Source organism: Ursus arctos, unplaced genomic scaffold (genome assembly GCF_023065955.2).
Source record: "Ursus arctos isolate Adak ecotype North America unplaced genomic scaffold, UrsArc2.0 scaffold_13, whole genome shotgun sequence".
NCBI classification, from domain to species: domain Eukaryota; kingdom Metazoa; phylum Chordata; class Mammalia; order Carnivora; family Ursidae; genus Ursus; species Ursus arctos.
In genome coordinates this window covers 34,964,877-35,253,234 of record NW_026622797.1, presented here as the reverse complement: position 1 = coordinate 35,253,234, position 288,358 = coordinate 34,964,877, and the positions used below count along the sequence as shown (strand labels likewise).

The 288,358-nt window shown below is 38.2% G+C and overlaps 3 protein-coding genes, 2 long non-coding RNA genes and 1 pseudogene across 34 annotated transcripts; 4 read left to right on the top strand and 2 right to left on the bottom strand.

Moving 5' to 3' along the window:
- The first annotated feature begins 14,066 nt into the window (after positions 1-14,066).
- RSPO3 (R-spondin 3) lies at positions 14,067-98,532 on the top strand. Its single transcript, XM_026504762.4, has 5 exons — positions 14,067-14,676; positions 46,249-46,440; positions 47,982-48,128; positions 53,275-53,472; positions 96,429-98,532. Exons 1-5 carry the CDS (start codon positions 14,580-14,582, stop codon positions 96,620-96,622), a joined length of 828 nt encoding a protein of 275 aa, XP_026360547.1. The 5' UTR covers positions 14,067-14,579; the 3' UTR covers positions 96,623-98,532.
- Positions 98,533-125,565: 27,033 nt separating this feature from the next.
- Positions 125,566-152,131, bottom strand: LOC130543541 (uncharacterized). The gene is made up of 5 exons (XR_008958960.1): positions 151,912-152,131; positions 136,107-136,237; positions 134,499-134,604; positions 129,842-129,896; positions 125,566-128,198 (listed from the first exon to the last, which is right to left on the bottom strand). It is a non-coding gene; the product is annotated as an uncharacterized LOC130543541 (long non-coding RNA).
- RNF146 (ring finger protein 146) lies at positions 152,017-175,330 on the top strand. 5 transcript variants are annotated; one of them, XM_057311061.1, is made up of 4 exons: positions 152,034-152,124; positions 160,654-160,818; positions 163,275-163,382; positions 173,010-175,330. In XM_057311061.1, coding segments are annotated over exons 3-4 (1,083 nt in total). In that variant the 5' UTR covers positions 152,034-152,124; positions 160,654-160,818; positions 163,275-163,380; the 3' UTR covers positions 174,091-175,330. The 5 variants fall into 5 exon arrangements, with proteins under 5 accessions (XP_026360548.2, XP_026360552.2, XP_057167044.1 ...); XM_026504763.4 differs by lacking the exon at positions 160,654-160,818 and having other exon boundaries at positions 152,017-152,124; XM_026504767.4 differs by lacking the exon at positions 160,654-160,818 and having other exon boundaries at positions 152,019-152,124; positions 163,280-163,382.
- ECHDC1 (ethylmalonyl-CoA decarboxylase 1) lies at positions 158,094-241,453 on the bottom strand. Of its 5 annotated transcripts, none has more exons than XM_026504769.4 (6): positions 241,360-241,453; positions 221,946-222,167; positions 220,497-220,639; positions 200,709-200,761; positions 198,761-198,841; positions 175,825-176,836 (listed from the first exon to the last, which is right to left on the bottom strand). In XM_026504769.4, exons 2-6 carry the CDS (start codon positions 222,163-222,165, stop codon positions 176,428-176,430), a joined length of 906 nt encoding a protein of 301 aa, XP_026360554.1. In that variant the 5' UTR covers positions 222,166-222,167; positions 241,360-241,453; the 3' UTR covers positions 175,825-176,427. The 5 variants fall into 5 exon arrangements, with proteins under 5 accessions (XP_048082140.1, XP_026360554.1, XP_026360553.1 ...); XM_026504768.4 differs by lacking the exon at positions 241,360-241,453 and adding an exon at positions 240,591-240,691; XM_044386309.3 differs by lacking the exon at positions 241,360-241,453 and adding an exon at positions 240,566-240,653.
- LOC125283649 (60S ribosomal protein L21-like) lies at positions 234,719-235,211 on the top strand (annotated as a pseudogene).
- LOC113259427 (uncharacterized) lies at positions 237,763-288,010 on the top strand. Of its 22 annotated transcripts, none has more exons than XR_008958959.1 (11): positions 241,461-241,549; positions 248,666-248,702; positions 250,377-250,485; positions 251,223-251,340; positions 254,164-254,297; positions 255,972-256,086; positions 258,439-258,596; positions 259,302-259,512; positions 267,786-267,965; positions 285,173-285,254; positions 285,361-288,010. It is a non-coding gene; the product is annotated as an uncharacterized LOC113259427 (long non-coding RNA). The 22 variants fall into 22 exon arrangements; XR_008958954.1 differs by having other exon boundaries at positions 255,972-256,190; XR_007191603.2 differs by lacking the exon at positions 259,302-259,512 and having other exon boundaries at positions 255,972-256,190; positions 285,361-285,403.
- Positions 288,011-288,358: the final 348 nt, after the last annotated feature.

Sequence of the window (288,358 nt, the reverse complement as noted above, 5' to 3'; positions counted from 1 at the left end):
AATGACAACCAACAATTTTATGAAGAAGAAACCTATCAAACCAACGTGGTGTTTTACGTCAAGATGGCAGACATACTGAATACAAGTGTTATCCACACCAGTATTAGAAATGGGTTTTTTCCCTTTTCGTCACATTTATCAATAAAGAGACTACACATTCTTGAAATCAGTGTTTCTCAATCTGGGGTTTAAATAAGGGTAAAAGGAATCCAAAGGATAACTTTTCACAGCACTGACGAGTCCCTACCCCTTCCTTCGCCATGAATGCTAAGACTCAGAGTCAAGTTAAGCATTCTGACTTGCTCTCCCTCTTTCCCGTAGAAACTGTGGTTATCTTTCCCAGACAAAGAGACTTGGAGGTGTTGAGAATCATTCACTGATCTAGGTGGAGCAATGGCTCTTGATAAAGATAAAAGGATGCCTCATTTGAGTTCCACCTCCGCCTCTGCTCCCACCCTATCAGATATTTTGGAATCTCATCCCACCTTCCCTCTTTTCCATGCTGACCTCCCTGCTTTGTGAGTCCATTCCCTCTTGTCACCTGGTAAAAGGATAGACGGGCTCTGAGACAAAAACGATTTCCCTTAAGGCAACCAGATAAAAGGAATGGAACATCATAAGATTACCAGTGTTTCCCAGGCTTCCTTGTTAATAAATGTCACCTGGGTTGCTTATTCAATACACTGAAAATTCTGATTTCTAATTCCGTAGGTCCTAGACCTAGACTCTGGACTCTGTTTTGTTAATAAGGGCTCTAGGTGATTCTTATCTTTAGGCCTATTTGGGAAAGAGTAGGGAATGTGTTTTACCCTGTTGGCCCACTAAAACCACTGGGAAGTATTTAAATGGTACAGATGCCCCAATCACCAAAGATTTCCATTTAATTGTGTTGAAACAGAGCCCATTCATCAGTACTTTTAAAAGCCCTCGCAAATGATTGTATCATGAAGCAGCTTCTCATGCTTTAATGTGCATACAAATCACCTGGGAAATGGTTAAAATGATTCAGATTGTTATTTAACAAGTCTAGGGTGGGCCTAAGATTCTGCATTTCTAACGAGGTGAAGTCTGTGGATCACAGGTGAGTAGCCGGGACTGTTATCTTTGGGACCTGAGCCAGAGCTGGAGCTGGAGCTAGTCTCACTTACTCACCTACCTTCCCTTTCCCTCTCCCTCTGCCCCACACACTATTTCTCTATTTTAGATTCCAGTAGTGAGTGAAGTGAAAAGCATGGAAGAGAAGATTGAGAGTAACCTGCCTACCTGCCTAGATGGGGGAACTATTAGGTGAATGAATATGACAATAGGCCCTAGTGCCTGATGTAGGGCCTGGAATGTGAGCTCAGAAACTGCTGCTGAATCACGATTTGAACATTGTGAGGGGGCATATGCACAGAGTGGGCCAGTCAACTGGTCTCAAAAAAGAGGGGGAAATTTGAGCCCACGTCTTTCCTTTGAACAGTAATAACACCTGAACTACCCTTTCCCTAAGTCTCCCTCAGATTTGCTTCAAAGTCTGGCTTTCACTCAAGTCTTCAAAGACTGGTACCTTGACTGAACTGCTCATTTATCTGTAGGCTAAAGAGTAATCTTTTTCTGGGGATAAGAAAGGTATATAACATAAAATCTTCATTGTTCATATATCTCTTTGTATCTTCCTCTTGACTAAATTATGAGCTCCTGGAGACCTATGCCCTTCGTTTCTTTGGTGTTACTCTCACAACATTTAATAAATTTACGCTTATTGTCCACACAGTAGACACTCAGCACTTCCACTAATTGGCAGTGCGGAAGCAGAGTCCAAGTGATATTTATACAATAAAGTAATGTGAAAATAAATGAATAAATTTCAGCAGTACAAGTTAGCTTAATACATGGAATAAACACATTGCCTTATTTATTCAAGCAGGTTGTAATTTTCTTCCTTAAGTATGACTGAAAAAATAAAAACAGGGCCAGTTGTATAGCAAATTCATGTTGGAGTTCTCTATTATAAATATAAATATAAATATAAATATAAATATAAATATAAATATAAATATAGGCTTCAGTTCCAAAAGTAAATGCAAAAATATTAGAACTTCCTTCTATTACATTCAGAATTCACCTGATCCTAGACTTTACAAAATGCAAGTATATCAATATCAATGAAGAATTATTAAAAGAACAAAAATTAAAGAGTTTAACCAAAGGATATGAATAAATTCATAATTATTTTAAACTCTGTAAAGAGTTCTTCATTTGAAAATGGTAATGATGATCCAGGTCAATGCCCAAAGACGGTACTAAAGGAATACTGAATAAATGTGAGTAAGTGAATGAATGAACTAGTGAATGAATGAGCTGTTCTGAAACTCCGTTGATATGAAACAAAAGGATACGAATTTTTGAAATAGCATAGCATGAGTGATGAAACAGCATTCAGAATCTTGGTGTGGGCAAAAGTATCCTACTAATGAAAAGGAGCGGGCTTTAGCCTCAGCTCTGCAAGTATGGCCTTGGGCAAGCCGTTTAAGCTTTTGGGTCTCAGTTTCCTCATATACAAAACAAAATAATATATACTAGATGATCTCTAAGAGTTCTTACAGTTTTAGAATTCTATTAATTTTACAAGCCAAATTAAACTGAAACTTCCATTATCATCGAAGTTTTACCAGTCTCTAAGCAATGATTCTAGTTTCCTTGTGAAATTTCAATTCAGAGGGTGCCTGGGTGGCTCAGTTGGTCTAGCATCAGACTCTTGATTTCAGCTAATCTCAGGGTCATGGGATGAGCCCCACCTCAGCCTCCAGGCTCAGCGGGAATCAGCTTTAGATTCTTCCTCTCTCCCTCTGCACCTCCCCCCACACTCAAGCACAGGCGGGAGCTCTAACTCTGTCTCTCAAAAATAAATAAATCTTAAAAAAAAAAAAGAAAGAAATTTCAATTCAGTACAGAAGCTTTATGCTGGCATAGCTTGTATTAGTGGGAAATAAAATTTGTTCTGCATCTTTAAAAGCCTGCAAAGAACATTGGAAACTCCCTCCCCTAAGGTCTTTAAAAATTGTAGACACTTTCCTCTCTCAAAGATGCTTTAAATGTTCTCCTACCTCAAGTTTAAGTGGCAAACAGGTTTCCCTATTGTACTCCAGCTCCCATTGATTGATGGTCACAGCACAGAGCCCTATATGTAAAGGATCCTGAAGCCCCTTAGCACTTGGTGACTGAGAGTATCATGATCACATCAATGCTGTGCACCTCGGAGGGAGGCAGTTGTGGTACCAGAATGAAACACTTGCCAAGTATAAATGATTAAATTAACCGCCCAACACTTAATACATGTATTTCAACTTGATATTAAAGGTAATCATTCTGTAACAACGTACATAAAATAAAAGAAGCCACTCTTGTACTTAACTTTTTAAATACCAATTAATTCATTAACAGAAGATATATTTTATTCCAGGGGATTCGGATGTTCCTTCTTTCAGTCAATCTCGCCCATTATCTGTACTGACCTGTTGAATCTTACCCTGTAAAGTATACATTACTTTCCTCTTTGTCATCTTAATGCAAACTGTCTACTTTAATTCCCTATTAATTCCCTTCTGCATGCTCATTTTGGTTTACTTATGCTAGGTCCAATGCTGATGGGAAGAATCAGAATCTGACTTAAGGGTAACCTCAGAAAGCCCAATAACTACAAAGTGTGTTTCTCACTCATGTACTATGTCCAGCATAGTCAGGAGGGGCTAGGGAGTGAGAAGGCTGTTCCCCATAGTCCCACAGTGACCTAATCTGATGAAGCCTTAATTTTTTGTCAATGCTTCCATGATTGTCACAGCATTAGAAAGATAATGGGGCAAACCTGACCCTGACCCTTTATCTTCAAGTGACTTAGTATCATTTCTGCTCTCATTTTTTTCCATGTACACATTCTCTGCCTAACTTTGCTGAACTGCCTGGTGGCTACCACACAAAGCCATGTCAGGACCAGTATTAGAGAGAAAGCTCTTTTGGTCACTTTTCACCCATACTTGAGTGCTGTATGAGATGTCTTTGGCCCCCAAGTAAATCTGTTCTTGAACTATTATATTAGGTCCCACCAGCACAGGGAGGAATTTTGTTCCTCCTCTGACCTTTGATTATAAGTTCCTTGTGGACATTTTGCACAAGGTCCTAGGTATCCACAACAGTTCTACCACTACTATATGAAAAGAAACAGGAATGAATGACTGTCAATAAGAGACTAGACTGTGATTTCTTTGTCCTACTCTCCCTCCCTCTCTCCTTCAGTTCCAGAAAAGTTCTCCACTCCCACTTCTTTCAGATAAGGAAATCTTTTGAGTACTGATTTCTTAATAACTATGATCTTCACTGAAACTCTATATTTAGACCACCGAACAAAGTTATTACAATATAATTGGCTATATTCCCTATGCTGTACTTTTCTTTTCCATAACTTACTTATTTCATAACCTCCCTCCCCCCACATCCCCTTTAGAAACCACCGGTTTGTTCTCTGTATTTAAGAGTTGGTCTTTTTGTCTGTTCATTTGTTTTGTTTTTTTAGATTTCCCATATAAATGAAATCATATGGTATTTATCTTTCTTTGTATGACTTATTTCACTTAACATAACACCCTTTAGGTCCATCCATGTTTTCACAAATTTTCTTATGGCTGAGTATCTATTTTATATATAAATATCTCACATCTTCTTTACCCATTCATCTATCAATGGACATATTTGTGTTGCTCCTATATCTTGGTTATTGTAAATAATACCACAGTAAACATAAGGGTACATATAAATTTTCAAATTAGTATTTTCATTTCCTTTGGGTAAATATCCAGTAGTGGAATTATTCGATCATATGGTATTTCCATTTTTAACTTTTGGAGGAACCTCCTACTTTTCATAGTACACTAATTTACATTCTTACCAACAGTACACAAGGGTTCCCCCTTCTCCACATCTTTACAAACACTTGTTACTGATACTAGTCATTCTGACTATTGTGAGGTGATAACTCATTATGGTTCTGATTTGCATCTGTACTCGTCTACTTTTAATCTTCAGTGTATTTTCTGGATAATTTTCCTGTGTCATAGGACATCCCTACTCAAGTGAATCTGCATCAGAGAATTGCAAATTTTTTTAGAGGAATCCATTTTATATTTTAACCCAATCTCCTCCCACATTAAGGAGACTGCAGTGAAGTGTCTAATCCAAATTTTTATCAATGCCTTATTGGGCCATTCATAGAAAAATAAGTTCATCCTTGAAACACTCCACCTCCCTTCTACTGCTGCTTTTTCTTGCAGTTTCTGTTTCTGCCCTCACTTTTCACCTCCCATATTCACTAAGCATCCTTATTAGATACAAATCTCCCAAATACTCACATTTCATAATGCCCTGCACAGGTCAGACCTTCTCCACTTGCCAAATGTCAGAGATCTGTTACAAAGAAAACAATCTAATTAAAATAATTTGCTAGTTCTGAACTTTCTTGAGAATATTTGCACTTGAAATAAATTTCTAATTGTGATGATTTCAAGTAGTGTACATAAGGATGTGCATAATTTCATCAATGAGAACATGGATAAAAAATACATACACACATTTCACATACACAGAGGAAAGCCAGCTAAACGTATAAGTATCATTATTTGGGGGAAATATCCTCAAGTTATTACTTACCTATCAGAAGTTAGGCTGGCCTAATTTCTAACTCTTATACTATGTATCTTTAACAAAAACATGAAAGACCATATTTTGTGTAATTTATAATGTTACTAAAAAAGCATTGATTCTTATGATTGCAAATAATGAAAATTCACCATAAAGTCATGCAAAATCAATGTAACATTCCTAAGTAAGTTAGAGAAACAATTAACAGTGAAGGAGGAAATCCATTAGTTTACTTACCTCTTTTCCTAAACCCTGAAAGTTCATTTATTTTATAGGGCAAAGTGAGTGTATCTCTTTCATTAAATCTTAGAATTATAGAATGTAATGATAGTGGCTTCATGTTCATATGCACTAAAATGATAAGTCTTTCAGTCAATTTTAGTAGAAAAAAGAAAGGCCTCCCAGCAAGAAAACATTTACACAGTGGCTCTTTCACAAATCTTAAGTAATGCCATCTTAGCTCTTGAGACAAGAAAGAAAAGAAGGAAAATAACAGGCTGAAGTTACCTCTACAAAAGGGAAGCCCTAATGACTTCCCCCACAATCAGAATGCCCCAGCTATCTTTTTCTGTGAGTTCCAAACCATAATAGCTCTCTACTAATGGATTCAAGGCCAAAACTTTATCATAAAAGTAGTCTGGAACTTTGTACTGATTTGATAGTCTGAGGTCTCCAGACTAGAATTTAAACTTAATCCAGAGAAAGAACTAATCTAGAATCAGATCAGTCTTTACAGATAGACTATATGGTAAATCACATTTTGCTTTCTTATTCCAATTCAGTGTCAGTTTTCTGACCTGCCAAGGGGTTTGAAAGCTTGACTTTACACAAAGATCAGTAACCCATTCACCAGCTCTGTGATGGGTTAAAAACAGCCAATAATTCTCATATTAAAAGATGGAGTCTATTGGATAAACCGTGGAATATGGGCTAGCCCTGTAACTTGCTTTAACAACAAAATGCAGTGGAAATGACACTGGAGGACTTGCAAAGGGTCTTGCAGCTTCCCCTTTTTGTGCATCTAGAACCCAAAGAGCTCCATGCTCAATGCATGAAAAACCACGGGAGGAAAGAGGCATACCTTTCCTAACGTCTCAGATGAGCCCAAGTTCAGTGACCTGTCAGCTGAATTCAGCATATGAATGAAGCAGCTGATCATAGGCAGGGATACCAGCAGGAGAACCCTTCAACTAACAAAATTGTGAGAAACCATGAATAGTCAATAATTTCAGGCACTAAGTTTTAGGGGTGGTTACAACAATATGTAACAGAATACCATCTCCCTGGGAGGAAAGTCCTTTGTTTTCCTTCATTTTCTTGCAGAATACTTCACACTGAGGCAATTGGAAATGATGGCAAGCCGGTTAGCATTCAAATCTCAGAAGCACCAGCCAATGAGAACCCGTTCTATTCCTCATAATGGTTATAACTCCCTACATCTATGGCGTACCCCACAGTCCAATATAAAATCAAAATATGTTTCTAGAAAGAGAGAACTATATGGAAGAAAGAAGAAAGAGAGAAGCGCAGAGCTAGGCCAGCCCTTTATCAGTACTATGTGAGCTAAGGGTAGGTTTCAGAGCAGGGATCTTCTAATGCAGAGAGGGCTAGACAGCCAAATGGATGAGGCTCAGCAGGGGACTGCTGGGTGAGTTTAGGGGCATAAAAAAACTGGGGAGAACAAGTTGCAAAGAAATTGTAGAATGTGTGGGGAATAGTGAGCATGGGGCTGGAGCAGAAGAATGAGAGCAACCAGACACCTAGGAAGGCTGACCCTCATTTCTTTGTTAGTTACTCTAACTACATTCGAACACTTACAGGAAATAGGAGAAATGAAGTGTCATTTTTCTCACATGAGAAGAATCTACCCACAGTGTATCTACAATAAACTAGTCAAATCATTAACCTACATAGACCCCCGCGCAGGTATCAGCCATTTACAACACTCCCACATGGTCAATACTGAGCCACACTGAATTGCTGGGGGAGGAGGAGGCCTGATACCACTCCCGGAGTATGGCTGCCTCCCTAGCAAGCAAGCAGCCAACTGTGACCACTGACCTCCAGAAAACAAGACAGAAGAAGAGCTTGTACCTCCACCTCTGAATCAGTACCAGCCTAAAGCAGAGGAAGGAATCCTTTCTTATCCACATTAAGACTCACCATCAACTCCTTTAAATGCTGTACTTTTTTAGACACAGTTATCGCTACCCCCACCCCGAGCTTTGTTTCTCTGTCCTCTTCCTACAACATACCACATAGCTTTTATCACATAGCATTTATTTCCTGTAAGTATCAATGGTTTCTGTGCCTGCCTCCCTCACTGAGGGTGTTCTACTTGAGGGCAAGGCCCTAGTCTTCACAGTTTTGTGTCTCTAGAAGCTAGCGTGGTGTTTGCAATACGGTCAGTGAATGCTGAAGTAAGAGTAATCAACTGACCGAAAATGGCTACTCATGTAGTTGTTACCACATCAGTAGTAACAAACGTAAACCGTCAATGATAGGTAGTTAAAGGGATGGAGAAAAGCATTTTACTTTTTAATATAGATGCTTTAAAGAGATGTTTCCTAAGGCCTGTTGTTGAGCATGCCTGTAATGTGTCTACATGCCATTTTATTTCTGTCATAAACTATAACACTGTTTTTGACCAGAACACCAACAAAACTATAAAGTCACCTCTTCAGTTTTCTTGTCTTAAGGACCATAAATAAATCTCTGCTTCTTTGTCCAGCCTGGAGACACCCATGGCAGTCAGCATCAACAAACATTTGTGGGATGAATATAGGACTGATTTACCTTAGCTGCTACCCTTTACTACCCTTTCCAATAAGGTACCCTTACTTACCTATGGATTGTTCAAGACTGTTGTATGCCATCTTCCTTACTTAATAAGCATTACTGGCCTGTAACCCTCCAGCCTCCCCTGGTCATCCTCCCCTTCAATCAACTCAGTTTTTTGGTTTTTTTGTTTTTTTTTTTTAGATTATTTTAATTTATTTGACAGAGAGAGACACAGCGAGAGAGGGAACACAAGCAGGGGGAGTGAGAGAGGGAGAAGTAGGCTTCCCGCTGAGCAGAGAGCCCAATAAGATGCCAGGCTCATCCCAGGACCCTGAGATCATGACTTGAGCTGAAGGCAGACGCTTAACAACTGAGCCACCCAGGCGCCCCACACCGAACTCAGTTTTAATTAGGGTGCATTCTCTGGAAAGGCCAGATAACATGAAAAGAAAAAAACAAACAAACCAACCATTGGCTTTAAATCAGACAACCTGGTTTCAAGCCCCAGCTCTGATACTTATGTGTCACTTAAAGACCCAGCAAGAATTTTTGGAAGGTACTTTTACAAAAGGACTATTTATAATAGTGCAGAGTTAAGGGATATAACCGGAGATGTTGAGGAACCCAGGGACTAGGAATAGTGGGAAGCCATTTCTACTCCTAGGCCTAAAGAGGCAGGGTGAGTAGATGGTGTTATTGAAACCTGGTTGAGAGCTAGAGCCAGGGAACAGGGCTGCTTGACAAAGCTGTAGTCACCCCGAGGGATACACCAATTTCTAGAACGATGCCAAAGCAGGGAGGGAGCAGAATCACTCTTCCTTGCATGTTCCCACAGCAGTGGGGACATTGACTGAACCCAACCAAAAAGCAGAGGAAGAAAGCTTTGATGACTAGTCCATAGAAGTCAACATCCTGGGGTGAGGGAGGACAGAGAAAATAGATGTTGGGGTGATATAAAATAACAAGAGTAGTTTCTATATAAGTTTAGGTAAGTGACTACCCTGCTGGCTCCAGTTGTATCCTCTATGAAACAAGTGTTTTGAGGCTGTTTTGAGATAACACATGCAAAAACAACTATTTAAAAAATGCTCATTAAAATTATCCCTCACCCAGCCTCGCACACTCTGTCTTATAGTACTTTTATGTTTTTGGTAGTAACCCCTCAACCTAAAGCTGTGACCACAGCCACTTAACCCTCACTGTTGACTTTCCGAAGAGTTTCCTGGGACAAAAGAGGCATGGATATAAACCCTCATCCAAAGATATGGATAGAAAAAGAAAGGAATAATAAAAAATAAAAGGAAAGTCCTCATTCAATGAAATCCCTTTTCCTTCCTTACCTAGGATTCCTGAAAACAGGAACGGAGACTAAGTGGTAGCTGCAGGAGGTTCAAAAATCTTTTTCCCTACCCACTCCAGGTGTCTGCCCACAATCTGAGGTTTAAAATCTGTTCTTCCTTGTCCCAAGTCTAGACACATCTAGAGAGATTAAACTGTTCTGGACATATTGTGCTAGGCCAGAGTCATCTAGGATTCTAATGGATTAGGCATTTCCAGAAAATCAACAAGTTTGTGAGGAGATTTCTAAATCTGGGCCTATTCAATTAAACACAATTCTGTAAGTGAAAGCTGTGTTGTCACATAACTAGAAATAGCATTGACATTTGCAATTACAAGTCTGCCTTTCCTTTTTGGATATGCTGCCATTATTTTCAGAGCTAAAAGACACTTTGGAGATCATTTAGTTGAATTTTCTCATTTTTCAGGTGAAGAAATCTGAAACACAATGACAAATACAGAACAAGAACTTCACCTCGATCCCTAGATTGCTAGTCAATCTTCTTACTGCAACACACAGTCTCTTTATATTAACTCTAGAATAAAAAATCTGAGGTATTAAGTTCTTTATATTGAATACTACCAGATATTCACTTTTAAATGAGCCCAACAATTAGCTTATTTGTGAAAAAAAAAAGTTTTTAAAAATAGGCACACCAGACAGTGCTCACCACAATTTTATAAGTGTCCCATAACTTCATCTGGGAGGAAGAACATTCTTTCTTGTTGACAGAAAGTAATCCATCATGGGTCTTGACTTTCTCATTTTCTTAATGCTATACAACCATTTAATCATTTTTTTAAATTGCTATAATAATTCTGTCTCCTTTATTTCTCACTCTAAAAATAGTAGCTGTCCTTCATCCGCTAATTTCAATGGCTTTTAAATACTGCTCTCTGCTCTATATTTCAAGGATGACTTCTAGCTGCGTCACTTACACAGACCCCGCCAGCAATACCCTGTTTGACTTACTCAGATGCCTCCAGATCTGAGTAACTAGAGAGTTGAGCATTTTCAGGATCTGCATGTTAGCTCTGTGGTATAATGACTGATGTCAGCCTGAACTTTGCCAAGTATCTCTCATCACTACTAGTTATATCCCATTCCAAACGATTCGGCTTGCTCTCTCTTTCTGGAGCACACCCCCTTTCACATATTTGAGTATGGATTCAACAATATGACAATCATTTTCTTTCCTTAAAGTGCCACTACTGCAATGGACAAAAATAACTTGTTACTGTTGTCACTGCCTGGTGGGGGAGGTGGTAAAGGGGAGATGAGAAGTTGTAGTAACTAGTCTGGATGTGTTTAAGCCCCCATCTTTATCCAAAACTATTCTATTCTCTTGGCCCGACTTTCTTAAATTCCTGGTTATTCAAACTCCCTGGGATTTTAATGTTTTCTGGAGAAAAACAACAAGCAAATGTTGACTTCTATGCTGAGCCTATGGTTTTTAACTTGCTTTAGGCTTGGGCCCTGGAATCCACTGGCAGTCACAGGCTTCTATGAGTGTTGTTTTATTGATTAAAAAATTTAAAAAGATACTATGTTGCACAAAATAGGCCATGGCATGCTTTCCATAAGCTGTTAGAACAGTTGAGGGAATGGACAACTCAGCCAGGCAAGTAAACACACATTTAATAGTATGGTAACATGGATCAGGAAAAAGTTATTCTAAAGCATAGCGTCAAGAGAGAAAGAATACACTCTCCATTTATTTAATGTTTTCCTTATGTTTCCTCAGAACAGGGCTTATTCCTTGACAAGCTTTTCCTGCATACTGCATCTAGCACTTCTTTCCTGGGATGGCTCAAGAGCTTCAGCTTCTCACGCTGCTTGTTTATTTATTTACACTGTCACTCCTATTCTCATCCCAAATAACATATGTCTGCACAAAACAGAGTGAAAAGTAAATGTCTTTCTTCATGTTTACTTCCCTGAAGTTGTTCACTAAATTGCTTTTTTTACATCCCTTTTGCAATCTCATCCCATCCGGCTCAAGTATCCTGGATTAGAAAGGCAGTCTCTGGAGTCCTTTTCAAAGGGAGCCTCCCACAGCCTTTAAATCCCCCACGTTTTATGGTGCAGATATTCAGGATCTGAGGTATTAAGTAAGAAGGAAAGCAAAGCTAACTGGGACGGGCACAGAAAAATAGAGTAGCTTCTTTTTTGGATAATCATTATTGGAATTGTCCTGTTATCTGTAACTTTTCTGTTTCAAAGTGATAAACTCAGTCATTTGCAACTGGACGTTATGCAACAGATAAAGACTGGGAGTGTGTTTCTGTGTGTGTGTGTGTGTGTGTGTGTGTGTGTGTGCGCGCGCGCGCGCGCATGCGCGCGCGCCTGCAATGTACAGAAAATACCATTCTACCACAGAGAAAGAATTGCAAATGGGAATTCTTAAAAATAAGCCAAAAATCATAACCTTGCTGGGGTTGTTGTCTTTCCCATAATATAAAATCTAAAGAAAACTAATCCTACCTTCAAAATTCCCATACAGGTATATAAAGTAATTAATAATATTTAATTAAGGAATTATCATGGAAAGGCCAGCCTCTCAGATTCTAACTTTCAGCACTTGAAGAAGAATGTATATTTCATGTTCCTTTCTTTTTGCTTCCAGGCCATTTGATCTCCTCAGTCCTCTCTTCTGGGCTGTGTAACAACTATACCATTGAAGACTTCAGAGAAATACAACAATTTGAAGCATTGCAAGCTTGCAAAATGGGATGGGTAGGAGCGGTGACCTTTCTATCCCCCTCATTTATAAATACATAAATACAAGGCAATCCAGTTTAGGGATTATAAATGGAGGAAAAGGAGAGAAATACAAATCTTGCTTGCTTTCCAGCAAGGCTTTGGCTATCTTCTAAATCTAAATTATTTGAGCATAAGAATTAGCAAGGTGTTTATGAATCAGGGTTTTTCAAAGTGACCTCTCAGGAGCTGTGTAAAGCTGTAATGCTATAAAGTACAGTCCTTCGGATATTGTTAAATACAGCTACCTATTAGTTTATATTAAAATCACTTTGGGGGCTTGTGACTTTCAAATAATACTTCTTCAGTAACTTCTGGAAGCTCATCGACTTGTGCTACTGGAGAAAAGAGGTGGGAGCTTACCATTGACTAATAATAAGCCAGGGTGTACACCGCTCAGAAATGCCGGCGCTAGGTTCTCCCATCCCTGGGTGGACCAGCAGACTTTATTTCCAGCTGCCATGGGGCCCTTACCTGCGCTGGGAACAGGGGAAGTAGTGGACCCTCCCCTCCTCCCCCAAGACTGGGAAAAATCTTTCCGACTATCATTCCCTGTTCCCTAGACAAGAAACCGAATTGCACAACAGATCTTTTCAAGATTGGGAGACAGAGGGTGAGAGAGAGCGCGCGCCGTGCGAGGGCGATCAGACTAAGAAGAAAACTGCCTGAGGGGTGGAGGAATCTTCCAGAGCCGCAGCAAACGCTCAGTTTGGAAGAAAGCCGCAGCACAACTGAATTTCCAAAGGGACGGTCCGGGACGCACACACCGCTGGGTCCTTCCCACTCGGGGCAGGTAACCCGCGGGCGGAGTGACCGTCAGCGCCCACTGAGCTCCTCCGGACCAGCCGCCCGGCACCCAACGGCAGCTACCTTTATTGAAAGGAAGAAAGAAAGGGAGCAAAGCAACGGAGGGGCGCTCAAGAAAACTGGAAAGGAATCCGAAGACAGAAATCCTCCAGCGATCTGCCTAGGTGGCGAGGGGCGAGCCGCCCCGAGGCCAGTCGTTGCGCGCCGGCGCTGGGGGTGAAGGCGCTAGGTAGCAAGGGCGCTCCGCCGGGAGAGCCTGGTGCTCCCAGCCTGAGGCGGTGGAGACCAGCCTGGCTCAGAAGGGGCGGGGGTTTCGCGCCCGCGGGACCTTCGGCCTCAGCACTCCCGGCCCGAGCGCGCCCACCTCTCCCCGCCAGAGCTGCCTTCTGAGGGGCTCTTCTCGCCACGCAGTGCCTCCCCCACTCCCCCCGGCCCGCGTTCTCCGCCTTCTTTGCAGTGTCCAGAGATGCTCCGTCGCAGACCCGGGACCCCTTAGGCGCCTCTTCCCGTCCCTCTGCCAAATCGCAACGCCTGTACTTTTCCAGCTCCCTCTTTCCTTCTTGAAATTGAAAGTTATTGAGGTCGCTCAGGGTTGTTGCTCCAGCAGTTTCCTTCCCCGCCCCCGAGCTCCCCCCGCCCCCCGCAGCCATCCCCCCCTTCCCCCTCCCTCGTCCCGTCCTTCCCTCCCTCCCTCCCTTCACCACTGGAGCGGCTCCTACTCGCGAACAGCAGAAGCAGCTCGGGGTCTCTCCGCCGCCCCTTGGCCATGGCCGCGGTGCCGACGGCGCCCGCTCCCCTACGATACCCGGGCCCCCGCCGCTGTCGCCTCAGCCGCCGCAACCTCTGAGCCCCAGGGGCCGCCGCCGCCGCTACCCGCCCGCCCGGATCCCGCCCGCCGCCGCCCCTCACCATGCTACCTGCGGCCGCCCCGGCGAGGCCGCTCGCTGCTCGTGGAACCGTCGCTCGCGGTGTTGACAGCCACCCTTGCGGAGCCGCCGCGGTTCAGGGCTCGGACAATTTGAAAGTACAATAGTTGGTTTCCCTGCACCCGACCCGCTTCGTTTGCCATCCCAGCAAGCCTATCGGATCTGAGCGGAGAAGTTGTCCGCTGCTTGGGTTCTCCCTCTCTATACGCCTAACACCTACCTATATTTCTAAAACATTTAATATAATTAACAAAAGAAAAAAGGAGAAGGAAGGGAAACATTACTGGGTTACTATGCACTTGCGACTGATTTCTTGGTTTTTTATCATTTTGAACTTTATGGAATACATCGGCAGCCAAAACGCCTCCCGGGGAAGGCGCCAGCGAAGAAGTAAGTGCAGGGTTTTTTTTTACACGTTTGCTCCCTCCCGCCGCGTTCACCTGTCGGGTCTCTTTGCTTGTCCTGAGTCGGCTCCCGGCGTCAGCGGTCCTCCCGCCCTGCACCCCACGCCTCCGAGAGGAGGTAGTAGTTCAGGCTCCGGTATTGACTGCGTCTTTCACGCCTCCCTCGGTGCGCCCCTCTCTTCCTCCGCATCCTCGCGGGTGCCAAAGCGGGCGGACCGGGCGTTAACGTGGCTCCCGCCCCCTCGTTACCTCAGGTTCGAGGAAAAGTTAGGTTTTTCGTTAGACTAGCTCTAGGTTGTTTGTGCTTTCCTTCCGTGACTGGGACGGGGGCCTGGAGCCCCTGGCATCCTAGACACCCGGCCCGCGAGGTGTCCCTGACCACTAACTTAAGCGCCGGAGGGAGGCGCGGGCGCGGCGCCGTTTCACCTCCCGTCGCTGCCTCGCGCAGGGAGACCTCGTTCCGGTTGCGAATTGCTCGCGGGCCAGCCAGGGAGCCAGCGAGCGGGCGCCTGCGCGGCCGCTGCCCGCAACCACGCACGAATGGAGCCGAAAGGCACTCGGGGCGTTCAGGGTTCGCGAGTCTACGCGCTTGGAGAGCCCCTCGCGATGCCACTCCGGGGAAGGTCTAAGGACTGCTGAACCCGCCGCTGGGAGCCCGAGATGCAGCGTTTCCAGTACCGAACTTGCCTGTCACGCTTGAGCGCTTGTACCGTCTCAGGCTCTTTCAAGGGTCCCCTGGGGCAGACACAGACTGAGCGTGGGGTTCCCCCTAAGGACTCAGGCTCGCCGCCTTACTGCCCCTTATCCTGGCTCGTGTTACTTAGAAGGTTGGCTTGTGAAGTCGGCTTAAAACAGTGCCCTAGCTGGGATTAAACGGCGGGTACCCCAGGGCATCCTCAACCCGGGTTGGTCTGTCTGAAAGGTGGCGTCTTTCAGAGATGAGACGGACGCGAGAATGGCACCTCTCAGACCTGCTCCCGGGTAGCCTGGCGCGCGGGCCTTCTGGCGTCTGTGCCCGCGTGGGGAGCAGGGCTGGGGGCGACCCTGGCTCCGGCGCTGGGGGCGCTGGTGGGGTCAGGGAGGGAGAACCCTTCCTTGAGCTCGCGGGGTGCAGAGATCGAGCCTACTGCCTTGGCCCCTCAGGTCGCCGCCGCCGCCTGGGAGCCAGTGACGCTTGGCGGCGACGGTTCCCGCGCGCTGACTCCCTCTCGCAGCGCCGGCGGACGAAGCCCCTCCGGGCGGGCGCGGGAGCAGCGGCGGTGATACAGCCCAGGCTTGTGTGAGATGGAGATTTAGTAATCGCTTCTCCGCTGCTGTTTGTCTCTGCCCTGTCCCTGGACGTGAGGGTCCCCTGAAAGCTCCCTTTGTGCCGCTAGCCTCAGGCTGACAAGGTCTGATTCACCTGAAAATTACCTTTAAAAAACGTTGCTGGGCCCAAGCGCCAGGGGCTCCGGCTGGGTCTCACCACCTCTGGGACAGCGTAGCAAGGGGCAGGAGGGCCCAAGCTAAACATGTCAGGGCATCCGATTTATTATTCTTGGCCTCTGAATGGTTTGTGTTCTTCGTAACTCCTCCACCCACCCTTTCACTGAAGCTGCGCGGCCGCCTTCTAGAAGGAGCGGCCTGGGGCTTGAGCCTTGCCCTTGCGCCCTGGTGGTCCCTGCCTCCTCTCCCCGCCGGTCCGCGGACACTTCATCTCAGGTCGGTGGGGAGAGGATGCCGGGCCCAAGGGCAGTCTCCTGCTTTACACTGTTCTGACCCACTGCTTCCTTCACCCCACTGAGGACCCCAGGGCCAGGAGCTACACAATTGCTGGGACGGGACAGGGTCCTGAGCATCAGCGTAGAGGTGCCTCCGATTGCAGTTCGGGGGCCCCTGCGTTTGAAGGAAGGCACGGGAAAGAAACCTGGCCATCCATTCATTCCCACCTCCCCCAGGTGATCCCCAAGGACAACGGTGCAGGAAGCTGCCCGGTGATGCTGCCCCAAGGCTGCGGGGACCAGCGGGTTGGCGCACCTTTCAGTGCATACTCCAGAGAAATCGCAGTCAAAAGGCGAACTGCTTTTCGACCTGCTTGAATCGTCTCAAGGCCAAGTCGGAGGCGTCCTCTGGGGAGGGAGGGAGTGGGTGGCATTGGGTGGAAATTCAATTATTCTGTGGGAGTGGGGCTGGGAGAGAGCTCCCGTAGCAAGGGATGCTCCTTGCTGCTTCGCCCTTGAGTCGGCCTTTGCCGCTAGGTTTGCTGGTACAATCCTGGGAGAGGGGCGACCCCTTGCGTCCTCCGAGGAGACAGACCAGGCTGTTGGCAGGTGCAGTAAGGTTTTTGGAGAATGGGGAAGGAGTGGAGGGTAAGAAGAGATCTTTGTTAAATGTCCTGAAACTCAAAGCCAAATTGCATGTGCACATACTTGTTTTTTGGAAATTTCTGAAAGAAACGTATAAGAACTTTTTCCTCCAATGCGGTCTAGGAAGAAAATTAATGAAAGATAAGGTAGTAGTCAAAGGTATTTTAGAAAAAAGCCGTCTTTACTTTACCTAAAAGAGACAACTAACGTGAACATTTAAGAGTATCTCTTTTGGCCTGTAGTTAAATAGCTTCACTTTCCTAAATTTTTAAAATACAAGAGGTGGAAAATTAAGGTGTAAGAACTGTCTTTTCAAAGTTTTTTTTAAGTGGTCTCTTGAATGTTTCAGTAGAAAACTTTCTCGCCAAAAAAAAAAAGAATGAAAGAAAGAAAGACATTTGTTTGTAGTGTTCAGTATTGTCAAGTTTAAGGAATCATGGCTACTCCTCAGATGGAGCAGATAAAGCCACATTACTATTGTCCTGTTTTCCTGAAACAACTGCTATACCACTTGTCTGTACTTTGTGAAAACTAGTGCTCTTATAAAAAAGAGCATTTTAAACATAAATTCTGTACCTTAAAAAATACCTGTGGAGTTATGGGTGAGTAAATGCACAATAACTTTTTTACCTATTTGGATTCACATACAGCTCATAGGGATGACTAACTTGAATTTACTTAAGGTAAAAATGAAATGCAACCCTTATTCAAAATTCTCCAACCAGCAATTTTCAGGGGCAAGGTTTGGACTTTAAGTACAGTGTTGAATCAAGAACCCCAAATCCAGTTTCTAACTCATTTCCAGCTCAGTCTTTGCAACTTAGTACAGTCAGGTTCTGAATTCAAGGTTATCTGCTAATAAAAGTAAAAGTCATATTTGCCATAATGATAATAACCACAATACCTTGCTATTGCACTGTATTTCCCTTGAATTATACACTCAGACCCCTAAATAGTAACTTGAAGTGCAGGTATTAATATTCCCATTTTGCAGAGAAAGAATCCGAATAACAGAGGCTAAGTAACTTATAGGAAGCCATACAGCTAGTAGGTAGAACTTGTCTCCTGCTATTTACACTGCCTGCTGATCCATGTCAGAGAGAAGATGTCAGGTATGTTAAGTAACAAGTATGATGGTCTCCAGACCATCATTTATCCACTTTGCTTGGAGAATAAGCTGTTCTGGTTGACTGGAAATTTTTGAACTGATATTTATATTATATTAGTGACCAGTGTCAAAGAATTAAATATCTGGTAGTAACAGTAGTAATGAATAGTAATAGTGAAGCTTGCTAAATATAATAACATTATTTGATTATTCAGAAGACATTGTTGGATCATATTATTCCAGAAGATTATTGTTAGAAACATCAGATGCCTTTGTAGTATCCTTTTTATTTGATGCCATCTATTAATTGGGTTTTAATTGTCTGGATTCTAGATACAAGCAAGTTTTGAAAAGCCATTGTGTGCATAATAATTACAAAGCTCCCATTGCACAATCTGTGAAACTTTTAAAAATCTTTCATAAGTAAAGAAGTAAGTATGAAGTAAAGGAGTAAGAATACAAGGGAAATAATTTTAATGGTAATAAAATAAAATCATCTTATTGGAATATATTGGTCATTATTCATGACATTGTTTCAGATGTTGAACCATTCTTTGAGATTCTGATACACTCTTGGTAATTACACTGCCAGTTCTGGTAAATAACAAGTTAACTATAGGATAGAAAAATCTTTCATTGTACTATGCGTTTTGTGATATTAATTTTGAATGGAAGTATGGTTTGGAGATTGGCTTTAATGCATTTTCTCACCTGTCTGCTTTAGTTACTAGTCTACTTTGTTTTGAAAGAAACATTGTGTAATAGATAGGAGACATGAGTAAAATTTGCTGAAGAAAGCATATTCTGCAACATATCATGTGGTATCTGTATGAATTAAAGTCACAAATTTAAACTCCTAGGCAGTAATGGCAATATCTAAATATAAGCAAAAGACATTTATTTTTGTAAATTCTAATATATTCGCTAATACACTATTAGAGTTATTTCTTAAAATATCCTTTTGTTATACTATTTTAATTCTTTGTTTATTACTTCAATAGAAGGATTTTACTTAGAACATTAAGGATGATAATTTTTAAATATTGTCTTTTTAGTCCTAAATTATTCCATGTAAAGTAATTTAGAATATAAGAATGAGTGTGAAATTGACTTAATGTCATTTCATTGTTCCTCTAAGCATGAAAAAGGAAGAGTATTTCAACTTACAAGTAGATAACTTTTGCTAAATCATTTCTCCAGTAAATATTTATCGAGAATTTAATATTCTACAAATTAGGTCCCCAGAAAGCAATGGATAGAAATTGCAACATAAGTTCCATTTGATTTTCAAGTTATTTTGAGGAAACCTTACATACCATGATACTACAAATCAAATTTATTAGTCATCTGATCATTTTAAAATATTTAAATCTGAACAGAGATCTCCAGATTACTGTTAAATATCTAAAAATATTTTCCAATTACATGGTTAATCTTTTTTTTTAATGCAGTTGTTCTTTTAAATTATATGTAATGTTGGTGGTATATCATGTGGAATTGTCAGAACGCTAAGTAGAGTTAAGACCAAATGGTCCCGCTGCAATTATAAAAATAGTATTAAAAAATAAAACTATTCTACATATAGTGATTTCTTAAATCATCTTTCCCTGCTTTATCCAAATGTTTTATTTTGGATGTTGTCCTAACCTTTCTTCCCACTTCCCCGCTATCCACTCATCCCACCCCCCAAAAAATCCTTTTCCAAGTAGTGAATTCTTGAAATGCCATCAGAGTGGGTATTATATTTCATGAAATGTAAGAATCAACTTTGGTTACCATTAGGAAAACATCATTCAGTTCTGAGAGCATGGTAAGGATCATGCAAGACAGTGTGTTGAAATTACGTGTTTTACTTGGGTAGAACTATTTCTTCTCTGAATAGCGCATGGTACACAGGCATGCTCTTGAGAATGATCATTTGAGAAGTGTTGCATCATAAATTATACAGATTTTTTTACTTTGCTTTTGATTTTGAGGAAAAATGCGGGTTACTTTTTTAATTGTGAATGTTTTCTTCAGGTTTAAAATGATTGGATTATCTTAAATTTACCATCTGTTGGACAACCTAGTAAGTTTGAAATGCTTTGCAGTTATACCTTAACAAAATATGTAAAGTGTAAAATATACATCTGTAAAAATTTACTGGCCATTTTTTTTCTATTTAATCTTGTCCATCAGATCTTTCCATTCAGGAATATTACTAGCATTCTGCTTAAAGTACTTATCCAGCAATAGTGAAAGGAATGGAATATTCCATTCTCAAGGATTGTGGGGGTGCTGAGAATGCTTACTGCCATTGAGTGCTATGAAATCCCAATTTCTGCTCCAAAGAGTTTTCAACAACATGAAACTTTTAAGCAAAATACCTACATTTTTTTTCACATTTGAAAAGTTTGAATAATTTCAAAAATTCATTCTAAAAAATATGGTCGCTGGTGCCTCTTATCTGATAAGAGCATTTCTGCCTTATTTGTAACCTTGGCAAAGGACCTAGTTGCCATCCTCTGTCACTAAAATTCTTCTGGAAGTTTTATAGAGAAAACGTAATGGTACTAAAGAATATGATTGCCCAAATTAATATATATTTAAAAGCTTTTAACTGTCATTATGCCTTATGCAAGAATCTAATCCAGTCTTCAAAATACTACCTTATTTTAGTGTTCCATCTGACCTTTAAGAATTTGATGACTAGCAAGCATCAAAAGTTCATGGTAGAGACTGAGACCTAAGATGCCATTGAGAGAAAATCCTCAGTGTCTGTTGGGAAAAAGTAGACTGAGAAGTAGAAGACCTGGGTTCTAGATCCAGCACGGCTACTAATATTTGAGTAATCCAGGCAAGTCCCTTTACCACACGAGGCTGCAATTCCTCATCTGCGAAATAAGGTGGTTGGTCAAAAATTTATATCTAAGTGACTTCTGTAGTCTCTTCAAATTATCATCTTTCGGTCTGAGAATGTAAGCCATGGCTATGACTTAAATAGTCATAGTTAAACAGTTCTTCTAAACTTAAGCTATCTTTTTCAATCAAGTTTAGTGGATGAAGATTGAGAACGCAAGCAAATATAAATATTCCTTTATTATAAGGAAATGCGTATAAAGGTTAATTAATAAGCACCTTATCAAAGTAGAGATGGAATTAGTTATGATATTTCTTGTTCTTCACACTATGTAGTACCCCAAAACCATAGCCATAGCATCAGTCAGCATACTCAGTCTTCAGCAGGTCCATCTTGTCCTTGGGCTTGGAGTCACAGGGAGCCTGTTTGGAATCCAGCTAGAGAGATGCTGCAGGACCACCTCCCTCCCACTCATGACAGGCTGTTAGAAGTAGCCTGTGCTAGGGTGGAGGCGGCAATTGTGACAGCTGGGATTTAAGATAATAAAGCCCTGCGTTATGATAGTAGTGACTGATTGAGCAAGGGAGTGTAGAGAGCAGATACTTATATGGATCAAATGTATAGGTCTTGGCAATTAATTGGATATGAAGGGAAAAGAGATGGAGAGACATATTTGGCACCAGACTTTGTAGTGTAAGTACTCAGATCTAGGTGAATGGAAAAGCAAGGGAGATAAACAAAAAGATGGGAAAGTAAGAGAAGCAGACTTGGTAGGAAACTTATTTTTCTTTTGAGCTATCTTTACTTTGAGGGCCAGTAGAGCATCTAGTAACTCAGAATCAAAGTCTCAGAGTGTCGGGGCTGAAGATAAGTATTTTGGAGTCATACAAAGGGGATAGTCGAATGCATGAGATAAAATCTAGTGGTGCATATTGTTATTAAAAGTGTTTGCATAGCTGACATTGAGACTCCTACTGGTAGTATCAAAATAAGATTAATTACATGAAGGTACTTTGTCTATTTTAAAGAATCTGATATATCATTCTCAAGTGAAGCCTCTCATTTTTATAGTACTCTTTGTTTTTATATAAGAAAAAGGTCACTGAGCTTCAATTTTAAGTTGTCAAATCATGCAACTCAAGATCGTGCTTGGAAATCTCCTCACCTGTGGAACTACATTACTTTGCCACAGATCATAGGAGACTTGAAAAACTTCATGATAATGAAAGATACATTCCCTTAAGGTATAAAAATGCTTTTTAAAAAAATCATTCCATTTGGATCTAGCATCTACTCATAACAGTGGGATTCTCCTTTCAAGCAGATTTCTCTACAAAGTATGCTGTCTTACAACGAGAGGTTCTGAGGATGGGTTGGAACTTGAAGGAATCCAGCCCATCTGTACAGTGTGTGGATTACCTCTGCAACATCCCCACTGAGTAATTATCCAGCCCTAGTAACAGCCAGGCCCCATGCCTCTTTCTCCTCCAACTCAGTTTTGGCCTTCTACATCAGAAGCAGGTAATGATTTCTAGTGTGTTTATTCTCCTAGTTCTCTTCTGATCACTTGGCACTGGCATGGGATTAGATTCAGTTACCTTAAAACATCTTTCTAGAATGAATACACCATAATGCAATGCACTATATTCACTCCCAAAAACTGTCCTCAGAAAACTAGCTGGTAAGCATATTTATAATTATACCCCAATACAAAGCACATTCCTTAGAGTAAGTGGTAAAGCAGCCCCCATTTTATAACCACATAATACAAACCACCACCACACAATATAAAATAACAGAATTTGTGAGATGCTTATTTTAGAACAGTTTTTTTAACATACGCTTGATAAGTTGGTAAGAAAAGGAGAAGCTAGTTTCCCGTTGGTATGTTCCTTTCTTACACAAAGGGACTTCACAGGTACGAGACAGTAATCTTGACAAAGACTGTCATATAAGGAAAGGCAGTATCAGTCACATTTTACTGATAAGAAAGGGACACAAATGTTATGACAAAGTGTGTAAGTGCCTCTGGGCAAACTATCGTGTCATAGCTCTCAGAGCCACTGTTATGTATGTGTTATTTTACTGCACATTTATATTTATTTCTTAAAGTGAGTGTTGAGACACTGATTATTATTTAAATAGCTGCCATGTTTTGATCATCTGGGAGTGCTAGATCCTGTACTTGATGTTTTTGCAGATCTTATGTCATCTATTCCTCACACTTACCCTGTAAGGAAGGTGCCAGTAGCCCCACGTTAGTTACCTGAGATCACTCAACAAAGATGTGGTAGACCTAGGATTTCAGTCCAAGTATGGCTCCAAAGCCTGTGTCCTTCCCTGATTTCTTCCCATCTCCTCAACTACTGGGATTAGTACTTGGGGCAGTCGTAGGTGCATTTTCTCAAAACCCACCTCACTTTTTATTTCCCTTATTCTGTTTGCTCATTCTTTCTTCCTCCTCATTTAACAAACCACAAAGGTTTCCCAAACTTTTGCTATAGAGGTTGCTTCTTCTACTTCTCTTTCTACCTCTTTGCTCTCTTTCCTTAAACTTGCCCTATTGATGGTTTTTTAAACATAAGAAGTTGCTGATTTTTTTTCCTTAGAAGCAATAGAATAGCACATTTTATATGAAATACTCGAAGATTATTCTTCTCATCTACCCTGTGCATATCCAGGAGAAGATTAACTTAGGCATGAGGATGTGGCAAAGTCTATAATTTTGCAGTTAAAAATCAAAATCCTTCTATGTAATTTACAACCACAATAGATATTTCACTGGCTAGTTTTTGTTTTCCAGAAAAGTTATCTTTATGGTGCTTCATAAAATCTGCTATTTATATTACTTTTACCCTGAGTATTAACAGTAACCTCTACTCCGAATTCTTTCTTTATGGGCCTGGGTACAGTGATTTTTCAACCCTGATTTCAAATTAGAATCACCTGGGGATCTTAAAACACACACACACACACACACACACACACACACCCCAAAATGCCAGACTCCACCCTCAATCAAATGAAACTCTCTGGGGATGGGGCCTGGACATAGGTAGTCCTGATGATTTTGCACACAAGACTGAGAACTAGTATTGGACCCTTAATTCAAGAATAACTGTTACAGCTGAGCAACTGTTAAAAACAATGCCAGTTTCATGCGGGTTGGACAGACAAAATGGACTTGTGTGGGGTGTGATAAGAGATAAGATATACGTCATCTGAACAGATAGTAGTTTAAAATATAAAGTAGTCCGATAGCCTCATATTGTGTATCAATAGAGTATTGTTAAACTTGTGGCACTGACTAGTGCAGACAAGATTATCTGATAAGGGAATTATCTCAGCCAGAGAGTCTAAGGAAGGGAGCAAAGTGCACACAGTAAGACATGATACTGAGTTTAACAGACACTGACTTCATAGGACAAGAACATTACGGCTAGGCGAGGTGCAACCAGAGGTTAGCGTGCTTGCTGCGAACCCTTCCGTGGCTGAGTGAGGCAGTAAATGGATAGATGATGGGGTATCAGCCATACCAAAATTTTTTTCAAAGCTACTTAATGATAAACAACTGTTTTCATGTCTTACCAGATGACTGGTAATGTGCCCTAGAGTACTCTTTGTTTTTAGGAAACTGCCTGACAAGAAATAAACATTCTTTTCTTTTATAGTTTCTACAATTCCTGACTAACTTCAGATTGACTACTGTTGATCAGTAAAACTGCTATAAATAACAGAGTTTTAACTCCATCTTAATGGGTTAAGTTTTGTGGTAGGTTGTTTATTCATGAACTTACTGCTTTTACTTCTCTCCTAATGTGCTCTTCTTTGGGTGGTTATCTTCATTACATTTCATTTATTATTCTTTTTTAGTCCATGAAGGATTTCCAAACCCTGTCATAAACCAGGGAAATCTCCATGTAAAAGCAAAGTGGAAGTGTGGGCTTCCTGTCAGACTTAATTCTGCTTGTTAAGGGGGCTCCTTGGGAGAATTTGGGTTCTAGTGAGTCACTAGGCCAAATCCCAATAACCACAATTGCCAAAAGTAATTAGACTGAGGAAAGCCAGGCTCCCTGGGAGGAGGGTCATCACAGCACGCTTGAGCCATTGCTCCATGGTCAGACCTAGTTACTTGTCCCTAAGGATTGGGAGCAATCATGAGTTACAGAGAGCAGGAAATCCACCAGAAAACAATGCTTTTCCACCAATTTTTTTCTTCAATAGATTATTCATCCTACGCAGGCAAGAGATGGAAATATGCCACTGGTATAGATGCACCGTTCTGTCACCATCATCTTATAAACCACTTTGCCTGCCTGCAGGGGTCCAATGCACACATACAGAACTCCTCCTGTCTCCACTTGCAAGTACTCCTCCTCCCTTCCTTAGTAGATGATAAGAACCTAAGGAGTTTAGTCTAAGGCTTTGTGAAAGAGGTGTCTGGTTAGGATGGGAAGGGAAGCGATCCTTGTAAACATCCTAAGGTCAATTTAGATATTATATTACTGAAGTAACATAAGAAATAAGAAAGTTGTAGTACCTTTCCAGGACAGGGGTTCTAAAACCTCCAGAGCTAGGAAAGGGCCAAGAGTGCACTTAGGATTTCTTGTACTAAAAAGAATACCATTTAGAAACATGACGTTATAAGTAGCTAAGGAGAAGTTATCAATAAGTGGTGCTCTAATTTTAAACTTTCAGTATGTTAGAAATTAGAAGATTGTTAAACCTTTTTATAGGAAAATATTCACGCAGCACAAATATATCTGTGCTTAATAACCTAAGTGAAAGTCGGCCTTTGAAATTATTGGCATTGCTTCAAATATCCAGAAAAGATATTCTGTCTGCCTCATGTGATGGATCCCACTGTTCACTGTCCTTAAATGCGATAAGTTTCACATTTCTTTATAATTCAGAATGACTTCAGTATATTTCAATATTCCTATGACTTTGCATTACTAGCTCTTTTTGTTTAAACGTGTGGATGGGTGATATTGCTTATTCTAAATCCACAGAGAGGCAGGCAGTCAGATTCTTTTTCTGGCCAGGCTTCTATGGCAACCGGCAATCTCCAGGTAACATTTGGCGAATAAACCTTGACCTCCTGCACTCTGCACACTGAAGAGTTACAATGACCTGCAGTCAATATGGTATTACCAATTTAGTGGCACTATATATTTGATCTTCTTTGGTCTTGAATTTGACCATGAGGCAATCTTAAGAATAGAAGAATTTAATTTTTGAAAACTTAGCAGCAAGACTGTAACCTGTAGGGGCACCTGTGTGGCTCAGTTTGTTAAGCATCTGCCTTCGGCTCAGGTCATGATCCCAGGGTCCTGGGATGGAGCCCCCCCATGTCTCGTTGGGTTCACTGCTCAGTGGGGAGACTGCTTCTCCCTCTGCCCCTCTCCCCTGCTCATGCTCACTCTTTCTCTCTCTCTCAAATAAATAAAATCTTAAAAAAAAAACCCACTGTAACCTGTGTCTACTTGTGTCACTACTGTTTGATGACATGTCGTTTCTGCCATGAAATACAGAAGATATAGACAAATGCTGCTTGGTCACAAACTATATGAGCGCATATTGAGCTGCTGAAGATTTGTTTCTTGCAGAATCCCGTCTTGCTTTTCCAATTTATGACCAATGTGTTGATCTAAGTCCAAAAGGACCTTCATTACTGTTTGGTAATGAGAGAAAAAGCCTATAGGTGGCATCCTCAGCCCCTCTGCCCTCCATTCACCCGGTCACCTCGTACCATTTCCTTAAGATAACTCTTAAGGTAACTCTTAGCCTCTTCTACAAAGAAAGGGAAGTCTCCCTTTCCTATAGCACATTTCCGAAACATCCACCCGCTTTCCAGCTCTGTAGCTTGATGTAGATCTGGGTTGTAAACATAGATCAGTGGGATTTCCCTTGGAAGCCAGTTACACTTGCAGGATTATGTCGATGCATACTTGACCCTAGTACCAATAATCATTGCCATTCCATCCAGCACTGTGCTTCCAGGACCCAGCCCTGATTCGTGTGTATTTTCAGACCTGTGAGCATTATGTGTCCGTACCTCAAAGTTTAATTTCTAATAGAGTAAAGGAGAGTTCCAGAAAAAGGAGTTCTCAACCATTTCAGGCTACCACTGCCATTTTCAGCACCCATGTGCACATCTCACTGACATTCAGAAATTCATTAAAAACTGCCTCTGAATTTAATATATTGCCCATACTATAAATGGAGAGTTTGTAATCCCAGAAGGCTTTATGTAATAGTTTTTAACCAAACTACTTAATTAACAGGCTGAGGGGCAAAAGTGCTACTGTTCTTCAGGTAAGAACACATTTCAAATGATACTTGCCAAGATTTTCCAGTGCTGGATATTTTCTCTACCCTTCCTAGCCTCAAATCACTTTCTCAAATACTCTCCAAATTCCAAACCAATACTAAGATGAGTTGAACAGTCTTAATTTTAGAATCTTCCAAAGAAAAAATAAACACACAGACAGCTGAGTTAATTTATAAAACACTGCTGCATTTATCTTGGCAGATTTCAGTTCTCTCCTGTCTAAGTCTTGCATGCTGACTCTCACTCAGCAATTCATGGAAGCAGCAAGTCATTTCTATAGATTAAGCACCTTGGGAGCCATTGAACAGAATAAGTTTGGTGTTTCTTCACACTTCTTGTACGAGTTTCTTTTCTCATACACAATTTACTTACTGGGTCTCTGAAACCTAAGTAATCCCTTTACTTTATACCCGAAGCAAATGGAGAGTCATTTTTACAAGAGCAATAAACGAAAGTGGCTGTGGAGATACTTTACTTGAATTGGTCTACACACTGAAGTACCTTTTTGTTAATACAAACCCTTCATATTGTAGCAAGCGGCTCCCTGAAATTCTAGGACTGCTTAAAATTATAGGACCAGGGACCAGGAGTCTCCCCTCCCCCATGCCAGTTCCCTATTCCTGGGACTGTGCCAGCAATTTTGCAGGATTCATTCTGGCAACTGTTCTGGTGTAAATATTTAGAGAAATCCTTTCCATTAGAGATTAAACAAAGTGTAAGTAACTGTTCCTAAATGATAGATCTTATTAATGTTTGCAACAGCAGGCCTTATGCTGTCTGATGCACAGATTCCAATACACTGGAAAAGACTAAGGGTGAAAGAATCAAGACAGGACTTACATGTAACTGTACCTAATGTGAATTGCAAAATATTATTTTAAATTATCACTATAGAGACATGGTTTAATTTGCACAGAATGTAGGGGAAATAGTTTATTTAAATTGAAAATAATAAAAATTTGCTACTGGTGTTCTAATTGTTTAAAAAAGATGGGGGAAGCAGTGATTACAGATCTCTTCATCAACATGTTCAAAAGCAGTTCTTACTTATTTCTCCATGTTCCCTTCCAAAATAAAGTAATATATCTGAGGTCCTATCTTATATAAGCTCTTGTTTCTATATTATTATTTAAAGACCATTAAAAGGGATAATGGCTAGGCTCTGGTGTTTATATCAAATATCACTTGTTAAAATAGGGTGGTACCCTAGCCTCAAGGGGCCAAAGTTCCCCCATGTTCCTCGTCTGCGCCTTCCTGTTTGCATGGCATTTTCACGTATTTATATGAACTAGGGGATAACACAGCTAAGTAATTTAAAGCATCAGAGGCTTCATTGACTGAATTTAAAATTAATTTTACACTATTAATGATTACTATGATACTTAACCAAAAAAGGTGTATATCCTTTTGACTAGTTATTGTATCTCCCTGCCTTTGATGATTTAGGGCCTACGCTAAAATCTAAAAACCTTGAATTGTAATTCACTTCCTTTATTGGTGTCACTGTCTCAGATTTCTCATTAGTATATGCAGTTTGCTTTCTTTATAGGAGTGGGATTTTTTTTTTTTTTTTACATAGGATTTTTTTTCCCCTGTGGAAAAGCACTATAGAAAAAAGATGCTGTGTAAATAATGTTATTAAAATATCTACAATGGGATTTTACTTTTCCTTGTTTTGCCTCAAATGTGTAATGACATCATTCTCTGCTGAGTCTTCACTTGAATCCCACTTGAATCCCAAATTTATTCACAATTTAGCAAAGAAACTAATAAAAAGAAATTTAAGGTAGAAGAAATGGAAACTTCATAAACTTAATTGCAGAAGAATATCATCTTTCTGATTGCCCTTTTTGGATCTAGATCTTCTGGAGTTTGGACTATAGTTCAAGAAATCCCACATTAGGGGGCAGATGGATTGATTTCTAAGAACATTCTGCTATATAATTTAGAGAAACCATTTATTTAGTCTATGATTCCATTGCACCCACTATAAAATGGGTCTCATAATCTTTTACTTATCTGAAAGCAAAAGACAGCTCAGAGTCCCCCCAACAGGAAAATCAAGGAGCTCTTCCTTTTCCTTCTTGTAGCATGCTAGTTAGATAGTTGTCAGTCACAACTTCAAGAATGTGGAGTTACGGCTTCAGTTCAAAAGCATGAGTTTCTCTTTATACTTTCATCGAGTTTTTTAGACCATAGTTTTTAAAGCTAACAAGTGAAAAAGAAATTCTAGTGGGAGAAAAATATGAGGAAAAGTTGAAATTAAACTTAGTCCTAATTTAAACAGCATAAATTCATTCAGTCAGCAGTGTTTTATTGAACATTTATTATGTGCTAAGATTACAAAAGTGAGCAAAGCACACATTAAACCTGCTTTTGTGGCATGTTACCGTGGTTAAAGAAAGAACATAGGAAGCTAGAATTAAACATTATTCAGCTGAAGATAAATCAGAGCTGTTAGATACTCTTTCTAAGCTGTATGACATTTCTTTTTAAGGCTTGTTTAAACAGAATTGGAAATTAATGAGATAGTTTACAACAAATGAGCCAATGCACACCCAGACTTTTCTCTGGAAAACAAGGATACCAGACAGCATGTGAGGATGAGGCAGGAAGGTGGAAGGAAGATCAACAGAAAACACTGGAATTTATTGGGCTCCCAGTATTATCTTGTCTGAAAATTTATGACCAATGAATAAGAGTCGTCATTTAGCATGACGTCTGTGACAATCATAGGAAGTATGCTATGCGTACTATAAACGTAGTTGGCATTGTTAGGTAAAGCTTGTAATGGAATGACATAGTTGGGCTGAGCAAATTTCCCTTTTCGGCACATTGACTAATTTCTATAGTTGAACTTTCATGCTAGTTCACTAACTGTAAGAATTACTTTTACCAAACAAATATTAAAATATTTTGTGTTTAAAAATAGTGCATTTTTGTCCATCTTACAGAGGCATTTTTCAAACCTTTTATGGTAACCCCTTGACCACTACATCCAGTCTACTTAAAGCACCACTTTGGCAAACAGGTATCAACATGTTATTTGGATTTCTTATGTAAGTCTGTTGATGACCTTTCTAACACCAACTGATAGCTTTAAAGATATCAGTTGCCAGAATTCAGAGCCTTGACATAGCATGATCCAATTCTTTTCTGTATGTTATTACTAACTCGTGAACGCTTTTGAGTAAAGAAAGGTAAATATCAGGTGCTTTTATCTGTATTATCTCTTGTAAGCCTCACAACAACCTCACAATATATTTTAACTATTTTATAAATGAAGAAACTGAGGCTCAAAACCATTAATCAACTGACCAAAATGACAGCCAGCAACAGCAGACGTCAGACTATACCCACATCTTTTGACTTAAAGCACAGCTTTCACGTTACACTCTGATTTTTCTCAAGAAGACAATGCCAGAGGAGGTTTAAATGAGGGGGAGTTCTCTCTACAGCTGAGATGGTGCTACGAATGGCTCCTTAGACAAGAAATGAGGTTGAGAGAGAGTAAACTGAGCTACCTGACAGAAGTGGTTACTCTGGAAGAGCAGTGAGAAGCCCTTACGCTGTTTTTAAAGCAGGGGCCCGATAAAATCTTAACTATTGTTCCTAAAAGATCACTCTGATTGCTAAATGGTAGCAGTAGTCATGGTTGGAAATGGAAAGATGTGAGCTCTCTTAGCTAAGGATGTAGAATCCATAGGGAAGAGACGTTGTAGATGAGGGTGAGTGGGCTCCTAGAATCCAGGCTTTGGCAACTGGATTGATGCATTTATGTCAATAGAAAATATCAGGGAAAGAGTATGTGTGGATTAGGTGTACAACATGTTTTAGTAGGTAGGAAGATTCTGGGGCGTAGTGTATGCAGCATAATCCCCTCAAATTACTTAAGAGGGGAGAAGAGTCCAGGGAAGTAGGTCAGCTGACTGCAGTCATTTTGTAGTGGACCCTAGAGCAGAAACAACTCCTGTGGCCATTCTGTACCACCAGAGGCCACACAGCAGATAGGCTCAAGAGATAGCCTTCCAGAGAAGTGTTCTGTGTGTCTCCTGGCAATCTCATTCTTACTTGTTTAATCAATGGTCATTTCAAAGGGCATTATCTGCTCGCTGGAACACCACTTATTTCAGAATCTCCTTATTTCCTTACTCCATGAGATCCAAATCTAAGTTGGGTCTAAAGTTACCATAACCTGTTACCCTAGTCTCACATGACTCATGATAGGGCACAATTTTAAAACAACAAACCAATTACACATACTCTCATCAAATACACTTGTCAGTTTTCTCATCAAATGTATTCTTATTCTATTCTTGGGAAGGTTAGATTCAAATCTGGCCCTAGTTGGTAAAGGATCCTTGATGCCCACTGTTAACTATAACATATCAATATAATTTTTTTTTTTTAAGATTTTATTTATTTGACAGAGATAGACAGCCAGAGAGAGAGGGAACACAAGCAGGGAGAGTGGGAGAGGAAGAAGCAGGCTCCCAGTGGAGGAGCCCAATGTGGGGCTCGATCCCATAACGCCGGGATCACGCCCTGAGCCGAAGGCAGACGCTTAACGACTGCGCCACCCAGGCGCCCCTATCAATATAATTTTGTATGGCTTATGAACATTGTCTTATTTAAGTTTTTCAATATCCCCCTGAAATGGGCAGAGCAGGTTTTACCGTTCTCGTTTTATAGATCAAGCTTGAAGATGTTAAGTGATTTGTGTATTATCACAAAGCTAGTAAATTTGAGCAGAACTCAATCTCAAATTTCTGGAAGGGGCATATTCGTTTTGTTTTACTACAAGTCCGTGGCCTTTCCTGCATGACCAAGATCCCCATTTACCTCCTGTGAAGTTCCTCCTATTAGTATAATTTCTTTGGTGTTTGACAATAAAAGCATGTAAATTAGAGGAAATCTCTGTCATGGATTCGATTATTCTTCCTGGCCGACAAGGTGAATTGGTGGATCATTAAGGTCCTTTCCCTTTAAATACCGATATGCGAGTCCATGGAGAGGGAAAAGAGATGCTGCGGGAAAAGCCCGCTAAATAAGCCATTTTAAAGACTGAACAAAAATGCTTTCAAATCTAAAAATAAAATCTAAGCCCATGGCTCCCCCAAATAGTCCTTATAAACTAAAATAAGCTAAAAATAGAGACTTGCAGTGATAGACAGTTGTCCCTCCCTATCTGCAGGGGACACATTCCAAGACCCCCCAAGTGGATGCCTGAAACCAGGCGTAGTACCAAACCCTATACGTACTGTTTTTTTTCTACATGTACATACCTATGATAAAGGTTAATTTATAAATTAGGCACAGTAAGAAGTTAACAATAACTAATAATAAAATAGAACAGTTATAACAACACACTGTAATAAAAGTAATGTGAATGTGCTCTCTCTCTCAAAATATCTTATTGTACTGTACGCCCCTCCCTTCTTCTTGTGATGATGTGAGATGACAAAATACCTACAGGATGAGATGAAGGGAGGCGAATAACATAAACATTAGGCTACTGTTGACCTTCTAACACTGTGTCAGAAGGAGGATCATTCGCTCCCAAAATATGGTTTCCACAGATAACTGAAACTGGAAAGCAAAACCGCAGAAGGAGTGGGGGAGGACTACCGTAATATTCTGTTAATGATTTTAAAAAGACCTTTCCCATTTTGCTATTTCACGGTCTATCATTAGTATTTTTGTGAGATATAGATTAATGAATTAGGATTCTATGCTGAAATCAGCTCCCTAATGAAAATTGATCAGTGCACCTTCTGGTGATAGTGTCCAAACCAGCATGCCTGTTGGGGGTATGATGCAAAATGAGCCATGTTGTGTCTCTTTCTGTTAACAAGGTTTTGGCTCTGTAGTCTCAGTGTAGAGTCATTATTTATGATGGACCACAGGAAAATCTGTTTTATCCAGTGAGGAAGGCAGAAAACCAGAGGAATAACCGGCAGGTGTCTTTGCTCCTACTCTGGGCAGTTTTCATGACTAACTTTCCAGGTCCTGTCTCCACAGTGACTATCACCAGAACTGAACATCAGGGACTGATCTCAAACTCTGGAAAATGTAATCGGATATTGATGCCGTAAGAAACTAAGCTTAGCTCCAGCATTTTGGCTCTCTTTGGCTTTAGAAAGCTCTCGGATTCCACACCTAAATTCATACATGCTCAAGTGTGATGGTTGAAATGTTGGGTTAGAAGAATCCCCCCAACTTTGTTTTCCGAACTCCTATAACGCATGAACAATTCCTAAAATTCCATCACCTTTCAAAACCATAATGTTTCCTTGTTATCTTCACAGTGAACTCCTTAGCCTGCTATTTATGCTCCTTATGTTTGGTCTTAACTTTTGCTCCCCTTTATTTCTCTCCATAAATTTTATATTTTAGTAAAATCAAAAAACTTATAAAGAGTGCCACTAAGGCTAGGTGATTCTTCTTGTGAAGGCACCAAAATTCCATAAGTCTTAGTTTTTGATTTTGGAGGGCTTTATTTTTTATAAAATGAAGGAATTTATTTGTTCTTTATGATTTATTATGAACCCATCAATATGCCTAGTCCTGGGCTATCTCTTTTGGGTACAAAGGGAGAATAAGACAAGTTCAAGCCCCCAGAACCTCAATATAATCATTTTTACCTGCTTTTCTCCTTCCCTCAGTCACCCGTCCAGCTAGTTGAATATTTCTAAATCCCTATATCTCAGTTAATTACATCATTTTGTTCCTGGTCTCCCCAGCTAGAAATACCAAAATCAACATTTATTATGCCTTCATTTACCCATTTTTTTTTTTATTTACCCACTTAAAATTGATTGTCAGATCCTGTCAACCTTGCCCATTCTTCTTTGGAAACAACTTTAAAACCCATGCCCTCTTTTCGCATTACTCCCGTTAATGCTATTCTAATTCAGCTAACAGCAGTGCCAGGTATCAAATATAACATATCCTATTAACTCAACTTTTAGTTTCTCCTCCCCAGAAATTCTTCTCTTTGTCATCAAAGTATTTGCTGAAGACCAAATTAAATCCTGTCACTGATTTGTCTATAAACAGTTCCTTCAAGTTATATAAAAGATTAAATTCAGACCCCCACCCACTTTCCCATATTTTTGAAAATCCAGCTCAGATGTCAGGATTCCCAAGTAGGTGGTGCCAGGTGGTTAGTTGTCTCCTTTTTGCCAAGGCCTTGTACATAATATTTACCACACTGGCTTTACTTGGTTTATGGTCTCTTACCATACTTCAAACTCTTATGTTTTATCCATCTTTCCATCCAAAGCACCAAGCACTGTTTGACAAACTGTCTTAAGGAAAAAGGAGAAAATGTATTTGGTGTGCTCTATGGTACTAGAACTTCCTGAAAGACAGGCAGGTTTATGTTCAAAATGGGGAGATGTTTTAGGATGTTCATATGTAGAGATGCTATAAAATAATTACACTGGCTTCCCCTAAAACATAAGATTTGTTTTACTAGACATGATTAAATGGAGTGTTCTGGGAGGCTGTTTGAACTAAATCCCTCTAAACTCCCAAAGATTTACAATTCTATCAGCTAGAAGCTAATTAACTCTGTGGACCACAGTGTTCTCACCTGAAATTAAAGAGAGAAGGAAGAGCTCTAAAATCCTTTTAAATTCCACAGTTATATTCACCATTCTCCCAAATCTTCTTTATGTATTCATGCATAACGGTCTTGCTCCTAACACTGTCTTCCTCCCTTTCTATATGTCTAAGGTCTTTTCCTTCCCCATAACTTCCTGACTGCTCTCTGGCATCTTCACAAACCTCAGGCATCAGCAATTGCCCCTGCCTTGTCATTTCTGCTGTGCTAAATTTCTAGTCTATATATTTGTGGGCCTTAAAATATAAAAACACTGTTTTACTAACTGTATTGTCGGCTTCTTGAGTCAGAGACCATGTTTTGTTTCTCAGTCCCTACAAGAGTTATCACTGAATAAATACTTATTTGTGAAAATGGCAATGATGTGATATTAAAAGTAGGGTATCCGTATCACCTGTGTTGCATGCACCTGGAATGCTTCTTACAGATGCAGCTAGCTACCTGGGCCCACCTTTTCATTCCTGAATCAGAATCTTTTGGAATGAAACCTACGCATTCGCATTGTTAAAAAGTACTCCAGCTCAATTTTATACACAGTACAGTTTTAGAACCTTACTGGCAAAGACTTTCAGGTTCTCTATACCATTCTGGTATCATTTCTATGGCATGCCTTACCTCTTTCGGTCTGTTTGAGCAGGTCATTGTCTTCAGTGGGTTGCTAGAGGCCCAGAGGACTTCTTGTCCAGAATGTTGTGTGAGACCACCATATCTGATACTCACTAAAAGCTGTATCTGTGGTCCTTAAAAAGTAGCCTCTTTCTATGACTGTGAGTGAGTCCCTGGCTCTCCAAATTTCCCAAAATTTCCTGTGTTAGAAGAAGCATCAGCATCTGCCCTCTCTCCAGCCTCCTTGCTTGGAGGGTTTTGAGAGTCATTATTGACTAAAGCTTCACAGCTGCCTTGAGTAAGAGTGGAAATAGCATAAGGTTATAGTTAGTCCTTCTTGGGTAAAATGAAATGCTTTACACATACTGACTTGTTACAAGTGCCTGTAAGAGTGCTAGGTGCTTACATGTGATCTCATTTAACCCCCCCCCCCCCCGCAGTATCTATCAAGTAGATATTCCCATGTTACAGATGAGAAAGCTTAGGTTCCAAAAGATTGAGCAACTTGTGTCTAAACAACCAGACTGTGAGCTCCTTGATACAGATGATTGTTTTTATTCCTCTTTAGATGCTCACTCACAAGCAGTGTGTGGATGTTGGATAGTTTGTCTAAATGAGTAGCTGAATGAAGAGATAAATTTTGGTTATTCAGCTAGTAAATGTCAGAACTCTGTATGAGTCCAAAGCCAGTTCACCACCCCCCAGTCTCTGTGCTCCTCCGGGAAGTGTGCAGGACCCATTTCTGAATGAGGAGGTGATGCAGTAAACCACGCACGTGAAGTGCGAAAATGCGTCAAACTCACAAAGGTGCGTGTCAGCACCTTCTCCTCTGTCAGCAATTTTGTGAATCTAGGAGAAAAATCCACTTATTTTTTCTGCTCAGGATTTTCGATGTGACACATAAAGCTGGATTTATTTAATGGTATACCCACTATTTGCACATCTTCTTGTGCCTGTTAAAATACCGCAAGTCTTTCGCCTGCTGTTTGCTTATGCTAAGACTTCAGCCATCAGATATGCTACTTTAGCATGCTATGTGGCAAGAAGATCCAAGTTTATTCATAATATAACAAAGCAGAGTTTGTTTTTAGCACAAACTGAAGTTTGTTTCGTTCAAGAATGCAAACTGAGTAGTTATGGAATCACACCCATGCAGATTCATTACCATTAAACTATCACATTTTCTGTTTATGTTGATTTCTAATTAATTCTCTCCTTTAAAAAAAAAAAAAAAAAGGAATGGCTCTCTCAGCCAGACCAGAGCACATAATGATTCCCACTGTTGGATGAACACTGTTGGATCTGTCTCATGAAAAATGCTGTTATTACCACCCACTAACTCATCAACAGGTCCTGGCTCTCTACAGAATCTGGGTCTCCATTACTCCTATCCACTCCCTCTTGTCCTCTATTCACCTCCACTTGGGAACATGGCCACTTGGAAAAGGGGAAGCTTTCCCTCCCTTAGCAACAGCTGGAGATGCTGATTCAGTACCTTACATTTCACACCCGTAGCAGGGTGCTTTAACCTTATGATAAATTTTCGACTTGTGGTTAGGAAAAAAACACTATTTTTGGTTGTACAAAATGCTTTCTGTGCAGTGTCAACAGCAGAATCAACTATAGCTATTTGGTAGGACACAGGAAAACTAATATGGTTTTCACTACTTTTGAAGAATCAACTTTGGAATTAGCCCACAAGTTATTAATTTATTTAATGGAAAAAAGAATGTAACATAGAGATTCTAAAAGGAAGATTAGAAGTGAAAACTATAATGTTGTTGCTCTAAATTACCTAGACTTGGTCAATGTGCATCACTAATGGCAAGAATTCAGAAAAATATAGAAAAGATTATATGCGAGATTGCAAAATGTTTTATTTTTTATTCTCTTTATTTGTTCTTATGACCTCTTATGTATTTCATAATTTTCCTGTTTCTCTTTACCACCACCACTATCCCCCCCCACACACACTCAAGGAAAAGGGAACAAAAATGTAAAACTCTGAAGCAAACTAGAACTACTGCTTGAGAAAGATAGGAGAAATAAAGGAGAAATGAAATCTTTCCAAGAGCAAAGAACATGTAGATTGATGTACACTCTCTTCAAAGATTAGAATCTGAATATAAATCTCTATGTTGTCGGGCTAATTAGAACACTCTCCTCTAATATAAAACATTGATAAAACAACATGTTTTCAAGGAATACAAGATGCTGGTTCCATTTCGTGATCCATAAAATTAACAAAAATTAAAGTGAATGATTATGTCAGGCAAAATGTGTTCTTTCCTTTCATTCTGATGTTCTCTTAGCAATGCAGAATCTAAATACACTTGGTATATAATCCCAGCTATTTACTTTGGTCCAGGAGGTTCTGTAGGATCTGGCTCTACCCTCCTTCTCTAAACTCATCTCTTAACCACTCACAGTGCTGCCGCCTCATGGGTTCCCCTTGCGCTCTTCCTTATGCCTGGTTCCTTTCCATAGCCTTAAAATCTTCGCACTTGCTGATGCTCTACCTGGAACACTCTCCCTCCCTTAGCTTTTCATAGTTGACTCTTTCTCATTCTCCAGGTCTCAGCTAAAGGGTGACATTCTAAAAGGTGCTTTCCCTGACCACTGTGTTTAAAGTAGCTCCCCACAGTTATTCCCTGCCTTATTCACTTGTTTATTTCACTCACAACATCCATCACAATCTTTAAGCATTTTATTGTTCACTTGCTTATTAACTGATTAACATCATAAGATCAGGAACTAGATGTCCTGTTCACTTCTACATTTACTACATCACGTGTAGTGTTAGGAACATAGGGAGTTATCAGAAATTTTTGTTGAAAACCTTAATCATGGTTTTTACAATGTGTATATGAGGCAGCCCGCTTTCATCTGTCTTTCATTTCTGGTCCTAATTCTGTAGCCTGTGGAGAGACAGAGCACAGCCATTGGCCACCAAGTTGGCATCTAACTACCAAATATTCATCATAGCTTAGATTTCAGGAATTCTATATCTGCCATCATTTGCTAGCCATTTTCATAATATTTTGAGCTGGCTTGATTTTAGTGGAAAGTCTAGCTAATTGCTATTTAATGTTAGGTCTGTTTTATTGCTGTGGTTTTATTTTAAAGTATTTATAGAATATAAATATTAGACTCCCTTCAGGAAATTATTATTCAGTAAGAGAAAGAGAAAGATTTTCCAAGTTCTCAAAGAAATAGTTTCCATTAAAAACAGTATGTTTCCCCACATAATAATGGTGGAGCCCTAACTGGGCTGTATTCAGCAGCTGGTGAATACATTCCTCTCTGAGACTTTAGGAATTTGGTGAACCCATTGGTGTGGGCACAAACTTTCAGAGTATTCAAGGTTGATTCACTGGGACAAAAGATGGGGCAGACTCTATTATCCTAACTGCTTCAGGTCAATTAATGTCTGTGCTACTGACTTCGGTAAAAGACCAAATAGAGTGTGTGTATCATGTGTCTAATTACGTATGTGGGCATTAAGTGTCTAATTATATATATACACCTATACAATATATACACATATGTACACACCATCAGATGCTATGCTGCAAAAATAGCAAAATCTCTGTATGTTTGTATGTATAAACATGTGGCTCTCTCAACAAATTACTAGTCAGAAATAATAGTGGAGGACTATGATAGGCCTCTGTTCATCCAGATATCATCATTTGAGAATGTAAAGGGGTCTCGTATACCAATAAGTAATTATATTCATTCAACCAGCTTTTGATATTGCGCAGTCTATACCTGACAAATGGTTGTGAAGATCTAGCCATTGTCTGTTCTGCCTTGGCTGCTTTAATTTATGAATAAATAAGAAACATTGACTCATAATATTTCTGGGGTCGATTCAACAGAATTTGAAAGAGACTGCCAAGTAATTCAAATTCTTAACATTAGATTTTTCTTAGAGTGAATAATGCCAAACATTCCAGAGGATCCATGAAATATCGTTTTCCATGACCATAACACTATATTAAACTTAGAAATTCTTCCATAACAATCAAGACCCAAGGTGTGATAGAAATGTGCTGTCCTTACTTAGGCAAGAAATAAGTCTACATTTCCTTTAAGTGAACAGATAACTGTAGTAAATGGTACCTAGAAAAACTTTTATTATTTTATTTCAAGATTTATTTCATAATTAAGCATCCTTACAGTATATATGATTTAAAATTTTATTCCTTTACCAGATATTTATAGGCACAGCTGACTTAAAATCAGTTGTACTTCCTGTTAAGTATTTACCTCTTTGGGATCTTTATTATTTTTAAAAACACAAATAAATAGCCTACCTTTCAAATTTACTGCCTTCATCTGTGCAATAATCAAAACTCTTTGTTGAGAACCCATTTAATAAGTAGCTGCCCTATGTAGAAGCTGGAAATTATCAAGAAAATTATGAAGACATTATCAAGACTGACTTTCAAGAAGCTTCCAATCAATGTGAACATCCTCATGAAAGGAGAGGACATGGAAGAAAGGACAGATGTCAAACTAGCTTTGATTACAGAATTCCACTGGCCTTTTATCCCTACCCTGCCCCTTAAGGTCACTACAGGGAGAAGAGCAGGCAGTGAATGTTGTGAAGATAAGAATGCTTTAGGAAGAATCTGGTCTTTAAAATATTACTATTAAAAATAACTTTTATCAAATTTGTTAATTTATCTTTTATTCTCCGAATTATAACTACATTACTGTCATGTATTTACTGCACTTACAGTAAACTTCAGTCAAACCTTTTATAAACCTAAAGTCTATCAAATTTTGTACTTCTGGAAATTCTCTAGCCACAAATAAATGACCATCAGAGGTAATTGGCAGCATGCAATATTGGGTTTCTTCCATGCAGCGATTTACAGTAGATGTGAGTATATTTGCAGCTGGGTTAAGAAGGGGATTAAACTAAGGCAAATTCTTGAAGCTTATATTTAAATTGTTACAGAAATGGAGCTTAGATGTCAATGCTACAATTGGTTTGGTATATCATAAACATTGAAGAGGACTAGCCAAAGATTGTGTATTTACCAAATGCTCTACCACTTAAAACTCTATGTTCTGGATATTTTATCAAAAAAAGTTGAGGGGCATATGGGCGGCTAAGTTGGTTAGGTGTCCAACTCTTGATTTTGGCTCTGGTCATGAGATCAAGCCCCGAGTGGAGTCCCAGGTCAAGCCTCCTACCCCCTTTAGCTCCGCACTCCGCAAGGAGTCTGCTTGAGAATCTCTCTCTCCTTCTCTCTCTGCCCCTCCCCTCCAATACTTGCTCTTTCTTTCTCTAAAATAAATAAATAAGTATATCTTTTTAAAAGGTTGGATTAACTCGTGACAATAGCCTTTATGAACTGTTGCATCAGTTATGCATTACAAAATTATCAAATAGAGATATAGTAGGAAGGCTCAACAGCTAGAGAAATTGAAGTCACTCAGGGAGTATTGACAGTTCTGACATTGAAAATTGGTTTAAATTATGCATTAATATATACTCCTTTCATACTTAACCTTTGTATACCAGTTAAGAAAAGATGCTTTCCTATTTCCTAATTTTAGGGAAAGATACACTGATTTTACCACGTATTAGACACGTTTGTAAAAAGAAGGTCCCAATTTAAAGTTCCCATGAATTTTGCCCATTTTTCCACTCATATTTACCTTTGTTACACATCTAAAGTTTTCTTATATATAAAGAGATTGTTACCGGATATCAAAGATCTAGGTTCTAACCTTTGATGTAAACTTACTCTTTGTCTTACGGTTTCAGCATTTCTTTGAGTCCTAGTTTGAGGTTTCAAAATAAATCATTGTGATGGCCTCTGTCCTTGCTAACAGTAGTTACCATAGTTAATTTAGCTTGCTGTGAGATGCATGCTTTGAAAGCAAAAGTGGTATAGAAATACAAAGTATTGTTAAAAAACAACTGAAAATATGTCTTTTTCTCTTACCAAATGTCCCTTATTTTGGACTGTGTTTCCTTCTTCTGGCATTCTTCAACTCCTCTTTCAAGATGTCTTCTCTAATTAAGTAGCTACAGCCAGAGACTCTCATTTGCATCTCTGGCAACCATTACAATATTAAGTTCCATCTATTAAGAATCACATCCTGGATATTTCATAAAATCTGCAAAATAAATGATCCCAAGCAATTGTTTAAATTTTTAGGCTTTTTTATTTTATGTACTTGCCCTAGCACTCCAACTGTAAGCTTTTACTCCCCAGGGATCCCTCACCTTTTCTATTCACTGACTGGAACTCAAAACACACCTTCTCAAATCCTTTCTTGTTCAGTCCACATTTTGTTACTCACCATATTTGATTGGTTCCACCTCCTAAATATTCTTGGAGTATTCATACCTTCCCCACCACATTACACTGCCTTTACTATATTTTAAGCTATCATCAGTCTTTTACCTTGATCACTGTATGAGTCTTCCAGTTTCTATGTCTTTCATACTGCCAGATAAATTACCTTTCTAATACAAATGTGATCACATCACTCACCAGATTGAAATCCCCCATATCTACAGAATAATTTCCTTGGCACAGCCCACAAAGTGTTCCATAATCTGGATCTACCCTGTGCTACCAGTCTCTTTATATTCATCATTTCTCCATTAACCACTGTTTAGGCATCAGTTGCACTGAACTCATGCCAGTCTCCTTCTTGATGTGGATAATTGGGGTGTTCCCTCCTCTAGCCCCACCATGGCCACTTACATACTGATAACTTCAACTCATTTCCTTTTTTTTAATTTAAATTCAATTAGCCAACATATAGTACATCATTAAGTTCAGATGTAGAGATCGGTAATTTATCAGTTGTATATAACACCCAGTGCTTATCACATCATGTGCCCTCCTTAATGCCCATCACCCAGTTAACCCCTCGCCTCTACTCCTTCCCTCCAGCAACCCTCAGTTTGTTTCCTATAGTTGAGTCTCTCATGGTTTCTCTCCCTCTCTGATGACTTCCCATTCAGTTTCCCTCCCTTCCATATGATCGTATGCACTGTCTCTTATATTCCATGTATGTGTGAAACCAAATGATAATTGTCTTTCTCTGATTGACTTATTTCACTCAGCGTAATACCCTCCAGTTCCATCCATGTCAGTGTAAATGGTAAGTATTCATCCTTCCTGATGGCTGAGTAATATTCCATTGTATATATATATATGTACCACATCTTTTTCCATTCATCTGTCGAAGGACATCTCGGCTCTTTCCACAGTTTGGCTATTGTGGACACTGCTGCTATAAACGCTGGGGTGCAGTTGCCCCTTCGGAGCAATACATTTGTATCTTTGGGATAAATACCCAGTAGTGCAATTGCTGGGTCATAGGGTAGCTCTATTTTTAACTTCTTGAGGAACCTCCATACTGTTTTCCAGAGTGGCTGTACCAGCTTGCATTCCCACCAATAGTGTAAGAGGGTTCCCCTTTCTTCACATCCTCGCCAACGTTTGTTGTTTCCTGACTCGTTCATTTTAGCCATTCTGACTGGTATGAGGTGGTATCTCATTGTGGTTTTGATTTGTAGTTCCCTGATGCCAAGTGATGTGGAGCATTTTTTCATGTGTCTATCAGCCATTTGTATGTCTTCTTTGGAGAAATGTCTGTTCATGTCTTCTGCCCATTTCTTGACTGTATTATTTGTTTTTTGGGTGTTGAGTTTGGTAAGTTCTTTATAGATCTTGGATACTAGCCCCTTATCTGATATGTCATTTGTAAATATCTTCTCCCATTCTGTAGGTTGCCTTTTAGTTTTGTTCAACTCATTTTCTAAGATTAGGTTTAAACCTTACTTATTCTATGGAACTTCACCACTAACACCTCCATTGCTCATATGAAATAATAGACCAAAAACATTGTTTGAAAAAAAGGTAATTTAGAAATACAAAATGAAGTCATTATTAGATGGAAAAGAAGAGGTGTGAAAAAGTAGAATTTAATTTTCTAACTTTCGGATCATTAGATTTTAAGGCTGAAAGGGTTGTTAAAATCAATCCAGACCAAAGTTTTCTGTGGTTTCCATATAAAAAGTAAAAACTCGCCTTAAGATGAAGTTTGGGAAATTTGTACCTAGTTGTGTAATACTGACTGTATAATTTGAGTGACCCTTATACAGCATTCAAGAAACAATCACTACTCAACTGTAAAAAAAAAAAAAAAAAAAAAAAAAAAAAACCTAGAATCATACAATCTGAGCTTCGTAGTCTCAACTTTTCCCACTTCCCACAGCATAACACTGACACCTTCCCAAAGAAATAAAGTTTGCCATAATTTGTGCCTACCCATATTCAAAACTTCCTGATTAAACACAAACAGAAATTTTCTTTGCCAATTAGGACAATTATGTCTTCTTTACTTTTTCAAAAATCTACTTTGCCAAAAACTTTTGTCTAAAAAGGCAAAATATGATAAGAAGCAAGAAAGAAGAATATAGCACAATGTTATGAGTTGATTGTGTTAGATTTCATCAGTGAAAGTTTTTAAGAAAGAATTGAGCAAGGTACTTTGGCACATCCCATAATTTTGGTGGGAACTGTTACCAATTGTGGGACCTTTTATGGGGCCTTCTCCTGGAAAAGTTTCCAAACATCCATAACCCATTTTTAAAATGAAATGTATTTTAAGGTATATCAGTTTTTGAGGCTTTACACATATAAATCATGTCTATTTTCATAACTGATTTAAAGTTGTATCACAATTGACAAAAGTTTCAAGGTGCTTGAAATTACAATTGTGTTTCCTTTGAGCAGCTGCATTTCAGAGATAGAGAGAGGTTGTCGACCAGTCAAACCCATCTTCGTTCAAACTCAGAGTCACTTACTGCTCTGGGCTTGAAGTGATTGTCTTTCAAAGTGAGGTCCTCTTCTCCACAGGCAGTTCTTATGAGGTTTCACAGGTTTTTACCTATATCTCTCACATCTTAAAATGGACCAAACTAGCTTCTGAGCACAGGAAGCTCTCTTCATCCCTTTTCTTTTTAGGGTCTTTCCCTACTTAAAATACGTACACATTTTCTGTAAGTCTCCAATGCTGACTTACTGGCATGAAAAATGACCCTGTTACTTGGAAAACAGTGTTCACTTACAAGTCCCCCAGGTCCTATAATGTCTAAACCTCCTATGCCACTTTATATGTCCACCCCACCCCACAGAGGAGCATGTACAGGAAAAGCAGACTTCCCTTCCCCCACACATTTCCTCAGTTTATTTACAAAACGTCTTGGAATGAGAATGAGCTGCTTGTGGTTCCTGTGGCTGATTCAGGGATGGTTTCCTCTAGGCGGAGGATGCTGGTCAACCAAATGACCTCTCTGTAGCTAACCCTTGCACCCCTGTGGTAAAGCTGATTGGGCTTATGGGTACCCCCTTCTAACTAAGCCTGGTGGGATTTGTTTTTGTGGTAAAGAACTTAGCAAGAACCAAACATCACTCTGAAGTCAGACCTGATAATGGCAAGGCCCATCAGAGCCCAACCCCCCCACCCCCCACCCAACAAAAAAGTCAGAATATGCTGGGATGCCTTTGCATTCCTGTGCATCAACCTTTGTTTCTCATAAAGGTCACATTTTTCCCTTCTGGATTCCTAGAAGGACAATAAAGCTACTTATATTATATTTGAATACAGAATACACAAGAAGAAATCATCCCAAACACCAGATACGTGAGAGATGTACTTCAGTCAGCAGTTTTCCCTCAGCTCATATGTATGTGTTGATGACCAGTTAATAGTCATAAGAAGGTTTAAAGTTGTGAAGATCTTAAGTAAACATGAATCTTCCATATGTTTGTTTATATTTGTTCAGACTTGCTAATGAACAGTCTCACCACACACAGGAATACGTGCAGCAGTAGTCCTTGGTGTCGTGTCCTCACCAAATAATTATTTCTCTTGAGTAGATGGAACATGAAGACAAAAGAACTATAAGAATTCTCTCCCCAAAGATAAAATGTTGAACATTACAAATATTATAAATTATAATTAGTAATATAAATAACCACGTATGGTCACGTGGAAATATTGGTAAGATAAATATCACATTTTCATCATTGTATCAATTTGAACTGATAAATATAAAACTCCTGTGAGAAAAAATATTTTAAGAAAGCATGTGGGGGGTTCCAAGGAACTACATAGTTTCAGAATCAATTTACATTGGAGCAAAGAGTAGAACTGTGTTCTCTAATAGACCACAGCTGAAAAAAGATATCCTAGAAGGAAGTGTCCTACTCAGGTTAAGCCTTCGTCTATATTGTCATCCTTGCTTGAAGAAATTAGATGCGTGCTTTTCATCCATCACGTAAGTGACAAGCAAACTAATGTGCATTGATTTCAGTGCAAAATTACCCAATCTCCAGTCTTCCAGGGTGCTAGTTCAATGAGAATATTTTCACTACATGTGTGTGTGTGGTATCTATAAATAGTTTGAGGCAGTATCTTCTTAGTTTCCAAATTCTCAAATTCTGCGAATTTTTAAATTAAAAACAATATATATGTATTAAAGGGAACTACTAGATCATAGCAAAGAGAGGGGGAAATCCCAACTCATTCACCCATTACCACCAATTGAAAACTAATGAAACAAAGTGTATCTCCTGCCTAGAGAATGTCATTGAACTTCTATATTTATAATTTAACATTTGTTTTTGTCTTTCTGCATTTGTCCCTTCAGTGCATCCTAACGTCAGTCAAGGCTGCCAAGGAGGCTGTGCAACATGTTCAGATTACAATGGATGTTTGTCATGTAAGCCCAGACTATTTTTTGTTCTGGAAAGAATTGGTATGAAGCAGATTGGAGTGTGTCTCTCTTCATGTCCAAGTGGATATTATGGAACTCGATATCCAGATATAAATAAGTGTACAAGTAAGTGCTACACGGCATTATGTTTTTATCTCATCCTTGGGGACTTTCCAGATTTGAACTGGCCCCTAGCATATTTGTGATATTCAGTGTTAAGGAAATAATGATATTTACTTGATAATTAGGCTAAACCATACTTGGATTTAGCCCTCAGAGCAGGAAAATTTTCACCTATTATGAAAAGCACTCAAGTTTTGTGTTGTTTTTCATTGTAAAAGCAAAAACTGAGAACCTGGTTATTACTCATGAAACCTACAGAAAAGTACTATCAGCATTAATGCCATCTGAGTTTCCATTACTATCACAACATCCCAGTATTTAATGACTTAAAGAATAAATTCAGCTATTTTTGTTTCAAGAAGGATTCCAGTATAGCAAACGAAACATTTATCTATTTGTTGGAAATAAACGTTGAAAACACTCTCATATCCCCTCTCCTCTGGACCCTGAAAGTCTGCTCTCCCCCCTGTAGACCCAATAACCTTTCAGAGTCTAAATTCAGAAATACCGTTCCCCTGGCATACACCACATGTAGCCCTGCCTTCCTCTCAAACTCATCTCCTGTGACTGCACCTCAGCCACTTTGAGCTGACCTCACTGGCCGCCTTGCAAGATCTTCCCACTTCAAGGCCTTTGCAGTTACTGTTCTATACTCACCGTTCTGCCAGTTTGGAAAGCTCTTTGCCTACGTCTTTGCTTGGTTGACCCTCTTCTTTCATTCAAGATTTTGCTCATATGTCACCTTCGCAGGGAGGCATTCCATGATCAGCTTACTCACAATAAAAAACCTTTTCCCCTTTTCAGTCATTTGCCATATCTTTCTCCTACCTTTTATTGTCATCGTTATTCTTTCCAGAGCACTTATAACTCTAGAACCAGACAGCCTGGTTTCCAAAACCACTCCCTTCTGTGGTCCTGGGCTAGTGACATCTTTCTGAGCCTCGGTTTCCTTATCTGTAAAATGGAAATTATAACCCACCTCATTATAAAATACTTGCAGCAGTATCTGACTTATAGTAATCTCCATATGAGTCAACTGTTGTTATTTTTTATTGTGTCACCCCTCCTAAAATGTAAGCTCTGTGAAGTCCTTATCTCTCTTATATGCACTGCTGTTAAGCATATCTAGAAAAGTGCTAAGCACATAGTGGACAATCAAATATTTGTTGAATGAATGAATGAATAGACTCCCAAAACAGCCCAAAAGCTGTATCTAGTATATTTCATTAAAGCTCTGATGAAATGCTTTTTACTGTCATTTAATATAAATAGATACTTGGTCTTATAAACATTTTTTGCAGTAGACATATTGCCAAAAACTTCTCATAGGGCTATCAGTACAATAATTTTGAAATCAATGGCTGATGTATATCAACTAAATGACTGGAAGAATCCATAATTCAGCTTGGCAAATTAATTTTGAATATCCTAAGTGTGTTTGACACAAAAGTCACATGTGCCTGTGGTGTAAACATACAGACCTGGACCAGCAACAGGTAACTGAAGATAATGAAAGCGTGTTTCTTTCCTTTTTTCTCTTTCAGAATGCAAAGCTGACTGTGATACCTGCTTCAACAAAAATTTCTGCACAAAGTGTAAAAGTGGATTTTACTTACACCTTGGAAAGTGCCTTGACAATTGCCCAGAAGGGTTGGAAGCCAACAACCATACCATGGAGTGCGTCAGTATTGGTGAGAAGGAACTCTAAGATTAATAGGGGAGGAGAAACACCTCAGATGATAATGTCAGTCTCCATGGAAGTACTGCTTAAAGTCCTATTTCACAGCTACCTGAGGGACTATTTGTAAGAGGCTTTCTTCAATCCTTCCTTACAAAGATACCATCTTAACAGAATTCACTCAGCCTTACCCAGCATGTATCACAGTATAATTTAACACCCCATGGGTGTTCCATTATTTCTTAGAGACTGTTGGTAACTGTTTCATCTATTCTGATCATTACAGATTTACTTTTTGTCATTATGATACAGTGAAGTTCTACTTCATGTATATATTTGGTCTTAAACTAAATTTCCACGTTAGGGCAAGAGTTTCACGAAACACCTAGGGCTAAAGTCAAGCAGGGACCAGTGTTGCTTTCCAAGGGGAGAAAGCATTCTCTGGATATAGCCCGTTGACACTCAGTAGATGAGCCAAAGATCTACAGAACTGGGACTGATAGAGTTCAAAATCTGACTTTTTTCTCTTGCACTGCTTTGCTGAAATGTCCTGCTTGCACAGGTATTCAGAAACAAGGAAACGATTTGGAACTCACTCAAACTGACAGAAAGACACAAGTCACAGGGTCTGATTAAATGCAGGCTGAATTTCTTGGAGGGAAGGTCCCTCAGACCAGTTTTCGTCTAAATAACAGATCACTGTCAGGCTCTATTTTCCCTCTTTTAAATGTTCCACAGCTACTACAGCTATGAGTTTGATGAACAGTTGGGGAGCAGATGCTAAACCAAATGAGAAAACAGCATACTAAATCTCAGAGTCCCCTGGGCAAGAGCTACAAGAACCTTTGATGCTGCACTGATATTGGCATGTGCACACTAATGTCCTCCTGATTCAGTACAAGATAGTCTCCAGGACTCCCCTGGGGTCCCCACAGATAGATCCATTAGAATCAAAAGTGCTAGAGTAATAACTCTAAAGTGGTGGTTTAACTGTTTCAGGTCCACAGGAAACACTTATTTCTAAACAAAGTTCGTAGGAGAATGGAACAAATAGATGGTATTTTAAAGATAATTTCAGAAGCATCTGGAAAACAGCAAGCATGAAACAGTTCATGGCTCATTTCGGTTTAGCCTTTTTTCCCCCCCTTTGGTCAATAAAGACACAGAGAAACAACTTAGAAATAGGGTAAAATGTACATGAGAAAGCACTTCAAGTTCATCTCTTTGTAAGTCCTGAGGGCTGATGATTAAAGGTAATAAGTTCCAAACTGTGGAAGAAATAGGAAACAGTTCTGTGGAGTACTCACGGACAGAAATTCAGGATGAGTTGCAGAAAGTTTGTGGTATTTCTCTACCCAGGAAAAGGGACACATGTTTAGATTTTCTTAGTTGTTGAAAGTGTAGCATTCAGTCCTTGAAAGGCTGTTTATCTTAAATGTATTAATGCTCTCCTATCATAGAGCGCATTTAGCACCCAGCACTGTTAGCTTAACTAGTAAAGCTGACTGGTAATTGATACTACTATTGAGACAAAAACTATTTATTTTTTTTTCTAAAGATTTTATTTATTTATTTGACAGAGATAGAGACAGCCAGTGAGAGAGGGAACACAAGCAGGGGAGTGGGAGAGGAAGAAGCAGGCTCACAGCGGAGGAGCCTGATGTGGGGCTCGATCCTATAATGCCGGGATCACGCCCTGAGCCGAAGGCAGACACTTAACCGCTATGCCACCCAGGTGCCCCGAGACAAAAACTATTTCTTAACACAATTAAATTTAAGTTATTTATATGTTTAAGAATAGGGGTTAGCAATCTATAAGCCATTTAGTGAATCTGGCTCATTGAACAGTTAGGTATAAATGACCTAGGACACAGTAATATTGCGAATCCACACCTTTTGTTCAGGGCTTTCTCTTGCTGCTTGCCGTAAGGAATGCCTCCCATCATGTGCTGTCTAGCCAACAAGCAGCAGGTGGGCCATGACTGAGCTTGCCCCAGTATTTCACGAGAAGCGATGACCTGCTTGCTTATCACAAAGAAACATTAAAGCCTATTCCTTTAACAGATACCAAACTAGGACTGAGAGCTTGAAATAATGATTCCAAGGACACAGTGTGAGTTATTGTCAGTGCTATTATTAGTACCTTGACCCTAGCTCTCTGGTGCTCACCGAAGATATTGAAGAATGTGTCCCTCCCTTTGCTGAAATCTACATTGTGTGACTTGTTTCTTGCCCAGATAATTATTAAGAGGAAAGGTCATAAACAGAGAAAATACCACCCTGATAGAGAGCTAGGGTGAAAGACGTATGTCTCAACATATCCACTCCTCATGGTTTGCTGTCAAATGAGGCTTAAATGTCCACTGAACCCAATTTTATGGGAGAATACAGTTCTTCTACTTCATGGTCTAGATATTTGTTTCCTTTCTGCACTGTCATCGTGTCATCCTTATTGCTCCTCTTGGAAAGTCAGCCTTGTTCAAGTATTCACAGAGGGAGATATCCAACTTTGAACAGTGAGTAGCAGGGAACATGCCCTTGCTGTGTTCTCAGTGCAACCATGCAATGTGTCAACAAGAACGAGAGCAAACGACTAATGGTGTTGTAAGGTCATTACTGGTGGAACACCAGTTCAGCTTTTCTCCCAATTCAAGAATCCCTCTTAGAGCATTCCAGACCGATAATCTACCACAGCATGACTGCTTCTGGGGAAAGGAAGCTAATGACTTTTTTGAGACCCTTGTTTCATTAGTGAATAGCTAAAGATTTCCAGTGGTAATATTGTTTTTAATACAGAAAATAGAAGAACTAGAGAAAGTGAGTAATTTCGTTTTCTTCTTCATTACCTCTTAACCAAATAATGACCCAGTTCTGTATCGTTCATTTAATGACCTGAATGTAACTTAAATCACCCTTTTTGTTATCTTTACATGTTTCCCAAAGTTCCCAATTTTCCAGAAATATTTTTAGAAGCTAATATTATGGATTCATTCTATAATATTTCTCTAGGAAAAATTCTCTTCCTCTCAAGGCTTTTTAACTATCCGTTTTTATTAGAGCTGTTTTAATAACTGAACTCATAAGTTTTAAATATTTTTCCCTCCTTCTTCCTCAATGGAATTATCGAAGACTGTCATTAGAATTTCATTTTTAGGGGCACCTGGGTGGCTCAGTCAGTTAAGCCTCTAACTCACGTCTTAGATCTCAGGGTTGTGAGTTCAAGCCCCATGCTGGGCTCCACGCTGGCTGTGGAGCCTACTTTAAAAAAAAAAAAGAAAAAAGAATTTCATTTTTAGAACCATTTATCATCTAAGGACTCCTAGCTGTAATTTTTAAAATCTTTTTTTCTAAAGTCTAAATATGCATTTGCTTAGACCACCTTTGCAATTATGAAAAAGCACCAATGTTCTGGTCATTTTCACATCACGTAATTCTTTTTTCTAATTTAGTCCTCTTGGTTCTGGCAATAAATGAATACTAGACAAAGTGACAGCTTGCAAACCTTGATTTTTATTTTTCCATTTGCTTTCTTGGAGGTGGTTTTATTTATTTATGCTAAAAATCCACTGCTTTTGCATCATTAATATCAGGTTGGGAGATATGTCCTTAACTGGCAAAAGATATGATATCATTAAGTGACTTTGTTGCTCTATTCTTTAAAAAAAAAAAAAAGATTGCATTTATTTATTTGAGAGAGAGGGATGAGGGGCAGAGGGAGAAGCAGACTCCCCACTGAGCAGGGAGCCCGATGTGGATCTTGATCCCAGGACTCTGGGATCATGGACCTGAGCTGAAGGCAGATGCTTAACTGACTGAGCCACCCAGGTGCCCCTGTTGCTCTGCTCTTTGACAAAAATCATTATGTTATAACTGAACAAGAAAACTAGTTTAAGAGTGGTTCAGTAAAGGTCATTTAAGTTCACAGAAACTTAAATTCACTTATTTATTCATTTGCATTTACCTCTGTGTTACATTCAGTTACCTGATGGTAACTATAAAAGTATGTGAAAAATGTATGGTAAAAGAATTTAAGTTTCTAAAGCATTTAGGTTATATTTTTTTTTTTGAGATTGCATGAAAGATAGAATTCTGCTCTAAAATAAGGATCCTTTAAATCACAAGGCAGCAAGAAAGTTTAATGGAAACGTGTTTTGTGGAAAGCATCTTATATCATCTAAAGAATGATTGCAGCAAGCTGTTTCAGTTATTGTAAATTGGGATGTCGCATGAACATAAATAGAATGATAGCATCTGGCAGATACTTACTTTTGTTAGAAGTGCAGAGATCTGTTACAAGACTTTGGAAAGCCATGATCGAAAAGAAGAGATTAATACATACAGAAAAAGAGGGGAAAAAATCTAAAGAAGCTTTAGAAAAATGACATCTGTTCATGTGAAAAATCACTCCTTCCAGTTAAGTCTAGAAGCAGTCTATCAGCTGAAATTGACCCAGAATTCACTTAAAACAGATGCTGCTATGCCTGAAGCATACCTGTTACTAAATGATAATACTTAAGTATTCAACGGCACATGAAGTGGGAAAGGCAGTGAATCCAGGCCAGTGTCCTGGACATACCTGTTTTGCTTAACCATTCTGTACCACAGAAGTTCTCAACGTGTGTTCTTTGTACCTGCAAATCAGCACCACATGTACTGTTAGAAGTGAAAATTCTCAGGCCCCATCCCAGACAACTGAATCAGAAACTCTCGGGGTAGGGTCCAGTGGTCTGTGCTTCAGCAAGCCCTCCAGATGATTCTGTTTGCACCAGAAGTTTGAGAAGCGGATCTGAAGCACATAATAATGAGTATACCAAGTTATGGTCAGGATCAATCAATAATTGTAGCAGTGCTCTAGAAATTATAAAGCATTGGTCAATTGTGAGTAATTATATGAGTGCCTGGGTTTATAAATCTACAGTGAAAAGTAAACCTAATGCAAGAATGAGTTACCTGACATTATGAGCACTAAAATCATGAAAGCATTATATTCCTGTCTTTCCCTTTCTCTTTGTTTTCTTTAAGTCATCTTGCCCAAGTTTGTTCTACAGGATTTCTCAGAATTTGAGCAAGTATTGGTGGAAAGCAAATCTTTTTGTTTATTGAACAACTGTGAAAATATCTGTGAGCCAGCTGAGCCTGTTTCTGCTGCTCTGTTTCAGTGCACTGTGAGGCCAGTGAATGGAGTCCTTGGAGTCCATGCATGAAGAAAGGAAAAACATGTGGTTTCAAAAGAGGGACTGAAACACGGGTCCGAGAAATAACACAGCATCCATCAGCAAAGGGTAACCTGTGTCCCCCCACCAGTGAGACAAGAAAGTGTACAGTGCAAAGAAAGAAGTGTCAGAAGGGAGAACGAGGTACAATCATACTAGCAAAATGTGCTTATTTGAATTTGATGCAAATTTCACTTATTTCTTAGGAAACTAATACTCTTGCTTGTGTCTAAAACCCCTGAATGTATACCAACCAAAGCTTATGTTGGCTGTAAATTACAGAATATAGATGTGCAATTTTTAAATTAGAGTCTGATATCAAAACTATAAACTACTATAGATGTATGTTAATTGGATCTTGATGAAAAAGGATGCATTATAGATTTTTAGGCCTATATTTGTCTTTTGGGTCATTATCTTTCTTATCATCCTTCCTAGTACCTAAGAAACTTTTGAGAAGCCTCATAAACACAAGGTCTCATACCATTTGGTACAAGAACATAGTGAAGAGACACCAGCCATAAACTTACTCTTTTTTTTCCACTGCCTACAAATCAAAGTAGTACAATTATGTTGTAAGCTTTTGTGGCTAAAGCTATTTTAAAGGTTGCATAGCATTTTTTAAATATTTAAATGGATATATGTTTCTACAGTATTTTTTGTAGATGTTTTTTATTTGAGAGAGAGAGAGAGTTAATGGGAGGGAGAAAGAGAGAGAGAATCTGAAGCAGACGACCTACTGAGCACAGAGCCCAATGCAGGGCTTGATCCCATGACCACGAGATCATGACCTGAGCTGAAATCAAGAGTCAAATGCTTAACTGATTGAGCCACCCTGGTGCCCCAATATATGTTTCTAATTCTGACTTTACATTTGAAATAAATCACCAAGGCTATATTTTATAAATATAATACAAGCATTAATGACATTTGATCCCCAGATTATTTTCATGTTACAGTAACTTTATAAACCAGATTATAGAACCTATTAGATCAATAGTAAGTAACTCTGTGTTAGAGGGGCGCCTGGGTGGCTCAGTCAGTTGTGTCTGCCTTCGGCTCAGGTCATGATCCCAGAGTCCCGGGATCGAGCCCCACACTGTTGGGGGGGAGGTCCCTACTCAGCAGGGAGCCTGCTTCTCCCTCTTCCTCTGCTGCTCCCCCTGCTTGTGCTCTCTCTGTCTCTCAAATAAATAAATAAAATCTTTTAAAAAAAATAATAACTCTGTGTTAGAGCTTGTTCTGAAGTCTTACAATTGCCAAGAAGAAATATACCATTTAATATAATGTTTTACGGTAATTAAGCTTCCATTTAGAAGATCTGCAGTTGTCCTTTAAAATATAATTTTCCATCTTTCTTACTAATGTCCTCCACTCCACTGCCTACAAAGAAGTTATGTAGCTTTATGTACCTCTTGGTAGTTCTGTTGAGCCAATAAATGATCCTCTCAATGAATTGCAGCTTGGAAGGAGTTTGGCTGCCTCTGTAAGATGAACTTCCTTTGCTTTATTTCATTCATTCATTCAACATGTTTTTTTTTTTTTTTTAAGATTTTATTCATTTATTCGACAGAGATAGAGACAGCCAGCGAGAGAGGGAACACAAGCAGGGGGAGTGGGAGAGGAAGAAGCAGGCTCATAGCGGAGGTGCCTGATGTGGGGCTCGATCCCATAACGCCAGGATCACGCCCTGAGCCGAAGGCAAATGCTTAACCGCTGTGCCACCCAGGCGCCCCCATTCAACATGGTTTTATTGAATTTTTACTTTGTGGCCACACACAGTGCTAAGTCTTGGGGATTCACAACTGAAAGGGTACTATCCCTATCCTGAAGGTATAGTCAGGGTCCAATGGAGGATTGAGATGTTTAAATAGATAATCACAATATCATATACAAACGGAGGATTATAGATACATGAACAAAATTCAGTGGGAACAGAGAGGAGAGTGTTGTGCAAACTTGAACATCGATCATTTAACATGGATCACTGGTACTTTGCAAAAAGTATCTTTCACTATACCAAAAGAATTGGCCAGTATCAGAATGTATCCAGTCTGCTACTGCTATGAGTAATCAAGTAGTTACTGTGATAAAAATTTTGAAGACATGGATGATTTTAAAGGGAACTTCAAGCTTTTGTAAATTTGTAAGAGGTTTTGATTAAAATTAGGTTTAAGGAATGAAAGTTGGCTAGTGAAAAAGGTCTTTCTGGCATTTGTTACCGATTAATTTAAAACATCTTACATTTTAAAAAGTTGGATTTGGAAATCAAATATTTCATCACTCGCCTTGTTGGTAAACTCCCATAGCCGTACATTTACTTATTTTTGCTATATTTTCTTGAAATTTAATGACTTACAGGTGGTCCTTCCTCATATTATTCTTTCACAAAGATTCTACATTATTAATCAGTATTCAGTATACTTGACTTTAAAAATATAAGTGAAGAAAACCTTACCCAATAGAAAAATTAAATTATGATACTAGTTTTTCATTTGAGAATGTGGTCTTCTAATATATTTTGCTAGGACTTGACTTAAATATTAACATTGAAAATGTCAGTTTTTAAAACCAGCTACAGATAAGATAAATAATGCCACAAGAAGTTTAAAATAATAACCTGTGACATAAGCTTGGCTTAAAAGTTTCTTCTGGTCTTTTTTCCTCCTCTCTGAGTAGGATTTAGTGACATTTTACATTTACTAAGAACTACATCCAACTAGAAAAATTTAGGTGGATCACATTTATACCAGATTTAGTTCCACTTTTATTTAATCTTTATTCAGCTTTGTATATGTCTCAAAAAATTTTTCTCCAGTGGCCCAGAAATTTAACATAGGAAGGAAACCACTTCTCCCTTCATTTCTTACTTCTCTAACTGTATATTTTTCTTAACTTTTCTTGATGATAACTTACCAATTATTCTGTTTGAACACGAAGAAACCAAATAAAAAAGTAATAATGAACTGTGGACAGGCCATTATTATCAAACATCATATCAAAATATTAATGCCACCTGGAGTCTTCTCATTTAGATTTGAGATATATATTATAAATACATATGAAGATATATGAAGATAGATACAGTAAAGTGATAAAGCCTTGATTTCTCCTACCACTAGAATAGGTGTTACCCAGGTTGCTCCTAAATGCTTGTAGACTCATAAAATAAAGTCTTTTAGGTTCATGGTTGCAGCATTTCTAGATGAACAAGCTAAAACATTAGGTTTTTAAAATAAAATTTAGCCTGAAAATCTTGATTTTAAATTTAAGTCTATCATCCCTGTCTAAGAGGCTCATAATAGACAGAGGTAGATAACTCATATTTGGAAAAGGTATGGAGCATGTGTTCAGGAATTTTTTCTGCTGTGTTGTAATTGCCAAAGACAAGGTCTCCAGGGAAGAATGATAAGATCCAGAAATGACTTTCCAAAATGTACACAAAGAAGAAGCTGAATCGAAGGAAGTAGTTTTTAGTAACAGAATGAATTCTTCAAGTTGTGAGATGTATTTTAATATATATGTTGAAAAAATTGGTTGCAAAATCTTATAAACACACACTTTTTTTTATTAACATCTTTCTCATGTTTAGAATATAGTAAATGAGTACGAGGATATAAATGTAATTTTTGTAGTCCCCTAAATTTTTATCTGATGTACTATTTGTTTGCATCTTCTAGAATTTTTTCCCTTACCTTTTAATCAGTCTTTTTACTGCTCCCTCAATTACCAGCTTTAATAAGAAATTAGTACCGTTGCAATATTTTCTAACTTGAGCCTATCTCAGTGGAACTATGTATCTGAAATGTCTGATATATAGCATATATTTTAAGAAAGTGTAAAGGCTAACATATAGAGTAGTCTCACATGTGCATTAAAACAGAATGTTGAAATGGAAGTAAACAAGGAGAAAAATGCATATTCAACAGTTGTCAACTTATATTTATTGACTCTTTTGTTATACTGGGCATGACCATCTTAGATAAAGGGATGTGAAAAGGGAGAAGAAAATTATATATATATATATATATATATATATATATATATATATATATATATGCCTTTATTTGATGCAAAAGGGTGATACTATGTGTGTAGAGGTATGAGGGGGTCAGAAGAAGGAGGACCACTAAACATGTTTCTCATTCATTTATACATTTCTTTAACTGAAGAGAATTTCCTATAGATACTGGGTTTTGAGGAAACTCACAAAGAATGAAAGAAATTTTGTTCTTTAGCTAATTGCATGAAGAGATACTAATTAAATACATGCAGTGCATGATCTTGGGATAGAAAGGAGAAAGAAGAGCAGAGTCATGGAAGAAATGGGGCAGGGTCTACTTTCTTGATTAAAGAAGAAATAGCATCTGTCCAAGCAGAAAGAGAAAAGAAACCATTAGAATATAAATACAGGCATACCTCAGAGATACTGTGGGTTTGGTTCCAAACCTCCATAATAAAGCAAATATTGCAATAAAATGAGTCAGGTTAATTTTTTGGTTTCCCAGGGTATATAAAAGTTATGTTTACACTATACTGTGGACTATTAACTGTGCAATAGCATTATGTCTGAAAAAATCATGTACATACCTTAATTTTAAAATACTTACTTCATTGCTAAAAAATGCTAACGAACATCATGAGCCAGTTGTTATCTTTTTGCTGGTGGGGGGTCTTACCTTGATGTTGATGGGCTGCTGACTGAGTAGGGTGGTGGTTGCTGAAGGCTGGCGTGGTTGTGGCAATTTCTTAAAATAAGACAAAAATGAAGTTTGCCACATTGATTGACTCTTCCTTTCACAAATGATTTCTCTGTAGCTTGCAGTGCTGTTTGATAGCACAGTAGAATTCCTTCAAAATTGGAGTCAGTCCTCTCAAACCCTGCTGCCGTTGTATCAACTAAGTTTCTATGATAATCTCAATCCTTTGCTGTCATGTCAACAATCTTCAAACATCTTCATCAGAAGTAGATTACATCTCAGAACACGACTTTCTTTGATCATCCATAAGAAGCAACTCATCCATTCAAGTTTGATGGTGAGATTGCAACAATTCGGTTACATGTTCAGTTTCACTTCTCATCTCTAGCTACGAAAGCGCTATGCCGTTGTCCTCCAAGATAAGGCTGTTTGGTCTGCATTGAAAATCTGTCGTTGAGGGGCGCCTGGGTGGCTCAGTCATTAAGCGTCTGCCTTCAGCTCAGGGCGTGATCCCGGAGTTATGGGATCAAGCCCCACATCAGGCTCCTCCGCTAGGAGCCTGCTTCTTCCTCTCCCACTCCCCCTGCTTGTGTTCCCTCTCTCGCTGGCTGTCTCTCTCTGTCAAATAAATAAATAAAAACTTTAAAAAAAGAAAAGGAAAAAGAAAATCTGTCGTTGAGTGTAGCTACCTTCCCTGATGATCCCGGCTAGATCTCCTGGAGAACTTGCTGCAGCCTCTACGTCAGCACTTGCTCCTTCACCCTGCACTCTTCTGTCCCAGAGATGACTTCTTTCTGTAAATCCACTACCCTCTGCTGGCTTCAAACTTCTGCAGCTTCTTCACCTCTCTCAGCCTTCACAGAACTGAATAAAGTTAGGGCCTTGCTCTAGGTGAGGCTTTGGCTTAAGGGAATGTTGTGGCTGGTTTGGTTTTTCTATCCATACCAATAAAACTTTCTCTGTATCGGCAATAAGGCTGTTTTGCTTTGTTATTATTCATTTGTTCAGTGAAGTAATACTTGTAATGTCCATCAAGAACTTTTCCTTTGCAGTCACAGCTTGGCTGACTGGCGCAAGAAGCCTAGCTTTCAGTGTAGCTCGGCTTTCAAAATGCTTTCCTCACTAAGCTTCATCATCTGGTTTTTGTGTGGTTTTTTTTTCCATCAAAATTAAAGTTGTACTCTTTATTTTTTTTCATCATATAATCAGTATATTTTTATATGTAGACTAAACATCTGGGTGGTTGAATTTTTTTTATAATAATTTTTATTATGTGATGTTAGTCACCATACAGTATATTGATTTAAAGTGAGAGACATGTGACTTCCTTTCACCTGAATGCTTAGAGGCCATTGTAGGGCTATTAATTGGCCTAATTTCAATACTGTTGTATCTCAGGGTATAAGGAGGCCCAAGAAGAGAGAGAGATGGGGGAACAACCAGTCAGTGGAGCAGTGAGAAAATACACATTTATCGATTAGGTTCACCGTGGGGTTTGTGGTGCCCCAAAATAATTACAATAGTAAAAGCAAAGATCACTGATCACAAATCACCATACCAAACACAGGAATAATGAAAACATTTGAAATATGACAGGGATATATATATGATACAGAGGCACAAAGTGAGCAAATATTGCTGGGAAAGTGGTGTCAGTAGACTTGCTCGATGCAGGGTTGCCACAAACCTTCAATTTGTAAAAAAACAAAGAACACAGTATCTGTAAAGCACAATAAGGCAAAGTGCAATAAAATGAGGTATGCTTATAAATAAAATGTCCAGAGATATTTCCAGGGAAGAGATAAGTGTGGGAATTATTGCATTATTGGAATACATTATAGGTCTCCTTATGTGCCTTCCCCAAATTAAAAGTTGTAAAAGTCGTCTTGGTTTCACATAAAGGAAAAGTGTTATATGTTAATTTATAATCGCTATTAATCATTTCTTCAAATACCAGTATTACAAACACGCATTATGTTTATCGTGAGCACTCTATTTAAAGCTACAGCAAAATCAGTTTTTAAAAATCAAGCAAATAAAAAATGATGAGTCTGCTTTGTTCCTAGGCTTGCTTCTCTTTTAGTTTACTTCTTAAAATCCTTCTAACAACTCTTCCAGTAAATAATAGTCCAGTTTCCTACAGGAAAGATTTATATTAAATATTCATTCAAATTCAAAACAAGACGTTTAACAAAGATTCCCAGAACAGTTCATCAAAATCCAAATAGATGGATTCCTTAGCTCAAATTTGTAGTATGCCAATTGGCTAGAGTATTTAGATGATGTCCTCTCCCCACCTTCACCTCATGGAGGAAGACCAGCTGGCCTACAGACACTCATCCTGTGTAAGCACTGGAGGATGGGAGCTTTCTGCTCTTCCCCTACACCCAGTTAATAGACTAGCCCTTTGAGATAGGTCAGCGAAAATCTGAGAAAATACAGAGCAGAAATAATAATGGCATTAGAGATGGTTGTTCTCAACCAGGTGGGATTTTGCTTCCCAGGGGACATTTCCAAAGATCACAGCCTGGGGGAGGGAAATACTACAGGCATCTAGGTAGAGGAGGGATGTGGTTAAATAGCTGCACGGGACAGCTGCATACAACAAAAGCTATCTGCTAATAGTGCAAGTGTGAGAAACCGTGACATAAGCTCAACAGTATCTCTCTTTTTTCCCTTCTTGGGGCCTTCCCAGCCTCTACTGAAATGGGTTGTCTGTTCAAATTCTGGGGCAGACCAGTTGCCACCAATGAACACCCTCAAAAGATCTGAATCCCTGGTAAGAAGGACAAGATGGTGGAATAGAGGGGGAAATCTTCCTCCCCAATATAAAGGAAATAACCTTACTAAAAAATTAGTAGTTTAATTTAAAATATTGCAGCACAAAAATATTCAGGTATATTTAAAACTTCCAAGAAAGGTAGTCCATTGCAGTAAATACTACCCTTCACCCTCACAGAGATGTTTATTAGTATAAATGTATATGCCTCCTCTTAAAAGCTAACCCAAATTTTTCATTTAATGTCCTCAATGGAGAAGCCTGGCAGTTGTTTAATCACTACTTACCTTTCTTTTCACCGAAACTAATTATGTATAGCCATCTCTTGTTTTAAACCCCCTCCTATTAGGTTGAACATATGAAATTGCCACTTTTCTAGGTCATAAATGGGGCCAAATATTAGCAGTTTCATATGGTTCAACCTAATACTTCAAAATTTTCTCTCTCTGAATTTTGTTAAGTACTAGATCCAGACCCAGAGTGTGGTTGTTACTGATTGAAAGATTGCAGTTTGCATATACCTCAACCTAATTTAAAGATTAGACTTTTAAAAATAGTACTATCCATCTCTCAAGACCCCCATAAATTCATAATTCATCTTCAGGTCCTTTTCAGTCATGGTCACTCATGGCGTCTTCCCTTAATTTATTTGATTATGTTGTCTTCTCCTTAGCTATGTTACTTAACTTTTATTTCTTTTTCTTTCCCACCAACTCCCATTGAATCTTTGAAGCATCAAATCAGTTTGCAAACTCAATGTCAGAACTTGTTATCCACCCAGATAAAAGAAAGCTACAGCTGCTGTGACAGACCCCAAACTTTTTCACTGTTTCTTCTGACATTGACATTAATATGGCAAGGTCTTTGTGAGGATTCTCTGCTGCCCAGGTTTGTGGTTTGAAGACCATGCCGAGATCCTTTATATGCACAGTTTTCTCCCTTCTGTGATAACAAAGCAGAAGGATCACAGCCAGCACCTAGATAGATGTTGAAAAAAATGAAATGACAGTTACTAGGTTTCATGCCTCTAACACATTTTCTAATCCCATTGCACGTTCTTAAACTTTTCTGTGTTAAAGGGAAATTTCTACAGAAAATGAGAAGCCTTTTATTTCATGCCTCGCAATCCTAAGCACTATACCATTTTTATCATTTAACCGGAAGTTATGAACTCTTTATAATGAATACCAAGTTTGTATCATTTCACTTTTGTACTATCTAAGATGTTTTAGACATTATCCATGGTGGTCAGATTCATGTGGACATATTTAGGGGGGGAAATACTTAAGTGTTAGTATTATCTGTGCAGTCCCTTCTTTGCTGTGGTGATAGAATCATTTTTAGGCTTCTCTGCTGTGTTGGTGTGTACCTCAGCATCCCTATTCTAAAGAAGCCTTCATAATAAATTATCCATGCAAATGCCTGTATTTTCTGAGATTTCTTTTTTGTGACGTTTATAAATAACAAATGCTTTTTAACCCTTTGGTATGTGTAACATAGCACATACTGGTCAGTGTTTTGAATAGGGTAGTAGCTGTACTATACAAAGCATTCTTCAGTCCCTAAGCAAGAAATTATCTTGCCATTGTTTAGATCCTGTGCACGAGGGTAGAGTTGTTTCAGTTAGTTTTTGCTCCATAACAAATTAATCCTGAAACATAGAAGAATAAAACAACTGTCTGTTTAACAACAAATGTGAGTGGGCAATGCGGGCTGAGATCCACCATGCAGTTGTGGTTGGGCTCCTTCATGGCTGGTTAGAGGACTGAGGAAATTGTGCTAGGTCTCTATCATCAGTAAGGTGGCTAGGGGATCTACAGTGTTCCAAGAGGGAGATTAGAAGGCATTCCATTTGAGGCTAGGCTCAGCACTGGCACAGTTTCACTTTCACCAAATTCTTCTAGCCTGTGCAAGTCAAGGCCAGCCCTGATTCAAGAGTTGAAGAAATACATTTCACCTTTTGGTGGGAGAAGCTGTAGAGTTACTTTGCAAGGTGGTGTGCATATACAGGGATGATCGGAGAGCCACAAGCATTTTTCCCATTTACCACAAGGTCTTTCTCTTGTTTGCAGTTAGGTGAGTGTGACTGTTCATTCAATATTTTTTTTTTACTATAAGGTACTATCTCTTCCCTTGTAAAAACACACTCAGTGGTTAATACAGGAGATGTTGTATTTCTGTTTCTGTATGTACAATATTTCTGTTGTACTTTCCAATTTGTAATGGGAAGAATAGAAGAATAAATAAAAGTCCAGGCCAAGGTACCTTCATACACTCAACAAATATTTACTAAAGCACCAGCTCTGTGCTAGGCTGAGGATATAGCAATGAACAAAAAAGGCAAAAGCCCCTCCCAACACCGATCTCTTATTCTAGATGTTGGCATCATGATATGTCATTTCACAAGGTAGTAACCGCCAATGATCAGCTCACTTGTAGCATGTAACTGTGTTGAGTTTTCGTCCTTGCGATTTGCTCCATCAGTAGCTGCAGTCTTAACTGGAGTTCACTAAATCAGTCACAAAGACATTCGTATATCCTGGCAAAAATGAAATATCTCTGCCTACTTTTGTTTTGGTCTCAAGGCGAATATATGTCTTTCTTCCGTGATCACCATATTGATGGGCTGATATGTGTTTGTAAGATGGTTAAGTAGGGTTAAAGATACAGCTTGTGGCTTATGGAACAGAGCTGAGTTAACGGGCCCTTTGGAGAAATAACCCCAAGACCTTGGCTTCATTTGCAGCCTGTTCTAGCCAACTGAGATCCCTGCCAATTAGGAGGGTTCCCTAGAGAGAGACTCGGAGAGCATCAGCATAAATTTAAATTCTGGACCCCCAAGTATAGTTTCCAAAAGAGCTTTCTTGTCCTTTGCTAATTACAAAGTAAACATTTCTCCAGCAAAAAGACACTTCCTCCTTTCATGCTTCTGTCCTCCTCCCCACCTCCCTAATACAGCCACTCCTTGAAACTGCTGGTGTTGCTGAAACCTCTTTGGCAGAGAAGACACACAACATTTGAAGGCACAAAAGAATTATTCTTTCCGTAGATCATTATCTTGTCCTCTTTTTATCTACTCCAGCAACTTCTTCATGGAAGCATTACAGAGTAACTTTGTAGATTGTTAAGGCCTTGCAGAAAGGACTCAGGCCTCCCAAGAGGTGTGATCAGGCAAATACAGCCAGATTACAATTAAATCCTGTGACATCACTGAAACAGAAACATTCTCAAACTTGTTTACATTAGAACCATATCATGTTTAGCATCATGAATGGAAATGCACCTCTTAAATGGTTTAATCTTTACACACTGCTGTCAAACCAGACCCCAAATAAGATGAGGTATAATTTTTAATGATAGACAAATCCAAACCTAAAGTTTTTAGCACGGTATCTGGCACCAGTGGGCTATTATTATTAACATGTACAAAATGGATATATAATGCAAAGTCATCAAAACATCTTAATCCACTGTTTCTGCTCCCTTCCATGTATATTTCTCTTTCCATTTCATCTTCAATTCATTTCCTTTTACTTTTTGTGTAAAGTACCCCATTTCTCATGTCCTACATTGAAAATAGTTTTCTATGCTTTTTCTTTCTCTCAGTTTCTTCAAAAACATTATTTGCTAATATAGGTGATTATTTCTCTAACAGAAAAACAGTATATTAATATATATATCCCCCATTGATAAATCCCTTTTCACTAAGCTCACTGTTACCCCATCTCTATTTGTCAGGACCTTTTAGTTAAAAATGACAGGTTTCAAATTACTTTAAGCAAAAAGAAAACTATTGGCTTTAGGCACAGTTTGCTTCAAAGTGCTCAAACAATATCATTTGGGTCTTTCTCATCATTTCAACTCATCCTGCTTCTGTCTCTCTCTGTTTATTGGCCTTGCTCTCCTCTGCTGCAGCACTTCTCTCTACTCAGGAGGAAGCTGGCTCTGGGCAGTCTTAATTCTATATCCACATTGCTCTCAATCCAAAAGGATAGCGTGCTGTCCCTTTTAGTGTTCATTCATGCATTCTCAGTAAGGGACTCAAATTGACCCTGCTTGGGTCACACATCCATCCCTTTGAACCAATCACCGGCCATGAAACTGGAGTCCTACAATTGGTCCTCCTGAGTTACATGACCACCCTTGAAGCCAAGGGACATGTGGGCCATTTTGAGTGATAGTTCTACCTAGAAATAAGGATGCTAGGCTGACAAAACAACAGATATAAATTACCTCCCTCCAAAAAATAAATTCAAAATTTTAAAAATTGAGTTTATACTCTTTTACAGGGTAATCCCTGCCCAATATTATTTATTGGGGGGGGGGGGATTTAAGTGAGAAAGAGTAAGTTCTTCACCCTCTCTTTAAGTTCCTCTCCCTTTGTTTTAGACTAGAGAAGCATGATCAGCATAATACTAATAATATTTTAATTTAACTATTCTTTTTCTGATTTCTCTGGTTTTCTGGAAACCATTTCTCCAGTTTTATGTAAGTAAAGTGGCTCTGAAATGAATAGAAAAAGAAGCCACAACTCCTGTTGAGTGGTTCCTGGGATTGATTTGTGCAAGCTTAAGTAAAGACGTGTCCATTTCCATTTCTAGCTGCTGAGTGTTCTGTGTGAAATGTACCAGTGTGGGTAATGACCTTTTGCTTGATTATACACCAGGTCACTGGAACTTTAAAATTAACTCAAACCTAATTACTGAACTCTTGTGTTTATATTGTGTATACACCACCAGGTCATAACTCTAGCCTCTGTGAGCCCAGACTGCCATAATTGAGAAATAAGCCTTGTAAATGGTTGTTTTGTTTATTTGTTGTTTCTGCTGGAAAAGCCTGCTTTTCTTATTTTTTAAAAGGATCAGATTTAGGAAAGAGTTTCTGAACAGAGCCCAGTTACATTTTATATCTCCATGCAAGACATGTACACTTCTAAATAAGATATTCTTTTATTTTTGCATTACATGAAATTTAATGTCTAGAGGCACACTGCTGCTTATTTTTCACTATATTTTGAATAATACCACATTTTAGGCAAGAAAATAGCAACATACTAAATGGGAAATATGAGTAATTGCAAATAATTCCAAAAATAAGACCTAAAATATATGCATACTTGGGATCAGTAGTTAATATCTAATCAATTGCAACCTTATTATCCTAATTGACAGAAATAATAACCTAGTTTTCCATAATGTAATTAGTAGAATGCTCATTGGATAGCTAATTATTTTATGGAATATGTATTTATGATAGTGAAATGTCACTCAGAATAATAAATACATACTGTGAACATCTGGTATGATGCATGTCATATCCAACCAACACCAAAATCCTAAAGGGATTTGTTTTCTTTCAAATTTTGTTTGTTTCAATAGCTAAAACACAGCTTACCAAAGGATTTCATGGGCAAACCTCCGGTGGATTCACACTTGTGCAATCTATCAAATTTTGTTTTGAATTGGGTAGGAAAAGGGAGTTTTTATATTTAATTTCTCTCCCTCAGCCCTTTTGGCTTCCTACCATGTTTGATGCCTTTAGTGCCTCTCCTCCTGCCTTCTCATCCTTTCCACCCTGCAGACTTCAATTTTCCAAGAATCGTTTCTTTTCATGTTCACAGAATTCAAAATACACTGTTGAATACTTGCAATGTCAGCTTGGTGAAGTAAGAAAGTACTGCAACAGTCAGGAAGGCAGAACCATCTCAGTTCAACTCTAGACTTGCTGTTTATTTGGGGTTTTGCTTAGTTTTCACAAAAGCATTGTTTTTTAATATCACTAATGGTATACATGCTACATTATGTATACACAGAATAATGGCATATACACCAATGTACTGTAGTGGTGTAATAGATAGTAAAATTTGTTCCTGTTTACCCTTACTGCCATAATAAAAATCTCTATAATGTTAATGAACTGATGCACTCACTTTCCATCAAACATAAAAGAGCTGGAATACATCATTGTATTTAAAATACAGATACTGAAACCACAGTACCCGTGTGCAAATCTCAGTTGTGTTTTTAACTAACTCTATAACTTTAAGCTAATTATTTAGACTTTGTAAACCCCATTTTCCTCATCTGGAAAATGGGGATGATAATAGTAACCTTATTGCAAAGTTATAGTGAGGAGTTAATGAGTGTGTAAGAAACTCTTAGACTTGTATCTGGCACATGGTAAGCACTCAATAATTGTGAGGTCTAACATAAAATGGAGTTCCAAACATTGGTTGGGTAAATCAAAGGATGTGCACATTTTAAATATTAATGTACTCTCCCAGATTATTTTTCCAAAAGGTTTTAACAGTTCATGTCTGCAGTACATCAGAAATGCCTATTTTTTTTTTATCTTTGCCAGAAATGGATGTTGTTAGTCCTTCAAACTCTTGCCAATCTGATGAGTTAACAGTGATATCCTCTTGTTTAATTATAGGCATTTTTCTGACTACTAGTAAGGATAATCACATGGTTATTGGTTATTTCGATTTCTGTAGGGCACCTATTTCTATGTTTTGCCCATTCTTCTATTGAGTAATTTCTGAATCAGTTATAGGAGCTGTTTGTATGGTAGAAGTATTAACCTTTTGTCATGTGTATAGCAAATATTTTTTTCTTTCTTTTTTTTTTTTTTTTTTGGAAGATTTTATTTATTTGACAGAGAGAGACACAGCGAGAGAGGGAACACAAGCAGGGGGAGTGGGAGAGGAAGAAGCAAGCTTCCCGCTGAGCAGGGAGCCCAATGCGGGGCTCGATCCCAGCACCCAGGGATCATGACCTGAGCCGAAGGCAGACGCTTAACAGCTGAGCCACCCAGGCGCCCCTGAAAGTAGGATCTCAAAGATGTATTGGTACCCCCATGTTTATAGCAGCATTATTCACAATAGCCAAAAGATAGAAGCAACCCAAGTGTCCATCAACAGATGACTGGATAAACAAAATGTGGTGTATACACTTACAGTAGACTATTATTCAGCCTTAAAAAGGAAGGAAATTCTCCATGGAATGAAAGGGTGGTTCAACATCTGCAAATTAATTAACATGATGTACAGCATTAACAAAATGGAGGATAAAAATCATATGATCATCTTAGTAGATGCAAAAATCATTTGACAAAATGCTTTATGATAAACCTCTTATGATAAACCATTTATGATAAAACCTCTCAACGAAGTGGGTATAGAGGGTATACCTCAACATAATTAAGGCCGTATATGACAAGCCCACAGCTAAAATTAAACTCAACAGTGAAAAGCTGAAAGCTTTTCCTCTAAGGTCAGGAATAAGACAAGGATGCCCACTCTCGCCACTTTTATTTGTCATAGTATTGGAAGTACTAGCCAGAACGGTTAGACAATAAAAAGAAATAAAAGCCATCTAAATTGGAAAGAAAGAAATAAAACTTCACTGTTTGTGGATGAGATGATTTTATATATAGAAAATTTTAATGAATACACCAAACAAAGCAGTTAGAACTAATAAATGAATTCAGTAAAGTAGCAGAGTACAAAATCAGTATACAAAATTCAGTTGCATCTCTATACACCAACAATGAGCTATCAGAAAAAGAAATTAAAAAATAATCCATTTACAATTGCATCAAAAAAGAATAAAATACCTAGACATAAATTTAACCAAGGAGGTAAAAGACCTGTACACTGAAAACTATAAGTTATTGATGAAAGAAATTGAAGAAAACAGAGAAATGGAAAGATATTTCATGCTCATGGATTGGAAGAATTAATATTGTTATAATGTCCATATTACCAAAAACAATCTATATATTCAATCCAATGCCTATCAAAATTCCAATGATGTTTTTCACAGAAATAAAACAAACTTATCCTAAAATTTGTATGGAACCACGAAAGATCCTGAGTAGCCAAAGCAATCTTGAGAAAGAACAAATATGTGGGCATCATGTTCCCTGGTTACAAACTATACCACAAAGCTATAGTAATCAAAAGAGTATGGTATTTGTATAAAAACAGACGCACAGACCAGTGGATCAGAGCAGAGAACCCAGAAATAAATCCACACACACACATGGTCAATTAATTTATAACAAAGGATGCAAGAATATAAAGTGGGGAAAGGACGGTCTTGTCAATTAAGTGGTGTTGGGAAAACTGGACAGCCAGATGCAAAAGAATGAAACGAGACAACTGTCCTATACCACACAAAAGAACTAACTCAAAATGTATTAAAGACTTGAATGTAACACCTGACACCCCTAGAAGAAAACATAGTTGTTAAGTTACTTGACATCAGTCATGGTAATAAATTTTTGTATCTGACTCCAAAAGCAAAGACGACAGCAACAAAAATAAACAAGTGGGATTACATCAAACTAAAAAGCTTCTGCACAGCAAAAGGAACCATCAATCTACAAGGCAATCTACTGAATGGGAGAAAATATTTTCAAATCATATACCTAATAAGGAATTAATATCTAAAATGTAGAAGGAACTCATACAACTCAATATATAAAGAACTCATGCAACCCTATTCAGGGGATCTGAATAGACATTCATTCAAAGAAGATATACAGATGGCCAAGAGGCACACAAAAAGATGCTCAACATCACTGATCGTCAGGGAAATGCAAATCAAAAACCACAATAGATGTTACAATGACACCTATTAAAATGGCTAGTATCAAAATAACAAGAAATAACAAGTATTGGCAAGGACAGGGAGGAAAGGGGACCCTCATGCACTGTTGGTGGGAATGTAAATTAGTGCAGCCGCTACGGAAAACAGTATGGAGTTGCCTAAAAAAATTAAAAATAGAACTACCATATGATCCAGCAATTCCACTTCTGGGTATTTATCTGAAGAAAATGAAAACACTAACATGAAAAGATGTATGCACCCCCATGTTTATTGCAGCATTATTTACAACACACATGGTGGAATACTACTCAGCCATAAGTAAAGAATGAAATCTTGTCATTTGCAACAACATGGCTGATGGATGGAACTTGAGGGAATTATGCTAAGTGAAATAAGTCAGAGAAAAACAAATACCATATGATTTCATTTACATGTAGAATCTAAAAAGCAACTAACCAAACCAAACAACAAAAATCATAGATAACAGAGAACAGAATGGTGGTTGCCAGAGGGGTGGGGTTTGGGGAGTAGGCAAAGCAGGTGAAAGGGATTAAGAGGTACAAAATTCCAGTTATAAAATAAATAAGTCATGATGCAATGTACAGCATGGTGACCTCAATAATATTTGAGAGCATACTTCAAAGTTGCCAAGAGAGTAAATCCAAAAAGTTAACTTAGTATGGTGACAGATGGTAGCTAGGCTTGTTGTGATGATCATTTCATTATGTATACAAATATCAAATTGCTATGTTGTACACCTGAAACCAATATAGTGCTATGTGTCAATTATACCTCAATTTAAAAAAATTTTAAAGGAAGGAAATTGGCACATTCTACAACATGGATGAACCTTGAGGACCCAATGCTAAGTGAAATAAGCCTGTCACAAAAAGACAAATACTGTATGACTCCACTTATATGAGGTGGAGTAGTCAAATTCATTGAGGCCAGAAGTAGAATGGTGGTTGCCAGGGAGTTGGGATAGCAGAGAATCAGGAATTGTTATTTAATGGGTACAGAATTTCAGTTTTGCAAGGCAAAAAGATTTCTGGAAATGGATGGTAGTGATGGTTGCACAACAATGTGAATGTACTTAATGCCACTGATCTATGCACTCAAACATGATTAAGATGGTAAATTTTCTGTTATGTGCATTTTAGTGCAATGTAAAATAATTAAAAATGCAGAAGTGCCCATATTGAAGTAGGGCTAACTAACCAATAGCCATGTGTTGGAGTTCTCTATAGGAAGTCATTAAACAAGGTGGTTTATGAAATCTCTTTTACGTTTTTCAGTTAGATTCAGGTAAAATCTGAACTTGACATTGCTATGGACACTTTACTAGAGTAAAGCACAGTATTTTTTCTTAGGAAAATTGCTTGAATCTTGGAAAGAAAAAATACTTCAGTGTGTCCCCCAGTGTGTGTCATGCAGAGGTTATGTCAGACATCTTAAAGTGTATTATGTTGTAGCTGTAAGATGTTGCAGGGTGGCAAGAAATAAGTAGCTATGAACACTAGCTCTTTCAGGAAGTACTAACATGATGGGCTTTGTAGTTGTCTGTTTCTTGATTCTTCCTCAAATTTGTATTCACTTTTACTAATTTATAGAAGTGTAGCTTCCATCTGAAGCAGCAAAACTATGGAAAAGAGACATTCCCAACACATACGCTTTTACACATAACCTTTAACTCGTAATAAATGTATGGCACTGGATCATTTTGAACATCTTTCCCTATTATTGGTCCCACCCAGTCCCCTGGCACAATGCTTTTTTCAGGATTTCTGTCATTTATCTCTCCTTTTTTTGATTGCTAAACGCATAATCTAAAATACTAGGTTGCAAATCAGCCTAAACTTGGCTAGGAGCTTAGGAACACTTTTTATATAAACTCTAAGGAGGTCAAATTTAGAAAAATCTCAGCTGCTGTACTTGGATCCCATGAGCCACTGACCATTTATAATTAATATTAATAAATGGCAGATGACAGATGTTTATTGCTTAACTAAAATTGTGTGTGCAATACTAAACTTTTAAAAAATAAGTTAGTTTAAGACCCAAAGGACTTGCATATATATATTTGGAATAATGAAAAGAATAAAACTACCACCATGTGATCCAGAATCCTCTAACTACAAACACCCAAAGTTCCATAGGAAACATAAAAATATTTTTAATTCAACATATTAAAGCATTGGGTTGCCATGAAACGCTATTCCTTCACATTTAAATGCCTGTTTCACAAGCATTTCTCTGGAAAGGAGGCTTATGGATCATTAATATGTTCTTAACTATCAATCTCACAACCTAAAACCAAATTGTTTAACATGAAGAGCTCTTAAATCAGAAGTTTTAAAAAAGTAATATCAAAATTCTGAGTTAGTTTAAATCCTTATATTCCATGGAGCCTCATTAAATAATATAACAACTGGAAGAGAATTTATTCACCTCTGTATGCTAGAGAGTTAGGACACAGGAGTTCAGTTATCTAGTTATATTATTCTGGGAACCTGATAAGATGATTAAAATAGAGATGAGACTTCTAGTTTGAAGAAGGAAAAAATGGCTTTCCAGGGGAGTTACAACTGACCAAAAATCATGTCACAAAAAGGCAAAAGACAGGAAAATAATTTGCTTAAATTGTAGTCCTTACTCAAATCCAATAACCAAATCCATTGACATGGATCCTTTCCAATTGGGTTGTATTTAATAAAATGATTTGTCTCAACCTTGGCAGTTCTGTGTAATTAGCTCATGTAGTCCTTTAAATATTCTGGGCATCTCTGCACTGTTGTTATCAACTCCATTTTTAAAATGAGGAAGTTGAGGCTTTGCGTGTGAGTAGTTGACTTAAAATCACACAGAGTTAGTGGCAGACACAGGACTCAAAGTCAGACCTGATGCCAAGTCTAGTGATATTTCAAGTTACTGAGGTAAAAACTGTTGAAAACTACCTCAAGAGTGTTAGCTAGTGGATAAATGAATCAAGATTAGGACATGGATCTTTTATCTATTAATCCAACCTTCATTCCATGCTGTCCCTTTCCAACATTCCTGCCACATGGTCAAGAGGATCATTTATTTCTATCTGTCTGACCTTTTCTAATTATACCCACCACACATGTTTTTGGCATTAGCCATTATTTCTTATTATTGTCCTTTTGTTGCTGATAAAATTGAGAATGTTCTATTTCTACCACCAAATTTGCTAAGTCTTTCTGTTTTACAAACATTCTGTTGTTCATAGAACAAGCTTGAACGTAATGAGGAAATTGGCCAGTGATTCTCCTTTTGCTTCAAATCACACTAAGGTCTTAAAGCCAAATGGTTTTTGCAAATTGTCAACATCACATTCAAACGCAGTAAATGGTTATGTGAGCAGCATCATGTTGTCTAAACAAAGACACTATCAGTCAATAGTGTCAGTAACATTCAGGCTCTAAGAGCTTTGTGCAATTTTCACAGGGTTATGTTTAAATATGGATCCTAATAAAGATCCTCATTTGGCTTTTTAAAAGCTTATGAACATCAGTACCCCATTCAAATACACTAAAATAGCATTGAAAACATAAAATGAAATTTACTAAAAAATGCATTTCAAAGGTTCAGATTTTTGACTCAACTTACAAAGTATGTATGGTCTCCCAAGTGTTGTGTGAATCAGTGGATATGCCAGACATGGAGCAAAGTTCCCACCCCAGGAGGCTTCCAAGCCTGAAGCAAGATCGAAGTGGATAGAGTTCCAAGATAGAACACGAAGTGCATGTTTGAATAAAGTAGATGCGGCATGACTTTTCGTTTGTTCTTTGAGAACTCACGACGATACGGAAAAATCACTTGCTGCTCTCACTTGCAGTAGACATCTGCTGAAGGCACTTGAGATTGAGGCTCAGGAAATGGTGCAAGATTTTTTTCTAGAATGTAATAACTTAATTTTGGGAACTGGTTGTTAATCGAATGAGAATTTTGTTCTTGCATTATAAATGTGCAGCATGTTCACCCATGCAGGGCAGCAGAGTGCAGTAAGCTATTTATAAAAAGATGGGAGCCCTTATTTCCTCCAGTAGTATTATTAATACCTGTTTACAGCCTTTAGTTTGGGCTGTCAAAGAACAGCCCATTTCTAATGGTGTGTTTGTGATAGCTTGCTTTTGCAAAGGCTTAAAAATTTAAAGAGGCATTTAAATATTGCTTAGACATGAAATTGAATCACAATATAAGCTTAATGGCAAGTTAGTCAGAAACACATGGATATGTTTCCTTTAAATTATATACAGATTTTTGGAATTAAGATGTGGTAAAACCTACTAGTGGTCTATTAAGCCATCTAAAGCACTGGAAACATAATTAGAGATTTTCAAATTCAAGGATGTCCTACTAGAAATAAGAACAAATTGGTGGTTGCCATTTTGGCATTGCTCGTGTATTTTTACAAACACTTCATTTAGCCTAGTGTTGGAATAGTGGATATGCTTCCATCAGGAAAAGACCAAGAGGTGTGAAGAGGGCAAAAGAAACTTGAAATGTTAAGAAATGATGGCAATAGTTATATATGAAACTGCTTCTATGCTGGATTTTGTTTGGTTGCTGTTCTCCTTATGGGAAGACGTCCTATGGCTTTTCGGGTTGACTACACTGCCACCATATTCTCTAGAACCATTAGGATGGAACTAGTCTTCATATTTCTCAAAGTTTAAACATGTGTGTGCTGCATAGTAATTTAAAATAATATGTATGGAGTCAGAGAACTGGAAACATAGTCACCAACACATTTCTTAAAGCCTGTTTTATGATCTATTTGTATTTATTCTCAGCCATACGATAGATTTGCATTTGAAGTACTCAGTAAAATTGTCTTAGGCCAGTTTGCAAGGAAGTCTGACAGAAATAGTGTTCAGATTTATGGGGACGTTTTCTGTCTTTGGGCAGCTTTATCTTACTCTTTAAACTAGCCGTGACATCATGTGAGTAAGGAACTCTTAGACTTCATTCGTTTATATTCCTGACGTTAACCACAAATGCATGAAAATTTATTCAAGCTTAAAACTTTATAGTGCTCATTTCAACATGAAAAGAAGTGATTTCCCCAGTTTATTGAAAGCAATCAATGATCACCTCACTCTTTTTATATTCTTTAATTTATCCTTTAATATATAGATTTTCCAAGTATAAGAGTTATTTATTAATCTGTGGTCATTTATTGATTTGTGGTTTTAGCCCTATATTTGTGTTTCTTACCTTCAACTATTTCCATTTGTTTTGTTTTGTTTATTTGTCTAACTTAGAAAATAGAGGTCCTTTATTGGAGGACTTTTATCAAAGTCCCAAAGCACATTATTTAGTTTTTTTCTGGGCAAGGGAGGATATGTATCTTGCTGAATATTGAAAACTCCAGAAATCCAAAGAAGTAAGAGCTTTGCTCATGGGAATTAAAGAATATATTTGAAAGACATTCAGCTGTGTTACTTTCTTAACTTGCATATGGTTAATCTGTTGCTGCCAACTGGATGTTGGTTAGATGACTGCTTCAGTTATCAAATAATACTTCCTTGACAACATTGATTATTTTTGTAAATGCATACAAAGTGCTGGAAGACTTTCTACTTTCTGATAATTTAAACAACCATTTGGTTCAATATTGAATTCTTAACAAACCCTTCTCCCTGACAGTATTGCACAGGCTAACTTTAGAACACATCACAGTCTATTCTAAATCATAGGCTCCAAAATCATGAACTTAAGCTGATTTCTGCATCTCCATATTAGTCTCAGTCTGAAAACTACTAAGAATAGATCTAGTATCAAATCTGGATATTCTTAAAGACTGTATTCTTTTAAGACTGGCTCACCAAATTGGCTAATAATGGTAAGTGAGGACACATTACATTGAATGAGGATATTGTTAACCGTATTCTTTCCAAAATTCATCTTAAATTGTTTCCTTCTAAATAGTGTGTATTTGTCATCAAAAATTATCACTATTATTTTAAAACACTTAAAAAGTGTCCATCTGAAGATGATATGCTCTTGGATTCTTCGTAATGTTAAACAGATGCAGACATAAAGACAAAAGCAAATTCCAGAGTATTTTTGCAGCCATGAAACCACCATTTAAAAAAAAAAGGTTTTTGACCCCAGTGTTACCTTAACATTGTCTTGAGCATTTCATATTTAATTATAGTAGATTACTCACCAATATAATAAATATAGATTTATGAGATACTTTAATGTTCTTAAAACAAATGAAAACCACCCAAGAGGAGCCTTACCAACCCTGAGGTTGTCCAGATTGCATTGGCTAAGATTAAGTGAAAGATCATTCATCTCTAGGAGTCATGCAATTAATCTCAGAGTGGGAGTTAAAGCGATGACTAAGCAGAAAAGGAAGCTGAGGTACAAGCCTGTAACAAAAGGGGTGGGAGCTCCAGTATCAAGAAACTTATTTCCTTTTTTGTGAAGAGACCTAAAATACTTACTCCTTCCCATCAGCTTCTTTGGGTCCTAAAATCCCAGTTCTTTAGGTTAGCTATTTTTCATGACCATTACTAATATGATCAAACAGGTGGAAAAACAAGCTTTATTTAAAAGAGCAAAATGTGTTTTACTGTCTAGGAAGAAAAAAAAAGGCACTTAATCTCAGGAGTCACCGGAAAGTATTTTAGGATAAATTTATGATAATCCAGGGTTTGGACAATGAGAAAGCTCAAGACACAATTTAAAGAAGACATATTCTACTCCACGGTTTAAATATTTATTTAATTTCAGATAAAAGTAAAAGTTCATCTTAAATTAGGTCAGGTGACACCTGTTGCAAAATATGAATTCCTTGTACCTAAATGACTATACTCTTGATAATCCCTATGATTCCCTGGGTCAGCAAATTTTTATCTTCAATAAACACCACTTGCTCCCCCACCTAATCCACAACTATCCTCAAACCTTACATTACAAGCCAAGACTTCTTTTGAACTCGGTCCTTCCTTAATGGTAGAACCTTTCTCCAACTGGGGAGAATCCTGACCCAAAATTGGCCTGCCTTTGGGGTTTTTATGTGATGTGCCATGGCCGATAGCTCATGAAAAGTTACTGCTAAGTCTATTGCTCACGTCAGTGTTCCCACTGGATATTTTGCTCATTTCTTGGGAATTTAAAAGAATAACAAATAACCAACAAATCATCAAAAACTATAACATGTTACCCAATTCTTGGGACTAAGCCAATGAGACTAGAATTTTCTTAAATATCACAAATGTGAATTCTCAGCCTTCCAGCTACCAAATTGCACTAAGTGCTCGCCAATGGTAATTCCATATCTCAGCTGTACAGAAGGGGCACATTCATCTGGTAGCTGTCAGCTCTGAGGTTCTGCTGCCTCCTTAAACCCAGCTGGCTATACTGCCGGCAGGAGCCACATATCTGTCTCAAGACCGCAGAGAGTAGTGCCCTGTCAAAAAGAGGATGTGGATACAGATGTGATCTAGAATTGATTTGAGGTTGACACCAAACGTTCCATGACAGTAATAAGTGCTTGTCCCAAGAACTTAACTCTGTATTCCATTAGAATTATTGATAAGGTGTGAATATAGTACATAACAAACTCTAGGAATGAATAATAAGAGCTGGGTGAAAAACTGAAATGATGGAACAAAAACTGAAAAGTTTGAAACTTGTAAATTGACAAGATTTGCATCTACTTTCTCTCTTTTTATAACTTGAGTGAAAGAGATGAATAACAAAGGGATAACAGACTCACAAGAAGCCAAACTTGTTACAGATGTGTTTGTTCTTTCCTCAAAAGCCAATTATTTAATGGCTGGCCAGGGAAAGGAGTCAGAGAGAGCCAAACAGTGGTCTTTTGTTTTTGTTATTGGGGTTCTGTTGTTGTTTGTTTGTTTCAACAATGGAATAAAATTATGAATTTGATTACACTACTATCAGTCTCAGAATCTGTGGGATACAGTCCTTCTTCAACTCACTTCTGAAATAGCAATGAAGTGTGACATAAACCTGATATTTGTTTAATATTAATAAATATTTACTTAGCTGTTCTTCCAGGACTGCTCATCTTATGAGAGAATCTTTATAGTCACTTTAAATCCAAATTTCAAAATGTTAACTAATTCTATTTCACTATATAGATTTTTAAACAATAGATTATACATTATTATAGTTGACAAATGGAGACATTTTGTAGAGTTTGAGCTAAACCACAACTATAAATGTTACAGACAACTCTTTGAGTTTCCCTGAGATATACAGACAAGCTTCTTAATTAGTTAACTCATAACAAAATGTATGTCTTAAGGCAGTTTTAATTTGAGCCCTATTTTTTACATAATCGTAAAAATAAAAGATAAGTAATATGATTAAACTGGGAGCAACTTAGTTTTAGGTATCTCTTCAAAGAGTTCCCTAAAATGATTGGAAGCCTGACAAATAAAAACATGTTATAAATATGTTCAGTTATAAGTCAGAATTAATAGTGTAGAATATCAGTTTCTTATGAATTTTCAAAGAAAAGTATGCTGGGCTAAAAGTCATCATCCACATGATATAACATTTCTTGCTTTCTATTACATATTATATATAATATAACATGTTCTATTACATTATATATAATTTTAGGCATTTCCAAAGGATGTTTATATTTTGTGAACTTTTATAAATGAAATCAAAAAAATATGTGGATAAACAAAATACATATTGTTCTAGATTTCAACTAGATTTTTTTCACATTATACTTCAAAAGTATGAAAATATTGCTGAGAAAGGAGCATCTGTGTCTTTTCACATATAACTTTTCTTGATTATTTTCTAGGAAGGCAGACTAAACATGCAGGTCTGACATAGTGCAGCATCCCATTTCGATTTCTGGTGAGCTCAGAAGCCTTCACCGGCTGAAAAACGTCCCTGAAAAGGGCAAAACTTTCTGACCTCAGGAGGTTCTGATAGGAAGAACTGAAGCAATGAACACCAAGAGTACAGAAAACATTGGAATAAATTCCCCAAAGTTCTGTAACCACATTGGTGTGGGCGCACGGAGGAAGGCATAATTTCATTCTTAAAGAATCTCCCTGTTTTCACATTCTTTCATTTCTGTTCAAGCTGATCTTGCAGATGATATAGTCCAGATGAATTTCTGCTTAATAGGAACTCTTGTTCACAAATTGACACTGAAAATGCATTCACCATATACATAAAAAATAAAATAGTAAGGACCCATCTTGTTTCACAATTTGGCTTATAATTTATCAGATAGTTCTTAGGAAAAGCATACTTTTGGTTCTCATAAGGGTTGGGCAAAGAGAGGAGGTATGAGCTTTAAAAAATGAGTATGTGTTTCTTTTTGACACTTGGCTGCCTTTGACCAATTTATTATTTTGTATCTGTTATTAGTAAATTCATTTTTTCCAAATTTCCTAGATTAGGGTTTCCAGAAAGGAATTTAAGGTACTTCTGCTCTCTAATGGTCTCTGTAGACAAGTTAGGTGCTGATCATAAGCAAGGTGAACCATTCAGGTAACCTAGAGCATTTGAACAGTAGGATAGCAGTCTTCCGAAATGTCTCTGGCATATATTTATGAACTAAATATAAGAAAACCATTACAAAGTTTGGGCCTGAATTAGTTTTCTCTTGCTGCCATAAGTGACCAAATATTTAGAGTCTTAAACAACACAAATTTATCACCTACAGTTCCATAGGTCAGAGCTATAGTTCTAACACAGGTTTAATCAGGCTAAATCAAGGTGACCACAGGACTGTGTTTCTTTCTGGAGCCTCTAGGTGAGAATCCATTTCCTTGCCTTTTCCAGTTCGTAAAGGTTGCCCACATTTCTTGGCTCAAGGCCCCTTCTTCCATCTTCAAAGTAAAAAATACCAGATTAGGTCCTTCTCACATAGCATCTCTCTGACCCTCCCTTTTGCTTCTCCTAACACTTTTAAGGACTCACAATTAGACTGCACCCACCTGGGTGATCCCAGATAATCACTCCATCTCAAAGTCTGCTGATTGGCAACCTTAATTCCATTTTGCCATATGAAGTAACATATTCACAGCTTCTAGGATTAGGACATGGACATCTTTGCAAAGCTATTATTCTGCCTATCACAAGGCTGTTCCAGTAAAGCAGGTCATACTTCTTGGAAACCTGAAGGGCCCCCAATTTACATAATACTCTCTTAATGGACCCTTGGTAAGTAGTCACCAAGCCAAGGACAAACATTAACTGGCATTGCTCATTTTTATGAAGTGAGCACTCAACAGTGATGATTTTCTTCATGAGAAATTGTTGACAGATTCAGCTAAGTCTGCCCGGTTCTTTCATTATTCTGTCTATGTGTCCCCTCTATCTTCTGCTGATTTAAAGAGGAAAGTTAATCCCTTGAATAAACAGACTAGAAAAATATGACTAAATCTGTCACCCCTTGCTCAGCATTCATGTGTTGTGTGTATTAATCAGAGGACAAATTGGAGCCTAGAATTTGGAAGCTGCATGCAATGGTACCATACGTCTTGCATCCTTGCTGCTCCCAGCTGGAATGATGCGATGACACCATGCTTCATTTAGGACAATTTTATTTAGTAGATCACATCATCACCAGAAAGAAAAGATTTCTTTCCTGAAAATAACATAGAGAAACTGAGAAAGCAATATAATTGTGACAGAGGAAAAGTAGGTCTAATAAAATACCTTGTACTTCTAGAAAATTAGTGTTTATGAATAGAATGGTCATTAAACTCTTCAGTTTAAGCCTTGTGGTGTCACCACTCATCTTGCTCTGTATGATTCTGGCTCTGAACATTCTGTCTAGTCATCCTTTCATTTGATTTTATATATTAAGTAATTACTATATGCCAGGACCTGTGCTAGATGCTAGAAGTAAAAATGATAAGGAAGATATACAAATATGTCTGAGACTCATTTGAGAGTTCATAATTTAATGGGAGAGTTGACTGTAAAAAACAATGGCAAAATAGGTAGACAAGTATGATGTTCTGGGAACAAAGGAGATCAATTGTTATTGGCTCTTACAGAACAATTAGAATTTTTCCAGCTAAAGCAGCTTTCAATTGAGGAGCAGCATCTAAGGCACAAAAGCAAGAAAGAGCGTGATGTGACTAACTAATCATGAGATATATAGTGTGGCGGAAGCAGAATCGAATTAGGGAAAGAAATAATGCTCCATAAAATTTGGGAATACAGGCGCTAGGGAGATTTTTAAAAAACGAGGCTAACGGGAAAAATAGACCAGCACCCTGTGGTCTAAGAAGATAGCCTGTTAGCAAGGTGGAAAATATCTGGAAGCAAAGAAAAGCAATGTCCCTAGTTTTGCAAAAATATATTCTGGAGATGATAAGAGGCTAGAACTAAATGAGAATGAAGAGAGAATGGCACATTTGAGAGAGATGTGAGAGGTAAAATTTTCACAGTTTTACTAAAGCAGATGGATTTCAGTGGGTTAAGGACTTCCACCAAAAGTCTTAGAAGAATTAAATTCCCCTGAGGTTTTACCCTAGTCAGATTAAGGCTATTTTATTTTCAAAGGTGACTTGATCCACTCAGCTATTGCAAATTTTCATAGAAATCATCGTCATCACCATGATTATCACTATTGTTTTAGGAATTACAATTTATAATTCTTTCCACTTTCTAAGTACTTATATACCATTTATTCCTCATGCCTACCTCAAATAGTGAGAATAATAGGAAAGATCTGCTCTAACTTATAAATTAGAGGCAAGTGAAGCACAGAAAGTACTTCATTTAAGGTCATGTAGCTGATAAGTAATATGGCCAAATCTATCTAAAATGCACATTTTCTGATACCTAGTTCAGATTTTTCACATTTAATTTAATGTCACATATTTTTAAGCACACATTAAAAAAATAGGGTCTTGAGAGTTTAAGTAACATCAGTCAAGAATAGACAACGGCTAAATGGTTTGATAGAGAATCAGACTCAGATCTAACTTCAAAGTCCAAGGTCACAGAAGCTATACTTTACTGCTTCCCTACTTACCTAATGCCGGAAAATTATTGGGGAAGACTTCATGGAGAAAGCCACCTTTGAAATCTATCTTGAAGGTTGTAAATAGACAAGGAGTAATTTTCAAAACACTTAACAAGTACAGTGCAATGGGTTAATATATTAATCCACGTATGAATCAAAAATGTCAAATATACATGCATAAAGAATGCAACTGCTTACCATGTGTTGTAAGCAATAGTGAAAATCATCTATGATCGAAGTGATCTCTGAAATACGTCATGATTTCTAGAAATCATTTAGAAATCAAATTTTCTGTTTGGACAGAATCACACACCCATACCCAGACATGTTCACACTCAAGGAAGGCTGTCCAGGAGACATTTTGTGCTGAACTCCTCAAAGCTCTGCTACAGCTAAAAAGTACCAACAGAGTTTGCAGGGCCCCCGAGATGCATTTGATTAAGGGTGACCCAGGTGTAATGGAGAAGATTCTGCCTCTTATCCACCACCCTTCTGACCCCCAGAAAATCTGCCAATCTTTCTTCCGCCTTTCTTAAGTATTTTTACTCCCTCAGTATTTTTTTTCAAGATTTTATTTATTTATTTGATAGAGAGACAGCCAGTGAGAAAGGGAACACAAGCAGGGGGAGTGGGAGAGGAAGAAGCAGTCTCCCAGCGGAGGAGCCTGATGTGGGGCTCAATCCCATGGACTGGGATCACGCCCTGAGCCAAAGGCAGACGCTTAATGACTGAGCCACCCAGGCGCCTCCTCCCTCAGTATTTTTAATCACCTCCTGACTACTACCCCTTTTCTTAAAAAGTCCCTGTAGATAAGGGAGGGATTTATATACAATCATTGATCACATATTCCCCTTTCTACCTTAATATGGTCTTCTGGCACACAGGAAATAACTCAGAAAATAAACACTAAAAACATGAGTTATCAAAAAGTATTTATCCCTTTAAAACTTCTTCTGTTTCAGTTGGCCTTTTTATTTCAAAGATCATCTTATTTTATTCTTAAATATTCAAACAAATATTGATTTTCAGGGAGATTAAGTAAGACAGAGTTCATTCCTTCAGGAATTGTCACGATTTCTTTAATTTTTAGCTCATCTGTTTAAGTCTCTCCTAGGACTTTCTCTCCCCATTAAGTGCATTGCACATACCATTTGCTGCCCTTGCTACATCCTCTTAAATTAGAAGTTTCATCATACTACCCAATGGCCTTTTATTTGGGTGGAATTCCACTGAAAGCAAAATTTAATAGATTACAACAAAAGCCACAGTCATTCAAAATCAAGGGGAAAATCAGGCTTCTAAGACTGTGCAGTGGCACTTCAAAAGCCCCAAGATTGGGTCAAGATGAGCCAGGATCATATTTCATTATTTTAAAAGAAGACTACATTCCAATTCCACCAAATAAAGCGTCATTTATGCCTGCTTTGGAAGATAATTTAAGGAAGAAAAGGTTATTTTGCCATCTTTCAACTTTTCACAATCATCCAAAGTCCCTTCCTCTCTTCCTTCACTTCCCTTTTCCCTCCCTCTCCCCGACTTCTTCTTCTTCTCCAGTCTCAGAAACTTTTTGTTAGGCCATTGTTCCCCAGTTTGGGGCTAGGAGATGGTCACATTCCCCACCTCAGGGAAACTTTAGAACCTTCATTCCCTGAAACTGTTCTAGAATTTAAATTCCTTCTCAAAATAGAAGAGAGTAGGGTACCTCTCTATTGCAATCTGGACTTCTACGGTCTCCTCTTAAAGCAGCCTTAGGGATATTCTAGTTACTCATCATTGGCTTGGTCCTAAAGATGACCTTCTAGAGCATGGTAAGTCAAAATTGTTTCCTTGAGACCATGATGTAGCTCTCTGGAGTAGGTTTTTGCCCCTTGAAGCCGATATCGGAACAGAAGTGTCTTACTGGCTGAGGACTCCGTAGTAGTAAATGGCACTCATTAACACAAGTTGTTTGAGGGGTGCCTTGGTGGTTCAGATGGTTAAGCATCCAACTCTTGATTTTGACTTGGTTCATGATCTCAGGGCAAGGCCTAAGACTAAGCCCCATGTCGGACTCTGCACTGGGCTTGGAGTTTGCTTGGGATTCGCTTCTTTCTCTCTCCCTCTCTTTGCCCCTTTCTTCTTCTTCACCACCACCCCCATCTCTCTCTCCCTAAGAAAAAAAAAAAAAGACAAGTTGTTTGATTGAAAGACTGAGCAGTCATGGCATGCTTGCATATGTGAGAATAACATCAGAAGCATCTTTCTATATACGTGTCCTTCCCCAGCCTTCCCTCAAATAAAATGCTGGGCATGAAATCAGGGGAAAAGAGTATTACCTATCTTTCATTTAAGTTTTTCAACAAATATTTATTGAGTAGCTACTGCATTAAAGCTCTTGCAAAAAAAAAAGGCGGGGGGGAGAGGCAAAGCTACCACACTCTTTGGAGCAACAGTAGCAATGCTTACCTCTGTATCTGGTATGTGGACCTCATACACCTCAAGGTTCTCTGTGTACAAAATTATGCAAATGAATCAGAAACCCACTGCTAGAGGCCCCAATATTATCTACCTACCACCAAAATAACCTGTTCTGTGAATTGTGTTTCCTTCTGAAGTATTTTTATAGGGAATCAAAATTAAGGTTGCATTTCTACAAAAATAAGTTCATCATTTTTGTAATTATTACGACATATTCTTCCTAATATTACAAAAAATAGTATAATTCAGTATCGCCTTGACATATTATAAAAATGGCTAGGAATATAATAAAAATTCAGTAGATAATAAATTATGATAGTTAGGGACTCAGTCAAAGCAAGGGAAGGAAATGAACTAGTTAGGAAATGGACTAGTGTGCTACTAACTCATTAGTTAGTAGCAAAGAGGTGGGAAATTGGGCTTCTAATGATCATGTCAGTGTTGGGAGAGAAAGTCCACATACAGAAAGTTGTGTATCCGAAGAATGAAAGTAATTCTTTAATTTCTTCTGCATTAGTCAGATGCCTATTAGAGGACCTATATTCTGTTTTCCTTACAACATTTTGAAAGTTCATCAAGAAAAAAGAGCTTACAAGTGTTAATTTGACATATGGGAAATAATGTTTGATGAGAAAAAGTTAAAAGTCATGTAGCCTGGCAGAGTCTGTTAAATTTAAAGGATCAAGCTTCTGAAGAACACTCATTATAGGATGAATCTCCTTATTAGACTGGTTGAAAATTGAATGGGAAAACAAGCTCTCTGCCTTTGACCCGATATTTTAAATCCACCAGAAAAATAGAACTTTTCTGTTTATGGTAGGAAGGAACCTTAAAGAAAAATGTGCATATATGGTTATATACACACAGGCATGCACACACATTTGCTACACATGTGCCTACCCTCCTGACTCTCTCTCCCACCCTAAAACACATCAGTGCAGTGACAAAAGGAGGACAGTGAAAGCCATAAAATGAGATACAGTCAAATCTTACTAATCTCACTTAATTATAGGCCCAAACATTCAATTACCAAAATATTTTAGAGAAATTAAACCAGTTGTATTCCACTCAAGTACATGTAACCAGTATTGATGACATAATTACAAGAAGCTATCTTGCTGGTTTTAGAAAATGCATGTGGAAAGTATTTCTAATTAAGAACAGATATTTGCAGAAAGAGACCAGGATAAAAAGTACCTAAAACAGTTTGCATTATCTGCCACAGGTGAAATATTGCCATTTCTGATCTTATTTCCATTTTGAATAAAATTTATTTATTACAAATTTTAATATAGTAGAGGCTAAATGAGATTTTTCTGTTTTCCATCCTAGTTTAAGAAATCAATAGTTTGAGATTAAGTCTAATTCAAAAAATGTTTTAAATACTGAAGGTGAAAATATTTGAGAATGTACTGAAGGCACATTTAAAAAGTGAATTTCACATAGGTAATCAATAAATAGCTGAAAATATTAAATTAAAGCTATAAATGCGTGTGACATCTCTACTAAAAATATCCTGGAGTAGCACACGCCAAATAGGAGACTTGGTAGTTGTTTTCCGTCTGTGATGTAATTCCAGATTAGAGTTTCATTTTTTCCCCCATAGAACAATAAAAAGCTTCAAAGAAAAGAAAGAGTGGGCTGTGGTAGGATGAGAATTAGACATTAGAATCAACTAGCACATAAAATGATGAAAGAGATTAAAATAATATCAACGTTTCTGGTATAATCGATCACTGCAAATGTGTCAGCAAGTCTGAGGCCATCCCCTTCTGTCAATACAACCGAGGAGACAACTTGAGTAAGGCAGGAAGTAGAGCCCAGTCAAACATGGCTATCAACACTTCTCTTTTTGTCTCAGAAGAACAAAATTCTGAGGCCAGTTCTTGGAACAAACAGAAATTTATCCAAATGAAAATCAAATGATAAATGCCAAGAGAATATTCTTTCTTTGGAATTGTTTCAGTTCTTCGACTTAACCAGCTGGAATAAATTTTCAAGTAGCATTGTGTTCAGCCTTTTGAAATGAAGGACTTTTCTGTTAATTGGAAAGCTATATTTCATCAAAGATGAAGACAGTGCTCTTGGCTTACTGATTCTCTTTAAAAAAGAAGAAAAAAAAGGCCTTTGGTGGATATTTACCCTAAACAAATCCCAGAACATGTATTTCAAGTGTAAATGACTGAACTGTGAGACTATATACCTAACTAAAGAAAAATGGTGAAAATTCAAATACCAATGTTATTCTAAGCTCTGCATGAAAACTCGCTATTATACTGAGCTCCCTCCTGAGAGGAATATGTAAGGACAGAAAAAAATTTGAAAAACAGTAACTTTCAGAATCAAATATTGATACAACTGAGGTTTTTGGTTTTCTAAGGTAAATGAATTGGTTAAGTCACAAATTTAAGCATTCTTTTTTATGTTACTTTAAAATGTGTTTTAAGGACAGAGATAGCATGATTATCAACTCAGAAAGATTTAGAGCAAGAAAATAAAATTTAACCAGGAAAAAATATTTAAGACTCAGATTTTCAAACCAACCTACACTTTAGGCAGTACTTTCAACTTAACTGCTGATTAGTGATATATTAAATACACATTTAAAATCTAAATTGACAGAGTTAGGCAAACTGATTTATCACAAAGAAGAAGAAAAGTTTTAAAAAGGAATTAATTATAATGTAATACTAAAGAAATAATGTTTCCAGACTTAAGGGAATCGCTCAATAAGTAATCTGAATGATAGTTATGTATTCTGCTTTAAAATAATTTTATAAGAAAACCTATTCATGATACTATTTATATACTTTGAGTCTGGCAATATGTGTATGATAGGAATTTTTAAAGAGACTATTTTATTGGCTTTTGAAAATATTTAAATTGCTGTCATAGATTTTTCTTTAATTTTTTTATTTATGTCCAGTTTAGTTAAGATATAGTGTATTATTAATTTCAGGGGTAGAATTTAGTGATTCATCAGTTGCATATCACACCCAGTGCTCATTACATTAAGTACTCCCCCTAATGCCCATCACCTTATTACCCTACCCCCTACCCACCTCCTCTCCAGGAACCCTCAGTTTGTTTCCTAGGGTTAGAAGTCTCTTATGGTAGGTCCTCTCTGTTTTCATCTTATTTTTCTTTCCCTTCCCCTATGTTCACCTGTTTTCTTAAATTCCACGTATGAGTGAAATCATATGGTTTTTATCTTTCTCAGACTGACTTATTTTGCTTAGCATAATACCCTCTAGTTCCATCCAGATCGTTGCAAATGGCAAGATTTCATTCTATTTGACAGCTGAGTAATATTCCATTGTGCATATGTACCACATCTTTTTTTATCCATTCATCCATCAATGGACATCTGAGCTCTTTCTGTATTTTCCATACTGTGGACTGCAATAGATTTTTTTAAGGATGGTGAGAAAGAAGCATTTGACATAAACATTCCATAGACACACACACACACACACACACACACACACACACACACACCTTGAGATACAAGCTGATGGTCTACAGCAGCAGCCAGCATGAGCCTGGTGTTACAAAAAGATAAACACATCAGTTCATTTTTTGAAATAGTCATTAATACTTTGAGGAGATTGGTCTAAACTGAAAATTTCACGGAGGACGTTCAGTAGTGTAAGTAGGCAGGCTTCAGTAATTTTTGAAATAGTGGAGCCAGCCACACCATTATCTAATTTCTGAAGAAAAGCAATGTACACATTAATCCTATCATAAATTCACAAACAGTATATAAAACAATCAGAATATCATATGCAGAGTCATTTTTTCCTTGAGGGAGCAGTTAATGCTCATTTCACAGACTAGCTATGAACTTCATGGCAAAAGGAATGTACTAAATTTGACTGGATTCAATAAGTGAAATTTACCAGCATACCCATTGACAAGTGAAAATCGGAATAAGTTTACATGCTTATGCAGTAGATACAATTGTATAAGATCCAAGATCTAGTTCAAAACACATTATGCAAATATGCTTAGACCAAAAAATTTTCGACATATAAATTAATGTGTGTGATTTAGTTTCCAAGAGTTTTGTAATCTCACCTAATGTGGTGGATAAAATTTCAAAGTCAAGAGATTTTGCACTCAAACAAACAAATAAAATACCGAAATTACTAATTTCAAATGAAATTTTCATCGAAAGGTAGTGATTCAAGAGAAATAAATTTACATAAAAAGAATACTAAACTTAAAATGGTTACCTAAATAACATAGTTATATAAATTGTAATGCCCTCCTATGTTTTTAAAATATTATAAAATAAAACATAGGGTACCCTTTACTTTTATAATGACTAGGTTGTAAATATTGCAAATAGTAAAAAATCTCTGGGCACTTTCTCCTCTGTGCTTCTAACTATTCTTTTCACACTGATAATTTACAGCAGGAAGACGTGCTATATGCCTAGTATGCAATATCCAGCATCTTTAACAGTTTCTTTTGGACTCTGACTAATGTCCCTCTTGAGTGCAAGGAGCCAGGCTAGGGTTCTGGGCAGCAGATGCAATGAGATGGAATAGTTACCTTGGGTGAAAGGGGCATGGAAATTTCTGTCAGCACAGAGCTAAAATTCAAAATTTCAGATCCTGAATCTTCAGTGAGTGATGAAATTATTTAAACAACAGAGGGAAAAAAATCTGTCAAGGCGAACTGAAAGTAATCAATTCATAAGGGAAGTATTTGACTTGACAAAAGAAAGTTTATTATGCAAAAGCACATTATGAAAATAGAAGTTCTAAAAATTTGTCATTGTTTATGTTTATGACATTTGCTATAAAATGAAATGATTTACAATAGGACTGCATTTGTGCCTTACTGGGATTTTTAAATCTAAATCAGTACAGTTTTTCTTTCTCTCTTTTGATGTTAAGTGTAACAAAATATAAAAATCTCTGATAATTTTATGAGGATTTTAGAACTGTAGCAGTGGTAGTTTAAAGGTAAAATAAGGTTTCTGAATTATATATAAATGACGTAACAGGTAAATAATTTCTAGAATTCACATATACTGCATCCTACCTCTTTACAACTGGGAAGGGGATGGAAATACTGAAAAACACACAGACTGTAGCAATAAGAAAGAAGAGAGGAAAGAATGAGGTGACCAGCTGGTGCTGACACAAAGTATCTCTTTCAAGATGCTGTTAGGATCTGATGAGCAACTTGCTGCTCAGAATTCAAATTCCAAGAGGTGAAGAAAGTATATTCTAAACCACAATTTTTATAAAAGTCTCTGTTGTGTTAGGTTAGTCCACACACTTGCCTTGCCCCCTTTTTTGACCCAGTAGCTTAAGCGTGAAGTAAAACAAGGACGCCTAGCCGCTGCGTGCTCTATGGAGGTGTGACCTGGAGGCAGAGGAGTCCAGTGTGGCTAAGAGCCTCATTTTCCTCAGTGTTCGGTGGAGGTTCCAGTAGAGCTCGTAGACATGGCTCTCTCACTTAGAAGCATGCCTGCTACAGGGGCGCCTGCCTGGCACAATGTGAGCGGAGGACTCTCCGATTCAGCTCAGGTCATGATTTCAGGGTTGCGAGATCAGGCCAGGAATCACTGGACTCTCTGTTCAGCAAGGAGTTGGCTTGAGATTCTTTCACTCTCCCTCTGCCCCTGCCCCTCTCCACACTTGCTCGCTGGAGCTCTCTCTCTTTCTCTCTCTCTCAAATAAATGAATCTTAAACAAAAAAAAAAAAGAAGAAGAAGAAGAAGAAGAAGTAATATGCCTGGTACATCTAAGTGTCCCTTAAACTTTAATTACCATTACTCTTACTATTTTTAGAAGCAGACCTCCCTAGTCATCTTCACCGTGATTACTGCAACAGGCTACTAATTAGGAGCTTATTGAGCAAAGAGAGTAAAATATAAGTAACCTAATCTAGGAAAGGTGAGCGAGTGAGGAAGGTCCCCCTCAAGGAGTGACATGTGGTGGAGAATTAAACACAAAGTCTGAGTAAGAGCTGGAGAATGCATTCTAGTGAATGTATCAAACACATGGGATTGGTAAACATAGGGGTTGTGGTGTGTGAAGTGCAGGGGTGACTAGGAAGAGAAGTATGAGGCCAATGAAGGGAGTGACAAAGCGAGCAGGGGCCAGGACAGAGGAGCAGAACCCTGAGTGCCATGGTAAGACACTTGGGTTTATCCGCTTTGACCTCCTAAAATTTACACTCAGTGTCTTACAGTCAGGACAGTCTTGTTTCTGAATTCCTAAAAGAATGTGACACAAATAGATTGCATCTCTTGTATGAGTCCTTTTCAACTGGTGGGAAAATGCTATTTCGATTGTAATATATTTTAATGATCAGAGCTTTCTTTGCAAAAATGGTTCATGGTAATTTCTCAAATTAACAGCATTTGGTAGAGTATGTAATTCTATTTTTCCAAATTATTTTTCTGTGAATAATTAATCAGAGGCATCTTGGAAGTTAAATAGAAATGCAATTAAGTTAATTCAGGTATTAAACTACAGAATAAATAATTTAGGTAGCTTTACACTTCAATTTGGAGAAATTAAGTGCCTATTTACAAATCCATTCCTTCATATTTTCACTATATTTGTTATAAATTCCTAGGTTAGAGTAATATCAAGGAAATAAGTATTTCTATTGTTTGAAGGATTTTATTTGTTTATTTATTTGACAGAGAGAGAGAGAGAGAGCAAGAATGAACACAAGCAGAGAGAGAGGGAGAAGCAGGCTTCCCGCTGAACGGGGAGCCCGACGCAGGGCTCGATCCCAGGACCCCGGGATCACAACCTGAGCAGAAGGCGGACACTTAACGGACTGAGCCACCCAGGCACCCCTATTTCTATTTTATTTTTTAAAAAAAACAAGCAAAAAACAAAAGGTTTGAATGTATTCCTGAAGTTAATTCTACGTGGTAATAATACAGCTGAAAAGGAATTTGGCCTTTCTGACTTTTAGCTGTGTTCTTTACCTCTGGGTCAGGCTGTTCTGTGTTTGGATAGCCCACAATCCAAAAGCATTTATATATTATATGTATCTACATACCAGATCATAATTGCTAAAGAAGTTAGACTGTAGCAATTTCCCCTCCTCTGCAAAGTTTCCCCAGTGATATATTAACTAAAAGGAATAAAATTTGGAATTCTCATCCTCTATACATAAAAATCAGGTCAATTTTAGACTTAAAAATCATTAGATTAACCCCATTTTCGCACGATTTGTGCTTTTTTGAAGGCATAAAGCCATGCGTTTCCAATTGAACTTCATTCCATAGCCAATGAAGAGAAAACAGCTAGCAATACATTTTACATTTTAATGAAATATTTATTTAATTGGTTTTAGTTATAGATTCGGTAATATTTAGTCCTCCATCTGGAATGTGGGATACATTTTTGCTTTTTGAAAAAGATTTTAACAGCTTGTCTTGGAAGCGGAGCTACTGAAAGCTCAATGGCTCCCCTTAGTGGTGTCATGTGAGAAATTCACCAAGAAGTCACTTTCATAAAGTGACTAAAACCTCTGCCTAGACACTTCTAAACATTCAGAAAACTGTGAACTGATATTCACAATTTGAGTAATTCCCAACAAATAAATTCTATCTGTGATTCTATGGAAGCAACCCTTTTTATAACCCTATTATATTTTAAAAGGTAATTTAGCATTTTCTATAGTTTTCATTTTTCATTTGGAACTTAAATAGGAAAATAACAGGACAGTTTCCTTCTCTCTTTGTTCATTTTTACATGTTATTCCTTTTAGTTCATATTTCTATTTGAACAGATTTTAAAAAGACAACCTGCAACTAATTTTCATTTTGTATCTAGGCGTCTGTTCCAAATGCACCTAATCAGAAAAGTTGTCTTAAAAATGAGTAGCTATACAGTACATAAAAAAACATATTTTATATACATAAAGAAATTAAATGAGAAACCATATGATGTGAAATAAACTTTGAGAGTATACATTTAAGGAAACTGGATCTTCTATTGGTCTATAGCTGTGGTTCTTATTCTCTATCAGAATAAACTCGGGGGGCGCCTGGGTAGTGCACTCGTTAAGCGTCTGTCTTCGGCTCAGGGCGTGATCCCGGCATTCCGGTATCGAGTCCCACATCGGGCTCCTCCGCTGGGAGCCTGCTTCTTCCTCTCTCACTCCCCCTGCTGTGTTCCCTCTCTCGCTGGCTGTCTCTCTGTCAAATAAATAAATAAAATCTTTAAAAAAAATAAAAAATAAAAAAAATAAACTCGGGGTGAACTTGTTAACTACTGGTTCCTGGGCCCCTCATAAACCTACTGAATTATAAGCTCCAGGGGTGGGGCCTAAGAATATGTGTTTTTCAAAGTCATATATGCTTGGAAGCCTGGCCTGCAGAAGGCCCTAGCAGGTGCTTAGATAAATGACTATGTATTTCCGTATTAATAGGAAATAATTTCAGTATCTCAAAAATATCACCTATTCAATTATGTGATACTGGTTTGCAATGAAATCTTAAATAATATGTGGCTAGACTGATCTGCACAGAGATTTGAGCTACTCTTTTAAAAGTTAAGGCTCAACCCTGGGTATTATATCAGACTGATGAATCACTGACCTCTACCTCTGAAACCAATAATACATCATATGTTAATTGAATTTAAATTTTTTTAAAAAGTTAAGGCTCAAAAATAAATACCTGTCACTGTGTACACTCCCTTTATGGATTCTAATTAGAAAAGTGCTCCTGAAATAGGAAATAAGGTCACATGCCAGCATATCCTATTGGCCTTTTCTAAACTAGTCACAGAAACATCCAAACTCTGCCCTGCTGTCAGATTCTGATACTTGCCATTTTCCGGTTTTCAGTATCACTGATCATCAGGACAAACTCCCAACATGGCAATTGAGTCCTGTACATCGTTCCAGCTTCTCTGAGTAATGTCCTATATTTAGACTGTGATCAAACCAAGGAAGTCTACTTTTTCAGTTCCCCAGATTCACCATGTCCTTGCATGCCTTCATTGACATACTGTTGACTGCCCGAATCCCCTTTTGCCCTCTTCTGCCTGGCAAACGCTCACTCATTCTTTAAGGCTCAAAACATCACCCCATCTGGGGAGTCTTTTTCAATCTCCATTGGCAGAGGTCATTGCTTTCCTTGCTGTGCTCCCCTTAGGAGCTTGCACACGCCCCTCTCTATTTTAGCATTAGTTTCTAACTATAATTATTGTGCCTGTCTCCATGTCTCATTTGTATCTCCAAGTTGTAGCACACTTTTTGGCATGGAGTAGAAGCTTAATTCATGTTTGTGTAATGAGTTAATAACATTAGCTTTCATTTCTTCCATGATTAATGCATGCCATGCACTATGCTAAGTGCTTTACAAGCATCTCGTGTAATCTTTACAACATTTAGCAAGTAGTAATAATTAGCCACATGTTAAATATCAGCTAATCCTGAGAGATACCAACAAATTGCCAAAAGTCACACAGCTAGCTGGTGGCAGACCTAGAATTTGAGCACTGTGTTTTTCTGACCCTAAAAACAGCAATCTTAAATAAACATTGCACCATAAAGGCCCAGGTCCTACTTGATTGCTAATAGCAATTTCTCTTGGATGGTCTCTATCCAACATCACCCTCATGCATGGAACATCGAGGGACGATGATCATTAGAACACTCTACAACTCTATCTGGTGCATGTGTACACATGCATAATCCGTGAATGATGAAATGCAAACATGTATGTAAGATTGCCGTAGTTTGCTTAGTTTGCAAACTTACCAAAAAAGGTATGAGACAACTATTGACCACATCAATAAAAAGTCATCAGAATAGAAAAAGAAGTCCCCTTTAATGAAAACCTTACAAAATTTCCTGAATTGCATGTGATTTTTAGTGGACTGCAGCCACTCTCCTGCATTTCTATTTTATTTTTTGGACGAGAGGAAAATATATTATTTATGCAAAAGGGTGGTTAGTGTTTCCAACCACTAACACGTGGTGTGTAAAAAATAATAATCCCATTTTTGTATTGTGCAATAGCCCTCTGTTGGGCAACAATCATGTACAATGTGCTAGTTTCCTGTTACTTTATTAGACCCTCCCCTTACACTCACCGCCCAGGCTAGTTACTCCTTGGATAATAAAACTGTAATGCTGAGTTTCATGCTACTTCCAAAAATGTTTCTGCCTGTCTTAAGAAATAATCATATCAGTTTGCTAATAAGCAGAAATGTACTGTTAAGTTGAGTATGTTGTCACATGTAGCTAAAAAACATATAAATCAATCTGGGGCCAAGAAAGAAACAATATATTTCTTATGTGTTCAGAATATTATGGTTAAGATCACAGCTGTAAGATGTTGGACCACCATCAAGAGAACAATGTCAAACACTGGACTTTTGGATAATTTCCATAAAAATAACATTTTGTTTGGGGTCAGTAGTTTTTATGGAACTTTGGAATAACTTTCACTGACAATTTTTTTAGAGTTGAACTTGAACACCTCCGAAATGCTCCTCAAAATGGAAATACTATGTAATCTAACCTTTGCGGCCAGGTCCTTCTGAAAACCAAGCACATATCATGAAAACCAGCATTTCTCTCTTTCACTTTGTACAGTTTCATGAAAATTAAATTATGCTTCATATTCAGGAAGGTAAATTTGCTCTTCAGTTTTCTCTGTTTAATTACCAAGTTCAAGTCAGCACTTGAAATCTGTAATTAAAGCCAGAATGAGAAAAAAACAAAACCTGGATTCCTTCCTCAGAAATTTAATCAATCCAGCAAATTCTTTCAAGTGAAAAGAATAATGGAATTGGTCAATCCGTGTACAACTAGTTCAGCTCTAGGCATGATAGTCAATTCTAACATTTTTTGTTCATCTCTGCATAGCCAAAACAATTCAGCTGATACTTGTCTTACAGTGGTCTGAATTCTCATTTTTGTTAACTGTCTTTTTAGAGTCCAGAATTTGGAGGTGCATTATGTTTAGCTCAACAAGGCAAGTTTTCATAAAGTAGTTGGAAGATTTTATAAATATAGTCTTAGACAAAGCTAGTTGTGGCATAAAATCATTAATCCAAGGAGACTTTGTTGGCCCAGGATACATATGCAGTATTAATAATATTGCTCCCTAGGATTCTGTAACCAGAGCTCAAGAAGAAGAAAGCCAAACCACTGAATTCAATATTTGCAGCCTATTTCAGGACATGAAAATATTTTGGTTCTTTCATACAAATAAAGTCTCCAAAATTCTTTGTCCAAAATGATTTTTTTCTAGACAGATACTAATTTCAAATTTTACATGGTTCAGTCTGTGGGGATACATGTTATCAGAATTTGTCCCACATCAAGGAGTAGATGGTTCCTAGTTTTCATTAGTTTTCATTTCCTATGATATTGATTTAATTCAGTAATTTCTCATTGGGATATATATATATATATATATATATATATATATATATATATATATGGTGATGGATGTTACTAAACCTTGCCCTCAGAAATTATTTTGCACTGTAGACTAAATATACATATATTAATGTTTACATGATAATAAAATACCAAGTTAATTCACTGTAGAGAAATAAATGAAAATAAGAAACAAAACAAAACTAAAACAAAAAAAGAAAGTAATGAAAACAGCCCATCCAATTTGGTGGAGGTGTCATGCACTTTGCTCAAATTACTCTCTTCCCCTAAAACTCTTAGCAATTTTCCAATGCCAACAGGACGCAACTCAGTTGTTCACCCCGGCTCCAGTCTACCTTGCAGTATGCCCTTCCACATCAAAACCTTTAAGGTCGTGTTGATTCCACTTTTTAAAATGCCACGGACTGTGAATCTGAACTAAATCTATGCTTCAAACCCAGTTCAAGATCAGGGACCTCCATGGAATCCAGTGTATATCCAATAAATATTTGCTCATTTGAGTGATAGAGACACAATGTTCCTGCCTGCATAGCTGATACCATAGGGTTATTGATAAGTTATAGTTAGCACCCTGCATGTAATTGCAAAGGAAATTAATTTCAACATATAAACATTTTTGTTGAAATAAAGTACAGTTATCCTGGTATTTGCATATTTGTTATGTAAATCAATTCTCTTTTAGTAGATGGCATGTAGTTATATCAGCACATTGCAAATGTGTAACTGCTACTTGGAAAATTTGAATACAAAGTAGTGCCTTAAATAGGAGTCAGATAACATATACATGTTAAAAATTTCTTATATGAAATCTATCCAAAACTTTATATTAAATATCCATACGTAACTATTATGTAAAATAATGATCAAACTTATAACTACAGAACCCTCTACTGTCCAAAATTATCATATATTAATTACTTCATTGTATTTTGTGCTCCATGTTCACATTTCTTGAAATATGGTACAGATTTAAGCAAAAGTAGCTGAGTGAATGATTTGAACACTAGATGCTTGGTATCTATGGGTATGATATGCAACCTAAGAGAAATTTAATTCATTTTTTAAAACTTAAAATAACCAAGTAGAATATGATTGAATATATTTTTAAAATATGTATTCTTTCATTTCAGGAAAAAAAGGAAGGGAGAGGAAAAGAAAAAAACCTAATAAAGAAGAAAGTAAGGATGCAATACCTGATAACAAAGGTCTGGAACCCAGCAGAGAAACTCCAGAACAACGAGAAAACAAAGACAAACAGCAGCAGAAGAAGCGAAAGGTCCAAGATAAACCACAGAAATCGGTATCGGTCAGCACTGTACATTAAAGGGTCCCATGAGATCGTTGGAAACTCATGATGCTGCTATCTCAACCAGATGCCCAGGACAGGTGCTCTAGCCATTAGGACCACAAATGGACAACGTGTCAGTTACTGCTCAGTCTCAACAACATTCCAAATAGTTGCTATATTCTTCATACAAGCATAGTTAACAACAAAGAGCCAAAAGTTCAAAGAAGGGATGTTTTCAAATGGTTATCTTACATGCTTCTGTGCATTTCTAAGAGACAAGAAATTTTGTACATACTTATCAATAGGCTATAAGACGTAACAACATAATGATGACATCTGGAGAAGCAACATCTTTTCCCTATAAAAATAATTTTTCAAGCTATTGCTTTAAGAAGCGAAAGATAGTTCTGCAAATTCAAAGATGCAGTATCCCTTCAAAGTAAATAAGAGATCAGGGAAGAGAAACATCTTTCAAAGAACAGTGTTGTTTTGTCCAGGAGATCTAGAGAGTGCTCAGATACTAGGGCCTGGCATTTGGAATCATAGGAATTATCACCACAGAAAAGACTGTTTTCAGATCGGTTCTATTGCCCTCACCCTGTCCTTCCGCAAGAAACATGAGCGTGTACACCAGAGTTAAGCATACTGTATGGGATTGGAGAAAGGCGAAATGTGGAAGAAACCGTAGCGTTGGAGATGACTTCTGTGCTTTACGAAGCTGTGAAGGGTTGTGACTACCTGGAACAGGTCTCCAATCGATGTCAGCACTGTGTGGTTCAGCCTCTGCTACCCCTTGGGTTATATAAGTCTGTAAACATGCACCTGTAACTTCCAAAAGCAAAATCATTCTTATTAGAAGAAAATTCTGATTTCATAGAAAAACAAAAACTAGAGCAAGGAGAATAGAACATGTTTGCAAAGTCATGTGTTTTCTGAGGGAAAAACAATTTTATTACCTGCTTAATGGTCCACCTGAAACTAAAAGGGATACTACTTTCTAACAAGGTGTATCTAGTAGGGGGGAAAGCCACCACAATAAATATATTTGTTGATAGTTTTTAAAGTTTTGTTCATTTTGTTTTATTGTTTGTTTTATTGGAAAATTGTTACAGACTCATAAATTAGGAAAGGGGATTCTGTATCCTATGTAATCTGAACATTTTACATTTCTTAATGTTTGCTTTTTGAATCCACCTTTTGTAAGTAGATAGAGATTTGCTTATAGGATATTAGGAGATATTTATTCAACTTTTCCCTTAATCAACAAAATTCTAATTCTAGATGCGTAGGCCTCCGGAAATGATTTCACTGCTCCCCCTTCATTGCTTAGAAATTAGCATCTTTCCTTATATGTCAGTTCCTCCTCCATCTTGAACATTTGGCCTTTTCTTCTCCATATTTTCTGAGTCTGTGGATCTCTTTCGGGGATTGAAGTCACCCTAGCTGAAGGCCTCACCAGTGTTTCACAGAGGACACAGCCAGCCCAGGGCAGGAAGAGGCATCTCTGAGCAAGCAGCACAGAATCTCGTGGGCCACCTTAACCTTCCTGTTGTAATGGAAGGACGCTTGGCTGCTCTGCCCACTACTCTTCCTAGCCCTCTAAAGATCAATGCTTTCTGAAGAATTGGCAATTGCATCTGGCTTCTGGCTGCCTATCTCTGGTCACTCTTCTTCCACCAACTGTACTGTTCACGTGGACTGCTTGGCTTAATTCGTTTTTCACTTCTCTTGTTGTCTTCCAAGATATAAAATTTTTGAATGATGCATTTCTGTTTCTTACTTTGGTGTTTTCTTTCCTAGTCTGCATGAGATAAATGTTTCAACTAACTAGATCTATTTCCAATGTATGAAAATAATTCTATTTTCAACTACAGTTTATATCACCATGGAGAAATAAACCTTTTCCTACAAAACTATATTAAATGGAAGTATATTCCCATGTTCTAGAACTTTTGGATGGCTTCAGACTTCATCTTTGTCCTCAGTCTTATCTAGTCAAGCATAAGCAGCCAAATTATTTGTCTCTCTCTATGTTAATCATTGTCTCTAATCTTTCAAAAAGCAATTACTGGGAAGGTCTAGGCCTGAAAATGCAGTGCTGGGAAAGGGTTGAATCAACCAGGACACAACAGTTGTGGCAATGACAACGCCTTCCCTTGTGTTTTGACTCAGGACTTTTACCCTGAGGTCCTCCAGAAAGCAGCAGATAATCTAACTCCTTGATGCAGCACTTAAATAAAAGTAGAATTATTGCAAAGGAAAAAATGAAAAGTAGCCTTAATAGTCATACTTCGGGTGAAATATAAATGAAGACAAAGATAACATCAATTTTAAACATACTTGTAATAGATCTTGAGGCACATGGAAACATTATGATCTTCAAACTGGCAGCCTACTCAACTTTAAGCAAAAACTCATGATCAACTTCTGGTAAATTTCCAACACTAGTCACAGAAGGCATTAACTCTCTGCTCCAATTATGTCTCTAGGATTTGGTGAACTGTTGATGGTAATGGATGGCTGGTAAATTCTTGATTCAAAGAGAATCAAAAGCTGCAGCAGCATAAATCTGTCTGTGTCTGATCCACACTCCTGGTCTCCAAATTCTGCTTTATAACTGAGGGGAGGTCTGTCTTCTGTAGTCAAAGTAAGGTTCTCGTCCCAGTGTTAACCATTGGCAAATCACCTGAGTGCTCTAGGTTCCTGGTTTTGGTTTTTGTTTTTGTTTTAGATTTTATCTATTTGAGAAAGTGAGCAAGAGAGAGAGAGAGCATGAGCGCACACAAGCTGGGAAAGAGGCAGAGGAAGAGGAAGAAGCAGACTCCCCGCTGAGCAGGGAGCCCAATGCAGGACTCAATCCCAGGACTTGCGATCATGACCTGAGCCAAAGGCAAACACTTAACAGACTGAGCCACCCGGGTGCCCCATGAGTTCCCATTTTCTTAAATGCAACATGAGAGAGGTGAGCTGAAGACAATTACTGGCAGGGGAGCACGTGACCTCTCTGTTAGTTCATAGTGATGCCCTTAAGGAGTCCTCATCAGTGGCAGTGTCCTTTGGGTTCCTCAACCCTGCTTTTTCCCAAATGTGAAAATGTATAAGCTCATAAAGGATACAGCTTGAACTCCATCATTATTGAACTAAAAGTTGTTCACGTTAGTGGTTATTAAAATATTGAAATGAATAACATTGAGAAGGAAAAAAGGAATATATAAATACAACTAATGCCAGGAAGATTTCAAAATATCTTCACAAAGGAAGATCTCAAAGAAAATGGGAAGTTCTCTATAGCTAAAGTCAGGCAGTCTGGGTTAACATCCCAGTTGTGTTACTTAACTGTCATAACCTGTGTGACCTTGAGCCGGTTGTGTGGTCTCTCAGAGCCTCCATTCCTCATCTGCAAAATGGAAATGGCAAGGCCTACCTTGGAAAGTTGTTAGAATTGAAAGTCTCATCACTCAATATAAGAGTAATTATTCCATATACAAATAAATATCACTAAAACGTAATGACTCATTTCACAAGTAACACATATACATCAATTTTATTTCTTGAGTAATGATAAGTAGTAATATGCATATAAATGTGCACATGTAATAATTTCAAGGTATATACATGAGAATCACCGAAATGAAATCAATAATAGTAACTAAAATGTAAATACCATTTTGTCTTAAATCCTCTTAAAATTGAGAAATTACTCATTCTTTAAAGTATGCATATGCATTTGATCAGCGAACATAAGTAAAAACACTCCATCTTCCCCATGGATATATTTTAATAGCAGAGGAACTGACTAGACTCTTTCTCAAAACAATGGCAACTATTCTCTGCAAATTAGGAGAGAAAAGTCCTCTTTCTAAGGCTGATTCATTACTTCAGAGTTCATCTGGAAGCCAAATCTATCCTCCACTGAAATAATAAAATTAAATAAAGCTGGTGGTCGGATCAGTTGAGACTTTTCCCATTGCAAGCATAACACTTCATCTCACCAAGTTAGATGTGCTATTTTTTATTATATTTCTAAATTTAAAAAAAAAGACAAAAGAAAATTGTCTCTCCTTCATGCTAGCCACTCACCCTTTGGCTAAGTTATATTATGTAATTGTCCCCAAAGCAGTCTGAGAGAATTACTGATCTCCTTGTTTTAAAAATGAAGAAATTAAGAAATTAGAGCACAGGGAAGTGGCCAATGTCACACAAGTAGCAACCAGTAAGGCTAGAAGCCCCTCTCAGCTCTGGCTGACTCCAAAGCCTGGGCTCCCTCGCCTACATTATATCCCTTTGAAATCATATTTATTATTATTTCCTTGAATGTCCATGACACACATTATAGAAGTATTTTCCTGTGATCTGAATTAGCACCTCGTGAAAAAGAAGCTAAGAAGTCCAATCAGAGAGGCCTTAACCCAGGATAAGATTCAACTCCGAATGTGTGTATAAACGTGTGTGTGCCTATATCCGTGTCTGCATAGCTGTGTGTGAGCTCCAGAGGGCCTGTGGACTGGCTGGTGGGGCAGTGACCAGGAGGAGGCTAGTATGTTCAGAGGGTAAAGGAGAAATGAGAATGATGTGCCATCATCAAAAGATCAAAGTTTAAACAGAAAGGGAACAGCTGGTATGGCTCCTTGGGAAAGTCCTGCATTGCTATAGCCCTTTATGACTGTGGGCTGGTACTCAGCTTAGTTCTTTCTCCTTGTAAGCAAGGTACTTACCACCGTGACCACCTTGTCCTTGAGTCCTTGGTCAGAATTAAAATGATACAGGAAGAAGCATCAACAACTCTTGCTTATTGTTGGAACTGCCAAGAAAACTTCCTTCAGATAATGCCTCATTTTCTCCCAGCCACTTCAGACATCCAATATCAATATTTTAATTGTCGCACACCTTTTCTTGCCCATCCTGTCTCTTAAGCATTTCAGAGATCCACACATCCACCATATAAACAAGTAAGGGGGGTGGGGACAAGGAAGGAAGGAAGGAAAGGAAGGGAAGAAGGGAAGTAAGAGAAAGGAGACAGCGAGGGAGGGAAGTAAGAGAGAGGGAGGGAGGGAAGAAAAAAAGCAAAAAATAGTAACCATTTTTATTCATAGTCATGAAAATATAGTTGTAAGAGAATCTCAACTAGTAAAAATATTTCATTCGCTGGAAAATTGGTACATGATAATTTCAGAAGACAGAATTACATGACCATAAAATAATCTGATATATCAACAGCTTGAAAAATAATCTTATGCTTCTGTATCTACAGCTGTATGCAATGAAAAATATTGTTGAAAACCATGTTGAGACAATCCAAGATACTGAATCATCTACTAAAGATTAGGTTTTACTTTAAAAATAGAGGACTGGCAGATACATATTAGAAAAAATTTTAAGCTAAGCTGAATAATAAGTTTAATTACCAAAGTTTTCTTGCAAACGGAGGTTTAATTGATATACTAGCTTTTATACTACTAAAATCAGTTACCATTTTAGTTTTCCCTATCAAATTTCCATCACAAATAGATTTTAAGCAAGAGATAGATTTTTTTCAACCAGTTTAATAACTCATTAAAAATTTTACAGGAGGATCCACGTCTATAATAAAATCAAAATAATACAATATATTTATAAGTGCTTTGATGCTGTAAACACAATAAATATATAAGCCACTACTGTTTTTAGCTACAGCAACAGATGGCCTTTCCTCATTCCTCACACTGTTGACCTCAATGGAAACTTTCTTCTTAGAGGAAATTATACAGATCTTTCCAAAGAAGGCGTTAATACAAGCACTAATGCATGAGGTGACCACATATAAGAACACAGCATGCAGCCTTTCCTTCTGGCATATTTTTCTTTAGCTGCTATCATTGGAGCTACGTCAAAAATAAGGCAGGAGACACCACTTCACTTTGTAAAGGTTGTGGTGCCCAGACGTAATAACATAAGCTACTACTAAATTTTGAATCTATACCAGGGACATGTTTGAGTCAGTTGCTGGTACTATGCATGTTCTCTGCCAAGATCATGCATCCTCTTGGTTGGTCCCAACCTCCCAAGAGACAGGAAGCTGCTCGTTCAACCATCTGGCCATGACAGTCTCAAGATCTGAAAAAAACAAAAGAAAAATTTCTGATCCTGAAAAGAATGGGGGCCCTTACTTTTATCCTTATAGCCACTCCATGATAACCATTCACTGCCCCTAGAATGCTCTTCCAAAAGGAAAAAAAAAAAAAAAAAAAAAGCTGTGCTCCTAGACTTCAGGCGTTGAGTTCTCCCTGGTGGCAATGTCAGTCGTCCTAGCCTTTGGCCTCTTTCCCTGCTTTGGTCCTGTACTTATTTATTTATGTTTTCTGGTTGACTAGTTTGAGAAGAAAAAATATTACCTAATGATTTAAAAATTAAGAATAAGTTGGAAGAGAAATAATTTAGTACGTTCCTCTACTCTTAATACCAAACTAAGGAAACAATATGATTTACACTTCTTAAAGCAGTAGCTTAATAAAAGCAAAACAAAAAGAAACTAGGAAAACAAACAAAAAAATAAAATAAATAAAAGCACTTGGTATTTAACATCCAAGGAAATTTCCTAATGTGGTAACTTTTTAGAAGCAGGTCCTGTTTATCACTACGTTTGCTCCTGCTGAGCTTTCTCCCATGGTTAAAAAAAAAAAAAAAAATGGTTATGACTCACTTTGGGAACACACCAAATACTACAGGAAAATAGATTTTAGTTCCATCCAAACAGCGGTGAGAATAATTTATGATTCCAAAAAGACACAGACAAGCAGAATCCACTTAGGAAAGGGAGTCATTTTCATGCAAATGAAATCTAGCTTTCTTGATTGCCATCCTAGTCTACTTTTAAATGTTGGAGTTTTTAGAATGGGAGGGGGAAAAATGCATTATTGAGGTAAACCAATAATTCCACTTGTTCCACAACCAAGATTTCCACTTGTTGATTGTGGAATATTTAAAGCGTAGCTTAATATACAACATGGGAAAGAGCCAAGAGAATAGAGCTTAATTTGTATACCCACATGATCTAATCAAATTCGGAACAGTATTATTTATAGAAAAGATCATTAGAAAGTGCTGTTCTAGGTCTCCAGATTTCCAAATTCATTATGAAATTATCCTTTCTGCAATCATGAAAAAAATTGTTTCATCATAGACATTCCTGCAATCCTAAGCAATTTGAAATTCCGGGCCAGTATGAGCTTAATTGCCTCTACACTTTCCGCTTTCCAAAACAACCAGTCGATCAGATCATAAATAAAGACCAAACTGACAAAGAATAATTAAAAATTAATAAGCTTAAAGAGAACTTACTCTAGAAGACCATCATTTGTTTCAGGTTTAATATTTGGGGAACTAAATCACTTTGGGAAATGAATATAAAACCAATCAGTAGAGGTATTTCCTCCCTGTTTTAGTCTGTTTGGGCTCCTACAGCAAAATACCAGAAGCTGGGTAGTTTACAGATAACACTGTTGGGGGCTGGAAATCCAAGATCAAGGTGCTGGCAGATCTGGTATCTAATGAGGGCCCACTTTCTGGTTCATAGATGGGACCTTCTTTCTGTGTCCTTGCATGGTGCAAGGAGCTGGGGATCTTTCTGGAGTTTCTTTTATAAGGGCACTGGTCTCATCCATGAGGGCTCCAACCTCATAACCTAAGCACCTCCCAAAGGCCTCACCTCCTAATATACTTCAATGGGCATTAGGATTTCAATATACAAATTTTGAGGGGACACATTTAGACTATAGCACCATCCATTGAGGTATCATCTAAATAAATAAATAAAATATAGATTCTACCATCCTTGCTGTTTGGCTAACTAGCAACAGTGCTTTGAGGGGCCAAAAGAGCTACCCAATCGGACTTACTATTTTCACATGTATAGGCCCCGTAAGTATTTTCCTAAAATTTTCTATCAGGTCTCTAGGTAGAGGTTAAAAGCCTTGTGTTATTTGGTAATAATTGCTTTACCCACCCTTGCATCCATAGTAAATATTAATGTCTTCCAGTCTGTACAAATTATAAGAAAACATAGTTTTGCATTTGTAGTTATGTAACTTTATTAGTTTTGTGGCCAAAAATAATCAGAAAATGTGAAAATGCAGAAGTCTAACTTTGCAGAGATAAAGTGATTTAATTATCACTTTGAAGGAAAACGTCTTTATCTATAAAGGCAATCATGACTGAAGCACTGAACTAGCCAGCAAAACGATACAAAATTCAATCACTAAGTTAAAAGTGAACTGAGAAGAATGCTTCAGAAAACAAATTCATTCCCAAATCACTTCTTAAAATGTAGAAAGAAAAATAATACTAAAGGAAAAAAATAATTAAAAGTGGAATCCCCTATATGCCTTATTTTTTTTTTAAGATTTTATGTATTTATTTGAGAGAGAGAGAGAACATGAGCAGGGGGCAGGGCGGGGGAGCAGAGGGAGAAAGAGAAGCACAGCCCCCCCCCCAGCAGGGAGCCCATGGCAGGGCTGGATCCCAGGACCCTGGGAGGAGAACCTAAGCCAAAAGCAGATGCTTAACTGACTGAGCCAGTGAGCCCCCCCCCCCACTTATATGTTTTGATTTGCAAAATGAGGCTTCAATCTTACTGCAAAGTGCTGCACGTATGGTTCTAGAGATGCCCCACCAGCCCCAATCCAAAACTGCCCTCTGTGCTTCCCCAGCCTTCACTGGCTACCACATTCCCAGGTTCTGTTTTGCAATGCCCCCAGCCTGGACTACCACAGACTCAGGGCTGGATTTCCCAACAGGAAGACTAAGCATGCTCTGAGGGACTCCACAAAGCAGAGGTAAGGAAAACAATTTTGGGGGAAAAAATCTGCTGTTTTATATTACAAAACAATTTTTGGAAAAAAAAAAAAAAAACGCTATTCAATATTACCAAAGTGGTATTGAACTAGTCACAATGGGAAAAATGAGAACTTCGTTGAACTTTCTCATACTGGCGTTACAGTTTAATATTGTTTTATTTTGCAACACATAAAGGAAAAGGACAGCAGAATCTTTCCGCCGGAGGCCTCCACAACCTTGATGGAGCTTTACTGCATAAACGCAAACACCTGGTGCCTCGCCCGGCCCTTGTCCAATAGCCGGTACTCAGCCTGGTTGAAGATGCACCAGTGATTCTATCAAAACTTAACTAACTTCTCTGTATCCTGGGCGCCTTGGGACAATCTCCAGTTTCACCTTTGACAGGAGCCAGATTTGTAAGCCAATGTCCGGGAGGCCCAGCCACCCATTCCACCTTCCTTTCATTTCCTGTGTAGGATAATAGCTCCAGGAACTCAACTCTTTCTCACAGGGTAAATCATGTAAAACCTTATAAGATTAAAGGAAAAAGAAAAGGAAAAAAGGGTCCTCATAATGAAAGGAAATAAAAGGAGTTAACAGAGAACACACTAGAGAAACCCAGCCACACATTCTTTCTAGTGCTATGGAGCTTAACCCATACCCAGAGTAAATTGTCTTCGCTTCAAGAAGCTGTCTATAAATAAACTGACCAATGTATCTTGAAAACATAAAGGTCTTGGACTGTCATAATAAACATTGCAAAATAAATACAAAATAACATCTGGACCAAAAGCTTTAGGTGGGGTGGAATGAGAAAGAGACAGAGTGTTAATTTTTCTTAGTTCTGATAATAAAGTATAGATTTCATTTTTCTTTAAGTTAGAGATGCTTTCCATCATTAACCAAATACAAACCAAGGATGTACTGATTTTAATTTGAAATCCCAAAGAATGTAACATTGTCTGTCCATAACATCTTTTCACAAGTTGGGCTAAATCTTAATGATATTTTAATTCTTTTGTTTTCTACTTGAAACTAAGATAGTAAGTGCTCAGTTACTAAACCAGTACATTTAAATATGAAAATGGTTCAATTTTAGCTCTAATTATTATTGTTACTCGTAAACAAGAAAACTGTATCTTTTTGCCTTGGGAACCCAAAACCTCCAATGTAATATAGTAGGAGAACGAAACACTTCTATTGTAAGAGAATATTATGGTAATTATTACATTTAATTGTTATTCACTGCAATGACAAGGAAAAAGACCATGTTTCATGTGCTTCTCATATAAATCCAACTTGGTGTGGTGATTGCATTCAATTGTTTATAGAGACTCTATAGCAACCAGTCAGGCTCTCTTCCTGTGCAAAATAATTACATGGAATGCTTGAGTTTCTACTAATAAATTTTAAGGATTGTTAGCTAGGTATTTGCCTACAAGTCACTTTACTTATTTTTCTGTAATGCTCTGATAAAAATTTTGTAGGTGACATAATAAGTGTTGTATGTCCAATGCCAAAGGAACAAAAGCATTGGAGGGGCGCCTGGATGGCTCAGTCAGTTAAGTGCCTGCCTTGGGCTCAGGTCATGATCCCAGGGTCCTGGGATCGAGCCCCCATGTTGGGCTCCCTGAGACTGCTTCTCCCTTCCCCTCTGCCTCTTCCCTCTGCTTGTGCTCTCTCCCTCTCTCTCAAATAAACATTAAAAAAAAAAAAAAAGCATTAGAAACTTATGTAATTTGTGAGTAAATTGTAATGCCTCCTAAAAAACCTTTATGCCTAATTTATAGTAAATAATAATAATAATAATCAGCTAAATTATTCCAAACTTACATACTCTGTTATTTCTTATTCCCAGCTTATAAATCATGATTTTTAACAAATGAAACAAACCTGTTAATAACTAGTGGAATAATAAATATTTCTCACTTAGTCAAGTACGTATGTAAGAATATTTAATCTCATTTAAGTAGTTTTAAAAAGTGTACTTATTTCTCTTTCCATAAGCAGTAGTGTTTGGCAGAGGAAAATGACAGACATGGTCTGAGATACAGTATCATCTGCTAACAGTCTGCTCCGGATGACACGTATTTATTGTATTTCTTACATATGGCCTACAGTATACCAGCAAAATGGGGAACTCTGTTTTCCTCTTAAAGATAAAAAATTATCTTCTGAAAGTAATAGCCATTTCATTACGTATTTTTTCTTTTTCTGATTAATCCAGATGCCAGTTGCTAAAGGATGTTCTAAATTCTAGTCTTTTATCAGATACAGTTTTGCAAAGGTTGAAGGTGGGTCAAATTTACCCAGGCTACAAGTTGTAACAAGTTGAATAAACGGAGTCACTGAGAACACTAGGAAATAGATCTGGGGTTGCCTTACCGAATGAAAGGTAGTGAAAAGAGCCAGGCTTCGGAGGTAGGAAGACTCACTTTTTTTTTTTTTTTAAGATTTCATTTATTTATTTTAGAGAGAGAACAAGCAGGAGGGCGGGGCAGAGGGAGAGGGAGAACCAGGCTCCCCGCTGAGCCCAACGTGGGGCTCCATCCCAGGGATCTGAGGTCATGACCTGAGCCAAAGTCAGCCGTTCAACCAACTGAGCCACCCAGGTTGCCGGAACACTTAGGTTTAAGTCCTCCCACCACCGACGGGCCGCGAGGAGGGTCAGCACTGGCTCTCTGCTGGGGCCCCAGCGGGTTGGTCAGGAGGGTCCCATAGCCAGCTGGCCGCTCCAGCCTCTTGGCGGAGGAACGGGCCCTGGGTGGCATTTGGGGCCACAGAAGGAGCTCATCTGCTAGCCCCTGAGCGCAAGACCGCAGAAGGACTGGGACCACAATGAGCTCCTGGAGGGCGAGTAGGGTCCCTGAGGCTTGGCGCCCGAAGCCCCTTCCTCACTGTCCCCCGTGGGCCACTCTGCTGGGGGACACCTCCCTGGTTCCTCACAGTGACCACACAAGAAAGGATGTCATTCTGTAAAATGGGGTAACAAGGTGGCCCCCCTCTCAGGTGGCCCCCCAGGTGGTCCCGATGATGATGCGATGACAGGAAGCGTGTGGCTTATGTGGTGTGCTATACACAGTGAGCTCTGTATTCTCTCCTCCTTGCAACCCACCAGGTTCTCCCCTTTTCAGAGGAGACAGTTGAGGCCCAAAATTGTGGCTGGAGAGGCTAGCCCAAGACTACACTCAGCTGCATGTGCAGAACCAGGATTTGACCCCTGACCTGATTCATGTGCCCTGGCCTGGCTTTCTGGGCTTGAGTGCCTGATGGGATCTAGTGGGGGTCCTTCCCATCTTCCTGGGAAGCACAGCCCAGTCCTAGCGCCCTCCAGAGGGAGGTGGGGACACTTGTTCCTTCCCGTCTCACCGTCCTCTCCCTCCCAAATGATATTCAGTGTTTCCCACTTCTGCTCCTGCCCCATGGTCCCAATATGTGTCCAGCAGCCAGGGGTTGGATGGGGGAGACTTTAAGAAGAAAAACTTTATTTCAGAAAATTCCAATCATATAGAAGTAAAGGCGCAAGTACCACCAGACCCCCCCCCCAAATAAAAATAAATCCTTCCACCATAGACTAACTGTGCGACCTTAGAAAAATAATTTAAGTTCTTTGAATCTTGGTATCCTCTTCTATAAACTAAATATATTATCACAGGCTATATAACCTAATTTCTCAAATATGAGTAGTTCTTTGGCAGTGAAACAAGACAGGAGAGGATTCGTGGCATCACAGGCCATGAGAAGAGTCTGGTGTGGGAAGAGCATACGCTGGTTGGGGAACTCTCAGTAGCTTTTGTGTTCTCTGGCAAGAGATTTGAGAGGTGTGTGGGCTGGGCACAGATGACACGTGGCCTCCTATGCTAAGCACAAGACTGGGGACTTAGTGACGAAGTCTGGCAAGGGTGTTAAGAAGGGCAATGAAACGATTCTTTTTGCCTTACACAGATGCCTTTGGTGTCAATGAAAGGATGGAATCTTTTAAGGAATAAAGAAAAAAGATTCAGATGAGCAGCACTATTAAGTATATGGGTATAAAATTATATTATTCAACTTCAAAATACATACAGCATGAATTAACTCAGAGAAAGAGGTGAAGGAGAGGAGGGGCTAGACTTCATCTGGAGGTAGTAGCCCCAAAACATGGGGACCAGTAGGAGGGAGCAGGTGAGGGAAGTGAATCCCGTGTTTGTTTCTCTTGGCGAGTCTGAGGGGGACAGGGTCCCTCCCCAGAGAATCCGCCACTGGCAAGAGGAGGATAGCTTGTTTGCTTTGCCCTTTTTGAAACGTGCGAGAGACATTCAGTGGAGATGAACTCAAGGGAGTCTGAAATATAGGTCTGTTCTCGATTAAAATGTATGAGTCGTGGAGATATCGATTGAAGAATAATCATCTAATCAATCTGAGGACACGGGTGAGAGGGCCTGAGGAGAATGCGGGTAAGAAGAAGACATAGAACACAACTGACGGCATTTAACCAGAGAGCAGAGGACAAGGAAGTGATGAAGGAAACAGACTGGAAGGTAAATAAAGAGCAGAGAAGGTGGTAACACACAAATGCTGGAGTTGGGAATTAAAACGTGTGATTACACCAAGTGCCACAGCAAAATCAATCGTTCTAAAAACGCCTGTGCCCAGGATTGACCGACCTGGTACAGCATTCAGACCTCAGCGCGCTGAGAACGGAGTGGGAGGCAGGGAGCTGCGCGCGTGAAACGTGCGGCCGGCAACAGAGGAGCCGAGCTGCTGGTGCAGGAGGGGCGCCCCGAGCGGTTCGGAGTCAAGGTGTGATTGACGTGGGTCTGGGTCGGCTTCAGGAAGAAAGAAATTAGACTAGAGCTCGTTAACCCACTACAGCAAGGGGGAAAAGGAATTTCCTAGCTTGTCAGGCGTAGAATCATGTAAATCTGTAATAAACTAAAAGTGCAACTAAAAATACCGTATTAAGCACAAAAGACAAATATCGATTTAAACAGAATTGCCATTCTAACCTGTTTCTCCCAACACATCTTCCAGTTCTCTCTCAAATGCCTGTATCACTTCATAATTCTCAACAAGATCATTTTTTTAACCTTTTTCTTTATTTCACTGTCTCCTTTTCTTTTAAAAGCATTCAATAATGCGAAATTACCATAACTGGCCTTTCTATCTGACACAGATCTCCTGCCCTCCGTAACACCTAGGTTAAGTTTCTCAACTTTTCGGCAATATTGCCTACTCAACTTTTTGCCCAGAACTTACGTATACTTTATGAATTTCCACTTTTGTATATGTTACTTTAGAAATAAATTATAAATAAAATAAAAATAGGTGTAATAGTCTTTTAAAAATGTAAACTACAAAGTACAACAATACAATACATCAAATACATATTTAATATAAAATATGAAAATATAAAGAATAATAATATTACTAATATCAATTTAAGGATGCCTTCCTTATCCCCTCCTCAGTTGAGTTATAAGCCAGTGTTTGAATCATGAATACAAATCATTGACAAGAAGGACAACTGTTTATGGCAATTTATGATGACCTAGTTGAAAAAATTTACTAAGAAAAATTAAGCTCTCTTAAACATTATTTCATATTAAGCATAATTTTTTCTTTGTTTATATTTGCTTTTTTTCTTTTTTCAAATACATGCAGTGGCAGCCCCCTGTATGCAATCCTATTTAATAAAACCGGTTGTATTTTGTTACAGTTTATAACTCCATCTTTCATCTACTGGCACACTTTCAGCTCTGCTATTAAAAATTAGATGTTTTATTAATGTGTTTAGTTGCTGACGGGAAGCATCTCGTGCTTAGCATATTCAGCGAAAATAGGGCTACACTGTCTCCGTTAACTTATTTAATGTCTACAAACAGAAACTTAACCTAATGCTTATAGAATAGATTCAACACTAAATATAGAATTTTAGTTTTCTGCCCAATAGAAGCTCAGATAACCAGTAAAAATCTCCTATCTTCACAGATCCTCCTAAATGAAAAAGAGAAATGCTTGCTTTCAAGACAGATCCTAAATCACAAAATCAGGTGTACAAGGATCAGAAAATCAAGCAATTTTCTCATATTTATTGTACATTTTTTAAAACAATGAATTACCTTTTACCACCATCTCAAAACTGTTCATTTTTTTTTAATTCCCTTATTTTCAAAACACTTTTTTTTTCCTAAATAACTGGGCCTACCCCGGAAGACAAAGGTAGATTCTGAAGACTACACTGAGGTTGTGCATTTATATCTGACGAAATTCTAAAGCTAGTATGAAGCTGCTGATGAAGGCGCAAGGCCGGACCTTCCCGTCAAAGGAGGCTGTACGAGCCACCTGGACTCTCAGGTCTCAAACTCAGGCTCTGCCTTAAAAACTGCTCTTGCCCTGTCATGTTTATTCATTTGCTTGGTTGGTTGGTTTAGGAGGGCTTTTGTGGGTTTTTTAGAGATTTTAAAGTAACAAATTAGGGAAATTTCATAGACTACATCTTAAATTTAACAAGAGATTTGACAGTGTTTCTCTGAATATTTTTATGAATAAGATTTACGAGAGCAGCTACAGTTAGACGGCCCCATATCTGGCTGAGCAGCTCTGTGTAGGAATAGTGATCAAATTATCTATGTCAACCTGCAGGTTCAATAATGGTGCACCAAAACCTTTGCCCTTTCTTCTTTGCTGTTACTTCATCTCAGATAGCTTTGATGAAGCTAAAGAAAGCACGCTTACCTAAATTTGAAAAAAATAACAGTGTTGGGGCGCCTGCGTGGCTCAGATGGTTAAGCGTCTGCCTTGGGCTCAGGTCATTATCTCCATGTCCTGGGATCCAGCCCCGTAGGGTTGCGCACTTGGCAGGGAGTCTGCTTGTCCTTCTACCCCTCCCCCCCAACCCCCTGCTTATGCTCTCTCTCTCTCTGTCTCTCTCAGTCTCAGATGAATAAATAAAATCTTTAAAAAAAAAAACAAACGATAAGAGTACTGAGAGAAATAACTGATACTTCGGATGAGAAAATTAAAAATGGAAAACAGCCAAACAGTCTAGAATGATAGACTGGGACCAAAATTATAGAATCAATAATAAAAGAAAGCATTGGTCCACATTAAAGTTCCAGGAACTACATAGGAACAAGGGAATTAATGGCTATTGGCATGGGGGGGGGGGAATCAACCCCTAAAGGTTGATCACAAGCTGAATAGGAGCTGAGCATCTGCTAAGGTGCCTAAAGGAGCTAGTGAAGCGAGGTGCTCTGGACAGCTTGCCGTCCCCCAGGGCTGCTATTTTCACCTAAGGCTCAGGTCCTGGGAACCAGCTAATCTGAGTGGGCATTTTCTCAGAGGCCCATAATAAAATCCCTTCAACAATGAGTTTGGAATCTTGAAAAGTGACAGTTTACTTGTGTCCTCACACCATTGCCTATTCAAGTTCAACCCTGAGCTTTATCGGGAAATGTGAGGCCAGGGAATCCCAGCACAGGAGGTGGGATTTTCACAAGAGGGGAGAGGATTCAGGTTTGCCTAATTAATCACCAGCTCCCCTCTCCTGTCCACCTCTGTCTTGAAAGAATCATCCAAACTTCAGCTAGAGCAAGGAAATGGAGGGCTCAATTGACAAAAAGTTTGGTAACGTGTTGGATTCTGGGTATGGGGTTGGAAGGGATGAAAAGGTGGAGGAAATTCAATTCAGACTTGAAGCAACACAGAATAAAGAGGGAAAGGAACAAATTTTGGTGGGTGACTGAAGATGGCGGGAGTGTGCATGGAGGAAGAAGAGCCAGAAGAATGAAATTTCCTGTTGTTGTTTTTAAAGTTTAACTTCTCGTTGAAACTCAGGACATGGAGTAGAAGCCTGCTTTACATTTATGTGTGCAACTGCCATTTGCTGACTCCCTCCTCCCCGGCCACGTGTTTATCAAAGCCTTGAGCAGACCAATCATCAGCTCAGCTTTTCACCCCTCTTTCTTCTGCATTTTGGACGACGGTCTCTTCTGTGCAGGTAATATCTCCAGCTCTCCAACCTCATTGTCCATATACCTCTCTGTGGACACCCTGGACCATACCACATTCAAAATTCTCCCAGTTTTGGATTTATAATTTCTGCATTGCCACTCTCTGTCCACAATGTCCTAAATTTTCTGCTCCCTCAACGTGGTGGTCCACAGGCGATATTCTTCAATCTCATTAAGGACGATCATCCTCGGTCCTTCAATTTATCTTAATTTCTCATCCTCCTTCTGATTTCATTCAATTATTCAGCTCAGCTTCATTTTTCTCATTTATAAATGACAGTAGTCATACTCATGTCACATAGTTGATGTGAGGATTAAGAAAACCAGTATGTAAAACACACAGCATTTCCCCTTGCTAAGAGCAGGCATTAAACGATCACTGTCAATGCTGGTCCACCTAAAGCTTAGGATTTATTATTCAAGAAACTCTCTTGCCATTACTGTCAGTGTCGTTGCCCTTTACTCTTCTTCTGCATCTAATTAGTAAAATGCTGGCCCTGGATCAACCAGTTACTCCTTTTCCAGTTTCATATCTGGCTGCCAAGCAGTACTGAAAACCAATGCCCCAACCACAAGGCCTGATGCCACTACCAACCGAAGGTCTGCCCCGACAGTGGGGCTATTAACACTACGCAGTAAAACTTTCGGTCCACTTTCTCTCTCATTCCCCACAATAATATTTTCAAACACTCAGCCTGATCTTCTCCATCACACTCAGCAAATGAACTCTACTTTAGTGAGAAAATAGAGACCATGATGCAAGAACATTCTCCACTTACTGTCTCTCTGTACAACACAAACAAATGTAAATATAGTTAGAGCTGGACTTACCCCTTCTCTTTCTGTTTAGCCAAATGGTTGTTCTGAATTTTGAATGTCAGTCCTTCCATCTGTTCTCTGAATCACATCTGTCCATTTCTTCGGGAACCTCACTTAAGAGTATTTCCTCTCTTCTGTATCTTTAATGTCTCTTTTTCTTTTGGCAGCTCCCATCTTGTCTGTTTATCTCCTAGTGATCGCCTTATTTTTCCTTTTCTTCTTAGAGCCATGTTGCTCCAAAGACCAATATGTACTTACCTCCACTTCCCCATTTCTTAAGACTGTTCAACCACTGTGTCTGTGCTTCTTTATCTCCATTAAATCCAATCCTACAAACATCTTTCTCGTTGCTAAAAACCGTAGACATGTTTCAGCTCTTACCTTACAGGACCTCTCTACTACTCGTGTTATTTATCACCTTTCTTCTTGAAATTCCTTCCTCATGTGATTGTTACAACATCAACTACTTTTGATTTTCCTCCTTTATCTCCCTTAGAGAATATCTCATTCATTTACAGGATTTTAACTACCATTTAATGTTAATATTCCAACATCTAAATCTCCAACCCTGGTCCACTCCAGATCCATGGAGCTGATGGACAGTTCAAGAAAAACAAACAAACCCTGATTTCGATGTCCTATAACATGTCAAACTAATAGGTCCCAAACTGAACTCACCATCTTCCTCCTACCTTGAAACTTGTTTATCGTCTTTTTTTCCTATCTTGGCAAACTTCCACATCCCATCCATTTTGTCAAGTCATAGATAGCATCCAACCTTCACATTTATCCAGTGATTAAATTGTCAATTTTTTCCACAGTATTCCTTAAATCCATAATTTTGTTATTACTATCCTATGATCACTGTTGCACACTCAGCCTTCCATGTGGTTTTCTACAAGGCGTTCCTCATTGTGTCTGCCAGACATCAGGTATCCTCCCAGTTGAAATATCCTCCCAAAGCTCTCCATTGCCTTTAAAAAATTAGTTAACAACTACCATTTATTAAAAACTTATGATGTAAGTAATTATGGGCTTCTTTGCTCAGAAGCCTCTGGAAGGTCTCATTCTGTGAGAGATTTCCCCTTTCATGCAGCCCTGTCCAAGCACTGCCCAATAAATCTGGCTGTGTGTTACTGCTTCTCATGGGCAGATATTTTTTCTTGATGAGCCCCAAGAATAAAATCTAACCTTTTTAGCAGAGGGTATTAGAGAATTCATCACGTGGTCTCTGTTTCTCCAGCCTTGTTTCTTGCAAACACTTATACCCAAGTAATACCCAAATATCAGTAGAAAAGTTTAAATCAACCAAGGTTAATGAAAGGTCTGATAACTGGGTATGCTGTATTCCTCAGAGGATGCTCAAGTCAAAGATGATTCACTTATTCCTTGTACAAATATTCAGCACATACTGACTACTCTGTACCTGGTATTCTTCTCGGTCCTTGAAGTACATCAGTGAATAAAATAAACACATGCAAAAAAAAAAAAAAAAAAGTCCTGTGCTGTGAAGCTCCATTATGGAGGGGGATGGGGTGGCAGTAGGCAAATTTAAATAGAATGGACTGAGAAGATTTTAGGGAAATGACACTTGAGTTTGGGGATTTTTCTCTGAGCTAAATGGGGAGCCATTGGACGTTTTGAGCAGAGAAGTACCCTGGTCTGACTAATATTTCAACAGAATCAACCTGGCTTCTAGGCTGGAAATGGATATTAGGAGAAAAGGAACAAAGGAAGCAGCTGAGAAAAGATGGCGTCTTAGAATAGAGAGGTAGCAGCAGAGCTGGTGTAGAAGGTCAGATCCTGGAATTATTTTGAAAACAGAGCCACTAGATTTGCTCCTAGGTTACAGGTTATAAGTGGGGTGTGAAGGAAACAAAGGAGTTAAGGATGACTCCAGTACTTTTTGATGAAAGCAACTGAAAGAATTGAATGGCTGTTGACTGTGGTGGGGAGCACTACCGGTAAGGTCTTAGCATTTGTTCTCTCTCCAAGAGAAACCTTTCCCCTCAATGAACTATAAGTGTTATTATATATCAAAGCTTTGAAAAAAAACGATCTTGATCCCTGGAGAAAATGTAATTTGAACCAAGCAATCCCATCAATAAATGTACAATAAAATAATGATAAGTTGGATGGATCAGTGTGTTCTAGATACTCTGACAGCCCACACGGTCTAACGCATAGTGCAAATCAAGCTGCATCTATAATAGATGAGTCAGAGACAGGAACTGTTGAGGACCTGCAAAAATGCAGTAGAAATGCAAGTGGATTTTAAGATTTACTGTAAAAAAATACCTATTTTTCTCTATTTTTCTCACCTCCCTCCTCTCTGTTATTACCTTCTAATTTGTTGTTCTTTTCTCCTTTCTAAAATTGTACTTTTTTCTTGGCATTGGTTTTATCCTGAAGTTAAAATGTGATTTCCGGAGCATATGTGGGTTAAAACTCATCCAAGTCCATTGTGTTTTTTATCTTAATCGGCCTCCTATTAGCAAAGCGAAAAGAGCCAAACCTACTGCAAAGCCTAATTGGTAACAGAGGGGTGCTGGTGACTCTTCCATTGAGAGTAGGTGGACTAGGTGCTTGACTCATGATTTGCCCAAGGAAAGTATACACACTGCTTTAAAAATAGAAAAGCCCTAGGATGAGGAGAATCAAATATTTATGTCAGCCTGAAAAAAACAATGCATAAATTTTAAAGCGAGGAGACTTGGGAACTCCGCATCTATCTTGAAAACTGACTTTAGGCAAGTCATTTAACCTGAGTCAGAGCTCCCCCAGTCGCAAGGCATAATTCTGTACTTTCTTTTTTTCTCCCTGCTTATCTTACTCTTTCTTCCTCTCATCTATACCTTCTTTCACTCCATCTTCCCACCTCACCTTCACTCTCTTTTTCTTCCTTCCTCCATTCCTTTCTTCCTTTTTTTAAAAATTTTATTTATTTATTATTGGGGAGGAGCAGAGGGGAAGGGAGAGGGACAAGCAGACTCATTGAGCAGGGAGGCCACTGCAGGGCTGGTCTGACCCCTGAGGCGCCCAGGTGCCCCTCCCTCCTTTCTTCCTTCCTCCCTTCCTTGTCTGCTTCCTTTGGCCTGTTAAGTCTCCGGCTGATTGGGGCCCCTGCCTGGCACAGCTGTTAAGCGTCTGCCTTCGGCTCAGGGCATGATCCTGGCGTTATGGGATCGAGCCCCACATCAGTCTCCTCCGCTAGGAGCTTGCTTCTTCCTCTCCCACTCCCCCTGCTTGTGTTCCCTCTCTCGCTGGCTGTCTCTATTTCTGTCAAATAAATAAATAAAATCTTTAAAAAAAAAAAAATCTCTGGCTGATTGGGAGAGATTTCAAACAAAACAAAACAAAACAAGACCAAAAAACACCTCCAATAAAATGGGAAAATGAGAATAGGAGTAGAAAGACAAAAGTACAAATAAATACAAATCTGTCAGCCTAAAAAGCACCAACAAAGCTGTGATAGTTGATCTCTAAGCAATTAAAAGTTAAAAAGATTTAGCTTAGGTTATTATACTTTGATTGGCATGAAGAGATTCAGTCAACCCTGTCCATGGGCTAGGAGCAAACACACCCCCTTGTGGCCGGGTTTGCACTTCTCAGTTCCCACCGGCTCTATGGCTTGCTCCCATAAGACAGGTATTTCTGTTCCCATCAAACTCTCCCTCTTCTATGTACTTCCTAGGTGGGTAAACACTGGCAGGGTGTTTAAACTCTCTGAAATGGGTTCCATTATCTTCAGACATTGAGATAAACATAAATCCGTATTGCTATAAGAATAAAATGATATATATGAAAGTGTTTGTATTTCCATTGCTGTATGACAATATTGCCACAACCTTAGAAGCAACACATTTATTATCTCAAATTCTCCGTGGCCAGGAGTCTGGGCACGGCTTAGCTGGATCCCCTGCTCAGGGTCTCATGAACTTGCATTCAAGGCGCTGGCCACGATGCCCTTGTCATTTGGAGCTCAGAGTTCTCTTCCAAGCTTGTTCGGATCGTTGGAAGACGTCTCTCCTTGCAGCTGCAGGACTGAGGTGCCCCTGTTTTTCTGCGCGCTGCTGGATGACTTCTTTGCCATGTGGCTCCCAGGGTCAGTCCACAACATAGATGTTTGCTTTCGTCTGGGCCAGCTGGAGTGAATATGCTGATTTTTTTTTTTTTTATCTCTTTCAAGAGTTCATTCCATTAGGTCAAGCTCACCGAGGATAATTTCCATTTTGAGATTTATCAGTCAACTGGTCAGTCACCTAATCGTAAGAGTGAAATTCCGTCTCAGTCCCTGTTTCACCCACTCATAGCGTGCAGGTTATACCACGTTGTGGGTCATTGGGGGTCTCTTAGAATTCTGTCTGTTTTAGGTAACATATCATGACACCCACTTCCTGCTGCAAATAGGACACTTCAAACAAGATTTTACCAAAAGTGCTGTCTGGTTTAATATTTTTGACACACCCAAATCTTGACTGTGTTGAATCATCAGTTCAGTCCACGTGCCATTGTAGGACAGTGTTACCTCAAGGATTTCTCAAATTCATAAACTTTTGCTTCCTTCACCCATCTCCATGGCTCACTTAAATCTTCCTTAACTATCTGCCGCATGGGCGTGGTGCTGGGCGCGGTGCTGGGCCCCGCAGACAAGAAAGTCGGCATGGTTTCAGCCTTCACAGAGCCTGTAGTTAGTACTGGAAGAACGAAACAAACAAACAAAAACCTCAAGTAAGGAAACAAATGGATGCAATCTTTGCTAAATATGATTAGAGCTGTCAGTCACTGAAGGGCTTCTAGCAGGGTAGCGATAGTATTCAGATGGCAATTTTAGAAGATGACCCTGACTATTATTAAGAAATTAATATTTGTTGAGAATGACTAGACCCATTTATGAAATTGAGTAGTTGGTACTCTTTACCATGCAGAAACATAAATATGTCGTCTTTAGGGAGAACTCAAGCATCTTTCATCAGCCTACCTTAAATTCTACTTGCAGTGAAGAAGAACTCTATCCTAATTTTGTTCAAGGCTTAGAGCACCGTGTTCGGCCATGGTCCTAGCGGGTGCAATTAAGATGTATCTGTGACAGTCTAATCCCTGAGGTCCCTTCTCTTTAGGGGACCTTCTTGACAGTAGATGTGATCTCATTGGAATTTTCTCCAAATGGAATGGCTCATCACTTTGAATTTAGTTTGGCTGCATATTTAAAAAAAAAAATAGTGACTTAAAACAAGATAGTTTATTTCTATGTCATGTAAAAAAAAAAAAAAAAAAGCCTGAAGATATGTGTTCCAGGGCTGGTAGGGGCTCCATAATGCCATAAACCTAGGTTCCATCAACCTCAGCTCATGCCTTCTACCTCATGGTCCAAGGGAACTAGTCAAGTTCCAGCTGGACTATATAACAACAAGCTGAAAGGAAGGAGACCTGGAAAAGAAAGGAGGCAAAGACCATATGCCAGCTGCCCCTTAAGAAAAGTTTTCAAAATCTGTAAAAACAAAAACAAACAAACAAAATCTTCTGCTGACTTCTCATTCACCTCGATTGCATGCCATACCGAGCTGCAAGAAAAATTAGAAAATGAAGACTGTTTTTTGCAGGCAGCTTATTTCCAGCTAAAATTCAGAGTTTCCATTATAAGGAAGAAAAGGAAAATGGAAACTGGAGTAGGCAACCAGCAGTGTCTGTCCTGTGATATAAGCCAGGAAATGAACTTGAGTGGAACAGGCAAAGTTCTCAACTTTGGGCCAGTTTTGCTCTAGGCCGCTCAGGCTAACCCAGGCTAGACAAAAGGGGTCCTTTATGTGTGCCTGCCTCATCGACTAGAGTTCCCAGTATAGAATTTGAAGTTGGAACCCCAATTAGAACTGGTATAGAAAAAAAAAAAAAAAAGAACAAATGAAAGTTTTGATGTAATGGTCAGGACTCTATCACATATATGCGACAGAAACCCACACTGACCTAGGTTAAGCAGAAAGGGAAGTGTGATTGGAAAGATATTCGTTTAATGCTCAGAACTTAGAAAAATACCAAACAAGCAAGATTTTGGAAGAACAGGTGTTGAACTAGCCTCAGGGATAAACCAGACACTGAAAGGATCTTCTATTTATAGTAATATTCTCAGGACATTCTCCCTACTTTGCACCTCTACTTCAGGGGGGTGGGGAAGTCAGCTTTATTTTCTTGGATTTCTCATTATGGTGAGTCTGTGGAACCCGTCCCAGCTATTCAATCATGCCTAACAGTTCCTGACCAGAAAAGAGATAGAGATTCAATTCCTGGAAAGGGACTCTGATTTGCCCAGTTTGGGGAATATTTCCATCCATGGACCTATCACCATCAGTCCCCAAGTGAGCCAGGTGGATGAAAACAGGAATGCGTAGACGCTGTGGATGCAGGAGGAGGAAAGCTACCGAGCAAATCAACTCAACAGTGGTCTGCTCGACTCGGAGCTGACATACTAAAGCTCTGAAGTCCTGAACATCGGTTCCAATAGCAGAATAAGAAGCAAAAAGAGAATAGAGGTTTCTGTGTATATTTTAGAATTTTAATATTTCTTCAGGAATAATTTGAGAGTAAGATCCATCTAAGGAATTTTTCATTTCTGTGTAGGAACAAAGGATGTTTTTGATTAAGAGAAGAGATTCAATTTGTTTGGTTTTATGGAAAGAAAACAGTTTGCAGACACATTATATTTCTGGCCTCATATAACTGAGCTGGGCTTTTATCTGATGGATGTTGCATAACCCTGGCTAGTTCTCCCACCCAGCTGCGTAAGAAGAGCCAACGGAGCTCCCCTGAGTTCCTCTCCCAGCCAACCCCAAAAACACAGAGGAAGGGAATCCAACCAGTTTGCCGTAGGCCAAACACTTTCTTGGTTTTCTCTGCTTTCCTCCACCGTTTGTTGCTAGACCGTGTGCTTTCCTTGACTCCGAGAGTGCTGACATTCCAAATTCAGATTTAAACTTTGAAGCACAAGCAAAGAAAGCAAGTAAGTCTCCCACAGGGGGTGATCCTAGGCTACTTAGGCCCAATTAGCCAGATCGAAAGAATCAGTGTATGGTCAAGTGTACCCACCCACTGGAGCTCTCCAAAGGAGTGTGGAGCCAACACCCACAGCAATAACGTGTTCTTTGGTTTTGTTTTCGGTGCATGGTTTTTGTTTTTGTTTTATTTGTGGGTATGGGCAGCTGTTAAGAATAAAATTAAGGTGCTTGTGATGCTGTGTCCTGGCTAGCCATACTTCTTTCCATAAAAATCTTTTGCAGTTCACACAAACATATATACACACATTCACACACTCATATACTTTATTACAACAAATACATATGTATGTGGGGTTCTGATATCCTAGTATAGTGGAGTTCTAAACTTGGTTTTTAATTCCTTTCTTACTTAGGAGTTTATGAGATCCCCTTAGTCAGTGTAAATGAGGAGATATAGTATCTGTACGGCTTCAATCTGGAATCCTCTTATATTCTCTTCTATGACTGTGATAGTTTTTAGCAGGCCACCTACGTTGGGATTTATGTCTTATTTAAAAGCCCTCATTACTATTTTCAGAGTAGTCTTTTTCTTTTATATCTACATGCTCAAATTTCACGATCAGTTGATTTCTACAGAGAATTGACTCCTCTAATTTGTTCTATAAAATACTTTCAGCCTGCTTTACTTCTTAACCTTGACATGATCTCTCTCTCCTCTCCTCTCTCTCTCTCTCCCTATCTCTTTCTCGGAGAGATGGTGGATGGATAGGAAGGGAGAGAAGGAGGGATGGAGGGAGGGAAAGAGGGGAAAAAGGAAAAGAAAAAAAAGAAAAAGGAAAGAAAAAGATCTCAGAGTGCATTGGTATCATATTCCACAAACATGGGCAAGAGGAGTTATCTCTAGCTGGGTTGATAACAACTTTCCTATTGATTAAAACCTGAATTTCATGCATGGCATGGCCTAGGTCAACACTGACTACAAGGGCTGAGAAAATATCTATTTGACAATGTCACCCACAACATCACAGAGGTTAAACGTAGTTAAAATTCAGTTTCCTCCTCCTTTGGCAGGAGCATAACCAGAAAGGCAAGAAAGAGATTCACAGGTGTCCCACGGGGGCCAAAAAGAGGATCAGAAGACGGAGACTCGGGCTGCCAAAACTTCCCTACCCCCCTGCTCAGCCTTTTCTGTGCCTTAGCAGTGAGTCAGGGAGGCTCTGAAAAGCCTGGGAGTGGGTTTAATGGCCCATGAGGCACCTCTGAAGTCAGGGCATCAGTAAGAGTGGGCCCCTCTCTTAACTCCTGGTAGCCTGGGTCGTGTCAGAGCGCTCAACACAGTCAGAAGTCAGCTCTTGCCATCCCATTTAGAAGTCTTCTTGACCTGGGGGCGCCTGGGTGGCACAGCGGTTAAGCGCCTGCCTTCAGCTCAGGGCATGATCCTGGCGTCCTGGGATCGAGCCCCACGTCAGGCTCCTCTGCTATGAGCCTGCTTCTCCCTCTCCCACTCCCCCTGCTTGTGTTCCCTCTCTCGCTGGCTGTCTCTATCTCTGTCAAATAAATAAATAAAATCTTTAAAAAAAAAAAAAAGAAGAAGTCTTCTTGACCTGAAAACGTTAATGAACCTGTGATATGTGTTAACCTTGGAATGACTCCTCTTCTCTTTCTTATATCATTTCTTGTGCCAGCTTGTACGTACAATTACAATATAAGGAAAATAAGTTTAAATTAAGGCACAGATAGATTGTAGTAACTATTCTTTAAAAAAAATGGAGTTGGTGTCTAATCTAGTTAGATATAAGCTGTGTTGTCATGACTCAAAGGGTATGGCAGCCAGATGTGGAGGAGGCCGCCTGCCACGTGTTAAAGCACCAATACCTACAGAAACTAAAATGTAGGAGTAAATCCAAACTGATTCAAATTTCATTCCTAAAATACTGGCACTCTCGTTTTTGCATTTTGGTATGTGTAGGGCTGGAGACACTCGTAGTGTTCCGTGTAGATCTCCTTGGATGCCCTTGGCCCTCCCTGAGTGGCTCTCTGCCGGTTTCTAGCCAGTGCCTGAGTCGCTTTCGTAAACCTGCCTGAAGGTAGCGGTGTTGGGGAAACCTAGAGCATGAAATCAGCCATAGTGCCTGGCTTGCTAAAATGTAACACGGAAGCCGCTGAGGGCGATGAAAGGTTTCAGAGAAGGGCCTAGGCCTTTGGAATGCCGAGGCCTGAGTGACCGCTCTGCCGTTGGAATGCCGCAGAGAGTTGCCTTCCCCAAGCTTTCGGAGCCCCAACAGTCACCCTGTGATCTAAGATGTCGGCATTGCCCCTAGGCTATGTTTAGCAGAACTCCTAGAATGCACAGATTAGCTTATCGTATCTTTCCCTAAACAGATCCTCCCAGTTCCAGTAAGACCCCTTGTCACACATCACATCCTTGAGAAACAGTGATAAGGATTTGTGATTATCTTGAAGGACCAATAAAAGCGGGAGCAAAGAAGAGCGAAGGGTCCTCGCCTCTGAGCATTGAACCCCTTGCCTTCTCCTCTCTTTCACAGCAAAGTCGGGAGTTGGGAGTCATCTTTCATCCATCAGTACAGGGACTGCCGGCCATTCCGCCACAGCGGAAGCTGTTTTGCCTACAGACTTCGAGCTGAGGAGCTGAAGGTGCCTGAGAGCCTCTCCACCTCCCATTTCCCCAGTCCTTGGCCATTTACTCACTGACACAAAAACACAAATGACTGCTCTTTTACCTCCAATCAGGACAAATGCTGAGGTGAATTTTACCTTTCAGAGGACTTGACAGTCTCTGGAAGGCAGGCTGAGGCCCCTCCCTGGCTTCTTTTGCTTCCCTGTCCTGCTAGCCCTATTCCCTTTCTCTAGTGTTTCCCATGAGCACTTTCTTTACAATTCATGTGTCTGGGGTTGGTATGCTTCTGAGAAACCCGGCCTAAGACAATATGCTGTCTTGAATAGAAGAGAAAATTGAAAAAAATTGGACATGGTCTACCAGAAATGGCACAGGGTTCCAAGTCCACCCACAGAACTGCCCCTCAGAGGAATATCATCTGTAAGATGTCACCACAAAAACACAATGTTGAAATCCTCCCCAGACTAAACCTGGATGAAGAATATTTTTATATATTCACTCTTTGTACTGAAGGAGAGAGAAAGAAAAAAAAATCGTAAATGAATGGTCATACAAGTTGTGGAATTTTTATTTATTATTGAAGTATAGTTGACCAGTGGTGGAATTTTTTGAGAGAGAGAGAAATGAATCAGAATCTAGTCATTTTTTAAATTATTAATGGGAATGTTGGATTCTACTGATTTATCCCAAAAAATTATAAAATTTCCATTTCAGTTACTTTCTAGAGAAAGGTGAAGAATAGGAGGAAAAGAGCAGGGGACAGGGAATGGAGACGAGACAGTGAAAACCAAATCTGCAATCATGTCTAAAGCTTAGAGACTGCTGATTTGGGGCTAAGTATCATCTGAATACACACATGTACACATAGATATACATGTGTCTGCAGGTGTGTATTTATCCACCCACCACTCTATGAGTTGGGGACTATTATTATTTTCATATTTCAGATGAGTTTAAACTATGTGGGTCCACTTATAAGCAATTTTTTTACAATAGAGTACCATAAATGTATTTTCCTTATGATATTCTTAACATTTTCTTTTCTTTAGCTTACTTTATTATATAGTGTATAGTATGTAATACATATAACATACAGAATATGTGTTAGTCAACTGTTCACGTTATTAGCAAGGCTTCCAGTCAACAGTAGGCTATTAGGAGTTAGCTTTTGGGGGAGTCAAAACTTACATGTGGATTATCAACTCCATGGGGGTGTCCCTAACTCCTGCGTTATTCAAGGGTCAACCGTACACACATCCACACATAAATATACATGTGTGCCGCGTAGGTATGCTTCTGCCTACAGTTCTATGAGTCGGGGACTATTATAATCTTCATATTTCAGATGGGAAGGCTACGACACTGAGATGATGAACTTGTCCCAAGGACATCACACAGTGTGTGGCAGAGCTGAGGTCTAGGTCCCAGCAATCTGACTCCAGTGTCTGTACTGTAATCCACTTCACTCTGCTACCTGTCCTGGGAGAGAGTGAGAGAAATAAGTAGAGAAAGAGACTGAGAAGGAAAAATGGAAAGTTAATTAAACATGTAAAAACTGACCCATACATAAAGATTAAGGCTTGGGCAGAAAGCTATCAACAGAGAAACACACACATCCCACGGAGGCAATGCGAAATTGATATAAAAAGACTCATACTGTAACACAATCAGAGAGAGCTACCCATACACAAAAATAAGGCATGCACACTTTATAAAGACAGACTGATAGACAAATCGAGGCAGGAGAGGGTTTACATATAAATAAGCAAGACTCAAGAAGAATGGGACGTGCCAACTAAAGGATTCTGGGAACCAAAATTCAGGCAGACAGGTCTTTATTGCCGGAATGGCTTCATTGGTGTGATTCGAAGGGAGCTATCTTCAGAGATAGAAGAGGGAAACTGATGTGAACTGTCCCATAAGGAAAGTTAAGTCCAAGATTCAGAATATCCACTTGTTCCCATTATCTATGGCTGCGTAAAAATGACTCCCAAACTTAATGGCTTAAAACAATAACCATTTATTATATGTCATTATTTTGTGAGTCAGGAATTTGAGCAGACTTACCTGGGCAAAGGTTTTGTTTGCAGAGCTGACTCACCGATTTTCAGCTGGTGGCTGGGCTGCCAAAAGACCTAAGGTAAGCTTCACTCTTATACGGGATACCTTGCCACACTCAACTAGAAGGATGGGCTCAACTAGATCTCTCTCTCTCTCCCTCCAAGTATTTTCAGGCCTTTTCATGTGGTCTCTCCAACAGAGTAGTCTGACTTCTTATTTTGTGTCTTGGGGCTTTAGGAGCTCAAAGCAGGAGCTGCTACCCTCATAAAAACAAGGTCTATAACTGCCAAAATCTCTTTCACATAGTCTCTCTCTATTAGTCAAAGTAGCCTCTTGCCAGTCCAGATTTAAGAAGAGGACAAATAGACCCTGTCTCCTGATAAAAGGAGTATCAAAGAATTTGTGGCTATCCTTGCTCTGCCATACCATTCAAACAGAAACAGGCCAATAATGCACAAATGTCTGAGAAGCCAGCAAGGATTCAAACCTTGGACACTTTCCAGAAGGAAGTGCCATGGGCAGCTAACTTTAAGAGCAGAAAATGTCTCTGAGGTAACTAGTGAATCTGAGGGTTGGATAATTACGGAAAAAGAAGGCAATAAGAGGACAGACTGTGTGGTCAGAGCCACGTACTTTGTTCGGAACTAACCAAACATGCTACAGGTACTTGGCCCCAAAGGTTGTCTGCATGTTCTTACATGTTACACTGTACACATTGTCTTAACTGCCTAAGTGACTTACTTGCTCGGACTCTACAGCCTTGTTTTTAAGATCCTAAGTTCTGATAATTTTCATTGTCCTTTATGTTTCTGAAGTATCTTCCATCTGTAAATATACTGGGGTATGTATGATTGATTAATAGTACACAGCCCCAGTCAGGATGACTCTCCTGTTCTATTTGCTGATCAAGACACACACACACAAAGGTAGGAGTGGAGACATGAATAGTAAAAGCACTGATAATTATGTAATTATATTAGCAGGATTTTCTTTTTGCCCCCAGGTCAAAATAGAATAGTTCAAGGTAAAATCGGTGGTGGTTCACACAAGCTCTGGAGTCAAGTAGAAATCTACCATACCATCTGCAAGATAGATGACTTGTTTAAGCCATAGTTAATGTGAACTTAGCACTACTTATTTTGTAGAATTGTTGGGATTGTTCAAGAAAATGCATATTGTACAGATAGCACAGAATAGTCACTCAATAAAGTAGCAATCACTATGAATATTATGTCAACTCTAATACCATAAATAGTTTATCAGTATAACTCATATTTATGTATTGTCATTCAATCAGAAACTACATGTTACATTATGGGTTTTACCAAAATTTATTTTCAGAATTCATTCTACTTTGAATTTGATTTGACCAGTGTCTGATTTCTGATATGTTTGCTCACCCATTCTTCACGAGCATAAAAATTTAGTAGATATTGTTAATGGAAAGTAGTAGATTAAAAGTGACATTTTTTATGGCCATAATGTCTGTTCTTGGCATTTTCTTTGGAGAACAATTATTTCTTGATTATTCTAAGTGTACTTAAAAGTAATACACTTGAAAAATGTACATAGTACCTCAAAAGAAAGTTTCCAATAGGCTAGTTTTGAATATAGAAGAGTATTTAAAATAGATCCTCATACCACCTTAGTCTGGCATTTTCTATTTATTACCAGAGTCTAGTTTCCAGGTCATCACATATTATTTGTTTCCTCTTCTCGGTAACCTCCAGTGAGAATTAATCTCTCCCTCATACACCTTTGTTTTTAAAGGGCGGATGCTGTATTTTTTTAAAATAATTTTAACATTTTTATGTGATGCTTTAAGAACTGTGTTTATGCCTGTCTCTCCCACTTGATTACGAGCTCCTGAAGTCAGAAGACCCTAAACCTATGTTCAAAATACAAACCAAAATGCAAATCAAAAGCCTGTGTATGTCAAAGACATTCAGTAAGAGGGATTAAGTCTGGTAATGCACACCATGAACCAATCATGTACTTCAACGACCAACCAAAAACACACCATAACATAACACAATAAATACGAGCTTTTTATAGCAACCTACATATTTTGTGAGACGGGCTATGTAAAACATACAGCCTTACCGGAGTATTTAGGACTAATTTTATTCCAAGAATACATCACCTTGTGTCTTAAGACAGAGCTGCAACTAGTGTCCTCTCGAGATTGTTGACGGGGGCTACTCCAAGGGCAGCCCGACGGACCGCAGCAGAGCCAGACCTTGGAACTTGTCAGAAATGCGAAGTATCTGGCTGCACCCGCATCTGCTGGATCCGAACCTCTGGATGCAGGAATCAGAAATCTGCGTTTTATCAAACTTCCTGTGGGACTTTAAGGCACACTAAAGTTTGATAGATATTATTCTAAACATTTATTAAAATTCCAAGCTAGAAGAGAATTAGGAAGTCTTACAGTCTAGCTCTTTACTTATTGGATGAGAAACTGAGGCCAAGATGGGATACGGTCCTTGCTTAAATAGCAGAACCAGGATCACAACCAGGATCTTTGATTCCAGACCAATGTTCTTTTCAGTGTTCTTTAACCCCCCCCAAAAAATGTCATTTTCTCTTAAAGTAAAACAAAACGGTTTTGAATGACTACTAGGTGGAGTTTGAATTAATGCTGGGTGGAATTTGGGATCCAAACTATAGTCACTTGTTACAAATTGTTAAATCAGCCAAAAGATGTTAAATAAAAAGGAGCATGGAAAAGTTGCATTCTTTTGGCTGCTGGGAAGGAACCATGCAGTATATGACCCTCCTATTCATCCTGTCACTGAGCAATAACCACACAGGCTCTCGCATGTATACACACAGTTATACACAGGAAATTTCACCCCAGATATGCAACAACATCACAATGAAGCCGTTCCTCCTCCAATGACGCATTTAGGAAGATCAGACATCTATGTCTTGTTCCTGACATAGACGGCAAACATTTGTTCTTTTACCATTAAGTATTATGTTAGCCGTGGGGTTTTATAGATTTCCTTTTTCAAGTTCAGGGAGTATTCTTGTTTTCTTTCTTTGCTGAGTATTTTATGAGGAGTAGATGTAGAATTTTGTCAAGTGTTTTTTTTTTCTGTGTTGGTTGAGATAAGTTTTCAATATGACTTTTCATTTTTAGCTTGTAATATGGGGAAGACATTGATATATTTTCTGTTAAAGCAGCCTTATATTCCCAGGACAAAGCCCATTTGGTTATGATGAATTATCCATTTAATATATTTTGGGGCTCAACTTGCTAAAATTTTGTTTGGAACTTATATAAAGATACTCATGAGGAATATTGATCAGTAATTTTTCTTATTTGTTTTGTTATGTTTCTTGGAATGCCTTTGTTTGGTTTTGGAATCAGTTTAATAGTAGCTTCATAGAACAAGTTGGAAAGCACTCCTTACTCATTAATTTTCGGAACAGTGTGCATGGAATCGATATTGTTTTCCCTTAGCTATTTGTTAGAGTTCACTAGGTAAGCAATCTGAGTCTGGAGCGGTCTTCGTGGGACGTTAGATAACTATACTTTCCGTCTCTGTAACAGATGGAGGAGTAGTTAGATTGTTTATTTGTTCAGGAGTGAACTTTGGTAATTGATGTCTTTCAAGGAATTTGACAATTTCCTCCTTCCTTCTTGACCTGGAAACTCTCTCAGAGCACTGTGGTAAGGATATCATAGTACTGACCTCATTTGTTTCCCATCTGTCAGAAATCACTCTCCTTGTAACTGTATGTGCAGTGTTTTAAAATTATTGTTTCATATTATTTATACATTTTTTGTTTGTTTGTTCCTTGTGTGAGGTAATCCCCCATCCCTGTTTCTTCACTGTGGCCAGAAGTGAAAGTCCTCCACCATTCTTTTGATTAGCCTTTGCATGGTATTTATTTTTCCATGCATGGTCTATCTTTTCCCATGCTTTTAACTTACCTGCTCTTTTCTATTTAAATTCCGTGTCTTGTAGACAGCATACAGTTGGGTCTTTCTTTAAAAAAAAAAAAAAAATCCAGTCTAACTATCTCTGCATTTTAATTGGGGTATTAGGGCATTTACATTAAACACAATTATCAATACTTATGGGTTTAAATCTATTATCTTGTTATTTGTCTTCTTAGTTTCCCATCTGCAATTCAATCCATTTTTCCTGCCTTCTTTTGGATTGTGTATTATTTTTTATTCTATTTTATTCCTATTACTAACTTATTACCTCCCCCTTTTTATTTAATTGTTCAGTGATTACTTTAGGCTTTACAGTATACAACAACATTATAGTCCACCTTCAAATAACTTTTTTAAATTCATGTATAGTCTAAGAACCATAAAACTGTCTACTTCCCTTTCCCCCTCATCCTTTGTGGTATTTTGTCATACATTTTATTCTATGAATGCTTTAAACTGCATAGCACATTGCTATTATTTTTGCTTTAAACAGTCAGTATATACTAAGAAGATTAAGAAATGAGTTAAGAATAAAATATTCATCTTCCATTTATTTATTATTTCAGGTGCTTTTCATCCTTTAACTTAAATCCAAATTTACTTCTGATATCATTTTCCATCTGCCCAAAGAGGTTTGTTTTGTTTTGTTTTGTTTAACATTTCCTGTTGTACTTATCTGGTGGCATGAATTCTTTCAACTTTTATTAGTCTGAAATAAAGTTGTGTTTTGCTTTTTTTTTTTTTTTTTAAGATTTTATTTATTTGGGAGGGACACAACTGGTGGCGGAGGGGCAAAGGAAGAGAGGAAGCAGACTCCCCACTGAGCAGGGAGCTAGATGCTGAGGTTCCATCCCAGGACCCCAAGGTCACGACCTGAGCTGAAGGCAGACACATAACCTGCTGAGCCACCCAGGTGCCCCTATTTTGCTTTTGTATTTTAAACATATTTTCACTAGCTAAAGAATTCTAGTTTGACCATATTGTCTTTCAGTGCTTTGAAGATGGTACTCTGTCCACTGTCCACTGTTTTCTGGTTTCCATTGTTTCTGCTGTTATTCTTCAATATGTTCCATTGTAATATGACTTCTCTGGCTCCTGTTAAGATTTTCTCGTTTTTTCTGATTTTCTATAATTTGATTATGATGTGACTTGACATGGTTTTCTGAGTAATTTTTATTGACCTTCTTAGATCAGTCGGCTTATAGTTTTCATCAAATTTGAAAAATGTTTACCCATTATGTCTTCAAATGTTTTTCTGACACCCTCGCCCACCCCATCCCTTTCCTCTGGGACTTCATTTACACATATATTAGAATGCTAGATACTGTCCTGCCGGACATTGATTCTTTGTTTTTTCATTCTATTTCCCCCCATACTTCATTATGGATAGTCTCTACTGCCATGTCTTCAAGTTCACTGATCTTTTCTTCTACTGATTTAGACTGTTCTTAATTCCATACAGTGCATTATTCATATCTGATACTGTATTTTTCCTCTCTAGAAGTGCCACGCCAGCCATTTTTTTAAAATATTTTATTTATTTATTTATTTATTTATTTATTTATTTATTTATTTATTTGACAGAGAGAGAGACAGCCAGCGAGAGAAGGAACACAAGCAGGGGAGTGGGAGAGGAAGAAACAGGCTCCCAGGGGAGCAGGGAGCCTGATGTGGGGCTCGATCCTAGGACTCTGGGATCACTCATCCTGAGCCCAAGGCAGACGCTTAATGACTGAGCCACCCAGGCACCACTACGCCAGCCATTTTTATAGCTTCTATATAAAAGAAGATTTTCTCCTCATCATTTCATGTTTTGCTCTACCTTCTTGAACATGTTGGTCCTATTTATAAGACCTATTTATATGTCGTTGTTAATTTCAACATCTCTGTTATTTCTGGATCAATTTCTATTGATTGATTTTTCTAACAGTTATGGGTCACAATTTTTTACTCATTTGAAGAAAATTTTTAATTTTGATTCTGATTGTGGATTTTATAGTATCAGTTGCTCTCTTTTGTTTTATTCCTTTAAATTGTGTTAAGTTTTGTTCTGGTGTGTTGTAACATGTAAACTATAGGTAAGTTACATAACAGAAGAGTTACATTACAATCAGTTAGATCATTCTGAGTTTTCTTTTAAACTTTATTATAGTGTGGCTGTAGTGTAAAAACTAAAATTTCAAATGCTGCCTTGTTACCTTTGAGCCTCATAGGTCCCCACAGGCCTATTTATGTGTTCCCCTGCTCTCAACAGATACGCCCTTTATGCATTGGGAAAGGCTGTCTATCTGGTTATCTCCATATCAGCTGAACCAGCGACACTGTACTTGGTCCTCAACTTAACAGTCTCATCTTATTGCCAGTCCACACAATTATTCAAACAAGCCAATCACAACATCCCATAAGAACCAAGGGACACCTCTTGTAACTACAGAGCCTGCCTCCCACAGCCTCACTGGGGTTACTTTGCTCCCAAGGCAACCCCATGTAGCCCTACATAGAATTTGGTGTCCACTCTTAAGCTGTGAGTATATGTGGCCCATAAACTGCTTCCAGTCTCTTCTGTCCATTGTTGGGTGCCATGTGTCTGACAATCTTATACTATTTAGGGTGAGGGACCCCTCCCTCACCAACAGGGTGAATAGGAGTTCATCAGAACAGTGTCAGAGCAGTCCTCAGTCTAGGGCTAATGTAGTCCCATGATAGTAACATTCTTTTGAGAATTCTCTTAGATGAGCTTTGTATTATATGATCTTCACACATTTTCAGGTGGGAACATGAACAGTTTCCAAACCTGTGTGATTTCTAGGAATTATTCTTCTATTCCTTCATGGAGGTGCTTTATGTAATCCTCAGGTAGTTTTCAAAACCTCTTATTTATTATATATAGATAACTTTTCAGCTAAAGACTCAAGAGATCCCTCTGAAAATCTCTGGAACTCTTTCTGTGCAATTCTTTCATCTCTAGTAATCTCTCCAGCAAGTTTTAGCCAACTCAGCCTCCCTAAACTTTGATTTTTTTACTCTCCAACTTAGCAAGACTCCTGGGTTCTTTTGGGTTCCTATAACTTTACTGAGGCATGAAAACTCTAAGCTACTAGTAAATCACAGGGCTCTTACCATTTACTTCTCTTCTCTCAGAGGTCACAGTTCTGTGCTGTTTGCTATCCAGTATCCGAAAACTTTCATTTCTAATGTGTCTCTTTTTAAAGTTGTTTAAAACAATGAATGTGCATAAAACCTGACCCCAATTAGTTCATCTTGACTGGAAGAGAAAGTTCTCATCTAAAATTTTAAAGTGTATTTTTAACAAATAATAATGTGCTCAAAAATGGAAAAATATTTATTTTTCAACTAGAAGTAGAAACTAATTTCCCCTTTAAAAATTCTGAGAATTTATAGATGTGAGAAGAACTTTGTTTTTATTTTTTTTAATTTTTATTTTTTTAAAAGATTTTATTTATTTACTTGACAGACAGAGAGACAGCCAGCGAGAGAGGGAACATAAGCAGAGGGAGTGGGAGAGGAAGAAGCAGGCTTCCAGCGGAGCAGGGAGCCCATGACGCGGGGCTCAATCCCAGAACCCTGGGATCTCGCCCTGAGCCGAAGGCAGACGCTTAACGACTGAGCCACCCAGGCGCCCCAGGACTTCGTTTTTAAAGATTTACTTTGAAACCCTGGAAACTGTTGATTTTCACCAAGATGTATGTTATTCTTTGGCAAGTTTCCTATTTTTTTTTCAATTCTGTCTCTCAGATCTCTAGCCATCATATATCTCTAGATTAAAATAAACTCCTATCTGATCTTTCTGGCTCCACTCTCGACCCTACGTCAGATCTCTTGCCCATCAACGCAGAATAGATTGTTCTTTACAGCTATCTTCACCATAATATTATCTTGCTCAAAATGGAAACATATATTTTTAATGCTTACATAATTAAATCAAAACTTTCAAAATTTGGACTATTTTATAAACTAAACCACAAAACAAATGTTATTTATTAATAGCATTATACTCTGCCTAAATTTTAAAAGCCCTAACATATTTCCAATAACAATGTGAGTCACAGACTCAATGGTATTAAACTGGGATATGTTTATCTTCCTGTTTTGGGTTGTTTTTTTTTTAAGTTTATTTGTCAGTATTTGAATGCTACTTTAGGGATAATTCTCTTCATTTTTTTGATCTAATATTTATTGAATGTTCACTATTTTCCAAGTGCTATATTACATATGTTAGGTACATAGATGACAGATATTATGGGGTTATGTATAATATAGTACTTATGCACCTTACATATAATAATCATATAATGATATAATACTTAATTTTAATACAATCCTGTAAAGCCAACTCCACACCCATTTTAATTTTACAACTGAGGAAATATTCAATTGAAGAGTTACAGTGACTGTATCACAGATAAAAGATGTATATATGATCTTTCTGTTTCCAGAATTGATCATCTTAACCACTATATATAAACGGGCAATGCAGAATATAAATGTTGCGATTATTTATTTGCTCATGGAATCCTGAAATAACAAATTATAATTCAAGCAAAAAATTATAGGAAATGAGTGATACATAGTAGTAAAGTATAAAAGCCACAATGACTATTTAATAGTTATGTAACTTAAGGGGCACCTGGGTGGTTCAGTCAGTTAAGCATCTGCCTTGGGTTCAGGTCCTGATCCTGGGCTCCTGCTTCTCCCTCTCCCTCTGCCACTCCCCGGGCTTGTGCTCTCTTTCTCTGTCAAATAAATAAAATCTTTAAAAAAAAAGTCACGTAACTTTATATACCATTGCATCTCTTATATATCACACCACTTTTTAAACCAATTTATTTAACTAACATTTGAATAAATACTATTTGAATAAATACCATTAAGAATATAGCACAAAATTAAAAAAAAAGTTTCAGAAGCATAAAAGGAGTAAATAAATGTACCATGTCATTCTGTTTATTATAGTCAATTAGATGAAAAACTATAAATATAGGGTATAATGGAATACTCTCATTAATAAGATTTTATATAATAGCTATGTGTTGACTAAATTCTCCAAAAGTTACATGGTCTTTTCAAGCATACTTTTACATAGGAAGATTTTTGAGTGCATAATTTTGCACAAGGAAAAGTCAGTAAATTTTTTAAAAGATACAGAAGAAAAAAATAACAATGCTACAAATGTAAACCAAGAAAATTATATTCAAGACACATACCTCTCCTAAAAAAAAAAAAATTCTTCACAGAGAAATCAAGTCTTAAGCGCTTTTATAAAATAAAGTACAAAATAATCACAAGAAAATGAGGGGTGAATCCAAGAGATTAGTACAAAATAGCAAATGAAAAATAAGAAAGATATAGAAGAAAAGAATCAATGAAGCTAAAAGTTGGAACTTTCATCTCCGTAAAAAGAAATTACTGTCAGAAGGGGAAAGAAGAAGAGCATAAACAGAGAGCTGAGATGGCTTCCCTCTGACTGTAATGAAAACTCTGGATGAAATATTTTCTAAATGGTGTAATACAACTCTTAGCTTGAAAGAAAAACAAGAAAACTCCAGGAGCCCTAAGCACAGAAGTAAAGCAATTAGCAGAGACAGAAGGTGAAGCTGATATCCCAGCCTACATAGTAGTCAGTCAGTCAGACCTGCAGGTGCCGGGGCTCCAAGGCAAGCAGGAAGCCAGAAGCGTGACAAAGTAGCTACATAATGGAAAATTTTAACACACTTCTCTCAAACTGGTAGTTAAATCATAGTAACTGATAGCATTAAAACACACTTTTTAAAGATATGAACAACAAAATTAATAACTTAGAGAACAGTTAGGGAATGCACATTCTTTTCAAGCTCAAAAGAGATGTTTTCAAAGGCTGATCAGGTTCTGCCACAAAGTATTTTCAATAAATGCCGAACAATTAATAACATAGTCCACATTCCATTATTACTCTGCTACCAGGATGAAATGAAAAACCAGTAACTTACAGCCTAAAAAGGTAAATAAATCAAAATTATTGTAACAAATATCTGGTAAGTCACAAGTCAAAGAAGAAATCATGATGGCAAGTGTTTCTTATTAAACATTAAGTCGTGAATTATAACTAAACCCCAATATGGTAAAGCTTGTGCAATGTAATTAAAACAGTTTCTAGAGGGAAATGTATAGTCTTAAAATGCATTTATTACAAAACAAGAAAAACTAAGAATTAATGAGCTATTCAACCAAGAACTTAGAAAAATAACAGAAAGGGCACCTGGGTGGCTCAGTGGGGTAAGCACCTGCCTTCAGCTCAGGTCATGACCTCAAGGCCCTGGGTATCCGAATCCTCCAATCCTCCAGGCTCGCTACTCAGCGGGGGTTTGCCTTTCCCTCTGCCCCTCCTCCCTGTTGAGAAACCAAAAAGACGTTTTTGAAAAAGACTAATAAAATAGAAAAATATGTAACAAGATTGATGGGAGAGACAGAAAGAGCGGGAAAGAGGCAGAGGAAGATGTGGAGAGAAAGTGTTGTGTTAAACCAGCTCTCTGGTGTGGGGGTATGTCCCAATTCGTGAGATTTCTGACTTCCATGGTGTAAATATTGCTGGTATCGCTGATTTTAATCTACCAACATGATGTCACCGTACACAGATTGAGAAGAGATGCAGAGATTTGGCTCTGGGCAGCCAGTATAAGCCAGCTCTTAGAGAGAGGTCACTGGAGAGAAGTCATAAACAAATAATATTAGGACCGAAAAGAGTACACAATGCAGTAAAAATGTAAAACATTATAAGAGAATATCTTGAATAATTCTGTGAACATAAGCGAAAACTTGAGAAAAGTAGACAATTTCTTAGAGAACCACAACTTACTAAATAGACCCAAAAGCAAGCTAGACTAGAACTAGTCTTCATACTTACTAAATTAGAATTTCTGGGTATGAGGTCACTGAGTCTGTATGGTGATACACACTGAAGTTTGAGAAAGATTGTTTCAAGGAAAAGATCAACCTAAGGTTATGCAAACTATTTTAGAGGCTAGGAAAAGAAGAAACTCCCCTATGAGGCCGATATAGCCTGCCATCCAGAATCAGACATAAATACTATAAGAAAAATTATAGGCTGATGTCACATGGGATATAAATCTTCGAGCTAACGTGTTAACTAACAATGGAATCCACCAACACTTCTGTGTGTTTGTCTCTGTTGGTGTGGGCCATGACTAAGTTGGGAATATCCCCGGAACCAAAAGATGTTTTTATATCTGGAAATCAGTTACTATATTTGCCACAGTAATAAATTAAAGGAGAAAAGCCATATGATGATCTCTATAGGTACAGAAAGTATTTTTGGTAAATTTAAATATTTTATTATTATTAACCCTTAGCCAACTAGAAATAGAAAACTTCTAACCTGATCAAAACGACCTTTAAAAACCATAATTATTTTGATAAAATTATAGATATATTCCTTTCAAATTAGGAACAAGACAAAGATACCTGCCATTAACACCTCTATTCAGCATTGTATTGGTGGAAGTGGCCCCACTCTGTGCGGTAAAAAATACAAGAAATAAAAGGATGTCAACCAGAAAGACAGAAATTTCATTTTTCTCAGTGATATTATTGTGAATACAAAAATTCAAGACACTTTGTTGACAAATTAATAAAGTTCAAGAAGCTTGTTCAATATGAGATCTCTGTACAAACAGCAACAGGACTCCCCAGTAATAACGTTCGATCTGATTTACAATAGCTTGAAAAATTTTAAGTCATTTAGAAACAAATCTAACAAAATAAGCAAAATATACAACCCTAATTATATAAACACTAAATAGATGGAGAGTATACAGTGTTTGCGAAAAGGATGATTCAGTATTTTAATGATGTTATTTCTTCCCAAATTAGGGTTGCCAGATTTAGCAAACACAAAATAGAGTATACTCAGTTAAACTTCAATTTCAAATAAATAATGAATAACTCTTTAATATAACTCTCTCTCTCAAATATTGTGTGGGGCATATTTACATTAAAAAAATTATTGCTTGGGGGCGCCTGGGTGGCGCAGTCGTTAAGCGTTTGCCTTCGGCTCAGGGCGTGATCCCAGTGCTCTGGGATCGAGCCCCACATCAGGCTCCTCCGCTAGGAGCCTGCTTCTTCCTCTCCTACTCCCCCTGCTTGTGTTCCCTCTCTCGCTGGCTGTCTCTCTCTCTGCCAAATAAATAAATAAAATCCTTTAAAAAAAATTATTGCACGGATACCTGTATCTATCGAACTAGATATATACACATATAGATATAGATATTTATTTATATTTATATAATTTGTTATTTATCTGAACTTCAAATTTAACTGGGCATCTTGTAATTTACTGGGCAACGCTATACTAAATTAATCTAGTGACCAGGTATTATCCAATATAATCCCAACAGGATTTTTCATGGAATTTAGAAATAATCCTAATATACATCTAGAAGAGTAAAGGAAGTAATATATAAATATGAAAATGGCTTTTCCAAGAATAATGGGTAGTGTAAAGAAAATCTACACTACTCCTGGGTCTCTCCTTTATGCTCACATGACTACCACACCAGCAACACTCTGACACCAGCTAGAGGTGTGGGGGAACTGTGACAGCAGCTGGGTGACCTACAATTTAACTTAATTCTGACACTATTTACCTGGGGACAGCATCAGAACCCTCAGCTTAGGGCTATCTCACAAGACGGCCCCCCAACCTCAGCGAACAGCAAGCCCAGGTCGTTGCCTGTACTTCTGGCCAATCAGCTATAGACCGAGAGATTCCCATTTGTCAGAAGGTGGAGGAGAGACAGTAAAGTATCTCCCAGACTGAAAAGGCACTTTGAGACCAGAAGGGAAGCAGGCCAGTCTGTACAGTTCACAGAGTTTTATTCAGGATAACTTACTGACAGGGAGCATTGGGCAGAGAATGATGCATGGCAGCCGCATAGTCATTCCCTACAAAACCCGGCCCTTAGTCCACAGATGTCACAGAGTGAGGGGACAGTCAGAAGGGCAGTGTAGTGAGACCAAAGGGTTTGCAGGCACCTCCGAGGGTTGCATGCACCTAATTGACAGCTACTCTTCCGTTAGATCTTGCAGCACCACCTATGAGTCAGGAATGAGAAAGACTACGTTCTCTCTAACAGATTCATGGGATGCCAAAGCAGGTCCCCCTCTCCCCCATCCTGGCCTTGGTGGGCATTTCTGAGGTATGTGTATTAATCTCCCAGGGGCCTGGAACACGTAGCCTCAAGAGATATCACTGAGCAAACATGAACAAGATGGAGGGCCAAAGATGGAGTCAGTATTGTCAGCACTCCTACACCATTACACCCTCCTGAGATTCAATTAATTTGCTAGAGCAGCTCACAGTTTACTTACTGTTTACCAGTTTATTATAAAAGGGTATGATAAAGAATGCAAATGAGCATCCATCCAGATGGAAGAGACGCATAGGGAAAGTTATGTGGGAGGGGGCACGGAGATTCCATGCCCTCTCCAGGAGCACCACTTTCCCACCACTTCCATGTGTTCAATGGCCTGGAAGCTCCCCCTACCTGGTACTTTGGGGATTCTTATGAAGGCTTCATCATGTAGGCATAGTCATAATTTACTCAACTCCAGCTCCCTCACCCCTTCCTGAAGGATAGCAGATGGGGCTGAAAGTTCCAAGCTTCTAATCATGTCTTGGTCTTTCTGGTGACCAGTCGCCACCCCAGAGGCCATGGAGAGTCATCTCATTAGAATAAAAGACACACCGCTATCACCCAGGAAATTCCAAGGGATTTAGGAACTCTGTGTCAGAAACAGGAGTTAAACATCAAATATCAGAACAAAAGATGTTCCTAGTGTTCTTGTCACCTAGGAAATTATAAGGATTTTAGGAGCTTTGTACAGGAACCGGGCCAGAGACCTATATATATATATATTTTTCTATTAATTCACAGGTAGGTTTTTGCCTTAGACCTGGATGATTAAAGAGACATTTTTAAGAAATCTAAAAAGCAAGATAATGTCTTCCTCAAAGATAAATTCAATCTTTTTACTCCAGAACTCAGAAACTTCGGCCCTGATTACACCTGCACTGGCCTATTCACTCCTGCCAGGCGGCAACAAGAGGGGAAAGGAACACCTCCACATCACAGACATTGCTGTCATCTGCTTTCTTCTCTCCCCATCGGGGATTCAAAGAGTACTTTTGATTTGTGGCAATAAAAAGCAAAAACGAAAGTATTAGAATTTGAAAATGAGTCATGACAGTCATTTGACCTCAATAACCATATTCCAGCTATGATCTGATCTTAGCCCCATCCTGTGCATAGATCCTGCATCTAAGAGAAAAGTAGACCAGATGGGAGGATGGTGTCAGTAAAATCAATGTGGAATTCTCCTTGTAGGTAGATGTAACCGAGTAATAGGAAATTTGGAGAAAAATCATTCTTACATAAAAATGCAATCACGAGTAGAGCTTGTATCAGTTGGGATTCTTTAAGAGCAAGAAACAAAAATCAACCCATCCTAACAAGCACAGAGGAATATATTGGAGGATTGAAGAATATGGGACATTTTTACACAACCTCAGAGTCCGTCTTGGAAAAGTGAGGAGCCAAAGTATCTATGGGGAAAATGGAAAGGAACAGACAGTTACAGCCAGATGGGCTTGATCAGCTCCAGTTGCTTTCTCCACCTTTCTCTACATTCCATGTGAGCTTTAAATTCCAAAGAGAGGAAAGCATCCGATTGGTATAGCTTGGGTCACATGTCCATTCCTTGGCCAAGGGAAATGGGGACATCTTGTTTGATAGTTCCTTGTTGTATCCAATAGTGAAGAAGTAGTTTTCCCAACAAAAGTTCAGGGCACCATTTCAAAAGAAGAGGAAATGGATTTTTGGCAGCCATAAACGGCAGATGTCCACTGCATGACCAAATAACACAGGTTTTGGGAAATGTACCAATGTACAACAATGACATTGTGATTATCAGTTGCACCTTGGTGCAAGACTGTGATATATATATATATATATATGAATATGAATATGTATAATTATTATATATATTATATATATAAAGATTTTCTCAAGATTAATCATTCCAGGAAGTGGTTAATCCTAGAGTAGAAAATGAGTAGGGCTGGAGGCAGTCTGCTGACACCAAGATGTTATTCTAGAACTACTCCTGCTTATGGTGGCTGCGGGGAATCTCTGCTGTGTGAGGTGCGACAGCAACAACAACTTAGAAAGGTAAGCTACTTTCTCAAGCTTCCAGCACCACGGCGGTCATGGAGAACCCTCCCATGGCAAGGAAGTTACCTCCTGAGTGAGTGGCAGATACTGGAGCATGGCAGAAGCAAAACAAAACCCAAAAATGCCACCCCATAACAAAACAAAACAAAACACTCCAGTTATTTGGACTGCACAAGAGTCTTCTTTGCCTAAGGTTAGGATGGGTTTTCCTCAGTGGTGATTAGTAAATGGTCTGTGGTCAGCAGAGAAATACTGGAATCAGCGGCAGCAGCATAACACAGAAGAAAACAGAAACATAGGTACCTATATGATGTATAAATGTGTACACATATGCATATGTGTATATATAATAAACATAATGTATCTTTCACTTAGGAAATAACTACTACTAATATTTCCAATCTTTGCCATTCCGCCCCCCCCCCCCCCCGCCTTGTGCTCTCTGGCTCTCTCCCTCTCTCTCTCTCAAATAAATAAATAATATTTCCAACGGTTCTTCATTCCCCATTTAATTTATTTTTGTTGTACAGAAGCTTGCCATTTTTGTGGCATCAAATATTGTTTTTTTTCCCCTGTAATTTCTTCTATTTCTTTCATGCTTGGAAAGGACTGTCCTGCAAAAGACACTATTATGTCCATAATTCACTTTAAAAGCTGTTGGCATGGACGGTGTGCTACCAGGCAGGTGCTACTTGGCTCAGGCTGCGCATTATGTGCTGTCATTTGCTGCAATCAGGACTTCCCATCTAAAGGGCGATCAGCTAGCTTTCAGTCAGAAAGGTCACACTCCAAAGACTACATCTGAGTGCTTCAGCTAGTTTCTCTCTGATCACCACCAGATATTTTGCTAATCAATATTAGCAAATTGAGAAAAGGGTTTCTGTTGATGAGACGGATTCTTATTGATGGAATTAATGGCATCGGATAAAAATCTCAGAGACACCTTCTGCTCTTGCTTAAACAGCATACAGAAATCGAGGAAACCCTAGATGCTGGTCGCTCAGGGATTGCGCCAAGACTTGATCCCTAATGAGGTTTTTCGCCTGCTACTACTACTACTGATAAATGGTTGCATGTGCGGAAGAATTTAGTCTGAGAATCGCTTTCTTTATAACCTGATAGAGGTTGTGGGGAAGTAGTTAATCCTCACCCACCTCTAACCCCTGCAGACTACTATTAATTAACAAAAATAACTGAAGAGTTGTACGAAATCAAATTGGCTTAGGCCAATTCATAAGAACCAGTTCAATATCCACCTGTGTTTTCTTCTAATTTATTTCATGATTTTATCTTTTATATCTAACTCTTGATCCATCTGGAGTTTTTAATTTCCAGTGCCTACAGGAGTGGAGCCATTCATATAAATGCATGAGACAAGCTGGCATAGAACAGGAGGTAGGAAGAATTGTGCCAAATTGTAGAACCCAGGGGGCCACTACTCCTCTGTTCGTGCCAATTCTGGCCATCTGGGGATGAGGGTCCAGTGTTGCTATAGTTTCTGATGTACTTTTTCTTCACAGTTTTTCATAAACATTTATATTTTGTTGAAAATTTTTCTGATTTTTAGAATACCATGCAACAAACAGTATATATTTGCAGCCCAGTTATGGTACAAGGGGGGCCAGGTTATACTATTTGCTTTATCATATAAGAGGTGAATGTAATATATTTTTTCCCTCCAGGCAGGCAATTTCTCCCGAAAACTGTTGAAAACAGCCTTCCTTTTTTAGATTCTTATGCTTCCTTTATCAAACTGTATACTTGTATATTAGCAGCTTTTATTTCCCACATATTTGGGTAAATTTGAGAATCACTTGTCCATCTCCAACAACATTCAGATTCTGACTTGGAATTTTAATTGCAAATAACGTCCTTATTACTTCAAATAATTTTTAAAGCAAAAAAACAATTTTTAAAACAACATTCATATTTAATACAATAAATATTTACTTTAATATTTTCGTAAAAGTAATATTTACATTTTTGGGTATTTGTTTTGTTTCTAAATATCTGACTTAAGTTTTTTCTAATTCTAAGAATTTTAAAATTTATTCTTTTAGGTGTTCTAAATATATAATTGAATAATCGGTCATCACTTTCTGGGCTAGCAAACATTTCATGTAACATGGAGAGTTTTTATTTGTTGAAAGTTTGCAAGGGCTCAACAGTAAAACGGTCATGCCTTGGAACTATTTATTTTTTAAAGATTTTATTTATTTATTTGAGAGAGAGAGAGACAGAGAACGGGCGAGAGAGAGCACAAGGGAAGGCAGGGTAACGGCAGAGAGAGAGAGAGAAGCAGGCTCCCCACTGAGCAGGGAGCCCAAGGTGGGGCTCAATCCCAGGACCCTGGGATCATGACCTGAGCTGAAGGCAGATGCTGAGTCAACTGAGCCACCCAGGCGCCCCTGAAAGTTTCTTTTTTTTAAGTAATTGCATACTTATTGGAGGTATGACTTATGATTCTAGTCTATTTTTATTTTCCTAAAACATTCAAGTCTTGGTGCAATCCCTGAGCGACCAGCATCTAGGGTTTCCTCGATTTTTGTATGCTGTTTAAGCAAGAGCAGAAGGTGTCTCTGAAATTTTTATACGATGCCATTAATTCCATCAGTAAGAATCCATCTCATCAACAGAAACCCTTTTCTCCCATTCATATATTGATTAGCAAAATATCTGGTGGTGATCAGAGAGAAACTATGTGCCTCTGTTCTATGAGCGTTGGGCAGTAAAGACATTCAAGGCCCCTCTTTTCAAGAAACTTAGATTCTCAGAAGCAAAGACAGATAATAAACCATGAAATAATTTTTTACAATATCAAGTAATGAAAAATACTCCAGTGAGATTAAGAGTGTGATATGAGGGGCACCCAAGTGGCTCAGTTGGTTAAGTGGGCACTATTGGTTTTGGCTCAGGTCAGGATCTCAGGGTAAGAAACCAAGCCCCCCCTTGGGCTGGGTGCTCTGTGCATGGGGAGTCTGCTTGGGGTTCTCTCTCTTCTTCTGCTTCTGCCTCTTCCTATGCTCTCTCTCTCTCTCTCAAATAAATAAATCTTTTTTTTTAAGATTTTATTTATTTGACAGAGAGAGGGAGAGAGCCAGAGAGCACAAAGCGGGGGGGGGGGGTGCAGAATGGCAGAGGGAGCCCAATAAAGGGCTGGCTCCCAGGACCCTGAGATCATGACCTGAGCCAAAGGCAGATGTTTAACCGGCTGAGACACCCAGGCGCCCCTAAATAAATCTTTTTTTTTATTTTTTTAAGTGTGATGTGATAGGAAGTGACAGGCTGAGGGATGTGGAGGAATTATGGGTAGTCAGGGGAAAACAAAAACAAAAACAAAACACCTCTCTGAGGAGGTGATACCTAAGCTGAGACATCACTGACAGGAAGGAACCACCACAGATCCAGAGAGATCTGTCTTAGTGCGCTGGGGCTGCTGTAAGAAAATACCACAGACTAGTAGCTTATTAACAACAGGGATTCAACACTCACAGCTCTGGAGGCTCTAAGGCGAGATCACGGTATCAGCAAGGTTGGGTGAGAGCTCTCTTCCAAGCTGCACACCTCTCTTTGCATACTCACAAGCAGAAAGCTGGGTAGCTCTGCGGGGTATCTTTTACAAGAGTACTAATCCCATTAGTGAGGGCTCAACCCTCAGGACTTTGTCTTCTCCGAAGTCCCATCTACAAATAAATTCACCTTTGGGAATTTAGGATTTCTTGCAGGGACACAAACATACAGACCATAGCAGGATTCCACATAGAAGACATAGTTAGTCCAAAGTGTACGAAAAATTTCTCTGTGTACAAAAAAGATTAGTATGTTCCAGGTTACTCATGTCACTGGAATTTTCAAATTTATTAGTATAGTGTTATTTAGTAATGCTATCTTCCTCCATATCTATGGCTGTTTTTCTTTCTCATTCTTAATAATATGTATTTGTAGTTTATATCTTTTTACATTTATTTTTAAACCAAACAAAACTTTTATAGTATCAATTTTACTTTGATTTTTATATTTAGGATTTTATTCCTCTATTCTTGTGTCCTTTTTAAAAAATGATTGTTTTTATTCTTTATTTTTAGTAATAGGAAATTATAAGACTATGAAATTTTCTCTGGTAAGTTTTGCCCATGTTCAAAATAATGCTGACACATTGTGTTCCTCTTTTTCTTGTTTTAAGATTGTCTCAAATTATAATATTGATTTTATTGTTGGCCCAAGATTTAGAGACTTTAAACTTTGAAATGATAGGTGATTTTTCCTATCATTTAAGCTTTATTAATATCCAGTTTAACTACATTGTTATCAGAAAACATGACCTGAGAAATTTATTGAAATATTCTTTGTAATCTAAGTACATATACATGAGTTTCTTTTCTTCCCTTTTCTGTTTCATAATTATCACACAGGTACTTGAATATAAGGTATATTCTTCTCTTGTGGATATAAAGTTTATCTTATATCTATTGATCAACCTTAAAATATTATGCAATTTTTCCTTGTCATTATCTTTTTTAAAAAGCTCTGTACTCTATCAAATGTTGAAAGATGTTATTGGTTGTACAAAACAGATGGGTGTTTTTTTTTTTCAGTTTGCCTGTTTCTGATGGCTTAGTAGGAATGAAACGGTGTGAGAGCCAGAAATACAAGTTTGCAGCTAGAGTATGGGACTCTTTATTGCCAGATCTAGGAACTGTATCATGTATCAGGATGTTTCTTGTTGCAAATACTACCCAAAAAGTGAACTCAAACTGACTCAACAATATAGGGGCCAGACGAGCTTACATAATTGAGAACTTCAGAAAAAAGGCAGCCTTGAAGTGTGCTTCCATGAGGCTTCCAGCATTCTCCCAGTCCAGTTGTTCTGTCCCTATTGGTTTCATCTTCAGGCTGTTTTTCCTCATGGTAACCATATGAAGGAGGCAGCCCAAGGTGCAACCTCTGCACTTGATGCCACCCAAAGGAGGAGAGGGTCTGCATCCCAAAGCTCTCTGCAAAAGTCCCAGAATTTCATGATAGCACTGTCTTAGGTCAAATGCCCACATCTTATAGTTATTAGCCTGGGGTTTGTATATACTCGCTGATTTAGTCCAGTTTCATGCTCCATTTATAAGAATGGTGAGTTGTTTCTCAGAATCTCATGGACCCCATATGGAGGGTCCATAGGACAATGAGGAAGAACAAAAGGGGAAACTCAATAATAGTTAGAGTAGCAGCTAATATCTTGTCTGTTGATGCCCAGCTTCACACTGGCACGTCTATATTCTGCTTGGTAGCTAAGGGAGCTGGAAAGTCATTTTCCAGAAGCTGCTGACTGTTGGTTTCCTGTGTAGTTCTACCAATGGAAGATACTCATATGCAAACAGGAGGTGGAAGGGGGAAGTTGATTCTTTTCTGGCTCTGGCAGTGGCAGGGGTGGGTAAGTCCTGGTGGTCAAGAGTTCCTGGATCCCTGCAGCCTCGGTGAGCTTATGAGCTCCTGGCTTGCTCTTGTAGCAGTTCAAACAGATGTGCTCCAGCGGCCTCGAGGAACACAGGAGTAGGTCTTGGGAACACCAGAAAACCCTCTGCTCCTTTGACCTCAGGAGAGCTTAGTGACTTTCTAGTTACTGATTTCATGGAATCCTCATCTTCCTTCTTTGGATCCTCTATTTTTCCAAAACTTGCAACCAATTCACGGCATCAAGTTTCCTTTGTTTGAAATACGTAAGGTGGTTTCTACATTCCAAACAGGACGCCGACTGATACAGTGCTATTCAAAATAGTTCAAGTTTTTAGGCTATGATTTTTTTCAGCTGATAATTGATATGCATATAATTCCATAAATAAACAAAAGCCCAAATACACATGTTTATAAGTCCATTTAACATTGATTCCTTAAATCCTAGCCATTTTGAGAAAAAAATGTGATGTTGCAAAACATATTTGCTGCCTGTATGAATGTAAACTACTTCCTTTTATGTAATATGGTGCACTCTTTAAGTTTCAGTTTTACTAAAATAATAATCAAGCTTTAAAACAACACATGATTCTGTCAAAAAATAAAACAGAGCACTTATCTTTCAATACTATACTTAATGAGTGGTCATGTCATCCAATAAATCAAGCATGGATTTTGGAGATAATAGCTAATATTGTCAATATAAGACATCTAAAAATCAATACATACACCACGTGTTCATACAACCGAAGTTAGGAAAGGCATGCTTGACTTGACAGTCAAACTGTAAAATTTTGACACAGTGACTGTTTGTACTGCATTATTTCTGAGGAATAAAGTTGTCAGAATTCGGTTGTAACTTCTGGGGCTGCTGTAGGAACATTGAGAACTAGTCAAAGGAGAGCATTGATTACCACATTAGGTAAAGGAAAAACACAAGTAAAACTGTCTACTATACTATTACTTAAAAGGGAATTCTACTGGGAAGGTATATTTTATTTGATAACTTTAAGTAGAATGACATCAAATGGTAGGACAAAGCTCTTGGAACAAAATCTTCAATTGAGATGGAGAAGTTTGATTCCAAAACTTCCCCTTGGCTTTATTTGTATTCATCGGCTAGCTATAATGACTGGTGCATTTCTGAATCTGGTTTCTCCTGTTTCCAGAGATATGAGAAAGTTGTGTCCACACAACTGATAACAACACTTAACAGGTGATTGCTGGCATGCAGGAAGAAATCTAGCTTAGAGTGGGTACATGAAGTGGCTCAGTGGGTGGCTCAGTCGTTAAGCGTCTGCCTTCGGCTCAGGGCCTGATCCCAGGGTCCTGGGATCGAGCCCCATATCGGGCTCCTCTGCTGCGAGCCTGCTTCTTCGTCTCCCACTCCCCCTGCTTGTGTTCCCTCTCTCGCTGGCTATCTCTGTCTCTGTCAAATAAATAAATAAAATCTTAAAAAAAAAAAAAAAAAAGAGTGGGTACATGAAATTGGCCGAGGCCAGTGTTCTCAAACTTTTGGGTCTTAGGATTCCTTCATACTCTTGAAAATTATAGAAGACTCAAAATTAACTGCTGTTTGTATGTGTTCATTAGAAAGTAAAATTGAGAACTATCTAAAATATTCATTCATTTCAAAATAATAACCCCACTGGGGTGCCTGGGTGGCTCAGTCGATTAAGCATCTGACTCTTGATTTCAGCTCAGGTCATCATCTTAGGGTCCTGAGATGGAGCCCTACGTTGGGCTCTGCACTCAGTGGAGAGTCTGCTTCTCTCCCTCTCCCTCTGCCCCTCCCCCACCCATGCTCCCTCTCTCTAAAATAAAATAATCTTAAAAAATAATAACCCCATTAAGTGTAAACATAGTACCTAAATATTTTCTGGAAAAAAAAAAAAAAAGCTCTGTATTTTCCAAGAAGAAACTTACTTAGTGAGAAGAGTGGCATTATCTTTTGTTTTGTAAACCTCTTTTAGCCTGGCTGAATTGATATAGCCAGATTCTAATATCTCCTTCTACATTCAGTCTGTTGCTCCACCACATATCATGTAACCTCTGGAAAACTTCACTGTACGAAGGGGCAGGGGGGTGGGGAAGTGAGTGAATCAGGCAGCTCGAGTCTTAGTATTATTATCAAAATAATTTTCACCCCTGGAACCCTCTGAGATCTCAAGGACCCCCAGGGCATACTAGAAAACACTTTGAAAACCATTGCCCTAGACTGGCTACATCAATAGTTTTCAACACATTTTTCACTGTAACACATAATTTTCTCATATGTGTTTTCATGGATGTCCTCATATTAACTAAACAAAATGAATATTTTTATTATTAAGCAAAACAAATAACATCAAACACTTTTGGGTGCTGGGAGGATAGTAGGAGGAAGTGGGGCTGCCCAGAGACATACCTGGTTTTCATGAAAAGTTATTTTTTGTGCTTGTGGGAAATAGACAATGGGTTAGGAATAATGAGCACTTCCTAGCAGCCTGTTGCAACTCCTTTATTTTTGATTCAATGAAACAAAATAGAATGCTGGTGTCAGTAACATTATTACAGAGATACCTTGAATCTGTTAGGCTCTGATTTATTTCTTTAAAACACTTGAAAGTTTGGGCATTTTAACTACTACTGGAAATCAATCACTTTTTATTTAAAAAAATTTATTTGAGAGAGAGAGGGCGCGCGCGCATGTGCACATGAGGGGCAGGGGCAGAAGAGGGAGAGAGAATCTGAAGCAGACTCCACACTGGGCACAGAGCCCCATGTGGGGCTGGATCTCACCACCCTGAAATCACAATCAAGAGTCAGATGCTCAACCGACTATACCCCCAGGCGCCCCAGAAACCAATCACTTGACAATGTTGAGAGGTGTTGTACTGTATGTATTATTCATAGATAGAAACTCACCAATGTCTTTCAGGTGGCTGGTAGAAATGGGGTACATACTATTATCTAGAGCCAATTCTCTTTATATGCAATTGCTGACAAAAAACAAGTTTTTATTCATTTATGTATTGTTTGGGATATAAATGTGTGTGCAGTATTCATTCATTCTTTCAACATATATTTATAGAGTTTTTCTAATGGGTCAGGTACTATTTTGGGCAGTTAGGATACAAAAGGGAACACAAATTCCTGCTCTAGAGAGATTTATGTTCTAGTGTGGAGAGAAACACAATAAAGATAAATAAACCAACTAAATCACACCTTACTTTGTGATAAGCATTAGAGAAAAAAAAAGTAAAGGAGGGGAATAAGAAATACTGGGAATAGGGGATGCCATGATTTAAAATAGGGTGGCAAGAAGAGGACTGACCGAAAGAATGCCTTTTGGGAACAGACAAAGGAAGGAAATCATTACAGGGAAGAGCGTTCTAAGCAAAGAAAACAGCAACTGCAAAGACTGAGGCTGAGAGCTTAGTAGTCTTCTTAGAACACAAAGCTGAGAGAACAGTTTGTGAGGTCAGAGAGGTAATAAGGGGAGAATCTTAGAGCCATGTTTAAGGACTTCGGTTTTTACTTTGTTTTGGGAGGTCATGAGAGACTCTGAATAGAGAGAGGAGTGTATGATCTGACTTTCTTCTAATAAGTTTACTTTGGCCTCTGTGTTGAGAATAGGCTCAAAGGAAAGCAAGAACAAAAGCAAGAAAATCAGTCCCTGGGCTATTGCAATAACCCAAATAAAAGATGATGTAGGTTGTAGTAGATGTGGTAAGAAACCATTTTCTGAATGTGTTTTGAAGGAAAAATCAACAGATTATTTGCAAAGTGGATAAGGGACATACAAGAAAGAGGAATTGAAGATGGGTTTGGATATGGAAAGATGGAGCTTTTCACTGATATGATTTAAGATTATAGGTGTGGCTGAGAGACAGTTTGAAGCCTGAAGGGGCATTGTAGTGAGATTGCTGATTAATTCATTTCTCGTGTGCCGATGGGTAGATAGACAGAATATCAATTATAATATTTATTTACAGAAACTGTTCTAAATATACACCTAGAACAATGGAAGACTCCTGAATAACTCTTTCTAAATTAAAAGAATTTATAGATCAGTAAACATGCTTGTGTTCTGATCCCCATTCCATCTTGAACAGGAAAGTCTTTAAGTAAGTCATTCAACCTCATTATATCTATTTCTTAATTGATAAAATAAGCACTGGATTAGGTTAACTCTTAACGGTCCCTGCCTCGATTCCAATCCCAGCTATGTGTGTTTCTGTAAAATGGGAATAACAATAGGACCTACCTCATAGTTTATTGTGAGCTAATATGTGTAAATCACTTAGAATGATGTAATTCACAGTTAGCTCATATTAGTATTATATCTTAAAGCTGGAATCTTCAAGTATATATCAAATTTTTGGTATTATTTATTCATGGGGTGTATAGGATAGAGAGGTAAAACTGGATGGCTAAGGAGAACATAAAGACAGAGGATTAAGCTTAAAGCTGGAGAACATACTCTTCAACGTTAATACACTTACAGAAGTTATAAAAAATATTGTTTTTATTACATTAAGCATCATTGGCACTCTCTAAGAACTAGTTATATACTGATACATATGAATAAGAACCTTGAAATATATTGATTTCAGAAGAAGAAAAGAAAATGTAAACATGTATATGTTTATACACACACACACACACACACACACACACGTGCGCGCGCGCGGAACAGACAGTAAAAATTTCCAACCTAAGTAAACAGTTAATGACATCTCAAAATGCAACAGCACTGCAGGTAAGATACATGGAATGTTGGAATATGTACTCTTTTAAAGACAAAACGCATGCTATTCCACCTTCCTCATTTTACTATAAATTGAGAAAATACAGTCAGTTCCGAGAAAGACTATGTACATGCTAAAATGAAATGGAGGATACTGCCAAGGTTTTGACGTTTAAAACCACACGAATGCAATAAGATAAACCATTCCTTTAGTTTTCGATTCTTCTGATTAATCTCTTCCTCCAGCTTCCTAGGCTCTAGTCTAAGAAAAATAGGTCCAAAGGAAATTAAGATCTATTTTTTCCGATTAAATTGCTCAACCCTTCAGACGACGAATAAACTAGAACTCTCAAAGGACCCCTTTGTTGTGGTTAGAAGAACAAGCAGTACTCTGCCTAGGGCTCTGTACCCCAAAATTCAGCTAGGCGCCCAAAGGTTTCCTTGGGTCTCGAAGAGGGGTTTCTGAGCAGCACCACCTGCTGGTTCTACACGCGTCTTACTTCCTTTGCCCCAAATCTCTCTCCCGTGGACCTGCATTCTTTCAGTCTTCTACACCTAATTATAAGTAAAGCACAATACAAAGCAGGCAGAACGATTCAGGCAGAAACTGCAGGTCTCCAAAGGCAGAAAAAAGTAGGTACCGAACCGCTCGCTTCAGGGTTGGGTCGTCGGGAAACACCTCGCGGAGGGATTGACGCGACCGCCCCAGTACAAGGCTCTACTTCCGCCCCGCGCGGCCCCGCCCCCCGCAACGCGACGGGCGGTCACGTGACCGCCGCGCGCGTTCCCGGCCGCTGCGGGCTCCGAGGCCGAAGAGGAAAGACTGCGAGCCGGCCGCGGCTGTGGCTAGAGAGGTGGGAGTCGGGGCGAGGTTCTCGCGGGGAAGGGTCAAAGTCAGCCAGTCCGACATCCTAACCCAGGGAAAGGCGTGATGGCTCGCGGTGTCACCTCCAGCCGCGACGCGCTCCGGGTCGGCCCTACGCTTCGGGCCTGAGAGGGGCGGCGGCGGGGTCAGGGGCCGGTACGTAGATGGACGCCCTTGGGCCGGCGCGGCCGCAGCTCCCTGCGCCCAGGCGGGATGGGGCAGTTCAGTCTTTCCCGCCGCCCCCACCTTGGCTGCTGTCGCAGGCAAGAAGACTGTGACGGGCCCTGCGTTGTCCGCGGCCGCCGCAGCCCCTGCACTGGGCGACGGCCCGGAGCTGGTCACGGTCGGGGTGCGAGAGGCGGAGCAGCGGCCATTACTGCGCAGCCTCTTCCGCCGGGGTCCTCGTCTCTGCCTTTGGTGGCAATCAGGTCCCTCTCCTCTCCCCTTGGCGGTGGTGTCAGGCCTCTACTCGGGGACCTTCCGGCCTCAAGACTTAGGGGCGGCTCTGGTTTGAAGGGTATCCTGCTCCCAGTCTCCCGTGTGGAGGCCTCTGCCCGGGCCTTGGGTCAGATCGCAGCCAGGGCGTACAGTCCCTGCGTTTTGTCTTTTTCCGGAGTGTCTTTGGCTGCTTCCTTCTTTTCCCTCTCTCCCTCCTCCTCCTGCTCAGTGTCTGGGTCTTGCCTAATAGGAAGAGCAGTCCCTCTACCTTGCCCTGGTTAAGCCCAGCGCTGCGTATTCTCGTTGTTTTGATGATCAGTAAATCATCGGAACAATTAAGAGATCTCTTGATACCCGTTGAGCCAAAACAACAACAACAACAACAAAAACAACCCCTCAGTGCATCTTAAAAGCGGAGGCTGTTGCTTTGTTCTGGTTGCCGAGTGCGAGTTCTCTCCCTACCCGCCCTCCATCCCGTCTTAAAGAGTACGGGTCTTCCTTCCATTGTTGTAGCTGTTTTGTTTTCCGTAGGGGTCTAGAGAAGGTTGCAAAATTGTTTTGAGTTTACACGCACATTTTGGCAACTAGAGCTTTCTCTTGTTAACCATTTCGAATATGATTTTATTTTTCTTCCCTAAGAGCCAGTTCAGTGACACTTTCCAAGTTTTGAAAGTACTTATATTTTGTTTAAGTAATATTTTCGTAATATTGGAACGTGTGGAATTGAGGGAATAAGAAGGCCAAGAAATGATAGAAAAAACGTTGTCTTTATAGCTTGACCTTTCAGGTGCTTGGGTGCACTCCCTCTCCTCCAGTGTGTGTACTTTTTAAATAGGATGTGAAAGTATAACATTGGCATTGAAAGCACTCTATAATTACAGAATTGGAGGACTTAAAACTTTTTGTCTTTTTAGCAAGCGAATCTATGTTTAGACTCTTAAAAAGACGTGGAATATAGGACACATGAAGAAAATGACCCACAGAAATAACAGGATTTATGATGTTGGCTCTGCTGTTTTCATGACCAGCAAATACTGTTCTGTCTTGAGTGTTTGAGTGCTCTAAAAACAAATGAAAATGGGTCAAGTAAATCTCTTTTTAAAGGGAAAACCAGAAAAGTGAAAGCTACACTAGAAATAGCTTTTTGGGTGTGTTTGTTTTAGCCTTGTGTATCTTAAATTGAAACATTTTGTTAAGCCCGCTCTTTGATGTAGAATTTATGTTTCAAATGGGCCAATGTAAATTGTGGGTAAAATAAAAATAATGGTAAACATTTGAAGGTTTTTGTTATTTACTAGTTGTTATAAACTTGGTAGAATTATAATCATCAGGGAAACTATTTTTCCAAATAGCTAGTCATTAGGAGGATGAGAAGGGAAATGGCGTTTTTCTTTTAGGAGACACGTGTCAACTGGTGAAGTATTTTGTTTCAGTTTCCACCAATTTGAATTGTTAGAATAATAGGACAGATTTTTCTTCTTGAAAGGATCCAGAAATGATTTTTTGACTTAGTATAGAAGAAAAGGTAGTATTCAGTCTTGTCTTTTCACAATATTAGTCTGTTTAGAGAATATTATTTTATGTATTAGCCATACTAGCATGAAATGCCTGACACACTTGTCAGCTGGATATTGAATGTTTCTTTCACCAGTGTCAGTAACAGAGGCTTCTGACCCTTTTTTCCATTCCCCTGCCTGGTTCTTGATTGTGACAAGGAACATGAATTTGTGAAACAACAGGTTGGATTAGAAATAATCTTTGTGGGTATGGAAATCATTTTATTAACATTCTTCTACAGCCACCTGCGCTTATTTATGGAATATTTAGTGTTTATGGCTTATTACCTTTTGGATTAATTAAAATAAAACCTGTTGTTAAATTCCTGTTAATTAGGGGTGCCTGGGTGGCACAGCAGTTAAGCGTCTGCCTTCGGCTCAGGGCGTGATCCCGGCGTTATAGGATCGAGCCCCACATCGGGCTCCTCCGCTATGAGCCTGCTTCTTCCTCTCCCACTCCCCCTGCTTGTGTTCCCTCTCTCGCTGGCTGTCTCTATCTCTGTCGAATAAATAAATAAAATCTTTAAAAATAAATAAATAAATAAAATAAATTCCTGTTAATTAAAGTATTTAGAATTAAGAAATACAGAGTAGGGTGAAATAACTAAGACATGGGAGTTATGACTTGACCAGGGTCACACATACAATTAGCAACAGAGCCTACATTTACAAAATGGCTGGAGGCTGTGAAACTTCTGTTTGATAAGATTAAAAGACTATTTGTGCACATTCACATTTCATGTTTTGTTTAAATAAAATGCAAAGGCCACAGCTGGGGGGATGTAAAGGTTTAATGCTTGAGTACGAAGATTGTGAAGGTCATAGATTGCCATACAGTAATGTTTTTTAAGGGAAGTACTGAACAATAAGGGTTTTAATTCTTTTAAGATGTGTAGTGTTAGGGCACCTGGGCAGCTCAGTTGATTAAGTGTCCGAATCCTGATCTGAACTCAGGTCTTGAACTTAGGGTCCTGAGTTTAACATTTTGGGCTCCATGCTGGGTGTGGAGCATACTTAAAAAAATTTTTAAAAGTAAAATAAAATAGTGTAAAGTATTGGCCTCCATGTAGTTGAAATGAGTTTTGACTGAAGACTTTTGTTTCCCAGTATGACCTGTGCTTCCTGTAAGCTGAGTTTTAGCAGGGGATGAGAGAGAAAGCTAAAAATGGAAACATTAGGGCATTTAGTTACCTCTCTCAATTTGAGACTCTTTCTTAAGAAATATTAAGATGTATCTATCTGCTAAATTACACCCCATCTCTCTATTCTTTCTTTCACTGGTCTTTGCTTTTTCCTTTTTCCTTTTTTTTTTTTTTTTTTTGAGTTTGTATACCACAAGTTGGAAGGTTTGAAGGTTGTTTTTTTTTTTTCTGTCATTGCTATCTTTTATATAGAACATTTCCTGTTTTGTGTATTTTGAATTAAAAAAAGTAAAAACTACTTTATTAAACAGCTGTCAGTAATTAGAAAAATATAAGAAGTCTTTATATCTTTATAATTTGATGTTTTAATAGTTATATACATAACTTTTTCTTTGATTAGTTCTTTTAAAAAGATAATCATTTATTTGAATCTATTATGTGGGAAAAAATGATGGTTTTTTGACTTTGTGACTGACTTGAAAAGTGGAATGTAATTAATCCTAGATATTTTTAGAGAAGATAACAGCATATGCAAATAATAGAAGTGTGAATTTGTTGAGTGGTCACAAATTATAAATAGTACAGTATTACTTCATTTTCAGTTTTACTTATTTACTAATTGGTTGAGTGGGTAAATGACTTAACTTCGCCAACAATCTCTAAACTCATGTATTTTGAAATTCAGTCTGTCATCTTTTTCCCTCAGAATTGTTAAGAGGAGAAATATGTAAGGTAGTTTCAAATCTTTTCTCTTTTTAAGTTACCTTCCTAATAGTTCTTTTCTGTCTAAATTTTCACCTAAAGAAAGAACCCTAACCCATTCACTGATTGGTACGTGCATATCAAAATACTGTGGTAAATTTTACTATAGTAATTAATAAATTATATTGAGTTTGGTATATAGTTTCTAAATCATTCATTGAAGCGAGAATTATGTATGTTTGAATTATTTATGTTTGCCAGATTAATTCTGGCTTATAGTTAGAATTATACTGTTTTATCTTACATCTTTGGATGAAATTAAAAGCCTCCCCCTTCCCCTCATTAAAAAAAAAAATCTTTGGTTTCAAATGTAGAAATTTTCTGAGGACTACTGCATATGACCATTCTGAACATTACGTGCTATGCCTTGTGTTGTGCCCACTTGGCATTCTAATTCTCAGACATTATAGTGGATGGATCCATTTGGCAGAATTGGTGTCACTGAAACCAGTCCATTTTGATTACAACACAACATGAAATTTGCTTTTTTATCTGTGCCAGCACAGGTGTGGATAAAGTAACGTGGAGTTCATTTTCTTTATTCAGTGATTCTGGTAGTAAATTGCCAGCTTTGTATTTTAAAAAATTGTTAATATTGCAAGACATTCTAAACGGGCATTGCCCAGTATGGTAGCCACCAGCCACACTTGATATGTGGCTAGTCTGAACTGAGTTGTGCTGTAAGTGTAAAATACACCCACATTTCAAAGAGTGTACATACACATGAGAATATAAAACATCACATTAATAATTTCTTTATATTAAATACATTTGGAAATGGTAATGTTTTAAGTATTTGGGGTTAAATAAAATATTTAAATTTTACCTGTTTCCTTTTATTGTTCTTAATGAGGCTAATGGAAAATTTGAAATTACAAATGTGGCTTGCATCATATTTGTTTGATGATGCTATTCTAGACCTTTTCTCTGAGATACAATACACTGAAGATTTTTTTAAAGAAACACATGGGTTTGAATCCCATCTCCCGGTATTGATAGCTTTGTGACTTGGGGTTAAATCCTTATGGGTTTGGGTTTCCTCCTTTATAAAATAGGTGTAGTCATATCTCACAGGGTTGTTTTGAGGTCATTGAGAGCTTCATGAACTTTTTAGTATGCATATGAACCATCTGGAGATCTGATTCTGTCGGTATGGAATGGGGTTCTAGATTTTTCATTTGTAAGGGACTCCCAGGTAAATGCTGTTATAGTTGGTTGGGGACACAGTTTGCATAGCTAGGATCTAGAATACTACATAGATTTTAGTTTATTTTCCATCCCCCAACCATTATTATCCATTTAAAGTCCACTTTGAAAATTATCCATGGAGTATAGGAAATGGAAAAGTCACTGTAGCTTGCACGATTTACTAAAACTGGTTTTATTCTTGGTTTTTCATCTGCATTCTAGAGAATTCATTGCCAGTGAACTAAACCTTAGGTAAATTATATGCTTGTCAAAAGATATAAAGATGGTTTGAATCTTATATTTGTAAATATATTAACTTCCCTTTGTTGTATTTTAAGCTCTTCAAAAGAAATGATTAGAACTTGGGTATCTTTGTATCTTTTGTGGCTGGGTGCCTTGTTCACAGAACACAAATGTGTTATGTGAATAAATTTATTTCAATATTTTATTTTTCTCAACAGTTACTTTACGAAGTTTTGCCTTCATCCAAGAAATAACACTTCAAGTCAACAAAAACTGACAATTTACTAGCCACTTAGAGATAAAAGACAGTCTTTATCTTTAGGATGTGGATGGTTTAATAGAACAAGTCAAAAGCAAACAATTTCAGTGTATGGGATAAGTTCAGTAATAGAAGAATGTACAAAATACAGTGGAGGGAACAGTTTTTGGGAGGTAGAGAAAGTGGTAGTATAGCAGCATTCATAAGCTGTAAAGTATGTTATACCAGGATGGGGCGCCTGGGTGGCTCAGTCGTCAAGCGTCTGCCTTGGCTCAGGGCGTGATACCGGAGTTTTGGGATCGAGCCCTGCGTCAGGCTCCTCCGCGGGAAGCCTGCTTCTTCCTCTTCCACTCTCCCTGCTGTGTTCCCTCTCTCTCTCTGGCTGGCTGTCAAATAAATAAATAAAATCTTAAAAAAAAAATATATATATATATATATATTTAAAATACCAGGAGGAGGAAGTACAGAACTACAAAGGGAGGTTTAGAGAAGTATGAATAATTTAGATTAGGTAATAATATAGATTATGAATCTCTGAGAATGGTGGTAAGAGGTAAGTAAGACTAGAGAGAGATTTAGGTTTCAGGTCATTAAAGCCTTTGAATGCTGTCCTAGGAGCTTTGCCTTTATTGTGTAGGCTGGAGAACCATTATAGGGCTTCGCATGTGGGAGGCCCATTTGCCTTTTTAGTATATCACTCAGAGGCTTAGTGAATAAATCTGAGGGGTGTTACTGAAGCAAGATAGACTGAACAGTAGTTGGGGTGAGAGGTGATGTACGTCTAGACTAGTACACTAGCAATGGCAAGAGAGTAGAAGATAGATTCCAAAGGTGTTAGAGGTAAAATTTGACAGAATTTGGTTGGAGAGGAGATGAGAAAGAAGATTTTTCTGGTTTTTCTATCTGCATTTCTTGATTAAAGCGTGGAGGCCAAGATGTCGCTTTGTAAGATTCATGCAGACATGGGGTTTTGTGGAGAATGCGTGGATGAGAGACAGATGTGAAAGAGCCACTTCCTTCTGCTGAGAAAGAAGTTACAGTGGTTGGGCTCCAGATTGGGCAGGAAAAGAAATGAGACTGGGAACTGGCTAAAGAAAAGGAGGCTGTCAAGAAACTAGAGGTCCTTGTGATATTGAAGAGCAGATGTGGGAATGAGTAAATTAGTTGGAAGGACCAGAGTTTATAATCTAAGAGTGAGATTAAGATTTTGGAGGGGCAGCACTGTAGGTGGCTTCTAGTTCCAAATGTATACATCATAATTTGTTGCTGGATGGACAGGGAGGTGAAGTTCACTGAATTTAGGATTTTAGGAATTGAAAATGGAGAAATTTCTTTTTCCGGAATTGGATTCGATGGATTACCTGCATTGCTTTGACTTAAGGTGAGATTACTAGGCTTAAAGACCATACATGTCTACTGGCCTAGAATCTCCAGGGTTAGGGCCTGAGAGTGCATATCTCTAATAAGTAACCTCAGTGGGGTAAGTTTAAGAACCTCTGAGTTAGGAAGTTGGGATGGGTCAAATTTAAATTGGTTCATAGTGATGTATCAGGAGTTAGGATGGAGAGGATGATGAACAGTGAAAATTAAGTCACTGCCTTAAAGGTTAAGCTAGAAGAGCTGTAGGGGATTTATATAGTCAGTGGTGAGCCTTTAGAGAAATACTGTTTTTGTTAAAGAGTAATGATGATAGAATAGTAGAATGTTTCCTCCTGTCCTGTGTGTGAAAATGGGCAGTTCTGTTTTGAGTGGCCTGTGAAAGAGAAATGGAGTCTCCTGTGGTGTCATGGAAGTTGTATAGGCACCTAAAGGGCAGAGTGAAAGGCTTTGGCGGTGGGGGGGGGGGGGGGGTCCAGACAGTGGAGTCCATATAATGTATCAGCCAAGTTTCCGAAGTCTGTATAACAAAAAGGTTCTTTAGACACTCTTTTTGAGTCAGTTACTTTTGAAAATCCTCTGGTTCTGAAACAGATGATTGTTCTGTTGAACATTTGGTAGGATAAGCTGGCTTGTATTAAATTTCACTGGGAAAAATTTCTATAAAAGGTAAATATTTATCTTTAAACACTAAAACTCCTGTACTGTGAGAGGCACGTGGAACTGAAAGACTTCAAGTGTTCCCTCTTGATGTTACTGTGAGGCTTACAATCTCTTTAGTCACCATGTTTGCTTGGGTTTGCTTGGGTCTGAGTTCTATGTAGTATGATGTGCCTCCTGCACTGGGCGTCGTGAAGGGGCAGGAGAGAATACTGAAAGAGAAGAAAGGATTAATGATGAATGATGTTTTGATTGGTGCTTCTGGATTCTCTGAATAAGAGGCATCTTGAGAGAAGTTTGGCTGAATGATGGTAAACTTGGATATACATACAAATAGCAGGAGGTTCTAGTTAATGTGGTGGCGTTGTCTTTTCACACTACTTCCTTGTAGAGAGGCAGTGGCTTTGGAAGACCTCACATATGGGCTAATTTGTCCATATAGAACCTGTTTTACTTCAGAAACATTTTTATTATGGTAAAATATAAATAACAAAATTCACCATCTTAACCATTTTAAATGTATAATTCAGTGTCATTAATTGCATTTACAATGTTTTGAAACCATCACCACTATATATTTCTACAACTTCTTTATCATTTTAAACAGAAATTCTGGTGGGGGGATGGGCTAGCCCGGTGAAGGGTAGTAAGGAGGGCATGTATTGCATGGAGCTCTGGGTGTTATACGCAAACAGTGAATCATGGAACACTACATCAAAAACTAATGATGTGCTCTATGGTGACTAACATATCATAAAAAAAAAAAAAAAAAGAAAGAAATGGAACTTATCCAGTAGCAGATGGCTAAATCACTTGACAATGGGAAGGTTATATCATCCTTTGGCATTACTTCACTGTACATAAACACTCTCTCTTTTTTTTTTTTAATGCAGCCAGTTTTTATTAAAATCTAAACCCTAGTGTTTTGAGGCAAAACCATTATTTATTTAGCTGGAGAAGTTGACTGGTTAATGAAAAGCCACTGAAGTCTCCATTGTTGCTTTTATTGCTGTTATTCTGCATGACAAGCTGTTGTTTAGAAGACACATTTTATAATGGTAAGATATTTGGATATATGCCTAAGAATCAAGAAATGTAAACCTTTTATTAGTATTCTAGTAATGCAAGTAACTCAAGGGCCTGATGTAAACTTACATTTGTACTGTCCACAAAAAGAGTTCAGCAAAATTTTATAAAAGAATAAGAGTATAATTACACGAGAAGTGATAATCTCTAAAATACTGAAGCACCAATAGCATTTATCACAATTGGTGATTGTAGATTATAGCTTATTAACAGCTTATAAACAATGATTTACCACGGTAATCTTATTACATAGCCTGGTATAAAAGCTCAGAAAATTTTGTTGGAACGGATCAATTCTTTTGAGTACCTTACAAACACTCGAAAGATCCATTCACAAGTAATAGGTGAATCACTTTACCCACTCTTTAAAAATAGCTCATTAAGCATAAACACTCTCTTAGCTCCAAAAAAACAAACAAATAAACAAATTCTGTATCCACTAAGCAATAACTCTGTTTGCTCCTCTCCCTAGCCCCTGATAATTTATCTGCTTTCTGTCTCTGAATATGCCTATTTTCAATATTTGATTTAAATGGAATCATAACATTTGTCCTTTTGTGTCTGGCTTATTTCACCTAGCATAATACTTTCAAGGCTCATCCATGTTATAGTATATATCAGAACTTCCTTTCTTTCTGTGGCTGAATAATATTCCATTGTATTTGTATACCACATTTTGTTTATTCTTCTGTTGATGGGTGCTTGGCTATTGTCCACCTTTTGACTTTTGTGAATAATTCTGCAGAGAACATTGGTTTACAAGTACCTGTTTCTGTCCCTGTTTTCAATTCTTCTGGGTATATATACCTGGGAGTGGAATTGCTGGATTATATGGTAATTCTGTTTAATTTTTTTGAGGAACCATCAGACTTCACGGTGGCTGGTCTATTTTTCAGTCCCATCAACAGTGTACAAGGGTTCCAGTTTTTCCATATTCTCACCAATGCTTATTATTTTCCTTTTTTTTTTAAATTATATCCATCCTGATAGATGTGAAGTGGCAATTCTTGTGGTTTTGATTTACATTTCCCTGATAACAATGTTTAGCATCTTTTCATGTATTTTTTGGTAATTTCTACATCTTCTTTTGAAGAAGTCTACTCAAGTCTTTTGTCCATTCAAAAAAATTTTTTGTCCTTTTGTTGTTGAGTTGTAGGCATTCTTTTATGTATTGTGGATATTAAACCCTTATCAGTATATGATTTGTAAAGATTCTCTCCCATTCTGTAGGTTGACTTTTAACTTGCTTGACAATTTCCTTCAATGCCCAGAAGTTTTAATTTTGATGAAGTCCACAATTTGTTTTTTCTTTTATTACCCATGCTTTTGGTGTCATTCATACCTAGGAATTCATTGCCAAACTCAGTGTCATAAAGATAAACCCCTCTGTTTCTTCTAGGGGTTGTATGCTTTTACCTCCTTTTAGGTTATTGGTCTGTCTTGAGTTTGCTTTTGTATGTGTGTGAAGCAGGGGTCCAACTTCATTCTTTTGCATGTGACAGTTCACTTGTCCTAGCATTGTTGAAGAGACTGTGCTTTCTCCCATTGAATGGACTTGGCACCCCTTTTTAAAAATCAGTTGTCTATACAAGTGCGGGTTTATTTCTGGACTGTCTCCTCTTTCGGTATATTTGCCTGTTCTTATGGCAGTACCACATTGACTTGATTACCGTAGCAATCTCGGTGTGTGAGTTCTTCAACTTTGTTCTTTTTCAAGATTGTTTTGGGTTATTTTAGGCCCTTCACAATTTCATATGAGTTTGAGGATTGGCTTTTCATAAGAATTATGTTGAATCTGTAGATTAGTTTGTGTAGTATTGTCATCTTCAGTCTTCCAATCCATGAACAGTTGTCTTTCCATTTAATTAGCTCTCCTTTAATTTCTGTCTGCAGTGTGTTATAGTTTTCATTGTAAAGTCTTTTCCCTCCTTGGTTAAGTTGATTCCTAGGCATTTTATTCTTTAGATGCTATTATAAATGGAATTTTTGAGCATTCTCTAAAATGCTTTCTTGATTTCCTTTTTGGATTGTTGACTACTAGATGTAGAAACACAGCTGACTTGTACTTTGAGGTTGTGACCTGCAACTTTGCTGAATTTATTACCCCTAGTGGTGGTTTTCTTGGGGATTCTTGGGATTTCTTATATAGAAATAGAGGTAGTTTTACTGTCTCTGCAAATAGAGATAGTTTTACTTCTTCCTTACCTTTTTGTATGCCTTTCATATCTTTTTCTGGTCTAATTGCTCCAGCTAGCACTTCCAGTACTGTGTTGAATAGCAGTGATGAAGCAGGTACTCTTGTTTGAAATTTTGTCATTTTTAAGATAAAATTTGCCACTGAATTTTGTTAAAGGATCATACATAATTGACTAATTTTGTCGATCATAATTAGTCTGTATAGAAGTTGATGAAATAATTTCTTTTGCAGCACAGAATGAACCAGCAGTGGAAGACAAAATACCACACGCTGTTTGATTGCTGGTGAAGATGATCTTTTATTTTTGTGACATACAACTGTGGGATCTGTAATAGAAATGTAAGTATGGCATCATGGTTTGTCCCAAAGGTGCAGTAAATTCAATGAACTGATAAAATGCAATAAGCCAAGTGTATGTTATATTTAGTTCTAATTATACAAAATGAGTGTTTTGTATTGAGTTTTAGATGTTTTATTGAGTTAGTAATTTTACTCACGTGAAATTACTGTTAATGTTAGATACCCAGAAATCTTAATCAGGAAAAATTTTTATTCTATTTTTTATTTTAAAGTCAATGAAACTGAAGACAGAAGAATTTTCTCATAGAAGGCTAAAAAACTGGAAAGATTTTTAGATCTTCTAGGTTCTACTTTCTCTTTACATAGTAATTTACTTAAAAACTAAAGTAGGCAGACAGTATCACCTTTTATAAATAAGAGGGACTTAATGGGACTTAAAAACACTAGTTATTAAAAGCCTGTTTCACTAAATTAAAGTGTTTTTTAAATTAACTGATTTTTTAAACAGATTTATTTAGAGGGAGTGAAGGGGAGGGAGGGGCAGAGAAAGAGGGAGTGAGAGAGAATTAAGCAGATCCTACACTGAATGCAGAGCCTGACATGGGGCTTGATCTCACGACCCTGAGATGAAACCAAGAGTCAGCCGCTTAATCAGCTGCACCACCCAGGTGCCCCTAGATTAATTGATTTTTTTAGATTTAGTATATTATTGCATTTTAATTAATACTGAATTCACTCTAGCCCCCAGTTTTACCAGTTGTGTTTTCCTATCATTTAGTTTTTGTGAAATATGCTTTAAAATATGACATTACCATGATCTTGCCCATTTTGGTTGTCATTCTTTTCTTGATGTATATTTTTACATGATGAACATCATATTTCTGTCTTCCAAGGTAATATGAACATTATCTAACCTGTAGATACTATTTCACATGTTTGTCAGTTTGACATGTAACTATTGCTATCTACTTTTCAATATGATGCTTTAATGATATGTTAAAAGTATGGCAATATATCATTAGTGTTGAGAATTTGGTAAAAGAAAAATGAAACCTGTGAGCATTTTTCTTTAAAATTGGGGCAAATATATCTTTTATTTAATCTTGTTCGTATGTTATCTGCCTGTATATATGTGTATATATATATATATATATATTTTTTTTTTTTTTTTTAATCCTGTAGATTAAATATTATAGGTGCTGGCCATCAAGGAACTAGACTATGGTCTAGGAAGTGAAACATAATTATTAATTAAACATTGGAAGAAATGCCATATTGAGGTAACAATAAGATGCTTTTGGAACTAAGAGAATTTAGTCCATATGAAGGTTCAGAGTGAGAAGAACTTTTAGCTTGATCTTGAATAAGTAGAATTTTAGCAAGCTGAGAAAATTAGGAAGTATTTTTCAAGCCAAGGGAATGAAGGAGGGGCACAGTTGTCTAAATATCAGGGCACCTTAGGGGAGTCAGGGAACGATCCCATGTGGCAAAGTGGCGTGGGGAGAAAGAGACTTCAGAGTTGGTAAAGGGAGTGAGTGTTTATTTAGTTACTGTATTGCTTGGTGCTTACTGGGTATTGTATTTGGATTATTGAATTGAATCATTGTGAAAAATGGTAGTAGCTCATTTACTGGAGAAACAGAATTAGAGAGATGAAGTCATTTGCCCTAGGTCAGTTTTCCAAATTTCTCTGAGAATAATCCTGTGGGGCACTTGTTAAAAACACAGATTTTTAGACTGTACCGCATATATGTGCAAATTTACAGGGTAGAGCATATCAGCTAATTCTTACTTTTGGAGAAGTTTGGGAAATACTCTTCTAGGTCAGTTTAGTGAGAATAAATAATAGAGCCAGGATTTTAGGTAAGTCTGTTTTACTCTATCGGCTATGTCAGTTTTACTTGGAAGCCAGTGCTTGGGAATTTGGATTAGATAATGTAGGCAGTAGAAAACTATTTAAGATTGAAGAGAAGACTAATTAGACATGATTGAACTGAGAAAAAGGGATGAGAAGGAGAAAGGACTGAAGTCAGGGAGGCCATTTGGTCGGTTAGTAGAAGAGTGTTTCCAAGAAGCCAGAGTTGGGATCACCGGCTTTGGGAATGAAGGGCACACATTCTAAAGAAGTTTCTGTCATGGAAAAGAGAAGTGCCCAAGGAATAAGGGAGCATCGAGGATGGCTCTAAGTTTTATGCAAGATCAAAAACAAAGGAAAGAGGATTCAGGTTTAGGAGAACAGATAATTTTGGTTTTAGTCCTGCTTGATTTTGGGTCCTTGGAGAATATTGAGGTAAATTCTTTGAATACAGATGGGAAATACAGTTGGCATGGTTCTGTATATTAGATTTTAGGAGTCATGGTGGTATATGTATTAGTTTGAAATACTCAGTAGATTGTCTATGCCTAGAATGTAGTATGAAAATAGGGCCACATGCAGAGCCTTTGTGAAGAAGACTGGTACTTAAAGGGCAGCTAGAGAAAAGAGAAAACAATGAAATAGAAAGAATTGGGAGAGAGTACCATCATGGAAATGCATAGTATAAAGTTTTAGAAAAAGAGTTGGTGGTCATATCATTCAGCGTAATGGGATCCAATATATTGAGACTGAAAGAGATCATTAGACTAAGGATAGTAGTTGATTTTGAAATTTAAGGATTGAGAATATTAACCAAAATCTTCCAGCAGTTGGGATGCTACAAACACCAGAAACTGAGGAGTTAGCTTTTCAAAACAACTAGCAGTACCCCATCCTGAGCCAAGAGGAATGATGATAGGGTAGAGTAAAAATAGAGATAAATTTCAGGGATTCACTCTTACCTAATTTTTTAATGACACAGGAGTCCAGGATACCTCTATACTAAAAAGTTGGAGAAGTTGTGTAATAGTCTTTGGGGGAACAGGGAAAGAAAGTTGTCTTGACTGAGTAAAAAGTTATTGATAAGAGGCTTGATAGTCTCTGGGAAATCAAAATAGCTAATTATGGGTGGTGCTCACAACTTTTGCACCATACGTTTCACTCTAAAAGTGGAAATTTTCATGAGTTTAATAGTTAACTCTTGTTAAGTGCTCTGCTTGATTGACCCTTCTTTTTTTCAAATGTCTCCCTTGTAGCTATTTTGGTGGTGGTATCTCTTTATTCCCCATCTCTCTCTGACCATTTCTTGACATGTTTTGTAAGCTATTTTGCCTCATTAGTAAATACCGAAATAATCTAAGGTTCTGTGGTTGGGCCTTTTGTCTGCTCCCTCTGCAGGTTTAATTTGGGCATTCATTCATTTTCGTGTCTCGTAAGAACCATATATTAGTGACTCATCAGACTTTTTTTCAGCTTAGATTTCTTCAGAGTACCAGTCTAGTAAATTCAACTGTCAACTACTTATCTTCATCCGGAGACCTTATAAATATCTCAAAGTCATTACGTCTGAAACAGAACTCTTCTCAGATTCTGAATTTTGATGGATGTGCCACCGTTGATCAGTAACCAAATGCTTTCTCTTGTTTCCTAAGTATTTCTTATATTCATTTATTAGAACTTTATCTGCACCCTCCTTCCCATTATCTTATACCTGGACTACTATAAATTGTAGTTACTTCTTACCCCATGCCACTAAGTCTTCCTCCAAAAAGCTGTCCAAATGATTTTAATAAACTGCTAAGCCTAGTATCACTTCCTTACATAAAACCTTTCAGTGAATTCCTGTTGCCTGCTTAGGAGTTCGTATGTAGACCAGCTTCATAGTGATCCTGAATCCTTTGAAATTATATGTAACATTTCATCAAATTCTTCTTAATCATGCTGTGATCTAAAAATGTTTAAGAACCAGGATGCCTGGGTGGCTCAGTCAGTTAAGCGTCTGCCTTCGGCTCAGGTCATGATCCCAGGGTCCTGGGATTGAGTCCTGCGTCGAGCTTCCTTGCTCAGCAGGGAGCCTGCTTGTCCCTCTCCCACTCCCCCTGCTTGTTGTGCTTGCACGCACACGCTCTGTCTCTGACAAATAAAATTTTTAAAAAAATAATATCTAAGAAGCATTGGTATTTAGAATAAATATTTAAACTTACTAAGATAACAGTGTACAAGGTCTTTGCAGCACTTCCTCTTGCATAGTACATTTCATCATAGCCATAATTATAATGGAGGCATTCATAGTAGCTAAGAGTGCAGACTAAAGTCAGACCATCTGGATTTGAAACCTAGATTTGGAGTTGGTTCAGTCACTTATGAATGGAGCCGGTGACTTTGGGCTTAACACTGAGGTTTCTGTATCTCAGTTCCCTCATCTGTAAAATAAGGAAAATAATGGACCCATTTTATAGGTTAATGTGAGGATTAGATGTAAAGTACTTCAAACAGTGCCTGGCACATATTACACAATAAATGTTGTTGTATTTATACTTTAATGTAATGAAAATATGCATCAATAAACACCTAATAGTATTGAGATTAAACACTGTGCAATATGAAAAGTAAAGAATTTTATCTTAAGGACTTCGGACATTGTTTAAATTTTTAAGCTGTATTTTTAACTTGTATTAAACTTTGAACTCTTTATATTCCAGCAGAGCTAATGATTTGAGAAATTTTTTTAATAGTCAGTTTTTAGAAGGAAGATGACATTCTTCTCTGATAGGTTGACACTTAACAAAAGGTGGTTTGTTAACTTACACTTTGTTCTCTTTTTGGTGTTTATAATTGTATTCTGAGCCCAGACTTTTAAACCTGATTTGCAATATATGGAATTTTTATTGCTGGCTGTAAAGTTCTTCAATACTCTGTAAGCCAAAGACTTTTTTCATTTATAGTAATTTTATCTTTCTTTTGATTAGATGTCTTCAAGAAGAATAAACAAAATCTGAGTACTTGGCGATTTCCACTAACTTTGCCCACCATACGCTTCTATATTTTGTCTTCTTGAAGGGAAGGCTTACTTGTTTTCCAGAAATATTTAACATACATACTTTACTTATGGGAAGAAGAATGGGACTTTTGCATAGAAGTTACATCACATTAAGAATTCAACTAGTAAAGTCTTCAAAGTAGAAATATTTGAAATGTGAAATATTTACTGTGTTCTTCAGCAGAGTTGAACTTCACTCCAAATTTCTACATAATAGATTATTCTTAATTTAGTAACCAGCAAATAAATTCTGTTTTCCAGAACAACCTCTGGAGTTTCCGAAGATATTTATTAGTTAGGGAATGAATACCTCTCTTTGATTAGCATTAACTGTTTTTCAAATCCTGCTCTACGAAAAGGAAAAAGACATTTTTTAAATTCATATTGGTATGATCCTCTGCACACATTTAGCCTCCAGCCTATTTGAAGATCATTGAAGCTATGCGAAGTAGAGACTTTGTAGGGTAGATGAAAATGGCAATAAAAGTGATCTTGAAGTATGTTTTATAGGCAGGCTAGTAGTTTAGGTTACTTTGTCTTTATCTTGTTATATATCTCAGTTGTATCTTGTCCACTATGTGCCTCATCTAGAATTATGTAAGAGGCATTTACTAAGTTGTACTCCTCATTTCTTAGTTGGTGATAAACTAACAGTACAACTTGTTGGGCAGACAGAATCAGAATTTATAATTTGCTATGGCAAATTAATAGTTGAAAGTGCTTTAGATGAAACAATGAAGCTTTAGCTGTTTGTGTCTGTTTCCTGATGTTTATCCAATTTGTATCCTTCATTTTAATGAAAGAACCAAAGTACCTGCCCCACGGATTGTTTTGCCTTTCCAGGTGTGGTGCTTTTCCAGTTCATGCTTTCCCCTGGGATGGTTGTAATTGATTTTTTTTTTTTTTTTTGGTTTAAAATTATGTTTAGGTTTATTCATTTGTGCAAGAGTAAGAGTCATAAGACATTGATCATGTTAATAAGCAGGGTGGAGATAATGTTTTTAGGTTGAAAACTTTTTTTGGTAGATAAGCTAAGCCAGCTAATGGAAAATTGACTTTTGGGGTCAATTTTACTTAAATGCAGCAGGGTTTGGGATTATGTTGTTGTTTCTAAGTATGGTATTCATCCAAATTACATGTTGGATATTTTGTTCACGTTTTATAAGGCTTTTCGTTTTCTTTTTTAAGTTTTAAAATTATGGGCCTGTCCTTTGCCCAGAGGGTACCTAGATAGCTTAGTTTAACATCTATACTTATTATATGTACTTATTATATTCAAGACGTTGCTGCTTTTTTTCCTCCAAGTAGTGATGAGCAGTAGCCCTTCTCCATTTTTGTCTTATGAATAGAATCAAAATGGATGATGGCTCTCTTTTTTTCTTCTTCTTAAGTGGGGCTTTAAATAAATATGGAGATATAAAAGATTTTCAGGAATTTCATTGACAACTAATTTCTTTAACCTAAATTGAAAGGGATGTAAGAATATACATATTACTTGTTCTCCCATTCTGTAGCTAATTTTAGTTCTTTCTGTTTCCAAAATGTTTAAAGTTACATTGAGGTTTAAATGTAGCAATAGGAACTAATGAATTAAGAGAGGCTTTCATTTACAGGTTTATGCTTTCATTTAATTTATTCACTTTACAATAATTTTGAGTTGAACATGAATAATCCCCATTTTACTGATGAGAAAGCTGGAGACCCAGAAGCACAGTGTAAGTGTGTGATTTTTAAAAAACCTCTTACAGGTACATTAGGTGCTGCTTATATTTGGCAGAATTGAAAGTAATATACATAGACTGTTACCACAGTGTAAAGTTACCTGGAACAGACAAAAGTATTCTGAATCTTTGCCAAATGTAAATTGAAATACGTGGTATTCTCTCTCTCATGGCTTTGGGAAGTACTAAGATTTTGTATTTAAGAAATACAGATGAGTTGTGGGGAGTCTAACAAAATGTATTGTGCACGGCCATTTCACTTCAGGGGAAGTAGGTGGACAGCATTAATTAACCAGTTGAGAAGCAAGCGCTTTCACTTACAACTTAGACTGTTAAGTTACAAGATACTGTTTATCACAAAATACTTTGAAGCTCCTATAAGCGCCTAACACATATGAAGAGTTCATACCTGCTAGAACTTAACCATAGGTTGGGAGAAAGTTGTGCTTTACTAGTATGTGTAACCTAGAGGTTCTGGTAAAGCAGTTGATTGGAAATGGAATTAAAGGTTGAAAAAAAGAGTTTGGAAATCAAGTATTTCATAGTGTTCAGTTCTTTCCACTGGGACTGTGTGCCACTTTCTTTTCTAGATAAGTACAGTCTTTTCCAAAACTTGCTATCGTTTTGAACCTTGTCTATTGAGGAACCAAGGACACAGAAAAAAGCAGTAAGAGAATGGATTGTTGGACTGGATGTGCTGTGATGAAAGCCTAAGAGGATTGTTCTTCAAGCTTTGATGAACATAAACATTTTTACTGACTACACCTTTTGTAACCACTGTACCCATTTTTAAATGCTTGATCTTGGAAAAAGGCAGAAATCCTTAGGGTGATTAAATTCTAAGTATTCCTTGTTTAAAAGAGCGAAATCAGCTGGTACAGAGGGATTGTCATTTTAAGCAGCAGTTAATTAATGGTTGTGAATCTCTGCGATTCCTTTACCTCTATTTCTCAATCTTTTTATATATCACTGGTGCACTTCCTCTACCATTTTCTCCCCTTTTAAAATATCTGTGGTTTCCTAGTACTATGGGATAAAATCAAATCAGATGCTTCTTTAGCAGGGCACAAAAAAGACTTCCATCATTTGACTTCTGATTACCTTTATAACTTCATTTCTTGCTATTCCATTCCATTCCCAAGGTACGTACAAGTAAATTCTTTTAAAAAAGTTTGTCAGATGGTTTAACTTAATGTTATTTAAAGTAAACTAAAAGGGACGCCTGGGTGGCTCAGTTGGTTAAGCATCTACCTTCAGCTCAGGTCATGATCCCAGGGATGGAGTCCCACATGGGGCTCCTTGATCAGCGGGGACTCTCTTTCTCCCTCTACCTTCTGCTCCCCCTGCTTATGCACTCTCTCTCTCTCTCTGACAAATAAGTAAAATCTTTTAAAAAATAATAAAATAAGACTCAAAACATCTATTGTATATGATGGTATTATATTCTTCATTGAAAAACATATTCATTTTCTTAGCTAATAATATTTGAGTGTTCTCTATCTGCCAGGTCTTGTATGGGAATACAGAGAGACAAGCCAAAAGTGATCTGTTTCTTGCTTTTACAAAGCCCACCTGCTTATGGGGAAGACTGACATTAACAAAATAAACACACGAATAAATGTAACCATGCAATTCTGATAAGTGCTAGGAGTGAGAAGTACATGGTAGTAAGATGGGTAGTAGTTTGTCCATGGGGGATGTGGGAGGCAGGAAGTGAAGAAATGTTCATGTAGAGAAAACCTATTGAAGGGAGTGATGTAGAGAAAACCTGTTGAAGGGAGTGGCTAGTGTGATTGGAAGCCTGATCAAGGGGAAGTCTGATAGAGATGAGGCTGGTGTGGGAGTTGGGGGGGCAGGACCATTGCAGGCCTTATAGATCCTAGTCTTTATCCTAAAATCATTTTTTTAAGCAAGAGGTAAGGCTAGACCAATTAAAACGCATGTTCAGTAATTTAATAAACAGTATTCATGTGGTGGCTAGGGAAGGGTAGAAATGCATGGTAGGTGGATTCAGGAGATACTTAGGATAAAAATGATAAGATCTGGGGATGTTTGGATGCAAGGAGTAGGAGAAGGGCAGTTTCAGTGATGGATTTCTGGCTTGAAAAAGCAGATGGATAATGGTGTCATTGGGGTTGGGGAGCTTTTAGGGAGTAAATAAGGAAGAAACAGATATGAGTTAAGGGTTTTTTTTTTTGCCCTCAAGACATCCAGGAAGAAATCTAAAATAGCCGTTAGAATCTGTCTAGATCTAGGGCTGAAAGGAGAGACCTGGGCCGCTAAAACCAATTTGAGACATTTGTTTATAGGTAACAGTTGAAGCCGTGGGTATAGATGACATCATCTTTAAAGAGTAAGCAAGAAGAGCATATGGTTTAGAAAAAGGCAGCAACAACAAGGAAAGGCCATCACAAGAGCGTGTTTTCATAGAAGGGGTAATGAAATGACTGGTTTAACAAGTGTTTTTAAATATACAGCAGGAGTAGAAAACTTGTAGGATTTAGTCTTAATTTCATATGGTCTGCTTGTCACGTACCAAAAGTGTATTAATATATGGTAGTGTTTGCAAAATTGCCACTTAGTACTATCGTAACAGGCCACAAAATACCACCTTCTGTAATCGGAATCTATATTACTTTCAACCATTTTCTGTGTCTCTGACTACTTTCCACACTGACTGGAAAAGTCAGTCTAGAATAGATTGTCATTTAACATTTTTAAATCTGCATTTAGTTATATGTCATAAGTTCTGTGACTGAATGGAAGTGGTATATTTACTTAAAATCTATATTTTGGTTGTATTTTTATTAATTTTTGGCTTAACATTGTGTGCCTCATTGCTCCCCACAAGTATAAATTAATGACATAACAAATTAAAAAGATTTTTCTGTACAAGTTAGATTTTTTCTTTCATTTTTGTTTTCCCATTGTCCAGTATGTAGCACACATATAAAATAGGTGCTTAATAATAATCTGAATTGTTGAATTAAGATATTGGAAGAGTTGAAATATAGTTTTAATATTATATGTATTTTCTCTCATTTTCTTAGGATGGCTGGCTGTGGTGAAATTGATCACTCAATAAACATGCTTCCTACGAACAGGAAAGCGAATGAGTCCTGTGCGAATCCTGCACCTTCTCTAACTGTCCCTGAATGTGCCATTTGTCTGCAAACATGTGTTCACCCAGTCAGTCTGCCGTGTAAGCATGTGTTCTGCTATCTGTGTGTAAAGGGAGCTTCATGGCTTGGAAAGCGATGTGCCCTCTGTCGACAAGAAATTCCTGAAGATTTCCTTGACAAGCCAACCTTATTGTCACCAGAAGAACTCAAGGCCGCGAGTAGAGGAAATGGTGAATATGCATGGTATTATGAAGGAAGAAATGGGTGGTGGCAGTATGATGAGCGCACTAGTAGAGAGCTGGAAGATGCTTTTTCCAAAGGTAAAAAGAGCACTGAAATGTTAATTGCTGGGTTTCTGTATGTTGCTGATCTTGAAAATATGGTTCAGTACAGGAGAAATGAACATGGACGTCGCAGGAAGATTAAGCGGGATATAATAGATATACCAAAGAAGGGAGTAGCTGGACTTAGGCTGGACTGTGATGCTAATACTGTAAACCTAGCGAGAGAGAGCTCTGCCGACGGAGCGGACAGTGTATCAGCACAGAGTGGCACTTCTTCTGTTCAGCCTCTAGTGTCTTCTGTAAGGCCCCTGACATCAGTAGATGGTCAGTTAACAAGCCCTGCAACACCATCCCCTGATGCAAGCACTTCTCTGGAAGACTCTTTTGCTCATTTGCAACTCAGTGGAGACAGCATAGCTGAAAGGAGTCATAGGGGAGAAGGAGAGGAAGATCATGAATCGCCGTCTTCAGGCAGGGTACCTGCACCAGACACCTCCATTGAAGAAACCGAATCAGATGCCAGTAGTGATAGTGAGGATGTATCTGTGCTTGTTGCACAACACTCCTTGACCCAACAGAGACTTTTGGTTCCTAATGCAAACCAGACAGTATCTGATCGATCAGATCGATCAGGAACTGATCGATCAGTAGCAGGGGGTGGAACAGTGAATGCTGGTGTCAGATCTAGAAGGCCTGATGGACAGTGCACAGTAACTGAAGTTTAAATAAAAAAGTCTTCAGCTCCATGCTCAAAGTTAAAATGGTTATCTGTAAATTTCTGCCCACATAACATTATACTCATCCCTGGTAGTGCATTTTTGGGAGTTGGGGTGGGAAGGGGTATGGGGAGGACAGACCTGTAATTAAAATGTCTAACACGTCTCTGTTGAGGAATTTATTTAATATAAGGAACTTGGCGTTAATAGTTGAGAGCTGTTTAGTAATAACCCAGTTTTCTTGAGGTCTGTTAATTTTATAGTTTTTTAAAATTTCTTCAGTTCTTTTGGCCAGCGTGTGCGTATTATCTGTGCATTAACAGTCCTCATCTGACTCTTGCATTGTGTCTTATTTTTCTGCATGGATTGACGTAAAACCATTACTAAAATTTGGCTCCTATGAGATGTCTGGTATCGGTATGAACAGGAAGCTTAATTAATGTGAGAATAGATGTGAATTTGGGATTTTAAAATAGATGAATAACAACTATTAAATAGTAAAGTTACTGAAATGGAAATGTAAAGAAAACAGCTAATAACTCGTGTTTCAGAATCTTGTCTGTAACATACTTCACGGCGTTTCCCATAGGCTTTGCTGTCTAGTCCTTGTAGTTTGAGGTTTCTCTTGATCTGCATTTTTCTTTTTGATTACAGAATTTATAATTTAATAAATACTAGAGTTTATCAAAAATAATTTGTCTGTTGTTTGAGTCTGGAAAGAGGATGGAAAGAAACGCTTTGACGTTTGTGGCCAAAGGTCAGTAAACAGGCGGTGGTTTGAGTTGGTTGTACTCAGCTTAGTCACTTGCTCAGGAAAGTGGGTTTTTTCAGAGAATAGACCATCTACAAGCAATTGCACGGCATGAGTATGTATGGAAATAAACCTAAAGTGATGAGACTTAAATTTCTTACATAACTGATAGAGACCATACATATTTTAGATTTCCATTGCCAGTCTTCATTAGTGGCCTGACACTAATGAATTAAATGGTAGGCTTATTTGTAAACAGCATCAGTAGGCACAAATGTTCTTTACAGAAAATGTAGAATCTGTGGCAAAATAGGAAGTCTTGGGTTAACTTGGTAATCCAGAATTTGGTTCTAAAAAATGATAATGTGAATTTGTCTTAATATATTTTAACTCAAAACGGTAGGATCGTGTTGAAGCATATGCAAGTTATTTTTAATATGTTTTTCAAATGTGAATTGAATGTTACCACAGCAAATAAAAACTGTCACTACTTTGAAATTATCTTTTATCTCTTGTTGTGATAGGTTAGAATTGGGAGTTAATTCTTTGACTTACATGTTTTTTAAAGCCTATATTGTAGAGAGGATCATAAAAGTTTGAGTTGTGCATCTGTATTAAGTCTACTTTCAAAATATAGCTAGTAAATGAAAAAGGTAAGGTTAGCTACTTTTCAGAAAAAAATAGAAATCTGGTATATAATGCAAATGTTACAGGATGTTTCATGAGTCCCTTTGACTTCTTGAGAAGTTTTGATGTAAAGTTAAATTTTATTACTATGTAAACAGTAGTACTTACTACCAGTTCGGAAATCCCAGGGCATACACATAATGGCCAGTTTTGTAGTCAGTAGACCTTCCACGTGATGGCTATTGTTCAGTAGAGAATTTAAAATAGAAAACTAATTATTAAGGCTCCAAATTTGTTGGAGGGTAAAGTGGGAAGCATTTTTATTTAAAATAAGAATCATAAAAAAATAAAGCGCCATTCACCAATTTTTTTTTAAGATTTTTTATTTTTTTATTTTTAAGTAATCTCTACACCCAATGGGAGGTTTGGAGGTTTGAACTCACAACTCGAAGATCAAGAGTCCCATGCTCCAGCAACTAACCCAGCCAGGCACTCCCTCCCCAAATCTTTACCTCCCAGCTGCTCAGAGCAGAAGAAAATGATTGATCATACCTTTTCTTATCTTGTCCCTGACCCCTCTTCTCCACTTTTGCTCTTTAGTGCAAGTTTCATTAAGTTATTTTTGTAAATTATTTCCGGGTAGACAGAACACATACTATGAAAAATAACCCAGGAATAGGTTTTGTGGAAATGTTTTTCCTTTTAAAAACTGGTCTTTGGTCGTAGGGTAAGAACTACTGTGGGAATTGATAAGTTTTAAGCCAAAAGTGTTGTGTATTTTAGCTAAATGTTTCAGATTACTTGATAATTACCCAAATACACTGAAAACTAGGTCAAGGAGTTCAGCTATTCAAAAAATGATTAAATACAAATCAAATACTATGTAACCTTCAAAGTAATTCTGGTATTTAACTTTTATAAATGTTAATCACTGGAGTTTTACTCTTAGTACATCGTATTTTTTTAAACTACTTCTTAAATTTTCCTTTCCTAGCAATAGCTTCTTTATTTGCAGGTCCACCCCAAACTGTTCCTAGAAGATCTTTTTCAGTCTGTAATGCCTCCTCTAAACAAAGTTCTTTGCCTGAAGAAACACATCTTTTCAAAGCTCTGATTACTTCCGGTGGCCCTCTGATAAACTGCGTTAGCCACTCCTGTGCCTCTCCTAGACATTCAGTTTCACCTGTGGACTGCAAGACCTCTTCAGCCATTCCTATGCTTAAAGCTTTTTTTGAATCCAGTTTGAGGGCCCCACTTAACACTTTGAGAGCCTGCCTACTGCCAATGATTTCAACCAGTCGGGTAGCACCGCCCCAGCCTGGTATTATACCCATCTCTTTGTGGACAAATCTGATCTCACTCTCTGCAGTCATTAATCTGCAAAAGAGAAAAGAAAAAACTTAAGTATATATGCTTTAGTCATAAAGTACTACTCATTCATTATCTACTCTGAAATCTCCATAGATCTTTATAGGTAGATTTGTGAAACTTCAAAGAATCTGGCTAAGTACACAATTCAGTTTTACTACACAGTCCTTAATATTTACCTTTGAAAACAGTATCAGCATTTTTATTGTGCTTGCTTATCCTTTGCTTCGGAAAATAAGAATTCAGTTTTTATTTCATGTTTATTTCTAAAAACCCAAATCATCTCTCTAAAGTGAGTCGTGGTCTAATGAGAAAATCTGGATTAAGTGAAAATATGGGAGTAGGAAATGTTGGGGTCATACTGTGAAAAAAAAAATGCATAGTAAAGTTAAGGTCCATAGTTATCAGGAAAAAATTGGTTCTTAACCCAGGATCTGTACATCTTCAAGGAAATATTTACTAAGCACTATCTATGCCAGGTTATCTAGGTGTGGAATTACAGGAATGACCAAAATAAAACCCTGTGCTCAGTTGACATTCCTGATAGGAGAAAAAGACACTGAACAATACAGGACCAGTGGTGTAAGTGCTATAGAAAAAATGGGACGAGGGACTAGAGAATGAGATGTGTGTTGGGGGTGTTAACTAGTGTTAACTAGTCCTCAGAACAAGCATATGAGGTATCGTAATATCCCCATTTTACAGAGGGAAACTGAAGCCACAGAGACTAAATAAATGGCTCACTCAAGGTCATGCCACTATAGCAGCGCCAGAACTTAAACCCAGGAAGGTTAGCTTATTATGTGTGCTCTTAACCTCACAATACATTTAACAGCGAGACTAGGATGGAAACAGGGATGCCATTAAGAAAGCTGACAGTGGTATGGGTGGGACTAAAAATAATGATATCCTATAGCAGGTATGCATTTTCCCCAAACAAGGTTTTTGTGAATAGGGTGATTAAGAAGCAAAGTGGAACAAGAAAGGGGAGTGTTAACACAAAGAAATCAGTGGACATAGTAAAAGACTTCGTATTTGCTAAATATCCATATACTATTAACAGAATGCACAAAGCTACCCTGTGTACAAAATACTGCCTGTGAGTTTTATTTTGACTGCACACTTCAGTGAGCTTTCACTGTCAAAACCTCTAATTTGGAACAAAGGTCATGTCTGAATTTTAATTTTTTAAGAAAAATTATAGCTGTCAAACTATACACTATGCAAAGGGCGGCCTTACATTCCTTCTGCTTTCCGAAGTGTAAATACTCAGCTGCAGGTGTTTGGGTTCTATTAGCACCAAGAACAACAGACTCTTAGTCTCTGACTCTTTAGTCAAGAAAAATATTCCAGTAAATTCTCACAAAAGCCTATTTATTAACCCACTGGGAAAGAGAACTTTCTCTTCACAGCTGTGAACTCCTACAAGAGAAAATCTGCCTCAATTATGAACAATTGATTTTAGAGGCGAATAGCCATGAAAACAGTAGTTTTCAATAAATTTAAGTGGAAAGGAAGAAAAACAAATCATCTAAGAATCCAATCTAGCCCCAAATTGTGAGAGGAGTACTCCCTGTTATATAACAAACAGAAAACAATGTCAAAAATTAAGAAAGTGGGGGGCACCTGTGTGGCTCAGTCATTAAGCATCTGCCTTCAGCTCAGGGCATGATCCCAGCATTCTGGGATCGAGTCCCACCCACATCAGGCTCCTCCACTAGGAGCCTGCTTCTTCCTCTCCCACTCCCCCTGCTTGTGTTCCCTCTCTCGCTGGCTGTCTCTCTGTCAAATAAATAAATAAAATCTTTTAAAAAAAATTAAGAAAGTGGAATAGAAATTAAGAAATAATGTCTAAGTCTTGGAGATAGGAATACTGTTAATACTGAACACAATTCAATGAAACTTTTCACAGCGTAAATTCAGTGTGTCACGTTGGCTCAGAGCTATGCCTACAGTACAGAAAAGGATTGTCAAAAGTACATTCACTTAGAATCAGCTGAACATATAAAAAAAGTTGGTTGAAGCCCAAGATGTTGGGATAATGTAGATGAGCTTATGACAACGGAAGTTGTTATCTATGTAAGCACGCTTCTATTTGGAATTCTCTGCTTCTAAAGAAGAATCTATTTCTATACCATGTACTATTTTTCCTCTGCCACACTTTACAAGGTCAAGTATGCTTTTTGGAATCATATTTTACAACTCCAACAAATCCTGAGGGAATCTTCGTAAACACTACCTGTTGTGATCAAACTCTGACATCCATTTTTTTATATATCATGCCTAGGGTGTGTTTGTGTACTGATACACATACAATTAGCAAATACTACCAAAAAATGTATTAATGACAAAAGAACACAAGGTAGTTTAACGATGAGAGAAATACGGAACGTTCAGATTACCTTTCACAAAACTCAATCTAAAAATTAAAGTTTAAATATAAAATTTTAAATGTTGGTAACCATAATCTACAAAGAAAATGTCCAATATCCAAAAATAGAAACAGCTTCCCGATAGACCTTACAAGATTGTACACTAATTACTTCTAGAATTTAGATGCAGTTATACCACCTGTAATGTAATTTATTGCAAGCGATAATCTGTACGGAAAACTGGAAGACCTAAATCTTAACATTCTGAAGACTTAACAGTAAACTCAATTTATAAGATGACATTAAGCTCCCTTATTTTGACAAGTAAAAGAATTACAAGTATTTTCTTACCAGTATAATTATTATTGGCAATGTTTAAAATCTCTTGTGACACTGTGGTAGAGAGGGGATGAGGAAATGAATCAAGTGTCGATACACTCCTCCTTACTGGGTGGATGCAACAGTAAACTACCCGTAAAAAGAAAAAGTCATTCGACAAGTGTTGCAAAGTCAGTGATGATACCTGAAAGGACTCTTTGGTGTGCTAGTACTTTCTAAAAAGTTAGCTATAAGTTACAGGTCTTTTTTTTTTTTTTTAATTTTATTTGTTTATTTGACAGAGAGAGAGAGACAGCCAGCAAGAGAGGGAACACAAGCAGGGGGAGTGGGAGAGGAAGAAGCAGGCTCCCAGCGGAGGAGCCTGATGCGGGGCTCGATCCCAGGACTCCGGAGTCACGCTCTGAGCCAAAGGCAGATGCTTAACGACTGAGCCACCCAGGCGCCCCAAGTTACAAGTCTTTGAACAAATGTATTCAAGAAAAACTACTTTTAAAGATCTTATTTATTAGAGAGAGAGAGCACGCGCTCACGCAAGCAGGGGGAGGGGCTGAGGGAGGAGGAGAGAGACTCTCAAGCGGACTCTCTGATGAGCATGGAGCCTGAGGCTGGACTTGATCTCACAACCGGAGATTATGACTTGAGCCGAAACCAAGAGTCAGACCCTCAACCACTGGCCACCCAGGCACCCCCAAGAAAAGCAATTTTAAAACAAGTATCAAGTTTTACTTAAAAAGGAAGCGTTTTAGTAAAACTTATAAAAGGTTATTTTTAAGTAAAAGTACTTTTACTGAACTCAGTTGTAAAAAATTGAGAAATAATTATGTTGGGAGACAGTAAGGCTTTGATGCGAAGTGCACAGACTTGAACCAGACTGCCTGGCTCTGCCAATAGACAGGCTGCGTACTACACCCTGTAAAATACAGCAAAGAAAAAGACACACGGTATAAAGAGGATGAGGAAGATTAAACTACTTAACATCCCGGGGCTTCAGCATGCTTGTTTATAAAGTAGATATAATAGCACTTATGCCAGAGAATTATGAATATTAAAGGAATTAATATATGAAAGGTGCTTAAAATATATTGGCCACAATTCATTTAAATAGAAGAAATCTTAGAGGGATTGCATTTGTGTATGTTTAAAAAAGAAAGTCTGTGAAATCTGCCTCAGCCACATCCATAGTGGAGCACAGTATTATACTTTAATTTGGAATATAAAAGTTGTATATGTTTTGTAGCCTCACAAAATTAAACTGTGTACTAGCTTGTATGAAGTTGGTTGCATTGATAGGTGGGTCACTACAAGTTAACAGTAGTGTTTCTGCTAGAAAAGCAGCATAAAGTTGTTTCCCGGACTAAAATGACTTGATCCCTAAAGTACTGAAAGTAAAAGAGTTCTTACACTGGGAAGCCCAGCAAATAACAGTATACTACCCTTCCTCAATGTCTGTTAAGAGAGACTACAAAATATATACAATTTTTATTTACACATAAAGGTAGAAATAATACCCGGTTCTATAGATAAGGCTGAAACAAAAGATTCTAAGTTGATTTAAAACGAACATATGGGACGCCTGGGTGGCTCAGTCAGTTAAACATTTGCCTTCGGCTCAGGTCATGCATGATCCCAGGGTCCTGGGATCGAGTCCTGCATTGGGCTCCTTGCTGAGCAGGCTCCTTGCTTCTCCCTCTGCCTGCTGCTCCCCTGCTTGTGGGCTTTCTCTCTTTGACAAATAAATAAATAAATAATTTTTTAAAAAATTAGACATATATCTAACTTAAGGAAGACTGTGTAATGTAAGTAAAAGCATAAATGTTTTTAAATTTTAAAGAAAGCATTCATGTTACAAATTAAGTAATACAATGTCATGAAACTAAAGTTGAGAATCATTGATTTAAATAAACTTTAGCCTAGGGCCGGCAACTGCTAGTCCTTTTACAGTGCATGTTATGAGCCAAAGACAACAAAACAAATTGTGGTGACATGAGGGAAATAGGTTACAGAAAAAGTATATAATTAGCAAGAGCATCTCTGATTCCAAACAATACTTTAAATCATGCTTGAAAGTCAGCACTGATGTGTTTGCATATGTACTTTCCTGGCACCTTCTCCCTCCTGCTTTCTACCTGACATCACACCCCATGACAAACTATGAAGAAGAGAAGGCAAGAACCCATACATACTCTCCATAATCTCCCCATAATCTACTCTGAGTAGATTTTCTACTCTTAAGTGATTGGCCTCATGGGGCTCCAGTTATTTTATGCAGAGACTGCGGGAGTGAGGAAGTACACGGTTGAATGAGTGAACTTTTGTATTTGTGTACGGAGGGCGGGTGATGGTTGAGTGAGGGAAGAGCAGACAGGAAAATATTTTGGGCTGTCAACTCTGATTTTAATATACAGTGGGTAAGCCTGCTCAGAGGTGAATTTTCTTGATATTATAGGCTCTAAAGTAAGAATTACACATAATATGGTGGTAACTACAAAACGAGCCAACATAGGCAATGTGATTGCTTCCCGAGGTGGACATCTCATGTTCAGAGAACAGGCTCTGCCACATCAGAAGTGAAATTTGCTTTTTAATTACTCTGAGACCTGGGGTGTGTGTGTGTGCGCGCACACACAAATGTGCACATTTGTCTCTGTGCAAGTGTATGTTATATATAGATATTTTGTGTTTTATTTACAAATAAAGTTCATATTAGAAGAAAAGGGCTACCTACAGTAGCTCCCTTGGGATAAGCATGCTTACAGCCCCCTTTCTTTGTCATATACCTTGGGTAGCAGCTGGAAATGCTAATACCTGGGGCTAAGGGTTATTATTTAGATTCATGAAAACGTTAGAGAATGGAAACAAATTAGACAGGCAGACTCTAAACTGCATAGTTGAGAATCTTATTTCACTAGGGTGATGGAGGAATAAAAATGTGTTTTTCATCCTGTGCATAAACAGCTAAATCCTTGATCTTCCAAAGAGAAACAGGAAAAGAAAATGCAGACAATTCACACACACACACACACACACACACACACACACACACAATGAACATAAAAATGTATATGTTACCAAAAACCTTTAAAAATGCAAATTAAAATTTAATTTTTGGTGATCAAAATTAGAAAAGTGGTTTTAAAAGATTATACTCGGGGCGCCTGGGTGGCACAGCGGTTAAGCGTCTGCCTTCGGCTCAGGGCATGATCCCGGTGTTATGGGATCGAGCCCCACATCAGGCTGTTCCGCTATGAGCCTGCTTCTTCCTCTCCCACTCCCCTGCTTGTGTTCCCTCTCTCACTGGCTGTCTCTATCTCTGTCGAATAAATAAAAATCTTTTAAAAAAATAATAAAATAAAAGATTATACTCATTAAAATGTTCTCAAATAGATACTCGTCTACTGCTGGTATTAGTATAAAGTGGCAGAATCTTTCCTGAAGGATAACTTGGCAGTATGTATGAAAAACTTTGAACATTTCCACATCCTTTGATTAAGTACTTTAACTACTTACAGGATTTATTCTAAGGAAATAATCTGAAATGTGGTAAAGTCTTATATAAGTTAGTTATCACAGCATTAATTCATAATAAAGAAATCAAAATAGAGAAATTAATCAAAATAGAGAAAAACTGGAAACAACCAAAGGAGGATACTTTAGTACATCCATACTGACGGAATATTTTATACTTATTAAATTCATGTTTTCAAGTATATTCAAATATACTGCAAGACTTCTTCCCTTTGTGGGATCTCTAGGGATCAATCCACTCCAAGCTTTTTCAGATTGTTGGCAGAAGGAAGTTCCATGCGATTTTAGAACGAGGTCCCTGTTTCTGGGCTGGCTTTCAACTGGGGGGTTGTTATCTTCAAAAGGCCACTTGCATTTCTTGGTTCCAGGTCCCTTTCTCCATCTTGGAAGCCTTCGCATGCCTGTAATCTCTCTCACTTCCCATTCTGCCTCATGTCTTTATTTCTTAAATGCTCATGTGATTAGATTGGGTCCACCCAGATAATCCAGGATGATCTCCCTGTTTTCAACTTCAGAACCTTAATTACATTGGCAAGATCCCTTTTGCCAAAAAGTTAATACAGTTGACCCTTGAACAACATGGGCGTTAGGGGCATTGACCCCACGCATGGGTGCCCCCCTCAACACAGTCGATTAACAATATTTTGTATATGTATCATATACTATATTTTTACAAAGAAGTAAGCTAGAGACAAGAAAATATTAAGAAAACCATAAGGAAGAGTAAATACATTTACAGTACTGTAAAAAATCTGGGTGTAAGTGGACCCATGTAGTATAAACCAGTGTTTTTCCAGGGTTAACTTATAACAAGTTCTGAGGAAGAACAGAATGTGAGCAGACATCTTTGGGGGGCCAATATTCTGTCTACCACATCACCTAAAAGTGTAACGGAAGCTCTCACTAGCTCCCACTACCCCTGTCACCCCCTTTTCACCTTTCACCTTCTAGATAATTTCTGGCTATTTAAGGATTCTTTTTGTTCTATTGTTTTAGTTGTTAGTAAGTAAAGACTTCATGGGAAAAGCAATCTCCATTAGGCAGAAAAAATGAGAATTTGCTGGAACCATAGCATTATTACTCTTAGGTGAATGTTAAAAGCACTCTAACACCTGTTGAGGAATCCAGATTTCGTTAAGTGTAGACCCTAGACCTGCATAGTTCCAGAACCTCAAACAAGACTTTTTTCCTCCAATATTAACTTAGTAAAACCAGAAAATAAAGGCATGATTGGTCCCTGCTGTGCTGTCATTTTAAAGAACAACACGGGTATAGAAATCTAAGTAAGGCCTGACTGAATATGAAAAAAGGGTAAGTATCATAGTTGGTGGAATTAATGTATTCTGTTAAGAACTTTCCTAATTATAAAATATTTCAAATACACAAAAAATAACATACAAATGTACCCACTACCCATATTTTATAGATGTTAACATTTTGCCACATTTATTTCTGGACTCTATTCTCATCCCTTTTCCTTCTCTTCCTGACTTCTCTCTCCAGTGGCAGCTAATATCCTGAAGTTAGGAGAATCATTTCCATGTATGATTTAACTTTTAATAAATATTCTATAATCAAATAGTACATTTCTGCATGAAGTAATAATATTTCAGTTTATGTCCAGTATCACAAAAGACTCTGTACCCTGACTGCCCACACTAGTCTTAAATTGTTCAATATTTGGCAGGTAATTTCTATATTGAAAATGAATTCATCAGACTATCATAGTGTGATGACATGAACCATTAAGATAATTCAGTTAACCCTGTCTACTCTGATTTATCACTTCCACTGCTGAAGGACCTTTAGGGTTGTTTCCTGTTTTTAGCTATTATGAATCGTGCTGCTATGAACATTCTAGCACCTGTCTGTAGATGAACATCTGTATGCATTTCTACTGAATTTATGCTATATTAAGGTTTTTTATTATTATTTAAATTCAATTTAGTTAACATACAGTATTGGTTTCAGGGGTAGAATGTAATGCTTCATCTGTTGCAATAACACGCAGTGCGTGTTACATCAAGTGCTCTCCTTAATGCCCCTCACCCAGTTACCCCATCCACGCACCCCTCTTCCCTCCAGCAACCCTCAGTTTGTTTCCTAGAGCTAATAGTCTCTTATGGTTTGCCTCCCTCTCTGTTTTTATCTTATTTTTCCTTCCCTTCCCCTATGTTCATCTGTTGTTTCTTAAATTCCACATGAGTGAAATCATATGGTATTTGTCTTTCTCGGACGGACTTATTTTGCTTAGCATAATACCCTCTAGTTCAATTCCACGTTGTTGCAAATGGCAAGATTTCATTCTTTTTAATGGTTCAGTAATATTCGCATCCCACATCTTTATTCATTCATCTGTCAATGGACATCTGGGCTCTTTCCATACTTTGGCTATTGTGGACATTGCTCCTCTAAAAATGGGTCATGTGTCCCTTCGAATCACTTTTTTTGTATCCTTTGGAGAAATACCTAGTTAATATAATTGCTGGGTCGCAGGGTATTTCTACTTTTAACATTTGAGGAACCTCCATGCTATTTTCCAGAGTAGCTGCATCAGCTCGCATTCCCACCAACAGTGCAAGAGGGTTTCCCTTTCTCCCCAACCTCACTAACACCTGTTGTTTCCTGACTTGTTCATTTTAGCCATTCTGACTGGTGTGAGATGGTACCTCATTGTGGTTTTAGATTTCTATTTCCCTGATGCTGAGTGATATGGAGCATTTTTTCGTGTGTCTGTTGGCCATTTGTATGTCTTCTTTGGAGAAATTTCTGTTCATGTCTTCTGCCCATCTCTTAACTGGATCTTTTGTTTTTTGGGTGTTGAGTTTGATAAGTTCTTTATAGATTTTGAATACTAGCCCTTTATCTAATGTGTCATTTGTGAATATCTTCTCCCATTCCATATAGTTTTATTGATTGTTTCCTTTGCTGTCCAAAGCTTTTTATCCTGATGAAGTCCCAGTAGTTCATTTTTGCTTTTGTTTCCCTTGCCTTTGGAGACATGTCTAGCAAGAAGTTGCTGTGGCTGAGGACGAAGAAGTTGCTGCCTGTGTTCTCCTCAAGGATTTTGATGGATTCCTGTCTCACATTTAGGTCTTTCATCCATTTTGAATTTATTTTTGTGGATGGTGTAGGAAAGTGGTCCAGTTTCATTCTTCTGCATGTGGCTGTCCAATTTTCCCAACACCATTTGTTGAAGAGACTTTTTTCCATTGGATATTCTTTCCTGCTTTGTTGAAGATCAGTTGACCATAGAGTGGAGGGTCCATTTCTGGGTTCTCTATTCTGTTCCATTGATCTGTGTATCTGTTTTTGTGCTAGTACCGTACTGCCTTGATGATTACAGCTTTGTAATAGAGCTTGAAGTCCAGAACTGTGATGCCTCCCGCTTTCTATTACAGTTTTGTACGTTACAAAGTCCAACAAAAGACTCACTAGTTTAAAATCAAGATTTCAGTAGGGTTGCATTCCTTTCTGGAGGCTCCAGGGGAGAGTCCATTTCCTTACCTTTTCCAGCTTCTAAAGCCTGACCACAATTCTTGGCCCATGGCCACGCTCCTCCATCTTCAAAGTCTGCACTGATTGGTTACATCCTTCTCACACTGCATCAACTCTGATCTTGCTTCTATCACTAACCCTCCTTTTCTGACTCTGAGCTTTTCAGTGTCCCTTGATAGCATTTTAGGACCTTGTGGTTACACTGGGTCTACCCACCAGGATACTCCCCCTGTTTTAAAGTCAGCTGAGTAGCAATCTTACATCCATCTGCAACCTAATTCCCCCCTGCCATATAATGTAACATGTTCACAGGTTCCAGGGCTTGTAAGGCCATTACTCTGTCAACCACAGACACATAGGAATAGAATTACCGTGTCTTTGGGTACGTGACATTCTATGTTAGTAGATACTGGGCATTTTCCACTGTACCAACTTACACTCCCATCAGTACTTTCTGAAAGGTGCAGCTGCTTCACACCCTTGCTAACACTTGATATATTCTTTTTCATCTTAGCTTTTCTTGTGGCAGTATAATAAAAAGGTGTGATTTTAATTTGCATTTCCTTAATGGCTAATGAAATTCAGTGCTTTCTAACCTTTTTTTTTTTTTTGCCATTTAGATATCCTCTGAAAAGTTAGAGTTTTCTGCTTCCTTTATTTTAACTGGGTTGCCTGTCTTACTGCTTTAAAGGAGTTCTTTATATATTCTAACTATGTCTTTTGTCAGATATAAATATTGAGAATCTTCTCTCCCTCTGTGGGTTGCATTTTCATTCTTTTAGTTATGTTTTTGATAGAAGTTATGAACTTTAATATAGTCTAATTTATCAACCTTCTTCTTTACGGTTAGTGATTATTGTGTCCTGTTTTAGAAATCTTTGACTACTTTAAGACCACAAAGATATTCTCCTGTTTTCTTTCAAACAGCTTCACTGTTTTACCTTTCACTTTTATATCTGCAATTCATCTTGAATTGATTTTACACATACACATAGACTTACTAAAGAGACCATTCTTTCCTAATGCACTAACAGTGTCACATTTGTCTTAAACAACCATGTGTTTTGGATCTGTTTCTAAACTCTGTTGGTCAATTTTTTCTACCCTTGTATGTACGAAAAGCATATGTTTAAATTACTTTAGTTTTATAACAGGTTTGCTATCTGGTAGTATAAACCTTCTAACTTTTCTCTCTGTGACTTCCTTAGTTCTTCTCAGTACTCTGCATTTCCTTACGAATTTTAGAGACTGTTGATTCGCGCACACACACACACACATACCAACCTTCTGGGATTTTTATTGGAACTACATTGAATCTTTGGATTATTTGGGGGGAAAGGTCAATCTTTACAATATTGAGTCTTTTATTCCATGGACATGGTATATTTCTATTTCACCATTTATTTAGGCATTCTTTACTTTCTCTATTATTTTCCAGCTCTCAGTGTAAAATTCTGACATGCCTTTTGATTTGTTCCTAGGTGTTAGGTTATTTTTTTTCGAATGCTACTCTTAATGGTATTGTTTAAATTTTGGTATTTATTTGCTTGCTGCTGGACTACAGAAATGCTATTGACTTTTATTAACCTCACAGACAGCAAACTTACAAAATTCACTTATTAATTCTAAAAGATTAACTATATATATTCTTTTGGATCACAATGATGTCATATGTGAATAATAAGGTTTTATTTCTTTAATCCAATCCTTATAACTTCTTTAATCTTGCCTTACTGAACTGTCTAGTATAGCTAGTATAATTATGACCAGAAGTGGTGATAGCACTCTCCTTGTTCCTGATGTCAGAGGAAAAGCTTTCAATATTTTTATCCTTATGAGAGGTTTGCTGTAGGATTTTTGTAAATGTTCTCTATTAGACTAAGAAAGTTCCTTCCAAATGTGTTAAGAGTTTCTATCACGAATGGATGTTGAATTTTGTCAAACGCTTTTTCTACATCTATCAGATTGTAATAATCTGTCTCCCTTTTTTGTTAATATGGTGTATTACTCTAATTGTGTGTGTTTTTTTTAAGATTTTAGTTATTTATTTGACAGAGAGAGAGACAGCAAGAGAGGGAACACAAGCAAGGGGAGTGGGAGAGAGAGAAGCAGGCTTCCCACCGAGCAGGGAGCCTGATGCAGGCTCTATCCCAGGACCCTGGGATCATGACCTGAGCCAAAGGCAGATGCTTAACCACTGGGGCACCCAGGTGCCCCTATTTAGTTTTCTAATGTTAAACCAACCTTCAATTTCTGGAATAAGCCCCTTGTAGTCATAATGTATTTTCATTTTTATCATTAGATTAAATTTGTTAATATTTTGTTAAGAATTTTTAAATTTATGGGATTGGTGTATAATTTGCTTTCTTATAATGTCATTTCTAGGTTTTGGAATAAATATTATACTCATTAAAAGAGCTGGGAAGTATAACTTTTCTATTCAATAAGTGTATATAAGATTGATGTTATTTCTTTCTTAAATGTTTGGAAAACTTCACTGATAAATCTGCTAAGTTTTAAAAACTAAAATTTCAGGCGTTCATCTAGAAGATTGCTGCCGAATGATTCCTAATCCTTCCACACATCCTCCCCCAAATTACAAAATTAACAAGGAGTGAAAGAAAGCCACACCAATGGGATTACTCAGAGACAGAGAATACTGCCTCCTTGAAATTATCTTTAAGTACAGAAACACAGACCAAATTCAAAAATTATTTCCTGCTGCTGTTGCAAGGTCATGGGCACAAAGCTATAACGAGGAGGCTTAACATATCCATATAAAACAGGACAGGGAAATGGAAGACTTTGAGGAAGTACAGTTAAAATCACGCCCAGGGGGCGCCTGGGTGGCTCAGTAGTTAAGTGTCTGCCTTAGGCCCGGAGCGTGATCCTGGGGTTGTGGGATTGAGCCCCGCATCCAGCTCCCTGCTTGGCGGGAAGCCTGCTTCTCCCTCTCCCACTCCCCTTGCTTGTGTTCCCTCTCTCACTGTCTCTCTCTGTCAAATAAAATAAAATCTTTTTTTTTTAAGATTTTATTTATTCATTCAACAGAGATAGAGACAGCCAGCGAGAGAGAGAGAGAGAGAGAGAGAGGGAACACAAACAGGGGGAGTGGGAGAGGAAGAAGCAGGCTCATAGCAGAGGAGCCTGATGTGGGGCTCGATCCCATAACGCCAGGATCACGCCCTGAGCCGAAGGCAGACGCTTAACCGCTGTGCCACCCAGGCGCCCCAATAAAAATAAAATCTTAAAAAAAAAAAATTTCTCAGAAAAAATACATACACATACATATATAGATATACATACACATATATGAGAGAAAATAAAAACAAAATATCAAAATGTTAAAAACCAGTGAATCTAAGTGAATGTTATAGGAAAATTCTTTGTATCATACTGAAATTTTTTATAAGTTTGTAATTATTTCCAAACAAAAAAAATGCAATTCTAGTTTGTCTTGTACCAAATTCAGTAATAAAAAATTAAATATTAGAAATGTCATTAAAATATTTACATGATTTTCCTTGCCAAAAATTGATGCTAAAAGCCAAGCAGTCTGAGTCTGTCATTTTCTCTTTTCTAGGGTAGTTTCAAGAGATTTTTCTTTTCTCTCTCTCCTCCCCCACCCCCATTTTTGAATGATACGGAATAAGACAGAAAGTGGAATAAAGGAATGAGTGTTCTAAGTACCTCCTAAAGCACATTCTGGAATCTTGAGCTTAAAACCAATCTAAGAAACCATATTATAATTACTCTTAAAATATGGGGCGCCTGGGTGGCTCGGTCAGTTAAGCATCTGCCTTCAGCTCAGGTCACGATCCCAGGGTCCTGGGATCGAGTCTTCGAGTGTGCGTGGGGCTCCCTGCTCAGTGGGGAGTCTGCCTCTCCCTCTCCCTCTGCCCCTCCCCCCATTCCACTCCACTTGTGCTCTCTCACCCTGCTCTCTCTCAAATAAATAAGATCTTTAAAAAAAAATAGCGTCTGTATAAGTGAACCTTTATCAATTTGACGTATATAGGAACTATTATTGTTTTCCAGAAAATATCTAAATAAAAGTTAAACAAAAATAAAAATAGTTTACAAAGGTAACTTACAATAACAAAGTTACCAATTTTCATAAGTGCTCAAATAGGTGAAAGGTGACAACTCTATTCTCTATGCCAAGCCTATATGCTGTAGGCAGAATGCTCCCACAAAGATGTCCACGCCCTAATCCCTGGAACCTGTACAGCATGTGTACTTCATGTAAGAAAAGAGACTTTGCAGATGTAATTAAGATTACATACATTAAAATAGGGAGGTTATCTGAGTGAACCCAGTTTAACCACACGAGCTCTTAAAAGCAGAGAACTTTCTCCAGATGGAGTTACAGAGATGTAGCAGAAAGGTAAATGAGAAAAACTCAACCCACCATTGGGCCACATGGAAAACATGACAAGGAATGCAGATATCCTCCACGAGCAAAGACTGGTTCCCAGCTGATAGTAAGGAAAACAGCGACCTCAGTCCTGCAAGTGCATAGAACTGAAATCTGCCAGTTGCAATTGGGATGAGCCTGGAAGTGGTTTCTCCCTGAGTCCAGTCCAGCCAACATACCTTTTTGGCCTTTTGTGACCAGGTTTAGAGAAACCAGCTGAGCCCAGCTGGACTTCAGGCCTACACAGTTGTGAGATAAACTGATGCTGTTTTAAGCCACTAAATTTGTGGCAATTTGTTATGGCTGCAATAGAAAACTAATAAGTAAGTATTTTCTTAATTTATATTTCATTCTAAATATTTTTATTAGTTAAGATAGATTAAAAATTTAGAAGAAAATTATTTTATCACCGTTCTAGCTTTTCATTTCCTCACATCAATTTTACCACTAAAAAGGAAACCTAATGTTTGACTAGATTCTGAGCACTGAGGAATGCCAATTTTGAATTCGTAAGTCTTTCGCTCTTAAACATGTTTTTAAAATGCCATTTTCTCTAAGAATATTTTATATGAAAATTTTGACTCCATTGAATGCAATTTAATATAAGGGTCTATATATGCCAAATACACCTGAGTGTTTCTGCACTATTCTGAAATATTACTTCATTATATGTATGATCAGCTGGTGCTTACAGGGTTTGGGGACAGCTAGAATGCTGCATGAGCTCGTTTCTTTGGAATATTCCTATTCACTGTATCTCACATCTTCTGAAATATTTCCCATGGGAAATGGAAGAGCAGCAGGAATGAAAATCCTAGCTGAGTGAATTCCAACAATTCTCCAAGGTAAGAAAGTTAAACAAGCTAAAAAAGGGACAACATGTATCCCTAAGGAAGAAAGTTATCTTTTTAGTGGAATGCTATGAAAGCTTTTGGTGTTCTTTTGGAACAAGCAGATGTTTTCAGAACAATAATTAAAAGCAATCTGTCATGGAAGATAACTGACAAGGTACTGATAGAGTTGGGGGAAAGATCAGCTAGAGTAAGTTGTATTGACTTATCACTTCCTTGTAACTGTGGCTAGTGAGGTAGTTCAGTATGCGGTCCTCTCTATCAGGCCCTAAGTTCTAAGAACTTTTGTTTCTGGTATGTAGGTTAAAAAGAGCTCAACAGCTGAAGACGGTGCTTTTCAAACTTCTATTGGGAAGGGTCAGTTTCTACCATTTGTTTTTCAACTTGTCGATTGCAAATCAATAATTTTGTAAGATACAGTAAAACTAGAAATGAAACAAAATCCCAAGACATAGAAGTTTCTTGAATGGCAGTGTTTAGTACATATGGGTGCTAAACATATGCTTAATGAGTGACTCAACTGAATATAATTTAATATGAGGGCCTATATATATATACCAATAGTTGATCCATAAATGAACATGGCAAGGTGAATGTATCTGGTTTATTACTTGATCTATCTGATGAGAGCAAGCACTGTCAGACATCTCATAAGCAATAAAGTACATATTTTATGAGACCCTAGGATATACGACACTCCCTTCACTTAGAGAACAACATAGCAAGCAAGGCAAGTTAGCAGTACTAAAAGACTAAGTATACGTAGTTTCTGATTATTTTTCCTGTGATTTTGCCTTTTGTCCTAAACCCTAACTACCCAAATGCAGATCAGGAATGACTCCGAAGAATAATGCAAAAGTCTTACAAATGCTTACAGATGAACACCAGACTCTACGTTAAAGATATCCAGAGGATATCTATAAAGTTTAATTTGTACTTACTTTTATGTAGAGGGTTTTTAAGTGTAATAATGCACATTCACATATAGCTTAGAATATTCTTTAAATATATTAAATTATATATTTAAATACAAATTTATATATGTAATATATTAAAAAGCATATATTTAAATTATATATAAGTACCTGTATTTCAGAATAAAGTGAGAAAAGTATTTAATCCTTTCACACATAGAACACTTTAAATTTAGTCTCACATTGTCCATAAAGCCAATGATTACCACTTCTTCAAATAATCAAATGTAGTATTCCAATGCAATCTGCACTGATGACAGCAGAGGGCACTGTCATATGAAATGACCATTTTTCACTGTACACAAGATTCCTCCCCAATTAAGAAGTACTAGTTTTCAAAGAGGCTAGGATCTTTATAAATTGTCTTATACACCAGAACTAGTTTAATATATATATTTATGTGAACACAAAGTGATATATTTCAATTGATAAATTGGAACCCGAGTCATAAATTATAAAAAAGATGAAAAATAATTTAATACTTTGCATGAATAAACTTAGTGAATCTTTCCTCATACTATTTCTATTACTATATGATGCCATTTATATAGAGCTCAAAAGAAGAAAAATAGAACATATCAGTTATAGGATAATTTCCTTTCTTAGGAAATAAGGGAAGTAAGTACTTTCAAAAGGAAAAAAATTAATTCTCACAAAATTTAGGGTAATAGTTTCCCCTAGATGGAAATAAGGGGGCTGTGAATTAGAAGGGGCTTATAGGAGACTTCAGGAGTGCTGACGATGTTCCCATTCTTGACCTATATCATGGTAACATGGGTTCCCATTTTGTAACAAGCCAGTAAACTCAACATTTGGTTTATACATACAAACCCAAAATATTTTAAGGCCTTACCAAAATTACTTCAGTAGTCAGAAGAAATATAGAAAAAAGGTAATGATAAAATAAATAGTATACATGTAGAAATACCTACTTCGAAAACAGGGGTTCTAAACCAAGGGTCTATGGATGAGATTTCACGCAAAGTTTCCTAAGGTAGGGTTCATAGCTTTCATTACATTCTCAAAAAACTAGAAGAACAATGTGCAATGTGAAAATAGCATCTGGATATTAATAGAGGTCCAGCTATCTTACAAGTAATTGAGTAAGTTCCAAATGACACATAATAAAACATATCTAATATAGAAGAGTTTCTGGTTAAGGAAATCATTACCTTCATTCACGAAGTTAAAAATTCACTTGTGCTTAAATGCATAATAATTTGTGAAGTTATATGTGGAAGCAAAATGTATGACAACAATAGCATGAGGACAGGAGAAGGAAATAGGAGAATACTGTAGTGTTCTTGAATTTTATGTAAAGTAGCATAATATTATTTGAAGTTGGGCTGTGATAAGTTTAAAATGCATATTAACTCTAAGCCAACCAGTTAAAAAATATATATATATATATATATATGCGCATGTGTTTGTGTACGTATATAAATAAAATGAGAAAATATTTTTCAGTATTTTAGAAATATGTATTTTTATATATTTGCCAAACACTACAATTCCAGAAATTTGTATGTCTTGGTTTTGTTTCATTTTTCTAGGAACATATTTTTACTTAATATAAATATGTATATAAATATATACATATTTATACACACATATATATTTATATATAGGCATACCTCATTTTATTGTGCTTTGCTTTATTGCACTTTGCAGATATTGTGATCTTTACAAATTGCAGCTTTATAATAAACCTGCCATCCAGCAAGCCTATCAGCTCTGTTCTTCCAACAGCTCCACTGACTTCATCTCTCTGTGTTGCATTTTGGTAATTCTTGCAATATTTCAAACTTTTCCATCATATTATATTGGTTATGGTAATCTGCGATCAGTCATTTGTGATGTAACTACCGTTAACTGTTTTGAGGTGCCATGAACCATGCCCATATAAGACCACAAACTTAACTGATAAATGTTGTGTGATCTGACTGATCTAGCCACTGGCCATTCCCCATCTCTCTCCCTCTCCTTGGGCCTCCCTATTCTCTGAGAGACAAACTGCAATTAGGCTAATTAATAATCCTGCAATGGCCTCTAAGTGTTCAAGTGAAAGGAAGAGTCTCATGTCTCTCACTTTAAATCAAAGGCTAGAAATGATTAAGTTTAGTAAGAAAGGCATGTCAAAAGCTGAGGTAAGGTAAAGGCTAGGCTTCTGATACCAGTCAGCCAAATTGTGAATGCAAAGGAAAAGTTCTTGAAGGAAATTAAAAGAGCTACTCCACTGAAAACACAAATGACAAGAAAGCAAAACAGAGGTGCCTAGGTGGCTCAGTCATTAAGCGTCTGCCTTTAGCTCAGGGCGTGATCCCAGTGTCCTGGGATCGAGCCCCGCATCAGGCTCCTTGCTCCACTGGGAGCTCAGTGGGAGCCTGCTTCTTCCTCTCCCACTCCCCCTGCTTGTGTTCCCTCTCTTGCTGGCTGTCTCTCTCCCTGTTGAATAAATAAATAAAATCTTTAAAAAAAGAAAGAAAAAAAGGAAGCAGAACAGCCTCATTGTTGATATAAAGTTCTAGCGGTCAGGATAGAGACCAAACCAACACAGCATTCTCTTAAACCAAAGCCTAATCCAGAGCAAGGGCCTAACTCTCTTCAGTTCTAGGAAGGCTGAGAGAGGGGAAGAAGCTGCAGAGGAAAAAAGTCTAAAGCTAACAGCGATTGGTTCATGAGGTTTAAGGAAAGAAGTCATTTTTATAGCATAAAAGTGCGAAGTGAAGCATCAAGCGCTGATGTAGAAGCTACAGCAAATGAGAAGATCTAGCTAAGATAATGAATGAAGGTGCCACACTAAACAGACTTTCAGTACAGATGAAATAGCCTTCTACTGGAAGATGATGCCATGTAGGACTGTTACAGCTAGAGAGCTTCAAAGCTTCAAAGGACAGGCTGACTCACTCGTTAGGGGCTAATGCAGCTGGTGACCCTAAGTTGAAGCCAGTGTTCGTTTACCATTCCAAGACTCTTAGGGCCCTTAAGAATTATGCTAAATCTACTAAACGTACTCTGCCTGTGCTCTATAAATGGAGCAACAAAGCCTTACTGATGGCACATCTGTTTACCACACAGTTTAATGAATATTTTAAACCCACGGTTGAAACCCACTACTCAAAGAAGATTCCTCTCAAAATATTACTGCTTATTGATAAATGCAGCTGGTCACCGAAGAGCTCTGACAGAGATGTATGGGATTAATGTTGTTTTCATACCTACTAACACAACATCCACCTGCAGCCTATGGATCAAGGTACCATTTTGACTTTTAAGACTTATTATTTAAGAAATACATAAGTCTAGAGCTGCCATAAATAGTGATTCCTCTGACAGATCATGACAAAGTAAACTGAAAACCTGGAAAGCATTCACCACTCTAGATGCCATAAAGAACATTCATGATTCATGGGAAGAGGTCAAAATGTCAACATTAACAGGAGTTTTGGAAGAAGTTGATTCCAACCCTCATGGATGACTTTGAAGAGGTTCAAGATTCCAGTGGAGGAAGTAACTGCAGATGTGGGGGGATTAGCAAGAGAACTAGAATTGGAAGTGGAGCCTAAAGATGTGACTGAATTGCTACAATCTCATGATCAAACCTGAATAGATGAAGAGCTGCTTCTTATGGATGAGCAAAGAAAATGGTTTCGGAGGGGCACCTGGGTGGCTCAGGTCATGACCCCAGGGTCCTGGGATCGAGCCCCAAGCTGAGCTCCCTGCTCAGTGGGCAGTCTGCTTCTCCTCCTCCCCTCCAGCTTGTGCTCTCTCTCTCACTCTCTCTCTCTCAAATAAATAAAATCTTAGAAAAGAAAAAAGAAAAGAAAAGAAAAGAAAAGAAAAGAAAAGAAAAGAAAAGAAAAGAAAAGAATGGTTTCTGAGATGGAATCTACTCCTGGTGAAGAGGCTGTAAAGATAGTTGATATGACGACAAAGGACTTAGAGCATCACATGAACTTAGTTGATAAAGCAGCGGCAGGGTTGGAGAAGATTGACTCCAATTTCGAAAGAAGTTCTACTGTAGGTAAAATCCTCTATCAAACAGCCTTGCATGCTAATGAGAAATCATTCGTGAAAAGAAGAGTCAAGTGATGTAGCAAACTTGACTATAGTCTTATTTTAAGAAACTGCCACAGACACCCCAACTTTTAGCAACCACCACTTTGATCATCAAGCAGCCATCGAGGCAAAACCACCAAAAGATTATGAGTCACTGCAAGTTCAGGGTTGGTTAGCATTTTTTTAGCAATACAGTATTTTTAAATTAAGGTATGTACATTTTTAAGCCATAACGCTACTGCACACCTAATGGACTATAAAATAATGTAAACATAACTTTTATATGCTCTGGGAAACCAAAAACTTCATCTGACTCACTTTATTGTGATATTCGCTTTATTGCGGTGTCCAGAACCAAACACAGAGCATCTGTGAGGTATGCCTGTTTGTTAAAAGTAGTATAAGGAAAAGGTAAATCAGTTGGTGTATAGAATAAATTTTATTTTTGAGGAAAGCCTGGAAAAAGACAGGTTGTTCTGGAAGCAGCTGCAGTGGTCCGTGTGTGAAGCAATGAGAGCCCAAATACCTTTTTGTCATCTCAGACATCTTAAGAGTAAAATGTCACAAAAAGACATGCGCCTAACATCTAAAATGTGGAATTTCAAGAAACTATAAAGAGCTCTTATCTTCTTTTTGCTCTCAAAATTCCCCTATTCAGATCATCATTGTTATGAAAACAGACTTTTTATGCTAACAAAGAAATACGCAACTTTGAGGAATGCCTTTTTGAATAATTAGGGCTCCTTTTGATCATAGTTAATGCAGACAGTAAATCTCTCTCGTTTTCTCTATTCTCTACCTCTTTCTATGCAAAGGAAAACACTACTGTTCAAAATCTTTGGGATGCAGCAAAGGCAGTCCTAAGTGGGAAGTATATAGAACTATAAGCCTTTCTCAAGAAACAAGAAAGGTCTCAAATACACAACCTAACCTTACACCTAAAGGAGTTACAGAACGAACAGAAAATAAAGCCTAAACCCAGCAGGAGAAGAGAAAAAATAAAGATCAGAGCAGAAATAAATGAAATACAAACCAAAAGAACAGCAGAACAGATCAACAAAACTAGGAGCTGGTACTTTGAAACAATAAGATTGATAAACCCCTGGCCAGACTTATCCAAAAGAAAAAAAAAAAAAAAAAGGACCCAAATAAATAAAATCATGAACGAAAGAGGAGAGATCACAACCAACGTCAAAGAAATACAAACAATTATAAGAACATATTATGAGCAACTATATGCTGACAAATTAGACAATCTGGAAGAAATGGATGCATTCCTAGAGATGTATAAACTACCAAAACTGAACCAGGTAGAAATAGAAAACCTGAAGAGACACATAACCAGCAAGGAAATTGAAACAGAAATCAAAAATCTCCCAAAAAACAAGAGCCCAGGGCCAGATGGCTTCTCAGGGGAATTCTACCAAACATTTAAAGGAGAATTAATACCTATTCTTCTGAAGCTGTTTCAAAAAATCGAAATGGAAGGAAAACTTCCAAACTCATTCTATGAGGCCAGCATTACCTTGATCCGAAAACCAGACAAAAACCCCACCAAAAAGGAGAATTACACACCAATATCCCTGATGAACATGGATGCAAAAATTCTCACCCAAATGGGGTAACTAGGTGATGGACATTGGGGAGGGTATGTTGTAATGAGCATTGGATATTACAGAAGACTAATGAATCACAGACCTGTACCCCAAAACAAATAATACATTATATGTTAACTAATTGAATTTAAATTTAAAAAAAATAAAATAACTGACAAGAAGAAAATATTCACTAATTGAACATCCTGTTTAAGAATATAAATAAGGTTTATATTCAAGCAAAAAATAAGTTTGAGCATGTTGATTATATTTGTGGAGGGAGTAAAGCAATTTTCATCTTACCTGAAATCACATGCTGTAGTAAGTTCTGCTCCTCCACCCAATGCCCAACCTTGAATCAGCGCAACACTTATTAAAGGGAGTCTTTTTATTGAAGGAAAAAAGAAAGAAATGGATGTTAATATTTTTCATTTCAATATTAATTTACAAATATTACTTTAAAAAAACTTGAGATGCAGTAGAAACAAAATTATTGAACTATGTTTATAATAACAAACATACCTTGAAGTATAGTGGAACCCTGAGTGTGTATATCATGAGGAATAAAACAGTATAATTCTTAAGATATAATAATTTATACTAAATGCTATGTAAGTTTAACAAACTACCTCCCTGAATCATCTATTTTTAAACTATTAACTATATTTTTATATATGAATAATATAAAATATATGAAGTTTTATAAATACTATATATGATATATATACCTAATGTATATTTTTATGTATTACTAACTATATATATTTTTAACTAGATATTGTAACTTTCTTCCAAATAAATGAATGTTTTTTTATATAATATACAGCTTCTGCAACACCTCAGCCACTGGCAATCAAGAATAATTCAATGGATCTTATCTTACTCCATTTTTATTGATGTCAAGTTAGATGGCAAAATTAAGGCTATATCCAAAGGGAGGAAATGTGGTCGAGCAGACTGAGCTCCAAAACTGTGTTATTATAAAGATTCCTATCAAAAGTCTTATTACCTATTGAAATGGTCAATAAACTAATACTATATAAAGGAATGGGTCTGTGGCAAAAATAAATCTCTTCACCTTTCCTGTCTGCAAAGACCCACTTTGGAGGAGTGTGTGAGTATTACAAGGTAAATCCAGATGCTTTGAAAGCACGGAGTACTTTGTAGGTTCTAACCAAATGCAAAGTTGCACGCCTAAAGTAATGGAAAATTCATTAACACATTCTGCTTCCAAAAAAAGAAGATTAAAAAAGCCTTTTAAGATTTATCTAAGAAAGAGTCAAGTATAATAGGGAAAGGAAGGTGAAGAGGAACTAAAACAATAAAAAGAAGTACTTTAGAATAATGTTGTTGTTTTTTTTTTTTAAAGATTTTATTTATTTATTCGACAGAGATAGAGACAGCCAGCGAGAGAGGGAACACAAGCAGGGGGAGTGGGAGAGGAAGAAGCAGGCTCATAGCAGAGGAGCCTGATGTGGGGCTCGATCCCAGATAGCCGGGATCACGCCCTGAGCCGAAGGCAGACGCCCAACCGCTGTGCCACCCAGGTGCCCCTAGAATAATGTTTTGATTCCATTACTCTTTCTAGGCTCTCAGATATGAAAAGCACCAAAACCAGAGTGATGTCCAACTAGTAAGGATGCTAAATAATATGAAGCCTTAGTTTTTATAAGTTTTACATTATTTACATTTGGAATACAGAGGTAGAAAGCTAATTAGCCAAAACATGTCAGTTTGTAACCCCAAATGCATAGTGATAGGCCAAGAATTTCCTTCCCTTTTTTTCTTCATCTAGATGCAAAGTGAATCCATTTTCCTCAAAAATCTGTACAAACCTTCACCAATCCATAGTTCTTTTTCTCTCTCCTTGGATATAGATCACTTCACTATACACTCTAATTTTGAATATAAGGGAATCTTTATGTGTCCTCTCTTGACCAGTGTTTTTATTCTGATCTAAAATCACTATTTATCTTTCCCAAGTCTATACGTAAATATAGCTAGTAATAAACTCTCTTTAGGAAAAGTGCTGTCTTAAAATTCTTTTTATCTCTCCCTTCTCCTTTCTTTTAAATACCTATGCATACCTCACTAACATTTAATTAAAGGACTTTCCTTGATAGCACAAGTAAACAGTTCACCATTAAAATAAATATAATTGGAAAATCAGGTATTTTTTAACTGGTGCAAAACAGAACAAGAGCTCTTTTTGTTTTTTAGATTTCATATTTTAAAAAGAAAGATACGTTACCTCATAAATCTTGTTAAGGTGTTTTGCATGAACATACACAAGGCCATTCCATCCTTTAAAGAATAAGCATAAACACAAAGGTATAATGTAAATGTATTATAAAAGAAATTTTTAAATTTTTTTCAGGATTTAGAAAGTAATGAAGCCAAAAATATGCCCAACTTTTTTTTTTTTAATGAGGTTTTCACTTAAAACTCTTTGATGCTGTCAGAAATGCAAATGATGCAGTATTAGATTTTGTTGACCTTCTAGGGCTCCTTGAGCTCAGCTCTACATGAGGTATTAGCAAAGACTTAGGCGTGACAGTCAAATCACATTCTACTCAGGTAATTTGGGAGAAAGAGACATAAGATGAACTTACTTATTATCCCAAATTCTGACCCCCTAAGAACATATAAAAAAAAATTTCTTTAAAGTACATTTGACCCTTGAACACAGGTTTGAATGGCATGGATCCACTTACATGTGGATTTTTTATAGTACAGGACTGTGAATGTGGTGAATGTGTGAATGTGTATTCTTTTCCTTATAATTTTCTCAATAACATTTTCTGTAGCTTACTTTATTGTAAAAATACAGTATATTATACAAATAACATACAAAATGTGTGTTAATCAACTGTTTATGTTATTGGTAAGGCTTCCACTCAATGTAAACTATTAGAACTTAAGTTATTGGGGAGTCAAAAGTTACATGCAGATTTTTAACTGCACAGGGCTCGGGGGCCCTGACCCCTGCATTCTCCAAGGGTCAACTGTAGTCTAAACTCACTACCTTCTCTTTTTTAACTCACATACTTCCTTCAACCTAGTGTAATCTAGTCTTCAGCCTTCTCTCAAAAGACTCCCCTCAAAGGTTTCTAATAATCTATTTGTTAAATAACTTATCCTTATCCTTATTGTCTTGTCTCTGTAACATAGGTATGTTGCTTTGACCAGTTTCTGTATTTTAAAGGCCTCTTATAGTTTCTAGCAGTACTTTCCACTCTTGATTCTCTTCCTATTTCTTTGATTGTTCCCTTCCAGTTTTCTTCTTTGTCTCTTCTTATTCAGATAAATAAGTAATTTAATATCTGTAAATGCATGTGTTCCCCTAAAATCCAATCCATGATTCCCTTTCTCTATCTACAATTTCTTCCTTGGAAGTCTCATCCACCCCCATTGCTTCAACTCTTGTTTTCATGTAAACTCCCAAAACCTACTAGAAATTTCACATTCTGCCAAGACTTCAGATTCAGCATGGCAAAACCAACTGGGAGTGGACGAGCTGAGTTTGGATCCTAGTGCTACTGCTTAATAATAACATGAATTGGAGCAAGTCTTAACTGAGTTTCCTCATCCGAAAGGAAGGAATGACAAATAAAAATACTTGTTCTTTTTTTTTAATGATTTTTTATTATATTATGTCAGTCACCATACAGTACATCCCCGGTTTCCAATGTAAAGTTCGATGATTCATTAGCTGCGTATAACACCCAGTGCACCATGCAATACATGCCCTCCTTACTACCCATCACCGGTCTATTCAATTCCCCCACCCCCCTCCCCTCTGAGGCCCTCAGTTTTTTTCTCAGAGTCCATAGTCTCTCATGTTTCATTCCCCCTTCTGATTACCCCCCCTTTCTTTATCCCTTTCTTCCCCTACTGATCATCCTAGTTCTTATGTTCCATAGATGAGAGAAATCATATGATAGTTGTCTTTCTCTGCTTGACTTATTTCACTTAGCATTATCTCCTCGAGTGCCATCCATGTTGCAGCAAATGTTGATAATTCGTTCTTTCTGATAGCTGAGTAATATTCCATTGTATATATGGACCACAACTTCTTAATCCAGTCATCTGTTGAAGGGCATCTCGGCTCCTTCCACGATTTAGCTATTGTGGACAATGCTGCTATGAACACTGGGGTGCATATGGCCCTTCTCTTCACTACGTCTGTATCTTTGGCGTAAATACCCAGTACTGCAATGGCTGGGTCATAGGGTAGCTCAGTTTTTAACTTTTTAAGGGACCTCCACACTGTTTTCCAGAGTGGCTGTACCAACTTGCATTCCCACCAACAATGGAGGAGGGATCCCCTTTCTCCACATCCTCTCCAACAATTGTTGTTTCTTGCCTTGTCAATTTTTGCCATTATAACTGGCATAAGATGATATCTCAGTGTGGTTTTGATTTGAATTTCCCTGATGGCTAATGATTTTGAACATTTTTTCATGTGTCTGTTAGCCATTTGTATGTCTTCATTGGAAAAGTGTCTGTTCATATCTTCTGCCCATTTTTTGATTTATTTGTTTCTTGTGTATTGAGTTTCAGAAGTTCTTTGTAGATCTTGGATACCAGTCTTTTATCTGTAGTGTCATTTGCAAATATATTCTCCCATTCCGTGGGCTGCCTCTTAGTTTTTTTGACTGTTTCCTTGGCTGTGCAGAAGCTTTTTATCTTGATGAAGTCCCACAAGTTCATTTTCTCTTTTGTTTCTCTTGCCTTTGGGGATGTGTCATGAAAAAGGTTGCTTTGGCTGATGTCGTAGAGGTTGTTGCCTATGTTCTCCTCTAGAATTTTGATGGATTCCTGTCTCACATCGAGGTCTTTCATCCATTTGGAGTTTATTTTTGTGTATGGTGTGAGAGAGTTGTTAGTTTCATTCTTTTGCATGTAGCTGTCCAATTTTCCCAGCACCATTTATTGAAGAGACTGTCTTTTTCCACCAGATGCTTTTTCCTGCTTTATCAACAATTAGTTGCCCAAAGAGCCAAGGGTCCATTTCTAGGTTCTCTATTCTGTTCCATTGGTCTATGTGTCTGTTTTTGTGCCAGTACCATGCTGTCTTTGTGATCACAGCTTTGTAGTACAGCTTGAAATCCGGCATTGTGATGCCCCCAGCTTTGTTTTTCCTTTTCAACAGTTCCTTGGCGATTTGGGGCCTTTTCTGGTTCCATACAAATTTAAGGACTATTTGTTGCAGTTCTTTGAAAAATGTCCTCAGTATTTTGATTGGGATAGCATTGAAAGTGTAGATTGCTCTGGGTAGCATGGACATTTTAACTATGTTAATTCTTCCGATCCATGAGCATGGAATATTTTTCCATCTTTTTATGTCTTCCTCAATGTCTTTCAAGAGTGATTTATAGTTTCTAGAATATAGGTCCTTTATGTCTCTGGTTAATTCCAAGGTACCGTATGGTTTTTGGTGCTATTGTAAATGGGATGGATTCCCTAATTTCTCTTTCTTCAGTCTCATTATTCGTGTATAGAAATGCAACTGATTTCTGAGCATTGATTTTGTATCCTGCCACATTACTATATCTATATTATAACTTCTAATAGTTTGGGAGTGGATTCTTTTAGGTTTTCCATATAGAGTATCATGTCATCTGCGAAGAGAGACATTTTGACTTCTTCTTTGCCAATTTGGATACCGTTGATCCCTTTTTGTTGTCTGATTGCTGTTGCTAGGACTTCTAGTACTATGTTGAATAACAGTGGCGAGAGTGGGCATCCTTGTCGTGTTCCTGATCTTAAGGGAAAGGCTTCCAGCTTTTCCCCATTGAGAATAATATTTGCAGTAGGCTTTTCATAGATGGCTTTTATGAGATTGAGAAATGTACCCTCTATTCCTACACTCTGAAGGGTTTTAATCAGGAAAGGATGCTGTATTTTGTCAAATGCTTTTTTTGCATCAATCGAGAGGATCATATGGTTCCTGAGACTTTTCTTGTTGATATGATGTATCACGTTGATCGATTTGCGAATGTTGAATCACGCTTGCATCCCAGGTATGAATCCCACTTGGTCATGATGGATAATCCTTTTAATGTACTGTTGGATTCTATTAGCAAGTATCTTGTTGAGGACTTTGGCATCCATATTCATTAGGGAAATCGGTCTGTAATTCTCCTTTCTGAGGGGGTCTTTGCCTGGTTTGGGGATCAAGGTAATATTGGCCTCATAGAATGAGTTTGGTAGCTTTCCTTCTGTTTCTATTTTTTGAAATAGCTTTAGGAGAATAGGTATTATTTCTTCTTTGAATGTTTGGTAGAATTCCCCAGGAAAACCATCCGGGCCTGGAGTTTTGTTATTTGGAAGGTTGTTTATCACTGACTCAATCTCTTCATAATTAATTGGCCAGTTTAAGAAATCAATTTCTTCCTGTTTCAGTCTTGGTAGTTTATAGGTTTCCAGGAAGGCCTCCATCTTTTCCAGATTGTTTAATTTATTGGCATATAGCTGTTGATAAAAGTTTCTAATAATCCTTCCAAATTTCATCGGTGTTGGTCATGACCTCTCCTTTTTCATTCATAATTTTATTAATTTGGGTCCTTTCTCTTTTCTTTTCGATAAGTCTTGCCAGTGGTCTGTCAATTTTATTGATTATCTCAAAGAATCAATTCTAGTCCTGTTGATCTGCTCTACTGTACTTCTGGTTTCTAATTCATTGATTTCTGCTCTAATCTTGGTCAACTGCTTCCTCGTGAGTGGATTAGGCCTGTCCCTCTGTTGCTGTTCCAGCTTCTTGAGGTGAGAATATAAAAACTGCATTTTAGATTTTTCTATTCTTTTGAGTGAAGCTTGAATAGCTATGTATTTCCCCCTTAGGATTGCCTTTGCAGTATCCCATAGGTTTTGGACCGTTGTGTTTTCATTCTCATTGGTCTCCATAAATTGTTTAATTTGATTTTTGATTTCCTGGTTTATCGAGTCATTCCTGAGCAGGATGGTTCTTAGTCTCCAAGTGTTTGAGTTTCTTCCAAATTTTTCCTTGTGGTTGAGTTCCCATTTCAGAGTGTTGTGGTCTGAGAATATGCAGGGGATAACTTCAATCTTTTGGTATCAGTTGAGACCTGTTTTGTGTCCCAGAACATGGTCTATTCTTGAGAATGTTCCATGGGCATTAGAATAGAATGAGTATTCTTTGGTTCTGGGGTGTAGTGTTCTATATATATCTATGAGGTCCAACTCGTCGAGTATGGCATTCAAAGCCTTTGATTCTTTGCTTAGTTTTTGCAAGGGTGTTCTGTCTATTTCTGATAGTGGGGTGTTGAAGTCCCCTACTATTAATGTATTTTTATCTATATGTCTCTTTATTCTGGTTAAGAGTTGGCTTGTGTATCTTGCTGCTTCCCTGTTGCGGGCATAGATATTTATAATTGTCATATCCACTTGTTGGATACATCCTTTAAGAATAATATAGTGCCCTTCTGTGTCTCTAACTATAGTCTTTAGTTTAAAATCCAATCTGTCTGATATGAGAACTGCTACCCCAGCTTTCTTTTGAGGTCCATTGGCGTGAAAGATGGTATTCTATCCCTTTACTTTCAGTCTGAATGTATCTTTAGGTTCAAAATGAGTCTCTTGTAGACAGCAAATGGATGGGTCATTTCTTTTTATCCAATCTGCAACCCTGTGGTGTTTATGGGAGCATTCAAGCCATTAACATTGAGACTGCATACTGAGAGATATGATTTTATTTATTTATTTTTTTTTAATGATTTTTTATTATATTATGTTAGTCACCATACAGTACATCCCCGGTTTCCGATGTAAGGCTCGATGATTCATTAGTTGTGTATAACACCCAGTGCACCATGCAATACGTGCCCTCCTTACTACCCATCACCGGTCTATCCCATTCCCCCACCCCCCTCCCCTCTGAAGTCCTCAGTTTGTTTCTCATAGTCCATAGTCTCTCATGTTTCATTCCCCCTTCTGATTACCCCCCTTTCTTTATCCCTTTCTTCCCCTACCGATCATCCTAGTTCTTATGTTCCATAGATGAGAGAAATCATATGATAGTTGTCTTTCTCTGCTTGACTTATTTCACTTAGCATTATCTCCTCCAGTGCTGTCCATGTTGTAGCAAATGTTGAGAACTCGTTCTTTCTGATAGCTGAGTAATATTCCATTGTATATATGGACCACAACTTCTTAATCCAGTCATCTGTTGAAGGGCATCTCGGCTCCTTCCACAATTTAGCTATTGTGGACATTGCTGCTATGAACATTGGGGTGCATATGGCCCTTCTCTTCACTACGTCTGTATCTTTGAGGTAAATACCCAGTAGTGCAATGGCTGGATCATAGGGTAGCTCAATTTTTAACTTTTTAAGGGACCTCCACACTGTTTTCCAGAGTGGCTGTACCAACTTGCATTCCCACCAACAATGGAGGAGGGACCCCCTTTCTCCACATCCTCTCCAACAATTGTTGTTTCTTGCCTTGTCTATTTTTGCCATTCTAACTGGCGTAAGGTGGTATCTCAGTGTGGTTTTGATTTGAATTTCCTTGATGGCTAATGATTTTGAACATTTTTTCATGTGTCTGTTAGCCATTTGTATGTCTTCATTGGAAAAGTGTCTGTTCATATCTTCTGCCCATTTTTTGATTTGTTTATTTGTTTCTCGTGTATTGAGTTTCAGAAGTTCTTTGTAGATCTTGGATACCAGTCCTTTATCTGTAGTGTCATTTGCAAATATATTCTCCCATTCCGTGGGCTGCCTCTTAGTTTTTCTGACTGTTTCCTTGGATGTGCAGAAACTTTTAATCTTGATGAAGTCCCATAAATTCATTTTATCTTTTGTTTCTCTTGCCTTTGGGGATGTGTCATGAAAAAGGTTGCTTTGGCTGATGTCGTAGAGGTTGTTGCCTATGTTCTCCTCTAGAATTTTGATGGATTCCTGTCTCACATCGAGGTCTTTCATCCATTTGGAGTTTATTTTTGTGTATGGTGTGAGATAGTGGTCAAGTTTCATTCTCTTGCATGTAGCTGTCCAATTTTCCCAGCACCATTTATTGAAGAGACTGTCTTTTTCCCACCGGATGTTTTTTCCTGCTTTATCAAATATTAGTTGCCCAAAGAGCCGAGGGTCCATTTCTGGGCTCTCTATTCTGTTCCATTGGTCTATGTGTCTGTTTTTGTGCCAGTACCATGCTGTCTTTGTGATCACAGCTTTGTAGTACAGCTCGAAATCTGGCATTGTGATGCCCCCAGCTTTGTTTTTCCTTTTCAACAGTTCCTTGGAGATTCGGGGCCTTTTCTGTTTCCATACAAATTTAAGGACTGTTTGTTCCAGTTCTTTGAAAAATGTCCTTAGTATTTTGATTGGGATAGCATTGAAAGTGTAGATTGCTCTGGGTAGCATGGACATTTTAACTATGTTAATTCTTCCGATCCATGAGCATGGAATATCTTTCCATCTTTTTATGTCTTCCTCAATGTCTTTTAAGAGTGATTTATAGTTTCTAGAATATAGGTCCTTTACGTCTCTGGTTAAGTTAATTCCAAGGTAACGTATGGTTTTTGGTGCTATTGTAAATGGGATGGATTCCCTAATTTCTCTTTCTTCGGTCTCGTTATTCGTGTATAGAAATGCAACTGATTTCTGAGCATTTATTTTGTATCCTGCCACGTTACTGAATTGCTCTATAACTTCTAATAGTTTGGGAGTGGCTTCTTTTGGGTTTTCCATATAGAGTATCATGTCATCTGCAAAGAGAGACATTTTGACTTCTTCTTTGCCAATTTGAATACCTTGATCCCTTTTTGTCGTCTGATTGCTCTTGCAAGGACTTCTAGTACTATGTTGAATAATAGTGGCGAGAGTGGGCATCCTTGTCGTGTTCCTGATCTTAAGGGAAAGGCTTCCAGCTTTTCCCCATTGAGAATAATATTTGCAGTAGGCTTTTCATAGATGGCTTTTATGAGATTGAGAAATGTACCTTCTATTCCTACACTCTGAAGGGTTTTAATCAGGAAAGGATGCTGTATTTTGTCAAATGCTTTTTCGGCATCAATTGAGAGGATCATATGGTTCCTGAGTCTTTTCTTGTTGATATGATGTATCACGCTGATTGATTTGCGAATATTGAACCACGCTTGCATCCCAGGTATGAATCCCACTTGATCGTGATGGATAATCCTTTTAATGTACTGTTGGATTCTATTAGCAAGTATCTTGTTGAGGATTTTGGCGTCCATATTCATTAGGGAAATCGGTCTGTAATTCTCCTTTTTGATGGGGTCTTTGCCTGGTTTGGGGATCAAGGTAATATTGGCCTCATAAAATGAGTTTGGTAGCTTTCCTTCTGTTTCTATTTTTTGAAATAGCTTTAGGAGAATAGGTATTATTTCTTCTTTGAATGTTTGGTAGAATTCCCCAGGAAAACCGTCTGGGCCTGGAGTTTTGTTATTTGGAAGGTTGTTTATCACTGACTCAATTTCTTCATAATTAATTGGCCTGTTTAAGGAATCAATTTCTTCCGGTTTCAATCTTGGTAGTTTATAGGTTTCCAGGAAGGATTCCATCTCTTCCAGATTGCTTAGTTTATTGGCATATAGCTGTTGATAAAAATTTCTAATAATCCTTCCAATTTCAATGGTGCTCGTCGTGACCTCTCCTTTTTCATTCATAATTTTAATAATCTGGGTACTTTCTCTTTTCTTTTGGATAAGTCTTGCCACGGGTCTGTCAATTTTATTGATTCTCTCAAAGAACCAGCTTCTAGTCCTGTTGATCTGCTCTACTGTACTTCTGGTTTCTGCTTGATTGATTTCAGCTCTAATTTTGGTCAACTGCTTCCTCGTGTGTGGATTAGGCCTGTCCCTCTGTTGCTGTTCCAGCTTCTTGAGGTGAGAATATAAAAACTGCATTTTAGATTTTTCTATTCTTTTGAGTGAGGCTTGGATGGCTATATATTTCCCCCTTAGGACTGCCTTTGCAGTATCCCATAGGTTTTGGACTGTTGTATTTTCATTCTCATTGGTCTCCATAAATTGTTTTATTTGATTTTTGATTTCCTGGTTTATCGAGTCATTCCTGAGCAGGATGGTTCTTAGTCTCCAAGTGTTTGAGTTTCTTCCAAATTTTTCCTTGTGGTTGAGTTCCAATTTCAGAGCGTTGTGGTCTGAGAATATGCAGGGGATAATTTCAATCTTTTGGTATCGGTTGAGACCTGTTTTGTGTCCCAGAACATGGTCTATTCTTGAGAATGTTCCATGGGCATTAGAATAGAATGAGTATTCTTTGGTTCTGGGGTGTAGTGTTCTATATATATCTATGAGGTCCAACTCGTCGAGTATGGCATTCAAAGCCTTTGATTCTTTGCTTAGTTTTTGCCAGGGTGTTCTGTCTATTTCTGATAGTGGAGTGTTGAGGTCCCCTACTATTAATGTATTTTTATTTATATGTCTCTTTATTCTGGTTAAGAGTTGGCTGTGTATCTTGCTGCTCCCCTGTTGGGGGCATATATATTTATAATTGTCATATCCACTTGTTGAATACTTCCCTTAAGAATAATATAGTGCCCTTCTGCATCTCTAACTATAGTCTGTAGTTTAAAATCCAATTTATCTGATATGAGAATTGCTACCCCAGCTTTCTTTTGAGGTCCATTTGCATGAAAGATGGTACTCCATCCCCTTACTCTCAGTCTGAATGCATCTTTGGGTTTGAAATGAGTCTCTTGTAGACAGCAAATGGATGGGTCATTTCTTTTTATCCAATCTGCAACCCTGTGGCGTTTATGGGATGGTTCAAACCATTTACATTAAGACTGATTACTGAGAGATATGATTTTAATGTTGCCATGTTGCCAGTAAAGTCTTTGTTTGTATTGGCTGTGACTTTCTGTTCTGTATCACTCTTGGGGCCTTTTTACTTTTATAGAACCCCCCGTAATATCTCCTGTAGGGCTGGTTTCATGGTTACGAAATTGGTTAGTGACTGGCGATTCTGAAATGTCTTTATTTCTCCATCAATTCTGAATGACAGCCTTGCTGGATAAAGGATCCTTGGCTGCATGTTTTTCTCTGAAAGAGCTTTAAATATGCTCCCCCAACCCTTTCTCTCATTCCAGGTCTGTGTAGACAGGTCTGACGTAATTCTGATGCTTTTGCCTTGGTACGTGAGAAATTTCTTTGCCCTGGCCACTTTCAATACTGTATCCTTGCATCTAATATTTGCGAATTGCACTATGACGTGACGTGACGTGGCGTAGGTTTGTCATGGTTGAGCTCTCTGCCTCTTGGACACGAATGTTTGTTTCCCTTGCTAGATTAGGGAAGTTTTCAGCTACAATTTGTTCAAATATCTCTTCTAGACCTCTGTTTTTCTCCACCCCCTCGGGGATGCCGATGATTCTAACATTGGATTGTTTCATTGAGTCAGTAATCTCCCGTAACCTACATTCGTGGGCGTGGATTTTTTTAAGACCATCTTCTATTTTCATTTTTTCCTCTATTAACCCATCCTCCAATTCACTAACCCGTTCCTCTGCTTCTGCGACCCTGGCCGTCAGAGCCTCTAGTTTTGCCTGCATTTGGCTCATAGAATTTTTAATTTCTGTCAGATTCGCTCTCATTTCTGTCCTTAGGGATTCTATATTCTCAGTAACCTTTTCGTTAATAGTTTTTTCAATTCTACTCATCATTTTGACCATCGTTACTCTGAATTCCATTTCTGATAATTTGGTTACATCCATATCCATTATTTCTGTGGCAGAGGCCACAGAATCACTGTCTTTTCTTTGCTGGGGGGGGGGGCTTCTCCTTCTTGTCATTCTGATGAAGAGAGGTTGCGGGGTTTCCAGAGCCCAAATTATTGACTGGGTCCCAGGCCGTGCCCCTTGTTTTATAGGGATCTTAGGGATGTGGGCTTCTTCTTTAAAGATTTTATTTATTTATTTATGTGGCAGCCAACCAGCGAGAGAGGGAACAGAAGCAGGGGAGTGGGAGAGGAAGAAGCAGGCTCCCAGCGGAGGAGCCCGATGAGGGACTCCTTTCCGGAACGCCAGGATCACGCCCTAAGCCGAAGGCAGGCGCTCAATGACTGCGCCACCCAGGCGCCCGGGTTGTGGGCTTCTTGATTTTTCAGCCTGCCTTCTGTGTTCTGGGGGAGGGGCCTGCCGCGCCGATACTCAGGCAGCCATGTTTGGGTAGAGTCTCGGCGTCCCCTGCGAGGGGGGATGGGGATGGGCACTCCCTGAGCCGGTATTTCCAGGCTTTTGTTCTCTGGCGGCTTTCCCTGGCGGTTTGCTGTGCCTCTTCTGAGAGTCAGAGCAGCAGCGGCCAAATTTCAGCCTCTGTCACAGAACAGAGGGATCGCGGCCCGTTCTCTACTAATGTTCTGGCCACTTTAACTCTGTTTCTGTTGGTGCTGCTCAACCCTGCAGCGTCCGGGATGTGCGCCCCACACCCGGCGTCCCAGCCCTCACTTCCAGGGCCAGCACGTCTCTGTCCTTTGTGTTTCTAATGCCGCCAGCCGCCCCGCGCGCGCTCCCGGATCTCCCGGTCTCAGACTGGATCCAGTGAGCGCACCGGGATTCCGGTGTTCCGCGAGATGCCTGGTGGCGCGCGCACCCGGCTCACGGTCTCAGTCTGCTGTTTTGCGGGTGCCGACCACGAGCCCGCCCGCTCTCTCGTGCAAGTGGCTGCCGCTTCCCGGCGCCCGAACGCGGCGGCTCCCTCCCCCTTCCGTTTATCTTCCGATATCTGTGCACAGTTTCACGGCTCCCCGCTTCGTACCTCAATACTCAGCGCTGGAGATGTTCATTTGTAGAGATCCAGATGCGTCTTCCTGCGTCTCAGGCTGGTGCCGTGGTTGTTTAGGCTGGTCTGGTACCTATCCAGCTCGACTCGGAGGACCGGCTGAAAACGGTGTCTCCTACTCCTCCGCCATCTTAACTCCTCCCCGAGAGATATGATTTTAATGATGCCATGTTGCCAGTAAAGTCTTTGCTTGTATCGGTTGTGACTTTCTGTTCTGTATCACTCTTGGGACCTTTTTACCTTTATAGAACCCCCCTTAATATCTCCTGTAGGGCTGGTTTCGTGGTTACGAAATTGGTTAATGACTGGTGATTCTGGAAGGTTTTTATTTCTCCATCAATTCTGAATGACAGCCTTGCTGGATAAAGGATCCTTGGCTGCATGTTTTTCTCTGAAAGAGCTTTAAAAATGCTCCCCCAACCCTTTCTCTCATTCCAGGTCTGTGTAGACACGTCTGACGTAATTCTGATACCTTTCCCTTGGTACATGAGAAATTTCTTTGCCCTGGCCACTTTCAATACTGTATCCTTGGATCTAATATTTACGAATTGCACTATGACGTGACGTGGCATAGGTTTGTCGTGGTTGAGCTTGGGAGGGGTCCTCTCTGCCTCTTGGACACGAATGTTTGTTTCCCTCACTAGATTAGGGAAGTTTTCAGCTACAATTTGTTCAAATATCTCTTCTAGACCTCTGTTTTTCTCCACCCCCTCAGGGATGTCGATGATTCTGACATTGGATCTTTTCATTGAGTCAGTAATCTCCCGTAACCTACATTTGTGGGCGTGGATTTTTTTAAGTCCAGCTTCTATTTTCGTTTTTTCTTCTACTAACCCATCCTCCAATTCGCTAATACGTTCCTCTGCCTCAGTGACCCTGGCCATCAGAGCCTCTAGTTTTGACTGCATTTGGCTCATACAATTTTTTTTTTTTAAAGATTTTATTTATTTATTTGACAGAGATAGAGACAGCCAGAGAGAGAGGGAACACAAGCAGGGGGAGTGGGAGAGGAAGAAGCAGGCTCACAGCAGAAGAGCCTGACGTGGGGCTTGATCCCATAGCGCCAGGATCACGCCCTGAGCCGAAGGCAGACGCTTTAACGACTGCGCTACCCAGGCGCCCCTGGCTCATACAATTTTTAATATCTGCCAGATTCGCTCTCATTTCCGCCCTTAGAGATTCTATATTCTCATTAACATTTTCATTAATACTTTTTTCAAGTCTACACATCATCTTGACCATTGTTACTCTGAATTCCATTTCTGATAATTTGGTTACATCCATATCAATTAGTTCTGTGGCAGAGGCCACAGACTCATTGTCTTTTCTTTGCTGGGGGGAACTTCTCCTTCTCGTCATTCTGATGAGGAGAGGTTGCGGGGTTGTCCAGAGCCCAAATTATTGACCGGGACCCAGGCCGCGCACCCTTGTTTTATAGGGATCTTAGGGATGTGGGCTTCTTGATTTTTCAGCCTGCCTTCTGGGGGAGGGGCCTGCCGCACCGATACTCAGGCAACCCTGTTTGGGTAGAGTCTCCGTGTCCCCTGAGAGGGGGGATGGGGGTGGGCACACTGTGAGCTGGTATTTCCAGGCTTTTGTTCTCTGGTGGCTTTCCCTGGCGGTTTGCTGTGCCAGTTCTGAGAGTCAGAGCAGCAGCGGCTGAATCTCAGCCTCTGTCTCAGAACAGAGGGATCGGGGCCCGTTCTCCACTGATGTTCTGGCCACTTTAACTCTGTTACTGTTGGTGCTGCTCAACCCTGCAGCGTCCCGGGATGTGCGCCCCACACCCGGCATCCCAGCCCTCACTTCCAGGGCCGTGGCGGCTCTGACCTTTGTGTTTCTAACACCACCAGCCGCCAGCCGCCCCTGCGCGCTCCCGGAGCTCCTGGTCTCAGTCTGGATCCAGTGAGCGCACCGGAGCTCCGGAGTTCCGTGAGAAGTCTGGTGGCGCGCGCTCCCGGCTCACGGTCTCAGTCTGCTCTCTCAAGGGTGCTGGTCCGCGAGTCTGCCTGCTCCCCCATGCAGGTGGCTACCGCTTCCCGGCGCCCGAACGTGGCGGCTCCCTCCCCCTTCCATTTATCTTCCGATATCTGTGCGTGGTTTCACGGCTCCCCACTTCGTACCTCAATACTGAGCGCTGGAGATGTTCATTTGTAGAGATCCAGATGTATCTTCCTGCGTCTCAGGCTGATTCCGTGGATGTTCAGGCTGGTCTAGTACCTATCCAGCTCGACTCAGGGGACTGGCTGAAAAAAGGGTCCCCTACTCCTCTGCCATCTTAACTCCCCTCCACCAAAAACACTTGTTCTATTTGACTTAAAGGATGTTTGGAAAGATGAAAATGTACCTAGATACTCTGTAAAAGATCATATAAATGTGAGTTTTGAGTTTAAAAAAAAAAAAAGGTCTGCTGGTCAATAGGCTCAGAATTTTGGTATTTTCTTGGATTCTTCCACTTTACAGTTCACCCACAATTAGTTACCAAGTATGTCCTCTGAAATATTTCCAATATAAATCCCTTCTTTTTCTGTTTGCACTGCTGCTGCGCTAGCTCAGACTTGTTACTCATACTTAGATTATGACAACAGCCTTATTTCCTAACTAGGAATGCATTTCCTAACTATATTGCATCAAAGTACATTATATTATACAAAGCATTTTAAGAAATGCTTAAACAAACAGAAAAGTACCAAATAAGAAGCAATTCATTTCAATTGGGTCAACGTAGTTGGAAATGCTTTATAGAGGAGAAGGGAAGATGGCATTTGCTAAGTTTACACAATAAGCCTTTTGAGGTTGACAAAATGCCTTCTTTGTCCTCAGAAGCTAATAAAATGTTTTGCATATATTTGATTTTGAAGTAAACTGAATCAGATGAATTTTAAATGGAAAACTATGTTATTCTAGAAAACAAATGCAGTAAATGAAAGGTAACAACCAACATAAATTAAATATAAATTTCATAACTGAAAGCCTTTATCACAAAGGTCATTCTATATTATAAATTGGTAAGAAAATTAACACAAGCACAAAGAGCTAGAAGGTTTAAAACTAGACTGATTTATATTCTATTAAAATCTATGCAATAGGGGCGCCTGGGTGGCTCAGTCAGTTGAGCAGCCAACTCGTGATTTTTGGCTCAGGTCATGATTTCATGGGTCTTGAGATGGAGTCCTACATCAGGCTCTGTGCTCAGCAGGGAATCTGCTTAAGATTCTCTCTCTCCTCTCCCTCTGTCCCTCCTCCTGCAGTGCTCACTCTCTCTCTTGAAAATAAATAAAATCCTAAAAACTTTGTGCAATAAAGCCTGTTAAATTATCTCAATAAATTAATTTTAATAGGCCTATTTTCTATTATACTAGATTTAGAGTTTTAAAATTCTGGCAGAAGCATCTAGAATTGGCAGAAATGAAAGTGAAGCATGTATTAGACTGTATACTGTCATAATTCTCATTCAAAAGATAAGTCACACTAAAAATGTTTAAAAGCAGTATAGAACAATGGTTAACAATATAGACTCTAGACCTAAAATGCCTAGGTTGAATCTGGGCTCTACTACTTACTAGCTAGAGTTTGGCTTTGGGCATGATACCTAACCTCTCTGTTCTTCAGTCTCCTCACCTATAATAATGGTACCTATCTCATTAGGGTAGTTAGTAATGAGTTAATAAATCTGACATGTAAAGAACTTAGTGCCTGATATATAGTAATAGAGCAAGAAATGTTATCTAGCACTGTTTTTTTTTTTTAATGATTTTTTATTATATTATGTTAGTCACCATACAGTACATCCCCGGTTTCCGATGTAAGGCTCAATGATTCATTAGTTCTGTATAACACCCAGTGCACCATGCAATACGTGCCCTCTTTACTACCCATCACCGGTCTATCCCATTCCCCCACCCCCCTCCCCTCTGAAGTCCTCAGTTTGTTTCTCATAGTCCATAGTCTCTCATGTTTCATTCCTCCTTCTGATTACCCCCCCTTTCTTTATCCCTTTCTTCCCCTACTGATCATCCTAGTTCTTATGTTCCATAGATGAGAGAAATCATATGATAGTTGTCTTTCTCTGCTTGACTTATTTCACTTAGCATTATCTCCTCCAGTGCCGTCCATGTTGTAGCAAATGTTGAGAACTCGTTCTTTCTGATAGCTGAGTAATATTCCATCGTATATATGGACCACAACTTCTTAATCCAGTCATCTGTTGAAGGGCATCTCGGCTCCTTCCACGATTTAGCTATTGTGGACATTGCTGCTATGAACATTGGGGTGCATATGGCCCTTCTCTTCACTACGTCTGTATCTTTGGGGTAAATACCCAGTAGTGCAATGGCTGGATCATAGGGTAGCTCAATTTTTAACTTTTTAAGGGACCTCCACACTGTTTTCCAGAGTGGCTGTACCAACTTGCATTCCCACCAACAATGTAGGAGGGATCCCCTTTCTCCACATCCTCTCCAACAATTGTTGTTTCTTGCCTTGTCTATTTTTGCCATTCTAACTGGCGTAAGGTGGTATCTCAGTGTGGTTTTGATTTGAATTTCCTTGATGGCTAATGATTTTGAACATTTTTTCATGTGTCTGTTAGCCATTTGTATGTCTTCATTGGAAAAGTGTCTGTTCATATCTTCTGCCCATTTTTTGATTTGTTTATTTGTTTCTCGTGTATTGAGTTTCAGAAGTTCTTTGTAGATCTTGGATACCAGTCCTTTATCTGTAGTGTCATTTGCAAATATATTCTCCCGTTCCGTGGGCTGCCTCTTAGTTTTTCTGACTGTTTCCTTGGCTGTGTAGAAACTTTTAATCTTGATGAAGTCCCATAAATTCATTTTATCTTTTGTTTCTCTTGCCTTTGGGGATGTGTCATGAAAAAGGTTGCTTTGGCCGATGTCGTAGAGGTTGTTGCCTATGTTCTCCTCTAGAATTTTGATGGATTCCTGTCTCACATCGAGGTCTTTCATCCATTTGGAGTTTATTTTTGTGTATGGTGTGAGATAGTGGTCAAGTTTCATTCTCTTGCATGTAGCTGTCCAATTTTCCCAGCACCATTTATTGAAGAGACTGTCTTTTTCCCACCGGATGTTTTTTCCTGCTTTATCAAATATTAGTTGCCCAAAGAGCCGAGGGTCCATTTCTGGGCTCTCTATTCTGTTCCATTGGTCTATGTGTCTGTTTTTGTGCCAGTACCATGCTGTCTTTGTAGCACTGTTATTATTAGTATCAGTAATAGTATTGACAATTGGATAAAGAATATGCTTTGGCTTTAAATGTATCGTAAAGTAGAGATTACACTGTAGTAGTCGACATGACCTTGGGAGAAAAAAGATTAGATTTGTCCCCCAAAGCCATTGGGCCAAAAATGGTTAAATGCTCAGGCCCTTTCCTGGTCTGTAAGAAGAAAAAAAGCCAATGAGAGATAAAACCCAGCTTGTGATATAATAAGTTGAAAAAAAGGAACCAACGAAAAGCTAGAGCTGCTCTGATGAATAAAGGCTGGAAACTGGAAAGTAACAAAAAGAAGGCTTTAAGAGCTGCTGCAGACAGTGATATTTTCATCCAGCTAAATGATACCCTGAGGCCCAAACCTACTCCTCCAGCTTTTGCTTGTCTAACAAAGATGGGAAGCACAATGTTCCACCAAAGTGCCAAAAGGAACTGTTAACATCTTATTTACTCTAAGCCACATTTATCCTAAGTGGAAAAATGCTCAGCCTATAAAAGTATCTTATCCTAGAACCATAAATAAGCCTTTCTCTTTTTTTCCCCTAAGTGCTTATTGTATGGATTTATTAATTTCCTCAAAATACATGGGAGGGTTTAGAGAAAATTAGAATAATTTGTCTATAAATTAATGAGGCTACAACTGAACAACAGTAGTAGCAAAAGCAAAGAAGAAAGATGAGCACTTTGAGATCACTGCAGAAATTTAAGCAACAGAGAAATAAGGACAACAAATTGGCAGAAAAGTAACTGAAAGGTCAGGGAGCAAAGGAAAATATTTACCTTTAAGCTAGATTAAGAGTATAAAGGTTTCTAAAATGCCAGACTTTTCCTCGAGAAATTATACCCATTCACCACAGAATAAGTAGGTTTGTTTTCCCATATCCTGAAGATTATAATTGGATTTTGATGATTTCTGCCTTCTGAAAGGCTATAGAACATCTGTGGCATCAGATCCAACTCTCGTAATTGGGTTAACACATTAGATTTTTTTCCCACCTTATTCTTTTCTCTGTCCCATAACTTTTCAGGGCTAATGTGTATGTTATGCTAATCTATCTCCCTGCCTCAACCTTTTTCAACCCAGGATTAACTGCCTAATAGGGACAGTTGGAGCTCTTTTTCTACTCATAAAACAAAAAATACCAAAATGAAACCAACTTCTTAAGATACCAGCTACATTTTTTAAAAAGTGGACTGATAAATATAATAAAGTGTTGATGGTTATTAATGCTATTATGGCTACATGAGGGTTTCACTGTATTAGTCTACTTCTATCTATATTAGGTAATTTTCACTAATAAAGTATTTTTCAAACATTGAAAAAATACACTGGCAAAAACATCAACATAATTATATATTTTTTTAAAAAGCCATTTAATAATCACTTTCAAGTATCTTATTATAATCAGAAGGGACTGTAATCCAATTACTAAAATCATCATCTATTCTAGTTATCTCATCATCTTCAGAAAAGCAAATTCACCACATAAGCAAATGTTAGTGATACATATGCAATAACAAAGAGTAAGTGTATTAGATAAAGAAACACTTCACTTAGAGAAAGGCTGTTCATAATTGAGTGTTAAAAGTCTTAGAGTATCTCAGCTGTGAGGGGCAGATGCATTTATACATGCAGCTGCAACTCACACACATGTGTGAGGCTCAAAAGTCCTTTCTGAGGTCATTTTAAATCTCAGTTTTACACATATTCATAGTTCTTTCTTAGGTATATAGAAATCAGCATGATTCTGCTTTCAGCTTTTACATGTATACAAAATAAAAAATCCTGGCCATATGATCTAAAGAGACAGAAACAACCTTTTAAGTAAAAGAAAGCAAAATAACCTTTCACATTTTTACGGATATTTTCCTACCCAACTTACATCAGACCCCAAATAATCTATTATCTCATTCTTTCTATCCAGTGTCTTTTATGAACAAAGTAAGGTGCCTAGGAATTCAATCATTCCAGAGATGAAAAATTATAATCAAATAACTTGCAGCTCATATAGCTAATTATGAGATGACCTTGGGCAAAAATTCATATAGTGAAATCTCCAGCTTAGTGCTCTAATCATTTGAACACAGAGCAAATTTAAGTCTAGTGGTGCTACAAATTATGGATCATCTTGTGGATAATAATGTTTATTAATACTTAGATCTTTGAAATAAAAATAACAGTTACCTTTTTCAGACACTATCCTAGTATACATTTTATATACATTATCTTCAATCCTCACAATAGCTCTGTAAAGTACAGAATTCTCATTGCTAGATTAGGAAAGTAAGACTTAGAAAGATTAAGTGATTTGCCCAATCACTTTCTCAGGTGTTGAAACCAGCATTCAAATCCAAGTCTATCAAAATTACCCAAAGAGAGTGCTTTGCTCACAATTTTATGCAAATATAGATCATATACTACATAGAGCAATGTGACTTACGGAATACCATTTAAACATTATTACCCACATAGAGCCCACCCCCATAATTAAATAGCTATGAATACTTTTTTTTTTTCCTTTTTCTTCCGTTATTTTTTTTTTGCCTAGGGTATATGGGTGGAATCCCAGGTTCCTTGGAGAATAATGGAAGAGACTAATAACAGAAGATGATTAGGATTCCTTTTCTATCAGGGTAATTCAGAAGCAAATGTTTTAACTGTTAGCATTTGTTGAAGCCTACTATGTGCCAAAGGTTTGCTGGGTACTTTATATATGTACCTCATATAAAATTCCTCATCATGAGATACTAAGGGTCTTCTACTTGAAAGAATTCAAACTCTTGCTGGTTTTAATGGGCTTTAGTGATTGCGAATCTTCTTGTCCTTCCTTCCTCCCCTCCCCCACCCACACTATTTCACCCTATTTGTAACCTCATCTTAAGGAGAAAACCAAAACCTCTGATCCTTGGAAAGATCTTAAAGAGTAACTATCATAATAACCATATGTAAAATATAAATATCTCGGCTACAGATAGCTGATAAACATGTGGAATCTAGTGCATAATTCATATAACACTTGCCTCTGGAGTCCCTAGTGCTTTCACAGCATTCAGATCAGATCCTGAGCAGAAAGTATTTTTTGCCCCACGGACAATGACACCTTTCCCCTCTGTCCAATTTTCCAATTCAATCACTTTTTCCAGAAGTTGTAGCATCATAACACCTGTCAGAGAGATGAGGGGGAATGAAAGCACATAAGATACTGGAAAAAGAGAAATAATTTAGAAACTATCAGGAGTCAAATAGGACTCTTAGATCCTACATTCTACAAATATTAACTGAATGTCTATCAAATGTCTATTGTGTTGGTACCATGGGATATACACAAAAGAGGTATATTTGACAGTCCCTGCTTTAGAAATTTACAATATGTTAGTAATCTCTCTATCTTTCTCACTATCTTAATTAAGAAATCACACAAACACATGGTTAGGTAGAAAATGAGAATATATCATACATATTCTAGGAATAGGAAAATTGGAATGAATAAGGGGTATGGTGGTAAGAAAAAATTATTTCTTAGGGTCAAAGTCAAATATAGACCTGACTTCACAGTAGTACACACAGCACACATCTTAGTCAACAAGCTCAACAAGGATTATAAAATCAACAAGCTCATAACAAGAGTTATCCCTGTATTCTGAACTCAAATATAGTACTGCCCCAGAAGACTGAGATCTTAACAATCTATTGGGTATATGGTACTCAAAACAAAGGTAAGATTCCTAACTCTACTCACATGAGAACTATTATAATAGGATGTTAATTCAGGAAAGGGATAGTACATCATCTTATTCCACAGTTGACAAACTATGCTCTAAACCAAGGCATACTATGAAAGTACTTCATAGGCTGCTAATAAGACACCTACCAACTATCAGTTCTATGATTTATAGATCAAATTTTTACCTTAGTGTCATTTCAAAATTCTACTGGAGCTTCTTTATAATGGACAAATTTAAAATGGAAACAGCAGGGACTATAATTCTTATCAGTGGTGATCTTCCAAGTTCACAAAGTTCATAATGCTATCAGTGATTAAGTTTACTCTTTCCTCTGCTTAAGAAAATGCTTTAGAAGCCAATAAAAAGATGATGACAGAGGTTTAAAACTGGTGAAGAATCTGTACCACAAGGTTTCAAAACTTAACTATATAAGCCCCATTAAACTACGTACAGTACTTTGGAATATAAACCCCATGATGTCAAGAACTATTAATCTTTTTGCCATTTTCTGAAGTAACCAACAATGAAGTGGTTCCACAATAAGCGTTAATGTTATTGATTCACAAGTAACTAATGCAGCTATCCTTTCTAATTGCTAATTATGACCTAATTAAAGTAGTAGCCCTACCCTAGGATGTGCTAGGTGTTTTAGAAATATAGTTCTGTCACCAGAGTAGAGATTAAAATCATGTGATAGCAGCTTAGATTTAGTCTCATTCTTTAGCAGAAGAAAGATCTCTATACCTGAGAAGGCATTCATTTTACTTGGATTGTTCAGAGTAAGAATGCCAATGCCACTGTCTTCCTTCTGAAGCTCAATGGATCCACCAGGAAACTGCTGAAGTTTTTTTTTTACTTCTTCCTCATGGTAGCCATGAGATGTATTATAAAGTGACACTCCCATTTGATGTAGTAATTTTGTCCTTACAGACAAAGATGATGTCTTCAAAAGATTTCCTGCCATTTCTGGAAAACAGAGAGAAACATGCAGTAGTCCAGATGAATGCTTTTCTAATATTATATGTTAATAGACCTTTCTGTTTAATTGGCACTACTTCCCCACCTGTAAAAGCACTCTGAGGAAATGGTCAGTATGGAAATCCTTCCCTTTTCCCTCTTTCTCAAACCAAATAATTCACAAAGTATACCATTTCAGTATACCACTGAGAGATGATGATGTAGTTACAGTGCATTTACTGGGATCCAATACACTGGGAAGGTTTAGAAAAATGTTGCTGTTCTGTATTTAGCACCATTTCCTACCTCCTGGCAAGTCTTTCTCATGATAGTAGCTCTTCTTCCTCCAACTCTTTAACTTCTGCAAAATCTAAGAATAAATTCAGTCCAATGTCCCCTTGGAAACAGTCTCTATGCAGGAATGCTACAGGAGCAATCCTACTCTCTAATAGAAATTTCATTCTCAGCATTATTCTTACCTTATGTAACACTTTCATAGGAAACCCTGAGGAATATGGGGAAAGAAATAGGAATGTGTGCATGGTTTCTTGTGTTGCCCAGCATTTTGTCACTCTTCTCTTCTCACTTTATATATACATCCTGGATAATCTCATTTCTGCCCATAACGGTTTTTGCCCTTTGTAAGTATTTTTGTTGACATAAAACATACATTCAAACAGTATACAAATCATAAGTTATACCTCAATGAATTTCACAAGGTAAATACACTCAAGTCAATAACACCCAGATCAAGAAACAGAACGTGAAAACAAACAAAACAAAAACCATGAAGCTCAAAGGTCTGTTGTGTCCTCTCTATCACAACTCCAAATAAGGATAATAATTACCCTGACTTCTAATACCCTAGATTAGTTTGTGTTTTTGAATTTTATACAAATTGAATAGTATATAGCCTTCTGTGCCTGGTTTCAACTGTGTTTGTGACATCCATTATGGTTATTACATGTAATTACAGTCTAAATAGTTTATTCCTCCCATTGTTGTATTTTATTACATGAATACACCACAATTTATTCTAATAGATATATTTCTGTTGGCTATATCTAAAAATGGAATTATTTGGTTGGGCTGCAGCTGACTTATACTGATTGTTAAACGTTGAAGAATTTTCAAGTTGGTTTTTTAAACCATTGATGGCTTGAAATTGATCATGGCAGGAATATCAGCAAACTCTACATATCAATATTCACCTGTCTCTCTCTCCCCTCTTTTTCTCTCTCCTTTCCTCTCTCCCTCTCTTTCTCTCTCTCACACACAACCACCCACAGCCGGATTCCCATTATTGCATCTGTTCAACTTGAAAAGATACCAAAGAGTTTTCCAAAATGGTTGTACCAATATAAATGGGTATTTCCACAGCTAGTGAATGTTCTAGTTGTTTCACAATCTTGCCATCACCTGCTAACATCTTTTTCTATTTTCTTTTCAATTTAGGCATTCGAAAGAGTGGTATGTCATTGTGGTTTCACTTTGCATTTCGATGATGTCTAATGAAGTCAAGCTCCATTTTCATATGCTTATTGGTTATTTGCATATATTTTCTAAAGTGCCTGTTAAAGCTTTTTGCACATTTTTTCTATTATTGCCTCTTTATGATTGATTTGTTGGAGTCCTTTTATTTATTTTCCTGTAGCTTTTATTAAAACTCATAAAACAACAAATCCCATATTTCCATCTCCAGTAGAAACTTTATACCTGTGTACTCCTAACTCAAACAGAAATCTAATTCCTTATTCCTCACCTCTAGATGTACCACAGGCTTCTCAAAATCGTTGTCGAAACCTGAAGTCATACTTCTCCTAAAACCTGTTGCTCCTTCTTTATTCCTTTCCTTAACTGTCTCTAATATCATCAGTGCTATAGGCCACAGAAAACCAAATCTCCTTCCCTTCCTTCATCTCCCATATGCAACCTACCTGTAAAATGTCATCTTCTTTATCTTTCCATCCTTTATTCCTTCTACTACCAACACAGTTTAAACCTCATTACATAACATACATGTCACCAATTAGTTTCACACTACTCCTTAAAATCAAAGCTATCTCTGTAATCCGATCAAGTTATTCCAAATGTAAGGTTTTTTCAGTAGCTTTCTACTAACAAAGGGATCAGGTCCAAAGCTCACTTTGTTTGGGCCCTTACTGGTATCTTGAATCTCATAACATCTCTAGGCACAGTCTACATGGACACCAAACAACTAGAATTCCACAAATTTACCCTGTTATTTTACATTATTACATCCCCATGTAATGTTTTTCCTTCCTCACTGACCTGATAAGTACCTAATCATCTTTAAATTCCTAAACTTTCTCCTCAGTGATTTCCTAAGCAGAGATAATTATTCCTTTTATTTATCCCATCCCATTATATGATTACATTTTAACACATTTTACACATCATTTTAATTTTATTTTTCATTTGTCCTTCTCACCAGACAGAAAGCTTCCTGAGAGCAGTTCTCTGAGGTACATACTCTCTGTTGCTAGGGCCTAGTACAGTGCTCAACACAAACAAGGCACTTAAATGCTTAATGAAGAAAATAAATAATCAGGTTGCCAAATGGAATGCCACAAGCTTGTTTTATACCTTTAGAAATATCTCTAATATGTGAGTTATAAAATGGTATCAGAAGCAGATGGAGAACAGGTCATCTAAAGATTACAATATGATGTCCCTTCCACTTTAAATTCTTTCACTTTAGAAAGGACCTTTTTTGTTAAAGTGTTTCAGCAGAATACTTGTAACTATGTAAGTATCTAAAAATATTACACAGTGGAATGCAATCCTCTAAACAGATATACTTTAAGAACTTGGAAACAGTATTTCAAAATTTCCTCATTAAGGTGACTTTGAATACAATATGGAGGAGACCAAGATGTTCCTGAAATGTCATCCAAAAAGTTAAATAAAATGTAATTCATATTAGATACAGTATGACCTAATGTGCTGTGATACATGGGAGAGGGTTTAACAAAAAAGAATGGTAGTGAGTAAGTTGTTTGTTGTCTTTGAAAACAATATCCAAGAATAAGACCTTAATGCTATTTTTCCAAGAAAAAAGGTGTCCTAAGTTGCTATCATAAGTGCTGTGGCTTTCAACTGCCATAACTTTATTCTTACTATCAAACTACTTATGGTCTTAACAGTTAATCCTCTTTCTTTCCTACTGGAAGGGCACTTCTGCTTCCCCTGAGTATTTTAAAGAAAATTTACAGGATAACTTTCAAGTGTTTGAACACAAAAGCTGAGATCTTGAACCACTGGCAATCTAAGTAAGAAGCCCTCTGAAGCACTCCCTAAAAGACTTCAAGAGCACCTTAACTATAAGAAATTCTTTGAACCCAGAAGTTACTTAACCTAGAGGTAGAGCTTAGCACTCTGGAACTTAGTAAAATTTGTTCTTAGACTCTCTCATCAATATTCAACTTGGACATTCATCCATCCATGTAACAGCTTTCAGAATTATTTTTCACAACTACTGGGGTTATTCCTAACAGGGTGAAGATTTCAAGGATTCTATCCAGAAGCAAATTCTTTTAGGTTCTTATCAATTCATTCCTGAAACTTATGGGAAAAGAGGAACAGAGAAAGAGGCTCTATTTATTATAGTTTAGGCTGCAATAGATCTAGGCATTGTCTCCCCATTCTGGAATAAAAATGATTAGAAATTTAAAAGAAAATATGCGGACTAAGTGGAAAGGATGCGAAGTGCTCACATGCATGGAAGTAAGCAGACAAGTGTTTATTTAGAACAGAACATGACCGGGGCACCTGGGTGGCTCAGTCAGTTAAGCGACCCACTCTTGGTTTCGGCTCAGGTCATGATCTCATGATCTCATGATCTCATGGGTTGTGGAATTGAGTCCTGGGTTCGGAGGAGGTAGTCTGCTTGAAAGATTCTCTCTCTGCCCCTAGCCCCCCTCCCTTGCTCATGCTCTCTCTCTCTCAAAAAAAAGCTAGACATGTCCATGCTCCTTTTCTCCCCCCACAAAAAAGTCACTATTTGCCTGTAGCTATAGTAATTGACATTAATCTATCAGTAAAGAATAATAAAAGCACAAAGGACCCACTTATGGATTCTGAGTAATACCGGTCTGGGTCAAGGTGATAAACAGACCTAATAAGCAACCTAGCAAAGTAGTCAAATATTACAAGTTGCAAAATAAAATATCTAAGTACTTAAAATTACCTTTAATATCTTAACCTGGTGCCAATTTTATACTCCTTTTCCAAAACCCATGTAATATGCTTACTTGTATACCATTCTCCCATCCTACCGCCAATCCTATCAGATTAGAAAATGATATAATTAAGATGATAGATTCTATGGTATTAACTGGTTCTAAGGTATCTAAAGCCTCTTGAAGATCTTGAAAGCTAGAAGGAATGCTTATCAAACATAATTCTGTAACATTAAAGGATATTTTCAGTTAATTCAAGAGACATTGCAAGATTTTTGAAATAAATTTCAAAATGAACAAAAGAATCCAATTATAACACAGAAATGTATAATGACACACAATAAATGCAGAATAAACTTAAAGATGTTCCCACCCCCTGTATTAGTGCAATAAAAGGTACTTTATTGGTACTACATAGAATTATTGGGCAGATAGGAAAATTACAGGATACTGTAAAACTGAAGAAAATGAGGCAATCTCTAAATGTAGACTATTATTACCACATGCTATTGGCATCACTGTAAACAGTGATTCATTTGAAATAATTTTCCTGCAAATATTATTGCATGTTATTCCCCATATCTACCTTATTTCTTTCCCTTGCATAGCCCCAGTTCTCAAAACTTAAGCCTGATTCAAAGGCATAGTTCCCTGCTTTTCCAAAAGAGAGTTAAAGTTCTTCTGTCTATGGAAAGGAAGTACCTCTATAATTATGGTCATTAGTTATCTAGCATCACTAGAAAATCAAATAAACTAGTAACCCTTTAACTGAAAGCAAAACTAGACAAGGACAAATCCTTTGTTGAAAGCATTCTTGATCTCAAGTACATAGAATTGTAATGTTAAATATTTCAATTAATTTCAAGATATTTCAATTTATTTTTTAGGTATTTCACATTCCTAATCATTCAAAAGTACACCCATAGAAGTACAAATCTATGTACACATTTTCAAAGAGATTGAAAAAATTTTAAATAAGGTGGCTTCTCATGACTTGAGCATGAAACTGAAGGGGAAATCAAGTAATAAAGATAGAAAATTTAGGTCTATGTGAAGTGGGACTGGAGAGAAAAACTTCAAAAATAACATGTTATTACTAAGTATGAAGTAGTTATGAAAAAACACAAGGATTTTGGAGGCTTCCTAGATTATCACCCATATGTAAATATCAAGCTGCCTCGAGATCTCTTGAGCTGGCAAAAGAAGTCTACACTAAAAATCTCAGAAGTTACTGAGAATGACAAGCATCAGGGCTTGAAATAAATTTAACAAAACCAATATCTTCACGACAAGATGGATTTATGTTCATAAGCTCCAGCCACGTGAGTAATTTTCTCATCCCCAACAGATGAGGGATAGAAGCTGAAAAATGTTCATCTTTGGCCCAGAAAGTTGACCCATAGCCTTCATAGTTGTGGTAAGGATCAAATCTGCACTCCTTCCTTCTTTCCTCCCTCCCTCCCTCCCTCCCTCCCTCCCTCCCTTCCTTCCTTATTATGTTATTCACCATACAGTACATCATTAGTTTTTGATATAGTGTTCCATGATTCATTGTTTGCATATAACACCCAGTGCTCCATGCAATACATGCCCTCCTTAATACCCATCACTGGGCTAGCCCAACCCCCCACTCCCTCCCCTCTAAAACCCTCAGTTTATTTCCCAGGGTCCATAGTCTCTAGTGGTTCATTTCCCCCTCTGTATACTGCTCCCTTCATTTTCCCCTTGCTTCTCCTACCAATCTCCCTGCTATTCCTTATGTTCCACAAATGAGTGAAACCATATGATAATTGTCTTTCTCTGCTTGACTTATTTCACTTAGCATAATCTCATCCAGTCCCATCCACGTTGACACAAATGTTGGGTAATCATTCTTTCTGATGGCTGAGTAATATTCCATTGTATATATGGACCACATCTTCTTTATCCATTCATCTGTTGAAGGGCACCTCGACTCCTTCCACAGTTTGGCTATTGTGGACAATGCTGCTATGACACTTCACTACGTCTGTATCTTTGGGGTAAATACCCAGTAGTGCAATTGCTGGGTCATAGGGTAGCTCTATTTTTAACATCTTGAGGAACCTCCACACTGTTTTCTAAAGTGGCTGTACCAATTTGTATTCCCACCAACAGTGTAAGAGGGTTCCCCTTTCTCCACATCATCTCCAACATTTGTTTCTTGCCTTATCAATTTTTGTCATTCTAACTGGTGTAAGGTGGTATCTCAAGGTGGTTTTGATTTGAATTTCCCTGATGGCTAATGATTTTGAATATTTTTTCATGTGTCTGTTAGCCATTTGTATGTCTTCATTGGAAAGTGTCTCTTCATATCTTCTGCCCATTTTTTTATTTGACTATTTGTTTCTTGGGTATTGAGTTTGAGAAGTTCTTTATAGATCTTGGATATCAGCCTTTTATCTGTAGTGTCATTTGCAAATATCTTCTCCCATTCTGTGGGTTGCCTCTTTGTTTTGTTGATTGTTTCCTTTGCTGTGCAGAAGCTTTTTATCTTGATGAAATCCCAAAAGTTCATTTTTGCTTTTGTTTCCCTTGCCTTTGGTGACGTGTCATGAAAGAAGTTGCTGTGGCCGATGTCAAAGAAGTTACAGCCTATGTTCTCCTCTATAATTTTGATGGATTCCTGTCTCACATCGAGGTCTTTCATCCATTTGGAGTTTATCTTTGTGTATGGTGTGAGACAGTGGTCAAGTTTCATTATTCTGTATATAGCTGTCCAATTTTCCCAGCACCATTTATTAAAGAAATTGTCCTTTTTCCACTGGATGTTTTTTCCTGCTTTGTCAAAGATTAGTTGACCATAGAGTCGAGGGTCCATTTCTGGAGTCTGTATTCTGTTCCATTGGTCTATGTGTCTGTTTTTGTGCCAGTACCATGCTGTCTTGGTGATCACAGCTTTGTAGTATAGTTTGAAATCAGGCAACGTGATGCCCCCAGCTTTGTTTTTCCTTTTCAACATTTCCTTGGCGATTCAGGGTCTTTTCTGGTTCCACACATATTTTAGGATTGTTTGTTCCAGCACTTTGAAAAATGTCTTTGCTATTTTGATCTGGATGGCGTTGAAAGTGTAGATTGCTCTGAGTAGCATAGACATTTTAACTATGTTTATTCTTCTGATCCATGATCCATCTTTTTGTGTCTTCTTCAATGTCTTTCAAGAGTGATTTGTAGTTTCTAGAGTATAGATCATTTACCTCTCTGGTTAAGTTTATTCCAAGATATCTTAGGGTTTTTGGTGCTACTGTAATGGAATTGATTCTCTAATTTCTCTTTCTACAGTCTCAGTGTATAGAAATGCAACTGATTTCTGAGCATTGATTTTGTATCCTACCACATTACTGAATTGTTGTTTGAGTTCTAGTAATTTGGGGGTGGAGTCTTTTGGGTTTTCCATATAGAGTATCATGTCATCTGTGAAGAGAGAGAGTTTGACTTCTACTTTGCCAGTTTGAATACCTTTATTCTTTTTTGTTGTCTGATTGCTGTTGTTAGGACTTCTAGTACTATGTTGAACAATAATGTTGAGAGTGGGCATCCTTGTCGTGTTCCTGATCTTAAGGGAAAGGCTCTCAGCTTTTCCCCATTGAGAATGATATTCACTGTAGGCTTTTCATAGATAGTTTTCATGAGATTGAGGAATGTACCCTCTATCCCTATACTCTGAAGTGTTTTAATCAGGAAAGGATGCTGTATTTTGTCAAATGCTTTTTCTGCATCAATTGAGAGGATCATATGGTTCTTGTCTCTTCTCTTACTAATGTGTTCTATCACACTGATTGATTTGCGAATGTTGAACCACCCTTGCATCGGAGAGATGAATCCCACTTGGTCGTGATGGGTAATCCTTTTAATGTACTGTTGGATCCTATTAGCTAGGATCTTGTTGAGATTTTGGCATCCATATGCATCAGGGATATTGGTCTGAATTCTCCTTTTTGATGGGGTCTTTGCCTGGTTTTGGGATCAAGGTAATGCTGGCCTCATAAATGAGTTTGGTAGTTTTCCTTCTGTTTGTATTTTTTTAAACAGCTTCAGGAGAATAGGTATTATTTCTTCTTTGAATGTTTGGTAGACTTCCCCAGGGAATCCATCAGGCCCTGGACTCTTGTTTTCTGGGAAGTTTTTGATCACTGCTTCAATCTCTTCACTGTTAATCGGTCTATTTAGATTATCAATTTCTTCCTGTTTCAGTCTTGGTAGTTTACAGGTTTCCAGGAAGGCATCCATTTCTTCCAGGTTGCTTAATTTATTGGCATATAGTTGTTGATAATAGTTTCTTTTTATTTTATTTTATTTTTTATTTTTTTATTTTATTTTTTTTTATTTTATTTTATTTTTTTATTTTATTTTTTTATTTTATTTTATTTATTTTATTTTATTTTATTTATTTTATTTTATTTATTTTATTTTATTTTATTTTATTTATTTTATTTTATTTTATTTTATTATTTTATTTTATTTATTTTATTTTATTTTATTTTATTTTATTTTATTTTATTTTATTTTATTTTATTATTTTATTTTATTTTATTTTAATTTGACACAGAGAAACAGCCAGCCAGAGAGGGAACACAAGCAGGGGAAGTGGGAGAGAAAGAAGCAGGCTCCCAGAGGTGCAGGGAGCCTGATGCGGGGCTCAATCCCAGGACCCTGGGGTCATGCCCTGAGCTGAAGGCAGACGCTTAACAACTGAGCCACCCAGGCGCCCCTTGATAATAGTTTCTAATGATTGTTTCTACTTCCTTGGTGTTAGTCGTGATTTCTCCTCTTTCATTCATAATTTTATTAATTTGCGTCCTTTCTCTATTCTTTTGAGTAAGTCTGGCCAGTGGCTTATTGATCTTATTAATTCTTTCAAAGAACCAGCTTCTAGTTTTGTTGGTCTGCTCTACTGTATTTCTAGTTTCTAATTTATTGATCTCTGCTCTAATCTTAATCAGTTGTCCTTTCATGCGTGGCTTAGGCCTGTTCTTTTGTTCCATCTCCAGCTGTTTAAGGTGTGAGTATGAGGATGGCATTTTAGATTTTTCTATTCTTTTGAGTGAGGCTTGGATGGCTATGCAGTGTCCCATAGGTTTTGGACCGACGTGTTTTCGTTCTCATTGGTTTCCATAATTTGCTTCAGTTCTTCTTTAATTCCCTGGTTTACCCAATCATTCTTAAGCAGGATGGTCCTCAGTTTCCAAGTGTTTGAGTTTCTTCCAAATTTTTCCTTGTGATTGAGTTCCAGTTTCAAAGCATTGTGGTCTGAGAATATGCAGGAAATAATCTCAATCTTTTGGTATCAGTTGAGACCTGTTTTGTGACCCAGTATATGGTCTATTCTGGAGAAAGTTCCATGTGCATTCAAAAAGAATGAGTATTCAGTTCTGGGGTGTAGTGTTCTGTATATATCTATGAGGTCCATCTGGTCCAGTATGTCATTCAAAGCTCATGTTTCTTTGTTGATTTTCTGCTTAGATGATCTGTCTATTGCTGAGAGTGGAGTGTTGAGGTCCCCTACTATTAATGTATTATTATCTATATGTCTCTTTATTCTGGTTAATAGTTGGCTTATGTAGTTGGCTGCTCCCCTGTTTGGGGCATAGATATTTATAATTGATAGAGCCTCTTGTTGGATACACCCTTTAAGAATAATACAGTGTCCTTCTGTATCTCTAACTATAGTCTTTAGCTTAAAATCTAATTTGTCTGATACGAGAATTGCTACCCCAGCTTTCTTTTGAGGTCCATTGGCATGAAAAATGGTTCTCCATCCCTTCACTGATGGCTCAGGGCGTGATCCCAGAGTCCTGGGATTGAGCCCCACATCAGGCTCCTCTGCTGGGAGCCTGCTTCTTCCTCTCCCACTCTCCCTGCTTGTGTTCCCCCTCTCACTGGCTGTCTCTCTCTGTCAAATAGATAAATAAAATCTTTAAAAAAAATGAGTCTCTTGTAGACAGCATTTGGATGGGTCATGTCTTTTTATCCAATCTGCAACCCTGTGGCATTTTATGGGAGCATTTAGGCCATTTACATGGAGAGTGATTATTGAAAGATATGATTTTAATGTTGTCATGTTGCCTGTGAAGTCCTTGTTTCTATAGATTGTACATTTCTGTTCTGTATCACTCTTGGGGTCTTTCTACTTTTATACAACCCCCCCCCTTCATATTTCCTGTAGGGCTGGCTTGGTGTTCACATATTCTTTGTTTCTCCCGGTCTTGGAAGCTCGTCTCTCCATCCATTCTGAATGACAGCCTTGCTGGATATAGTATCCTTGGCTGCATGTTCTTCTCACTCAGTGCTCTGAATATCTCTTGCCAGCCCTTTCTGGCTTGTCAGGTCTCTGTAAACAGGTCTGACATTATTCTGATGTTCCTCCCTCTGTACATAAGGAATCTCTTCCCCCTCGCCGCTTTCAAGATTGTTTCCTTGGATCTAAGATTTGTGAATTGCACTATTTTATGTCGTGCTGTTGGTCTGTTCTCATTGATCTTGGGAGGGATCCTCTCTGCCTCTTGGACACAAATTATTGTTTCCTTCACCAGATTGGGGAAGTTCTCAGCTACAATTTGTTCAAGTATCTCTTCTAGACCTCTCTCTTTCACCACCCCCTTGGGGATGCCGATAATTCTGACATTGGGACGTTTCATTGAGTCAGTAATCTCCTGTTGCTTTTTTTCATGAAAAAGGAGTTTTTTTTCCCATGTTATTTCTCTTTCCTTCTTTTCTATCATCTCATCCTCTAACTCACTAATTTATTCTTCTGCCTCGTTTACCCTGGCAGTCAGAGCATCCAGTTTAGACTGCATTTCACTCATAGAATTTTTAATTTCCACCAGATTCGTTCTCATTTCAGCCCTTAGAGATTCTATATTTTTGTTAATATTTTTCTCAAGCCTATACATCATCTTGATAATTGTTACTCTGAAATTCATTTCTGACAACTTGGTTATATTCATATCCATTAGTTCTGTGGCAGAGGCCATAGTCTCTGTTTCTTTCTTTTGTTGGGGCTTCCTCCTCCTTGTCATTCTGATGTGGTGTGGTCGTGGGGATGTACAGAGTCCAAATTATTCACCAGGACCCAAGCAAGATGGACCTGTTTTATAGGGACCTTAGGGATGTGGGCTTCTTGTTCTTTCAGCCTACCTTCTGGGGGAGGGGCCTGCTGCATTGATACTCCGGCAACCCTGTTTGGGTAGGGTTGCCCTGCCCCCTGTGGTGGGGGGGGGGGTGGCCACAGTGAGAACGGTTTTTCTGGGCTTTTGTTCTCTGGTGGCTTTCCCCAGCGGCTTTCTGCATCTCTTCTGAGAGTCAGAGCAGCAATGACCTTATCCAAACCTCTGTCTCAGAGCAGAGTGATCGCAGTCTGTTCTCCACTGAGCTCTCCAGGCCACTCTAACTCCGTTTCTGTTGGTGCTGCTAAAAACCCTCAGTGTCCCGGGTTGTGTGCCCCACAGCCACTCTCCCAGTCCTTGCTCCCAGGGCCGGCAGGTCTCTGCCCTTTGTGCTTCTAAAACCTCAAGCCACTCCCGGTTTGCGTGCAGACTCCCAAGCTCCCAGTTTAAGTCTGGTTTCCCCATGGCTACCAGTCTGCTAATGCAGCCGCTCCCCAGCTTGGGAGGCTTCTACTTCCTAGCGCCCGAGTGCAGTGGCTCCCCCGCCTTCTGTTTTTCTTCCAAAATCTGCCTGCAGACTCTCAGCTCCCCGCTTCATACCTTGAGACCAAGACCAAGTGCCAGAGATGTTCTGTTTGTAGAGATCCACATGTATATTCTTATGTTTCAGGCTGCTTTCATGGGTGTCCAGGATGGTCAGATACCCAGCTAGATTCAGGGGACCAGCTGAAACAGGGTCCCCTACTCCTCTGCCATCTTTCCCCTCCTCCTGATTGCTACATTTTTACAGGGTCTCAGGACTGCCTGTATCTCTTGCTGATAGTTAATACTGAATTGAATGATAAGCACCACAGAAGTCTTGCAATAGTAGTTTTACCACTACAAGTAGAAACTCGAAGAAGACATTTATGATCTAATACACCCACCCCGCATGTCTCCTCCCTCTTGAACACCAAGCATACAACCACCAACTTCATACAGCAAAAGTGTAGCTCTTTCTGCCCAAGGGTCCTGAGCCTGTACTAAAATAAACTGTTGTACCATACAAGGCTCAAGAATTCTTTCCTGACCATTATGTTCCACCACCATGCAATCTAACCACTGTTCTTTTTCACTCCTCTTTCACAACCCCTAGACCCAAGTTCAGGAGTCAACCTCCATGGGAAAAATAGTGAAATATACCAAAATGTAAAATTCAAAATGAGTTGTGATGGGAACAGCCATCTTCCAGTAATTTGCCAAACTGATCAACACAAAGGGAAAGAGAAAAAAAGACACCCGCTGTATGTTCTCTAGCCTTTTAGGAAACATGGAGCTGTTCTTTTGGCCACATACGTGCAAATCTCCAAGAAAGGTGATATTGTAGGTATCAAGGGGATGGGCACTGTTCAAAAATGAAAGCTCCCCACGGTACCATGGCAAAACTGGAAGAGTCTACAATGTTACTCAGCATGCTATCGGCACTGCTGTAAACAAACCAGTTAAGGGCAAGATTGATTCCTGCCAAGAGAATTCATATATTGAGCATATTAGGCATTCAAAGAACCAAAACAGCTTCCTGAAGCATGTGAAGGAAAATGATCAGAAAAACAAGGAAGCCAAAGAGAAAGGTTATTTGGGTTCAATTGGAGCATCAGCCTGCTTCACCCAGTAAAGCACATTTTGTAAGAACCAATGGATAGGAGCCTGTGCTGCTGGAACCTATTTCCTATGAACTCATGGCATGATAAGTATAAAAAAAATAAAAACCTCAAGACTGTTAAAAAAAAAAAAAAAGACTTCTTTGCTTCTCTAAAGAAAAATTTTGACAATATTAGCAATTAAGATATTTTAAAACAGGACAGTATTCATTGTCAGATTAAAGTAAGCAATAATTGCATTCTAAGAAATAAAAAAAGGACTGAAGGGTGCCCGACTGGCTCAGTTGGTAGAGCAAATGACTCTCAATCTCAGGGTCATGAGTTCAAGCCCCACAATGTGCATGGAGCCTACGTAAAAAAAAAAAAAAAAAAAAAAAAAAGGTTGAATAGTTTCTTTGCATGGATACCACACTTATTTGTAGGTTTTGATGGCCAAGAAATTCATAGACTGGGATCCTAGTGTATAAACACACACACATATCATAAAAGCATTTGGCAAGCTATAATTGGTAACAATTAAATGGGTATTTATTGAGTTCCTACTAGTGATCTCCCCTTTGCTGTTTCAAAGAGAAAAAAAAGTAGCTTTACCCTCAAAAATGTTTTAGTTTTATCAAGGAAACAAAATATGCACACCAAAAGCAAAAATAATTCAACTATCTAATAGAAACCAGAATAAAGTCCCTTCTTTTATTAAGCTCTATTAGAGATTTACATTATATTTAAAATACAGTCTTAACTTCATAAAGGGATTTTATTTTCTTAACCAGTGAACTTTTATCATGAAATCTAAGCATTTTTGGGGTGCCTGGGGGGCTCAGCTGGTTAAGCATCTACCTTCAGCTCAGGTCACGATCCCAGAGTCGTGGGATGGAGCCCTGCATTGGGCTCCCTGCTCAGCAGGGAGTCTGCTTCTAGCTCTCCCTCTGCCTCTCCTGGCTCATGTGCTTGCACACTCTCTCTCGCTCTCTCTTTCTCTCTCTCAAAATCTTAAAAAAAGAAATCTAAGGATTTTCTATAGGCAAAAATGGATCCAAAGCATTAAATCACCTGCCCAAAATTATCATATTTTATTTGCCTTCATTCTTTCCAAGTTTCAAAATTCTAAGCAGAAGCACAACAAAAATCAGGCAATATTCCAGGTCTCCTGAGTAACCAAAAGAAAATGTAAACTCAGGTTTGCTTTTCTTTGTAGTGCCTTATGGCCAAAGTATTGGCAGAGGGAGTATTTAAAATACTCTCATTTATATATTTTCAGAGTATCATTTCTTTAAAAGATTATGCTCCTGCTCATCTATTAGCATGAAAATTATATAGTTCCATTACCCTTTGTGAAACAAATCTAAAAAAAAAAAAAAGCAAGGCCCACGTTTCCTTTTTACAATTAAAGATTACCTTTTGTCAAATTTTAAAACAACAAAAATGCTCTCAACCAGTTTTTACTCTTTTCCTCCAAATAAATACATATTTATTTTTAAATAAATTATCAATTTATAAAAACCTTTAAACTTTAGACATTATTTTATGTAACTCCACAGCTAGAACCACAAGCCTTTTGAAGGGACAAGAACATATTTTGTACATAGGCATCTGATTTAATAAAAATATTTATGAGATGGTTATAAAATTGTACAACACTATTGTTCATATACTACTTCCATAAAGTATTATTATTTTTATTTCCTGATTTGAAATTCAGGTTGAATTACAGTTGGCCAGAATGAAAATAAATGAAGGAAAAATGAAGAAAACTATTGCCTGAGTCACCTAACACATACTAAAAAAGTCAGGTTTCAGAACATGGGTGTATTTTTTCTTAACCTAGGTAAGTGATACAGTGGTATTTTCTGTTGTTCTTTAAATTCTTCTTATGCACTTTTCACTATATGTATGTATGCTACATTTCTCAATAACCTTTCTTTTTAACTGAAGAATATCATTCCAAACTTTGGGGGCTGTCTCTGCCTTTACCAGTAATCTCTTCCAATCTTCTAAACGGCCAATTTTTTTTTTTTTTTAAGATTTTATTTATTTATTCAACAGAGATAGAGACAGCCAGCGAGAGAGGGAACACAAGCAGGGGGAGTGGGAGAGGAAGAAGCAGGCTCATAGCGGAGGAGCCTGATGTGGGGCTCGATCCCATAATGCCAGGATCACGCCCTGAGCCGAAGGCAGACACTTAACCGTTGTGCCACCCAGGCGCCCCTAAACGGCCAATTTCAAAACTACTTTCTTAAATACTCTATTTCATTACATAGAAGATATTAAACAAAAAACATGTAGCCATAAAGATACTAAACAAAGGACACAGTGGCCACATAGTCTGGCAGGTCTGACAACTACTAAAGAGTCCTTATTAAAGGTAGTGATATTTCTTAAAACTCAATGTACAACCAGAAACTAGATAATAGAGAATTAGAAATAAAGTGCCTGCCTTCACTATATTAAAAAATTCTTAAGGGCAGGACTGCATCTTATTCACAGCCTTTAGCACACAGTTTCACATTTAATATTTATGGAATTAAATGACCCCTAACATGGTTATTACTGTGTAGGAACTACAGTACCTACCCATCAATTCCTAAACTAAATGTAAGATCTCTATTTGCAAAATAGAAAAAATTTATTTCACTGTTGGGTTTCTATGAAATGCAAGTCCAGGATATGTAGCTACAAATGTGCAAGGTATGATTTTCTTTCCATATTTACAAAATGGGTTTGCATACAACACAATCTGTATTGTTTCATTAATAAAAATATTAATACTTTTTAAGAAATGAAGTAATAAATAAGACATCACTCTATTATCTATAATATGTGTAGTTGGCAATACATATTTTACAAGGATCTGATTAGTAATATTCTTTGTTAACTATATAACATTTCTCTTACAAGAGGAATCCTAGGTCAGGTCCAGCCTGTTACATTCTCTAACTTTCTCCGGATGAGAGGCAATTCACCCAGTGATACTGAGGTTAGTACCTCATAACTGTTAGTGGCAAACTTAAAGAGGGAACCTGAGATTTGACTTACTTTGTCTCACCTTCTCTTCTTCAGCTTCCAAAGGAAGATACTGGTTTTGAGCCAAAAACAAGTAATTCAGTGTATAGCTTTGTGTACTAGGAAACAAAGTGAAACTATCTGTCCTGGAACTGCTGCTATATGGGATTTTCTCAGTTCTGTTCTCCCTTCTTTATGTCCATCTGTCTGTCTGTCTAAGAGGCTTATGTGGTAAAAGAAACCTGCGGCTGCCTTTATCTTGTTCCATTTGAAGAAGATCAAATAGAGTAGGACTCAGGGTTCCTTAGGCCTGCTTCCAGTCTAGGGAAAATAAGCTCTCAAGATCACTTATCAGGTCAGTTCACAAAAACGAAAGGTGTATATACAGAGTCAGAGCCAAAGGCAATACATCCAAGCTTTTACCTGGATATTCTCTATGCATGTTGTGCCCCTGGAGATGTCAGATATAGAACAGAAACTCAATGGAAAATTCACATGAGGCAGAAGTCCTGATCTTTTCCATATTTACCATGGCTTAACATTTTAAAAAGTGCCCAAAAAACCTTGATAAGGACTTTGATGGCTATTTTCAAAAGCTAAATTTGCCCGTTTTCCACAATATTCTGTTTAGGGAAAAGAACAAAGAGCTAAACTAGAAAATAAGGAACAAGGCTTACAAAATCATTAGCATTTGAAATTATTATTGTGGAATTACAAAATCAATGAACAATATATCTTCTCTCTTGTAAGGAGCCTGTTCTGTCCTCATATATTACCTTTCCAATATCCAACAACACAAGGGCAATTAGAATAGATGCCATCAGATATATTATTTCCTTATCTTTAAATCATTACAAAATCAAATATACATATAACTAATATTTTTGCCTCATTAGACATCTTTGATATGCTGATTTTTCCAAGTAAATCTTATAATAAATACTTCACATATCCTTCTATTAATTCCATTTTTTCTCTCCTTTCCCATTCCTATCCCCCTTCTACTACTAACTCTCCCTTCTTTTCTCTCCTCTCTTCATGTTCCCTTGTTGTGCCACAGAAGAGTACCACAAAAACTTAAGTGTACTTCTTTTTTTTTTTTTTTTTTTTAAAGATTTTATTTATTTATGTAACAGAGAGACAGCCAGCGAGAGAGGGAACACAGCAGGCGAGTGAGAGGAAGAAGCAGGCTCCCAGAGGAGGAGCCCGATGTGGGACTCGATCCCGGAACGCCGGGATCACGCCCTGAGCCGAAGGCAGACGCTTTAACGACTGCGCTACCCAGGCGCCCCCTTAAGTGTACTTCTTAAGCCTCCTAGGTTTGCTGACCTCAAGTTTGGAAATCCAATTCTACAAATTTGGTAATCACCTATTATGTATACTTTCATCCCAATTCTAAATTCAAAGACCAAATTAGACAGGAGTTCAGGGCTAAAGAGATGACAACGCATTAGCCACTAATAAACTACTATAGTTTCTGAAAGTACATGTGAACAAACAGGGTTGAGATCCAGGTTCTGTGTAAGCATGTAGTTAAACAATCAGCATTTTCGATTGTTCCAGAATCATAAGGCAATGAAAAAGTTCCGAGGAATGTACATTTTATACATTATACATTATAAACTTTTTATACATTTATAAACTTTCTTCAGGACAAAACATATGTTTACAGTTTATCATGGAGAATGCTTTGCTGTCCTGCCACTGTCACATTGGCTGAATGAGCTCTTAACCAAGCCACTGGAAAAGGGAAAGAGAAGAGAGCCCTCTGGACATCTGAGATCACATGTGTTACTCTCTCCCATTGTTGTTAAAGTTCTGCAAAGGCTTTCAAACAGTTCCCCTCCTTGCACAGGGAATAATCTACCTTTTCTTTTAAAAGCCATACGTAACCTGTTTTACCATATGCCAGAATTACTAAATCCAGAAAAGTAACACAGATGCATACTTAATAAGAAAACAATTAGCCTGAGGCAGGTGGTAAACAACAACTACATGCCTTGTTTGTCAAGTTTTGATTCCGTTTTAGACGGTCATTATATAACCTACCTTTCAAGCTTCATTTACATGCCACCATAAGCACCCTTTTTCCTCATATAGCCAAAATGAACTTTTTAGTTTCTCAAATCCTTCGGGTTTTTGCTCTTCATTCATCACCTCTATATATGTGTTACACTTTTCCTCAGAGTAACTCCACATCATCTCCTTTAATACTTTAGACTGCATAAAATACTCTGCCTGCATGGCACAGTATTTTTATTAAGCCTCATGTAATAATTTTTTAACTGGACATCCCCACTGCATTTCGCAAAGCAAGGCCTTTGCAATGCCTAGAACAGTGCCTCACAAATAATATAAATCAGTAATAACCTGGCATACAATTAAGAATTCTTAATGCCATAGGAGGTTTAAGACTGTTCACAAACCAACTCTCGACCTACCCTGTTTCTTACTCCCATCACTCACCCTGCTTCAACTCCATCGCTCTCCGCAAGCTGATTTCTCTGATTTCTCTTCCTGGAACGCAACCGACTCTTACTTACTTCTCCTTCAGGTCAGGTGATAAGCCGTCAGGAAAGGATCAGCTGATTTATTACTCCTCCCATTCCCAGATTTCATAATTCCATCCTTCCCCCGGTTACTTCCTCCAATAGAGTGATAGGTCTTCACAGAAAGGATCCTCTGTTATTCTTGCCAATGTCCAGTTTATCTCTATACCTCCAGCACTTAGAGCAACAGCTGGTAAACAGGAGGTTCTCCAATAAAAGTGGGAAAAGGAAAGGAGGGGGGAAGGAGGTCGGAAGGGGGTCGATTTAAATTGTTTTCCTCAAGGTCCTTATCAGCCCTTTCAACAAGTAATTTAAGTAATCTGTGGTTTTAATCCTCTACATTTGTGACCCCTCTGTTGTGTGTGTGTGTAGCATTAAGAGGATTATCGGGGCTCAAAAGAATTTCAGGAAGTAAAGAACCTATACCAAAAATGAGCTGGACATTTTTTGTTGTTGAAAGTGGGCTACACAAAACGAATAATGTTAAGTTTTAACTAAGCAAAGTAATACACAGGACAAATTCAGAAGTCCTAGGAAACCTCACCTACCCAGCACAGGGCGTGGAAAGTATTCAGAATTTAAATTAGTGCGTTAAAACCATGCCTCCCTATTCTGAAAACATTAATCTTGGTCGCTTCATCACATTCCTTAGAAAGTTCTACTCTTCTCCCGCCGCCCTCGTTCACCTCGCAAAGTCCGCCCGCGGCGCTCTGCACTGCTTCCCCAAGCCCCGCAGAGGGCACTGGGCCTCTGCGATGGCCTCACACGGATCGCGCCGCTGAGCCCGGACGGGTGTCCACTTGGAATTCGTGTGGAGAAGCGCTAAAGTCCATCACACAGCGACAAGCTAGAGTCCTCTCTCATGTGATACTTAAGGTACAGTCCCTACGCCCACTCAGTTGTGCAGGCAGCAAGGCGGGCAGCTTCCCCTTCAGCTCCCCTAGACCTTCTTCCGTTTTCAGCTCCTCTCTTCCGCTCCCCCGGACTCTTCCTCTTGCGGGGGCCTCCCTTTCGTTCCGCTGCTTGCGTTCCCCTGTCTGGAGTCCTCGTCCCTTTTCCCGGCGTCTTCATGCATGTCCACACCGCCTCCTCTCCCGGCGCCCTTTTCCGTTCTCCTGCCGGCACCCCGATCCCGGAAATCCCTCCCGCGACCAAGCGCCCGGGTTCTCCCGCGCTGTGGCCGGCCTGTGCGGCTCCTTTGGGTCGTGAGCGGTCCCGGGATGAATGGACCCGCTTCGCGTTTTCGGTTCTGCGACACAGCGTTAAGGGCTGGTCTAGCGAAGCCTACAGACTCCATTTATTTTTCAGGCTCCCTGTATATGTGGGGAGAGTGGAGGGAGAAGAAAGCCACGTGAGGGAATTTTGAAAGAGAAGGGGAGAGGAAGGGACCAAAAGCTGTTACTTCTTGAACATCTTTTCTGCGTTATTGAACGGGGAAAGTATTTGTCTTTTTTTTTTTTTTAAACGAATACTCAACATATGCCCTGCGAGTGATATGATTTTTATAAAGTTCAGCAGGCTTAGAATTCTGTGCCAATACCTATCCTATGGAGCAAACAGGACCTACTTTGGAAGACAGCTGGAAAGGAATGCCATTTTTCATTAGGATTGGGATCGTTTTGTCAAAAAGGAGGAACTGAAGGTAGATCTTAGTAAATAAGGGAGTAGTCTGGTGGGAGGAGCAGAAAGTGCCAAGAACAGGGGATGATAAGCAAGTTTTAGGGTATGGAAATGTGGATAATAGGGAATAAATGGGAACCAAGTTTGGACAGATGGGAAGAAGTCCAAATATTGAAAGTATTTAATTCCAATTTAATATAAAATGAGCAATTTAAGCCATTACACTCTGTTGAGCAGGATATTCGCTTGATTAACTGGTGATTCGGGAGAATTCGTTTGTAGAGTGGGGGTAACTAGATGTATTGATTATGCCATAAATTTGCACGTGTGTATATGGTATTGCACAAGTTCTGTATGTAGGTGTATGGGACTGCAGCTTTACCAGGTTGGCAGCTGTGGCTAAGAGGTTTAGCCTTTAACATTTTTTGTGTGGATTTCCTGATGGTATCTTTCTTAAGTTGAAACAAAATGTGTCTTTAGGGATGATACTAACTCATGCCTTATCTTTTTGCCAAGCATTTAGTTACTTGCTAGTTCTCAGAATTTACCAACAAGTTGAGGAGATAAATTGTTTTAAAAGTTTTTAGAATACACACACACACTATCAGAAGAGGTCCAGAGCAGCGGAGTGATTTGGAGGAGGGAAAAGATGTTGGCAGCTAGTAAAGATTCAAGGAAAGTGGCCCCAAAAGATGGCATTTATGCATTTTCAGTATTGTGACCAATATGCTAACAGATAAAACAGCACTCCTTTTTTCTAACTGTGCTTAAGTAGTGCCTTTTTACCCACAGCTATGCGAGTGTAGTAGGAGAGAATGGGAATTTGCAACGAGGTGTCCGGTGTTCTTAGATTGTGTAACCAAACCAACATGAGTTCTCTCCTTGGTGAGTCAGAAACTGCAAAGGTTGAATTGTCACACGAAGAAAACTTTTATTTGCAGTAAATGAGGTCACAGGGAATAGTTTCCAAAGCTGTGACTCCCTGAGAAAGGGTCAATGGATTCATTTTGTTCAGGGTTAGGATGAATATTTAGATAGGGAAGTCTTGTCATCCTATGTACAGACAGGCATAAGGTCATGTATGAGCCTAAGGAAATGTGCCTGTCCATCTATTTTAGGCGGATGAGGCTGAGGCACTTCTTTGGGTGGAGATTTTAGTATTATAATGAGGTAAAGATCATTCTAGAGGTCACTCCATGGTCCATCTGTGTAGGCACAAGTCAGATTTAGCTTAAATGGTCTGGGTGGTCTGGGCAGGTGGGATGGCAGGAGGTCTTGTCTAGGCAGTCCCCATCCCTGGGGAGTAGTGTTGGGTTTCCTTTGCCTGAGTGAAAAAGAAAACCGGAAAGAAGAGCTTAGGGAGGGGCGCCTGGGTGGCACAGCGGTTAAGCGTCTGCCTTTGGCTCAGGGAGTGATCCCAGCGTTATGGGATCGAGCCCCACATCAGGCTCCTCCGCTATGAGCCTGCTTCTTCCTCTCCCACTCCCCCTGCTTGTGTTCCCTCTCTCGCTGGCTGTCTCTATCTCTGTCGAATAAATAAATAAAATCTTTAAATAAAAAAATAAAAAAAGAAGAGCTTAGGGAAAAATATAAGACAAAGTTTATTAAGTACAAGCAAGTGGGCCAGGTCTTGGTGTCAAGCCCATAAATTGGAATTTATTACTATTTTGAAGTTAAACCACAAGAAAAGAAGTTAACAAAGGTTAGTGAGTACAAGCAGGTGGGAGCTGGGAGGGCTGAGACCAAAATATCTGGTACTTGCTTCCCATATCCTATAGAAAGAGGGAAAGTTTTTCTCTTTCGAGACCTAGTCTTTCTCATTTTTTTTCTTTTCCAGTATCATTCTGATTGCTCATCTGTATGTATAGCATTTCAGTGTACTTGCACATACAACCTAGTGTCAAAATACCTTTTACTATAATAATGGCTGTGCCAAACCACAAGCTACAAGGTCGTGCACTATAATTAGCAGGTCAGTACTTATTTTTTAACTGCTGGCCCAATAAACAAATACTGGATGACAATTTCTTTAATCATTTGCTTTTTCACAAAATACATATCCAGGTATTCTCCCCCTCCTTCACTTGACTGTTAAACTGCTTTCTTCCTTTTACTCCATATCATGTTTTATAGTCAAAACTTTTCAATACAGATATCATCCACTATCTAAAAGTTACCATTAAACCTTTCATAAACCAAAATGGCATAAAGCAAAGAAGAAACTACTATTAGTTTATGGAAAAAATTTTGATCAACCCCAGACCCAGGTTTTAGGCTTTTTTGATACCTAGAACACATCTTGTTAAGAGATGCACAAAATAAATTGAGATAAAGCACATGATGAGGGGTAGAAGCAGAAAAGCATTCACCTGTAGTCCAGAAGGTTGGCCTATAGCCTGCATAGTTCTCACAGGATCAAATACTTACTGATTGCTACATTCTTAAAGGGCCTCCTGACTGCCTGAACATCTCACTGATAGTTAAAAATCGAACTGAATGTTAAGCATGAGAGAAATATTACAAAAGTAGTTTTATGAGTAAAAATTTGAAGAAGACATAATTTAATACTCCCTGCATGTCCCCTTTTCCTTGAGTACCAGCTTTATACAGCAAAAGTGCAGCTCTTGATGTCCATTGGTCCTGTCCCTGTGCTATAATGAAAGCATGTTTTTTGCACTGAAAATGTCTCAAGAATTCTATCTTGACCATTTGCTCATGGCCCCACATCCTTTTGGGGCCAAGTATGGGGCCAGTCTTCTCTTCTGGACTCCAAGCTTCGGTGCAAACTTGGCGAGTTACTCCCTTTTCTCTTTTATGTACATTCCAGGGTCTTACCGGAACATTTTTTTTTTTTTTGAAGATTTTATTTATTTGAGAGAGTACACGCTCGAGAGCGCGATCATGAGCAGGGGGCAGAGGGAGAGAGAGAAGCAGACTCCCCGCTGAACAGGGAGCCCCACGTGGGGCTTGATCCCAGGACTCTAGGATCCTGACCTGAGCCGAAGGCAGATGCTTAACCTACTGAGCCACCCAGGCACCACTTACTGGAACACTTTTAAGTCAATTGCTCAGGCTACAATCCTCTAGCCCATGGCTATTCTACAGGGAGAAATAAAAAGTCAGCCTTTTGACTGGAAGCCAGTATCCTAGCTGGAATGGTAATGAGACCCAGAAATTGATGCCCTCTCTTTATTCCCATTCTTATACAAAACAATCTTGGGCACAGGATAGCCACCTAAGTCACTGGGTTGGCTGCCAATTTTAAGACTCCTATGTGAGGATTCCTCTCATTGGTCTAATGTGATCTCCACATCTCTGATCTAGCCGCTTCTGGCTAAGAGAACTCCACCTAGAGCCAGCCAAAACCAGTACCCAATTAAACTAAAACCCAACCAGGGACTGTTTCCTAGGGAAGTTGGTGTAAAGACTGTATGTGTTGGAATGTCCCTTAGACCATGGTGGATTTCTGTCTTTGCTATTTTTCATCAGTGTCCCCTACTGACTACTTAAATTACAACATTGGGTAATTTCCTCTTATAAAACTTTTCCAGTGTTTTCCATGGGTTAAAAACAGCAGGTTTTTCCTTAACACAGCACAGTATTTCAATCCATTCATTGGCACTCATTTGTAGTCTATAATGCAACGGGGAAGTGGAGGGATGCCAGCATCCCTCCCAGTTTGTTCATAGCAATCATCCAAGGGATGCCTCTGGTCCCTTTGACACTAGGAACCTCTGACATATCCTGCATGGGATGCAACCTGGGAATTGGGGGTGGGGGGAATTTTCTTCTCTCAGTCCCCAAGGACTCTCTTGGGATGACTTTTAAACCACTGGAAACAATTCAGATTGCTATATTTAAGGAAAAAAAGACTCATCTTCTATAGCACTGCATGGCCTCAATACTCCTTAAGAGACAAGGAAAAATGGCCCATTAAACTTCTGTATGATCTATCAGTTAGATTTCTTCTACAGGAAACAGGGCAAACGGACTGAGGTACTCTATGTGCACGCATTCATGACCCTAAATCAGGATCCTGGCCTATGGGCCTCTTGCAGAATGTGTTTGGCCACTAACCAAGCTACTAAACCCCCTTCCAACATTGGATGACGATTATCTAAATAGGCCTCCTCCTCCTAACAGACCCAGGTTGCCAGAGGAATCACAGGCCATCCCTAATGAAGGGGATGCTGACTCTCTCACTGTTCTTCCTCCTAATAGACCCAGGTAACTCTCGTATAGGGGGGCTTCTCCCTCATTCATTTCCCAGGTTAATGGCTATGATAATTGGAACCTATTGTCTGTGGTTAGGCTATCTCAGCACAGGAACTTTAAGGAATATTCCCAAGCAGCTGCTGAAACTCCTTTGGTTTCAGGGAAGTTCCCTGTCTCTTCTGGTATGACATGGAATGCCTATTTTCACCTTTTGTTGGTGGGGGAAAAAAACAAACTATCTGTTCATCTGTCTGAGCTGACAAGCTTTAGGATGATGAGTCCTCTTTCTGTGCCCTGTGGGCTTTTATCCACTTCCAGCCTTGCTGGCCACACCTTCTGCCTCCCCTTCCTCCTCCTCCTGTTTCTGCACCACCATGGATAAGGTCTGTATAACCGCTCCTGTACCATCTTCGTGCCTCCAGCACCATCAGCTCCTACTCTTCCTACCCTCCCCACTATCAGGGAGTGAAAAGCACCCCTCCCTAGACTTCAGCTGACCACTTCAATTTCCCCATCAATGCCCCAGGTAAAAATTGACAATGGGGAACAAATTAATTGAATTTTGGCAGATATAGGTGCAACATATTCTATATTAAAGCTAATTTGAGTTTGTTGGTTTAATTAAGATAGACATATCTTTGGAGTTGTCAACATTAAATATAAAATGCTTATTCTATCAAGGTTTACTAAAGGTCAAATAGGCTTGTGTTATTTCTTGCAATTTGTCAACAAAATATGGCTTAAAACGATGGTTAATTTTTTCTCTCTCAAAATTTTCACAGGTAATTATTAAAATAGCTTTCAAAATCTTCAGTGGCTTGAAACTTGGCAGTTTTATTTGGGTGATGGGTTGGATTGAATTCACTGGCTGTCTAACTCTTTTCCAAATGAGATAAGATACTGAAACATTGATTATCGAACATAAGGTTTATCTATTTTTGGCTTATTGAAGAGGAACTGAGGATACTTGGGTCTGTTGGTAAACATACTTTATGCTTTATTAAAAGATTATACTATGGAAAATGTGTTTTTAGAAATTATTAAATGTTTTTATAAATTTGCCAGTCTAAAGAATTCTGGCATCATAGACAGTTTGCAATTGGGTATTACTTAATTTTCACTGGAGAGTAAGGATTCTAAGAATTAAAATTCTGATAAATGTAATTAAGACTAATGGAAGTAAGGAAAGCAACACTGTATGTAGGAAAGTAGGAGATATATAAGAAAGATATAAGAAATTACAATATATTTTGTTGAAGGAAAAAAGAAAGTAATTTTGTCCTAATTAGAGACTGGTTGTTTGGAAAGAAAGAGCTTAGGACAAAATCCAAATGCAAAAGGAAGTTGTAGAAAGTTTGTGAAGGGAAAGCTTTAAAAAGAATTTAATGTATGGTCAGGACTAAGGTTGAAATGAATGGATTTTAAAAGTTCACTGGTATAAGATTGAGATTCTGCTTTTTACTCTCTGTTAAAAAGTCAAAGGTTTTCTTGTATTATGGGTCTGCTCTTCATAAGAGAGTGTAAACAAAGCTTTTTTCTCTCTCTCTCTCTCTCTCTCTCTTTTCTTTCTGCCCAGAAAACTAAAGCTTCTATGTTTTGTCTTTATCAGGTCTTTGATTACTCAAGAAAGTTAAAACTTCTCAATGTTAAAGAAGCTAAGTTTTACTAACAACTATATAACTTCCTGTAGAATTCCTTATCGCCATCTTGGTTAAATACAAATATTAAATTTATAATGATCTGTAATCCTATTTAGGCATGTGCTTTAAAACTTTCTGAGGTTTTTAACAAACTTCCTGAGCTTAAATGGCAAATGAAGTCTTTGTGACTAATTAGGTTTGTTTATTTGGTATGTAAAGTTACTTAGAAAGCACTGTCAGACCAGTGATGATATCCCTTGGGTTATATTGTATGGGTAAATGCTATAACTATTCAAGAAAATACATGAAATCTTTGAAGTTTTAATATGTCATAATATAAGGTCATCACTTGATATTCTGATTATTGAAGTGTTATGTATCACAGAAATAACTGGATTACCTTGTCAGCTACATTATAATGAACTCTCATATCAGATCTTTAACCATGTCCATTTCCATTTTTTGTCATTTGTACTTATTTTTCTGATGCTCTTACGAAATGAATTTTGTCTTCAAGGAGATTCATACAAAGGACTTTTTATCAACAAATACAGGTATTTGATATCTTTAAGATCATAAAATTGAACTGATTAAAAATTTCCAGAACTAATGGGAAATCTGCATTCAAACTGAGTAAAAATTAATAACGTGGGACTAAATGAATTAAGAAAGATGATTATAGTTTTTATGACTCTTATTTGAAACATTGCTGGTTCTCTAATGTGTGTTCTTTTAGATGAAGGAAGTTTTCTCTTAAGATATCTGTGACTTATGCAAATATGATAAAATATTCCTTTGCAAGCAATTGAAACATCTAACTTTTCTCCCTACCTGAACACTCCAGAATTCAGAAACTCTCAGTGAGTATTCTTTCCATGGCAGTTCTAATTATGTGCATAATTTCAATGAGAACCTGTTCTCCTTGTAACAGGACAGCATTTGGAAATATTGGTTATATTACTTTGACTGGAATGTCATATTTGAGAGAGACATGCATAGACTCAGATATAACCAGACAGCTTTAAAGAATTAAGATTGACTTTATGGAGCCAATAGAGCCCCTTGGAAATGTTAGCCTGATATCTTGCCTACAGAGTTCCCAGCAGCCTTACCAGGTGAGTAAAGAATGTCACTTCCTGGCAGGTGCAGGAACCTCAGGATATTTGGGGGACCTTGAAAAGAGGAATACACACAAATCTACAGGTATTGCAGACAAATCTAATGACAAGAATTTGGCTTGGCTCTGGCCTTGAGAGGCTATTGAAAGTTCAATCAATACAAATTTCCAGCAAAGCAGATTTTAAAGGATCTATATGATCAACCACTATTCTTGTTGAGCTTACGTAAATAATGAGGCCAAGTTTGTTTAGACTGGACTTGTTTTACAAACAAATTAGTTTTGATTTGGCTATCTCTGGAAATAAAGGTAAATTTAGAAAGAAAAATTATTTTTCAGTAACACATCCTTATGAATGTTAAAATCTAGTTTTGAGTAATTGTCATGAATGTTTGCCTAAACTAGACAACTTGAGGTAAACTTCAGAGAGATTGCCATAATAACTCATATATAGACAATTTTTCTGCTTACTCTGTGGAGATAATAAAAGGGACCCCATGGACATGATTATTTAAACAGCTGGACAATGAGGTGGACTCCCCAAAAATTGTGTAACTCATCTGTCACCTTGATCAATTCTATGTGGCTGGGATAAAAATTTGCTCCTTAAAAGCCAGAACATATCCCACTCCATGGAGTTAACTGTGAACTTATGGAAATAATATTTGGCCCCACCCTCCTTATAACTGGATTGGATAATACACTTGGGGATGCCCTTTTCTCCTGGGACAAATCATCTCCCAATTGCCAGTGATTCCTTGTAATTATGATATTGTTAACATTAGATATCACACAAAGAAGGCTTCTTAATGGTTTTATCCCTTAGCCATATTTGTCCTGGGAGCCACTGTCTATCGATGTAAAATTAAAGTAGAGGCTTTAGCCTAGCATACAGTGGCCACCTTTAACCAAACCCAAAATGAAGTTATCAACAAATTAAAAAACTGGCCCTGCAAAACCTAATGGCCCTTGATATCCTAACTGCAAGTTAAAGAAAAAGTTATTATGCTAATACTAAGTTTATGTTGTGTAGATATCCCTGATGACTGCTAATGTAGCCAAAGTTTTAGCACACATCCACACCATATCTAAATGGTAACTCTTTTTTCAGCAGGAACAAAATTATGTTGAGCTACAAAACCAATCATCCTGCTGGATGTGTGGCTTACTGCCCATATCAAGCACTTCAAGCCTCCCTTGGTGGGTTTCTCCATTACAAGGTACAGACTGGCATTATTTCTATCAATACATAGCTGATATAATAGACCATCCCAATACCAGCACATAAATGGATATTTCTATTACTAAAAAAATGTTTCTTGCTGGCCTATGGTAAATGCTACATGGGATGTAGCCATAAGAGGCCTTTTTCTTATCTTCATACTATCAAAATTTTTAACTGAATATGCCAACCCACAGATGGGCTCACAACAATGATGGACAAGATCCGTGTTCCATTGGTATGACCATCTGACATCTATTTTTCTTTTGTCAGTACATTTAGAAGTTGTTATATGGCACATGGCAGCCCTTGATAAAGGCACAAATAAAACCTTAAATGACTCAAAATAAAATTATGTTATTAAACACTAAAGTAACTCTAATGCATAAAGCAATTGTACAAAATAGAATGACATTAGGTATCTTAGTAGCACAAGGAGGTACATGTACCATTATTAAAGCAGAATATTGGTTCTATATTCCAGATTATAACAAAAATATACCAAGATTACTTACTGATATAAATAACCAAATTGGTGCTCTTAAAGACCTTACATTGTCACTTAATGATTGGTTACATTCCTGGTCAGGAGGTGGACTATGGTCCACACTAAAGGGTCTTCTCGTTGCTCTTCTTATTTAACATTATAATAATAATCCTAATGTGTTGTCTCTTTCGCTTTGTTCTCTCCTATTGCTGAGATACATACAAACAGTTCCTTTGCCTGTCCAACAGATGATCCTTACTACTTGATACAAATTCAACCATTGTGTCCCCTCTGGAATCTACAATAACGGCCCGCCATAATAGTTGCTTGTAGGGACCACCTACAGTGACCAATTTTGGTCCACAGGTAAGGACATCTCTATGACCCCTGTTAGCTTGAAGAAGTTACAGAAAATGAGCCCTTTGCCCTTTAACACTCTTAAAGATTTAAGGACAGAAAATTGGTCAGGGGGGAAATGATGAGGAACAGAAGCAGAAAAATGTTCACCTTTAGCCCAGAAGGTTGACCTATAGCCTGCATAGTTCTTATAAGAATCAAATACTTACTGGTTGCTAAAAGGGTTTACATTCTTAAAGGGTTTCATCACTGCCTGTACATCTCAATGATAATTAATATTGAGCCGAATGATAAGCACCAGAGAAATCTTACAAAAGTAGTTTTATGAGTAGAAATTTGAAGAAGACATTTATGATCTAATACTCCCTGCATGTCCCCCATTTCTTGAGCACTAAGCATATAACCACCAGCTTCATATGGCAAAAGTGCAACTCTTTCTGCCCATGGATCCTACCCCCATGCTATAATAAAAATACCTTTTTGCATGGAAAATGTCTCAAGAATTCTTCTTTGACCATTCGCTTATGGCCCCACATCAGCACAAATGTTCACAAATACAGTTTAAAGATACGGCAGCTTGATGCTGACATGCTGAGTGTAGTTTCCGGGGAAGGAGATGGTGGTGCCACTCTTGCTGCTCAGGGTGCATGCTTCCTCTGTAATGGCTTGCTGCAGAACCAATGCTGAATGCCATTTTTGCTTGTTGCCCTTTTTTGTAAAAGCAAAAATCCTCTTAAGATTTCTTTTGGTTAGTGAAAAGAGGTACTAATGTAGGTCTTTTGTTAAAACAAAATGGAATAACACAATCCTTCCAAAAGCAGGTGATACATACCTGTATCCATTCTTCCTGAGCAAATGGTTCAAGGTGGCTATCAGTCTTGAGACACATAAAATTTTCTTTCCTACATCACACTTAATTACTCTTTTTGCACTTTTGTAACAATTCCAAAAGACTTTATGGATCTTAAAAAGTATTTCGACCCAACTTTATATCTGGATAGGTAAACCATTCATCCCTTTCTAAGGAGTTGAATGTCCAGAAAAACCCATTAAGAGGTGAAAGTGGATATTTTTGTTAAATACTAAGGGATCAAGTGGCTACAGCTTGTTATTTTATGATATCCTGCTCTCTCCTACCTCTCCCTTCTCTCTCTTCCATTCCTTTCCCACCCCCTCTCTTTCTGACATTTCCTTACTTCCTAAATAGTAAGAGATACTCCGTGGTATCCTCCCAGCTATTTTTAAAAAAAGGTGGCATTAGAAAAAAACCAATCTCATATATATAACTGCTAATATTTGAGAATATTTTTAAAATACAGATTGATATATTCTATCTATAGGAACATGTGTATCTAGTTATATATATCCACATGCATACATGTATGTATACACCCATAAAATCTATGTAATATTTAGCAAAATAAAATACTTAAAGATTTCTCCACATTGGTAAACATTTTTAAATTGATGTTTAATGATTTGTTAATATTCTCTCACTTTTTTAAGGTGTTCCTCTTACAAGCAGCATTTAACTCAATCTAAGAGTTTTTACCTTTTAGGGGAGTTTTAATCATTTACATTCGTACAATATATGCCCTTTACTCTGAAAATTAATTTCAGAATATTTAAAATACATGAAGTTTTTGAACTCCATGAAAATGGCTATATCAATATATGATTTGGTTACTTTTTTGAAATCAGTTTTAATATCCAACAATGAATATTACAAATGGTGGGAAAACAAAGGACATTTTTACTAAGATGTATTTACTCTTTAGCAGATAGTGCTTGTATGATAAGCAGAATAATAATGGCAATACTCAAATCTATTCATGTTCTAATCCCTAGAAACTGTGAATAAATTACCTTAGCAGGCAAAATGGACTTTGCAGATAACTAAGTTTAGAATCCTGAGATAGAGAGATTACCCTGGATGATCTGCATAGTTCTTGGCCCAAGATAGTCTAGTAAGTCATGGCCAAAGTGAAACTTACACCCTTTAGATACAAGACTACCCAATTAGACAGAATACCTAGAGACAAAAGTAGCAAGTCACTTTGTTCTTTGAACCTAATAGTCAGAACTCAGAAAGTATACGGACCAACTAAGTCATTATGCATGAACTTAGTCACATCTGAAATTTGAAGGCACTTAATTGTTTCTCAGCTGTTGTGGGAGAGTATGGTTTCACTCCTAGATTCACTTAGCTCTGGAGTAGGATATTTGAGAGCCATATACTTTGCAAGATACTTCAGCTAAAGTGCAGATATTTCTTTTCAAGGAGATGTTCAACAAAAGAAGCTTAATACAATTTTACTAAGTATTTTTGTGACCTCTCCTAATAAGATGTCAATATATGGCATCCCTAAAAGTCTCTTACAATGCTAACAGGCATGTTGGCAACATACTCTCTGCTCATTTCTTGGTGGTTATGTTGTCATCTCAATTGCCCATTATAATCCACTGTGGGGTGGACAAATGAGCCAGGCTTTGTGGAGTCTTTTGTGTGAAAAAAACTTACAGACAAGGAAGGCCAATAAGCTATTGACCAATCGTTTAATACCAGAGAAAGATGCACTAGGAGCTAGAAGAAGGATGTTGCAGACTGGCGATTGCACAGTAACAGCAAAATAGGTTAATGCAAGAAACTTTCACCCTATTTTGTGTTAGGAATTTGCCCATAAGAGAGCCTATAGGGAAAATTTTCCCTTGGTTTCTAATGCTTAGTGTGTCTACCAAAGAAGCCGGGGACAAAGAATGAATGCTGCTAACTTCATCTGATTTTATAGTGGGAGTGAGGAGCTGAGCAACAAATTTGATTGTGTATTCCAGTGGCTGTTTCCCATGATGCCAAGAAGAACTGATTCTGTCAGTGGTTGTTCGTCATCCAGCTCGAGATTTACAGTACTCTTCAGAGAATTTGAAGAGAGTCAGAGTACCCTCCTTTAGAGAGTTTGAAGAGGCTGGTATGGAAAATTTCTTGGGATATTCTCAGTGTTCTGTTCTTCTCACTCCAGGAATATGCAAGCAGAGTCTTCCTTTTTATTTTATTTTTTATTTTTTTTAAGATTTTATTTATTTATTTATTTGACAGAGAGAGACAGCCAACGAGAGAGGGAACACAAGCAGGGGGAGTGGGAGAGGAAGAAGCAGGCTCCTAGCAGAGGAACCTGATGTGGGGCTCAATGCCAGAATGCTGGGATCATGCCCTGAACTGAAGGCAGACGCTTAACGACTGTGCCACCCAGAAGCCCTGACAGTCTTCCTTTTTAAGTGAGATGAATGGCTAGGAGAACTACTCAGAGACCTTGAAGTATATTGGTAAAGTTTTAGGGACATAGCAACTAGACTAGAGGGCACCCACTGAGCACTCATTGAGTGCTAGGCAGAAGTCCTAGCTGGAGTAATCAGGGAAGAAAAAGAAAGAAAGAAAATAAAAGTTCTCAGAATTGGAAAGAAGTAAAATTGTTTCTATTTGCACATTACATGATTTTATATCCCAAAGGTACAATCAAAAAACTGTTTGATCTAATTAATGAATTCAGTAAAGCTGCAGTATACAAAATTAGCATACAAAAATCAGTCACATTTCTATACACTAAAAACAAATATTCTTTTTTTAAAAGCAGTATATAAGTGTTAGCGATTGTTGATATTTTTTTTAAGATTTTATTTATCTGAGATAGAAAGAGCGAGCACACAAGTGGGGGGAGGCAGAGGGAGAGGGAGAAGCAGGCTCCCTGCTTAGCTGGGAGCCCAATGTGGGGCTTGATACCAGGACCCTGGGATCATGACCTGAGCTGAAGGCAGATGCTTAACCGACTGAGCCACCCAGGTGCCCCTAAAAACAAATATTCTGAAAAAGAAAGAAATCAATTCTATGTCCAGTAGCATCAAAAATAATAAAATACTTAGGAATAAATTTAACTAAAGATGTGAAAGATCTCTACTCTAAAAACTACAAGACATTCATGAAAGAAATTGAAGAAGACACAAATAAATGGAAAAGTATCCTATGTTCATGGATTGAAGGAATTAATAATTGTTAAAATATCAACACTCCCAAAGCCATCTGTAGATTCAATGGAATCCTGATCAAGATTCTAATGGCATGTTTTTAGAAGTAGAAAAAACACTCCTAAAATTTATATGGAACCACAAAAAAACCAAAGAAATCTAGAGAAAGAAGAACGAACAGAACAGGAAGCATCACACATCCTGATTTAACCCTGTACTATAAACTGAGATCAGGTGGTTTAATAAGTTGCCAAAGGCCTCACAGCTTCTAAAGGCAAAAGTTATAACTTGAACCCAAATCTTGTGGCTTATTTTCTTTATAATGCTTCAACAATTATTTCTCTTTTGTATCTGTACTGAATACTGAGCTATATATTAAAAAAAAAAAAAAAACACCACCTTCTTCTATTTGGTTTTTTATACCATTTTTAGAGCTTCTTCTTCCTCATTTGTGTCTGAGTAAAAAGAAGAAAGAGTATTTTAAGATTGCCAGCAAACATTGCTGACTGCATGGCTACACAGCCAGGCCAATAGAGAGGTAGGGAGTGAGTAGAGCATTCAAAACCGATATTCCCAATGTTAGGTTCAATATTCTTAATTCCTGTTTTATATTCCCTCTGCAGGTCCTGGGCCAATTTGTCCTCAAATTCCCTTCTTGGTCTGGCTCTTTTGCAAAAGAATGGACTCCGCTGCCAGTTGGCGTATTGCCAGTGTGGGACAGGGGAGAGAAATTGAAGGGTGAGAGGAAGAGGGAAGACATGCTCTGTCTGCTCCATCTCCTTGACAGCGGCGCCTTGATGGGCAGCAGTTGTGTTTCCTAATGGTGCCCCAGCTCCGGAAAGGTGACCTGGACCCTGTGCTCTGATAGTGCTGCCTCTGCCTTTTGTCCCTTCAGGCTGAGATGGGGGAAATAGTGGTTTGCCATTGTTGCTAGCCTCCAGACGGCCTGGCTGTCTCGTTGGGCTCCTCAGTTTTTCATCTCCTGTATAATCATTCCCCTGCAATAAAGTCCTGCTGTTTTAAAAATTCAGGTGGTTTTTCATATGATATCATTTTTATGTGGAACCTAAAGAAACCAAACAAATGAATAAACAAAGAAAAAGCAGACAGACTCATGAATACAGAGAACCAGCTGATGGTGGGTGAAGGGGAAGGGGGGATGGGCAAAACAGATGAAGGGGAGTGGGAGATACAGTCTTCCAGTTATGGAATGAGTAAGGCAAGGGGCTAAAATGCACAGCATAGTCCATGGTATTATAATATTGTCCGTGGTATTATAATTATAATATAGTTGTGTAATATAGTCCATGGTATTATAATAGTATTGTATGGTACCTGATGGTAGCTACTATACTTGGGGTGATCATAGCATAACATAGAGAGTTGTCGAATCACAACTACATGTTCCTTAATTTACAAACTCAATGTATGAAGCATTTATTTCCTTCTATAAACATAGATCAAACTAAATTAAATTCCTTTCAAAAATTGGTTTGGCTATTCAATCGATCGGCATTACAGGGTCATTTGGTCCTAACTATAAAAACTTCCATTCTCTCAGTATGTTACTGTCCAATTTCTTACAGGTTTTCTATTTTTCAGTTGTGGTTAGGTTTTGTAAAGAATGCACTTACCCTAATTTAATATGTGCCTGAGCTTATCATGCTTTCAATTTCAAATCTTTTCAGATTACGCACTACAGCAATATGGAGATCACTAAACAACAGTGCTGTGTCTCCATTTTCAATGCTCATCATTTTTTTGGTGGAGTTTAAACATTGATGTTGAGGAATTGACACCAGAGAAAAATTTAAAAGCTCAGCATTGGACCTAGGTGATGTAGTTAGTGGAAGGAAGAAATTAAAGAAGGAAGGAAGGAAGGGAGGAAGGGAGGAAGGGAGGAAGGAGGGAGAGAAGGAGGGAAGGAGGGAGGGAAGGAAGGAAGGAAGGAAGGAAGGAAGGAAGGAAGGAAGGAAGGAAAGAAGGAAAGGAAAGAAGGAAAAGAAAAGGAAAGAGGGAAGGAAGGAAGAAGAAAAAAAGGAATAAATTTAAAAGCTGGTTACTAGGCAGGGTAATGTAACATGAAAGAAGCGAATAAACACTGTTATGAGAAAACAAAGAGGCACCAGTCCCACTTGCCTCAGAACCATGAGACAGAAACAGGAGCACAGGCAAGGACAGCCTACAATGTGATGGGGGCAGGGGAACAAAAACAGTTGGGTCCACCAACTAGACAGTCTGTGTGAAGACGTCAAATATAAAACTTCTGAATCCATCTACACTTGTCATTTTCAACTTATTTATGGCTTTTGGACATGAAGGAAAATGACGTGAGGAAAAACATAAATAACTTAAAAACTTTATGTACCACTGTGGTTTAGGAAGACAAAAGACACAGTCGAACAGTATGACTATTTCAGTCCATCAACACAGATTTTGAGAGCTCTTTATTAGGATCAAATATTTCCTAAGATTTGGGGAAGTATATTTCCGTTCTACAGATTCTTTTTTTTTTTTTTTTTTTTGAACGTTCAATAGACCTAGCTTTTTTTTTTCTTTTTTTTTTCCCCCCTTTTGCACATATTCCCCTGTGGAAGGCCTGCAGCACCCTATGCGTTAGAAAAAGGAAAAGCAGAGCTGTTCTTCCTTCAAAAGCAGTAACACTTGGTTCTTTTAAGGACCTGCTTCTCTGATCTTCCCATATTTAGTAAAGCAAGGAATAACAGAGGATGATGCATTAATAACACTGGCAGGTTTATGTAGCAATGCCTAAAGGTAAAAAAGAAAGAAATTTGGATATACTGTGCATTTTAGCCAGATCAGAGGAAACTTTCCAGATGTTTTTTCTGGACTATTTAGGTAGTTTTTAAAAAATGTACTCCTGAATTTCCGTCATATGGGACTTGTGACTTGATCTGTCTCTGATCCGTGTGGCAGGCTTGGGTTTACTCTGGCATCCTCAAATGGCTTCAGATCATGGGGTAAACATTCTTCTTGCCCCCCTCTTGAGCACGGTGGATGGGGGGAAGGAAGCATGCCCTGCTTTATTTCAATGAAGTACATGCCTTATATTTCCTCTTGTTTGAGTAGAAAGACTTGGAGCCATCATGCAAGAGTATCCAGGTGGGATTCAGAAGGGAACTCAGAGGACCTCACCTCATAGCCCAGAGCCAAATAACTCAGCAATATCATTGTAGTGCATATCTGATGCGCTTTGGAATTTTTATCAGCTTTTCTAGCTCTTCTTGGTAAGAGGGCTAGTCTACAATGAAATTCTTTGTCAATACCAGAAATGGGAATACTATATAGATATTAATAAATATGGACAAAAATAACTTTTTATTGTGAAGAGTCTTTCAGCAGGAATGGATATTGAACTTTATTGAATTTTGTGTTGGTTTCTAGTGAGATAATTACATATTTTTTGGCTTTGACTTATTGATTGAATTAATTATATGAATATATATTCTAATATTAACTTATTCTAGTATTTCTTAATAAGAGCCACTTAAAATAAGTGTTACTTTTGGCATATGACCGAATTAATTTTGCTTAATTTTTATTTAGGGGTTTAAGAATGTATGTTTATAAAGAATTACGGCTTTAATTTTTAAGTGCAAGTTTGATTTCTTCTTGGATGAAAATGTGATGAAACCCCCCTGAGTTTTAAATTTTTAAGTGATATTTTTGTTCATACTTTTATTATTACATTGGTTTTATTGCATTATATTCAGAGAATATGGCCTATGCCATTTATGTTTTTTTTGTAATTTGAAACTTCCTTTGTGGCCCCATAATCAATTTTTGCAAATTTTCCATTGTTATTAAGAAATAAGTTGTATTGTTTATAAGGCACAAATTTGGGGAAATTAATAAATTCTATTAATTATATCATCAGATTATCTAGAGTTATAATTTCTGCCTACTTTTTCTTTCTTTTTTTTTTTTTAAAGATTTTATTTATTCGACAGGATAAATACAGCCAGCGAGAGAGGGAACACAAGCAGGGGGAGTGGGAGAGGAAGAAGCAGGCTCATAGTAGAGGAGCCTGATGTGGGGCTCGATCCCATAGCGCCGGGATCACGCCCTGAGCCGAAGGCAGACGCTTAACCGCTGTGCCACCCAGGCGCCCCTCTGCCTACTTTTTCTATCAAGGACTGACAAGTAATGTTTGTATTTTCTATTAATATAGTGCTTTGGGTGGTTTTCCTTTCAATTAAAATAGTTTTGAGGTTTTGTTGTTTGTTTGTTTGGTGGGGGGGTGCCTGGTGGCTTACTTTTCAAATATGATGCTTTGGTTAATTTTGTCTCTATTTCTTTCATTTGTCTAGCTGATTCCTATGGTTTTCTTCATGTTATTCAATATGCTGATGATAGCATTGTTGAGATCAATTCTGATCTTAATGTGAATTAATCAGACATTTCGCTAGTGGGTGTGGTAAATTTCCGTAAGTTTATAGTAGATTCTTTTTATGAGTAAAGAAGTTTTCTCCTATTCCTAAGTTGCTATGAATTGTGATAGTAAATGCTGAATTTCACTAATGCATTTAATGAGATGATCAGAAAACTTTTCTTCTTCAAGATATTAACATACTGAACTCATAGTAAACTTTTAAATGCTAAAGTGTTCTTGCATTCCTGCCTGGTATTAATCCAATTTGATCATGATGTATAATTTTTAAATGCATAGTTAATTCAGTTTCCTGATACTTCTTTTTAAAAAAAGATTTTATTTATTTATTTGAGGGAGAGTGAGAGAGAGAGAGAGAACACAAGCAGGTGGAGTGGCAGGCAGAGGGAGAGGGAGAAGCAGGCTCTCTGCTGAGCAGAGAACCAGACAAGGGGCTCAGTCCCAGAACCCTGGGATCATGACCCAAGCTAAAGGCAGCCACTTAACCAACTGAGCCACCCAAGTGCCCCAGTGTCCTGATACAATGATTTTTGCATCTATGACTCATGAAAGGCCAGAAGATTTCCTTTCTTGTTCTGTCCTTCACTAGTTTTCATATCAAATTTTTCCTATTTTCTGCTTTCTGTATATCTTGATTTTTATGTTTCTCTTTTTTCACCATTCTGAATTTCTTTTGGATTACTGTAGTTTTTTAAAACACTTCTACTGCCCTCCCACACACACACTGACTTGGTAATTATAAATTCTATTTCTCTTGGTTTTTCCTTTGAAAATTATAATAAATATTACACATAGTTCTGACTAATTCCATCTTACTATGTAATTGTCCACTATTTTTTATCAGATCTTCTTTTCTTGCTCCCTGAGTTAGACATTGATATTATTGTTCAAATTTTTAAGAAAAATATATCTTTTTCTTTATTTTTATCAATTACTTCATCATTATTCCTTCTCATTTTTCTGGGACGGTTTTCTCTTTTTTGAAATATACTTTGGAATTTCCTTTATTGAGGGTTTATTGGAGAAGAATGAATCTATTTTTGGTTGTTGTTCTAATATGTTTTTATTTTGTCTACATCCCTGAATAATAACTTATCTGTATATATAATGACAGGTTGAAATTAATCTGTATCAGTACTTTGAAATGTTCTGGTTTCCACTGTTGAGATTGAGAAGTCTGCAGTGAATCTAATTATTATTACCTACAAAGGTCATCTTTTTCTTCTGACTGCTTTTAATATCATCTCTCTGTCTTTGCTTTTATTTTTACTATGTATGTTGTGGAAGAATTTTCCTTTATTTATTCTGATTATGAGGATTTGTCCTTTATTAATTATAAACATTTATTAACTATTATCTCTTGAAATATTGCCTCTTCCTTTTTCTATTTGCTTCTGTCTTCTAGAACATCATATAAATACATATATATAAATGTGTGTATATATGTATGTGTACATATATAATATACATATACACACATATGTACATGTATATACATACATATATTTTATCCTTCATGTGTCTTAATCTCTCTCATATTTGTTCTTTATTTTTGTGTGCAATTTTTTAGAAAATTAATTTGGATCTGTCTTCCAATTTCCCAATTTTTCTTATAAGTTACATGTAGTCCATTATTTAAAGCACATTGAATATTTAAATTCAATGATTACATTTTTTCCTACAACTTCTATTTGTTTACTTTTCAGATCTGCCAATATTTGGAAACAAAATATCTGGTTAATTGCTTCATTTCTATTTATTTCTACTTCTTCAAGCATTTAAACATTTTAATTTTGTGACTTTCATAATTCTGAGATGTGAGATCATGTTTGGCCTGATTTTATCTGCTTGACTTAGACTTCTGAGAGCTTAGATTAAATGTATGCCCTTTAAGGAGAATGTTCTGCCAGGTACCCAGAACTCTGCCCATGAGGACAGCTGCAAATTTATTTCTCAAGCTTGGCACTTCCCATGCCATAAAAGTAGTTTAAATTAAATCCCTAAAGCTGCCCAAATCATGCCTGTGTTTACAAATCCCCAAAGGAGAATTTTTCCTTACTCACAGCACAAATTAAGACAGATATAGTTTCTGATTGTACAGATTTTGCCTTATTTATCATTTTACAGAAGGCATAGGCCTTCAAAAACCACAGATTTGTGTGGGGGTAGGAGGGCTGGATTTAATTTTAACTCTACCTGGAATGGTTCCAGGCCTTATTTGTTTTTTCTGTGTGTCATTAAACCCTGATCCTCTAGATAACTCAGATCAGAAAATACCCTGAGGGCTACTTCAACTCACCAATATAAAGCACAAAGAAGAGTAATCTGTAGATAGAAAGCATTATGTATAAATACACATTAAATAAATAATGGAAAATGTCACATAGGAAATGGTTGGTGGGGCACCTGGGTGGCTCAGTCCATTAAACGTCTGCCTTTGGCTCAGGTCATGATCCCAGGGTCCTGGGATAGAGCCCTGCATTGGGCTCTCTGCCCAGCGGGGAGCCTGCTTCCCCCCCACCCCCCATTGTGGTCTCTCTTTCTCTCTCTCTGTCAAATAAATAAATCAATAAATCTTGAAAGAAAAAAAAAAGAAAAGGAAAGAAAGAAAGAAAGAAAGAAAAAAAGAGAGAGAAAAAGAAGAAAGAAAAGAAATGGTTGGTGGTACCAGAAATGTTTAATTTCGACAAGTTGTGACATTTTGTTAGGGTTGAGGATGAGTGGGCAGATCATTTGGTAGCTTTCCATACTTGTTTCAAGTATTCAAATGTTAGAGAAGTTGAAAGAGATTTGCTCTGTATGACCTAAAAGAACAGTATTGTATTTAGATTGATCAATCAATAAATATAGCAACCATTGCTGTCTGGCACTAGAAACTATAAAGAACTGAAATAGCATCATTTGATTTGTTTTCTTACTCATTTTTCAAAAATTTAACATTAAATCATAAAACTTTAAAAATAATTGAAAGTTTTCAAAACATGATTATTGGCTCCACAATATCTTGTAATTTGGAAATGACATGATTTATGTAATCATTCTCTTGTAGAGTTAATTTTTGCTCTCAAGAGTACCGTAAAAAACATCCATACTACCTTTTTAAAAGATCTCTGATAATCCTTGGATAGATTGCTAAAAGTGTCCAAAGGTCATGAATAAGTTTTAAAGGCATTTGATATTTGTTTTCCAAATTGTTTTCTGGGAAGGTTCTGGAAAGTTTAGACCAAGTTACACTCCACCAGCAGTACATGATCGTATTTGTCTCATTTCTGTAATTTCTTTTCTGGGTGTATTTACTACAATTTTAAAACCAGGATCTCATGTTTGCAATCTGTAATACTTAAACTACAAGTGTTTCTCAGAAATTATTCACCAGATTTGTAATGATAAACAGTTGCCAAATTGATGGCTATGCAGGTATTATAGTTATAATAACTTGACATAGCCTCTTTCTGCTGCTTCTGTTGAACAGTCCCCTTGTTTCTTTTGCCCAAAGGAGTCTACCTATAGTTCCATATGGGATATGTTTGAAACCTTCATGGTTTTAGATGCCAACTGTTAACTACCATTAATTGCTTTATTAAATTTCATAATATCTAATACAAATCTGGATATAATAGGCCCTTTGTTTTAGATGCTAACTGTAACTACTTTTGTGGCAATAGACATAGAATCTAAAAGTAAATCCATTTTAGATTCCTTCTTATATGACATTTTCTCTTCCTACAATAGCATGAAGTCCTTGATAGCAAAGAAATGATGTTTATTAAAGGTCAGAAACTATCATCTTTAGAATATAAATGTTTTTATTTTTTAAACTTTGAAGGTATCAAGGTTGCAATGTAAATTTTACTCAATACAAAATTATATTGTTATGGGTGGTGTGAAAACTGAAGCTACATTGGCTAACGTGTTTCAGTAAGTTGTTTAAATAAGTAAATCAGTGATCCAGAATATTTATTGCTATTCCACACTGAGATATACTATGCAAATTTTCCCTGGGCAAAGAGAGTTGGGATGACATGATCAACTTATTGCATTAGATCAAAAGTAAGTATTCTACTGGCATGACTGAATCAACCTCATTCATTTAAACCTTGAAGTAAACTTAAACCAACTCCTTATGTTCACAAAACATCTTCGTTTAGAATTTCTTTCTCTTCTTTTCTTTTCTTTTTTTTTTTTTTTTTTTTTTTTTTAGGATGAAAGCTTTCATCCCTTGTAAATGTGTCAGGAGTCAGTCAATAGAAAAGGAAGTTGATTTGGGTGGCAGGCAGCCTTCGTGTTCTCCCCAAAGAAACATTGCATAGGGGCTCCTGGGTGGCACAGTGGTTAAGCGTCTGCCTTCGGCTCAGGGCGTGATCCCGGCGTTATGGGATCGAGCCCCACATCAGGCTCCTCCACTAGGAGCCTGCTTCTTCCTCTCCCACTCCCCCTGCTTGTGTTCCCTCTCTCACTGGCTGTCTCTATCTCTGTCAAATAAAATAAAATAAAATCTTTAAAAAAAAAAAAAAGAAACATTGCATAAATAGCGATGACTCATTGGACAGGTATCTCAAGGCTTCTTGACCTGGTGGCTATATCATATTTGGAAATACAAGCCATATGCAACTGGAACTCTTCCTGTGAAATCTTTAAAAATTGAATTTCAGGAAAGAAAATATCATAACTGGAAAAAAAAAAGCCATACTTGTAGGAAAACTGTGTCTGTGCCATCTGCCTTTAAATTAATCACCAACTGGTTTTGTCTAGGTGAATATAGCAACTTATATTTTAAAAGACAGGACAGCAAGACGCAAACAGAAAACATAATAGCCACCTACTTTGAAAATTAATTAAATGGAATATTATCCTTTATGATCTTTCAGAAGCTGAAGTTTATGGTCTTTTGTTCATCAGCCTCAAGACTTGTAACTCAAGTTACATGGCTGCAGAACTGGGGCTGTTCACCACTGTGTAATGCCACTGCCCACTTTCCCTCCCTGTTGCCTCATCTATAATGGCTTCTGATTCCTTGTTCCATGACGTACTTCTCAGGAAGACCTCTCTCTTTCTTTACTCTCCCCTGTACAATCTTCGTTCATCCTGTTCTCCTACTCAGAGAAGTCTCCCATCTTTTCACTGTCAGTTGAAATGCTACACTGTCTGACTAATGTCAAGTGGCACACTGAAATTTTACCTTACATGTATACAGAAACTTACCTCTCTATCTTGCGTATATCACATAATTTACCTTTAGAATTATATTCAGGCTGTTAATTTTGTTTACTTTCTGTCTTTATTGTTTTGAACTTATTTATTAATTGCTTTATTAAATTTCATAATATCTAATACAAATCTGTATATAATAGACCCTTAATAAGTACTTGTTGCCTAAAAATAGATCATTGTAGTTCATCCTAAAATATGTACATTTTGCAATGATGTAAGAGCTTAACCATTATGAAGATGAACTTAGCCAAAATTGCCTAAAATATGTACATTTTGCAATGATGTAAGAGCTTAACCATTATGAAGATGAACTTAGCCAAAATTGCCAAGTGCAACATGGTAAGGATGACAAGATGTCTATCTCATTAACTGCTTTACTCAGAAATATCGGCACAACTCCTAAATATCAGGCCTTGTGCTAAATGTATGGGATTCATTAGTGTGCAAATCACTAATGTTCCATTTCTTCATAAAGCTTACAGTCTAGGGGGGGATCTGATAGTGAAACAATTAAAATATTGTGTGTGGTTAGGTGCTCTGATGGAATAGTACACAATGACTGGTTCATGCTTTCACTGAAAAACAGAGAATGTTAATTCTACCATGCAACCTCCAAAGAATGTGTTTTTCTTTCACTTCAAGTTATTTCAATTGTAACATCATTCATAGAATTTTTTTGGTTGGGAGCAGTAGGAACCAATTGTGACTAGCATAAGCAAACCAGGGAATGTGTTGGAAGACAATGAACATATCTCAGAAAATCAAAAGAAAAAATCAGAATACAAGAAAGGAGGGAAGAAGGCAGATGCAGGGATCCAGTAGCAGGATACCATTAACATTTTTTTCCAGATATTCCCTGCCATTTAAAGCATTCAGGTGAACTAACTCTTCTGGTTAACCAGTTGTCCTGTGCCAGTCCCAGCCTATCAATAACCAATGTGTGGCTGGACCAGCCCTGTGTTTCTTACTATCATTGTGAGATGCCTTTCAGCAATAACCACCAAGAAACTTTGGGTAGGGGAACAAAAGTTTATTGTTCATATATCCTGGAAAGCACATGGCATCCCTGGGGCCACACAGTGAGATTTTGCGGGAAGAGAAAGAGAAGGAGAGAGAGAGAGAGAGAGAGAGAGAGAGAGAGAGAGAGAGAGAGAGAATTCACAGGCTGGAGTTCTGGTTTTATAGTCATTAAGGGTGGAGGACTAGGGTTTCACTGACTCACTCTGACTCACTCTTTATTGGTAAAAATAAAAGTTAAGAATGGAGAATTTATTTTTTTTTAAGATTTTATTTATTTATTTGACAGAGAGAGACAGCCAGCAAGAGAGGGAACACAAGCAGGGGGAGTGGGACAGGAAGAAGCAGGCTCCTAGCGGAGGAGCCCAATGCAGGGCTCGATCCCAGAACGCCGGGATCATGCCCTGAGCCCAAGGCAGACACTTAAAGACTGCGCCACCCAGGTGCCCCAAGAATGGAGAATTTAAAGCATGCGAAGAGAAAAAACAAGTGGCCTAGATGGATAGTTATTGAAACCAGCCAAGATCTGTAAAACAAAGGAGGTTCAGTTGGGGGGTAGGCAGCCTGACTCATTTTCTAGTTGTGTAGCTGGAGATAGGTATATTTGAGATAGCTATCTTTGAAATGGATGCCTCTTTGAACTGGATGCTTCAGTAATCAAAGCTTAAATTAGGCACTTGCATTACAAAAAAGGGGAAAAAAAAACCCACAACTATCAGAGTTTACACCACAGTCCACCTTGTGCTGTCACAACATCAGAGTTTACGATGAGGACACTAACTGCCTGGGTAGATGATATACTAAAAGTCAGGTGTAGGGCTCTGTTGTAACCCAGACATTGCACACCGAAACAGGATCAGAATAGCAAATTCTATAATAATTCTATAGGCAAGAGCCTGAAATCCAGTCCATAGTTACTGTCCAAATTTAAAGGTCCAAACATAAAAAGGGGTCAGTGATCTCAGAAGTCTTGGGAATCTGTTCAAGGATTTGGATAATATTGTGAAATATTTTAACACCTTGGGCCAAAGGTGTAAATAGTATTAAGTAGGTTTGAACATGTCCTGCGTTGGTAGATTACTCATCTAAGGAACAACTAAGGGAACCAAACTCTTAATCCTGAGGATAAGTCAGTTCAGTTAAAGGGTTGCGTCTCATTTTAGGAGGTGACAATGCAGGTTTCTCAAGTTAGGCCTATATGGTACAACAATTTGCATCAGACATTTAATAAGAGGCACCAGGTATTTAATAAGAGTTTCTATGGAAACAAACAAACAGGAAACAAAGGTTAGTGATTGGAGCACATTATAAACCCAGTTTTAGACTTTCTGAAGGCAGCCTGTTGATAAGATTTCTAGACATTGGGCTCAAAGTGCCTTCAGATGGGGTGAGGGTAGACAGTGGCAATCTGATAGACTTTCTTGGCTTGCAGTTTGAATGTCTCTGGTGATCTTTCTGAGTGGTCCACACAGCAACAGGCATGAAGACTGTCCATATATGAGCTATTTTGGTGATTTCTCTGAGGTTTATATAAAGTTACCCCATTTTAGCTTGCATGGCTTCAGGAAAAGGGAAGTTCTAGTTCTCAATGATTCCAAGTCAGAAGGTGGGAGAAAAGAATGGAAATGTTAGTTTGGAGAGTTATAGCCAGATATTGGAGGAAATGAGAAGAATTCAGCATTCATTTTAGTTTACAAGGAGAAAATAAAACTTCAAAGACAATTAAGAGGATTAGAATCTGATATTCACAAGGGTGTACTATAGTTTCCATTGACACATAATTTTTTTCTCTCTGTAGTCATCCCTACTTCTAGCTATCAAAGAAGCCACACCAAGGACTGGCCATCAGATTTCACTGGCAATACCTAAAGATTTGGATAAAGTCTTCTCTTTCCGAGCTCTCCAAAATATCCTGAGTTTCCTGGGCCCACAAGGAAATGACCTTCCTTGCTCATCTGATAAGGCCGTCTGGAACCCTGTAAGTAAGGTCCCAGGCTGGTTTTTCCAAGGGGCTTTCCCCGCTCCATAAAGTCAACCTTAGATCCTTAAAGATGTCTGGTCATATCTGAGTCTATGCACATTTTTCTCAAATATGACATTCCACGCAAAGCCTTATGAATTTAACCAATGCTTCTAATTGTGTCCTGTTACAAGGGAAACAATTGTTATTGAATTTATACAAATAACTATATTGTCATTAAAATAAGAATACTTATGGAGAATTTTTTAATTCTGGGATCAGGTGGGGAGAAAAAGTAATGGTTTCATCTTTGTTCACAGAGATATAGTTTACCAAATTGCTGTACATTATAGATAATTAAAGAGAAATATGTAAAAAAACAAAACATGAAGAATCAACAATGTTTCAAACAAAAAATCATAAAAATTATAAACACCCTCATCAGTTCATTCACCCTCATGTAATTAACTGTTGTTGATCTTGATCTTTTGTCAGTTCTATGAAGTCATCGATTTCTCTGTTTGTGTCCTGTAAATTCATACCCAGTTTAGTGGTATGACCTGAAAACTATAAGAAACCTGTACTTATCAGAGTTCTTTCCATGAATCTCCTTGAAGACAAGCACTTTTGCCAAAGCATCAGAGTAAGACAATAACTGTGAATGGCAAATGTCTTAAAAATGTCTATGGCTAAAGATCTTGTGAGATTCATTATAATGCAATTGACAAAGAAATTCAGCTATTTCTTTGACCCACATTTTAAGATAATGGAATTATGAGTGATAACATTACATATCAGATTTTTAGAAATTTCATATAATTTCCAAGAGACTTATATTAATAACATATATTCATACAAGGATAGCCATAAAGAAGGTTTCCATTATTTTTTAAAATAGATTTTATTTAATGGGGCGCCTGGGTGGCTCGGTCTTAAGCGTCTGCCTTCGGCTCAGGGCGTGATCCCAACGTTCTGGGATCCAGCCCGGCATCTGGCTCCTCTGCTGGGAGCCTGCTTCTTCCTCTCCCACTCCCCCTGCTTGTGTTCCCTCTCTCGCTGGCTGTCTCTCTCTCAAATAAATAAATAAAATCTTTTAAAAAAATAGATTTTATTTATTTGAGAGGGAAAAAGGGACCACGAGCAGGGAGGGAGGGGTAAAGGGAAAGGGAGAAGCAAACTCCCTGCTGAGCAGGGAGCCTACCTGGGGCTCCTGACCTGAGCTGAAGGCAGCTGCTGAACCAATTGAGCCACCCAGGTGCCCCTTCATCAATTTTTCCATTATTTTTATGTGACAATGATTCCCACATAATTTAAGATATTAAAGAAGCCTAATTGGTTTAATGTTTCTCTTTTTATAAGAAAAGAGAACAAATCTTTTGAGATGTTTTAGGAACTCTCTGGAAAATCCTAAAGGTAGTTCCAGTTAGAGTAGTTCAAAAATATTTCATTTAGAATTTGAAATATTGGGAAGTTTGTAAAAAAAAAAAAATCAAAAGGTTTTAAAACACTTGATTAAAAAGAATCAAAGGTCACTGGGAAACAATACTTAGTTATCTGTTCAACAAAGTGGTACTTAAAGACTTTGCAGGCAAATACAGAAAGTTACATAGTTGTAAAAAACCAAACAAAAAACTTTAGCTCATAGTAGGGAAGACTCAGTTTTCATAAATAAACCTGATAAAGAGTGATGCACAAAGATTATTTTGATAAAACAGAATCTTTGTTTTTGAGGCAGATTACTTTAAAGACAAATAAAAGCCTTTTATAGTTCATCAGTATTGGGATCACAGAGGCCCAATAATGAATTGGGCCCAATAATGAAACTGGACCAAGGCAGGCAGTTTTATACATTTCAGACAAAGAGACAATAGATTTGTGAGGAATTTATAGGATAAGCAAAACAAGTGTTTGGGAGCTTTAATTAGCAAGAAATTTTAAGTGGAATTTGGGCTGATGTAGTAGATTAATAAATATGTAACAAGGCTTGTTTTTAAAGCTTTCTCAACTTTAAAGTCTCTTATCGCTGATGATTTTTGATGAGGTTGGGGAATGTAAGTGAGGTTCAGTGGGGTGGAGTCCAGAGCCGACGACCGAGAAAGAATTCTTGAGACGTCTTTGGTGCAAAATGGTGGTTTATTAAAGCACGGGGACAGGACCCATGGGCAGAAAGAGCTGCTGCCCTGAGGTTGTGAGGAATGGCCATTATATACCCTCAAGTTGGCAGGGGGTTAGGGATAGCGTAAGTCTCTAAGGAATTTTGGAAGCAAGGTTTCCAGGACCTTGAGGGGGCTAGCTGCTGTTGGGAAAAGGTCATTTACTACTGTCTAATAACACCTTAGTCATGAGACCCTTCAGATGTATATCGGTGGGCCATAAGCTTGGGGTATGATTGCCAACACGTATCCTGGGGGGGGGGGGGGGTGAGAGATAAAGGAAGTTTCCAAAGGAATTTTTATACATTACGTATAAAAATAGACTTACAGGATCTTGGTGGAGGGGAGGGGGTCAGGCTAGGACTGCCTTTTGCCCTTAGCAAAGTATTAACATCAAGGCAGCTGAATTCCTAGAGGAATGTCACCATGCCTGTTTCAAGGACTTGTCAATGGGCTGTGGGTAGTAAGGAAATTTCATTGTGTCTACATACATTCCGTCTTGGAAGCTAGGTTACTGAATGCTTTGTTCTTGTAAACTGCTAAGACATTTGTAAAGTGAAGGAGACTCAAGTCTTGCAAGATTGTGGTATCTATAGGTTAACTGTTTCTTTGTCCTTTAGGGCAGCCAGGAGTGCCTGAGGAATGTCACACACTTCCCATGGAGGGGGGGAGTGGGAGTGTTGTTGCAGGGTGTCAGCTTCTGCTTTGTCTTCAGCTTGCCTTCCGTTCCCTCATCAATTTTTACTTCTTAGTATAGGAAGGATGCCTTTTACATGGGAGATATATTTCCTGCTTTTGATGAGGGATGTGCAGATGATGAGGAGCAGAGGGCGGGCTGGGGACAAAGCGGTAACAGACGCCCCACAACTCCCACCATGGGATGTACGTGGCATCCCTTGGGCACTCCTGGCTGCCCTGAAGGACAAAGAAATAGTTGACCTATAGAGACCACAATCCTGCAAGACTTGAGTCTCCTTTAGTGTACAAATGCCTAGCAGTCTACAAGAACAAAGCATCTCTGTCAGTAACCTAGCTTCCAGGAGGGAATGTAGATACAATTGAATGTCCTTGTAGTCTGCAGCCTCCAGGAAGTTCCCGACTATCTTCATGTTGATGCCTTACAAGAGGGGTACAGGGCCTTGACTTGACAATGGCAAGGCCTCGGTATCCTGTGAGTCTTCTTTAACATATGAAAGTCCTTTCTCAATCTCCCTTTTTCCTTTCCTCCCCCAACCCTGTGGTATATAATCAGCCACCCCTCACAACCTGGGGCAGTATCTCTTTCTGCCCACTGGTCCCATCCCCATGCTTTAATAAACCACCATTTTGCACCAAAGACGTCTCAAGAATTCTTTCTCAGTTGTCGGCTCCGGACTTCACCCCACTGAACCTCACCTGTCCCTCATCACTTTCAGGGGGACAAAGGACGTTCTCGGTGACCTTCTTGCATAAGTTGTCTCCTAAGTAACTTATAATTAAAATAACTGTTGAGGAGGAAGAATTTCCTATGCCCTTCAAAGTCCTTCTAGCTGGACAAGAGTCGAATTGACATGAGACAGATTAACAGGAGAAAATCAGATGTAATAGTGTACGTATGGGGAATCCACAGACATGGAAATTCCAATGACAGTGAAGCATCATGATGCTTATATGAACTAAGGTGAGGGGTAGTGGTCTAAGGATAAAGGGAAGCAAGATCATTAGTAAGAAGATGAAAGATGTTTGCAAAGCAAAGATTGTCCTGTTATGTAGATAAGCTTCTTAGGTAAAGGGTAGTCTCTGTTAATAGCTCTTTTCCTGGTACAAGCAGGCAGTTGGTGGGGAGAGAAAAGAACTTTTTTTCTGAATCTACTGGCTGTGGATTGCTTTTAACTCAAAATAATGTTCTTGTCATAGTGACCCATCTTGGTGCAGCCTGAACTTGGCCAGCACAGAAAGCAACTGTAAATTGTTACACCAGCACTTTTTAGATTGGCAAATTTATGAATACATTTCGCAATTTCAGAAATGTACATTTACTCATAGCACAATTTCTCAGCATGGCATAGACATTTTTACTGTCAGACCCAAATATCTTTCTTTCCTCAGTAATAAGAGGTCAACTTAAACTTGTGTGACAATTACTGTTTTAATATTGTATCTTATTTAGAGATGATCTAGATAAGTCAGTAAATTTTTAACATTTAACTTAACCCAGCAGAACTCTAAGGATGGGGGCGCCTGGGTAGCTCAGTCGTTAAAGCGTCTGCCTTTGGCTCAGGGCGTGATCCCCGGCGTTCCGGGATCGAGTTCCACATCGGGTTCCTCCTCTGGGAGCCTGCTTCTTCCTCTCTCACTCCCCTGCTGTGTTCCCTCTCTCGCTGGCTGTCTCTCTGTCACATAAATAAATAAAATCTTAAAAAAAAAAAAAAAAAAAACTCTAAGGATGTAAATCACCAAAGAGGTTTAGGAAACAATTTAAGTAGATGTATCATAAAACGTTATTGTTGAAAATTTCACTTAAAAACATTTATCACACTTATATTTATTTACTTGTTCCTAAAATCCTATCTAGATTACTTATGAAAATTTTTATGAGACATTAACATAGCTAGCCAGAATTTTATAACAGGTATCAATGAGTTTATTTGACTAATAAACCCAGATAGAATATAAGTTGTAAGTCTACATTATATTTAATGCTGATAACTCTGAAGACATGCTTATTTTAATTAAACTAACAAACTTAAGCTAGCTTTTATTTACCAAAGATTATCTTGGCTCTCATGAAATTGAAACACGTTTGGGTTAGTTTCTATTATATTTCTGAGAGTTTAGAAATATTTAATTTGATAAGCACTTATTTTTCTTTAAGCCAATTAAATAGAGCTTTTTCATAAGTTAGTTTTGGCAATACCATCCAGAGGTAGAGAAGGGGGGAAAAAAGGCACATACATATAACATAAATCTACAGACATACAGAAACACACAGACAGACACAGACACTCTGTAACTTCTACCTCCAAATTTCAGCCAGGAATCAGGTATAACAACATAAAACTCACTAGTTTATAAGTAACAGTTGAATTCAAATTTTGTCTCCAGCTAATGGAACAAGTTAAGGTTACCTGCTCCAATGGCTAGAGCTTTTAAGAAATATCTGTGCACACAACTTTTGTATCTGTCCTTGACAACTAATCTTTAAAAACAAAACAAAAAAAAAAGATTTTATTTATCTGAGAGAGAGATGGAGGGGGCCGGGGGGAGGACAGAGGGAGAGGGAGAAACAGGAGCAGGGAGCCAGCACAGGTCTCCGTCCCAGGAGCCTGAGATCGTGACCTGAACCGAAGGCAAATGCTTAACCCACTGAGCCACCCAGGCACCCCTGTCCTTGACCAAAAATCTTAAGGAGTCTGCAAACTAGATTTGGGGCACGAGCTTTTACAACACTTTGTATTTTAACAGCCCTCTTCCCACCACTTCCTACCCCTCTTTTCTTCCTTTAGTCTCAGGAGATAGAGGGCAGTGTTTTAGTTTGCTCCTGGGACGTTTACATTTCAAAGACTTGGTAAGATTTACATATTCAAGAGACAGAAAAAGAATGTGAGTTTTCTGTGGGAGTTCTATTGCCTCTAGGTTGGTTTCGTCAGTCCCCATGAGATGTAATTGTGCTGCCCTGTAATTGGGAGGAACAGCTTGTGAAAATAGTTTTCTGGGTCAGAGGGGGCCTCTTCGGAGTTAGAAATGAATAATGTGGGGCGCCTGGGTGGCACAGCGGTTGAGCGTCTGCCTTCAGCTCAGGGCGTGATCCCGGCATTATGGGATTGAGCCCCACATCAGGCTCTTCCGCTATCAGCCTGTTTCTTCCTCTCCCACTCCCCCTGCTTGTGTTCCCTCTCTCGCTGGCTGTCTCTATCTCTGTCGAATAAATAAATAAAATCTTAAAAAAAAAAAAAGAAATGAATAATGTGTCCTTTGGGTCACTGTGGTCATGGAAATGTGCCACTGGACTGTGCCAGTTTTGTGGCACAAGATACGGGTCTCATCTTAATGTCTTCCATGCATTGTGAGCCTTAGCAGGGACTGTGATGGAAGGATGGGCTCAAACATTGCCCTAGGGCCTTTTGCCTTTCCATTTCCTCCTTCTTCTCCCCTGGAGAGCCTCGATAACCCTGTCAGCTTTTCCCTTGCTTGCTCGGACACTTTTTGAGGCATGTTGCTTAGCTCTGCCCCTTTCAGAGGAAAGGGGGGGGGGTTGAGGAGCTCTGGTATGTTGGAGGAAATGAGCATATAGCCTGGGTAGATCTTTAAGGAGGCTATGGATTTTAGGGTCTTTAGAGATCCTGGCCGGTGGAGACATTTTGGCAGCCATGTGCAAAGGTTCCCAACCAATTGAACAAAATCCCACAAAGGCCAGGTAGCTCCTCACCTCCTTCCTGCTGCATAAAATCTTTAAGAAAAATTTGAATTTCAGTTAAGAAATAGTTTCTGATCTCACTTCCTACTTCTTGATTTTCTTCTGTTGCCTTATTTCTTATGGTTATCAGAAAATTTTGACTGATGCCCCCTTGTAGGTGGCCACTTTCCAGAGCATCCCAGCTAACCTCTCTAGAACTGAGGTCTGCTGTGCTACCGGGATACACACATGGTCTCTGGGAAAAGCCCCGAGCCCTCAGGACTGCAATAGCAGAGATCTAGCACGTTTTCATGCCGAGGCACTACAACACCCAGGAAGCTCCTATGGGGGTCCGCTTCTTTAAGGAGCTGGTACACCTCCACAGGGCTCTTAGGAGGCACTAGCACCAGAAGTTCAGAACATTTATATTTGTCCATTAAGCTTTTCTTAGCAACACTGTGCCAGAGATTAGACCCACAATATTCCATTGGATCAGAGGACAAAGAGTGACAGTGTTAGGTGAAACAGGGACCATAAACCTCTGTTTTATTTTTCCTCTGGTTGTGCCAGTAGTTTCCAGGTGCAGGATTATTTTCACTCTTATGGGTTAGGACACATAGTCTCGGTACAGCCCGCTGACTCAGTAGTTACAGATAAAGATCTTCTATTCCCTTTAAAGGAAATCCTTTCCTGTGCCTTTAGCCCAGAGCCTTTCCATAGGTGGTGACAATAGACTAGCAATCCAGTCTGCCTTCCTTAGCTGTCCTTGGCTTTGAGGTATGGACATTAATCATGCACATTAATCATCAATTAAACCTTTTATAATTAGTGGTCTTATTAGATAGTTCTTATTCTCATTGGACCATGTGGCCTTGATCACGCCACTCTGGGAGAAATTGTTGGATTATTAAGGCAATCAACCCTTTGGGCAGACAATGCACAACAGGGGCAACATGCCAAAGTACATAGCAGCATGACAGGCTCCCAGCAAGAGGTAGTTCTTTCCCAGGTGGTGATTCCCACTTGAGTTGGGTGGTTAGTAGCAAGCTGCAGGTAAAGGACATTCCCCTCAGTTAATCGCAAGGGCAAGCATGCAGTCCTGCTGACTGCGCCAATTGTTTTGTGCCAGGCTCAGCCTAATAATAAACTATGTTCTGGCTGGACCAGTCCTTGGTTCTCATCATGACTGCAAAACCCCTTCAGCAATAACCATCAGGAAACTTGGAAAAAGAAGTTAGGACTGGCAAGTCCTGATGGCACACTTCGGGTCACACAGTGAGGTTGGAGAGCGAAAGAGGGAAAGGGAGAGAGAATGTATGGGATAGGCCTGGGATTCTGGTTTCATTGGGGTGAGGGGTGGAGGCCTAGAGTTTCATAAGCTTACTATTTGGTGAATTTAAAACAGAAGAGTGGGAATTTAAAGCATGGGAAGCAAAATAAACGAACAAACAAATAAATAAATAAAAAGTGGCCCAAATGGTTAGTTATTGAAATCAACCAAGGTCTCTAAAATAAAGGAGGCTCAGGCTGGGTAGGTGGCCTGACTCATTATCTAGTTGTATGGTTAGCAGTGTGCTTATTTGAGATAGCCATCTTTGAAGTGGATGCCTCAGCGAACAAAGCTTAAACCAGGCATCTGCATTACACAAAGGAAGAAAAATACCCAACTGTCAGGGTTTACACTACCCCACTTTGGCTCTAGAATACATCTTTGGATCAAATAGTCTTGGCTGTGGTCGTAACCTAGGGGCTACTAGTCTGTACAGCTTGGTATTGCATCAGTCCCGTTACCTAATAGAAAGGAGTTATTAGCTTGCATATAATACTCATATTTTATTTTATATTATTTTAAAGATTTTATTTAGTTATTTGAAAAAGAGAGAGAGTGAGCAAGCTTGTGCCAGGGGAGAGGCAGAGGGAGAGGGAGAAGCAGACTCCCTGCTGCCTGCAGAGCCCAACGTGGGACTCTGCACAGGGCTCAATCCCAGGACCCTGAAACCATGACCTGAGCCAAAGTCAGCCGCTTAACTGACTGAACCACCTGGGCGCCCCTGTAATGCTCAGGTTTTAAGTAACATCTCAAGATACAACATTCAAAGGCAAGCAACATTTTCAACTTTTTTACCCCTATTAAATTAAATATAAATAATTACTTCGGCTTGTTAGTGTGCCCTATCCGTGGGTACAAATTAGCTACGATTTGGCAGAAAACTGTGAAATGATCATTTTCCGTATATGTTTTATATCACATACAGATATTTTTGGATTTATAGATTTTTATTTTCTATGCCCATTCAATGGATATAAATACACTTGAAAGAGAATTTACTTCAGAGTGAGTTAGAGTTCCCCCTGTTGTTCAGAAAGTGATCAGAGCGTTAAGGAGTTAATTGTGAAGTCCTACAGAGAGGTCTTGCGTCCTGCCTTGACATGATGGATTACTGGAACAGCCAGCCTGTCTTATTCTCTGAATTGCATCAAGAACAGTTGGTTGCAAAACAAAATGAAGCAAAAAGAATAGTGTTAACAGCAGAAAGAATAGTAATAGTCTCTCTTCTACCGCTATCTCTCCATTCTGTTGGGAGGCTCATGACTACTCTTTCCCTATAGAGCTGAGTGTATCTGTTTAGACAAACAACATGTTTCATATTCTATCTTTTCCAGGTCAAAGGTAAATTAAAGGCAAATTTGTACAAAGAACATATTGTATGGAAGGCTAAATGAATAACTTTTGAAACACGTTCTCACTTAATAAGGCGATTAAGTATTAATAAATTGGTTTTACCGAGCTCTTGGCCAGAAAAGAATAACAACAACTTTGCAGGGAAAGCCTCTGGCAATGTTCCCAGTTAGAGGGATTCTAATTGTCTCTCATTCTCCGTATTGTTCAGCTACTCGATAGGACTGTGCAAGTAGAAGCCCTAGGTTCAGTTCCATTTGTGAACTGGTCCAGAGGCAGTTCTCAACAGAATGATGACCCAATGTTCTCTAGGGGCAACTTCTTGGCACCCTGCTCCAAACTAGTTTTTTTTGTGAAATACTTTGGAACTCAATGAAAGAATGGGTAAAACCTAACATCCCACTGGATGCAGAAATTAAAAGGGATAGAGAGATTTCTTTTAACAAAATCAAAGGCTACTAAGAAGAAAGTAGGTGGGGAACAAATATTTACTGGTGCCTGGTCTGTGGCTGACTGTGCTAGGAGCTTGACAGTCTATTACATTAAAACTTCAAAAAGATTATACCCATACAAAGTATTTTAACATTTCAAAAATGATGAAACAGAGTTTCCTATAAGTGATATAATGAAATAATCCCTCCCATTCCTAGTAAGGAGCAAGCTTAGAATTCAAAGCCAGACATAACTGATTTTAAATATCATGCTCTTTTACCATGTGCCTTTATTTAGTTTTCGTTTTAGGTTCTTTTTTATTTTATTTTATTTTATTTTATTATTTTTAAGTAAGCTCTACACCCAATGTGGGGCTTGAACTCATGACCCCAAGATCAAGAGTCACATGCTTTACGGACTGAGTCAGCCAGGAGCCCTGTTTTTGGTTTCTTTAAAAAACTTAAAAGCTCACTTAAAATTAATTCTCAGCATTTATAAATTACCAGTTAACTAGGAATTTCCCGTATGAAGCAAAGGAAAATGAATAAAGCACTATTTCTAAGAGCTGCGTTCTGATGTCACCAGTGGCATACCTTGTTGAAAACAGAGAGGAAACTTGAATCGATCAGTTTTTTAAGATGTTGTAGAAAGGCATATACAGCAGAAAACATATTCCTAACTTATTTAATATTTCCATTATATAAAAATGTACTAACAACACCTCTCTTATAGTTTAATTCAACACATCAGACAGATTGTAATATTCTGTTCTCCACTAGAACTAATAAGATAAATTACTTGAAATACCTTTTGTGAAAAGAGGACAGAGACAAGCCAGAAATTGTCTTTGAATGAGAACACACACTTTATAGGGCCAAGAAATCTCTGGACACTTCAATGTGACTGAATAAGGAATACAAGGCACTAACTATAGTGCAGGGTGGAGAGTATCACACATTTTTGCAATGCTGCAGCTATTTCCATGACCAAGAATGTGATGTGTCGGAGCCATCGTGCAGCCAGAAACCCCTCATGCACAGACTAATTGGCAGGACAAGTGTGTACTGCATCACAGTGACTGCATGCTAACAAGTTTTAGGTGGAACTTTCTAGCAGGAGGGGAAGGGCAGTGCCACCCTTGTCACAGACAAACAGTTCACCACCCTGTCTCCCAAAGCTCATAATTACCTATGAGTGGTTCATCTCTGACAAAGCCTGGACCACATGTGTGTAATGTCAATAATGCTCCCTGTTGATGTGCAACGTTCTGTCAAATAGATAACTATTTTGCCTGTATAACATCAAGCCAATAGGCATTCATTCATTTTCCTCTTCATTTATCACATAAAGTTATCTTTTTTTCATTTGGATGCTTGATATCCTTTAAATATGATCCAGAACTTAGTCAGAAATGAAAAGCGCTCCTTTCTTATACAGCTCAAATTACCAGCATGATATCACCACCACCTGGCTATACATAATGGGCCTATCAATTATCCTGCTGCTTCCCTCACACAAAGCGGATGACAAACTCCTACCCCTTTACTCCGGAGGAAGATCTAATCCACAATGTTCTTCTATTTTTACATCTATAAAAACCGAGACTAGGAGACGTAGGAGCAATTTAGGATATGTTAGTTTTGTTGTCCACGTTGACTCAAGGACATTTGAGAGGCCTAGTCTCCAGCAGTCAAGCTGGGCACACAGCTTATTTCTGACACAGCTGTCTACTTAAGCCAGGTGGCTCACTAGGAGCATGGCTTCTCTCAGCTCAACCACCGTCAAAGTTATCTTGAGTCATTACGTCGCTATCAATCTCAGAGTCCATCATCCATGGTACAGACTAGTGATTTTTAGCTGGCAACTCACCAGCTAACTTGTGTTACCAGCATAACCTGATATTACCATTATTAATATTAGAATCACAGACTTTTAGAGCTAGAAAGAAGCTTCTGGATCATTGGTGTTCCTCTCCCTTATTTTAGAGAAAGAGACCAGATTAGGTGTTGATAGAGATAAAAGGCTCTCCCATGAACCAAGGTGAGGTTGTAGGATTTTATACACAATAAGGACATGAAATTCTTCAGTACATGACTCACAGTGGTAGGCAAGGAAAGATAAAAGACAGAGACAGGTTGTCTGCACTATAAAAATGTATGAAAACTAAGAATTGCTATTGGCCAAAAGGCAGCTCACAGTGAGATGCTGAGCAAGAGGGGTATCATCTCTGCGAGGAAGGCCTTTCCTGCCAGGACCTGGCTGACTGGCTTTGCTTGGTAAACCAAGACTCTCAGGCCTTCTTTCTGCCATTGAATTGAGTCATTCCTAAGTTTGATCTAAGAACTCATCTTCTAGACCTCAGGGAACTTCTATTCGAAAACAAGAACAATACACACATATATATCTATATTCTGTAAATTTGAAATGGGCGAAGATTGCTAGCTCTTATTTCCTTAATTTCTTAACTCCTCCCCTATGCCCCCATAGTGGCATAGGGGAGGTTAGCTTTTAAATTTCATTCTACTGTTATTCATTCATTTGTTTGTTTGTGTGCCTTCTTACATTCATTCATTCCAGATTTATTAAATACGTGCCTTGTATGGTGTACCTTCCACATCCTGGATGAGATACAAAGATGTTTAAGTTATGTTTCCTGTTCTGAAGGATTTCACAGGCATATGGAATTATGAAAGCAGAATACCACAACAATGACAAAATTGCTGTGGGAGCATAGAATACAGTGTTACCTACTATTCATGAGAACATCTGAGACAGAATTTGAAAGAGGAGAGAAGTTGTCATTGGTCAGATGGAAAGAAGGAAGATCCTTGCAAGTAATAGCATGTACAAAAACACAAAGTTATACAAGGAACCTGTGATGTTTGCGAATTGATAAGCAGTTTCATGGGGGCAGAATAAAGAGTAGATCTGATGTAATATTTCCAGAAGTTGTTTGACTGGATGGATGTGGGAAAAAGGAAGTGCCAAGGTTTCTAGTTTAGGAAACAGAATAAATAGTGCATATAGTAGAAACATCTTTGTGCAAGTCCAAGATGGCACGGAGTTCAGTTTGGGATACGTAAAAACGTGTAAAACCAGGCCATTTGCAAAACGATTATTATTCTGCCTGTTCAGTAGTTTTAGAAAACCGGTTTTCACCAATATAAATGGTCTTGTTTTGTTCTCAGTAATCAGGAGATAAAAGAATACATAAATATAGTGGCGAATACTAACTTAAAAAAAAAGACTTTATTTCCTGCAATTGATAATAATCCTGAAAAACTGGACCACATTTCTACTGCATGTAATTTATTAACATTAGAGATTTAGTTAGAAGTGGGGCCCACCTTTCCAGTATTGTCCATTTTCTAATTAATTAAAACAGTTACACGTGTAACTTGCAATACTAGTTTTTAAAATAATTGAAATTAGAATGGAAGCAGATGTATAAGACCTAAAGAAAGTGGGAAAATACATATCACAAATACATTAGATCACGATGAAGGAAATAAAGCCAATATATTTTTTAAAAGGTAACTGATACACATCAGTAAGTGATTTGGTTTCCGTTTCTTCTTTTTTATTTTGAGAAGTAAGTGATTTGGTTTTCTGCTAATTTGTTTCAAATGTTTATTGTTCTATGAATATATCTACAGATTATCTACATAATCTATAATAGAGTGCTGTGAATTATTGGAATAGAATAATGTAGTATATTTCTCATATGTTCTTTTCTTTTTTTAACTTTTTATTTTATTTATTTATTTATTTTTATTTTTTTTAAAGATTTTTTATTTATTTATTTTGACAGAGACAGAGACAGCCAGTGAGAGAGGGAACACAAGCAGGGGGAGTGGGAGAGGAAGAAGCAGGCTCATAGTGGAGGAGCCCGATGTGGGGCTCGATCCCACAACGCCGGGATCACGCCCTGAGCCAAAGGCAGACGCTCAACCGCTGTGCCACCCAGGCGCCCCTGACTTTTTATTTTAAAATATTTTCAAATTTGGGGTGCCTGGGTGGCTAAGTCAGTTGGACATCTGTTTCTTGATTTCAGCTGGGTCATGATCTCAGGTGGTGGGATTGAGCCCTGCATCAGGCTCCACGCTTGGCGAGGAGTCTGCTTCTTTCTTTCTCCCTCTCCTTTTACCCCACATGCTCTCTCTCTCTCTCTAAAGTAAATGGATGGATCTTTAAAAAATAATAAAATAAACTAAAATCTTTTCAGATTTATACAAAAGTTATAAGAAAAATTTAAATAACTTAAATTAACACAGTACAGTTAACAAAGTCAGTAAATTGAGCTTTGATACAATAGTTTTATCAAACGCACAATCTGTATTACAATTGACAATTTTCTCATAAAGTTTGGAGTATTTTTTTTCCTTTAGTGCAAGACCGGTCTAGGTCACACATTGCAGGAAGTTGTCATGTCTCTGGAAGAGTTCTCCAGCCAATGACAGTGGTATTTGAAGGAATACAGGCAAGTTATTCCACAGAATATTCCTGAATTTTTAATTGTTTGATATTTCCTCATAGTTAGATTTAGGTAAAGCCTTCCTGGCCAGAATGCCACAGAAGTGATGTTGTGTCTTTTCCAGGGTGTTGTATCTGGAGGCACACGATGCCTTACCTACGCTCCTTGGTGATGTTTTTTGATCACTGGTCAGTGGGTTGTCTGGTTTCTTCACTATGTAGTTATTAATTTCCCCCTTGAAGCTAATAAACAATATGTGGAGAGACACTGTGAAACCATGCAAACACTGATGTTCTTTATCAAATCATCCCCTACCCCCTGCCTCCATATCTATCCATTGATTATTTTTGGCCCAAACCAGTGTATACTACAATAGAAGCAAAATGACCATTTTACAACTCCAGGATCCTTTTCAAGGTTACTGCTTCTTGTTTGACTCTAAGGAAGAGTCCTTTACTCTCCTCTACCTATCGCCATGTGGACCCATCGATTCCTATTTTATTTGATTTTACTGTCCTTATTTACTGAAAGAATTAAAATATCTCAGATTGCCAAAGTGGCAGTTTAATTTCTGGGACAACAATGGGTTCCAGGCACATCTTGTACCTTCCTTGCCCCAACCCTGGAATCAATCATCTCCTTTTATTAGCTTTATGAAGCCATTTAAAAGAGTTTACATTTTAACATTTAACACAAAACCCAAAGACATTCTGGCATTCTGGATATATTCCCTGTTATTGCTTGCTGTGCTAATGAGAAAAAAATATTAAAACATTCTCTTTTTAACAAATATGCAGCTCATTAAAAAAAATCTAATCAAACTTCTGTGGACTAAAAAATAATCAACACTAAGAAATTTGTAATAGAGGGGCACCTGGGTGGCACAGCGGTTAAGCGTCTGCCTTCGGCTCAGGGCGTGATCCCGGCGTCCTGGGATCGAGCCCCACATCAGGCTCTTCCGCTATGAGCCTGCTTCTTCCTCTTCCACTCCCGCTGCTTGTGTTCCCTCTCTCACTGGCTGTCTCTATCTCTGTCAAATATATAAATAAAATCTTTAAAAAAAAAAAGAAATTTGTAATAGAACTTGTAAATCAGAGCATACGATGCTAGATGAGAATATTTTCCCCGACATGTAGGGCATGTTAATAAGGACAGAGGTGCTAGTTATGCAATAAAGTATTATTGAAATGATTGGAACTTGTCCAATCAGTGTCTACTGTCACTTAGTACATCGATCACTTCTGGCAACAGTTCTTGATGTTCTGCCACGATAAAAATTTGCTTTTCATCATGGATTATTAAGCAATCTGAAGTGACACATGTTGTTTTTCTTAATATGACATTTTTGTCATATGATTCAATAATGACTTTCTGTTTCTCAAAATGAAATACTATATATTCATTGATCAAGAATATTTTGTTAAGTTACATTAGAATACAAAGATGGAGTAAGTTTAGGAATCTATTAATAGACCCTGATTCTGAGACAAGCTATTACACAATGAAATGAAATTGCAGTCTTCTCCAGTTTTCTTTCTTTAGTGCATTTGTAGGTTATAGAGGTCACACTGTAGTACTTTAAGTAATATAAGTTATATAGCTTAAGATGCACATCTGAATAAAGTCCTATGATGAACAAAGAGCAATTTTTAAATGAATGTTGAGTTTTTCCATGAGTACTATTTTTTTCTTTTTTAAGATTTTATTTATTTATTCGACAGGATAGAGAGAGCCAGCGAGAGAGGGAACACAAGCAGGGGGAGTGGGAGAAGAAGAAGCAGGCTCATAGTGGAGGAGCCTGATGTGGGGCTCCATCCCAGAACGCTGGGATCACGCCCTGAGCCAAAGGCAGACGCTTAACCGCTGTGCCACCCAGGTGCCCCAATGAGTACTATTTTTCATTCTAGAAGACTTTTTGTCTTTCTGGACCCGTTTCAGGAAAGCAAAGGTCAAGAATTATCTTATTTCCTTTGTAGTATTTTCACCAGTATTTCTAGAGAAACAAATATGATCTGGTATGGTATGGTGTGATATGATAAATATCGTATACTCTTCAAAGCCTTTTCCACGATTTTGATGTGGCATCAGCATCTCTGGGGACAGTTTAGAAGACCCAAGGCTTCTACCTAATCAGTTGAGTTATAAGTTAAGCGAGGGCTGACTGGTGGTTTATACAGTGGTTTTCAGGGTTACCTTCCAGATTATTCCAACGAGTGAGAACTTGTTTTGTGGTAGTAGAGGATGTCCCAGCATGCTACTGGGCAAAGAACACAGAATTGGGAGCCAAATGGGTCTCTGTTTGAGTTTTGACCACTCCAAAGATGTGTGAATTTAAAACATTTAAACTCACAAATTTTACCCTCCTAGAGTATTAAATGGGGGCTGATAATAACCACTTCATAGGATTATTTTTAGGTTTAACTGAGATAAAACAATAAAAGTGCTTTGAATTTTGAAGTGTTACACATGCTTCGTCTTCTTACTATAATAAGATATAACTATATATATAACTATATAAACTTATATAACTATAATGTTAGCATTATAGGCTTGTCTTCATCTTTTCTGGATGACCAGTAAATAACTTGGAATCAATGTACTTGGATAAATACTAAACAAATGAAAACCATAACAGGGGCACCTGGGTAGCGCAGTCGTTAAGCGTCTGCCTTCGGCTCAGGGCGTGATCTCGGCGTTGCGGGATAGAGCCCCACATCGGGCTCCTCGGCTAGGAGACTGCTTCTTCCTCTCCCACTCCCCTGCTGTGTTCCCTCTCTCGCTGTCTGTCTCTCTGTCACATAAATAAATAAAATCTTAAAAAAAAAAAAAGAAAACCACAACAAAATACCCCTATTAAGAACCTTATTACATCAAGCATTATCAAAATACTTTTATAAATAGAAATTTATTCTTAACAATCCTATAAATTATAACTTATAACTCATTTTGCAAATGAGAAGAATTAGGAATGGAAATGTTAAATAATGTGCCCAAAGTCTTTAAGTTATAAAGCTGGGATTTGAAGTTAGATCTGCTGGACTTCAGTCTTCATCAAATGTTGTGTTCAATATTAACTTTTTTATGTGTCTTGCTAATTTTCATTCACAACAGGAAGAAAGCTGAGTTGTTACAAGAGGAAAGAATTTTCCATGGGCTATAATAAACTGTGAGTGGGACCGGGAGTGCTCATCAGGTAAACTTGGTTGTGAACAACTGAGAATATTGTCAAAGATGATCACAATGAAAGGTGAAAGGCAAAAGAGAGCCTGAAAAAGAAAATTTGCTTTTTGTTTTTTCAGATGGAGGACTGAACCTAGAAAGAAGTATGGGAGGAAGATCTGGAAAGGTTTTTTTTTTTTTTTTTTTTTTTTTTTTTTTTAAGATCACTGAAGAAGTACAGCTCCTCTTTTTTCATTTTGTAAATTAAAACAAAACAAACACACCAACCAACAACACAACCTAGAACCAAACAGGTACAAGTTACTCTGAAAACAAAAAAATTGAATTGATCTGTTCTACTGTTTTTCTGGTTTGTATTTCATTGATCTCTTCTCTAATCTTCATTATTTCTCTTCTCCTACTTGGTTTAGGTTTTATTTGCTGTTCTTTCTCCAGCTCCTTTACGTATAAGGTTAGCTTGTGCATTTGGGATTTTTCTAATTTTCTGAGAGATGCTTGGATGGCTATGTATTTCCCTCTTAGGACCGCATTGCAGTATCCCATAGATTTTGGACTGAAGTGTTTTCATTCTCATTAGTTTCCATGAATTGTTTAAGTTCTTCTTTAATTTCCTGTTTGACCCAATCATTCTTTAGCAGGATGCTCTTTAACTTCCAAGAGTTTGAATTCCTTCCAATTTTTTTTTCTTGCGATTGAGTCCCAGTTTCAAGGCAATGTGGTCTGATAACATGCAGGGAATAATCTCAGTCTTTTAGTATTGGCTAAGACCTGATTTGTGACCCAGTATGTGGTCTATTTTGGAGAAAGCTCTGTGTGCATTTGAGAAGAATGAGTATTCTGTTGTTTTAGGGTGGAATGTTCTGTATATATCTATAAAGTCCATCTAGTCCAATGTGTCATTCAAAGCTCTTGTTTCTTTGTTGAACTTCTGTTTAGAAGATCTGTCCAACGCTGAGAGTGGAGTGTTAAAATCTTCTACTATTGATGTATTATTGTCAATCTAATTCTTTATTTTGGTTAGCACCTGGCTTATATAGGTGGCTGCTCCCATGTTGGGGGCATAGATATTTAAAATTGTTAGATTTTCTTGTTGGATAGACCCTTTAAGAATGATATAGTGTCCCTCTAGATCTCTTATTACAGTCTTTGGTTTAAATTCTAATTTGTCTAATATAAGCATTGCCATCCTATTTATTGCCATCCTATTTTCTGTACAGTCCCTGTTTCTATGGATTATCTCTGTAAATTTCTGGTCTATATTACTCTTGGAGTCTTTCTTCTTTTATAGAATCCTCCTGAGTATTTCTTGCAGGGCTGACTTGGTGGTCACACATTCTTTCAGTTTCTCCTGGTCCTAGAGGCTCTTTATCTTTCCATCCATTCTGAATGACAGCCTTGCTGGATTAAGTGTTCTTGGCTGCATGTTCTTCTCATTTAGTACGTTGAATAGTTTAGTACGTTGCCAGCCCTTTCTGGCTTGCCAGGTGTCTGTGGACAGGTCTGATGTTGTTCTGATGTTCCTCCCTCTGTACATAAGAAATCTCATCCCCCTAGCTGCTCTCAAGATGGCTTCCTTGGTTCTAAGATTTGCGAATTTTACTATTACATGCCAGGGCATTGGTCTGTTCTCCTTGATCTTGGAAGGGTCCTCTCTGCCTCTAGGACACGAATGCTCATTTCATTCGCCAGATTAGGGAAGTTCTCGGCTATGATTTGCTCAAATATACCTTCTAGTCCTCTCTCTCTCTCTCTCTCCACCCCCTCAGGGATCCCAATAATTCTGACATTGGAAAGCTTCATGGCATCATTAATCTCTCTAAGTCTGTTCTCATGGATTTTAAGCTGTTTGTCCCTCCTGTTCAGGCCTCCTCCTGTTCCTTTCTATCAGTTTATCTTCTAGATCTCTTCTGCCTCATTTACCCTAGCCGTTAGAGTATCCAGTTTAGACTGCATCTTATTCATAGCATTTTTAAGTTCAGCCTGATTAGCTCTCATTTCTGCCCTTAGAGATTCTATATTGCCACTAATCGTTTTCTCAAGCCTAGCTATTGACTTCATAATGCTACGCTGAAGTCTATTTCTGACATTTTGCTTATATCCATAACCATTAAGTCTGCAGGAAAGGCCATTTTCTCCAGTTCTTTTCTTGGTTGGGAGTTCCTCCTCCTAGTCATTCTGTTGAAGGGTGGTTGAGGGGATGTACAGAGTCCAAAATATCAACCACAATTCAGGCAAGATGCACTCTGAGAAAATTCAGAATGGTTGGAAGCCACCACCAAAAAAACAGCCAAAATGAAACCCAAGAATAAAATTTATAAAATTGAAAAATAAAAAAAAATTTTAAGATTAAATTTTAAAAAGGGGGGTAAGGAGGTGGCTATAATCTCTCAATGTGGGCAAGGTAGGGTGTTTCAGTTCTTCCTGGGTGTATTTTGTTCTCTTTGTTAGAAGATACTACTTCTCAGAGTTACAGAGAAAATAAAACTGGTATATATATAAAGGTAATATTGAACAGGGAAAAAAGGACTACATTGAAGCTTATATCTATATATATAAAGTATATATATATAATTGTGTGTGTGAAAAGTACAAGTTAGAAAGCTACTATGAAATATGTTTTATTAAACATCTAGTTGAAATGAGAAATAGGTAAAAAGAAAAAAACAGAGAAGAAACATGAGAAAGAATAAAAAGAAAAAAAAAAGCTGTATCTGAGAAATACACAAGCTGTGAGGCAGCACCTGGAGCTCAATAAACTATTTTCCCCTGGTGTTGGGGTTTTACAGTTTTATGGGGACCCTAAAATCCTAGTTATAGGGTTGTCATACTCTTGTTCTTCCAGCTTGTTTTCTGGGGGAGGGGCTTGCCTCCCTGTTTTTCAGGCAACCCTGTTTGAGCAGAGTTGCCCTGCCCCCTATCAGGGCTGGGCTCAATGCAAGCTGGGATTTTTGGCTTTTGTTCTCTGGTGACTTTTGCTCTCTGGTGGCTTTTCATGCCATTTTGGAGGCTCAGAGCCAAGGAAAATGTCTGCACCGAGACCTCTGCCCCAGGGCAGAGAAGTCACAGTCTGCTCTTCTCTGAACCCTCCAGAACACACAGTCTTCCTTTCTGTGAGCA

Bases quoted from the DNA above. Each gene is read 5' to 3' on its own strand.
- RSPO3 (XM_026504762.4), top strand. From the start codon at position 14,580: ATGCACTTGCGACTGATTTCTTGGTTTTTTATCATTTTGAACTTTATG. The intron at 46,441-47,981 runs GTAAGTGCTACA...TTTCTCTTTCAG, and splicing joins AGATATAAATAAGTGTACAA to AATGCAAAGCTGACTGTGAT. The intron at 53,473-96,428 runs GTACAATCATAC...CTTTCATTTCAG, and splicing joins GTGTCAGAAGGGAGAACGAG to GAAAAAAAGGAAGGGAGAGG.
- ECHDC1 (XM_026504768.4), bottom strand. The intron at 200,762-220,496 runs GCAAGTGTTATA...TATTCTTTAAAG, and splicing joins AAGCACTAGGGACTCCAGAG to GATGGAATGGCCTTGTGTAT. The intron at 176,837-198,760 runs GTAAGATGAAAA...TCTCTTTTGCAG, and splicing joins ACTACAGCATGTGATTTCAG to ATTAATGACTGCAGAGAGTG.